This window comes from Cricetulus griseus, assembly GCF_003668045.3.
Source record: "Cricetulus griseus strain 17A/GY chromosome 1 unlocalized genomic scaffold, alternate assembly CriGri-PICRH-1.0 chr1_1, whole genome shotgun sequence".
In the NCBI taxonomy this organism is placed as follows: domain Eukaryota; kingdom Metazoa; phylum Chordata; class Mammalia; order Rodentia; family Cricetidae; genus Cricetulus; species Cricetulus griseus.
Window position 1 is genome coordinate 225,227,235 of NW_023276807.1, and position 286,629 is coordinate 225,513,863.

General features: G+C 45.3%; 6 protein-coding genes, 1 long non-coding RNA gene and 1 pseudogene across 20 annotated transcripts; 2 read left to right on the forward strand and 6 right to left on the reverse strand.

Annotated features, from left to right (window-relative positions):
- Positions 1–1,173: 1,173 nt before the first annotated feature.
- On the reverse strand, positions 1,174–17,075 carry Fam160b2 (family with sequence similarity 160 member B2). 3 transcript variants are annotated; one of them, XM_027390183.2, is made up of 17 exons: positions 16,925–17,075; positions 11,488–11,566; positions 9,140–9,312; positions 7,845–7,949; positions 7,630–7,752; positions 6,517–6,759; positions 6,243–6,436; positions 5,870–5,978; positions 5,577–5,653; positions 5,094–5,283; positions 4,381–4,526; positions 4,149–4,277; positions 3,936–4,026; positions 3,654–3,797; positions 3,178–3,318; positions 2,906–3,006; positions 1,174–2,743 (listed from the first exon to the last, which is right to left on the reverse strand). In XM_027390183.2, the coding sequence occupies exons 1-17, from the start codon at positions 16,967–16,969 to the stop codon at positions 2,605–2,607; spliced, it is 2,229 nt and encodes a 742-aa protein (XP_027245984.1). In that variant the 5' UTR covers positions 16,970–17,075; the 3' UTR covers positions 1,174–2,604. The 3 variants fall into 3 exon arrangements, with proteins under 3 accessions (XP_027245984.1, XP_027245983.1, XP_027245985.1); XM_027390182.2 differs by having other exon boundaries at positions 6,243–6,439; XM_027390184.2 differs by lacking the exon at positions 11,488–11,566 and having other exon boundaries at positions 6,243–6,439; positions 16,925–17,025.
- A 3,904-nt stretch (positions 17,076–20,979) lies between these two features.
- Positions 20,980–38,204, reverse strand: Dmtn (dematin actin binding protein). Of its 10 annotated transcripts, XM_027390173.2 has the most exons (15): positions 37,779–38,202; positions 37,503–37,577; positions 36,817–36,972; positions 35,588–35,632; positions 35,129–35,228; positions 34,515–34,571; positions 34,136–34,288; positions 31,658–31,782; positions 31,069–31,174; positions 23,256–23,320; positions 23,063–23,111; positions 22,905–22,912; positions 22,662–22,727; positions 22,365–22,445; positions 20,980–22,251 (listed from the first exon to the last, which is right to left on the reverse strand). In XM_027390173.2, the coding sequence occupies exons 1-15, from the start codon at positions 37,794–37,796 to the stop codon at positions 22,138–22,140; spliced, it is 1,218 nt and encodes a 405-aa protein (XP_027245974.1). In that variant the 5' UTR covers positions 37,797–38,202; the 3' UTR covers positions 20,980–22,137. The 10 variants fall into 10 exon arrangements, with proteins under 10 accessions (XP_027245974.1, XP_027245975.1, XP_027245977.1 ...); XM_027390174.2 differs by lacking the exon at positions 35,588–35,632 and having other exon boundaries at positions 37,779–38,204; XM_027390176.2 differs by lacking the exon at positions 37,503–37,577 and having other exon boundaries at positions 37,779–38,203.
- Positions 38,205–55,654: 17,450 nt separating this feature from the next.
- On the reverse strand, positions 55,655–61,046 carry Fgf17 (fibroblast growth factor 17). 2 transcript variants are annotated; one of them, XM_027390181.2, is made up of 5 exons: positions 61,012–61,046; positions 60,815–60,851; positions 57,972–58,116; positions 57,651–57,757; positions 55,655–56,045 (listed from the first exon to the last, which is right to left on the reverse strand). In XM_027390181.2, the coding sequence occupies exons 1-5, from the start codon at positions 61,044–61,046 to the stop codon at positions 55,752–55,754; spliced, it is 618 nt and encodes a 205-aa protein (XP_027245982.1). In that variant the 3' UTR covers positions 55,655–55,751. The 2 variants fall into 2 exon arrangements, with proteins under 2 accessions (XP_027245982.1, XP_027245981.1); XM_027390180.2 differs by having other exon boundaries at positions 57,972–58,149.
- Positions 61,047–66,281: 5,235 nt separating this feature from the next.
- Positions 66,282–78,083, reverse strand: Npm2 (nucleophosmin/nucleoplasmin 2). Its single transcript, XM_035453118.1, has 8 exons — positions 74,127–78,083; positions 73,936–74,018; positions 73,518–73,640; positions 70,701–70,794; positions 69,508–69,668; positions 69,275–69,315; positions 66,633–66,666; positions 66,282–66,531 (listed from the first exon to the last, which is right to left on the reverse strand). Exons 1-8 carry the CDS (start codon positions 74,182–74,184, stop codon positions 66,487–66,489), a joined length of 639 nt encoding a protein of 212 aa, XP_035309009.1. The 5' UTR covers positions 74,185–78,083; the 3' UTR covers positions 66,282–66,486.
- Positions 78,084–80,744: 2,661 nt separating this feature from the next.
- On the forward strand, positions 80,745–90,149 carry LOC113832683. Its single transcript, XR_003480129.2, has 3 exons — positions 80,745–80,883; positions 84,503–89,356; positions 90,025–90,149. It is a non-coding gene; the product is annotated as an uncharacterized LOC113832683 (long non-coding RNA).
- On the reverse strand, positions 85,107–176,493 carry Xpo7 (exportin 7). Of its 2 annotated transcripts, none has more exons than XM_035452152.1 (28): positions 176,359–176,493; positions 126,943–127,089; positions 124,456–124,549; positions 123,228–123,394; positions 121,561–121,626; positions 117,912–118,016; positions 115,972–116,137; positions 115,023–115,096; positions 113,268–113,387; positions 111,987–112,133; positions 111,115–111,287; positions 108,285–108,478; positions 107,280–107,385; positions 104,908–105,043; positions 104,314–104,387; positions 103,079–103,159; positions 102,403–102,466; positions 101,930–102,038; positions 100,848–100,954; positions 97,214–97,302; positions 96,076–96,183; positions 92,753–92,835; positions 92,171–92,385; positions 91,671–91,809; positions 90,465–90,625; positions 89,212–89,310; positions 87,617–87,744; positions 85,107–86,669 (listed from the first exon to the last, which is right to left on the reverse strand). In XM_035452152.1, the coding sequence occupies exons 1-28, from the start codon at positions 176,374–176,376 to the stop codon at positions 86,576–86,578; spliced, it is 3,264 nt and encodes a 1,087-aa protein (XP_035308043.1). In that variant the 5' UTR covers positions 176,377–176,493; the 3' UTR covers positions 85,107–86,575. The 2 variants fall into 2 exon arrangements, with proteins under 2 accessions (XP_035308043.1, XP_035308042.1); XM_035452151.1 differs by having other exon boundaries at positions 121,534–121,626.
- Positions 138,915–139,037, reverse strand: LOC113832731 (annotated as a pseudogene).
- An 8,393-nt stretch (positions 176,494–184,886) lies between the features above and the next one.
- Dok2 (docking protein 2) lies at positions 184,887–189,260 on the forward strand. Its single transcript, XM_027390168.2, has 5 exons — positions 184,887–185,072; positions 186,011–186,292; positions 186,517–186,604; positions 187,483–187,667; positions 188,229–189,260. The coding sequence occupies exons 1-5, from the start codon at positions 185,001–185,003 to the stop codon at positions 188,841–188,843; spliced, it is 1,242 nt and encodes a 413-aa protein (XP_027245969.1). The 5' UTR covers positions 184,887–185,000; the 3' UTR covers positions 188,844–189,260.
- Positions 189,261–286,629: the final 97,369 nt, after the last annotated feature.

Genomic DNA, 286,629 nt, shown 5'->3' on the forward strand with positions numbered 1-286,629 from the left:
GAGTGCTGGGATTAAAGGTGTGGGCCACCAACGCCGGCCCAAATACCTGTTTTCTGATAGTCTTAGGTGATCCCTATGTCAGGGTCGTTCAACCTCCAAAGGGGTCTTGGCCCACAAGTTGAGAACCTCTGGCCTAGATTTATTCTTAAAAGAATATTTTAAGATTTCCTTTTTATTATGTATGTTTTCTATGTGTATGTGCACATGAACCCTCCAAGGTTGGAGACATCAGATCCCCTGGAGCTGGAGTCAAAGGCAGTTGAAAGCTGCTTAATGTTGGTACTAGGAACCACACTTAGGTCCACTGCAAGAGCAGTTTGTGTTCTAAGCTTTGAATCCAGCTCTCCAGTTGTCACAGCACCTCTGGAGCCCCGCTGAAGACTTGCTTCTCTAGTGGGATTGCCTGACCCCTGGTACTCTTGATGACTCAGAACACCCATTCCCATACCACTTTTTTTTTTTTTTCTTAAAACAAAGCTGGGAGTTGGGCATCAGGTTACACACCTGTAACTCCAGCACTCAGGAGGATGAGGCAAAAGGATATCCAGTTCAAAGCCAGCCTGAGAGCATGACCCTTTCTCAAAAAGTCCAGCATAAAAGTCCCACTAAGTAAGCATAAAAAGCAGTGTTAAGGATCGAACTCAAGGGCTTTAGGCATGCTAAATAAGTACTTTTCGTTGTTGAGACAAGAGTTTCCTGGTTGTCCTGGAACTTGCTCTGTAGACCAGGCTAGCCTCAGAGATCCACCTGCCTCTGCTTCCCCAGTACTGGGATTAAAGGCGTGTGCCACCACTGCCCAGCTAAATAAGCTCTCTTATCTTTGAACTATACCTTTAGATTCCCTCTCCAAGTTTTCATCAGTCCCAATTGTGACTGACTTGGTCATATAATCCAGCACATAAGCAACATACAGGACTAGACTTGTGTGCAAGCGCTACCAGGGCCTGATGACTCTTGCGGGATGGCTCAGGTGGAGGTGAACCGAAGCGAAACAATGTTGCTCCGCCAAGAGTCAGTTCTTGGCTGGTGCTAAGGAGGATCAAATTTGCAATGTCAGAACTCAGTACCTATCACCTCTCTCTCCTCCGGTGCTGGAAAAGTTCATCTTCCTTGGGGTGAAAAGATGGCTCAAAAGGGCAGAAAAGCTCTGGGAAGAAGACAAGCAGGCTGGGGAACAGTCATTGTGTCCATACAATCACACATGTTTATTGCTGTGCTGTTGCAAAGACACCATGCAAATGCCAAAGTGCATTATTGCCCAGACCCTCGAACGGTAAGAATCTCAAGAGTGTAGACCCACTCCACCAAGATCTGTTCCCACACCAGAGCCATGTACAGTGACACACACAGCTCGTACGCACAGGAGTGCGTGATGTTCTTCAGAGCAGCAGACAAGTCCTCCCCCGCTGGGAGGAATTCAGGAGAGGTAGAGGTCACTGAGTTTCCTCCTCTTTCATGTCACCTCCTGGCAACCTGTGCCCAGCTTCGAGAGGCGGCATGGGCAGGAAAAGGAAGCAAAAGGGGCTCTGGCCTGCTCCTCCTTGCCCAGGAGCGAAGCCAACAACTTCAGGCTTGTTGTGAGGTAATGCCTGGCACCGCCCATGTGTTCTTGCAGGTTGAGACAGATTCAGGCCGGGTGGGGTGGCAGCCCCAGCCATGGAGGACACATGAAGAACAATACTAGAGCTATCTGCTTGTGTCTCAGCCCCTCCTCTCTGGGCTTCAGGGGTCTGGAGTTGGGGTACCCTATCCCATTTGTACCTTGAGTGCCTGTGCTCCCCAGGAGTGCATTTCACTGGGATCTCTGGGTGCTGGGCAGGATTCAGAGGACAAGGCCAACCCACCCCTGGTCAACGACCTTTCTGCCCAGGTGTGTGGACTTGCTAAGATGGGTTCAGAAGGCGCCAGAGAGGAACCAGCTGGAGCTCCAGCCTGGCACCCAGCTCCCAGCTCCAAGGCCCTCGCCTGCCATGGCTGCAGCTGCGCCAAGGCTCTTGTTAGCAGCTGCCCCCGCCTGGGCGCGGAGCATGCTTTGGGCCTCTGCCATGAGGCTGTTGGGAATTTTGCAACAGTCTCCAGGAGGGCAGAGCAGGAAGAGGGGGCTTCCCCTCAGTCCCCTTCTCTATCTCCTTCACTACTGTTGACACTAAGGAAGCCATGAAAAAACCTCCAAGTCTTCAGCAGCTTCCATGATACCTAATGTGACAGGCAGGGACTCTTGGCCCTTATCTCTCTGGCCTAGATGTGGAGCAAGCCTCAAGGCAGCAGCAGCTCATTTCCTTCACCTCTAGAGTTATCTCATGTTGTGGCCCTGGTCACAGTATAGCAGGGGATTGTCACACAACACATGTAGGGCAGGGTCTAGATGCTCACTGACCATCTTCCAGCTGCTCCAAGAAGGCCCCAAGAATACCACTGCTTTAGAAGCCAGTTCTTTTGCTCTGTGACGCCACCCTAAAAACTCAGCTCACGTGGTCAACAGGTGAGGTCTCCTGCAGCTGAAGTCCCCAGTCTGGAGGACAGAGTGGCAGCATGGCCAGGCAGGAAGCCGCCCGTGGGTAGAAGTACAGGCAGGAGTCTTCCCCCGCCCATCATGCTCCTGGCTCAGACTTGCCCTTCCGGGGGTGGAGAGAAGTTCAGGTGAGGATCTTGTGGGGGAAACTTGACAAATGCAATGGCGGCCAGCTCCTTGCAGAATTCCTCAAGTACTACCACACCCTGGAGTAGGGTCTGATGGTCCAGACTGAGAAAAGACAGCGGCAGGTAGAGGGAGATGGCATGGCTAGGAGTCAGCAGGTGTGCATATGGCATGACAGTCCATGTGCACAAACAAGGCTTGACCCAGGAGAGCCTCCCTCAGTGCTGCCTTCCTGACCGTGGGCACCCACTCCCTTTGCCTACTTACTGCTCTCCGGGAATCTGGCCCATCAATTGCTTGCGCACCAGGAGCAGTTTCCCTGGAAACTGGGGTACCCTCTGAATTCTTTGCATTAAGTCCCCGATCACCTAGAGTCCAGAAAGGACTAAGATGAGAACTGACGATGGCTCTACCATCCCATAGGAGATAGGAGATGGGATTGGAAAACCTGTGCTTTTCCTGGCACTGGCACGGGTGTCTCCTTCTCCATTCCCACCCCCTGCCCTACTCTGTTCCTCCCATCACACCCTCATCCTTACCCTGACAAGCACAGAGAACAGGCTCCTGCAGCCAGGGGCCAGGCTGATGTAGGGATCCAGGAGGTACTCATGGATATGGGGGTGGGGGAACAGGGCAAGCCGGGACAGGACTGAGGTCACTTGTAGGTTCAGACTGTATGGCTGTAGGGAACAAGATGGACAACACTGAGTGTTGGCAAGGGGTGGTGAGCATTTTTGCACTTCCCAAGCAAGGCGCCTGGCTGGTGTGAATGTGTGCGGGGGTGGGAGGCTCACGTGATGTGTGTATGTCATGGATTCCCTGGGGCTGAGGGCCAGAGCATGTTAGGGCGTGTGGGGAACAGGCGAGACAGGGCTTCCCGCCTGGGGAAAGGTAAAGGGGCTGTAGAGCTGAGGAACCAAAGAGGGAGGGGTATACCCTGGTCACCAGCCTTTACTCTCCTGAAAAACACAAGGCCCAGCTTGGAGCTCTCCTAGGCATAGTCTTTGGGGCTTACCTGATCCAATATCCGGGCCATGCGATCAAAGAGCACTTGGAGGAAGCGACCCTCAAAGAAAGGCCTTTCAGGTTCATGAGAGTCCAGAGGTGCTGGGCCCAGGGGCCAGCCCCAGGAGGCTACACGGGAGCTGCACTCCTGGAACTAAAGCAGATGGGAGGAAGAGTTGAAAGAGGGCCCAGAAAGTCCTAGTTGAGGGACCCTATAAAAACGGTATAGGGTTAAGGACGTATCAGGATATCAAAGGGCCTGGAAGAGGAAGGGAGCCAGACCTTCACTCACCAGGCCATAGGCATCGTGCACATATGTGTCATATCCATTCTCCTCCAGGAAGGCTGATGTCTTGGCTTCCTCAGGGACCAGGCAAAGGAAGCTAAGAGACAGAGGCCTAGGTGTGGAGGTGCCTTCCCAGGTTTCCCCTACTCTCTGCTGTTCACAGGACCCCAAGGACAGAACGTAATTCAGGTGACTCCAATGGCCTAACCTTCTCCCCACCTGTTGACGATCTCTGTCACGGCTGTTTTGCCATCTGAACTGGTGGCAGGAGCCGGGGGAGGCTTTGTGGAGGGCTGAAGGCCAGAATCGAGGAAGCCATCGGTAAAATAGGGGTCTTCCTCCAGATCTCTGTAGGCAGGGAGACCAGCATGGACCAACGGCCAGATGGATGAAAGGTGTGCATGGCTGTGAGTCCTGGGCAGCACCTTGCCTCCCTCTCTGTTTCACTTACAGGGTGTCCTCATAGCTCTCGGGCTCTGGCGAGCCCCGGGCCACATACAGGCGGCCCTCAAGGTTTTGCAGGACCAGACTGCGGATGACTCGCTCATGGGGCTTCTGCAGCAGCTCCTCAAATAGCCGCAAAGTGGCGATGCTGATCTAGAGTAAGAGAGGGCATCAGGGGACCCGCCTGTCACCCTGCTGGCTTCATATTCTCTCTCTCTGGTTTTTTGAGATAGGGTTTCTCTGTGTAGCCCTAGCTATCCTAGAACTCCCTCATAGACCAGGCTGGGCTCAGAAATCCACCTGCCTCTGTCTCCTGAGGACTGGGATTAAAGGTGTGTACTACCACCACCCGGCTCCTCCTGGCTTCTCAACGCCCAAGAACCAGTGCCAGATAAAGTCTAAGGTAGGGGTCACCTCCTTTGACGGGGGTTAGAGGAAGTGTTCCATTTCTCATTTGATGTGCCATCTCCGGCAAACTCACAGGCTTCTCTGTGTCTCCATTTCAGTATTAGAAAAAAATGAGACTACTTCACAGAGCTCACATTTCCAAAAAGCTGAGTGCATAGAAAAGCAGTTTGCAAAATATACAGAAATTGTTACTGCTTTGGCTTGAGGCCTGAGGCTGATCTACCTGGGCCAGCTGAGGAAAGCAGGAGGGAACCTTCTGGAAGCCCTGTGGTAGCTATGGAGCAAGCTGAGATGAAGGCCCTTCTGTCTTACCTCGTCAGAGAGATGGTCACAATGCATAATGAGGTGTGTGCCCAGAGTACGGGGGCTCTCCTCTGTGGCTGCAGGCTGCTGGTCAGTGCCCAAGAGGAAGGTCATGGCCTCCTGCAGCAGTGCAGGGGAGCGCAGCTGTCGCAGCAAGGCTGTCAACAGGGCAGTGGAGGTCAGGATGGTCTGCTCAGACCTGTGTGGAGGGGGCAGTGCAGAGGAGGGTTGGCAAGTAAGTGGTGTAGAAGGGCAGAACCTTTTCTGTTCTCCTTCCATTGTTGCCTGACATAATCCCTAGGTACCTCCCCATCCCTCATGAGGTCCTAGAGTTAGTGGTGGGAGGCTGTGCTCCAGCCCATGGGGCTTAGAGCAATGTGCATGTTAGACGCAGCAAGTATTAAAGTCCTTGGCCTTTGTTATGGGAAGAGGCCTGAAAGGGTGGCCCGACACAGAGCAGAGCCACAGATAAGGGACTAAACAGATACTTACACATGCAGGAGCTGGGGCTGCAGGGTCTCTACAAACAGCTTCTCGGCCACAGCCTTTGCCAAGGCATCTGCAACCACCTAGGAACCAGAGAGCATGTCTTCTACATTCACACCCCATCACATTCATTCCTAAAAAAAATCATGGTGTCCTCACATAACCCCAGATATGTCTCAGAGGGGCCTGGCTAACCAGGGCCAAGCTGGCATCTGGCCCCAAGTCACTATGCATCACTGAGAAGAGACACGTAGGGGACCTAGGACGACAGAACCCTGGTCACACCTGCCCCGGCTCACCGTGTGTGCCTCTGTGGTAAGGTGGTCACAGTAATCAAACCAGCCTAGGAAGGCAGCCAGAGCCTCCTTGCCGGGGAAAGAGGCCTCATCAGACGGGGCACTGGGTAACCTAAGAGAGAGAGAAAGGGAAGTGAGAGTCTGGAAGATGAACACAAAGCTTCCAGGCCTTCCTAAAGGACATCCGGGAGCTGGTCTCCCCTCCATCTAGAACCTCTGTGGTACATAGATTGCAGAAGTGAGGCTTCAGGGAGGCTGGGAAGGGTGCCAGGCACTGGCTCTTCCACCCAGGAGAAGGTCACTAGCAAGACTACCTATTCTACAAAACTACCAGCCCCTGAAGGTATTTCCCAGTCTCCCCAGGCCAGGGACCCACCTCCAGCTGATGCCCTCTAACGTGGCAATGTCTGCAGGGTCAAGGAAGGCAGGCATGGACCGGTACAGTTGGCAGAGGTGCTCAGCTATCACCACACAACAGGAGGTGCTTTGTGTCAGGTAGGTGGCAGCTGCTGGCGAAGCCACACTTACCAGCAGCAATACATTCTCCCGTGCCTTCAGGGCCACCCGGCTCTTCTAGGGGATGGGGAGATGATGTCTGAGAAAAGAGCTCTCTTCACCCCTCCCGACCCCTGCCATCTCCACGGCCAGACCTTGCTCTTGCACAGCCCAAGCAGGGAAGTGATGAGATTGCTCTCCCCAGGCCCATTTTCTGGCCCCTCAGTCTCAGCAGGGAGGTGGCTGCTCAAGGCCGGGACACCACAATGCTCCCTATCCAGTCCAGAATCCCTGCTGGGAGCATCACTGTGGGGACAGTCCTTGTCCCTGTAGCCAGCTGTGTCTTTAGGCAGAGCTGTAGGTTCTCTGGATGTCTTCTTGCCTATAATTTTTTTACCCTGCAAAGAAGGGTGGGTGAGGCCAAGGTCAGAGAGACCACTCTGTCCCACAGAGTGCTTTCCCTGAGAGTGCAGGCTGAGCCAGGTCTGGTGGAGCAGTCCTGTAATCTTGGAAGGCAGAGGAAGGAGGATCACAAGTTCAAGGCCAGCCCAAGATATACAGCCTGTTGTGTGTCTTGCCAGGCATCGTAGTACATTCTGTAATTCCAGAACTTGGGAGGCTGAGGCAGGAGGATTGTGAGATTGGGCCAAACCTGAGATATAGAGAGAGCCTGTCACACAAAAAAAGCCAACATAGGGGCCAACTGGATGGCTCATCAAGTAAAGGCATTTGCTACAGGAGGTTTAGAGACCTGAGGACAAGCCTCAGAACCCCTGGAAAAGTAGAACTGACTCTACAGAGTTTCACTCTGACCTAAACACACACACACAGACACACAGACTCACACACACACACACACACACACACACACACACACACACACGTGCGCACATGCACAAAGGTCAAGATGAGCTGGGGATATAGCTCAGTTGGTATATAGTACTTGCCTAGAACATGTAAAGCCCTAGGTTCTACTCTCACCACCCCATAAACTGGACATAGTGGTACATGCCTATAACAACACTAGTGAGAAAGAGGCAGTGGGATCAGAAGTTCAAGATCATCTTTGACTACACAGTGAGTCTGAAACCAGCCTGGGCTATATGAGAAACAACCTCCCCTCCCCCCACAAAAAAAAGTCCAAAATGCAACAACAAAACAAGTGCAATGGGACAAAACTTATCCTGAGTGCTGCGGGCACCAGCCTCTCCTGCTCCCTCAGAGGGCTTGCCTCCAAACCACAGCCTGCTCCCCAGAAGAGCACTCACTTCCAGAATATATGCCAGCAGCTCTGGATCCTGCTGGATCTTAGAGCACAGGACACTAGTGAACTGAACTTCTTCTTTTTCCGTGAGGGATCCAGGGGCTGCCCCACCAAGTCGGAGAAGTTTCTGAAAGAGGAATAGGGCAGAAAGCCAGAAGAATGCGGTGTTGGGACAAGGAGGCCCTCTGCCCAGACACCCCGTGTCTCTTTGCTCCTCACCTGCACAGGCCTGTGGACACTCAGATAGTGCAGCAGTGGGTGCTGCACCTGGGCCAGGACCTTGCTGAAGAACTGGAACACCTGCTGTCGCATGCCTGGGGGGTACTGGGACACAGGATCCTGTTAGAGGTCTCACCAGCCTGAAACACTCCTCTCCAGAGTGCCACAGGGCTCTGGGCCTCTTGAGTCATGGCTCAGAGGCCTTCTTCTCTGGGAGTCCTCTTCCACACAGCAGGTAAAGCAGCTCTTCCCTTTACCTTCCCAACCCCCTTTCCTGAATTAGTTCCTTTCGTGACTGGGTCATTACTGAACACCTCCATCTGGGAATTGGGAATTGGGAATTCCTGTGTGCTCCTCCATCCATATCTACTGGGTTTGTATCTGTGGGTTCAATCAGCCTCAGATCAAAACTATTCTAAACATGCACAGACATTTTTCTTATTACCTAATTGTTACAGCATCGCAAATATCATAGTACTTACATTTATTAATTATAAGCAATGTGGCGACAATTTAAAGGTACACAAGCACGTGTCGGTTATCTACAATCATCCTCAGGTAGCCATATGAGATTGGTTCTGGGAATCTGTCTATCTTCTACCAACCTACCCAACATCTCTCTCTATCCTTCTCTCTTTCTTGCTGAACCCTATTTTTTTTTTTTTTTTTTTTTTTTGGAGACAGGGTTTCTGTGTGGCTTTGGAGCCTATCCTGGAACTAGCTCTTGTAGACCAGGCTGGTCTCGAACTCACAGAGATCCACCTGCCTCTGCCTCCCGAGTGCTGGGATTAAAGGAGTGCGCCACCAACGCCCAGCGCCCTATTTAAAATTTTATTTATTTACTTATGTGTGTGTGTGGGTACTCGCACACACGTGCCACATTGCACATGTATGTGGAGGTCAAAGGACCACTTGCTGTTGTCTCCTACCAAGTGAATCCCAGCAACTGAATTCAAGTCGTGAGGCTTGGCAGCAACTGACTTTATCCACTGAGCCATCTTTTATATATAAAGATCCCATTTTATATAAAGGACTTGAACAGCCCCAGATTTTGGATCTGAGAGGAGAGGTAGCAGAGTCCTGGGACCAATCCTCTGGGATAACAAGGGCCCACTGTGTGTGACTATCCTGTGCCTCAATTCCCAGAACCTGGCACCTAGAGTAGAGTCCAGAAAGTGGCAGGTCCCTCTCTGCTGAGCAATGGGGTGGGCTATTCCAAGGAACACAGTCCCAGTCCTTGTTCCATCAAGGTTCCCCTAGGGTAGGAATTTCCGAGGCCCCAGGAGCGTGCCCACCTCTGCTTTGCCCAGAGTGCACAGCGTCTCCAGGATCTTGTGCTGTAGCAAGTATTCCAGACAGGGTCCAGCCTCACCAGAGGATACCTGCTGCCTCTCTTCATACACCAGGATGTCCAGCATCTGCTTCAGTCGCCAAGGAATATCTGTTTTCTTGGCTGGGGTGTTTTCATCTAGTCAAGATGCAAGACACAAGGGGAGGTGACATGAAGGACACTATACCCTCTCATGCCAAGCCCAGAAGGACGGCACACCTGAGATGGGCTGAGGGCCACCAGGAAAATGGAAGCTTACAGCTGATACTTGTATATTTAAAAAGACGAAAGTAAACTGGGCGGTGGTGGTGCTTGCCTGTAATCCCAGCACGCAGGAGGCAGAGGCTGGAGGGAGGATCTCTATGAGTTCAAGGCCAGCCTGAGTTCCAGGACAGTCAAAGCTACACAGAAAAACCCAGTCTCGAAAAACAAAAAACAAACACAAAAAAGACAAAAGTGGTAGGGGATAAGGCCCAGGACACAACCTACTGACTGAGTGTGTGTTTGCCCCAGTGTCATTGAGGGTATGGCAATATTCCCTCCCTAAGTGAGAACAGGGGCCTCTCATAGGCCCAAAGGAAGACATGGGTCCACAGGAGATGCTCTGAGAGCTGCCTATCCATTCCAGGCTTCAGTGAGCAGCTATGGAGTCTGTCCTGTGATTGTCCAGGCTATATTTCAGCAGCTCCCTTCCTGGCATCTCCTAGGGCCTACTCTTGTCCCTTTTCCATTCAGGGAAGTCAGAGGCAAGCACAGACAACTGGCCCTGGAGCGCCCCCTAGCTTTCCTTTAGGGCATATACTGTTAAACAAGGAGCTTGTCTCACCCTCCCTGTAACTCTGGTCTAGAGACCCTCTGGAAACTAAAGGCCTGGATGCACAGAAAGACCCAGGGGAGTTGGAAGGCTCTTAGACAGCTTGAGGCTGGGCTTCCTGACATGAGTAATCCCAGCTTCTCAGGAGGCTGGTGAGGCAGGAGTATTGAAAGTTCAAGATCTGCTGGGGCTACAGAGTGAGTTCAAGGCCAGCCTAGACAACATAGGGAGCTCTTCAAAATAAAAAGTAAGAAAGGCTGAGGGATGTAGCCCACTGGGGCATGGGGGTGGGGAGGACTGCCCTGGGTTCAACCAATCCCCAATACAGAGACATATAGCATATGATTTAGTCTACAAGAGTGGCTCCCAGCTGGGAAGAAATTCTTCGCCCACCCTGAAACATTTGTCAGTATCTAGAGACATTTATGGTTGTCACAGGTGAGAGAGGTAATAGTAGGTCTAGTGGGAAGAGGCCAGAATTGCTGCTCAACAGACGGAACAGTTGTTCCCTCTTCAACACAAACAGTCCAATCTCAGCAGCCACTGTGCCAAAGCTGAAGGCAGTCTGCTCTAACAGAATTCTCCAAGGCTCCCCCGAAGTGCCCAAAGGCCATTTTAATTCCATGGGCTGGCTCAAGGTGGAAAGAAAACCTATAGGAAAGCCATAGGCCCAGACATTGTCTAAACTCAGGGAGATGGAAAGCTAGGCATACAGGACTGGTTACCTGGCAACCAGGCACATGGACTACAAAGAAGCCAATCAGATTCTGATCCTCACTGAGTCATTACGATGGGTTAATGCATACATGCTTTGGCCCTTTGAAATATCAGCTAGGAGAAAAGGAACCCAGGTATGTTCCACACTTTAGCTTTCCTACTTGTGTTTCTTAAGACGGCCAAGGCAAAATAGTTTATTAAACATCTTTCTCCTCTCCCTGACTCTCTTTTTAAGACAAAGTCTCCTGTATCCCAGGGTGACCTTGAACTTCTGTTCCTCTTGCTCTCATCTCCTAAGCACCTGATTACAGGCATGCACCATCACCTGGTTTATGCACTGAGGACTGAATGTAGTTATATGCTAGGCAAACACTCTACCAATTAAGCTACATCCAAGCCCTGTTGCATTTCCTTTAATCAACAGTCCTAGTTACAAGCACTTGGGACTGAAAGCCTGGGGACTGTACCCAGCTAAACAAAAGCAAGTGGAGCTACCTTTACCATGCAGTCAGGCCAGTGAGGTCCCCAACCTTCTTGTCCTTACTCATTACTCATGCAACTCCTCTTGCCAAAAGCAGAGTGGGGCCAACAATTTAACCATGAAGACCAGAAATGGCTAGGGCTCTAGGTCTTGCTCCCATCTGTCTGTCTTCCTGGCTTAGCCCAGAGATGTCCTGTTGTCCAAGACCCTGATAGCACCTTCCCAAGACACTTGTGGTCACTCTCTGTCCACTCTCCCCAGCTCCATCATTGGGTCCCAGGCTGGGAAGCAGCAGGCTTACCTGTGCTCTCAATATAGTAGTGTGTGATACCCTTCCAATGTTCCACAAAGGACTGCAGCAGGTCAATGTTGGGCTCCCGCTGCAGAAAGAACACACATGGTCTCTGTGGGAGTGCTAACCAAGGGCCCACTAGCACCAGCCCTCAAGGGAACTGAAGCCCATGTGCCTGCTCAGTGCCCAGTTTGGTCACTTCTAGGTCCTAGAGAAAGCTTTCTGTTCCCAGCTTTTCAACTGAAGAAGAAATCATCTCTCTAGGACACAGCATCATAGTCTCCAAGACTCCCTCTCCCATATGTCCCCATCCTACAGGCTCTGTCCCCAAGAAGTAAGCATGTTGAAGGAGGAATAGACAGAAGTATTTCTGCATAATCCAAAATCCATATATGCGACAACAGAGAGACTGCCAACAATACAGGGGCACCCAAGAAGATGATGAGAATGACAGATGGGAAAAGCTCTGGGGCTCTGTTGGAGTCTAGGAAAGCCCATGTTCAAGGCCACAGCAGCCTCTATTCCGTCACATGGTTAACACTTCTGTACCCGATAAAGGAAAGGCGTTACTTATAGAGTGCTTCCATCTTTTGTCCCAGGCCACAGTCTGCACCCTCACTCTCGGCCACCTCCTTCAGTTAACCTGGAGGCTTCTGACACTGCTCTCTGCAAGCTCCTCAACTCCCCCTCAGCAAAAGTATTCTCTCTATCTAGCTGAAACAGGCCTGGAACTGAGGGTGACTAACTGCCCTGAAAACATACCCTCTTTCCTGGTACAGTAAATGTTCATAGGCAGATAACAACTGACAGTGTGTATCCCAGCCCTGATGGACACATCCACAACATAACCCTACACCTAAAGCCCAAGGAACACAGAAGAAGAGAGAGTGGAAAGATTATAAGAGCCAGAAGACAAGGACATCTGCTGCAAGACAGTGTCTTCTACATAACAAGGAAGCTACACCCTTGAAATTTCAACAATATGGTCACCTAATCAGTACTTGAAATGACAACATCAACTGGCATGCCAACATGGACAGGGAAAAGTTCAAAAGGCTCCACCCCTAGATGAAGAGCTACAGACAGTTAATGACTGGTGTGTGTGTGTGTGTGTGTGTGTGTGTGTGTGTGTGTGTGTGTGTGTAACAATAATAACTAAAGAGGTTATGAACTGGGCGGTGGTGGCGCACGCCTTTAATCCCAGCACTCGGGAGGCAGAGGCCAGCGAATCTCTGTCTTTGAGGCCAGCCTGGTCTCCAGAGCAAGTTCTAGGACAGCTAGGGCTGTTGTACAGAGAAACCCTGTCTTGAAAACAAAACAAAACAACAACCAAAAAAGGTCATGAATGTGAGAGGGAATGGGGCATAGGAGAAGTCAGTGGGGGAGAGTAAGGGGTAGAAATGATCTAAATATAGTGTTTATATGAAATTCAGAAAAATTATTTTTTTTAAAAAAAGAAAAAATCATTAGCAGGACAGAAATGTATGAACAGTCTCTACCATGGGTGTTTATTTCCTTTAGGTCTCTGCTCAGGCCACATTGTCCTGGGCTCCATCATTCCTTTACACTTGTCTAGGCCCTGAGAGTCCACAGTGAGGTCAGTGAAGGACTCGGCATCTGCAGAGCAGGGCATCCTCTAGAATCATTCATTGGGTAACATCTTGTGAGTGCCTCCTAGGTGCAGGCTGCCATACTCCATGCCACAAGCAATGTAATGATAACTAAGCCCCCCGTAAATGTGCTGCCACCAAGAAAAGAATAAAAGGTTGCAAAACACTGACCTATCAAGAAGTAGCAGGAGTGGAAAGGGACCTCTTAAGAAGAGTCACCTCTAGAGAAGTGACGAGAGAGATGGCTCAGTGAAGAACATTCACAGCTCTTCAAAAGTTCGGTTCCCAACACCTATGTTAGATGCTTCACAACTGCAACCCCAGCACCAAGGGATCCAACGCCCTCTTCTAGCTTCCACAGGAACCCCCCCCCAACACACACATGTGTGGAGGGTCAAGAGGGTTTCTCTCTCTCTTTTTTTTTTAAGATTTTATTTATTATGTATACAACATTCTGCTTCCATGCATATCCGTACACCAGAAGAGGGCACCAGATCTCAGTACAGATGGTTGTGAGCCACCATATGGTTGCTGGGAATTGAACTCAGGACCTCTGGAAGAGCAGTCAGTGCTCTTAATCTCTGAGCCATCTCGCCAGCCCCAAGACAGGATTTCTCTATGTAGCGTAGGCTGTCTTGGAACTTGCTCTGTAGAACAAGCTGGCCTTGAACTCACAGAGATCTGCCTGCCTCTGCCTCCTGAGTTCTGGGCTTAAAGGTGTGCACGCTGTTGCTGCTGCTGCTGCTGCCACCACTAGGAAAAAATAATAAATCTTAAGGAGGGGGGCACTAATAAGTTCCTTTCAAGATCCTGCCAAAGAATAAAACTCCAACTGGATCAAATTTCAGCAGTGCAAGGAAGATGTCCCCAGCAGGAAAAAAAAAAAAAAAAAAAAAAAAAAAAAAAACTGGGCAGAGTTCATGGGGGGAAGGATATTTGGAGCATGTGGGTCTGCAAGACCAAGTCCAGAAGCTTTTGACTGCAAGGTCAGTGCCACCTTCAGAGGGATGTTTTGGAAAGAACTATCTGGCAGTGTCAGGCAAAAGAAGAGACAAAGGCAGGAAGACGGTGCCAGGGCAAACAGGGAGCTGGCGGGAGGGAGACACAGGACACACATGACAGAGACTTCGAAGCATGCCTCACCCTCCATGCAGGCAGCAGACTCATTGCCAGGTGTGGTGGCAGCACACCTTTATTCCCAGCAGAGGCAGTAAGGATCTCTGAGAGTTCAAGGCTAGCCTGGTCTATAGAGCAAGCTCCAGGACAATGAGAACTACAAAGAGGGATCCTGTCTCAAAAAATACTAAAATAGGGGCTGGAGAGATGGCTCAGAGGTTAAGAGCACTGCCTGCTCTTCCAAAGGTCCTGAGTTCAATTCCCAGCAACCACATGGTGGCTCACAACCATCTGTAATGAGATTTGGTGCCAAACACTATATACATAACAAATAAATACTAAAATAAATTAGATGTATGCTCAGTGAGTTTTCCAGAAAGGCATTACCCAGTACTTCAAGATATTCCTCCCCAGAGGGTAAGATGGCTAATGGTAAAGACCATGCTGCTGAGTTTGAGTCCCAGGACCTCTGACCTTCACATGCATGCTTGCAGCACACTCCCAAACACATACATACAAGAGAAATGGAATAATGAGATGCCCCAGCCACAAGGAGTGGCCTGACTCATCACGCTCATGTAACACTGATTCAGGTTCCGATAGCCCGTGAGCTCCCAGGGGCCAGGGCTGTGTTTTTTATCTGGCAACCCCAGAAGGGCTTTTTACCAGCTCTTAGGAAGCTCCTGAAGACACCCCTGCCATACTTTCTTGTCCTGGAAAGTCCTTGGAGCCTTGGCCAGCACCCTAATGACCTCGGTTTCTGTGATAGGCTCTCATCTAGCCTCAGATTTCATCTATGAGTTCCAAAATCCTTGTGCCAAATTTCATGAAAAAAAGACTATTCACATAAGAACAGGAGACCCAGGGAAGGGAGGACAGCCATCAAAACCTGATGGACAGAAGCAAACAGGGCAGAAATCTCTACCAGAATCTACTACTAGATACCAGACCAAAGAAACTACCAGGCAATTTCCTCTAAAAGATAGCAATATTTCTCAAAAGACCCATGATAATTTCTATTCTGTCAAGAGCGGGCAGAAAGCAGCACTCCAAGTGGGTCATAATGACTTGGTGGTCACACCTGAGGGAAGACCTAACCACTACCACCACCCCACAGTGGGTGGAGCTAAACAGAGGGATTGCTGTGTGGCATCAATCACACTTCCAGGACATGCTCTGTATGTCCCTCGACTCGCTCCATCTTCAGCCCCTGATGCCTGAGCTTCGGTCACTCCGAGTGTAAGAATCAAGAGAGCTTAGAACCGTCCACCCTTCCAACCCTCCTTGTAAATTGAGCTATGTCCACAAATATGAATTAGTTTATTAGATCACTTTCTAAAATGACAGTTGTTTTTATTTGGGACAGGAAGGAGAAGAAAGGGTCATTTTGGAAACTCTCTCTTGGGGTACCCTGGACCCTGGTCCTCGGGGCAGAGCAGGACAGGGTTGCTGGGGGAGGGTAGATTAAAGAAGTCTTCCTCTCCTCTACCAGTTTTTCTAAGGCTGAGCCAGTTTTTAATAATAATAGTAATAACTGGGCAGTGGTAATGCACACTTTTAATCCCAGCACTTGAGGAGCAGAGGCAGACAGATCTTTGTGAGTTCGAGGCCAGCCTGGTCTACAGCGCTAGTTCCAGGACAACCAGGCTACACAGAGAAACCCTGTCTCAAACAAATAGTAATAAATGTTCTGACTGGGAAGGGGGTTCAGGGAAAGAAGGAGAGTTTCTCCAGAGACAATTTGATAAGACTAAACACATCAATTAGAGTGTTCTTGTACAATGAGAAAAAATAATTAACTTTCCAGATAGCTTCTTGCAAGGCTGCTGAATGTAGTTATCCACACGCAGTGGGCTGCTGGGGACCTGCACTCCTAAAAAATGACCCAAACCCAAACTGACAGTTGTAAAACAAAAACAAAACACTCTTCCATGCAAGGCCCTCAGGCAGGCTGGCCTTCCATAACTCAGGGTCAGTTCGGTTCATTGGCTTGAGAAGGCTGCTTCCGGGATCTTGAGACCACCCACCCCTGAAATGCTATCACCTTTCTGGGGTCTTAGTCACTCAGGGCCGCGACTCCCGTGCCCTGGCTGAGACAGAGGGAACTCAGCATAAGAACTCCTGGTCTCAGCAGTTCTCTAGCACCTAAGAGGGGAAGGGGAAGGCTGTTTGCAATCCCAGGTGAGGAGAAATGGAGGAGCGACAGGAATGAGGAAGGAAGGCTGACAGGGGCTGAGGAGGAGGCGAGCGAGGGGCAGGTCTAGGAGGAATGGGCTTGTGACAAGAGAGCGTTTGGGGAGAGAAGAGTTAGAAAGCTAGCAAAAGCTCGCGCGCGCAGGAAACAAAAAACACTGCGGCGGGCAGGATCGGGGGGAGTGGGGCGCAGGAAGCACAACAGGAAGCAGTGCTGAGGCAGGATCAAGGGATCCGGACTCAGAATCGAGGGATCCGGACTCAGAACCAGGGGACCGTGGCCCAGGATCGCAAGATCCGGGCGTAGGATCAGGGGGGTAGGTCGCAGGATCGAGGGAGCCGGTCGGTCAGTTTGGAGAGAATCCCGGAGCTAGGTGCTCCAGGACGGCCGAGACTAGGGACACGACCCGGAGACAGAGGCCCGGAAGCAGCGTCGGGGCCCGAGGAGGAGCACTGCCCAAGGGGCCCGCACCCACCCGCCCCCGGCCCGCGCCCTCCCCTCCGGCCCGCCCCGGGTCCGGGCTCACCGCCCCCACGGCCTCCTGCAGCAGTGCCCCGAGCCGGCTCAGCATGATGGCGGCCCGGCCCGGCTCGCGGCCCGGCTCCGGGTGGCGGTGCGGCGGTGGCGGAGGAGGTGGCCCAGCGGGCGGGAGGCGGGACCCGGCCCTGGAACCCCGCCCCTGCTTGAGGGCCGGGGGCGCTCTAAGCATGGAGCTGGCCGGGTCGTTAAGGAGCCCGTCATGGGGGGCGCCCTGGGGAGCTGATGACTGCCTGGCTTTCAAGGTCCCTTGGAGTGTCATCCAGACTGCTAATATCTCATGCATCCCCACAGCCTTGATCACGCAAGACTGAAGCGTTTAAAATGTCCAGGTCCTGTGTCAAGGGCACTCCAGAAGGTGAAGACAGTGTGTGGGGGGGTGGGGGGCGAATTAGATAGCTCCCCCATTAGGAATATTGGGTTAGTTTATGACTAATATGTATTTCATCTGTTGTTTAGTTTTTTTGGTTTTGGTTTTGGTTTTGGGGGGGGTTATTTTTGATTTTTGGACACAGGGTTTCTCTGTGTAGCTTTGGAGCCTATCCTGGCACTCGCTCTGGAGACCAGACTGGCCTCGAATTCACAGAGATCCGCCTGCCTCTGCCTCCCGAGTGCTGGGATTAAAGGTGTGCGCCACCAACGCCCAGCTTGTAGTTTAGTGTTTTAAAACAAAAACGGTTATTGGAAAAGATGTTTGATAAGGCATGCAGGCCAATTAAGAGACTTAACCAAATCCGACTCTTAAATCCTTACAGTGGAGAGAGCAAAGACGAGCCCTGAATTTCAGCACACCTGAAATCAATCCCAGAGCTCAGCAGTTTCAAGAGTTCAAGAACAGCCTAGGCTAGATAGTCAATACCTGTGCCAAACACACACACACACACACTCACACAAGTTGAAGGTGTGAAGTTTAAAACAAAAACAAAACAACAACAAAAAAAAAATTGCTGCATAAGGTCCTTGGTTCAATCCCCACTACCAAATAAATAAATAAACAAATGAATGCCAGGCCTGGTAACGTAAGCCTATAATCTCAGTCCTTGGTAAGCTTTAGGATAACCTGGGCTACACAGTAAATTCTAGGCTAGTCTCAGAAACATAGTGAGATTCCCCAAAACAAAAATTGGACATGCATATTGGGTTTGGTGCCACATGCCTTTGATCCCAACATTCAAGAGGCAGAGGCAGGCAGATTTGTATGAGTTCAAAGCCAGTCTGGTCTACATAGCAAGTTCTAGACCAGTAGACCGACCAGTCTACATAGTGAGACCCAGACTCAAAACAAACAAACAAACAAACTCAAAGCCGGTGTGATCACTAAGGCACTCAGCACTCAGAAGGCAGAAATAGGTGGATTTTAGTGATTTCTAGGACAGCTGAGTCTACAAAGAGGGCTCCCGCACAGCCACAGCTGTTACACACAGAAACTCTGTAATGAGGGGGAAAAAAGTGGGGATATAGCTCAGTGGTAAGAGGGCTTGGCTAACATGTGTGAGGCCCTGGATTCAGGCTTCAGCATCACATTAAAAACCAAAAAAGGAATGCTGGGCGTGGTGGCAGTTTCAGGACAGCCAGGGCTACACAGAGAAACCCTGTCTCAAAAAAAAAAAAAAAAAAGTAGAGTTTGTATATTTAAAAAAAAATGTATAACATCTTCATTGCACATTAATTTCATAATTAACTGCAAAGTCAACTCCTAGTTTCTTTTTTGGAGTACAGGGTCTGATGGGGCCCACACTGGCTTCAAACTCACTGTTAGTTGAGGGTGACCCTGAACTCCTGATCTCCTTTCCTTAGTGTTGGGATTCAGCATGTACCTGGATGGCTTATGTGTTGCTAAAGAGAGAGCTCAGGGCCTCATGCATGGTAGGTAAGCGCTCTTCCAACTGAGCTACATTGTAAGCCCTCAGCTCATGATTCTACATGATGAGATGTAATAAAACCAGAGCAAACCACTGGAATAAAGTTTCCTGGGTTATACATCTGTGTGTTTTGAGAAAGAAGCATGGAGGACTCTTCCCTAATGCTTTGCTTTAGAGGCCAAGAGCCTCACTTTGGAGGATTCTCAGTTCCTAGAAGTTTCCAGTCCTTTAGGGCTGAGTGTTAAAATGAGTCCTATCACACACATTTCCGGTCAATCTGATCATGTTGTCTCCAGCGGTAACTGGTGAACTTGATATTTCCCACAGTGGTCTGTGAGTTCCAAGTGAACAGGGATTGCACAGGCACCAGTACAAGGCACACCTCCACACAGTCAATGGATGTCTGTCTGACAGCATGTGGGGAGCCCAGTCTCACTTCCCCTGGGGAAACAGCTATAGATTGCTGAGCAGCTGGGGATGTAACCAGGTGGTAGCGTACTTGCCTAGCATGCCCAAGATCCTGGATTTGATCCCAAGCAGTGACCACTCCCCTGAATGCCCTCCCCTCAAACTGAAGCAGGAAACTACACATGTGCTCGTGTGTGCGCGCGCGCACGTACGCACACGCACACCAGCACTGAACTGGTTTTATATAGCTTTAGGTTTCAGATAAAATGTTCTCTCATTTGCTGGAAGGAGTCAAACTCTTTGCCCTATTGGTCTTACAGGTTGTTTGAAGGATAAAACAATGCTGTAGCTGTAAGACAACTTAAAATCATTGTTGAGGGCTGGGAATGTAGCTCATCAGGCAGCGTGCCTACCTCGCCGAGCATACGCAAAGCCTGGGCTGGCTCCCTGGTACTGAATAAACCAGGGATGATGGCATCTACCTGCCATCTCAACACTTAGGAAGTAGAATGAGTGATGAAGGGCAGTCTTCGGCTATATATCCGGTTTGAATAGCAATAAAATCAGTTTCATTTTGTGTGATTCTGATGGATTTGCTCTTTTGGCCAGACATTCCCTCTTCCCGCATGCACCCACATCCCTCCTCCTCCTCCTCCTCCTCCTCCTCCTCCTCCTTTTTTTTTAAAACAATTTTTGGAGGGGGTTGTTCTTTGTTTTCTTTCTTTTTTTTTAAGATTTTATTTATTATGTATACAACATTCTGCTTCCATGTATATCTGCACTCCAGAAGAGGGCACCAGATCTCATAACGTATGGTTGTGAGCCCCCATGTGGTTGCTGGGAATTGAACTCGGGACCTCTGGAAGAGCAGTCAGTGCTCTTAACCTCTGAGCCATCTCTCCAGCCCCCCATCTTCTTTTTGATCTTCCAATCACACTGCACACTCAGCTGCCCTTAGGCACACAGCTCCATGGTGGTTGCAGGTGGAAGGCCTCATAGAGGCAAAGGAGTCCTCACAGAGGCAAAGGAGTCACCACCTCCTTCCCTGGCTCCACCGGCCCCTCACTCTAGTTCTTCAGTCACTCGTTCTCCACTCCTCTTTCCTCTGCCTGGTGCTTGGTAGTCAGCTTACCACATACTAACCTGTTTTCTGTCCAGCTTCTCTGTTGCGCAAGCACCTTGGGTCCTGAGAGAGCAGTATCTTTGAGGCAGTCCTCCAAGGCTCCCTCTCAAGTTCCCACCAACCATGAAACAGAGCCCCTGGAGAAGTGGCAAATACACCCTGTCTAGGCTAGCCCTTACTTTTGTGCCCTAGAGAAAGGAAGTTACTGTAGGTGCCATGTCTCCACCCCCTCAGCTCATGGGAAATCTCTTTCCCATGGCTTTCTCAACCTGATGTCACCTGTCCCGCTGATCAGGGCTGGTAGCTTATAAGAAGCAAGTGTGGATTAGAGATGTTGCCCAGTTGGTAGAGTACACACCTAGCAAGCAAGAAGCCCTGGGTTTTATCCCCAGCACTAAATAAACCACACCTGTTGGTGCATGACAGCCTGGGCTATTCAATGAGAGCCTGTCTCAAAATTAAAAATTTCTTAAAGGGGTAAGAATATTCGTTATGAGCCAGGCAGTGGTGGTGCATGCCTTTAATCCCAGTACTTAGGAGGCAGAGGTAAGTGGATCTCTGAGTTCCAGGCTAGCATGGTCCACAGAGAGTTCCAGGACAGCCAATGTTACACAGAGAAACTCTGTCTCAAAACAAACAAACAAAAACATATCTGTTGTGGTACATGCTTGTTTAGCATGTGAAAGGGCATGGATTCGACTCCAAAGTGGGGAACGGAAACAAATAGATTTAGGGACCCAACGCAACCTTTTAATTCCAAGCAGTTACCCCTCCCAGCATAATCACACACACAGTGGACAGGGAGTGCCAGGATCTGGGCAAAAAGAAAACCCAGACCTGGGCAAAATATATATATATATATATATAATTATATACACACACATATGTGAAGAGACAGGGAGTGCAATTAGGTAGGGCAGGGAGTCAGGGAAAGAAAGCAGCAGAGGGTGCCCCAATAAATTACATTCTTTAGAGAGCACAGGAGGGAATGCATGGCAATGAGGGCACCTGGGAGCCTGGACTCTCAGAGATGCCCCAAGCTAGGCCTCTCGATTCCATCTAAGGGAGGTTGAGGCCTGGGCTCTGTGGTCCCTAGATAGGTGCTAGAAGGATGCATCCTAGCTGGTTTGGCCCGGAGGCTGGTGGTGAGGCATTGTGTGAACAGCATCTCTGCTCTTAGCCACAGCTTTGAATAGGCCCTGGATCTTGAGCAAGAGGCTTGAAGCTTAGGGGTTGCAAAGTACAGGACAGACAAGCTGGTGGGAGGGTGACCTCCCAGCTGGAGGCCCCCCAGGTGGAGCCTGCTTCTGCCAGTGAGCGAAGCATCAGGTCCAGGTGCAGGGAGCTGTCAGGAGTGCAGTGGGCTGGAGCCTTTGGGTAGATAGGTACAGGGTCCCAAAGCTGCCCCTGCCTGGCCAAGTCTACTGCCCTGTACAGGAGAGCTGACAGACCTCACTACTAAGTGCCCCTTCATTTCTCCTCACCCTCTTCTGGGGACCTTAGTGTGGGGAGACAGACAGGAAAAGGGTGCAAACATTGACTGTGTGCTGCTGGAGTCCAGGCTGGGTTTGGCTAGGCAGTGGAGCCCAGGGAAAAGATAAGGCCCCCTGGCCCGTGTGGAAAGGAAGTCCATGCCTCATGTCTCTGGGACTGTGCATATCTTGGCGCTCTCTCTCTCCCTGAGGAATGGAGCCCAATGCTTCTGCCCTGCCTCCTGCTGCTCCCAGCCTGCAGAGGAAGAGGGAGCTTCAGGGCCTTGAAGCAGCAGAGGGAAGGTGCTGTCACGGACAGGGTGAGCTGGCAGGGATGTCAGAAGAGGGAAGCCTTCTTCTTGAGTTCATTCCTCTTCCACAGGGCTAGCTTGCCAAACTCCTCAGGAGACATGGCAAAGACCCTAGAGAAGTCCTCTGCTGACAAATGCCTCTGTGGGGACACATGGGCATCTGAGTGACTAAGGGGTATCCTCTATAGCATCAAAATCAAAGGCAACCCCACTGGGCCGCCCCTCAACCACCTCACACATCTTTCTTGCATACCTCAAGCCTCATGCGGTCCACACCAGGAGGCAGCTTAGTTCGCCCCTTGTTGGTCACCACCAGCATTTCATAGGGATAGATCTGGAGAGGTAGAGAGGGTTCTCTTAGGTTTGTAGTCTCCGGTCCTCATAACCCTCTTGACTCCCCAGCTCCCCTTTTCAACCTGCAGAGGCCACTGGGATTCATGCCATCTTTCCATTCATCTCCCTCAGCGTCCCTGCTGCCTCCCCCTTGTCATCTCCAGGAGCACCCCCCTGAAGCCCACCCCACGGTGGTGGTCAGGTCCCCTGCCCTCACCTTCTGCTCCAGCACACAGGGCAGGGAGTTCCCCCGATCCATCCTCCCCCTCTGGCCCTCTCCGTTCTGGGGAGACCAAAGCCGCAGTGAGCCAGAGTGGGTCAGGGGGACCTTCCCAGCCTTACCCTAGGCGTCTTCAGTCTTCACCAGGCAACTTCTTGACCCACACCCCCTCCCTCACCAGTGCCCATGCCTGGCCCTGGCTGCCTGGGCTTTTCCTGCTCCCCTCCAGGGGGCACTCACCTGCAGGCCTAAGGAGACAAGAGCCATGGTTTAGAGACAGCTCCAGAAGCTGTGCCCTCACCTGATCTTAAACAAACCAACCACAACCCACACTGGACATAGGCTGCCTGTGAAGTCTGTGGAGACCCCTCCCAGTAACATGTGGCCCCACTGCTCACCTGGGCTCCCAGCCTCACTTCCCGATGGGCTGAATTCTGTGGACTGTAGCTAGGAGATGATACAAAGACATCAGAGAGAGCTGAGGACAGCCCTCAAGGCTACCTGGGGCCTCTGAGTGCTTGTCCACTCAGAAGCCCCCTGTACACACACCTCTCCCATGCAGCCCCTGCTTGGTCGGTCGTAAGGCCTTACCCGGCTCAGGGCGGTCCTGCCATAGGAAGGAAGAGAGGAGGACTTTGATGTTCCCGAATGCAAGGCTGAAAGAGAGCAAGAGGGCCCGGGTTCAGTCCCTTGATTGAGATAGTCCTTCCTGAGAGGGCTGCCTCTGTGGCCTTCCCTGGCCAGAACCCAGTAGGCTTCCATAGACTTCTAGTGAGTGTGCTGTGGCTTTTGCCGAATCGACATCTTCCCTCCTCTCTAAGTAGAAGTGAGCCCAAAGGCCTAGTGTGAATCCCAGGCAAAGCTGAGGCTCCATGTGAAATGCTAGGTGCTGCCACGAAGTAAGCTCTAGATCTACAAATAAATGCAGGCTCTATGTGAAGTCACCCAGGTGTAACAGCTGTATTAACAGCAGCAAGATTCTGGACATTTGACATTACAGTTCACAATTATCACCTCAGCAATGAATGCAGTCAAGATAGTTCCCATTTGAGGCTACAGAGCGGGCTGAGTGGGTAGGAAAGCTTGTTCTGCAAGTATGAGGACCTGAGTCTGGATCCCAGCACACACATAAAAATCAGAGCATGGCTGTTCGTACTTGTAACCCCAGCACTGTGTGGAGTGGAGACAGGAATTAGTGCCAGTCTAGCTCCTAGTTCAAGTGAGTGAGTCAGAGAGAAATAGTGCAGGACACCCAGTGTTCTCTTCTGGCCTCCATACCTGCACAATTGTGTGATTAAACTACACATGCTCAACAGTGGTGATGCATACCTTTAATCCCAGCACTCGGGAGGCAGAAGCAGGTGGATCTCTGTGAGTTTGAGGCTAGCCTGGTCTACAGAGCAAGTGAAAGACCCCTGTCCCTTAGCCCTTTCTTTCTCAAGTTTGTCTCCTCTTCCTCCTGTTGGCGGCTTCCCCGATCCCCACCCCCGGCGGCCTTTCCCCGCCACCCGCCGCACGCCCGGCCCGAGAACAAGCACCGGGTGGGCCGGCCCGAGAATGAGCACCAGGTGGGCCGGCCCGAGAATGAGCACCAGGTGGGCCAGCCCGAGAACGAGCACCGGGTGGGCCGGCACGAGGGCGAGCACCAGGTGGGTCGGCACGAGAACAAACACCGAGTGAGCCGGCCTGGAGCCCTGCCCCTGAGCCCCCGCCCGAAGAGAAACACTCCGTCCCAAGGTCTCCGCCCCCAAGGTCAGCCATCAGGAAGGGGGGGGGAATTGAGTCTGCTGTACCAGACACCAGACACCAGACCTTGAGAATATGCTGATCTGGAATGGCTCTGTGTCTCATTTGAACCATCCAATGGAAATGATTCTGTATTTCGCCTCATTTGAAAGACTCTGTGTTTCACCTCATTTGAATAACTCTGTACTTTGCCTCATTTGAATAACCCTGTATAGCGCCTCATATACATTGACCAATGGGAATAGCTCTGTATAATGCCTCATTAGAATTATCCAATAGAATCCCTGCTCCTAGCTTGCGCCTTTTTCCCTATATAAGGACCCCTTTCCCTTGGCTCGGGGCGCTTAGCCACACAGAAGCTAAGTCGCCCCGGGTACCCGCGTCTCCAATAAAGCCTCTTGTTTTTGCATCCAAGTTCGTGGCCTCGCTGATTCCTGGGTGTGGGTCTCCCTCTACGAAAGTACCTCTTCGGGGGTCTTTCACAAGTGCCAGGACAGCCAGGCATTTGAGAAACAAAAACAAAACAAATCTACCTGCCTAGCCTCCCAAGTGCTGGGATGGCAGGTGTGTATCACCATATCTAGAAACTACCATTCTTTTGGGGATTTTGTTTGTTTGATGTTCTTCTGAGACAGGGTTTCTCTGTGTAGACTGTCCAGGAACTTGTTCTGTATACCAGGCTGGCCTTGAACTCAAAAAGACCCACCTGCCTCTGTCTCCCAAGTCCTGGGATTAAAGGTGTGCACCACCACTGCCTGGATAGAAACTAGCCTCAAAGCTCCTTGAAAATAGTTACCATTCTACCGCAGTTGCATTGACAGGGATTTTTGTTAAATGTCCAGGCTAGGTACGTTCAACACCGCAAGCATCCATCCTCTAAAGTCTATTGAGAGTTTAGGGGGTGAGAACAAAATAGGTTTAGAGGACCTACCAGTTACTTTGGAATAAGTTTAGCATCTCTAAACTGAAAGTTCAAAATCTGAAATCCAGTCTGCTCTGGATTCCAAACATCTTTAGTCTTGTTGATATGATTCTCAGTTTTGGATTTGGAAGTGTTTGTTTCAGATTTTTGGATTAGAGATCTCCAATTTGGCAAAGTTTATTCAACTATTCTAAAATCCAGGAAATAAAACAAAACTCTCTTTAAGTCTGAAACCCTTCAAGTCCTAAGTATTTTGGAGACGGGATAATAAGCCTGAAGAGAAAACCATCAGAGAGAGCTGAGCTCTCAAGGCTGGGAGGGGGCTCAGGGTTAACTGCTTGCTGTAAATCATGAGGACCTGAGTTTGGATTCCCAGAACCCAGTAAAGGGGTGTGTGGGGGGAAGCAAAAAGAAAGCCACTGGTTCTCACAGTTATCATTCACTGCTGAAGTATGTCATATTCTTACAATAAGCATTTATATTTTGATTGACAGAATTCCAATATATCAAGTACATATAAAACTTTCTCACTCCAAATCACTTTCTGCCTGCTGGGTTTTTGTTTGTTTGTTTGTTTGTTTGTTTTGTTTTTTTCGAGACAGAGTTTCTCTGTGTAGCTTTTTGGAGCCTATCCTGGCACTCGCTCTGGAGACCAGGCTGGCCTCGAACTCACAGCGATCCGCCTGCCTCTGCCTCCCGAGTGCTGGGATTAAAGGCATGCGCCACCAACGCCCGGCCTGCTGGTTGTTTTTATGTCAACTTGACACTATCTAGACTCTCAACTGGGAAAATGCCCCCACCAGATTGGCCTGTGGGTAAGCCTGTAGGGCATTTTCTTGATTGATGATTGATGTGGAGAGCCCAGCCCACTGTGGATGGTGCTACCCGTGGGCAGGTGGTCCTGGATAGTATAAGAACACAGACCAGCCAGGTGGTGGTGGCACATGCCTTTAATTCCAGCACTCGGCAAAGGCAGGCAGATCTCTGTGAGTTCGAGACCAGCCTTGTCTATAAGAGCTAGCTCCAGGACAGCGTCCAAAGCCACAGAGAAACCCTATCTCGAAAAACCTAAATAAATAAATAAATAAGAAGAAGAACATAAACCAAGCAAGCTATGAAGAGCAGGCAGTAAGCAGCTCCCCTCCATGGCCTCTGCATCAGCCCCTCACTCCAGGTTCCTGCCCTGCCTGAGTTCTGCCCTGTCTTCCGGGATGATGGACTACAAGCTGTAAAATAAAACAGACCTGGGGATGAAAAGATGGCTCAGTGGGTTTAGAGCACTAAATGCTCTTCCAGATGAACCCAGGTTCAATTCCCAGCACCCACATGGCAACTAACAACTGCCTGTAACTCCAGTCTCAGGGGACCCAAAACCCAGGGCAAAACACCAAGGCACATAATTAAAAACAAAACAAAAAACCCTTTCTTTGTCAAGTTGCTTTTGATCATGGTGTTTTATCACAGTAACAGAAACTTTAACTAAGAATATTTGTGTTTGAAAGTGACAGTCCCAAGGCAATGCCTATTTGTGACTCTGAGCGGCTAAGCCTGACTACATCTGTCAAGAACCTACATGACCACATGATGCATATAGCCAGGGACTTGTGCCAAGGTGATGCTGAGGGAGGCACTTGATTATTTAACTTTACAAAGTCAAAATGGAAGTCACAGCACTCATTTGGGGGGGGGACTGAATAGAAGAATCTGGGGATTCTTCTTGAACTCAAAAAGCTGGAGAGATGGTTCAGTGGTTAAGAGCACTGGTTGCTCTTCCAGGTCCTGAGTTCAATTCCCAGCACCCACATGGTATCTGATGCCCTCTTCTGTCATGCATGCATACTTGAGGACAGAGAACTCATAATTAAAAGATACATACATAAATAAGTTTTTTTTAAAAAGAAGAAGAATCGTCAGGGCATTGGTGGTGCACACCTTTAATCCCAGCACTCGGGAGGCAGAGGCAGGCGGATCTCTGTGAGTTCGAGGCCAGCCTGGTCTCCAGAGTGAGTGCCAGGACAGGCTCCAAAGCTACACAGAGAAAACCTGTGTCGAAAAACCAAAAAAGAAGAAGAAGAAGAAGAAGAAGAAGAAGAAGAAGAAGAAGAAGAAGAAGAAGAAGAAGAAGAAGAAGAAGAAGAAGAAGAAGAATCTAGAACACTGAGACGACTGAATCTACCCCTTGGTATAGTCTCCCATCAATCTCACTCACCAGGCCTCAACTACAGATTTATCCGTGATTCTCACCCTTCCTTATGCTGCAACCCTTTAATACAGTTCCTCGTGTGTTGTGACCCCAACCATGAGATTATTTCCATTGCTACTTCATAACTAATTTTGCTACTGTATGAATTGTAATATATTTTTGGAGACAGAAGTTTGCCAAAGGAGTCCTAACCTCTCAGTTACCTAAAATTTCCTCTAAGAAACTGAAAAACCGCACAAAACCACCATCAACAACAACAAAAAACCCAAAGCAGCTGGGCGGTGGTGCTGGACATCTTATTCCTAGCACTTGGGAGGCAAAGGGGGACCACTGTGAATTCTAGGCCAGCCTGGTCTACAGAGTAAGTTTCAGACAGCCAGGGCTGTTACACAGAGAAACCCTGTAGTGAAAAACAAAAAATCAACTAAACAAAAACAAAAATCAAACAAAAACAAAAACCCAAAGCAAATGAGTAAGGAAATGCCTAATCCTAGTGTGTCTCTTTGTTCCCCATCTTCTCTACCCCTCCAAAGAGCCACGCCCTGCAGCCCCTCACCGCAGCCCCTCACTATCTTCCTTACCAAACAGTAGCACTGGATCAGCCCACATCTCCTCTCCTACACCCACAGCTATGGATCAGCATCACAAAAGTAAGATCTTGCAATATTTCCCAACAAGTGAGTGAGTGAGTCTCGCCAGCCTCTGGCTCAGCAGCCTCGGTCCTTTCTTCAGTAGAGGAGATCTTTGCTCCTCTTCACCATCCCTCACCAGATCTTTCTTTTTTTTAAAGCAGGGTCTCGCTTAGAACACATTGGTCATTCTGAGCATGCTATCTAGGGCATTCGAGTTCTGCAGGCCTGGCACCTGACTTTCATTTCTCCATGGATAATCTTACTTTTTCTTCCCATTTCCTACACATGTTAGCCGCAGACCCTCCAGTCATAGGTTTTGGCTTCAGTGGATTTGATCTGTGTATTTCTCAGATCTATTCCCTCTTCTCTGAACCAAAAAAGATGTGGTTTGAGCATATTGCTAGGGCTTCAAAACATGAGATGTTAAGAAGGTAGGAGCAGGGCTAGTGAGATGGCTCAAGGAGTAAAGCCAAATAAATGCCTCGCAACCTTGACAACGTCAATTCTATCCCTTGAGTCCACACAGAAGTATAAAAAGAACTGACTGCACAAAGTTGTTCTTTGATGTCTGCCCCCAACACATACACGCACAATGTAAATAACTAAACAGATGTTTTAAAGGAAGGATGGAGAGACAGCTCAATGGTTAAGAGCACATACTGCACTGGGTGGTGGTAGCTTATGCCATTAATCCCAGCACTCAGGAGGCAGAGGCAGGGGATCGCTCTGAGTTTGAGGCCAGCCTGGTCTATAGAGTGAGTCCCAGGACATCCAAGGATTCACAAAGAGACCCTGTCTTAAAAAAAAAAAAAAAAAAAAAAAAAAAAAAAAAAAAAGCATATTGCTCTTGCAGAAGACTTCAATTTGGTTCTTAGCACCCACATACAGTGGTTCACGATGAAGGGACCGGTTCCCCATTTCGGCAGCCATAACAGCTTGTCTGACCTTGTCTTAGTCACTAAGGTCAGATGCCTGCCCCTCTCAGCAGCCATAACAGCTGAACACATGCTTGTTTGACCTTGTCCTAGTCACTAGAAAGTCAGATCCCTACCTCGTGGCAAGGAACCAATCAGAAATTAGCTGGTGGCGCTATGCTTTACGGCACTGGGTGTGCTTTACAGACAAGTGCACAGCAATGACGCGCATGGAGCATAGCAACCACCCTGGGAGGGCCTATGATAACAACCAGTTGGCCAATCAACACAGGGCAAGCCCTCCAAGCCTGGAGACACACCAATCCTGAGCCTGTGCGTACCCCTAGACACTCCCCTTACGCTGCCCTACAAGATCTCTATGCAGTCCCTAGGAGCTGTCTTGGCTAGCCATCCACCATGGCGGGTGGGTGAAAGACCCGAGCTAACATGGGGTTAGCTCGTTAAAAAACAATAAAGCCTCATGCAGTTTGCAGCAAGCTCTCGAATCTGCCTGGTGATTGGGGTGACCTCGGTCGTGGCCTGAGACCCCAGATACCTGAGTTTTCTGGGGGTCTAACAATGACAGCCTGTAACTCCAGCTCCAAGGGACCAATGCCTCTGGCTTGCATAGGCCCTACACTATTTTTAATTTTTAAATTTATTTTTATTTTGTGTGCACTGGTGGGGGTTTTTTGTTTGTTTGTTTTTTTGGTTGGTTGGTTGGTTTTTTGTTTTGTTTTGTTTTTTCGAGACAGGGTTTCTCTGTGGCTTTGGAGGATATCCTGGAACTAGCTCTTGTAGACCAGGCTGGTCTACAACTCACAGAGATCTGCCAGCACCACCAATGCCCTGCATGCATTGGTGTTTTATCTGCATGTATGTCTGTTGAGGGTGTCAGATCCTCTGGGACTAGAGTGACAGACAGTTGTGAGCTGCCATGTGGGTCCTTTGGAAGAGCAACCAGTGTTCTTAACCAATGAGCCATCTCTCCAGCTCCATAAATTTTTTTTTGTTTTTTTGTTTTTCGAGACAGGGTTTCTCTGTGTGGCTTTGGAGGCTATCTTGGCACTCACCCTGGAGACCAGGCTGGCCTCGAACTCACAGAGATCCGCCTGCCTCTGCCTCCCAAGTGCTGGGATTAAAGGCGTGCGCCACCAATGCCCGGCCATAAAACATTTTTAAAAGGTAGGAAGTTAGGACTAGAGAGATGGCTCTGTGATTAAGAACAGTGGCTGCTCTTCTAGAAGGTCTCCAGTTGGTTCCCTGCACCCACATAGCCCTGCACAATCATCCAGTCCTAGGGGAGTCTAATACCCAATTCTGACCTCTGTGGACACCAGGCATGAATGCAGTGCACAGACATACACGTAGACAAAACACCCATACATATAAAGTAAATAAAATTTTCACAGGGTCTCACTATGTTGTGCTGGCTGGCTTGGAACTCAAAATCTAGATCATGGTGGCTTCAAACTCACAGAGATCCGATTGTCTTTGGGTCTGAGTCCTGGGATTAAAGGTGTGCACCACTAAAATACTCTACTAAGGGCCTACTAAACTGTCCAGGCTAGCCTTGGACTTAATCTGGAGCCTTGGTAGGTGTGGTGGTTTGAAAGAAAATGGCTTCCACAGGGAGTGGCTCTATTAAGAGGTGTGGCTTTATTGGAGTAGGTGTGGCCTTGTTGGAGGAAGTGTGTCACTGTGGGGGTGGGCTTTGAGGTCTCCTATACTCAAGCTACACCCAGTGACACAGTTGCTTCTGCTCCACCTCGCTGGAGGAAATAGCTGTATTTCCCCCCCATGACATGCTTAGAATGTCCTGACCTACAAAGGTGTTTACTGAATGAAGCCAGAGCTCTCATCCTGCTTGTACTACTGTTCTCTACCTGTTCATATGCTTGCCCTATGGGGCGCACATGAGCACCCATCCCTCCACCCCACCCCCACCTCTGGCCAGGTGATCCCAAGCCCACTCCACAACACTCACAGGTATGGAAGGGTGTCCGGTCCGGCAGAGAGCGTGTTTTCCTCCTAATGGGCAAGGACTTTTCCATCTCTTCTTTCAAAATCATCTTTCCCAGGTTGGAAGTAACCTGTTTGGGAGGGAGGAGAATGGCACCAAACCAGAGGCACCAGCTTGCCCACCTCTGAAGAGAGCAAAGTTGGGGTACAATCCAAGAGCACTAGCAATGTTTTTCAAGGTGGCTAGTCCACACCTGGAGCCCTTTGGTCTTATTGGACAAACCACATTAGGTTTGTCGGGGATGCTCAGTGGTACCCATCCACAGCGGCTTCTCTATCCCAGGTCACCATGGCAAGAGCACAACCAATGGCCTCTCCATGAGTCCTAATTCTCTCTTCTCCCCTAGATCAGCCTGCTGGAACCTGGTGCTGGTGCACCCTCTGGTTCCTGTGCTCTGCATGTCCAGTGGCACCTCTCCAAAAGCCGCCTAAAGCCCAGGTTTAGGGATCCTGGGAGGGGCAGGCACTTCCCACCTGTCCAAACGCAGATGCTTCTGTGGGGCCAGAACATCTGTCACCTAGATGATATGGTGGAGGTGGGGGCAAGATGCTACCTTACTGAGCTCCTCTTTCTGCCGCTCCCTGATGGCTTTAATCTCCTCTTCAGAGTCGTCATCTTCCTCTTCCTCCTCTTCCTCTGCCCCCTTTCGGGATGCCTTCCGTTTCCTCCATTCTGTCTCTAGAAGACACATGTCCAAAAATCAGTGTGGCCACACAGCCACTCACTTCTCCAGCTTGTGGAACAGGGCTGAACCTTAAAAAGAACACTACAGCCCGGCGGTGGTGGCACACTACTTTAATCCCTGCACTCGGGAGACACAGGCAGGCAAATCTGTGAGTTCGAGACCAGTATGGTCTACAAGAGCTAGTTCCAGGACAGCCTCCAAAGCCACAGAGAAACCCTGTCTGAAAAAAGAACACTACAATTTTTTTTTTTTTTTTTTTTTTTTTTGGTTCTAGAGATGGGATCTCTCTCTGTGTAGCTCTGGCTGTCCTGGAATTTGATTTGTAGCCTCAAACTCAGAGATCTACCTGGCTCTGCCTCCCAAGTGCTGGGATTAAAGGAGTGTGTCACTACCACGTGGTTAAATTCTTTTTTATTTTTACTTAATTAAAAAATAAGAACAGTGCACGGCCTTAACCACTCAGCTATCTCTCCAGCTCCTCCTGTTTATTATTAAATAGTCACTTAACAGACATTTCTCAAACTTCTGCTATAGCTCAGGCCCTGTAATGGGAGGTTTTAAAAAGAGAAAAAAATGAAGGAAGGTCTTGGTCCTCAGAGCCTGGGCTACACACACACACACACACACACACACACACACACACACACACACAAACCCTGTCTCAAAAACCATTAAAAATTTTTTGAGACAGGGTCTTGCAATGTTGCCCATACTGGCCTTGACCTTCTGGGCTTGGGTTACCTTTCTGCCTCAGGCTTCCAGGTAACTGGGGTATAGTTATGTACCACCATGCTTAGCATTACAAATCCTTTTAAAAGCAAACAAAAAATACAGTATATAGTGGGTGGAGAGATGGCTCATCATTTAAGAGTATTGGTTGCTCTTGCAGAGGACCTGGGTTCAGTTCCCAGGACCCACACAGTCTCTAACTCTAGTTCCAGGAGAGCTGGCATCCTCTTTAGCTTCCCTGAGCACCAGGTACATATGTACACAGGTACACATATATACACAATACATACATGCAGGAAAACACTCATACACATTAATTAGAAATAAATCTGTTTTTAAAAGATTTAAAAAACTGAAGTCTGGAGGTGAGAGTGCAGGTAAGTTAGTGGTAGATATGTGTTTAGGAGACCCAGGACAAAAATAACAATACTAATAATATCAATAACATGACAATAAAAGTTAACAAACTAGAAAAGAAACATATTTAAATTATCTGGAGACTAAGACCTCTCATTTAGTTTTCTCTTTTTAAAAAATTATTTATTTTTATTTTATTTGCATTGGTGTTTTGTCTGTATGTATGTCTGTGTGAGGGTGTCAGGTCTTGGAGTTACAGACAGTTGTGAGCTGCCATGTGGGTGCTGGGAACTGAATCAGAGACCTTTGGAAGAGCGGTCAGTGCTCTTAACTGCTGAGCCATCTCTCCAGCCCCCTCATTTAGTTTTCTCATTTTGAAACCTCCTATCACAGGGTCTGTGCTATAGCAGAAGCTTGAGAAATGTCTGTTAAGTGGCTGAAAAATGAACAGGAGCTGGAAAGATGGCTCAGTGGTTAAGGCCGTGCACTGTTCTTCCAGAGGTCCTGAGTTCCATTCGTGACACATACATGGTGGCTCACAACTTCCTGTAACTTCGGCTGTAGAGCCATCCTTTGCCTCAGGCCTCCCCGGTACTGCAGTCTCGTGCACATTACCCCTTCCTACACACACAGTTCAAATAAAATAAAAGCTCAAAAAATAATAATGAGGGCTAGAGAGATGGCTCAGCGGTGAAGAGCACTGGATGCTCTTCCAGAGGACCTGAGTTCAATACCCAGCAACCACATGGTGGCTCACAACCATCTGTAATGTAGTCTGGTGCCCTCTTCTAGCCTGCAGGCTGACATGCAGGCAGAACACTGAACATAATAAATAAACAAATCTTTTAAAAATCAAAGTAATGAGCCGGGCATTGGTGGCGCACACCTTTAATCCCAGCACTCAGAGGCAGAGGCAGGAGGATCTCTGTTAGTTCGAGGCCAGCCTGGTCTCCAGAGCGAGTGCTTGGATAGGCTCCAAAGCTACACAGAGAAACCCTGTCTCGAAAAACCAAAACCAAACAAAAAAACAAAAACAAAATAACGGACAAGAAGGGAAGAAATTATTAGCTGGCAGGCCCTGCACAGCAACACAGAGGTGCAGGGGAAAGATAAGCAGTGAACCATGGACTGAGGAAAGAGCAAAGGCTGCGAAGTAATAAGGCAGGCGCCTGGTGGGCTGGGACTGGGTTCATGGGACCAGAATGGAGTAGTGAACAGGGATCCCAACCTCTTTCCTCTCCTCTCCCCAGTTTTTCCTACCCACAACGGCCAGCGACGGGGGACATGGCCAGTAGTCAGTCTCTATCTTGGCTGGCTGGTTGGGGTCAGGGGGCTGTGCCGCAGGGAACTTGGATGACTCGATGATGAGGTCCTCGATGAGGTGCTTGCTCTGAGGGCTGCCTCCCATGGATTCTGCAGATGGATCCAGAGTCAGTCGACACACCCCACCTGCTAACCATGCAGCCAGCCAACTTGGCCCCCCTCAGGCCAGCTCCCTCACCTCTCAGGTGTAACAGTAATGCATAGCAGAGAGCACAGGGCCTTGCAGGCCTGCCCCCATCCCTTCCCAGCTCTCAACACATGGCCAGCACCACCCTACCAGGGTGAAGCAGGAGAAGCACCCAGCAGGAATCCTCACCTCTTTGCTTGTAGATGGGTGGCTTCTTGTAGATGTTGGAATCTGGGCGGGTAGTCTCTGAGAGAAGGAACAGGAACAGATGAGAAGGGGAACGTGATGACAGAGGATGGTGGGTCCAGGAGCAGAATGGAGACAAAAAGAATGGGGCCATGAGCAAGACATCATGCCCCATGGCATAAGACTTTCTGTCCTTTTCTGGGTGTGTGAGAGGGAAGACACAACAAAACAATTATCGCGCTGGGCATTGGTGGCACACGCCTTTAATCCCAGCACTCGGGAGGCAGAGGCAGGTGGATCTCTGTGAGTTCGAGGCCAGCCTGGTCTCCAGAGTGAGTGCCAGGATAGGCTCCAAAGCTACACAGAGAAACCCTGTCTCGAAAACAACAACAACAACAAAAAAAAAAAAGAAAGAAAGAAAGAAAAGAAAAGAAAAAGAAAAAGAAAAAGAAAGAAAGAAATAACTATCACTCCTAGTTCTGCCTAGCATCCTGGTACCATAGGGTCTGGCTAGGTCTAAACCCAAAGAGTAGGGACTGAGAGGAAGGGGTATGGGGTCCTGAAGGAAAATTGAACTCCCAGGGAAAGAACATAGCTAGGCTGACAATAAAACCTACCAGGGTGGTGGAAATGGGGCAGGCTGGTCCTAGGGGTCCCTGTGATCCTTGGTGTTGAAGTTTGAGAGATGATTCCAAGTGTCCGGCTCTCGGACCACACCTATGGAGAAGCATGCAGTTTCTAGATCCTGTGACCATACCCCTTCCCGCTCCCAAGTTCGTGGCTTTACCTCGGGTCACCTTTCATGTTCTCCCACACCAACAGCCCACACCCCAACCCCAGGGCAATGTCATGGCAGAGGAAGAACATTCAAGGGCTCCATACACCTGCTCAGGGTGCCTACCCAGAGAGAAAGGGTTAAATGAGGCCCTGGGTCTGGCTGACAGATGAGCTGGCCAGCGAGCAATCAGCCAGGATTTGCTGATTCTATCATCCCCTGGACTTTGCTGAGCTGAGACTGGACACGTTGGGGGAGGGGAGCTGGGGGCCCCAGCAGAGCAGGACTAGAGCTGACTTACCTCTGGGGATGGTGGGGGGGATGTGGATTTGGGTGACAGTGAGCACTGTGAATGGAGAGGATTTATCAGAGTCACAGGTAGGACGAGACCCTAGAACCTCAGAGGGGCCTTTTCACCCCCACTTACCCAACTTCCACCTACTCTTCTAGCCAACTCTCTCCCCTCCCGAATGAGTCCTTGTCAATCTCTGACCTGGCCTTCATCCTTCCTCTGCCCAGTGTTCTCCCAGCCCCAAGTCTTTTCATATAAAGCTCAGATCTGGGAGCAGCATACTTCATGCCCTGAGGGTCAGCCAAGAAGTAAATATGACCCTGACTTCAGAGCCTGGCAGGCAAAGACTGATGAAACCCAACCAACAAGCAGCCATGATGGAATCATTTCTCCTTGGCTCCATGGTACTTAAGTTTTCCACTCTGACAGCTTGTCCACACCAATATGACCTCTTTCTTTTCCTAAAATTCAAATCTTACTGTTTTAACCATGACTTTGTGTGAGTGTGGGCACATACATGCCACAGCACGTGTGTGAAGGTCAGAGAACAACTTTGAGGAGTCAGGCCTTTCCCTCTACCATTGGTTCTGGGGACCACTTACATCATCAGGTTTGCATGCATGCAAGTGTGCTCTGACCTACTGAGGCACTTCACCAGCTCATGACCCCCCTCGGTTTTGTTTTGTTTTGAGACAGGGTCTCATGATGTAGTCTTTCGGCTGTCCTAGACTGCACTACAAAGACCAGGCTGGCTTCCATCTCTTAGAGATCTGCCTGCCCCTGCCTCCTGATTGCTGGGATTAAAGTTGTGTGCCACCATGACCACAGACCCCTTTTTTGAATACAAGTAACAATGTACCTAGCCAAGGACTGCCCCATGCACTCACTGCCTTCTGGGGTGCACAGGAAGAGCTATCGATTCCTATGTGACAGAAGGGTAAAATGAAACTACAATGTCACACCACTCCCTCAGCTAGAATTTCTGCAGCTCCTGCTAAGTGTTTTGTTCTTTCTACCATCTTCTACTCTTTCTCTACAAGACTTCTCTCCATGTTTCCACTGTTCAGCTACGGCTGCTCCCGCTGGCTGTTCCCAGTCTTGAGCCTGGTGCTCACTTGACCCAAAACATGGGCTCATTCCTGTGCATAGCCTGTTTCTGCCTCCGAGGACTGCCGAGGGAGACCCAACTCATCACTTACCTGGCTCCCCTCAGGCCTTCACAAATGACCCCTTCTTACCTCCCGGCTTCTGGGAAGTTCCACGTGTTCCAGGAGGGAATAGGTAAAGTGGGGCTCGTAGATCATGAGGTCAGGTCGCTCAATGTCCAGGATGGCCTTGTCCTTAGGGATGGCAGCCAGGTCTTTGTAGCCCAGCACCTGGTTGTCCATCTTGGCCTGAAGGGAAATGGTCCAAATGCAACATAGTTTCCTATAGTATCACCTAAGGACGGATACTAGGGCTGGACTTGGTCATCAAGAAAACATTTTCGATGTCAATTCTTACGGGTTAACAACTCCATTATGTTGCTTTTAAAAATCTAGGATGAGCACTTAATTTTGAGACAGCATCTCATCTAGTCAAGGCTTTCCTCAAGCCCTCTCTGATGCTACTGGAGTCCTTGAACTTCCTTATCCTCCTGCTTCCACTTCCCAAATCCTGGGACTATAGGCTTGCCTCACCATAATCCGCTCTAGACCATCCCTTTAAAAAGAGCTCTTTGCCTCTGAGGCTCTTTGCAACTAGACCAGCCCTTTCCAGGGCAGTAGGAAGCTTCCGCGGACATCTCTGGGGTCTTTCCACCTGCAAGAGTTCACAGGACTTCCCTCCGTGTGGGAGTGGGGGTGTCAGGGGGAAACAGGGGTTAAGAGGGTCCCGCCCCTCCCTCCTCCCAGCTGAGGTGCAGGTGGCCAACGGAAGTACTCACCACGATGCTGGAGGGAGAGCCCGGCACACTGGAGTCTCTGGAGGAGCTGACGCTCCCCGGGGAGGTAAGAGGTTGCTGGAGAGAGCGAGAAGGTGGCGGAGTGGGCATGTGCGTGGGTGCGAGGGTGTAGGCGTGGGTTTTGCCCTAAACCTCAAGATGGGGGTGGGGTGGGACCCGGTGTGCTGTGCGGAGGTGGCCACCAGGTGGCGCCGGCGACTCCTGAGCGGGCCCGGGAGGGCAGCGGTCCCCACCCGGGTAGGGGTGCAGCTCGCTCACCTTCTGCAGACGTTCCATGCGGCAGCCACTGGCCGGCCACTCCCTCGGAGGCCGGTGCGCACGCGGAGAGGACGGACGTCAGGCTCGGCCTGGCTCCTGCAGTGAGGGCGTCGCAGCGCACTGTGATGTACTCATCCCTTGGGTCTCTCCAGGTTGCTGACCGCGGGGTGGCTGGAAGGACAGTGAGGCGCGGGCCGTGAGGGCGTTAGGCTGCCAGATTCCCTAGAGCTGGGCTCAGCACCAGAGAGTTGTGTGTACGTGTGGCCAGACAGCGGCTACGGGATCGGCTGCACTTGTTTTTTAAGCCATTGTTCTCTGGCTCCAGAGGAAATGACGGCAGGGGTCAGCTGGCATCCCAGAGTGGACAGACTTCTCTATCCCCAAGCCTGTCACCCCTGCCCTGCCCTGTTCTTGCCTGGGCCCGCTCCCAGGCCGTGCTGGCCCCTCCTACTCCAGCCAACGGTGCCACTCCCTGCAGTTTGCTCAGCCACCTCTTCATTTTCCCCAGAAGGTTAGCAAGAGACATTAGTTAAGACTGGAAGCATAGGGACCCAGAGACCCGAGAGAGAAAACCCACGGGGGTTGGGTAGAGTGGTGAAGCCTCAGAAGCTGGCCCACTTCGATTTTTCTCTACTCCCTTCAGTCAAGCAGTGCCCATTACAGACACTGTGTAAGATACCTCTGGGGTATAAACCACATGTTTGCTGCCCCCAAGTGCCCAGAACATTCCCAGGGGCTGCCACATTGTTCCATGAGTACCTACCTAGTTGGATTTCACACCCTAGGAACTTAGGTCAGTCTGTGTACAAGGTGGTGACTATAGGCCATGTGCTCTCCTCCTTGGTCACTCCCTCAGCTATCTTCCTTTCCCCCTCTCCCAACACTGGCCCTGGAAGCCACAGAGTGAGAAGAGCTGTGTACAGAAGGGAAGGGAAGAGGATACTGTGGTATTTTCAAGCAGGCCTTTCAAGCTGGGAGGCCTAGGCTTAAGAAGTAACTACTGATTGGATATTGTGTGGTCTTGGGTAAGTCATTTGCACTCTGCATATGCTTACATCCTAGCACTTGGGGGGCTGAGGCAAGAGAATTTCTTTCAATTACAGGTCAGCCTAAGTTATATAGTGAGATTCCAATCAGCTTGGATTATAGTGTGGGACCCTGTCTAAAACAACAACCAAGTGAGGGGTGGTAGTAGTTTCTTGGCATAGACTTCTCTGGGAATCCATAGTAGTCATTCATTTATTTTTATGTGTATGGGTGTATTGCCAGCCTGTATGTTTGTATACATGTCCAAGGAGGCCAGGAGAGGGCATCAGATCCCCTGGGACTGGATTTACAGATAGATGACCGAGTGTTAGGAATCAAACATGGAAACCCTTCAAGAGCGGCCAATGCTCTTAATCACTGAGCCGCCTTCCAGAGGGCAGTTTCAATACCAGAGCTGTAGCTGCTGAACACACTCACGTGATGTGCTAGATACTCTAAACATGTGTGAGATGCCAGAGACTGGATTTGTTCAGTCTCCTACAGAGCCACAGACTTTGCCTTCTTTGTTTCATTATTGGTTTTGAGACAGGGCCTCAATCAGTTACTCAGGCTAGTTTTGAACTACTCTATAATCCAGGAAGGCCTTTTAGCTTGTGACCTTTTCCTGCTTCCACTCTCAAGTAGCTGTGCCGGGTACCATATACTAGATACAGGTAAACACTATGCAAAGATTATTGTAATTCATCTTACAGCAGCCCTGCAGGGTAGATCCATTTCACAGACTAGAAAACCAAGGCTTGGGAGGTTAAGGAGATGTTGATGTAGCTGAAGTTAAGTGCCTTTGGCATGATGGCCTGATCCAGGATGCCTGCCCAGTGATGTGTCGTGCAAGTTTTTTTAGAATTCTAGAACCAGAGGCTGATGTGGTCGCCTATGCCTTTAATCCCAGCACTCAAGATGCAGAGAGAGGCAGATATCTGAGTGTGAGGTCAGCTTGCTCAACCAAATGAGTTCCAGGACAGCCAGGGCTACACAGAGAAACCCTGTCTTGAAACGCAAATCAAACAAAAAAGAATTCTAGAACAGGGTATGTCCATCAGGCTCATAGGGGGCAATCTGGTGTTTATGGTGACAGGATTCTCTCATTCTAGAGTATCATACTCTTCCAGACTTCTTGGCGCTGATTTTGAAATGCTTAAACCAGGTGTCTGATGAGCAAAATGCATTCTGGTACACACTTAAGGGCTATTAACCAAGCCCGGTAGTGGTGACACATGCCTGTAATCCCAACACATGACAGGCAAATCTCTGTGATTTCCAGGCCAGCCTGCTCTACAAAGCAAGCTCCAGAACAGCCAGGGCTGTTACACAGTGAAACCCTGTCTCGCTCTGTAGACTGGCCTCGAACTCACAGAGATCCACCTGCCTCGGCCTCCCAAGTGCTAGGATTAAGGGCATGCGCCACCAACGCCTGGCCGAAACCCTGTCCCCAAAAACAAACAAACAAAAGAGATCTGTCAGCTCTTTGACTAGGCTCTAGTTTTTACTTATCAACAGCCATTGTCATAAGGTCTATACATATGGCTTACCCCATCCACCCATCTACCACCTAGTAGTAGATCTGCTGCTGACTTAGCCTCCCACCTGCTTCGGAGCATCTCTTCCCCACTGAGCAGGGTACCAAGCTCTGTGCTGAGGCTCATGGAGAACAGAAAGATGAAAGACCGAAGCAGGCCCCTCCAGGAAGAGAGCGTGTACATAGATAACTTCTACACAAAGTGGAGAGGCGCACACCCCAGATAAGGCAGTGGGCTGCAGGAAGTCAAGAGAGAGGTGTCTTCGGGGGAATGGAGAACTCTGTCAGAAGACGTACTTGTTGGAGGCCTTAGACCAGTGGCTCTCGCCCTTCCTAATGCTGTGACCCCTTAATAAAGTCCCTCATGTTGTGGTGGCCCCAACCATAAAGTTATTTTCTTTTCATTGCTACTTAATAACTGTAATTTGCTATTGCTATGAATCGTAATGCAAATATCTGATGCAGGGTGGTCTTAGGCAGCCCTGTGAAAGTTATTTGGCCCCCAAAGGAGTTGCAACCCACACAGGTTGGAACCACCACCTTAAGGGACGCCCACATTGAGGTTATACAAAAATTGAAAAGAGGAGGTTTGTTTGTTTATTTACAGACAAGGTTTTACTCTGTAGTCCAGGTAGGCATGGACCTCACAGTACAGAATGTGGTCTAGGATGTCCTCTAAACTTTGTAACCTTCCTGCTTTAGTCTCATAAATGCTGAGATTACAAGAATGAGCCACCACTACCAATCCCATCTTTTAAAAGGAAGGTGTTTTGTTTTGTGACAACATGGAATTTATACAAGCAAGCTGGCCTCACAGAAATCTGTCTGCCTCTGCCTCCCAAGTGCTGGGATTAAAGGCCTGTGCCACCACAGCCCGGCCAAGGATTAAGAGAAAAAGGCATAAACAAAGGTGGGGACATGGGGACACACCGGGTCAGTCTGGGAGCAGCAAATATGGCTGGATTACAGAGCTCAGGGACTGAGGGCCATTTGAGACAAGAGTTTGGGTCCCATGCTAGAGCGTATTAGAACATATTCTGTGACAGCCATCACAGGAGGGTTAAGAAGTTTTAAACCAAAACGTGACACAATCCCTGCAGTGCTTGGGGCAGATGAATGAGGAGATGGTCAAGGGCCGGACTTAGACATGGGGCTCGGAACAGGAATAAGCAATGCAAGAAAGGCTAAAGGCAGGTACAGGACCTCTGACAGGGCAGCTGGTGCACAGGTAAGCATGAACAGAGCAAAGGAGCTTCTGGAGGCACCAGTCCAGCAAGTGTTAAGCCTAGAGCAGTGACTCTCAACTACTGTGACCCTTTAAGACAGGTCCTCATGTTGTAGTGCTACCTGTTGTCAATCTAGTTCTGACTCCATTGCGTTTGGCTTTACCCCCCAACTGTTGCTACTTCCTAATTGTGATTTTGCTACTGTTTTGAATCGTAATGTAAATGTCTGTGTTTTCTGGTGGCTGTAGGCGACCCCTGTGAAAGGGTCCTTCAACCACAGGGGTTGAGAACCACCGGCCTAGCCATGGGTTCTGAATGTGAGAAAGCAGAGAAAGAAAGTCAAAATGGGATCCCAGGACCCACTTTGGGGAGTGGAGGCAGAGGGTCTAATACTCCACAGGAAGTATGCAATAAACCTTGAAGGGAGACGGGAGGAGAGCAAAGAGATGCCAGGGAAGCCTGAGGCCATCACTGGGGAGGAAGTGAGGAGGCTCCCAGAGAAGTGACAGGAGGCTGTATGCAAAGGGGCTTTAAAGAAGGGAAGCCCTGCTGGGGCGGTGATGGTGCAAGCCTTTAATCCCAGCACTCAGGGAGGCAGAGGCAGGCCTGGAGACCAGCCTGGTTAGTTCCAGGACAGCCTCAAAAGCCACAGAGAAACCCTGTCTCGAAAAACCAAAAAAAAAGGAAAAAAAAAAAAAAAAAAAAGAAGCCCTGGGCTTGTGCTACAGCAGGGAGGCTCTGGGGTGGGGTGGGGGTAGGGTGTCAGTACCCAGGCGGATAGACAACAGGCTCTGGAGAGGGCAATGCTTCTCAGAAAGAAGGGGAAAGGGCAAGAGGTTGGGTAATAAGAGAACGGGGCATTTGGAGGGAGCAGGTCAGAGGGCTCCTATTTTGCCAGTCATATGCGGACTGTAAGGTGGCCTCCGGCAGAGAGCTGGGGAGGGACTCTCTGACTGACAGGAAGAATGAAGTTCTAGCACCCCACCCTGAGCACCAGGTGTGGGGTGCATTATAGAGCACTGGCTGCCTATTAGAGTGCTGAGAGTAGGAAAGCAAGGGTCCCAGGGGTTGTGGCCAGACAGGGGACCCACAGTTGCATGTGTACAAACACCAGCGCCCTTCCCCCACTCGGGAACATGGTTCTGAACACTGATGGGCAGAGTTATATCAATAGTTGGTGTTTACACACTATGCTATGAGTGGCTCTGGCTCTCTCTGCACTTGGGTCTTGCATCGCATCCTCACCCTGACATCCCAGTCCTGTGTACTATCACCTCAGGTTTGTAGAAGAAATTGAGACTTCAGCAAGAACTGAGTCAAGGACACATTTAAGCCACTGACCACAATACCACTGCAGGCAAAACTCCAGCTTGTTCCTGTGCTCCTCTATCCCTTGCCCTTTCCAGACCCTCCGAAGCACTGGGCTGCCTTCCCTGCTCCATCAGGGTCCTGCATCCCTTGGTGCCAGAGCACACAGATCAGCAACTTTGGGGAAGTGTTAATGGCAGAGCCTTACCTCAGTGGGGACATTTGCATTTGAATGGAAGGTTTTGGCGGTGGGTGTTTTGTTGGTTTGTTTGTTTTAGGCAAGAGCTCTCTCTGTAGCCCAGGCTGGCTTCCAACTATGTACATGTAACCTTATCAGGGATGACCTTGAATTTCTCCACCTCAAGAATGCTGGGACCACTGGTTGGCTTAATGTGATGCTGGAGATCAACCCAAGGGCTTCACTCATGCTGGGCACTCCGCTAAGCCACAGTCCCAGGCTATGAAGAAGGTTCTTACTGGGGACATTTTAGGCTGTCAGAAGACCAACGGAGGGAAAACGTTTTAGAGTGGAAGATAAGAAAAGAAAGAAAATAGGAGTGGGAGGAGAGGAGGTGTGTGTGGGGGTGGGGGTGGTGATTTTTCAGCTTCTGCCAAGTTGCACTGCATAGGCATCTGCCTACAACACCCACGTGGAGTCCCCTCACCCAAGCTAGTGTCTCACTTGGCTTCCTCCAGGCCTGATCCCTTTCCCACCCTCAGTCACAGTCCTGTTCTCTTCAGCACACTCCTGTAACCTCTGTGGGCACAGACTGAAAGGACAGGCTGCAGCAGGAAGGGAGGGAGGAAGGAAGAGAAGGGAGGTGAGCACCATGGAGGAAGCCAGTCCAGGTGTCGGAAGACACCCTTCAGCCTCCCAGGCTCAGGTCAATAGCCAGCAGGCTCCTCATCCTCCCATCTCAGCCGCACCCTCCTTCAGCTGGGCGTCCCAGCCTTATCTGAGCCACCAGCCAGGCCCCACCTCAAACCACCCACCCTCTCATCTCCACGGCAACCAGAGCTTTGCAGCTCCCCAGGATGTGGGTGATAAGACTTGCCCACAGGGACCTCCAAATTTGCACCCACCCATGCCAGGGCTTTTGTTTCAGGAAGGGATGAATGGAGATTAAGGCCCCTAGGCTTGTAAAAACGAAGGTTTCCAAGCAGGCAGATCCACCATCTCAGGTGGGCTCTGGCCCAGCCTTTGCTTCCATCCTAAACCAGTTACTACTTTCTGTGTGCGGTGCCTGGGCTGGGGGTATTCATATAGCCTGGCTGGACTTGACACATTGGCATGCTGCTCTCTTTGAGATAAGGAGAAAAAGGGCTATGAGATGAATTCACCCAAGGCCACCCATAGGAAGCCAAGTTGGAATTCCACCTGGGCTGTATTTAAGCCAAAGGAAGTTCCTGTTCTTCCCAAAGCATCCCCAAAGATCCTGTTTTGATATGAACTTGGGCCTCTCTGCCTCACACCTCACCTGTAAAGCAGGAGCTGGGAGTTAAGGATTGGATGAGATTATAGGACCTGGCCCTGGAGCATCTGGCAACATCAGCCATGCTGGAGAAGGCCACAGACGGTAAGGAACAAGTAAAGCAAGCAGCCACATGGCCTAGGTCAGGCAGGAGGGAGGCCGGTCCCCTGTCTGTGTCTGTTTCATTCAGCTTTCTGTCTCTTTCTTCATCTTTTCTCCCTCTCTCTCTTTGCTTCTCACACTCTCCTTCTCCCCCTCCCAGCCCCACTTCCACAGTTGCTGTGGCAACAACTCAATGCCAGAAATAAAGTCAGGCTCCAGCTAGGTCACCAGTTCCCAAAACAGCATCCTAGGGTGGGAGAAGGGCAGTGTAGCTAACCAACAGGGCAGGGACCAGGCGCACTACAATGAATGTGTGTATTGTGGGGTGGGCTGGGGACACAGGACAGCAGGGTTTGGGCCTGCTAAGGGCAGTGGCTCGTCAAAGGCCTTACTTAAGCCAAGTTTACCCCTGACCTTTTCTCAGGCCAGCAAAGCTCTGTTACTTCTTCTCTCAAGCAATTTTTTTCTTAACCTTTTCCTATTGCTTTGGACTAGGTGCTCCTATTGCCAACACTATGACACCTGTCACAGTGAACAAGATCAGGCAACCGCATGGAGTAGATTACAGAGTCCATCTGTTCCAGGGCCTGCCCACCCACTCTCAATGACAATAGCCCTGAATCACAGTGCCCCCTTTTCCCTTTGACCTCACAACTATGTCTTCTTTTTTTTTTTTTTTTTTTGCCTGAGACAGGGTTTCTCTGTAGCTTTGGAGTCTATCCTGGAACTTGCTCTGTAGACCATGCTGGCCTCCATCTCACAGAGATCTGCCTGCCTCTACCTCCCAAATGGTGGGATTAAAGGTGTGTGCCACCACCGCCCAGCTTCATAACCATGTCTGGATTCACTAGAGTTTTCTTAGGTTTCTCTCTTGACCAGGTTGGCAGGCCATTTCTGTAGCTTCCTTCAGTTCTGGGCTTGCTTAGTCCCAACACGTTTCTGTTGTGGCCTTAAAGATTTGAGTACCTGGGGTGCAGCTGATTTGACAGATCTGGGGACAGGGGAAACATCCACCCTAAATCCAGCTTCCAGAATTCAGGAGAGGTCCCTATTCCTCTCTCCCCACACATGAGCTCTGGAATTATTCTGCAGACATTGCTCACCGGTGGACAGAAGATGTCCCAACCTTAAAAAGGCCAGCTGTATTGAGACAAGACTCAGAAGCATATAGACAGAAGAGCTCCATGCCCAACACATGGTTGCTGACAGAACTCCTGCACATGGGTGCACACAGGGACTCTGCAGCCCTCCTTGCCAGAGCACTCGCCTACTCTCCCTGACAGGACCCCACCCCACCCCCCACCCCCCAACCCCGCCACTACACAATGACACATGGTGATGAGGACACCTACTTGCTCCCGCCCACTGATCCTTCCCTTGACATCAGTTATCAATGCCCACAGCCCCTGGCATGGCCAGTTGAACCCATCCCTGTGCTGAGCACATGGACCTCAGTACTCACAGTGCCCTCACCTGACCCATCCCCTGGGGGCTTCCACTCCCACAGCACCACTCACTACCTTTCTTAAACCCGCAACAACCTGGCAACCAGTCCCCTGGGAGGAGACACACAAGTGTGCCTGCCCAGCAAAGGGAGCTTGGTGTGTCTGGTGCTGGGAAAGGAAGAGCCCCTGTGAGCCAGAGGACCTCTGTTCAGCACCCAGTCCCCCAACCCCACCCCAGTACACTAGCTGCTGGTAGGAGGAGGGCCAGGCTACGACTGCGGTCACACCCTGCTACACAGCCTCATTCTTCGTGGAGTCCCCACCCCAACCCGGCCAGCCTCAGCTAGGAGGGGCTCCAGAGCAGGCTATAAACCGCAGCGTTGAGCCCCTCACTGAAAGCTTGTCACTCTGGAGGGCACCTGTCCTGGTGGGAGGGAGGCTGGCAAAGATTCCTTTCATCGCTGAGCAAAGAGGTAACAGCTCCCTCCACGATGGTGTCCCCACGACCCCACCCTGTGAAATTCGGGCCAGAGAAGCTAAGTAGGGTGGAGGACTCGAAACAGGTGCTGGGGGCTCACATGGACTCTTTGCATGGCAATACCCTAGATCCTTCTCCCCAAATAAGGAGGGGGTTTGATCAGGTCAAACACAGCTAAGCTCCTGATCTAGCTACCTAGGCCCGTTCTCCCAATGATCAAGGGTCCAAAGCTGACCCTCGCCTAGCATCCCTGCTACTACCCAAAGCCATGCCCCGAAGCCATAGCTCAAAGTACCTACGGAAAGAAAGAGAGGCAGGGGACCCTGCCACCTACCTCCTCCCAGACAGTGGGGCCCAGGCTCTCCAGAAGCCCCAAGAGGCAAAAAGGCCTAGGCCCTGGTCCACGGGTTGCCGCGTTTTCTCAGGAATCTAGGTAGGAGGCGGCTCTTCCAGAAACCCAACCGCGCTTTAGTGAAGCACAACTAACAGGAAGAAAGCCGGCTTAGGGTGGGTGGGGTGGGAGCTGGCGAAGGAGGGGAGCTGGTCTCAGCTCAGCGGTCTCATCTCCCTTCTGAACCCCCGCCCGCCTCACCCATACCCTGCTGCTTTTGCAAGCCACCAGCTTCCTGACGCTGAGGAGTCCGCGTCTGGTGTCTGGTGGGCGGGCAGGACGGGCGGTCGCCGGGCGGGCCGCCCCTCCCCACCACCAACTGATAGTGGCCGGCCCCAGGGTGTGTGTGTTTGGGTGTGTTGCTGGTCCAGTCCACCTCAGCTGCTGCTGTAGCTGATCCATTTGAAACAAGGGGCGCAATAGCCGGCATCGTGACGAAGCAGAATTGGCTGCGCTGTCTTTTCCCCCTTTCCCACACCCCAGCTCGGCACAATATCCACACTCACGGCCCCTCCAGCAGAGTTCAAGTTGCAGCGGGTTAGAGGCTGCTACTGATAACTGAGGGAGCTATGCCCGGCTCTCCAGGCACTTGCAACTCAAACCCCATTCATAATGCTCCTCCATCTTCCAGAAGCAGTTGAGGCTGTGTGAGGGTCCCCACCTCTGGGCTGGAAGAACAATTGGGGTACCAGAATTGGTCATCCAAGGACTAGCCCTCTCCTGAGGGGGATGAATGGAAGGATGTGGGGAACCAGGTTATGAATACATACATAAGATTCAGATTGCATTTTCAGTAACCTTAATCCCTTGGGAATTGCAGTAGGGGCCAGTGGATAGAATGAAGGACCTGGCTTCTCCCCGGGGAAGAAATTTTTGAAAAGGAAGCTTCCACCATTTGGCACCCATTCCAGCACAGAGACATGCCTTCCCTCCCTGGGAAAACGTCAACCATTCCAGGCTTTCCGTACATGGAAAGCCTAGACACTGACCCTATTAGCATGGACTGGCCTTGTCCCCACCTCCATGTCAGCTGCAGACTTGCCTACCTAGGCAGCCTTGCGTTGCCCTGGTAACTGCTGCCCACAGCCGGTCAGCTGATGGTATCAGCAGCTACTCGGGCAAAGCTAGGATCTGGAGAGGGGGCTCTGGGGTTTCTGAATGAAAAAAAAAATCTCGGGGGAGGGGCTTGAAGGAGACAGGTAAAAATATGGCCCCAGCGTCCTTTTTCAAAGAGAGGAGGACTGGAAGGGTCAGGAAGGGTGTAAATGGATTAGCGGAAGACAGAGGCGACTGTAACCTGAAGGTGGCTTGGACAGAAGGAGAAATGACGAAGGCAGGTAGCTGAGTGGCTGAGAAGGGGGAAGGAGGGCAGGGAACCCAGGCTTAGTTGCCTGGGTGCAGTCAGGGCGGGCCCTGTAGAAGGGAGAGGAAAAAAATAAAAAACCCTGGGGTGGGGGAGGGACATCCAATTCACAGAAGCAGGGATAAAAGGCCAGGGGAGCTTCATGGGGTATACCTTTAATGTGCAGGAAGGGGGGACACAGCCTTGGAGGAGGAGCTACCAGGTTTTTTTCATTGCTAGTCCTGGTCTCTCTGCTTAGCCTCTCATGGTTTGTCCCTTCAACCCCACCCTTGTAGCCCCGAGTCTGGGTCTGAAAGAGTGAGAGGGAGGGGAGGCCCTCCTCCTAAGCAGTCTCTATCCCTCTGGGGGACCAAGTACCCAGGGCTCTGACACTCAGCCCTTCAGATTCCTGACTTCGCTCCTGCCTAGCTTTCTCCTCCTTTGATTGCCAGCCCCTTCCAGACCCCACCCCGGGAGACATGTCTTCCAGTACAAGGGTCTCCGGAGGTACGTTGTCAGAAAGGAGCTGTAGACAGCTGTAGGCAGGAACATAGAATGAGGTAGGGTAGGAGCCCTGGGTAGGAGTCAAAGATCAGAAGGAGAGGAGTCCCTTCCTGATGGAAGCCAGCCTATGAGGTAGGGGAAAGTGGGGAAGAGTCCAGGGAGGGGAACACGAAGGGAGGGTTCTCAGTACCTTCAAGGGCCTGGGGCGTGGGGCAGGAACACGGCAGCCTCTGCGGTGACATACACCTCCATCCCTCAGCGCATCTCCTCTCCGCCTCCCGTTGCCAAGACAACCTCCTGGCAGCCCAGGCCCAGCTCAGCAGCGATGGGAGGGGGAGGAGAAAAACTGACTCCTATTGCTTCTTCTTCAAGGATAGAGGGAGGGGGCCTGCAGAGCCTATAATGCTTGCTTGGGCTGTGCCCCAGTCGTGCCCTGCCATGGTAAACTAGGATTGGCTCCAGGAGTGGCCTGGAGGGAACCATCATTCAGGGCCAGACAGCAGGCTGGTTGGAAGGATGACTGCCCTATTCCAGGCAGCCCATTGAGTAGATGGGGAAAGGTGACAAGGACAAGGGATTCATAGCCCTGGTGTTAAGAGATCACATCCCAGAAGGTCACTGGCTGGGCTGGACATATGCCCATGGCTCCTACCTCTACCATTTACCTGGGTACCTCTTTCAAGCCTCAAACCCACCCTCTTTCCCCTTGATCTAAACAGAAGTCAGAGTCCCAGACAGCCTCTTCTAGTCCCTCAAGGCCCAAATGTATTCCCCCAACGCATCGGTCATATGGTGCTTGAGAATGCCCCCCCCCATCAGCCAGACACCTTAGGCAGGAATAGTCTAGGACCCAGTCAGCCCTTGAGCCAAACGGTCCACAGAGCTAGGGCTCCCTCTATCGACCTGAGGTTGTCAAGGTCATCCCTTGCTAGGAGGGTTCCTGGGGAGTGGGGGTGGGGTGGGCGGAGTAAGTGCCTGTTGGCGGTAGGGGTTAGCCAGGCCACAGAACTCTCCTCTCCTTTGCTATTCTCTATCTCCACTCTCTGCTCATCTCCGTCCTGCTGTCCTGCCCCATCTGTGGAGAACAAGGTCCCCTCCAGACCAGTCCTGGGAAAGTCCAACTTCCTTTGGAAAACCAGTTGATCTGCTGTTCCTTCCTCCAACCCTCTTCTGTCTCTATCATATAAAATTTCTTCCCTGGGAGCCGGCAACACTAACCCCACCTGCCAGCTGACTCTGGTCCTAGATGGGCTTCTCCCATACCTCAACCAGCCCAACAGGCAAGGAAGCCTCCCTCAGACAGGACCAGCCTACCTCCTGAAGCTCTCAGGCCTTGTGAGTAGGCATTTGCAATCCCAGCAGAGATGGAGGCTTTTGCCTCTCTCAGGAAGAGGGTTCCAGGCCCAGACACTTACTTCTGGGCTACTTTCTCCAGAAAGGTCACTGGTGCTAGACTTCCTGAGAGGACTGTGGCCCAAGCAGCAGGCTTCTCTATCCATGTCTCACTCCAGTGCCCAGGCCCCACCCCATGCCCCAACCTGTTGAGGGAGGTAACACATAGGGTGACCCTATGCTGTCTAAATATTAACTCCCAGGAAGGTTGAGCCAGGGCACCTGGACACGTGGGGAGGAAGGAGAGAGGACAAAGACCCAGGCCAGAAGAAGAAAAAGAGGATGAAAGCCAAAAGAAGCCATTTTAGGATGGGTATGGTATCATATGTCAGCAACCCTGCAATCAGGAGGCTGAGGCAGAGAATTACTGTGAATTTGAGGTCCTCCCAGGCTACGCAACACAAATATATATAGTTTTTATATTTTATACATATATATGAAAGAAGCAAATAATTATAAAGTGACTCTTTAGTTGGGCAGGGCCTTTAATCCCATCACTCTGGAGGCAGAGGCAGGCAGATCTCTGTGAGTTCAAGGCCAGCCTGGTCTAGAGTGAGTTCTAGGACCGTCAAGGCTACACAGAGAAATGCTGTCTCAAACAACAACAAAAGGTGACTCTTTCTCAACAGAGACTGGAAGCCACTACCCATTCCTGCTAGAAACTGGACTCTTAGCCTCTAAGACCTCAGAGTCTCAGCACCAAGGATGCTGCCACCAGACCACTGGACCTGTCACTCCCTTCTCAAAGCCCTTCCTTGCCGCAGCAACATAACTAACCTTCATACTTTGACCCAACATTCTAGCTAATTTTCCATGAATGCTCTCAGCTCCAACCATACTAGGAAAGGAAGGGATCCTTGTACTGAGGTGCTGCAGACAGACAGCACAGATCCAGACTGCAGGACTCAGCCGGGTGACAAGTGAGAATAATGATCACAGTGTCTCTAAGACAGTCCATATGAGCCTGCCTGCATGCTGCCTGGCAAATCTCTAGAGTTTTGTACATTTTAGTTCCTTATTTCTTAAAAATTTTGCCCTTATGAGACTCTGTAACCCAGCCTCAAGGGTACAGCAGTCCTTCTTAAGCTTCCTAAGTACTGGAGTTACAGACATGACCATGGTCCCCACTTTATTTCCAAAACTTCTTATCTACTCTTCCTTTTTCTTAAAAAAAAAAAAAAAGTCTCATTATATAAGTAGCCTAGGTTGGCCTTGAACTTGAAATCTTCATGCCTCAATTCCCTGGTTCCCAAGTGATAGGATTACAGGCTTGTGCTACCACCTGGATGGCATTTTATCTTAATTTTAAGAGGGAGAGAGAATTCCAAAAAGAATCTCAATGAAAGAAACATGCTTTTATGGGTTAATCCCTCCAATTAAAATTCAAGGGCCCTGTAAGCTCCATCTTCTCCAGCATTTTAATTAACTGGAGGATCTGTACAGTGCTTCAGTACCAAGGGAGAAAATGAAAGTTTAATTCAAAGTGACTGCTCAGGACCCCATCTTCGCAGAGTATGCCTGAGGGTTCTGGCTTCCTATCCTGCCTGCCTCTTGAGGGACAGACAACACAGTGCTGAGGAGCAGCCAGAGAAGAGAACACTTGCCACATTTTCAGAACTGAGAGGTGGGAACCGGATTGTGGTGGCTTGCCCCTGGAATCCCAGCACCTGGGAGGCTGAGTCAGAATGGCTGCTCCAAGTTTGAAGTCAGCCTGGGCTATATAGTGGGTTCTAGGCAAGGAAGTGCACTGTAGGGTAAAACCCTGTCTCATGAGACTATGTATATGTACATGAGATAGTATATGTACTGTTCTTTTGGAGGACCCAAGTTCAGTTCCCAGCACCCATCTCAAGTGATTAACAACTGCCTGTAACTCTAGCTTCAGAGTGGCTAGCCCCCACTTCTACTCTCTGAAGGCAGCAGGCACATATGTTGTACACAGACATACATGCAGACAAACACTCATACACATAAAGTAAAAACAAACTTTTATTAAAGGGGGGGGGCAGTGAGACGGCTCAGCAGGTAATGCTACTTGCTTTGCAAGCCTGATGACCTGAGTCTGATGGCTGGAACCCACATAAAGGTGGAAGAGAACCAACTCCAATTGTCCTCTGTCCTTTACACAATTGTTCTCTGTCTCCACACACATACCATGCACACACACATAATAAATAAAATAAGCAAAACAGAGGGGGGTGTTTAGTGTGTGTGTGTTGGGGGGGCAAGTGTTCTTGTTTTGCTAGTGTTTTAAGGGCTCCGTATGGAGGCTGGACAGGAGGTTTACTAGTGATGGCCCTCAGAGACCTATGTGTTCAGCAACTAAGTGGATGGACAGAAGTGGGTAGGCAGACTTCATTTATACAGAACCTAGGGAGGTCTGCCAAGAAACCCTGCCAAAGCAATTGTATGCAAGGGATGCTTACAGCTTCCAAGGTGACAATACTCAGGAGGGAAATCCATAGAAGGACTTAGAGAGGTTTCTCTCTCTCTCTCTCTCTCTCTCTCTCTCTCTCTCTCTCTCTCTCTCTCTCCCTTCCTTCCTTTCTTTCTTTCTCCCTTTACTGTGCACTTTTGTTTTGTCTGCGTGTATGCCTTTGTAAGGGTGTCAGATCTTGGGGTTACAGACAATTGTTAACTGCCATGTAGGTCCTGGGAATTGAACCTGGGACCTCTTGGAAGAGTAGTCAGTACTCTTAACCACTAAGCCATCTCTCTAGCCATCCCCCTTAGAGAGGTTTCTATGGGAATAGGAAATGAAGCTAGGAAGGATAGCCTACTATAGGTCAAGGCTGAGGACTGAAGCCAGACCCTGGTTTGGTAACTGGGAGGCCACTGGCCAATGGCATCCAAGGGACATTGTTGGACAGTGTGACTTAAAATAGAAGCAGCTGTGTGGTATCTGAAATGACTGGACATCATTCCTGACTTCCTTCCACCAGCTCCTTTGGAGTTTAGAGGACAGAACCGTGAAGGGACAAGACAGAGCAAAAGAGATTGATGTGGAAAACATTCTTAGAATATAGTAATACTACATTACACAGGATTTGAGTCCGGGCGCCTGCAGCTTCCCTCCACTGTCTTTCCCTGCATGGGTTCGTCTGGCCTCCTCTAGCAAGAAGCTGTTGTCAAGAGTCTGCTCAGATCCTTCAGGCACCAGAAGCAGTCAGGGCTGCTAAAGTCTCTATGTGGATCTGAAATCCATTGAGAAGTCCCTTTCCTACCACAAACCCCTAATGTCCCTACAAAGTGTCATCACAAGAGATCAATTCCTTTTGACCCACTCCATTTATTTATTTATTTCTGACAGGGTCTCACATAGTCCAAGTAAGAACTCTCAATCTTCTTGTCTTAGCTTCCAGAGGGCTAGGATTAATTACAGGCGTATGTCACCATACTTGGCTCTGGCTTCTTCATTGTGGGATTTTCATGTTAAACTTGTCCAGAAGGCTCTGGGATGTAAAAGGCTACCTAGGATACAGAGCCTGCCGGCTGGGCAAAGGCACTAAGAGGTGTGGTGAAGAGTGGGTTTTGAGCCTAACCAGGGATCGGATGGATAGAAGGCTCTCTGAGATGCCCCTGGCTTCCGGTTCAGCCCTGCACTCCAAAGCTTGTCCTTTACTCTTTGGCATACTCTGTCCCTGCCTGCCAGGTCTCACCTCAAAAAGCAAGAAAGGAAACAGTGAGGGCTTTCTGGAGCTGGCCCCGAGAGGCTTGTCTGTGCTGGGGAGGTCAAAGAGGGAGGGAGGGGCCGAAAAAGGCCTGAGAAGAAAGCCGAGGCCAGACAAAGGGCCCAGTCCACCTTTGAAGCTGCCTCTAACCCAAGAGGGAGGGTGGGGGGTGGGCCAAGGCCCGGCTGGAGAGGCAGTCTAGAGTCTTAAAGAATGTCTCAAATTCCTGCGATAATCAGAGGGATCAGAGTCCCCCTCCTTCTGAAAGTCCTCCCAGCCCCCCAAAGTCCCAATACTCCACACCTTGGGGGCCCCAACTCTTTGTCCTCAAGTAATTGCTGGGTGTTGCCCCAGTTTTAAAGTTCCATTGAACTCTCCAGTTATCAGCTGCAGCCCCAGACCACCCGCCCTACACACACCCCAGAAAACTACCCCCAGCGCGTCCGGCGGTCTTCACTAGGATTAAGGCTCTTTGTGATAGGGGGACAGAAAAAAGCAACCTGGTGAAAAGCAATTATGACGAGCTGGAAGGAGAATGTCAATCCTAGGCCCGCGGGACCTCCCTCTTGGCTGTTGTCGGCTCCACCTTCTAAATGGCCCAGGGTTGGCGGGTCAGGCCCTGTTCCAGCTCTGAGTTGGTTCTGTCTGCCACAGCCCACCTCCGGTTCAACTAAACCAGCTCCCGGGCCCTACAACTTCTGTTCTGGACTTTTTGAAGTAATCTTGGGAGAAGTGGGAAGAAGGATGGCTTTCAGTCTTTTTCATCTCTCTTCATAATACTCCTCCCCAACATTTTCTTCAAGGGGGAAACTGAGGCTGAAGATTCCAGGTGCAGAAAGGGGGGACTGAGAGGAGGTTCCCAGACACAACAACCTCCCCCTTGACAAGATTAAAAGCCAGCGCACCGTAGGAAAGGCGGTTTTACGGCTTCCACCCCCAGGCACACCTGGAAGCCTCTGGGAAAGCCCACCCCAGAGGCTCGGTGGGGGCTGGGCGCCCTCCCCCTCCACTCCCAGCCTGCGGCCGACTCTAATTGAGGCTTGCCCTCAGGTGTGGCCCCCGCCTCCGCCCCCAGTGGGGACCGGGGAGAACAAGGGGACACATTCTCGCCCCCACCCGCTTCCGCTCGTCCCAGACCTCCTCCTCCTCCTCCCCCTCCCAGCCCTGCTCACCGGAAAAAAGCAATCTTGCTCCCCGCGAGGTGACTTCTGGCGTCCCCGGGCCGCGCTCCTGCCACCACCCCCCTCCCCCGGCCTGGGCCCCACAGGATGCCTGTCCCGGCCAGCGGCCACTCAGGGCCGCGCCTAGGGGTTGGGTTTTCTTCTCTCCTACAGGTAGCAGGGACGCGTCGCGTGAGCCTGGACATCGGAGCCCGCGGAGGGAGGGGCCGCCAGTCTCCCGGGCCTGGGCGCGCCTCGGCCTCCCCGCACCGCACCGCGGGACCCGCAGGCTGCAGCACCTGTGTGCCCCGGCGCCCGTCTTCCCCAGCTAGCGCCTGGCCTCTCGGTGCCGCCAGCACCAGACACTTTGCCATTGAGTTCTGTGCTCTGATTGCCCACCTTTCTTCAGCGGACCCGGTTGCAGGAAAATGGTTTTATTCTGGGGCTTGGGATGGGGAGGCAGGCCTGGGGCGGAGAAATGGCAAGAGTGGCTGGCGTTTGTTTCTCTCTGTGTCTCTGGAAACAAAACCCAAAGTCCCTTCCTACTGTCTGGTCAGGAGTTTGGATGTTTGGTTCAGACTGAGCGAGATTCTGGGAGCAAGATTTGAGAGCAGTTCTGCAAGGCCTGAAATCTGACCTGCCCACCTGTCAGGCAGACGCTGGGAGGCAGGCATTTTAGGTCAGGGAGACCCTACTACTTTTCCTAGGATCTGCCCCTCGCCTCAAAAAAGCCTGTTCCAGAGTGTGGTGCCCACCCTGGGGTACTGTCTCTTCCCAGCTGGGAATCAGATGTTTCATGCCCTCAGGGTCCTTTGGGGGTTCCCAACTTCCACCCAGCCCCCATCTTTGGATGCGTTAAAGAAGAGAAAAAAGGCTGCCGAGGGGCATCTACCCGGTTTGCTCGCTATGGCCTCCCTGATTACGTTTGGGGCTGGGGCCTCCGAGTACGCTTGGTCCTGCGGGTGGGGGCCGAGCCCACGAACTCGAACTGCTTCTGCCTGTCGGCATGGTTGGGGAAAGGCAGCTGGCCCTGGTAGAGGCGCTTGATGAAGTGGGCCTCTCGCTGGTTCTGGCGGCTTCGGGAGGCCTGGCGAGGCCGGCCCTGCCGAGTGAAAGCCATGAACCAGCCCTCATGCCGGGCGTTCTGGAAGGCTGTGTAGTTGTTCTCCAGTACGATCTCGGTGAACACGCAGTCTTTGCTCTTCCCACTAGGCTATGGAAGAAAGGAGCAGAGGAGGGGAATTTGTCCACTCACCCTGGCTGAGTTGTCTGCCTTTGGGTCTATTTTTTGTAGGACCCATGTGGGAGCAAGGAGTTATTGTGCCCAAGGAAGAGTCTGGTGAGATGGGCACCATTGCTAGAGAGGCAGTAGTGAGCAGTGCACACAGCCTGTGTTTGGAGTTAGGCGTAGATTTAAACCATTCAGCATTTATGTCCCTTGAAAGAAGCCTTGAGAAAGCACTGAATCTCAGTTTCCCCAAATGCCCCAAAGGAGGGTCAAGATCAGGGTAATATGTAATTCAGTGCTGGGGGGTGGGGGCGTGCACATGGCTCATGAGAATTCTATGCTGCCGGGGTGAAAGCTGTCACAGGGTGCAAAGAGGGATCAGAAAGAGCCGCTGGACACTTGACCCCACTTGCCTTGCCTTCTTACAGGTGAGAAGTAAGAGAATGCTTGGTGAGCACCAGTCAGAGCTACAGGTCCAGAGTGGGCAATTCGGAAGGAAGTGCAGTGCTCTGTGCCCACAGTGCTTTGGGGCTTTACCAGTAAGTGCATCTTGCTAGTCCCTGTCCATGGACCCCACTGGACCTGGGAGAACTACTGTACATGAATGCCCCAACTTGCAACCCTCACCACATTTTAGCCCTCCATATGAGCTGCCACACCAACACATCACATACAGTATCATGTAGTGGATAGGCTCTTCCTGATTGATGCTGGGGAAATACTTCCTTACGCCAGCACCAGGTAGGTTCCTTGTGGATCCTCTGTCACTTCAGCAGGCCAGGAGCCACAAGGATGCCTTAAATAGAGGCTGGGGGGAGGGGGGCTAGAGAGATGGCTCAGTGGTTAAAGTCATTGGGTGCTCTTCCAGAGGACCAGGGTTTTGATTCCCAGTACCCACATAGAGGCTAAAAAGTGTAACTCCACACCCTTCTGGATTCTGCAAGCATGTGATGTGTAGACATACATGCAGGCAAAACACCCATACACATAAGAGAAAAATAAATATTTTTAAAAATTAGTAGAGATCTGGAAAGATGGCTCAGTGGTTAAGAGCACTGGCTGTTCTAGCAGAGGACCTGGGTTCAGTTCCCAGCACCCACATGGCAGTCACAACCATCTATATCTCCAATTCCAGGGGATCTGATCCCTTCTTACCTCATAGGCACCAGGCACACATGTGGTACACAGGCGAACATGCAGATAAAACACTAGTACACATAAAATAAATAAATCTTTAGAAAACTAAAAAATTAAATAAAGATTGGGGTTTTGGAGTGGTTGTCATGATACTAAGACTTTAGCTGGGCGTCAGTGGCACACGCCTTTAATCCCAGCAGACAGAGGCAGGTGGCTCTCAGTGAGTTCAAGGTCAGCCTGGTCTACAGAGAGAGTTCCAGGACAGCTAGGACTGTTACGAAGAGAAGCACTGTCTGGGGGGGGGGGGGCAAATAAGACCTCATCCTGTAAAGCAGGACCCCAGATGGGCTAGGTCAAAGGCAGGAGTGAGGTACGTTTCTGTGGCCTTGTCTACACTTGCCCCAGTAGGGAAGACACAGCTGTCTGCCTGCTGCCCTGTGTCCCAGGTCTCACCTTCCCAATCAGCTTGCCCCTCTTGTTCATGCAGATATACTTCTCGCTCTCTGCCCCCTTGATGCGCACCCGGCTGCCGAATGTATCCGTCTCCACGATGAGCTTGGCTATGATGAGGGAAAGGAAGAAAGAGCTTTGTCTATTGGCTGCTGGCTCAGGGATGTGCAAGGGTCCCTCCCCCCCTCCCCGCAAGCAGTCTGCCCTTGCAGGACCAAGAGGCTTGCTTCCTCTACCCACCATACTCCAAGCCCCTTACCCCAGGAGCAGGGTACCCCAGGCTGGGCAGGGTACAAGTGGTCTGGGGCAAGGGCCACGTCTTACCAAACTTGTTGCCATCCTCAGCAGTGGCAGAGATGCGACGCCCGGTGACCTGCACATGCTTGCCACTGGTCCGGCTGTAGAGCTGGTACTCACGGATTTGCCGTCTGCTCAGCTGGTCAGTCATGGCACCCTGGTCCCTCACGTACTGGTTAAAATTAGGAGACGGGTGATTCTCCCCCTTTGCGGTTACCAAGGGAAAAATAGTGTCAATTTGCTTTGGGTGACACCACCATTGGTCCATCTGGGGAGAGGGGTAAGGAGGCAAGTGCTGTGGGGCTGGCTGTGTGCCCTGCAGTGTAGGGTACAAAGTGAAGACTGCCTATGTCCATGATCTTCCCAGCATGCCACGTGAACCAGTTGTGGCTTTTGGGGACTTGAAGCTGTCAGTCTTGGGAAACAGTGAGACAGCATACATCTGCAGTCATAACAGGTTGCTAGAAGAAACCTTCAAGGTTGTTGTGTCCTGTCCCCATGTTTTATAGAATTGGTACATATGGACATGTAACTCACAGACCAGAACTTCTTTCTCTTTCTTGGGGGTCTTGTTCAATTAGTTAATTAGTTAGGACTACCAGATGCCCCCCACCCCACCCCACTAGCCTTAAAAGGTCCCAGCCCCAGCACACCTGCACAGAAACAATGTGTTAAATACATGGACTTAACCACTGGAGGGCATTTGGGGGCCTCTTAGATTCTTATCCATAGTGTCCTAGAGGATCTTGAGGATTTCCAGAGAGAGAGAGAGAGAGAGAGAGAGAGAGAGAGAGAGAGAGAGACTTCCCTAGTGTAGGGAGGTAGAGGCGGCAGTAGAAGGTGGTACCAGTGGCTGCTCCTGGGGTAGTTACCTAGGTATTTAGTGGCCTGCCTCCTTAGCCGGTGAAAGGGGCCATTTCCACCATACATCAAGCCTGTCCAGTACCACATCTCCACACTGAGGTTTGCCTTATCCAGCCTTACCTGAGTGGGACAGAAATATTACTGCCCTGTCTCCTCCAAGGTGCTCTTTAGGGTGCCAGTTACCAGCTGCTTGTTATAGCCTCACCTCAGCATGCAACCCTTCCTGGTCCCTAATGCTCAATTCCAACTATAATTATCTCATGCCTGATCCAAGACAGATAGTACCATCCCAGCTCAGCATGTATTAGGGGCCGCTCTCTTAAATAGAGGGGTGGGGTATATCAAGGTGGTGGTGGTGAAAACCGTAACGCCAAGGCCAAGGTATAACCTGCTCAGAGTTGACCCCTTCCAATTCTTCTGTCATTTTCCATTCCTGGCTCCAGTTCCTAAAGGCCAAGAGATGCCAGAACTCTGGGAGAATAAGAACATCTTTGGGACCTACCATGTATCCCACCCTAGAGAAACTCGAGGCCAGCATCTGTGGTGGTGAATGCGTTGATTAACCCTCACAGGCCTCCCTGCCAGGGGTGGGTTCCTGTCTATCTCAGCCTTAGCCTTCTGGCCCAGGTTCAGGATGTCCGCCCCACTTGGCGGGCAGCCTTCTCTCCTGGCAGTCTCTTCCAGGTCAGGGGCAGATAGCAGCCCCCTAAACCCCCTCCTCTCCTTGTCCCCCTTCAAGTCTTTCACAAAAGTAGCCCACGCCCTCCCCCACCCCCCACAGCCCACAAGTCCCTCTCCCACAGGACCTTGCCTGTTCCTTTCATGTCCCCGCTGTGGGGGGACCTCCCCTTCCACCACGGTAGACAGCTGCTTGTCAGACAGCCCCTCAAGCATGGCTGTGGTTCAGCCTGTTGCCCCCCCTCCCAGGGGGGCGAGGGGGCACTTCAAGGGGAAAAGGACAGCCTTGCCACCTTCCCTCAGTCCTGAATGGGGCCTCAGCCAGGCCATAAACGCCCAGGCCAGCAGCACCATTGTGCTAATTCCCTTTCCAGAACAGGTTGGACCCACCCCCAGCCCCCTCCCTGCCAGGCTGGGGGCTTTCTTCTTACTCTCCCTAGATGTGTGAAGCAAAAGGCCTGGAACGGGGCTAGAGCAAAAGGGGGAAGGAAAAAGGGGGGTGTTGTCTCTCTCCCACCCCCCCACTGCTTCAAAGGCAGTCCCTTCCCACTCCAGAGAAAAGGCATTTACCTTAAAAAAAAAAAGTTCCCTAGTGGATGGGAAGAGAAACAGCCCTCTGGCCTGGGAAAGCCAGGCCATCTCTCCCCAGAGCGGTTCTGGACCAGTGCATTTTAATAGCTGCATTTTTATGGAGGATCACAAAAAAGGACTGTGCCTTGCCTGGGGCTGGGGGCTTGGGGGTGGGAGGTGTGTGTGTGGGTGTGGAGAGGTAAGCCCTGAATTCCATCCCAAACAAATCTTTAGTCTTGACCTAGGAACTCTATAGGTAATGGGTCTCCCTATCTGGTTGGATACTCCAACTGTGCCTGAGACTCTGGCCACCTAAGGTCCAAGCATGGTGGTGAAAGGACCAAACAAGTGGTTTTGAACCCAAATCCTTCAAGTACCTGCAGGCACAAACCTCACTTGAGCAATGGCCTCCACTGGCTTCTAACTGCCCCAGGGCTCTGTCTCTCAAGTCTAAACAACACACTGCCTTTAACCACCCAGAAGCCCATCACAAAGGGATGGAGACAGTGGAGATCCAGGAAAAGCCAGAAGGTTGGTTAGGAGGGCCCAAGAGGCAAGCCTCTGTCTATCAGCCATCCTGTTTCAGCCTGTTCACCAACCCACCTTCTAAAATGATCCTCGGAACCTTAGCACTTGCTGGGTTGGGGGAGGCCAGTCCTGCTTCCCCACTGAGGTGATGTGGGAAAGGTGTGTGTGTGTGTGTGTGTGTGTGTGTGTGTGTGTGTGTGTGAAGAGGGGGGCTAGGCAGGGGTGCCTACCTGCGTTTGACAGCAGAGAATCAATAGCTGCAAGCACCTGTTTGGGGAGACAAGACAGTTGCAGGTGTGGGCACCCCAAGGCACACCCGTCCCCCACCTTTGTCTTGCCCCACCTGCCCAATGGTAGTCCCAGGGAGGTATAATATGCCTGGGGCTGGAAATGGCAAAAGAACTCCAGTCGCAGGCAGCACACTTACAGAGTAAGGTTAGGCAGCAGGCGGGCGGCTCCCATCGCCGGAGAGACTTCTTGGGGCGGTTGCCCCTCTGCCCCCCAAACTCAGGAGCGGATGTGGGCAGGCCCCTGGGGTACAGTCCCAGAGAAACCAAGGTCTCTCGGAGCCACAGGTTTTCGGCAATGAAAGGAGACGGAGGGAAGGAGGAAGCTAGCCGAGGGGGATTGGAGGGGGGGACGTAATTGGGAGACTGAGGTGCGAGGTGTCCACCTTCCGGGCCAGTGAGGCTGCGAAGCCGGAGCTGGTCCGATTGGCGTACTGGCACCCTTGGGCTGCCAGCCTCGGGCGGGGGTCCCCAGGCGCAAAGGATGGAGCTGCGGGAGTGTCCTCTATCAGGAGGCTGGCCCCTGCGATCTCTTCTGATTTATTCCTGACCCGCACGGACCTGCCGGCCTCGGTGCAGTGCGGGGCGTGGGGCAGGCACAGGGAGGGAGGGAGGCGCCTTGCCCTCCCCCCTCTCAGGGTCAGCCGCTCCCGCCCTCAGGTTTGATGCCCCAACCTCATCTCCTTAAGAATGAGCCGCAGGTACTGAGCTGGGGCTGGGGTCTCTAGTTCTGGCTCGGGGTGGGAATTCCCAGAAGCAGCCTTAAAAGGAGGAGCCTCCCTCCAGGGAGCAGGGGTGGGCTTGGCTTGAGAGGCGGCTGGCTCGGCTTCTCTGCTGTCACCCCTTGCCATCAGGAAGGAGGGGTAAGGCTACAAATAGTGGGTGCAACAGGTTGGGACCAGAGGTGGGGAGTCAGGTGTAGCTAGGGGTCTTGGAAGGATCTCAACGATCACAAAAACTGGTCTGAGACAGTGACCCCCAAAAGAGTGGGAGTCACTTTTACCTGGGCCTCCGCAGTCTCCTATCAGAAAATGGGACAGCCATAGACTCATTGGAGGACCAAATGAGATGACAGCGAACCAGCGTGGAAAACCCTAAAACGTCTGGGCCTTATTCTGGGGTTGAGACCCAGCCTTAACCTTTCAGGCCCCATGCACTAGTGTCCCCTAGCAGTTGCCTGGTATGAAGTGCCGAGCAGTATGGGCATATAACCCCTAGTCCCACGTAGCTGGGTACCCAAGCCAGCTATTAACTGCAGTTGCTGATCGGAAACAGGCACACAGGGAGGTAATTTGCTTAGAATAAGCCAGCTGGTGATTGAAGGAGCCACATTTCCAGAACTAGGCTCTTTCTGTTCCCTGTACTTATAACCTCATCCCCCAGAGGTCTAGCCTGCCACAGGCTTTATTTTTCTTAGAGGACCCAGAGACCTTACTGGATCTCTCTCTCTCTCTCTCTCTCTCTAATTCACAGATACCCACCTGACTCCATCTCCCAAGTGCTGGGATTAAAGGTGTGCACCACCGAATTTGAAGGGTTTAACTGGATTGTAATGTGACAGACAGTGGAGGCTCTGAAAGCTGGTGACCAGTTCTCTCCTTACAGAAAGGTGGGCAGTGGCAAACTGGAAGGAGGAGTGATTTGGGGCGCACTTCGTGTCTGAATGAGGTCTGACTCCCTGGAGTTCACAGAGCTGCAAGGAGACGGATTTATTTTGCCGTTTAAAAAACTGGCTAGGAAGGTGACACTCTAGCTTCCCTCTCACCTCTTTGAGTTCCAGCAATCCACAAAGTGGTCTGCCATTCTGCTGCCCCCCACCCTCCCCAGCAAGCTAGCAAGTTAGATCCCTAACCAGGGGCTGGGCCAGCTCTAGATAGCAGAAACCTTTAGAGCTCCGCCTTCTCTTCTGCAGACTCAAAATGGCTCTGCAGGGGGCCTGAGAGTGAATTTGAAGAGGTGTTTGAGAAGGTGGGAATTACTAGGGATTTGGGATCAAATTTAAGCAAAGTTAGAACTGGGGGCTGGCTGGGGACATAGTTTAGTTGGTAGAAGGCTGGCCTCTCCCATCCATGAAGTTTTGGGTCCCTTCCTCAGCACCGCTTGAACTAGGTGTGTTCGAATGCCAGCACTCTCGAGGTTGAAAGCAACTGGGGGATCAGATCAAGGTCATCATTATCCTTGGCTACACAGCAAGTCTGAGGCTAGCCTTGGATATGAAACCGTATCTTAAAAAAAAAAAGTCAGAGCTGGGCAATGTGGTCATGATTTTAATCCCAGCATTCTGGAGGCAGAGGCAGGCAGATCTTTGAGTTTGAGGGCAGCCTGGTCTACAGAGCAAATTCCAGGCTAGCCAGGACTACACAGAGAAACCTTGTCTTAAAAAAAAGAAAGAAAGCCAAAACTAGAAGGTAAATGATACTCCATGTCTAACAGCAAGTTACTGTGTGGCTGGGCTAAGGGGCCAAAAGGCAAGGAACCAGTGCCCAGCATAGTACAGTGCAGCAACAGAGTTTGATGCTTTTAGAGGCAGCTCCAGCCTGCTCACCTCTCAGCCCCTGCTGGGCACACCTCTGCCCATCCTTTCCAACTTCCATATTCTTTTTTTTTCCCTAAGACAGGATTTCTCTGTGTAATAGCCCTGGCTATCCTGGAACTAGCTCTGTAGACCAGGCTGGCCTCAAACTCAAAGATCTGCCTGCCTCTGCCTCCCCAGTGCTAGGATTAAAGGTGTGTGCCACCACTGCCCGGCTAATAATTTATTTCTATTTTATGTGCATTGGTATTTTGCCTGCATGTACGTCTGTGAGAGAGTGTCAGATCTTGGAGTTTCAGACAGTTGTTAGGCACGGTGCCGGGAATTGAACTTGGGTTCTCTAGACGACCAGTCAGTGTTCTTAACCACTGAGCCATTTCTCCGGCCCCCACCTTCCACATTTTTGCCCCCATTGGAGACTCACTCCATTCTCTGCCTCTTCAGGGAAACTTGCCTTCTTTCTCTTGACAGACTCACAGGGCCTCATTCTCACACCCCCACTAGCTCCCAAGGTGGGCTCGCAGGTCAGAGGGCACAGATGCATGGAAGGAGACAGTTAGAGCCTTGGAATTCAATGGTGATGGTGCCAGTTGGAAGCAGGGACAGGCATGGGCCATGAATTCCTTGTGCTCTTGAGCTCATTTGCCAGGAGACAGTGGGAACTGCTCAAGGGTTCTGAGCCTGAGCACTGTTTCCTCTCACTGATGACAGGGCCTGTTGTCACTCACTGGCTAGCCCTTAGTGCAGCTAAGTCTCCATGGTAACAGATGCCAGAAGTGAAATTTGGTCCCGAGGCTCAGCCAAAGTCTGGTACCGGAGGGATATGGGGGTATCCTTGACATCTTGTCCCTTGTCATTTTGCATGCCTAGCTTTCAGGTTTGCTCTCTTACTGTCCTGGGGAGGCCGTAGCAGACCACAAGTGGGAGGCAGCATGGAGAGGGGGATAGGGACTGGGTTCTGGATCTGATCTCCACCCCGTGCTATGTGACTTGAAAAGTTCATTTCTCTGGCTCCAGGTTCTCTTTTAGGAAAAGGAAATGAATGTCAGTTGAGATGAAGGTCTTATGCTGCCAAGGAGGTGAAAGGGGTACAATGACCTTCCCTGTAGGTCAGCCTCAGTTTACCTAAACTTTGGCAGGCTTTCTCCCTTGATGGAGTGATCTGGGGGAGTGCAATGCGCACACGGGTATGTGTGTTAACATTTGTGTGTGGGGGGGCTTTGAGAGGTATGCTAGGCAGAGTGAGAGGTGGCCACCTCTCCACCCCTTAGTGCCAAGTCTAACACCCCCAGTTGGGGCTGTCTCACACCTGTGCCTTACAGCTCAGCTGCTGCAAGCACAGCCCATCCACAGGCCTGCCACTGGCTTCAGCCTAGCCACCCTTTTCCTATAGGAACATGTGGAGGGGGTGAAGACAAAGGGCACCCCTAGCAATGTGGCCTGATATCTGACACTACTGCTGGCCTACAAATCCAGTCAGGTGGTCATTGGTGTACCTGTTGGTCAGCCCCACGTGTGGATCTGGTGTATCTGTTAAGTGCCCCTCTATGTAGAGCCTTGCCTGGGGCTGCAGGAGGGAAGAAAGTCCCTGCCATGTCTGCGCGCAGCCATGGATAGGCTTCCCTCTCACAAAGGACTGCACTCTAGCTAGCCCCTGCCCTCAGCTTACAAGATTTCCTGCATACTGGCCGGAAATCCTCCCATCAGCAGAGTGGTCAAAAGCAAAGGTTCTGAGGCCAACCTCCTGCTCTGTAACTTGGGTGCAGACGGTTAACCTCTGCTTTGGTTTCTCATTTCAGAAGTGAAGCTAATGTCACCCACTTCGGTATGGTTGTGATGGTTAAAGGAGAAAGTCTGGGACAGCAGGTATAGCCTGAGCTTATATCAACTGCTGCCATGGCAGCCTTCCTTTTAGATGGGCACTTGGAGCTCCCTCCTGCCTCAGATCAGCTGAATCCAAAGGGAACAGTCTTGTTAGCTTCCTCCATCCCCTTCATGTCAGCTGCCTGACCCAGATGCCTCCTCAGTTCTCTTAATTCCCTGGTCTCCTTCCTTCAGAGCATCTTCCAGGAGCTGAAATCATGGTGCTGGCTTTGTGCTGCCACCAGGCTGCAGGAGCTGTGAATGGGGTTGAGGCGGGCAGCTAGCTTGGCTCTCCCATAGCTTTGACTAACACAAGAGAACCAGGTTGGTGGAACATCATCTGCACCAAGGGCCAAGGAGCTGAACAGGATTGAAGCAACCTCCTGGGACTCATACATGGGGGTCCTGGGCAGCTCTTTGCCAGCTTGTTTCTGACCTGGCCTATAGGGATGCTAGGGTGGGGCAGGAAGAGCCTCATACAGGTTTCTCCACAAGCACAGCCTCTGGGATTATCCTGTATCCCACTAAAATAAGGGATGTAGTCTCAGTGAATTGGTTCCAAGGCTACGTCAGCATGCTAACAAAGACAGAGAGCCAGAGCCATGCAGTAGTCACCCACTGATTTCCAACTGTCATCTGGTCTCACCCTGTAACAGGTCTGTGTCCTGTTTAGTGTCATATGGGCCTTAGTCTCAACTGTAGTAGCCTAGGTTGTCCCCCAGTGGTTGTCCCATTGGTGACAATTACCTGATAAGAGCAGAGAAATGGAGCAAAGTTTGGACCTGGGTCAGTTTGGACCTCTTCCTGGTAGCAAAAGCTGGGTCCTAGAATTCTGCACTTGTAAATTTTACCTGTTCCAGGTCACCTGACAGGGCTGAGGCCTTCACTCAAGCCTGGGTGGAAACCTACGAAGAGCAACATGGGGCCAGTTTCTTGCTCTCGGTTGCCCTCTGCTGGGCACAAGAGCTAGCGCAGTAACAAGGAGACCCAAGGCAAAGGCAAAGGGAAGCTCTAATAGTGCAAATTTTATTGTGGCTTATGCATGCTGTGGGGTTCTTCCCCAAGAGCCCCTTGAAATTGAAGGGCTGGGTTGTAGGGCTCCTGTGTGGCCTCCACACCTTATTTACATTTAGACTCAGGTGGAGGGGCTGGACACCTGAATCAGAGCACAGCTGGTAGACACCCTCCCTTGGACACAGGAGATACCAAGGTGAGCGCCTCATTTCTTGGATGCAGACTTCTTAGGTTTGGGTGTAGATTTCACCTGTGCAGATGAGGGAGACTGAAGAATAGCCCTCTCTCCTTCCTTCCCTCCCTGGTAGCCTTCCCCAGGGCCAGCACCAGGACCAGCTTCTCATTGCTCACCTTCTTCCAGGGATTCTTGTCCTGAGGGCTGGGCCTGGAAAGAAATAGGGACAGGGTGGGCAAGAGAGAGTGCAGCTTTAGGCCACAGCTGAGCCCTCCCAATAGCTGCGTGCAGGAACAGAGCTGGGGTAGTTCATCTAGACAGAGGGGTTGGCCCAGAGAGCTAAAAGTGCAGGCTCGTCTCTCTACCTGGTCACCTTTCTGCTGTTCTACCCACGTCCCTTGTGTTGATTTTGCAGTGCTAAGGATTGGACTTAAGTCTTTACGCATTCAAGGGAAACACTCCACCACTAAGCTATATTCCCAACCCACATTTGAGTCTTAATTCTTTGTGGTGTTGGGGAAGGAAACGGACTAGGTTTCTAGCATGCTAAGCAAGCCCTCTGCCACTGAGCTCAGCTTCGGCTTTGCTTATTCCCTTTTTGTTTGGTCTCTTTAAGAGTGTTTTCTTCTTAGACTTCTAATGATTTTCTTTCAGGTGTAAAAAAAAAATGTCTTTCACCTGGCAGTGGTAGTGCATGTCTTGCTTGTTTGTTTGTTGAGACATGCATGCATTTAATCCCAGCGCTTGGGAGGAGGCAGAGGCAGGCCTAGTCAACAGGGTGAGTTTCAGGACAGCCAGAGCTGCACAGACAGAAATGCTGTCTTAAAAAATAAAACAAAACAAAAAGTCTTTTTTTTCATAACAGGGGGGAGATGGTGATAAAAAGGGATGGCTGGGGAGCATGGGCTATAGGCTTAATAGACAATATATACTTAAAATACAGTTTTTGTTTGAGACGGGGTCTGCCATGTAGCCCTGGATGTTCTGGAACTCATTATGTAGAAGACCAGGCTGGCTTAGAACTCAAAAAGCCACCTGCCTCTGCTTCCTGAGTGCTGGGATTAAAGGTGTGTGTTACCATAATCAGTCTTTAAATGTTGCTTTTTCTTCCTTCCTTTCAGCGTGGACCAGGCCAATCAAGAATTTTTGGTTAGATAGGATCTTGGTACAGCTAAGAGGGTTGTTAACATGATTGCTTCGTTGATCTCTTGGGGTGAGGGGTACAGAAGTAATCTGTCCTCAGAGTTACAAACCGAAGAGATTACAGAACTCCCAGGGATTCTGAAACATGTCTGGGATGGCCATCACCTAAGTGGATTGTTTATGGTCATACTTGCTGCTCCACCATTGCTGGCTTTAATCCTGAAGACAAGTCTACTCTTGCTTTGGGACTTCTGTGGCTACATAGAGAGGGAAAGGGTCTTCACCTTTCAATTTTCTTAAAATTTGCCATCATTGTGTCCAATCTGCCATTTACCCCTTTAAACTGCTCCAATATTTTGTCTAGACAAACCTCAGGTATACTGTCCCTCAGTGCTGGCTGGTTAGGGACTTAGCATTCTCTCCAGTTGGGCAGAGGTTTGGAATGGATTAAGTGAGTTTCTGGTTAGCAGAGGGCTTCCTCTACAGCCTTGAGAACCTCAAGGCTTTGTCTCAGTGCATTCTCGGGTAGAGGAACTCTAGTCTTGGTGGCTTTCTCTCTGGTAGTCATTGTTCTGTACCGAGACTGGTGTTTTATTGCAGTTGGTCCTGATGACTAAGTTGTCCCTTAAGTACATTTTAAGAAGAGCTGATATAATACATTTTTTATTAAAAAATAACATTAGCCAGGCGGTGGTGGTTTACCCCTTTAATCCCAGCACTTGGGAGACAGAGGCAGGTAGATATGTGTGAGCTTGAGGCCAGCCTGGTCTACAGAGTGAGTTCCAGGACAGACTCCAAAGCTACAGAGAAACCCTGTCTCAAAAAAAAAAAAAAAAAAAAAAAAAAAAAAAAAAAAAAAAAAAAAAAAGAATAAGAATAAAGAAAACATTAACCTCATTGCACATAATTTAGCAGACATGAGAATAAATTACTTATGCTTTTCATTGCTTCCCAATGTTAATTTTTTGCATAACTTTAGCTAAGTTGTTTCTAAAATACAAGACATGAAATGAACATGAATCCACGCCCTATTCTTTTAATTCTATCCCTTTCTATGTTGTTAACATGCTTCCAAAGCCAACATATGTTCTATTTACCTTGCACCACAGAGAAGAAAAAAAATAATGAGGCACTGTTTGGTCAACTCTTACTGGCAGACATTTAGAAAGTCACTATTTCCAGTACTGTTGGGTAAAACCAGTGTGAGTTTGAGTGTAGATCTTGAAGTGGTTTTTTTTTTTTTTTTTTTTTTTTTTTTGGGTAGGGATTACCTCAGTAGAGTCAGAAGGATTGTTCCTGCTTCTCAAGGGCCATGCCAACCTCCAGGGCTGCTGAATCTGCATGTGTGCATGTATATAGACACACTGTCTGTACCTGCTTCTCAGGACTAGCTCTCATAGAAGAGCTTTTGCTGTTTCATCTGGGCCCGGTATCCAGGCCTGGTATCCTAGTTCCTAGGGAGGTTGAAGCAGGCTGATCATACATCCATGGCCTGCCAGGGCTATACACTGAGTTTAAGGCCAGCCTGGGTAACTTACTGATACCCTGTCTCAAACAAAACAAGCCAAACACAAAGTTTGGGGCTGTAACTCAGTGGTACCCTGTTTAACATGCCAGAAGCCTTGGCTGAAATCGTTGGTGATGGCCATGGCCGGGAATTAACAGCATGAATTACCTTACAGCCTCCTCCTCCTCTTCTTTGTCTAGCCTTTTTTTCTGGGAACAAAAGCCAAATGTTATTTGGAGAGTTAACCCCAAGACCCAGACCCAGAAAACACTCTCGCGCACTGAGCAGTCCCAACTGAGACCTGCAGAACTTCAGGGGTGGTGGTCGTGGCCGGCCACAAATGCCCAACCTGGGAGGTCCAGCTCAGGCCCTGGTGCCCCACCCCATTCCTTTTCTCCAACCTTTGCCAAGTTCGCCTGCTTCTGGGGAGCCATCCTTTTGACTTGTTTGATGGGCGACTCTTCTATTGATATATCCACATCTTCCTCTTCGTCTTCCTCCTCCTCCTCATCCTCCTCTTCCTCTGCCTCCTCTTCCTCTTCCCAGGATGCGTCTGAAGTCTCTGTAACGGTATGGGAAGTAGACAGAATAGGGCAGGATGGGTAAAAACCAGAACATCTGAGCTAAAGGGCTAATGTCTAGCTCTTCCCCCACCAACCCTTTCGCTCTAAGTTTATCCCCAGGCAAGTACTGGGCTTGAGAGGGTTCACCTTCTACAGTGAGCCATATCCCTTCTGTCCCTTCCTCCAAAGTGGGGGCCAGGGTGAAGCGAGGGACAGGAAGTCTCTATGGAGCGTAGGGGAAGGAGGGCAGGCAGGCAGGCAGGCGGGTGTGTATTGAGAGTTGGCTGACACAGGGCTAGAGGATGGTGAGCAGGGGAGGGTGATGTAGAAGTTGGGGCTACAGTATGGTTTGACCCGCAAAGGTTCCTGTACTAGAAACTTGGTCCCCGGTGTGCCATGTTGACGTGGTGGAACCTGTTCAGAGGTGAGGTCTAATGTGAGGTAGTTTTTTTTTTTTTTTTTTTTTTTTTTTTTGAGACAGGCTCTGTGTAGCCCTGGCTGTCCTGGAACTGACTCTGTTGAACAGGCTGGTCTCGAACTCAGATCCACCTGTCTCTGCCTCCTAAGTTCTGGGATTAAAGGCATGTGCCACCATCACCAGGCTGTGAGGTAGATAGTAAAGGTGACAAGTGGCAAATTGCCTCTGTTGTGGCCCATGTTATCACTATAGCTTCATGCTTCTAGTAGACAATCCTTGAAATACTCCCAAATACTATAGTTAAGAGAACTTCTCTCTTTTTAAGAGAGGGTCTTGCTATGTAGCCCAGGCTGGCATTGAGCTGGGATCACAGGCTGTGCCACCATGCCTAGCTTGAGAGTCTTGGAAGATTCTCTGAAGTTGAAACAAGGACCACACAACTCTTATGATACACTTGAGGCTTGAGGCCCATTGATGACATGGAAAGGCAAGTGAAGAGTTAGGGCTACAGCCTTCTAGTTCAGGCCACTGGCAGCCATTTGCCTCTGAGAGATCTGTAGAAAAGAGTCAAGGATCTGTTGATGCTTCAGGGGTCTACAACACCTCAACTTACCATAGCATTCACGGCCACTGAGGAACACAGGTCCTGAGCCAGCCCGGAGCCGGAAAGTCACTGGAGGACAAAGCTTCACACCTGTCACTGTGACCTGTGGTGGGAAGGGACATCAGAGCAATGTAGAAGACACATGTAACTCAGTCTAGCCCCTGGTAGGGACTAGTCACACAATGCTGTCATCCCAGCATTGAGGAGGCAGAGGGAGGAGGATTTTAAATTCCAGCCAGTCTGGGTGACATAAGTGAGACCATCTCAAAACAAAACCTTAAATACACAAGTATCTCTCTTCCCAATGTGACCACACTGAATACATGTCTTTTCTGATTTTTTATTATTTATTTATTTATTTATTTATTTATTTATTTATTTATTTATTTTTTTAGTGAAAAAGGAAGTCAGTGTGGTGAACACCTGGATCCCAGCACTTTGGAGGAGGGACAGCCAGGAGGACCACAGAGTTTGAGGCCAGTTTGGGCCACAATAGATTTGGTCTCAAAGAACAATGAAACAAGAAACAAAAGGAAAGGAATGAAGCAAGATGACTCAGCTGGTGGAGTGGTTCAGTGAGCAAAGGCACTTGCTGAGCAAGTCTGGCAGCCAGAGTTCAATCCCTGAACTCACAGAAGGCTTGAGGAGAGAACCTACTCCACAAGGCTGTTCTGATGGCCATCTGAGTGCTGTGGCATGCATGTTCACCCTCACCCCTGCCCCTAGAGGAATCCTTAAGTAAAGAAAGATGTCAAGCTGGGCTCTGGAGACAGAGATCTGAGTTTGAGACTAGCCTGGTCTACAGATGGAGTTCCAGGAGTTCCAGGAGAGCCAGGGCTACACAGAGGAACCTTGTATCAAAAAACAAACAAACAAAAAAACCCCCAAAATAACCAAAATGTCAACATATTAAAGTGAATTGAGAGGTCATATGATCAAGTAAGGAACCCAAAAGGCTCAGACATTATTCTACCAACATAACATAGCATAACATAACGTTGACGGAATGATGGAGGAAGAACCTGGATCAGGGGAGTCAGGAGCATTTGAGGGGCTGGGCAAGAAGGGTTGGCTAATAAGAGCACCGGCTGTTCTTCAACAGGAGCCGAGTTGAAGTTCCAGTACCCACATGGTGTTTTAAAATCACCTACAACTCCAGGTTCAAGGCCCTCTTCTGGCCTCTGTGGGAAACAGGTACGAATGTGGTGTGCAGACATATTGTAGGTAAAACACTCATGCAAAATAAAAATAAGTAAAACTTTTTCTTTTTAAATAAGTAAAAATCTTTTTAAAAAAGCATCTGATAGAGCTGGGCAGTGGTAACACACACCTTTAATCCCAGCACTTGGGAGGCAGAGGCAGGCGGATCTCTTCGAGTTCGAGACTAGCCTGGTCTACAAGAGCTAGTTCCAGGACAGGTTCCAAAGCCACAGAGAAACCCTGTCTTGAGAAAAAAGTCCACCCCCCACCCCCCGCCAAAAGCATTTGACAACTCCCTATTCGTGAATAAAAATAAAAACTTTTTAGCCCATAGATGGGGGCTTCATTCATTTGGTGAAGGGCATCTGTCAATTATTTTATGGCTCTCCATCTTAAATTAAGAAAGAGGAATGATATCAACTGTTCACACTTATCGAATTACAGTTCCCAATTACCCTGCAGTTTTGACTTTCCAGTGAAGCAAAGGTTAAGCCTATTTAGTAGAAAACATACCTGAATTCTGAATTTTGATCTTTTCCTAGACCAGTGATATGTAATAAAATCCTGTGTAGTCAGGGTCATGGCAATGAGCACCCACTTTCTCAAAAGCAAATGAGTGATGCTTCTACAGCGTTGCCATAATACTAAACTAGGATGCTCCATGGGATAAGCATAGTAAAGGCATTTCCCAATTTTGATCTTTTCAACTTACAAACTCAGTTTTTTTTTTTTTTTTTCGAGACAGGGTTTCTCTGTGTAGCTTTGGAGCCTATCTTGGCACTCAATCTGGAGACCAGGCTGGCCTTGAACTCGCAGAGATCCACCTGCCTCTGCCTCCCGGGTGCTAGGATTAAAGGCGTGTGCCACCAACGCCGGGCACAAGCTCAGTTTTAAGTCAGGGAGTATTTGTAATTGTACCAAAAGTCCTAGTCCATGGAGCAATGCAGAGAGGTTATAGGAAAGGGAAAAGGGCCCTGTGTGGTGGCATACACCTATCATCCCAGCACCAGGGAGGAAGAGGCAGGAAAATTATAAGTTTGAGGTTATCCTGATACAATACCTTGTCTAAACAGACAAGGGCAAGCGAGATAGCTCAGCAGGTAAAAGCACTTGCTGCAGAAGCCTGGCAACCTGAGTTCAATTCCTGGAACCCACAACAGGCGAGACTTAACTCCTTGAAAGTTGTCTTCTGATCTCCACATGTGCCATGACACATGTGCCTGAACACACACGATCTCCCCACCTCTCAATGAATCTCAAGAAACCTCCAAACTACAAACCTATCCTTATACACAAACAATTAATTGTGAACAGTATGAGATATACTACCAGAAGGAAGAGAATTTCCAGACACATAATCCAAATAAAAGCTACTAACAATGTCTTGACGACCAGTAGCACATGGCTTAAATGTAACACTGTTTGAGAAGATATTTGGCTTGCTCTTGTTTGCAAGGCTCTGGGAAGCAGGAATTGGGATGGATTCTCACTGTGGTCAGGGTTATGCTGCCTTCCTAGCATGGCTATAAATTAGCCCAGGGCATGATGGCACCACATGTATGTCCAGGCCCACTGGAGGATGGCACTAGAGAAGTGATAGCTTCCCTGGGCCTGAAGGGAACTCACCATAGGCAGGACGGAGGCCTTCAGTGAGGCAATGGTGACTGGTGATTTTCTGTCCTCCTGGTTTGCTGGGGGCAGGATTTCTACACGATTCACCTCCTCTTTGGCTTTCTCCCCCAAGCAAATCTGACAAGGGTGATGGGAGAAAGCTGTTACCTAGTTTTCTTTTCTTTCTTTTTTTTTTTTTAAAGATTTTATTTATTTTTCATTATGTATTCAGTCTTCTGCCTGCATGCCAGCAGATTTCATTCAAGGTGGTTGTGAGCCACCATGTGGTTGCTGGGAATTGAACTCAGGACCTCTGGAAGAACAGTCAGTGCTCTTAACTGCTAAGCCATCTTTCCAGTCCCAGCTGTTACCTGTTGAGACCAGAGAAATCACTCCTGTTCCAGCCTTCCTCCCCTCCTTGGGAGATACCCACCGTGCTGAGCAACAGTTTACAGTTGTCCTTCTCTCCTTGGGGTCTAAAGGTGCAAATCTGTTTTTCCTGACTGAGCTCACCGCCTGTATAGGGAAGATGGCAGCGTGGGAGGCTCGTGGGTTCCTCCATGTTAGGGGTATAGTTCACCAGCAACCCCATCCCACCTTTGCAGGGCACAGCCTTACCCTTACCCCAGAGCATGATCTTTGTTGTGGTTTCTGTCCCACTGCTGGTGCTGTGGTGACTCATGGAACTTTTGCTGGGTGGTTTGGTGGAGGTGTTGGGGCACAGAAGTGAGTCTGTGGTAAGATAGGTCCTGGGTCCCTGCTTTGGAGCTCAGCTGTTCTCACTGTCTCGTTAGTAATACAGAAGCTAAGCTCACAGCCTCCTGTAAGGAAGGTTTCCTTGCAGCCTGGGGAATCCAATAGCCATTGAAAACTCCTAGAGGTCAAGTCATACCCCTCGCACCCCACCCCCATCTCAGGCAACTGACCAGAGCATCCCCAGACCGGAGACACAAACACTCAAAACAGCAATGGAGAAGATGGTGATTTTTGTGTAGCCCAAGTTGGGAAGCTTGCTGAGAGATCATCTGACAGCCCCTGGGGCCCTCTGGGAACCCCAGGGTGGAGAGGGAGGAGGCACCAGGTGTGAGTCCAGTGGGATCCAAGTCCCACCCATCCCCTGCTCAAGCTTACTGTGCTGCCAGTCATGGGCCTTACCTCCAACTGCAGGCCATTCGAGCTTCAGCTAAGGGCCAGCTTCCCACACCAGGGTGTTAAGAAGCCTGGGAAAGAGAAGGGGAGGCGGAATGGGAGGGTCCCAATTAGCCTTAAAGAAGTAGCCCTTCTTCCTCCTTCCTGCCCTCCTGCGCTGGAATCACCTGGTACTTCATTGTTGTTCATTGCCTCCTCTGTTTCCCATTGAGCAGGTCTAGGTGGGACCAAGAGAATTTGCACTACCTACCGGTTTCCAGGTGAAGCTGCTGCTGCTGGCCCAGAAGGAAGCCCCATGCGAGCCACTGTTCACACCCAGCTGGGACTTACTGAGGTTCCCAAAAGAGAAGGTGTCTTTGCTTCTTAGAGACTGTCATTGGATTCTACATGTGTGGCATTGCTGGGGTTCTTACGTTAAGCCATTCTAGAGGATGTATTTTATTTTGTTTTTCTTTCCCTCTAAGGAAATGCTCTCCCACTGAGCCTGTTGGTAGCATTTCATTGTAGTTTTTAATTTGAACTTCCTTAACGATAAGGGATGTTGAATATTGAACTGATTATTGGTTATGATCAAAGTGGCATTTTCTTCCTTCCTTTTTTTTTTTTTGAGACAGTCCTGGTCCTGGAACTCACTTTGTAGACCAGGCTGGCCTTGAGATCCACCTGCCTCTGCCTCTTAAGTGCTAGGATTAAAGGCATGTGCCACCACTGCTCAGTGGAGGTTCTTTATATATAATGGATATTTGTTTTGTGTCAAATGTACATATTCCAAAGTTTTTTTTCAGGTCAAATTATATATTCTTTCTCTCTCTCTTTCCCTCCCTCCCTTCCTTTTTGAGACAAGGTCTTGTTATGTGTAGTGAGGCTGTTCTTAAACTTAAGATTCTTTTGCCTTTCCCTCCCAAGTGTTAGGATTAGAGGTGGTCACCACCACACCTGATTCTAATTTTAGCTTTGACTCTTAGGTGTATGATGTATTTTGATTTAACTTTTCTGAGATGGTATTGCGATTGCTAAAGAAACTCCCTTTTATGCTAGGCATCCATTCTGGTACCCACTAGCTGTCTCTGACTCCAGTCTCAGTAACCCTGATTTAGTCACCCCCATGTAAAAATATACAACCTTGGCTGGGCCTCCTGGCACATGCTTGTAATCTTAGAACTTGGGAGGCAGAGGAGGGTGGATCTCTTGTGAGTTCGAGGCCAGCCTTGTCTACAGAGCCAGTTCCAGGACAGCCAGGGCTACACAGAGAAACCCTGTCTTGAAAAAAAAAAACACAAAACAATATGACTTTTTTTTGCTTCTGTAACCTGCTTTTGTAGGCCTTCAAGGACCATTCTGAGGTCACCTTGACTATATGACCCTGAGAACAGAACAGCTCTTGCCTTGATTGAGCAGATACTCAAGGTCTTCTCCTTTAAAAACCTTTCCCTCACTCCCCTTTCCCGAAGCAATCTCAATTAGTATTGAGAGTATTGTCCTGCTAGCATCTTTAATAAATTTAACTAATTATAGTCTGGATTGATTTCCCCAGGGGTCATGAACTCCATCTCATACTGCAAAGGATGGCCTTGAACTTGTGACCATCTGTCTTGGCCTCCTGAGTATCCCAGACTCCAGGCATGTGCTATCACATCAGTTTGAGCTCATTTTTATGTATGTAGTAGGAAGGGTTCAATGTTGATCCCTCACCTTCTGCCCCCTCCCCCAACCCCAAACACATAACCAGTTCCTCTAACACCAATTCTGAAAAATACTCCTTCCTCATACTGATCTTGGCATCTTTGTTGTCAAGTAATCATTCACATATGTCAGTCTCTTTCTGAACTGTCTTCTGTTTCATTGGTCTGCATGTCTACCCTAGCACTAGAGCCATATAGGCTGGAAAGTAGATCTTGAGATCAGGTAACATGAGTGCCCCAGTCAGTCTTTTTATTAATTTTTTTTTTTTTTAGGGCTGAGGCTATAATTGAGTGGTTGAGCACTTGGTTATTACGTGAAAGGCCCTGGGCTCCATCCTGAGCACCAAAAGAAAATATTTTAGGGGCTGGAGAGATGGCTCAGTCAGTGGTTAAGAGCACTTGTTGGTACTGCAAAAGACCCAAAGTGTAGTTCATAACTGTCTGTACCTCCAGTCCAGGGATCTGATGCCATCTTCTGACCTCCAAGACAAGTATGGATGTATGGGCAAAAAACGTTCATATACATAAAATATATCTAAAAAAAGACTTTTAACTATTTCAGATTCTTTGCATTTTCACAAGATACATAATCAGCATACTAGTTTCTACACAAAGGACTTTTGAAGTTTCTATTGAACAAAGTATATTCATGAAAATATCTTTATGTAGTTGGGTGAAGTGGAGCACACCTTTAATCACAACACTTAGAAGGCAGAGGCAGGCAGATCTCTGTGAGTTTGAGGCCAGTCTAGTTTAGAGAGTGAAAGTCCAGGACAGCCAGAGCTACATTAACAAGACCCTGACTCAAAACCAAAACAAAACTAGTCCTTATGCATCACTATACACAATGACTATACACCAATAAAAATGTTAAGTACTTATTGAGAAAATTTCAGATTTTATTGAATGCAGAGATCAATGGCAGGAGCTGGAGATATAATTCCATGATAAAGTGCTTGCCTAGCATGTGTGAAACCCTGTGTTATGTCTCTACAACAACAAACTACCAAAAAAACACACTATGATGAAGACAATGGACATCACTGTCTTTGGAGTCAGCCACTTATGAACACATTACAGTCTAATTTTCTTTGGCATTATTCTATAGCTTTTAGCACAGATCTAAAATTATATGTATTTCATGTTCTTGGATGCCATGGAAAATGGTATATATTTTAAAGTTTAATCTACTTTTTTTTTTAGTACATACAAATAACCTTTATTTCCCTCATCAGTGGTGGAGAACAAATTTAGGCAAATCCAGGTTTTGGGCAGGTTAAACAAGCATGTCACAAGACTGGCTTTTGTAGGGAAGAAAGGGAACTAGAGGTTACAGTTCCCTAGGTGATGTGAAGGGGACATGCAGAAGAGATGAGAACCAAGGATTGCACATTTGTATGAAGTACCATAGTGAAACCCATGTATGATAACCTGGAAATGAAAACCCATGAACAAACAATAGACTGTTATATGTTGGTCCTCTCTTCTGAGTTCCAGTGGCTTTTTTGTACTCTAAATCATGACATTGGGAATAAAGACAAAGTTCATTCTTTGAGATCTATGTGCCCTTTCTTTTTGAGCTGTATTCATTTGGTTAGGGCCTTTGGTAAAACATCCACTCTTCTTGAAAGAGGGTCTCACTATGTACCCCTGGCTAGCCTCGAACATGCTATGTAGATCAGGTTGGCCTCAAACTCAGAGACCCACCTCCCTCTGCTTCCTGAGTGCTGGGATTAAAGGTGTGCACTACCACATCTGGCCTGTCTCTTTCCTCCCCTTCTCCCTCTCTTTCTGTCCAAGACACAGATGGAATATATATATATATATATATATATATATATATATATATATATTCATTCATTCATTCTCCAGACTGGTCTTGAAGTTTGAGCCTTCCTGTCTCAGCCTTCCAAGTGCTAGGACTGCAGGTCTATGCTACCCAGATAGCCTTTTGCTTTAAGGGGAAAGCTCTCATTTCCACCTTCAAGTATGTTGTTGGTAAGGTTTTTGTAGATTTTAAGGTTAAGAGTGTGTGTTAGGATTACACTCAGTACCACATACAAGGCCCTAGGTTTGTTCCCCAGTACCACCACTCACAAAAAAAATTTTCTATTCCTTCTTAGCCGAGTTATTTTTGAGATAAGATCTCACATATTCCAAGTTGGCCTTGAACTCACTATGAAGCTGGGGATGACCTCGAACTTCTGATCTTTCTGCCTCCATTTCCAATTGCTGGGATTAAAAGTATGTCACCACTTTAAATCTACTCTGTCTCTTTAAATGTCCTGTCTGCCAAGTCACAGCACCAATGTTATGATAAAGCTTGAGGGGGACCTTGGCGGATTCCATGTCAGGCGAGGGTGACCTAGGCAGAGGGACAAACATGACAGGCAGACAGAAAGGCGAGGGGGTGGGGAGATAAAAAAGAGACAGAGACAGAGAGGACAGAAGAGGGAGACAGGAAAAGTTGTCTGTCTGTCCCAGGGGAACAGTAGGAAAGAGAGCATAAGTGGGTGGAGGTCTTTCAAAAGGGTCCTTTGCCCCTGGGCTGACCAGGGCATTGCCTGAGTGCATTCTGCCAGGTGACAGAGGCTGGCCAGCATAATGCCTGGATCCTTAAAACCACTCTGTTGGGCTTTATGCTGTGCTAGGGACTGTACCCAGGGCTTCTTGCATGCTAGGCTAGCACTCTGCCAAATAAGCTATATCCCCACAGCATTTTCCCGCTTTTAAATTTAATATTATGAGTTTACACTTGTATCTACTAAAATGATCTCTAATTTTTCCTAAGTTTATATGGTGTTACATTTATGCTTTTAATAGAATATTTTAAAAAGTTTTATGTGTATGTAGGTTTTGTCTGTATGGCATATCTGAGAACCTGAGTGCTTGGTGCCCACAGAGGCCAGGAGAGGCAGTCAGATCCCCTGTAACTGGAGTTACAGATGGTTTTGAGCAACCATGTGGGTGCTGGGAGAGCAGCAACCGCTCTTAACTGCTGAACCATCACTCCAGTCTCTTATTCTTGAAAGTCAAATCAACCTTGCACTCTAGACTCAGCCACACTTAACTATGTTGTATTCCTTTTTATATATTGTTGATTTAGACACGTTTACATTTTAGTAAGAATGCATCTAAATTCATGAGCTATTAGTCTAAAAGCTTTAAATTAAAATATTTTATGTGTATGGGTATTTTGTAAGTCTCTGCGTGTAAGATGGCACAATGTACATGCCTCTGCTCAAGAAGGTCAAACGATGTTGAGTCCCTAAAATTAGAGATATGGACGGTTATGAGATGCCATGTGGGTGCTGAAGATTGAACCTGGGTCGTCTACAAGAGCACCCAGTGCCTTTTAACTACTGAATTGTTTCTCCAGCCCCCTAAATGTTCTTTTGCTTTATTCCTTAATGTCTTTGGGTTTTGTATTTGAAGTATATTTTCTTAGTAAAACCAAGTGTTCCTCCTCTTCCGAATTTATGTGTGACTGGTATTTATTTTGAAGAATTGTTTTTGACATCTCCAGGAGCGGGTTCTTCTCTCAGGTTCACCCAATGCACTGTCTTCTTTACAACCCGCTCCTTAGTCTTGCCCAGGGCTTCCTTTTTCCCAGTCAGGCACCGCTCCATTCTGCAACTAGGGAACCACAGGAAAACCAGTCAAATTCAGTTGGTCACAAGACAAAAGTTGTGTTGACCCGCCTCTCAATATTCCTCAACTTCCTTCTCACAGCCCTACCCTTGGTTCGCACTCTCTGTCCGTTAGACTGGTTGGTTAAGCAGACTGGCTACTGGGCTGCTTTGCTAAAGAAGCCGGCTTTTAGGATCAAAGCCCGACCTCTTGTAGGCCCATCCTTCACTCAGACACAAAGAAGCCTGCTCTATCGCTCTGGCCACATCATCTCTGCTATTCCTCCGAAGGTGTTTCACGCCTTTCTGTCGTGCCTTGGTCTGGGCTTCGCTGGGAGCTGTACTACACAGAGCACCCCTTTGCGTCTGCGACAGGCCTCCGCTGTTTCAGCACTCCTTTGGGACTGGGACTCAGCGACAATCGCTGCGGATACCTGGAAACCCGTGTGAGGACGCGATGTAAACAGACTCAAATTTCTGCAAGCACAGGGCCCAGAGAAAGGTCTTTCCGGAGTAGATTAGTCTTTTCTGTTACAGCCGGAAACCACCCGATGCTTAAGTCCTTACTGCGCGTGCGCGGAACAGGGGCGGGATCTAATCTGGGGATTCTGCATGGCCCAGATGCAACCCAGGCACAGCGTCTCCTTCTGACGCAAGGAGCGTGCGGAACCATTTCCGGGGCCGCTCTGCTCGGTGTCAGGTGCGGCTGGTCAAGCTGGGCTCTCCGCAGGGACTCGCCTCATTTCAGTGCCTCTTTCCACCCTCCGCCTACTGTCTTCAGCAAACGCATCTGCAGCCCATAAGCCACATCCTTGTCATCCATCACGATGTGACCTGATCCATTGGTCCTGGCTTGGAAGGAGCACATTTTGGTTGCTGGGACAGATAAGGGACAAGATTAGGATCATCTCAAACAAGCAGGTCCTAACACTTTAGGGATGGGGACAGAGGGGAGGAAGGACCTTTGGGTCTCTGGGCCTGCAGATTTTTGCAGACATAAAAGGCACGTGGAAGGGTGTGGCTGCGGAGACCGCTGTTGTAACTGTCTAGTTGATTGGAAGGGCTCTGCTGCAGTGTTTGCAGCCTGTCAATAAAGTTTGTAATTCACTATTTTTTTTGCGACTCATGCCTCAGACTCCATTTAAGAGGTGGTTAATTAGATGAAGTAATGGCTCGCTATACTCTTAAAAGTGTTTCCACCTCCACTCTCATTTTCAATCACTTTCCAGTTAAATTAGGCTTCTTTTTTTTTTTTTTTTAACTACTAACTGTTCCTGAGAGCTGGTGAGGGGCATCTATTTTCTTAAGACTATATTCTCACTCATATTATTAGTTACAGGGAGTACCTATTGTGTAAGTGGCTCTCCTAAGCCTTTTTCTTTTCTTTAGGTGGAGGTTCGTGGGGTGGGGAAAGGGCACCTAGCCTTGATCTAATTCTTTTACAGCTTCCTTACTGCTGGGATTACAGATGTGCACCACTAACTATGCCTGTTATCCATTTATTTAAAAAGTAACTACAAGCCGGGCGTTGGTGCCGCTCGCCTTTGATCCCAGCACTCGGAAGGCAGAGGCAGGCGGATCTCTGAGTTTGAGGCCAGCCTGGTCTACAGAGCAAGTGGCAGGACAGGCTCCAATGCTACACAAAGAAAACCTGTCTCTAAAAACAAAAACACAAACAAAAGTAACTACAGCTAGGGGTGTTTTCGCATGCCTTTAATCCCCAGCACTTGGGATGCAAACAGGACAGCCAGGACTGTTAAGCAGAAAAACCCTATCTGAAAAAACAAACTAAAAAACCAAAACAAAAATAGGGGCTGGAGAGATGGCTCGGCGATTAAGAGAACTGGCTCCCTTCCAGCTGGTTTCTCCCAGCACCCACATTACAGCTCACACCTGTCTGTAACTTAGTCCCAAGGAATCTGACAGCCTCACACCAATTCCCCAATTTTTTTTAACTCACATATAAAAAAATTACACACACACACACACACACACACACACACATATATGTGCAGAACCAGAAGTTGTTGGAGCCTACAGAACTGGAGTTACAGGCAGTAGTGAGCTGCCTGATGTAGATGCTGGAAGCTAACTCAGATCTTCAGGAAGAGAAATAACTACTGCTTGTGACCATGTCTTCAACATTGTCCCCCACTTTGTCCCCCCAAGACAGGATTTCAATTTGTAGCTGAGGCTGGTCTGGCATTCATGGCAATCCTCCTGCTTTTGTCTCAAGTGCTGTCATTACAGATATGAGCCACCATGTCAGACTCTTACTGTTTTGTATTCCATGAGCTTGTTCTCCAGACCCTGAATCCCAATGGTGGACTGGCATAATTTGTGGTTCAGTGGTATCGGTTAGATGATTTCTCTTCTGCTCAGATTGCACTCCTTTGTAACCCAGTGATGAGATGTTTTAGGTTATTAGGTGCTTCTGTGTGTTGAGTGCTTTATGAATCATCTTCACTTCAAAGTATAATTGTGGGGGCTGGAGAGATGGCTCAGCAGTTAGGAGCACTGGCTGATCTTCCATAAGTCCTGAGTTCGATTCCCAGCAACCGCATGGTGGCTCACAATCATCTATAGTGGGATCTGATGCTGTCTTCTGGCGTAAAGTCATACATGCAGATAGAGGACTCAAACAATAAATAAATATTAAATTTATTAAACTTTTAAAAAATAAATCTTTAAAAATCAGGGCTGGTACAAACTGAACCACTGGGCTACAGCCCACCCTGTTCACTTTTAAAGTCATTGTAAGAAGTGAAATAAATGTTTTGATCCCACTGACTTCTTTTCTGTAGCCCTGGCCAGCAGGTGCCAATGTCATGATGAATGAACAGATGACAAGGGTCAGGGTGTCCTGAGAACCATGAATTGCTGAGGAAGGAAAGTCATTTTCAAACTTGATTCTACCCTTCGCCCTGATGGTCTCAGCTCCATTGTCTGGTAGCTGCTTCCTCTAATGGACACTATTCCTGAAGTTTGAACACTGACTAGCCAGTGTTCAAAGTTTGGAAATCACTCGAGTATCACCAATTCAGAAGACAGCTGAAAGTAAGACACCCTCCCCCATAGGACATGATCTACCATTATGCTAATGTTTTATTACAGTTGGGGGATACACATTTTAATTCCTTCAAATTTGTTTCCAAAGTATACTTAAAGGCCTTTTTCAGATTAACCCAACTATTCTTCCTCTCCATTTCCGCTTTGGTGCTTGCTTGACACATTATAGTAGCTAACAACCTAGGTTTGTAGATTTATCTGAAATTCTGGTTTGGACAGAGCTGACTAGGGCACTCTTTCGGCTCTTTAGAAGAAATTCATCACATGATACTGAAACATTGTCTAGGAGAAAGTACTTAGTGTAAGTTTGTGTTTTGGAGAAAGATGGTCACTTTCCATTAGAAAATTGACACTTTTGCTGAAAAGTCATTACTTCTTAAAATTTCAAAACCTAGCCAGGCCAGGCATGGAAGCACATGCCTGTAATACCAGTACTAGGAAATGGAGCCAAGAGGCCAGTAATTCAAGGCTAGCCTTGGTTACAATATAAGTTTGAGGCCAACCTGGCCTATATGAGAACATGTATCAAAGAACAGAATTTAAGAACTTAACGTTTCAACTCTGGGTAAAATCTCTTCTTTGGTTTTCACTTCAGTAGGAAAATATTACCTTTCATTTGGGTTAAGCTAACAAATACATATGCACCTAATGAAATTTAATAATCATCAGTAAAAGAATTTAGGTGTTCATAATAACTGATTCCAGGAATCACTTGTGTAGACAATACTGTGAGTGCCCAGGAACAGCATAGATACCCATAAATAGTTTCCATGATTTATAACACAGAAAGTTAAAGACAACTGTATTTCATATTAGGTTGAATCCTATGAAACTAGTAAAGTGTGTGAGACAGAAAAGAAGGAAAAGAGATACCACATAGCCCAGAATGGCCTTGCTGTGTAGCCACCATGGACTACTTCGAATTCATCCTGTTTTCTTTTTTTTTTTGGGGGGGGGTGCGTGAGACATGGTCTCTCTTTGTAGTCTTGCTTGACCTTGATCCTTGCTTTACCTGACTTTGCCTCTGAATTGCTGGGGTTAAAGGCATTTGAAACCACACCAGGGTGGTAACTTTTTTTTTTTGTCCGTTGAAGAGTAACACTTTTTAAGGTTTACAAAGTTTGGTGGGGCTGTGCAAGATGCTAACCACACTCTGTTGTGATGCACTAAAGATGCCATCATCCCCAGAGAGTTTCTTGCCTTCGGGATTACTTTGTGGGAGAAGGAAAGACACTGGAATTTTGTTGACCAATTGTTACCTAGCCGGGAGGTGATGGCACACGCCTTTAATCTCAGTACTCGGGAGGCAGAGGTAAGCAGATCTCCGTGAGTTCCAGGCCAACTTGGTCTACAAAGTGAGTTCCAGGACAACCAGGGCTGTTATACAGAGAAACCAACTGTTACCTCAAAATCCTTGCCATTATACTTGCCTTAAAGACATGAAAACATTTTTTTTTTTTTTTCCTTTTAGGAATGAGAAGGCAGTTCCGGCTCAAGGCTCAAATAGCACAGAAAGGTACTAACTAGTTCACCTAACAATGTGCACAGGATTGGCATTTGGACCTGTGCAGGTAAGATACACACAACCGTCTTGTACTCTGGTGCTTTTTTAGTGGTTCTGGCAATGGAGATTCCTCACACTGAGGGCACTGTGTAGGACAGGGCCGTAAATCCCAGAAACTAGTGAACTTTATTTGCTTGATCTGGCCTGTGCATTCTGTGGTATTTCATTTGCCCAGCCTCTATCAGAGAAGCTGATAACAAATTTTGTTAGAAGGACTAACAAAATGGGGCTTTCTTCAGCTACTGCTTATATGCAGGTAGTCATTTCATTACCTGGAAAGAGGAAAAGTGGCTTCATTTTGACAACTCTGGAGAACATAACATTATGTTTCAAGTAGGTCAGTTGAACCAGTCATACTTTAAAGAGTTGAGTCAGATACAGTCTGAGTTCATTTTATAAGGCAGAGGGACTTCTGTATCCACTGGCTTTTAAAAAAGAAAGCATGGTTGTATATCTCCATGTTAAGTGAGACACATCCCTGGACACACTACACTTGACTGCTGAAACCAGCTCAGTAGAAACCACTGAAGTTTATTGGCGGTCACAATGCTTACACTGTATGCAGCAAACACCCTTACAAGTCTATCCGCAACCTGATCACGCAAGAAAAGAGTCACCACACAGTCGCCAGAGGAGAAGGAAAATTAACAGGATTGTTTGTGAGGGTTGAGGAAAATAAAAATAAAACCTAATTGATTAACGTCCCATGGGTAAGAGCTGAACTAGAGATGTGTACAACTAGCAGCAACAGTTGTGGAAAAGTACAAGGCAAATAGCTTTCTCCATTGAATTTTCCTCTGTAGGTTCACTTTTCTTTTTTAATATTCAAAACATTTATTATGGTTTTTATTTTATAAAAATGTATATTTTTTAAGGGAGAATGTTAAATACTTCATGCTAGGTAGACCTTGTTATTAAGAACCCCTCCTCTTTAGTAACTTCCTCCAGTTCATACATTCATGAGTGCAGGGTACATACATAAATATCCACACACACATCCATACACACTGCCTCAAGGGCTGGGGAAGACAAAGTTATGGCCACACACATCAGGCCTCTGGTGGACTCATGCAAATTGCTCAACAAGAGAGCAAATGGCTCAATTCTCCATTGTCTCCCTACAGAGACCAAGAATCCTAAAACATAAATCCAACTTTTAACAGCAAGAGGCATCTGTCTGAGGATGAGGGTAAGTAAAATGGGAGAAAGGATGGAGATAAGAACACCAGAAATTTTTAGCTGGAGTTATTTGTCACTGTAGGAGGCTGGGGGACCCAGGGCAGCATCCATGGATGGGGAAGTTGGTGCTCCCTCATGGCTCAGAGTTCCTAATAACAAGGGTTAATACAGCATCAGGAACGCATCGGTGGGGGTGGGGGTGGGGGTAGGAAAAAGGGCATTAAGAAAAAATATACATTTGGAGTTTTTCCTTTTTTTGCCTCTCTACTGTGTCACTAAATATATCTCTGCACTTTCACACATCCTTGTCCAATAAAGCTTCAGGCCACCACAATACACATTTTCTTCACTCGCCATACATAACCCCTCACATCAGCATTGGTGCACTAGACTCTGTAAAAAGTTTTCAGTCACACTTTTTGTTTTTAAACTTGAGTCAATATAAACCTTGTTCAAAATGTTATGAAAAAATGTACATGTTTATACAAGGCAGGTTGTGGCAGGACACTGGGCTCTCCCTGCTTGGGTGGCCCCAGGAGGGGGCTGGAGTCTCAGATGCTGTCTCTGTCTCCTCCCACCACCCTTCCCACCCAGTCCCCCAGGAACCAGCAGTGCCCTGCCCCTTAGTGAGTGCACGAACACCCCCATGTTTCCTGGTGAAACAGCTAGTTAACCTTTGCCATTTCCCCCACACCTCTGGAGGAAGGAGCTGGGATCAGCCAGGCCCTCTCCCTTGCAATTGTTCAACCTCTGGACCAGACCAAAGGGACGCTGCTCTGTACAGGTAGAGTCCAAGAGTTGTCAGCTCATCATGTCATTGCTATTCACTCCATAAGTGGAATTCTTCATTGAGTCGTTGACTTCTCGACGGAATGCTGACAGGTTCTGGGTGAACCTGCAGAAAGGATGCATGTGGGTTGGGGGAGGAGGTAGAAATGAAAGGTCTTTGCCTAAAATGTTGTTTTCCTAAGCACAGAAACAGTTACTGAGAAGCAGAACACAGGAACTGTGTCTAACCTGCTAATCTTAGTCTTAGGACTATTAGGGAAAGGTGGCTTTGTTTATGCTTCTACTTTTTCCTGGCAACTTCACAGCAGGCCAGAGATGGTCAAACCTGGAGCTGGGAGGGCCAAGTTGTACTCATGGCAGCACTACAGGTAACATTAACTGCTTGACAAGAGATGGGAATTAACCTTAGGAAGCTCAGTACTAAAAGACTGAGGACATAGAGCCATGTTGTCCAACATAGAAGCTTTTAACCACAGATGGCTAGTGAGCCAGTGAGACTGAGAGCTGAATCAAATTTAATATTTAAATCCAGTTCCCCATCACAGGCTAATCACTTTTCATATTAAAATGCATTTATTAAAATTAAATAATGAAGATAGTTTAGATAGTTAATTAAGCTCTTAGAAAACTTCGAAGGATGTAATTAAGCTCTTAGAAAACTTCGAAGGATGTTTGGCATAACCAGGGTATAGAAATCTATCAATCTGTGTCAAGTTTATGAAATGTAATTCAGATTAGGTGTTTCTGACAAAAACTTAGCAGCATCTCAGGGTATGCCACTAAGTATAATCTACATGTGGCTCTAAAGACTTAGTAAAATAAAGTTTATATTCTCAATTTTAAGATATCATACACTGACATAATTTTAGATGTTTTGGGTTACTTGGGTTACTACTAGAACTTGTCATGGAGAAATTCAGACATGTAGCTTGCCTCTCTACTAGGCAGCACTATAGGTAGATCACATCTGGTGAACAGAGATGTTTATGGAACTGCCCTTGTTTCAATAGTTTGAAAAATAACAGCACTTTTTGGCAAAACCCAGACACTTACCTGTCTCTGTTCTTTGTCAGAAGATTCCGCTCAATGCCTTCCATCAAATTTTCAAAACACAGATGCATGGCCTGCTGTTTCTCTGGGGGTTGGCTATTGACGATGCTATTTCTCAGGTCAGAAAAATACTGTGGGTCAAGGAGCAAAACATAAGGTGAGAGAAGGCAGATGAATGTTGTCTACAACAATTCAATATATATTGTAAAATCATCATGACCCTGAACTTTTGGGATCTACCTGCCTCTGCCTCCACTTCCCAAGTGCTGGAGACCTGACCTGGCTTCAGACTCCCTTTCAGGGGAATCTCAAGCTTTGTGGTGACAGAGCTGGATCAAGAGCTTGGGACTCAAGTACTTTGATGTCTAGGGACAGCTTTCCCTTTTAAAGGACTTATCTCACTATTTAAAGGAAAGTGCTTCGGGCTGGAGAGATGGCTCAGAGGTTAAGAGCACTAGCTATTCTTCCAGAGGTCCTGAGTTCAATTCCTAGCAACCACATGGTGGCTCACAACCATCTATAATGAGATCTGGTGCCCTCTTTTGGCCTTCAGGCATCTAAACAGGCAGAACACTATATACATCATAATAAATAACTCTTAAAAAAAAAAAAAAAAGAAAGAAAAGGAAAGTGCTCCTTCACCCTTTCCCTTAACTGCCACTTGTAGACTGTTTCTAAGACAGGATATCATGTAGCACAGACTGGCCTGAAACTCACTGAGTAGCTGCGAATGACCTTAAACTTTTGATTCTCCTGTCTTCACCTCCCAAATGCTGAGATTAGAGGCATAGGCCACTAAACCTGGCTGTGAGCAGGCAAATAGAAACAGGACATATTTAGTCAATGTCCCATATCCCCGGCCATGTGACAGCTGTGTGAAGGCTTATTACCTTATATGCCTCTGGCTGGAACAGGAGCTGTTCCTGTTTCTACCTTTTCTTTTTGTTTTTAAGAGATTTATTTCTACTATTATTCTGGATGTGCATGTGTCTGGGTGCCCTCAAATGACAGAAAAGTGTCAGATTCCTTGCAGATGGAGTTACAAATGGCTGAGTGCTGCCTGATGTGGGTGGGGTCTTGGAATCAAAACTCTGGTCCATCTGGAAGAACAGCAAACACATTCATCACTGAGCCATCTCTGCAGACCCCTTTTCTTTTCGAGACAGGGTCTCATACCTGATTGTCCTGTAACTTGCTATATAGACCAGGCTGGCCTTGAACTCAGAGAGATTATCCTGCCTCTGCCTCTTGAGCACTAGGATTGAATTGTGTACCATTACAGCTAACAGCGCACATACTCTCTCTTAAGAAGGGGTGGCTTCATGAAGAGATGGTTCAGTTAAGACCACTGGCTGTTCTAGAGGGCCTCAGTTTGGTTCCAAGCACCCATTTGGCAGCTTACAACCAGGTCCATAGGATCCGACGCCCTCTTTTGTCTTCCAAGAGTACCAGGCACACAAGTGGTGCATATACATATGTGCAGACAAAACACCCATACACATAAAATAAGGAAAAGATTTAATTAAAAAAAAAGTTTGTACTTGGGCTGGGTTGGTGTAAGTACCTATTTCCTGAGCCTCTTGCTGGTCTTTGCCTACCTTTTCATTAAGTAATATCAAGCCAAGGAGGGGTCGAGACATAGACCACTGATTCCTACAGTCTTCAAAGATGATGATATTCAGCACCGTGGACAGCATCTAGACGTAAGCAAGCAGAGGTCTCGTGAGTTTGCCCCTACTTCAGGTAGGAGAACAGGCTCCAAATAGGCCTTTTCTATGCAGGGTAAACTAGAAAAATATTTATAAATCTTTATTTTGGTCTTTTGTTTTGAGAAAAATTATAATCATAGGTAGTCTTTCCCTGTTCACTCTGACTTATGGGGAATAGGATGTGGTGAATGAAGCATACAAAATTTAAGCAGGCAAAGCTTCCTGGTTTATTGTTTCCAAGTACTGGTCTTAGAGAAGACAGCTTCATGACACTTTAAAAACGTGATTAAGTTGTGAATAATTTTACTGCTACCTTTCAAAGAGCAATGAGCAATGATGAAACTGGCTTGGGCATTATCTGCTTAAACATAAGCCACACTACTGACCTGATGCTACTTTGTTATTTGCCATCTGCATTTTTTTTATTTTTTTTTTTGGTTTTTCAAGACAGGATTTCTCTGTATAACAGTCCTGGCTGTCCTAGAACTTGCTTTGTAGACCAGGCTGGTCTCAAACTCACAGATCTGCCTGCCCTTACTTCCCAAATGCTGTGATTTAAAGGTGTGCACCACAACTGCCAGGATTGGCACTGTATTTTTGCAAACTGCCAATCTTAATTTTTCTTACAGATAAAATACAAACAGATACACAGACTGGTTTTTCTATGGTTTGTTAATCCTGTTACTCTGCATTCTTTGGCAGTACTGGGGACTGAATCCAGGACCTTGTGCATCCCAGCAAATGTTGCCACAATCCCAGCCCTGTAATTCAGAGATTCACCCGCCTCTGCCTTCTGAATGCTGGGATTAAAGGTGTGTGCTGCCACTGCCCGGTTTGTCCTGTATTCTTGTTCCTACTTTGCAAAAAGGAGCACAGACTGTAAGAAAGCTAGGCGTGGCTAACTCATGCTCCACTTCCCAGCAGTGAGGAGAAGAGCAATTTCATGGAAGTGCACACTCATGAGATAGACAAAAGTGTGGGGGTGGGTGACGCTCAGATCATTTCAGATGTTTCCCAGATCTAGTGGATTTATAATCCGCTGCCATTTTAAGAACATGAACATAGAGTGATGTGCATCAGCTTGTAGAAGTTCATCACCGTGGGACACACCACCACTGCCAACTAACCCTTAGATCCCTTACCTGCTGAATCATAGCTGGATGCTGCTGCATGATGTGCAGAAAGCAGTCACTCTCCCGGTTCAAGGGTGTTGTCCTTTTCTTGGTGCTTCGTGACAGCTGTTTGAAGAGGTATGTCACAATATGGTCTAGGCAGGAACAGCAGCCTGTGCATACCATGGTGTCTGGAAGAATGTTGGGAGAGCATGAATACTGAGCTACTGATGACTTGCGCAAATAGATTAATATCGGCTGCAATTCCATAAAGAGTACTCAGACTGAGACCTTAGCCAAAGTCATTGTTGAGTATACAGAAGGCTGAGTTTAACTTTGAAATGGAATGTAATACATTTCATTTCACTTAAAAAATCCTATTCGAGTGCTATATTTGTGCCAAATACTTTGTTAGATGTTTCCCCCAAGACAAGGTTTCTTTGTATAGTCCTGGATGTCCTGGAACTAGCTCTGTAGACCAGATTAGCCTGAACTAAGAGATTTACCTGCCTCTGCCTCTAAGTACTGGGATTAAAGGTGTGGGTCATCACTAATTTACAAGTACTTTATTTAATATCTGTTCTTGATAACTGTAGATTAAGTGTGGAAAGATAATGAGACTCATCTAAAACCATACTGCTAGGAACAGAAGGAGCTGTAGCACCCAGGGGGCCTGAAGTATGAGCCTGAATCACTGGTGGAGGAGGGCGTTGTCAAATCCAATTTTACACAGCCTGTCAACACTGACCTTGATTAGAATAGGTTATGTATTAATCCCCTAATGCACCCAAGGGGACCTTGCCTCATGGGCACACTGTTTCTGCTCATTTTCAGCTTGATTTTATTCCTCTATAACCCTTCTGCAACTGTCATGGACTTCCTATCCAGCTTTTATATGTACTTCGATGCCAGGCTTCCCCTGACCCCATCTTCTCATGACCAGGAACTTACTTATTCCTCTGTATTCACCCTGTCATATTATGTAAGGTGTAATTATGGGGAACATCAGGTATTTATTTTACCCACCAGATGAAAAACTGTGCAAGGAAAAGGAGTATATTCTATCACTGTATCCTGAATGTCTCACACAGTGGTTCTTGTGCCAGGATCAGTAAGCACTTGCTTGATGAGACTACACTATGAGTAGCATATTGAGTTGGTAAGGCCAACATTTTTCAAGCAGCAATGTTTTTAGACACTGGCAACTGGTACACACCAGATAACCTAGGTCCTTACCAAGTGCAGTAAGTCCTTCAGAAATAGAAGAGAGGATGTACATGATGACATGAGGTTCCAGGCTTGCAATAAAGTTCATATGGTCCTGGGTCAGGACTTCCAGTAGTGAATAGTAAGACTGGCTGAGCTTGGGGTAATCCTGGGCAAAAGAGAAGGAATAAAATCAATTGGATCATTTAATACTTAAGCACAAAGAGAGAAGATCTTTAACAAAATACTTCCTTCAGTTGGGGAAACAAAAGACATAGTTAAGCAAAAAGGAATGAGGTTCAGTTTCTTGTTTGTTTGAGACACAATCTCTCTACATAGCCCTGACTGGCCTGGAACTTGCTGTTGACCAGGCTGTTCTTGAACTCAGAAATCTGTCTTCCTCTTCCTCCTGAGTGTTGAGATTAAAGGAGGAGGTTGTAGTTTCTTAGGAAAAACATTCAGTCATGGTCACAGGCATAAAAAAATAACACAATCCGAGCATGATGCTGCCAATGGGGCTTTGGGCTTACCAGGAGGTCACTGTGAGGAATAGAGAGGAGCAGTTTGATGAAAGTCTGTAGGGCATTTTCCAAGGCATCATCTCCATAGAGACGGAAGACTCCAAAATTGACATAACTCCCACTGAGAGCAGCTTTCAGCATGGAGAAGCAGATGGAGATACCCTTGAGCTTCAAAGCATAGACCTGATCCTTTGGCACCTCTCCTAGTGTCAGGATACGATTGCCTGAGAAAACGTAGGAAATAGTTACACAACCATGTTCATAGCACATTTTTGTAGTGAGGGTCTTAGTATGTAGTTCTGGCTGGCCTTGAACTCACAGAGATCTGCCTGCCCCTGCCTTCTGAGTACTGAGATTAAAGACATTTGTCACCACACCTGGTGTTCATAGTTTAAGTCATCTCAACCCTCCTATTCTAAAGGCATAGACAATATACATTTCAGCAGGCCTTTGGTGACATTTGGCAGTTTAATACTCATGTATAAGGAATATAGCACCCCATGGGAATGCTCTCCCGGCTATTGTTAGTTTAACCTGAGACCACATACAATTGGACTCACTTCCAGGGACACATCTCTCTAAAGCACCTACCATACATTGTTATCATCTTGCTGGTTTCTCGGAAAAGTAAGATACCATTGGGAGATGAGACATCAAACTGGAGTCGCTGAGATCTGAGCAGAAAATAATAGAAGCACAAAGAGTCAAAGGTTTTTCTTGGCAGATCAGGATGCTCTAGATTCTCATTGGCTCCATAGGTGACTCAGCACTACTGCTGCAAACTGCTTACTCCACTGAGGGAAGAACCATACTTTATTTTTCTTTTCTTCTCCCCCCCCTCCTCCCTCCCTCTCTTTTTTTGTTTTTGTTTTTGAGACAGGGTTTCTCTGTATTGCTTTGGAGCCTGTCCTGGACTCACCCTGTACACCACGTTGGCTTTGAAGTCACAGAGATCTGCCTGCCTCTGCCTCCTGAGTGCTGGGACTAAAGGCGTGCGCCACCAATGCCTGGCTTGATGTTGCTTATTTCTTAAAGCCTACCATTTTAGGTTCAAGTTCTGCTCTTCAAACAATGAAAAAACATTAAATACAACTAAACCAATCCAAACGACAGGATGGTAGATAAAATCAAGCCTTTTAAGCTTCTACCAGTCATTTGTTGGTACTAACTCATAAGCCTTAGTTTACATTTACCCACATTCTTGGTGGCAAGAGGAGGAGGGGTGCAAGCACTGTTCCCACTTTCTAAGGAAAACACCAAGGGACTTGGAATGCTATAACACTCAAATATCAGGCAAGGAAGGATACATTTTAATAATCTTAATTTTTGGTGCTTGACTGCTCTTCATGAGCTCAGAATAGCTCTTTTATCTTGGAACAAACGGCACCTGACTAGTTAAGGCCTACAAGATCCAGAGGTCCTTCCTGACACCCCTGCCTATCTAATCACGCTCTAGATCTACTTATTTTTCTTTTCTTCCTCTCTTTTTTCTGAGTCAGAGTTTCTCTGTGTAACAGTCCTGGCTGTCCTGGAACTCGCTTTGTAGAACAGGCTGGCCTCAAACTCACCAAGATCTGCCCACCTCCCAAATGCTGGGATTAAAGGTGTGAGCCAACCACCACCTGGGCAAGACCTACTTCTAAAATAAACTCTGAATTCATTCACTTCCTACATGCTCTCGCTGTTTCTACTCTTGCCTCACTCAGCCTATTTTTCACGTGGTAGGAGACTATCACACTCTTAGCCAAGATCACTGACAAACTTGTATAACAGTCCCTGACTGTGCTGGAACTCACTTTATAGTCAAGGCTGGCCTAGAACTCACAGAGATCTGCCTGCCTCTACCTCCCAACTTCTGGGACTACAAGTGTGTGCCACCATTGCCCGGCTGAGAAGCAGGAGTTTAAGATGGGATCTGAATGATGAGAGTCTAAAAGAACTCCAGGTGAAAGCTGTTGTAAGCAGTTAATACTACTGTAGATACCTAAGATAGACCAAGCTTGCTGGGATTTGAGGCAGAGCACCACCTCTGTGGCTGGATCATGGTGAACAAGCAGAGTACATAGAGGAAGTCAAAGATGAAAGGCAATTCTGGCTCCACCAAACCTCAGATGGCTGCCTCTGCTCAGTGTGGCTGAAGAATCTTGAGAGTTCAATGTCTTCCTATCCTCAATGTGGCTGGAGAACGAATGCTTGATACTGACTACTGAAGACCCTGCTCCTATCTTTATACCCTTCTAGTGTTTGGATTAAAGGCGTGTGAACCAGGGTGCTGAGATCCTCTTTGTGTGAGCTGTTTCTCTTTAGTACTGGATCAACAATCTTGTGTAGAACTAGGTGGCCTTGGATTCACAGAGATCCATCTACCTCTTAATCCTCCAGTCCTAGGATTAAAGGTGTGTATCACCACCACCACCACCACCACCACCACCACCACCACCACCACCACCACCACCCACCACCACCACCACCACCACCCACCACCACCACGATTCTGGCTACTGGGATTAAAGGTGTGTATCACCACTGCCTGATCTCATAACTTGAGGCTGGCTTTGCTTTCTGAATCTTCAGGCAAGCTTTAATAAATCATACATAAATAATATATCACCACAGAGTACTCTCAGATACTGATTTTATAAACTATTAGCTCTTGAATGTTGGCTTCATGGGAGGTTATGGCCCCTCTGAGTGTTACACACTCCTTCACTACAGCAGTTTTAAAAATTCTCAGCAGTATCATGAGAAATTGATGAACATACCCACAAATGGAAAGCTAAGGAACTAGTGTTTTTTTTTTTTTGGCTGTTGTTGTTCTTTTTTACCCTAAAATGTAAGACAAATCTAAAATTTGGTGTACTGAAATTTTTTATTACCATGGCCTAGCTACAGTTAGGCTACTAAACAACTATGTGTTTGTGTGTGTGGTATATGCATGTGTGCATTCATGTGTGCTTGCTTATGTGTTTAGAGGTCAAAGACTAGGATCAGGGATCTTGTTATACTGTTCTCCACCCCCCCTCCCCCCAGACAGGGTCTCACTATGTAGCCTTAGCTAGCCAAACTCACAGAGAACTACCTGCCTTGCCCCTTCGATGCTGTGATTAATAAAGGTATGTGCCACCATGTCTGATTCCTCCACTATAGAGATAAAGTGTGTTTTTCTTTTCTTTGTTTTTGTTTTTTTTGAGACAGGGTTTCTCTGTATTGTTTTGGAGGCTGTCCTGACCAGGCTGGCCTCGAACTCAGAGATCAGCCTACCTCTGCCTCTTGAGTGCTGGGATTAAAGGCATGCGCCACCAACACCTAGCAGTATATCTTTCTTATATATCACTACTCTAAAATATGATGGCCAGAGTACCATCACCAAATGTCAACTTGCATATGTTTGCACGGGGGTGGGGGTGGGGTGGGGGGTGGGGGGGTGGGAGGACAAAACAAAACACTTTAGTTGCCAAGTCTACTTCTTATTAAGAATGGAAATCCTGGCGGTGGGGGAAAAAGGATTTACCTCAGCTAGTAAGAGTGTTTCCTAGCATGCAGGAAGCCCCTAGTTTGATCCTAGCAAAACTCAGGTAAGTTGGCACATTCCTGTCATCCTAGCACCTACGAGGAGGCAGGAAGATCAGAAATTTCAGGTCATTCTCAGCTATATATTATTTAAGGTCAACCTGGGCAACTGAGACCCTGTCTCAACCTCCCCAAACAAGTAAACAAACAAAGATGTCCTGAGCTCACTTGATGATATGTTTCCTATAAACAGCAATGGCTTGGTGTGGCAGGAGTATCCCTCTTTCAAACAAGAACATCATATTTGATAGCAGTGCTCCACAGTTTTCCCAGAGCACAAGAAAGAGAACCAATCAATCACCTTAGGGGTTCTCAAGCAGCAGAGCAGCTACTATCCTGCTTACCTGTTATGAACTAATTCAGCCATCAGCTTGAGTACAGGTGTGGTACAGGCTGGATCATGGTACCAGAGCTCGATTGCCCGCTGGAGAATTGGCATGTAGGAGGGATAACTGTAACAGAGACGCTAAGGAAGAAATTCTCAATCTAAAAGACACAGTGTTCTGTGCTCATCAAGCACAAACTCATTATTATAACTCTTTATTTTCCTGTCTTGTTTGCTACCTGGGGAGTTTTCCTATGTGAGCAATCCCTACCCCCTTATGGCACTGGGGGATATATTTCAATTCTCAGTTCCTTTTTTCTGAAGAACACAACATATTTAACCATTTTTAAATATTTATTTTAATTTTTTATTTTCTGTGCATTATTATTTTGACTGCTTGTAGGCTGGATTGAATCTGGATCCTTTGGAAAAGCAGTTGGTACTCTAAATCACTGAGTCATCTCTCCAGCCCCTGTATTTCATATTTTCATTTATACTTTACCATTATATGATAGGAGATTAACTATTTTATGTTGGAGACACTATTGGAAAAACAGGTCCTCAAATTTTGATGACCAATTGTTTCAAGGTCATAAAGTCAGTAAAGTTAAGACTTACTTCCTAGCTTTACAAGTTTTTATGTCTCCCTCCCTCCTGTCTTTTCTTTCATTAGACAGAACTTGCTATGTAGTTCAGGCTGGCCTCAAAGTCATGATTTCCTATCTAGCAATCCTGAGTGCTGGAATTAGAGACCCTCCCCGCCCAGTTTCTTTGTGTAGCCTGGTTGTCCTGGAACCTGCTCTGTAGACCAGCCTGTCCTCGAACTTAAGGATCCTCCTGTCTCTGCCTCCCAAGTGTTGGGATTAAAGGTGTACACCACCACGGGTGGCTTCCACACAGTAAAATCCATGTTCAGTAGTCCCCCATTGGTGCTTGGTTCTATTGTAACTTTAATCTAGTATCCAGATGAGAAACTGGGAGACAATCTCATTTATTTACTAACCAGAGGACAGCATTGTGTCATGAGCTCAGCAGACCCTTTGGAAAACCATTTTCTTGCCTCACCAAACCTCCTCCCACTTTCCTTTCCATTCCTGGCATATAACTTCACTCCAGTGATTGAATGCGCAATATGTTTCTAGTATGAGTTAGGATACATCCATTCGAAGAGCATCATGAAGCTGGTCTTGGCATTGAAGGCAAAAGCTATCCCTCTCAGGTCTCTCACTAGGCCAACAAGAGTTCTCTGCAGCAGGATGTAGAAACAGAAGAAATACCACAACTATAACCCTCTGAAAGGAATTGCAGTCAATTGCAATCCTTTCACAGGACAACACTCCCACTCCCCCTTATTTTGAATCCATTTTTTCATGTTAGAATGGAATCTTTTCACCTGGAAAATTAGTTTTGGAAACTTGATATACAGGCTGAAGTTTTCTTGTAATAAAATCTGAAATCCAAAATCTTCCAAAATACAAAGTAACTTTCAGTATGCCCAGTGATGGAGAAGAATACATTAGGAAACTGTTCATACAGACTCACTGAGCTGGGGAGATATGTCAGTACTGTGACCCTAAGCTCCCTGCACTGCTAAAAGAATAAAAGTCCCCATGAACAATAGTAAAAACATAGTTACCTTCAGGCCAAGTGCATAGGTGTATGTGAAACACAAGTGAATTTTGTATTTAGACTTGGGTCCCATCCCATTCTCAAGATATCTCTCTCTCTCTCTCTCTCTCTCTCTCTCTCTATATATATATATATATATATATATATATATATATATATACATACATACATACATATATCAAAAATCTAGAAAAACCACTGAAATCTCAAACATTCTGGCCCAGATATTTCAGATAAGGGATACACTCAGAAAAATAGTATGGTTCAATAGTATGGTTGCAAAAATAAGTTAAATCTTTTTCCCCATGCTGGAGTTTGAACCCATGGCCTCATGCTTTCCAGGAAAGGAATCTTGAAGATGGTAAATTTTAAGACATTAAAGAATATGTAAAGATCAGGAAATCAAAATAATAACCCAGTTTTTCAAAAGTGAAAAAAGGTCATATAAAGGCAGAAAAGGCTATGTTCTGAGTTCCTTATCTTAAAGGAATTTAAGCAGGTACTCTACCAAGAGGAAGAGAAAGGGAGTATACATAGTACCTTGCCAGGATCCTGAGTACCTAGAAATAAGACTGATGGGCTAAAACCTTTATGGATGAGGCCTAGTGACTTTCCCAGGGTCATGCTGCTTCTCAGAGTAGGGCATGTAGTTTGCATCAAGATCCCATATCTGATGGTTCAGTGGGTGAAGCGCTTTCTGGGCAAGTGGATACCCTGAATTTGATCCTTGGACTATGTATAAAGGTGGAAGAGAACTGACTCCACAAAGCTGGCCCCTGCCTCCATAAACTCTGTGCCATGCGCAATCACCCTCTATAAACTATAAATCCAATATTCTCATTCTCAAAAGAAATTCTACTTGGGCATCCTGATTAATAGAATGACTGCTCTAAACATCTATTCTATTATTGAAATCCCTGGGAATTTGAGGACGTTGACTTACTTGTTTAGTAAAAGCTGCTGTACTGAGTTGATACCCCTGTGCTCAACTTTCTAGCCTAAGATATGTCAATCTAAAAGACTTGTTACAAGGGCCTGGCAGAAATAATGGGTGACCACTGCAGTCCATGGTCAGCCTGGTTTCTTTATGCAATTTTACTTGCTTTGAACGGAACTAAGATGATGGGAGAGAACTAGCATTCACTGATACTCTTGGTAGTGGCTGATATTGTAGCCAGAATTGCTGGTATGTTCTATAATAGTGCATTCCCCTTAGAATGATTTCAATGCCCAAACACACGTACAAAGTTGAGAAAGTTATACAGAGTGATACTGTTCTCTGACTTTCTTGCTTAGATTTTCATCTTTCAAAACTAGAAGATTCTTAAACATTTATTTATTGTATGTGCATGCACATGTGTGCTCACATCCATGTCACAGTGCATGTCAGAAGACAACTTAAGGGGTTGGCGGTCTTCTCCCTACATTATATGGGCAATGGAGACTGAACTCAGGTTGTCAGGGTTGGCAACAAATGTCCTTACCCATCTTACTGGCTCCTAGAGGCTTTTGCAAGATGAACTGTCAGGTAAACCTCACATTCTCCCCATCAATACCCTTTTGCTATTTGGTATCTCTCTGCTCAGCCTGGGTGCCCTTAAATATCCTGCAGAAAGCACTACTACCGATGTTAATATCCTCAAGTCTTCTTAGTTTGGTATAGGTATCTACATTCATGTAAGCATGTATGAAGAAAACAAACAAACAAACAAAAAACAGGAGAATAACAATCAAATGACAATTTTGAGAGCCAGAAATCAAGAAATAAAAGCTGACTTGAAATTCTACACATTGGATGCGGAAATTCAAAGAGTACTCGCTCATCGAGTTTGTTTGTTGTGGTGGTACGGTTTGAAGCCAGGGCTGCCAGCACCCTAGGTAAGTGCCTTCCCACAGAACAGAAATTCCTAGGCCCCTCAAAAGCAATCTTCACAGAAATAAGGAATTACAAACAACTCAATGACAATGAAAATGCCACCAATCAACATCTTGGGGTTTTGAAAATCTGTTTTGGGTGAGTGGAGGAGGTTGGAAGGATCTGGAAGAAGCTGGGGAAGGGTACACTATGATCAAAATATATGGTGTGAAAACATTTTTTTTCTCAATTAAAAAAGAAAATCTGTTTCATGATAGTGGAGAAACACCTTAACTGTACATGTAAAATAGTTAAGAAGGTACAGACTATTGTCAAACTAAAAAGCATTCAAACAAAGAAAAACTTTTGGAATATGCTTAGAGGCACTTATAGTTTTACAGCTTTAACAGTGAGAAAGAACTGAATTAACTCCAAGAATAGTGTGAAAAAAAAGTTAAGAGTAGAAAACAGATAAAATTGTCTTCTTTTGTAAAGACTAACTGTGATGATATTTTGTTTCTGGTCTAACAAATAAAGCTTGCCTAAAGGTCAGAGAAGCAAAGCTGCCAGTTCTTACAGCTACCAATGCTAAGACTGAAAGGGTGATCCTGTCCTCAGATTGCATCTCCAGACTGCTTCTGTCTCCACTAAACCTCAGATTGCTCTGAGCTCCTGTCTCCTCCCCCTTATATTCCTCTCTAGTGCTGGGATTAAAGGTATGGTGAGATCACCTTTGTGTGAGCTCTGTTACTCTTTTGGACTGCATCAATTCTGTAGCTCAGGGTGGTCTTGAATGAACAGAGATCTGTCTGCTGAGTGCTGGGATTAAAGGTACGTACTACTACTGCCTGGCTTCTATGGCTAACTAATGTGGCTGGCAGCTTTGCACTCTGATCTTCAGGTAAACTATATTTGTTAGATCATAAACAAAATACCACAACTAATTACCTGCAGAACTGTTCTAGAAAAACAGTGAAATCCTAATAAACACCATTAAAAATTAAAATGGGACATAATTCAAGATATAGCAGTGATTCAAAAGGCAGTAAGAAACTGTAACTTCATGTTGATACATCTAAAAATGTTCACAGCAATCTCTAAACAGTGCTTAAGAATACACTTTAATATGAAAGGACTTTATGACTACCAAGTCTTCAATTTAAAAGTCTCAAGAGCACAAGAGATTCATATGCCAACCAGGAGATAGTTTGTAGATAAGCTGCACTCTCTTGGCAGTTACCCAATCCTGGGTTTACCAGGCTCTGACTTTAGCCAGAAGCCAACTGGTTCATAGGTGGAGGACTAACCTTTGCCTCTTGTTCATTAAAGCTGTTAGTGCTGAACATCTGGGCCACAGCCTCAAACGCTGCTGTGAGTGGAAGCATGAATTGCTCATACTGATCTTCATCCTCTCCTGAAAGGGAAACAACCCGGGGTATGACTCTGATGCCAACAAATCCAAGCTGTGAATGCTTGAGAAATAAGATGGGGTGAAAGAGGAGGGGGTCCCAGGGCAATCCAAAGGCTCCCTTTATTATCCCAATGGGTGTTAGTAGTCATTAAAAAGTCAAATGTTAGCAGAGACATGCATGTGCACAAGGTACTATATGCTGTTCGTTCTGTACTCAGTGAGAATGCATCAGTCAAGAAATGACCTGCTGGGTTAGAGCTAGGTGAGATGCTCCGGGAGGCTTTACTCACATGTGCTTTCCTTAGTAGTGTTTCATAAACCTAGGTCTCTGGTCATTTTAACAGGATTAAATTAAAATAGCTCAAACCCACAATGACAAACACCACTGAGCATCAGTGGTTAGTTGCACCATCAGTGTTACTCAGGTGACTAAACTTCCCTGGTTCCTATGTACTGGAGACTTACATAATTAACCCCCTGTAGACTGGGTAGGTGGCTCGCTTAGTAGTGTGGGGTGGAGATGGTTCTGACCAACAAGATGCACTTAAGAATCTCAACAATTCTCTTATTTTACAGATGTGGTTGTCAAAGAGAGAATTTTATATTCTTCAAAAACAGTTATTTTTGACAAGGATCTCATTATATTGCTCTGGTAGGTCTCAAACCCAGACTTCCTGTCTCTGTCTCCCAAACAGTGGAATAACAGGTGCACACTACTGTATCCAGCTTGAAGAGAATTTTATATCATGGCACATAGAGATGAAAACTTGGCTGCATATTCTTACTCTATTCCAGTACAGGGAGCAAGACAGCATGATGAATTTTTTTTTTTTTTGTGAAAAGAGGTGTTATTTCAGATGTTTTTGTTACTGTTGAAACAACAGAGAAGAGTTCCCCCATATCTACTACTCTGTCCTCAGATAAAAATTTAGTACAGGGCCAGATTACTTCTTGAGTCACTAGAGTTTATTGCAGTACCTAAATCCACCATGAGGAGACGCCCAAGTGCTGTGTAGAAGGTAGTCCGACACCGCATGTCTGTCAGGTTGGACTGATTGTTAATACCCAAAAATGAAAAGTGCTCGCTCTATTAAAAAAAAGAAAACAAGTTAAAAAGGTAAAAACAAGGGTTAGAAGTAGAATGGAAGTCAGTAATTTCAGAATTACTGAGCCCTTGCACACTAGCTGCCCCATGGTCATTCTGTAAGGATACATGGATGCTTTAATTTTTTAAAATGATCATGCTGTACTACTGGTTTGCCCAAGTATATATATACAGCAGTAGGTGACTTTAATACAGCTCAGGCATCATGAGCAGCTCTGATGATGGGAGTGTAATCTGGCAGAGATGCAGGACCCAGGGCCTCAACTGCAGCACCTGCTTTGCAGTGCTGAGGAAGTGTATGTGGGTGGCTGGAGAACAGACAGGTAGAAGGGCCGAGATCACTCACCGTGTGATTGTTCAGCATGAACTGTACCGCGCTAAGCTTCACTAGCTTCCTTACACTACTGTATGTAAAGACAAAGGGACACAGTCAAGGAAAAGTGTGGCACAAACTAAGAAATGTTCAGAGCAAGTATGCTTTCCCTAGCTATCTTACTTTTTAAACCACATGAGAGCAATACTGCCTAACAGGAAAAGGTGTTAGTATTTTAATTAATAACAGAATATCCACACCAAACTGCTACTTTAAGTGTTTTCTGCCCTTTACTGGCTTCCAACTGTGGAGCAATCAAAACTTCACAGCAGATGTCATTCAGATCAATGGTTGCAAGCCATTACTGTGGGAAAGCTTAGTGTCAGGATGCTTACACCAAAGAGCCAGAGGCTCTGCTTTCACTACAGATGCTAAGAACTTAGTTATCAGTGAGCCAGGCCCAAGGTCCCTGGTATTTACAAATCTTAGGACCAGTCAGGGATATATCTATAGTCAACTATTACATTGTGTGTTGCTTCACTTTTAGGGACTTGGAATTATTCTAGATTCTCTCTGTGTGTGTGTGTGTACTACCTTTGGCTCTTAGGAAAATAGAAAACACTTGAGTCCAAGCTACACTCAAGTTAAAGAGGCAGCAGAAAACCATGTGACTCTCTTTCTAACTTGCTCAGAGTCTAACAAAGGATATCCAATGGAGAGGTCATTGAGAAGCTGCAGTGTCTTGGAGGTGATTGGTTCACAACGCCCCCAGTACTTCAAGTTGGTGATGCTGGAGGAAAATAAGAAAAGAGAAGGGAAACTTTTGATGCACCCAATTTCCTTGAGGGCTGAAAGAAGATATTCATCAATCAAAAGTCACCACACATCTGTATCACCAATTCACAGACATCACGACCACAGGAAAAAAAAAAAAGGGTATAAAATCTCTGTACTTACATTTGGTTGACTAGAAAAATTATCCTTCAGATAATCTTCACTACTTGGTTCCAAAGCTACACTGGCCCATACCCAGGCCCTTGGAATTCTGGGGCACTCCAGGGCTGATTTCTGCAGCAAGGGTAAGAGATTTCTGCGGCAGTGATAACATGCAGACGTATGCAACTCTGCACCTGCACCATCCACTGTCAGCTGCAGAACTCTAGTAACCCTTGCTTCTGGATTCTTGGCTGGCAGAGTCCTTTAGACCCCCTTTGCTTTTTCCATTTTAAATTATTAATTAACCAGCTCATGGAGATCAGTGTTTAGGCTGGGTCAGTTGCAAGGAAGCAAAATAGTACTTTGCACACAGCCCTGGGTTGTTATTATTATTTGACTCCTAGTGTGTGCTTTGATAAATAGAGCTCCTAAAAAAGAGGAAAATGTAACCAAGGGACATAACTTAAAAACAACAAAAACAAAAACAGGAAAAGGGCCAATTAGAAGCACCAACTTTGAAGACATTCAAACAGCAGGAGCAGATTTTGGAGATCAAGACTCCTGGATGGTATGATGCTTCCTGAGAAGAGTAAGCCCATGTGAGAGTAAGGCTCTCCCCGTGGGGGTGGGGCAGGCATTCCTAATGGAAATCAGCACCAGAAAACAAATGCCTACTCTGGGCATCCCGGACAGCTCAGTGACCTGACCGAGAGTGAGAGGACAAATACCAATCACCGGGGAGGAGCTCCATTTTGTGAATGCCTTGACAGGATTTCAACTGTGATTCCAGAGGCTAAAGAGAAGATTGGGTGAAATTCTACACAAGCCTGGAATGCTCTGGGGCCGGGCCATATCTCTAAGCACAGCGTGTCACACACTCAAATGCACAATTCTCTGACGCAAACGATCAAGGCTGGAATAGCAAGGCAGTGGCAGCACAGTGCCTGGGTCACTACAGTTGCAACAGGACTGCAGGGCCTCTTGCTGACGGTGAGCCACAACACTTACACTTTTCCTATGAAGACACTCAGCACCATCGTCTCATCATTCAATCCCAGAACTTCTGAGAGTCGGCGGTACAGCTGGTGTCATGCAAAGTAAGAGAAAATAATCAGATGACATAGATTAGAACAATCACAACCCTGGGCTGTCTAAAATGTGTCCACTCTCAGCAGGTAAGATGTAGGACAGTTCTGGGAAGTCCTGAAGGGACTGTACTGAAGGGACAGGCTAGCTTCAGTGTTCTAAATGCTAGATGGAGACTGTGTTCTCTTATTGGACCCCTTCAAACCCGAAGTTCTTCAAACACTGCCAAAACTACCGGCTGTTCTCAACATTAATTCATGTATAGAGACTAAGAACTGCCAATTTGGGGGAGTACAACAGATGTTTTGACTGGCCATTTGTTAAGCATATGGAGCACTAGAGAAACAGGACCAATTTGTTGATGATTCTCAGAATTCTACAGACTAAGAGAAAACATTTGGATTATCCCAATACTGAAAATCTGGAGGTTTATTGTAGCTGTGATCAACTGTTTCCCCTCCATCAGCAACTCTACACCCAAGAAGTGAGAAATGGAGCTAACTGTGAGTCTGTTACCTTTGAGGATTTCTGCACCTGGTCCCCAATGTAGATCTTACGAAACTGCTCAAAAAAGCTCAGCATGGCCAATTCGAGCTTCTCATTACCCGCCTGAGCCAAGCGGGAATCGGTCAGGTTCATAAGCTGGAGCACCCTGGAGGAAAAGGAGTGATGATTCTCTCAACAGCAGGATATCCTGGGCATTCTAAACAATGGAAGCTACTTCAACATCATCACACCTGTCTCTCTCCTTATCCCCACTTTGGGAACTGTCTTCACTGCAGGCTCTAAGGAAACCAACTCTCTACTGTTGTTTATAAACAGTAGTAAAACATGACTGTAAAGTTTAACTGTCTTTTCCTGGAACTTGTGTGATATTGTGGATGGAGTGATCTTCTGCATTCAGATTCATCTATGCAGATTCTTGTACTGGACTGGCCCAGTGCTTCTCAATCTCTTTTTCTCACAGCTGTGAAAGGGAGGGAGATACACGGCAGCAAGGTCCTAGGCAAGGACCACCTTCAGGGAAAAACAGCAGAAGTACTATTGCCTGTGACTTTAACCCTTTGCTCTAGACCTTTCTCTCCCAAACAAGGATGTGGTCAATTTTGAATGAGTAATACTGGTAACAGTCCTGGAGCTCTCTTTGTAGACATGGCTGGCCTCAAACTCACAGAGATCCACCTGCCTCTGTCTCTCCGAGTGCTGGGATTAAAGGCATGTGCCACTACTACCTGGCTGAAGAATGGTATTCTTACAAGTAGTCATTTGGCAATTGACAGAATGAAGACAGCAACTATTTGCGACATATCATGAGTAAATTACAACACCCAAGAGGAGAACAGCCTACAAGACACTGTCTAAACTGCATTTATTATGACACATATGTAGTATCAGAAAGGTATTGCGTTTCATTCTTATGGAATCTTTGTTCACTACCTTTAAAAAAATGCTAGTGGGGTAATGCCATGTACACTTTTCTTACAGGTAGGGCACCTAAAGTCAAAAGAGCATCTGATAAATAACCTAAGGGCAAAAAGACACAAATGGCAATTTTTCAGAAGACTAAGATTTATAGACTGAGATATCTGGGACCAATACAATGTAAGACACCAGGTTCCTGTGGGTCGTCCCTAGGGAAGAAGTCCTAACAATGGCAGCTCTCTGGATGGTCCTACAATCTTTTTAAAACGCATGGTAACACTAAGGCCTATCTACTCACACTCTTGCAGTCATGTACAGTAGCTTTCCAGAACCTACAGGATACATGCTCTTACCACAGAGTAATACAGGGATGAGACTCCAGCTATTTTACATACAGCAGAGGCTTAAGAACTGTAAATAACACTACTCTTCTCATAAACACCTTTCTTATTTATTTACTTGTTTCTGAGATGGAAAGACCCTTTGGAAAAAGGGGCTGAGGATACCAGTTGGTAGAAGAGCATGTGCAAGACCCTGAAATCAATCTCAGGAACAAGTAACCAGACAAGAGAGAAGGTTATGATAGCATCCAATGAATAAACAAGAAAGAAGGCTATATTAACACGCAATGGGCTTATTATTATAGTAAAATGAATTCCTTTTTTTTTTTTTTTTTTGGAGGCAAGCTCTCATTATGGCCTGGACCTTGGTATGTAGACAAGACTGGCCTTAAACTCAGAGATCTGTTTGCCTCTGCCTCCTCATTTTAACTTAGAAAATTTCAGTAAGTTGTAAGCCAGTGGTTTTAATAAAAGGAGAACACAGATACAAAATAATGCAAAACTGTGGCTTTAACACAGGCTGCAGGAGTGATACCAAGGAACCAGTTTTCTTTGAGACCTGTGTCAGCATTGCAAATACAACCCATGTTTTTTAACTTAGATACTGCCCCTGAGTAGATTAACAGTTACCCCCTCATTAGTCTTTCCAATTCTGTAACCAACATTTCCTTGCTGATTACTGCTGAAATGTTTTTTCCCCCCAAGAGAATATTTTTTTTTAGTTCAAATTAGAAACAAGGCTGTTTCACATGTCAATCCCTTTTCCCTCTCCTCCCCCCCAACCCCCTGCCAGCCCCCAACTTCATCCCCCCTCTGCTCCCCAGGGAGTGTAAAGCCCTCTGTGGGGGTTCTCCAAAGTCTGTCATATCATCCTGGGCAGGGCCGAGGGATAAATACTAATCCACTACCAGGGGCCCCATAGAGTGCTGTGAAATGTTTTTAGTGTAAATCACAGGTAGGGCTCTTACTGAATGCACAAAAGAGAACTAGCTGGCTTAGTATGACATCCTCATGGGCATTCAGTTGCCTAAGAAGACATTCTGCAATTGGTAGAAAGCATCAGCAGGGTCCCAATAGGTGCTGAGAAGTCAAGTAGAATAAAAGACTTCCATGGGGCACACTTACCGACAGACAAGCTCACCATCCATAGCATCTTGCTCATCAGTGCTGGCGAAAGAAACTCGGCCACCAATCACAGCTCCAATAATATAAACCAACCATGTCAGTCGTCCTTGAGTAGAAAGAACACTCCTTAGTGTCCCCTTGTTAGTGTTGTAAAGATACTTCTTACTAGAAGACTCTTCATCTCTCCCCCGGCTCCCCAGTGTTTCTCTGTAGTCCTGGCTGTCCTGGAACTTGCTCTGTAGACCAGGCTGGTCTCCTACTCAGAGAGATCTGCCTGTCTCTGAAGTGCTGGGATCAAAAGTGTGCGCCACCACCATCTGGCAAGACTCTTTAATCTTTTTTTTTTTTTTTTTTTAAGATTTAGGTATTTATTATGTATGTGTACAGTGTTCTGTGTACATGTCTTTCTGCAGGCCAGAAGAGGGCACCAGATCTCATTACGGATGGGGATGGTTGTAAGCCACCATGTGGTTGCTGGGAATTGAATTCAGGACCTCTGGAAGAGGAGTCAGTGCTCTTAACTTCTGAGCCATCTCTCCAGCTCCAAGACTGTAGGGGAACCTTTAGCCAGCCCCTAAGCAGGCGTGGCTACAGGTTCCCCTACACAAGACTCTTTAATCTTAAGAGTACTCTAGTAAAGCTATAAAATCTTACTTTTCTGATAGAGGATGGCTTCCATTCTACTCTAGTAAGGTTGATACAAAGAGAGAAACTGATCAGATAATAAGCATTCCTGTATCAGACAAGACCATTATTTTTGGAGTGCAGTACTTCCTTAAAACAACCCACTGCTGGTATGATCTGTTATTCCATGCTGGTCCCCTATGGCATTATTCATTCATTCACTCATTCTGTGTGCATGGAGGTAATAGCAGATAATCCTTGTTTTGGTGGGGAGTGGGGAGACCTTGGGGGACGGACGGACAATGGGGATGGTGCAAAGGGAGGAAGCTAGAGGTGAAGGGGGTTGACAGTATCTCTGTGCTCCCTGGACACTGCACTTACCCTCTTGCACTGCAATGTCCATTGGGCTGGCGCTGGCACTCTGTAGCAGTTCCTGGTAGGACTGGGCTGACTGGTCAAACAGCTGCACAAGGAGAGCGCATGTCTTCTCATACTCACAACGCCCAATGGTGGACAACTGATCCAACTGCTGCTGGACCAGACCTGTATCCTCCAGGGGATCTTCCAGGCCATCTCTACTCCCAAGAAAGAAGGCAACCCTCTTTAAAAAATGTCCATTAATTTTCCTGATACAGCAGCTCTTTCTCCTCAACAACAGAGGATCAACATTAATTTTTCCCAAGGAAGGAAATTTAAAGTTTGGTTACCACTGAATCTTCCCAATTCCTTAGCATTCGTCTGTCACTGAACCTGGTAGTCTTATGTTTGTTTCCAACCCCTCTGAGCTCTTGGCGCTGTGTTTTCCTTCTTTAAAAAAAATTTTTTTAAAAGACAGAGTTTCTCTATGTAGCCTTGACTGTCCTAGAATTTGCTCTGTAGACCAGACTGGCCTTATAAACTTAGATATCTGCCTCCCTCTGCCCCCCAAGTTCTGAGACTGATGACGTGTGCCACCACTGCCTGACTTATTTAAAACTGTTTTAAGATTACATTTTTTGGGGCTGGAGAGATGGCTCAGAAGTTAAGAGCACGGTTTGCTCTTCCAAAGGACCTGAGTTTGATTTCCAGCAACCACATGGTGGCTCACAACCATCTATAATGTGATCTGGTGTCCTCTTCTGGCATCCAAGCATACATGTAAGCAGAATACATAATAAATAAATAATTAAAAAAAAGATTACTTTTTTTTTTTTTTGCTGTAACTATGTATGTATGCATGCTCAAGTGCATATGTATGTAGGTCAGAGGATAATTTGTATGAGTCAGTTTCCCCCTTTAACCAAGTGGGCCTGGGAACTGACTGGTTGTCAGGCTTGGAGAAGAGCACCTTTACTTACTGAGTCATCCTGAAGACCTGCAAAGAGTAATTTCTTTTTCCTCTTTTTTTTCCAAATTTGCTTTTGTGGTGCTAAGATTGAACTTGGGCTTTGTGCATTCCCAGCAAGAACTCAACTGCTGAGCTACCATAGGTCCTCTAGGCAATCGTTCTGATTACTGTATACATTGGAACATATTCCTGCACTTCAAGTTATTGTGGCCAAATGAGGTCAGAGAATTCAGACACTTCCATGAGAAAGGCAGTATTTCTCCCAGCAATGTAGAAACTTTGATGATTCCCATATTTCATCAAACTCAATCTCACTATACAGCAAATACATAACTATAAGAATAATCATGCTAAGTAGGATTTTTTAAAATGAAGCTTATAAATTGGCTTATACCCAATTTTCCCAAGTATATTTTAGTAGCAAAATGATACAGTTTGGTTTCCCACTTCAGATTTTAGAATCATGGCTCTGTACCAGGTCTTTCCTTATCTACTGGTTTTCAGATTTTATAACACCTTGCCCTATGGTGCGATCTCTATTGTTGTACTGTATTGTTGTACTGCAATGCCAGAAGCAGCGACAGTCAAGAGCTGGCTGCTGAGTTTCCCACATATTATATACAGTGCTAGGTGATATTCTTAGAAGATCACAGGTAGTCTTTATTACTATTTGTAGTTTACAAAAAAAAAAAAAAAGAAGAAAAAAAAACATGAAATGCAGGAGCATACCTCAAAGTATACAGCTATTAAAACTGGCTACACATTTCTCCACCCTGCACCCTGGAAGCCAGGTGAACTGGACAAATGCTTTCCAGTAAATTTCATGAATATTCATATTTTGAAGTGACTTGTCATAAACAGTAAGACCACAAACTTGGGCCTGTGAGATGGCTCAGCAGATAAAGGTACTTCAAGCTTGATGACTTGAGTTTGGCCTCTGGGACTGCATGATGAATGTACACACACACCAACCAACCAACCACAGACTAAAGACAATTAAAAGACTCTGAGCAAATAAAGGACAAACACCAAACAACCCTTGCCCCCCAAACAATTACCACAAACAAAGACAACCTGATTTAATATAAGACACATCTTAAAAGGCTTCACATTTCTTTTTCTTTCTTTTTGGTTTTTTTCAGACAGGGTTTTCTCTGTGTAGCTCTGGCAGTCCTGGAATTAGCCCTATAGACCAGGATGGCCTGAACTCACAGAGATCCCAAGTGCTGGGATTAAAGCCATGCACCACCACCGCCTGGCTCCTTTTTATTCTTAATTTATATTCATTCATGTTTTGCCTGCATGTATGACTGAGGGAGTCAGATCCCCAGAACTGGAGTTACAGACAGTTGTGAGCTGCCATGTGGGTGTTGGGAATTAAACCCAGGTCCTCTCGAAGAGCAGTCAGTTCTCTTAATCACTGAGCCATGTGTCTAGCCATGGTCTGACATTGGGTTTCTGGTCCAGTTAATAGTCAAGGTTGTTGGGAACTCTTTGCTAACATGACAAATCAAGGATGAGCTTGCTAGAACTACATTTCCTTACAAGCTCTGAAATTAGAGTCAATTATGATCTGACCTTGTAATCTCATTTAGCCAACTATTTCCTTAGGAAGTTTCATTAAATTCCATATTTAGACATTTTTACTCCCTGTGTCCTATGAACAGTCCTGATATTTAAAGAAAATCATGCAATGTGTTTCCATCAGACACTACTGGGATGGTGATACAAGGGGACACAAATAAGGTATTAGAAGGAAAGACAAAGACATAAACAAACAGCTTTTTACACACATCTCCCCTTGTCAGTTTGGGATCTGACTTCTATTAAGTCTGACACAAGGTTGCTGGCTAGTGAATGTGGTGGTGGTCCATGTTTCCTTACCTCAGAATAATGTGCACAGATTCCAAACGGGAAGTGATATAGGCTTTGGTGACCTCAGGAGTATATGTTTCCAGCATATGGGGCTCTGTGGCTTTGACATATGGCACGGAGGCTGCCAGCCGCTGCCATAGGCTCAGGAGATAGTGCACACTATTTGGGGCAAATTCCCAGTGCTGAGGATCAACAAAAGAATAAAAGGCATGTTTTTCATTTCTGTACACAAAATTCCAAGCCATTTGATACAAAGAGTAACAAAACAACTAAGTTTTTGGCCGTCTACATCTGTGTATGGTAACCCACTGAAGGCAGCTGCTAGTGGTGGTGATGCTGTTTGGGAAGGGTTAGGAGGTGTGGCCTAGTTGGAGGAAGTCTGTCATGGGCAGTTTGGAGAGTTCATAGCTTTGCCAAGTTCATTCTCTCTTTGCTGTTGAGGATGTGAGCTCTCAGCTTTCTGACCTGACCCTGCCCATCATGCTTGTCTGTTGCTACTTGCCTCTCTAACACTATAGACTTTTTTTTTTAATTGGTTGAGACAGGATCTTGCCAGGTAGCCCTGAATGACCTGGAATTCACTATGTAGATGAGGCCTATACAGATCCATCTGACTCTGGGATTTCTTACACTCTTATAAAATGTAAATAGTCTATGTTAACTATTTTGCAGGGTATGTTATGGGTATGTGAGTGTAATAAAATATTCTTTTTTTCTTCCTGTGATTCCGAGGATTGAAGCAGTACCTCACACATATTAGGGAAGTGCTCAACCACCAAGCTGTATTCCAACTCCAATAATATTTTTATAGGGTTAAGACCAGTATGCAAGAGACAAGATCCCAATAATCAAATAGAAAGACACAGTGATGAAAGACAAACCTGTAGGCTGGTCACTGTGAAGTTGGCTATCAACCGGATAACCTCAGGGTAGTTTTCCACTTTTACCAATTCTCCCAGTTGGTAGTTACTCTTTAACCGGGCCAGTAGTCTGCAGAACTCATGGTAATTGTTTGGGTCTGATAAACTCTGGCAACAGCATAGGAAGAAAATAAAATGGAAAATATGATCACCACAATCCAAGAATGATATGTGCTTGGCACAGCATGGAAAAGGGCAAGAGTCTACTTTTCAGCTTCAGGACTACAAATCATGATTGAGAACAACAAAAGTATAGAAAGAAGGCTTCAAGACAAGTAAAATATCGCATTTATTATCGTATCGATTCAAACTATTCATTCATGAGATGGGGTCATTAGCTTCAAGTGGCAGAGTAAGAAACAGGAGTTAGAAGGATCATACTACTTGCCCAAGGTTGTAAGGTGATCAATGGCAGAAATAGGCAAGGTCTTTGATGTGTTTGCTTTTCATAGATCAAAGGGAATCTAATGAATTTCATTTCTACATATGTCAAAACAATTACTAAGTTAAGCACCTTATTCTAAATGAAAGCCGCACAAGCATTTCACGTTTGTATCACAAGTACTAGATGTTTATTATATACTAGTATATAATTATATGCAGCACTATAAAAATTTAAAGGTATCAGTATATTTGTATTTCCTTATGAGTATTATTCTTTATTAGTGATCAGGGCAGAAACTGTTTTATTCATTTATCCTGGCACAAAGTCTTAATTCAGTTTGTTGAATGAATAAAGGCATTTTAAAAGAGAGGGACAAAGTTTATTTTAAAATACACTGCTTCTAAAATTTTCTTCCCAACTATAGAGAATATTTGGAAGTGGTATTAGATGAATTTTGGGTACAAAAAAAGAAGTCAAATTATGGAATGCACCTCTGAAAAAGAAGCATTTACTTCCTAACCTAAAGATGGCTTTGTATGTTAGATTATGCATATCAATGTTAAACACTGAGAAACAAAACCAATCTTTAGATTCTTAATTTCTTGAGGGAACAGGAATCGCTGGTTCCATCTTCACTGGCTTGTATTTGATGAGCTCTTCCCATGATTTCTGTATTCTGAAGCTACAGGACCCAAGGTCCTCTCTGGAGCAAACGTGCCCCAAATTATCCATAGATCTTCAGAAGTGAAGACTAAGCTGTTTCCTGGGATTTCTGCCATGTGTAGCTCTTGATGAACTTCCTTTAGACTTCAATCATACACTAATTCAGTATACACGTACATTCTCAGAAATCTTACCTGTGGATTTTCCAGTATTCGCTTAACACCATCAACAAGATGAGAGAGAAATTTGGCCCTCTCGGCATTGTTAAATAGGGATCTCCGGACTGAAGCAATCTGTACTAAGCAGGACAATACCTGCAAGCAAGGCACAGCACAGACACACTTAGTAAAATGGGCAGCTACAGACTCCTCTATTATTGACTAGCTTAATCAAACAAAGAAGCATCTGATCCAAGTTCATCAGAACAATACCCATGGCTACATTCAACTTGGAAGTTTTCCTTAGACAGTGTGTCTCTGACTATTCCAGTCACTTCTTTGATTCCTCCCTATATATATTTTTAAGCCACAAGAAATGCTAAGCAATTTATAGCTTAAATAAAGCTTGAGGTTTAGATTATTTTAATAAAATCAAGCTCTGCTTACAGAACTATATGATAAAATAATAAGGTCAAATCTATGCCCTGAAAAAAAATGTTTTCTTCCTTTTCCCACGGTGCTAATTATGTGTCTGTCTTTCCACATCTTGTTTCTGGTCTTTTCTGCATGATTTGTTCCCAGGAAGGTGGACTTTCATCAGCAGTAGCACAGCTGTTGCTCTTGCTTTGGGTTCAGCCTGAGAGAAACACTAGGAGGTCAGAAGGTAGAAAGACTAAGATACTCTCCTTCCCACCCCCTGGCTGGACTACAAGCAGGCAGTATCTCTATAAACTGCCATAGACTTTGCTGTATAGCTGTCTTCTAGTATATAGGCTGAGCTCTCCCAGGCCTGCACTCCTGCCATCTGCAAACAGCATGTGTCACCATGCCTTATTGGGTCACTGTAAGTTTGCACAGTGTTTTCACTGACTACCCCTCTTGACTATGCTACTTTTTCCTAAAGTGACTTAAAGATGCACATGATACTGAATTCATATTCATGCCAAAGGGAAGACCTGCATTAATTTGGAAAAGTACAATGACCAGGAAAGTGATCCATTGCAGAAACACCATGCAGAACCTTGATTCCTTTACTGTGTTCCTCCTATGTATATTTCACGTAGAATAGTACTTAAGTCCAAAAATCCCTGGACCAACAAGGTTTAGAGCTTGAAATGACCTTGTGATCTAAGGTACGTACATTACTGCTAGACATCATCCCAATGCTTTTTGGGAGAAAGACAAACCGGCCTTTCATTTTATCATTCATCACTATGTAACTTTGGCCTCAGAGACTTTCTTTTCTTCTTTCCCTTAAAGTTGTTATGTGGGAGATAGGATGACTTTAAATTCCCAATACAGTGGCCTCCACTTCCCATATTCTGGGAAAATAGGAGTGCCTGAAGGACTTCAAAAACATCTCATGCCATTCTCAATGTTTAGCTAGACAAGGAGCAAATGAATCCTCATACACTAGTCTGCAGCAATCACTAGGGTTACAGTCACAAGATGGGATAGAAAGAGCTTGACATTAGCCATACCTGACAATAGACAGAAAAGAATTAAAACAACGAAGACTCTGCTGTTAATCCTACAACATCTATACCATATTTCTATCACCTCCCCCTACCAAAACAAAACAAAACAAAACAAAACAGGGTTTTTCTACATAGCCCCAGGTGTCCTTGAGCTTGATATGTAGACAAGGCTGTCTCTGAACTCAAAGAGATCTTCTGGCCATCATGTCTGGTTTATTTCTATGATTTTGCAAAACAAAACAGACCTGATGTTTATTTACCAGTGCTACTTTCTAGAAAAAGGTTTGCTTTAGAAACTGTGATTCTGACTTACCAAAGGTGAGAATGAGGGAGGGATGGAATGATACAGGTCAAAAAACAGCTGCAGAGTCGAAGAATCTAAAAATGCTAGGAGAAAAAAGACAAAGGATATGATTTTACTATGCCTGCACGGGCCTACATGAATTTTTCCAGCATTATACATTAGGGACCATATTCTTCTGATAATTTGTCAAAGTATCTATTTTTTAGAAAGTAATAAACTAATGAGATTTTCTTCTTTTCTTTTAGGTTAAAAAAGTACTGATTTCAGCTCCTGAATGGAGTGTTTATCTTTTTGACTGTCAAGGAACTTTAGATAATCTTAACCGCTCATTTCCACAGTTTGTCCTCAAGGGAAAAAAAAAAAAGAAAAAAACCACACGCTGAAATTCTTTTGTTTATTTTTTAGTCTTTTTAAGACTGAGTCTTGCCATATACATGCTGGCCTTGAACCTGGGATCTTCCTGTATCAGCTAGGACCACAGGTAAGTGACACTTTATGACATCTTGTTTTTAAGTAACAGAAGTGGGGGCTGGAGAGATGGCTAAGCAGTTAAGAGTACTTGATGATCTTCCAGAGGCCTGGGTTCAGTTCCCAGCACCCACATGGTGGCTCACAACTGTCTGTATCTCCATTCCTACAGATCCAATATCCTCTTGTGTCCTCTGAGGACACCAGGCATGCAAAGGGTACACAGACATACATCTAAGCAAAATACCCATACCCATACACATACAATTAAATAAACAAACAAGCCCCCTACTCCCCAGAAGTGTCTGGCGTTATTTGGTAATTGTAATGTTTGGGGGAATCTACAAGACTCCTCCTTGAATCTTCACCATGTTGTAAACAAAGGCATGAAACACTAAGTTTTGTTCAAAGAAAGAATTACAGGGCCTCTTTGGATTATTCTACAGTCACAAGGTAGGCAACTCAGACTTAGGTTAGAGTTCTCTGTTACCTGATCTCCAGCTGGTGGGGATCTGTACTGTACACAGGTCATCTGAGGACTCATCAGTAGATGTGCCGATGAAATCAAAGTTCAGACAGTTATGGGTGAGTTTGAGCAGCTGCATTAGCAAGCCATGCTGACTTTCATCATTCAAGTTCAGATTTTTTCCCGATGCCTGGAAAATTGTCACATAATGAATGAGCCCCAAACAATTCTCTTTTCTCAGCTTCAGAAGTAGGTTGCTAAGCCAGAAAAGGAGGGCTATATTTAAGCACAGTAAAATGTTTTTACTCCAGAAAGATGTTGCACTTTTATTAACAATGTTATCATTAACAAATCTATTCTTTTGTTCAGTATCAACACAAATGTAAAGAGATGAAGCTGATATTTAGAGAAGTCCTCTGGTTAACATTTCTTTTTCATATGTAATCCACTGGGAATCCCAAGAGATAATTTCTGAGGGGGGGTGAAATAAAACTATGGATAGAATTCAGAGTAAGCTTTATAATTCTCTTCTTCTTTGTTAAAGCATCATTACCAAACATTTTCTAATTAGAATTAAAACAAAATTACTCCTGAATATTACACATTTATCTGCAGTGCATCTGTAGATTTAGGCTAGATTCTGGTCCATAGTATCTGTGGTAACAGTTTTCAAGGATCCACTAGCTGGGCCTCAGTGACAACATGGATAATTATTTCTGATAGGATCAGGAAGAAGGATTTGATCCTTAGTTTTCTCAAAAGCTATTGTGGGTACCAGAGCTTTTCCCAGAAGCTTCCTGGACAATGGAATATTTATGAATTTGGAGTATAATCAAGTGAGTAAAAGATGGGTGTAGTTAATGGGAAAACAATAAAGATTTGTTTCTGGAGCTAAAATTGGGAAATAGCAGAAATGACAATAAAAACATGTAAAAGTGAACCAAAAAACTCAGAGGCTATCCACAAGTAGCTTTCCATGTTGAAAAAGCCACCTGACCACTGTAATAAATGTGTAGGATTCTCCCTGCTCCCTTCCTTAATCTTTGTGAGTTAGGGCCATATTCTGTAGCCTAAGCATATTTCATTTTGACATGCTTACTGTTTTCTGTGACACTGGGGATTGAACTAGTGTTAAATATTCTACCTAACATTTTTGATTAAATTTAATGCTATCAATAGATAAAATTAAAGCCAGCTTTCTATTTAAAGAAGATAATTCCCTTATGTGATACCACCTATCCCTTCAGGTTATTAAATCTAAGTGGATCGTAAACATTTCAAAACCCATTCTTTTTTACAGATGTTGCTTGTTTATTTGCTGCTTTTAACTCAGCAGGGGATAGAAGAGTCACCTAGTTTTGTATGCTAATAATGTAGTCTGAATCCGCTTGCAAAACACTTAAGAATCTGAACTCCATAAAGCCGACAGACTTCCATTCTGTATAGACATTTTATGTGGCCATAAAGTAACAAACAGCAAGTTTCTAACTCACTGCTTTTTACCTAGAGGGATAGCTTTTTATTTATTTATTTTTTTTTAGAGGACACAATATTCTCTCTCTTCTTTTTATTTAATTTTATTTATTTATTTATTAGGCATACAACATTCTGCTTCCATGTATGTCTCTGCACACCAGAAGAGGGCACCAGATCTCATTACAGATGGTTGTGAGCCACCATGTGGTTGCTGGGAATTGAACTCAGGACCTCAGGACCTTTGGAAGAGCAGGCAGTGCTCTTAACCACTGAGCCATCTCTCCAGCCCCAGAGGGATAGCTTTTAAATGGGGAAATCATGCAATCCTTTCTCTAAGTCAGTGATCAACCTGGCTAGCTGTTTCTCTGTCTCTAGATGGTGTGTAACGTGAGAGAGATGGGCTCAGCCAGGGGCTGACTTCTAACAAACTCAACCAACTCTTACCCCTGAAAAGGGACCAGGAATTATGACCTAACTTATAACCATACCTGTTTTAGTAAATTGCAGGAAAGTGTGAAGATATCAAACAGTGACGAGTCTCGGAAAGAAGAGGCTATTTTTCTGTGTTTGGTTAAAGGATGGGTGGTGTCTGCCTGTGTAGAAAAGAGTAAGCAAATGCAAATTTTAAAATTAATTCCCAAGGGGGGGGCATGTAGATTTCAAATAAACCAGGAGGATTTTCAATAATATAATATAAACACAAAACTCATTTTATAGCTATATTAATTGTTAAATCAGATGTAGTAGTAAAAGGGTGGGAGGTGTGGCTCACGTCTACCATGATCTCATTTCTCTCTAGTGTATAGAGGAAAAGCAAAACTGCACAAACTGTTGGTATACATTGCAAGCAATGCTGTTATATCAGTCATATCATGGCTAAGCTACAAAATCAGACAGAGCAGCAAGGCTGGGCTTTGATAACTCCCGAGGGCTGAAGCAACTGTCCAATGTCAAAACAGTCAGTAATGGCCATGAACTTGTAGCCTCACTTCATTCTGTAACCTATTTCAACTTAAATGGTTCTAAGGTTCTCATTCCACTGTTTTTTTTTTTTTTTTTCAGCTGCTATAGGATAGCATAGTCTGTATTTTTTTTTTTTTTTCCTTCCAAGACAGGGTTTCTCTGTGTAGCTTTGCAGCCTATCCTGGCACTTGCTTTGGAGACCAGGCTGGCCTCGAACTCACAGAGATCTGCCTGCCTCTGCCTTCCAAAAGTGCTGGGATTAAAGGCATGCGCCATCAACGCCCGGCAGTATAGTCTGTATTTTTAACATGCAGTAGACACACAACAAGTGGAATAAAAGAATTAAGGTTGTCTACAGTATTTGTAGTCTAGCCACTTACTGAAACTTAAATTTCTTGCATTGATCAATGCATCCAAGAGGGGTTCATTGTGTTTTAGTCACACTGAAGAGTCATATAGCAAACCTTCCAAAATGTCACCTCTAGGTTCAACAGGAATGGTAAAGAGAAATATACTTTCTGATTTGAATGTGACAATCAATAAATAATGGGTCCATGTCACTGTCTTGTATGTCTTATATGATGAAGCTATGCTTTTGTTTTTGAGACAGTCTCACTATGTAACCCTGGCTGTCTTAGACCTAGCTGGCCTTGACCTCACAGAGTTCCACCAGCCTCTGTCTCCCTAGTGCTGGGACTACAGGCATGTACCACCATGCTAGGCCATTACTAAGTTTTATACATATATAGTACCATATACTACTGTAGAACTGATCATAATAAACATGCTAACTATGTCAAGAACATTTTCACCCCCACCCCCTGCACTGGCAACTGAATTTGGGGTATTGTGCCTGTAGGCACACCCTCTACCATAGAGCTATGTCCCCTACACCTGCCAGTGACCAGCTTTGCTAGGAGTTCAGGTACTAAAGAGGAGGTGTGGAGTGGGAGACAGATAGGATCTGAGGGTGAATCCAGATGGCTGCCACCTTTTAAACTCTATAGTTGTATATAGGAATAAATGGGAGACATGAGGCATGTGAGCTGGGGTGTGGCTTGAGATCAGGGGTTGAGGAAGCTAGCATTGACCTTGACTGTAGGCAGTCTTGTTAATGGAAGGGCCACAAGTTCCTCTAGCCAGAGACAAGAATTTGTCTTTCCTTTTTAGCAAGCAGGAACTTTCTTCAAGCCCCTGAGGGAATAGGGACATGTCTAAATACCTGACCTTGGGAAAAGGACTTTGTTGGGGTATCACACATTCCATTATAGAATATTGTTGTTTCTTGTCATTAGTTTGTCAAAAGAGTTTTAAAGCTTAAAAGTGAGCAAAGACGAAGCTAGACAAACACTCCTGTGAACCTGAGCAGGCCTTAAGAATTTATAAACCTTGATTATCAATTATCAAGCATATGTTACTTAATCAAAATTTTCTAGCAGCTTGGTGTTAACTTTAACGGGACTAGGCAGAGTTATCATGCTATATGGTTCCAAGGCGTCAGGGACTTTTCCCACAGAATTACTTTGTTTAAAGAGGCTACCATTGTATATATTCTTATCTTTCATCAAAGCCTGCACAAAATTTCCCAAAGAGCAAGGCATAATAGTGGCAATCATTAAAAATGGAAATAAAAGAGTACTGAACAATTGTGATCTGAAAAGTTGAAATGCTGGAACTTTGTCAAGCAGCAATGGTCACCGTATGATCCACACAACACTGGATCCCTTAAGTAAAACACAGGGAAAACTTTTTTTTTTTTTTTTTTAAATACCAACCTTCATGTTATTTAGAGGGTGGGAGCAAATGTGACAGAGAATATTGCTCATTAACTGTGAAACAGTAGACAAATTATCATGTATCACAGTTTCCTTATCCATAAAATGGGACACCACAATACTCACCTCACAAGATTATTGAGAATGAAATCAGTTAATTTTCACTAGAGGGTTTAGAGTGGCCCATCAGTTAGTCAAAAGTCTAAGCTATTGGTACTTTGATAACTACTGCTCACAATGGCAACTGCATCTAACAGATAATACAATATAGACTCCCAGTTTGAACAGGCTATAATCTAGAGATTTAAAAAGTACCAACTTGCAGTTAAAAGTTCTCAGGGTTAATAAAACACATCTGCATAATTATTAGCAATAGCAACAGTAATGCCAATGTAATTAATATGCTGACAACCTAATGTGAGATGTTACAATTAATATCAATACTGGTCTGTTCAATAATTATAAAATTCTAGCTATTTATAGAAGCAAACAACTAAAATAATAATAGCCATAGCAAAAGGGGAAAAAAACAACAAAAAAGAAGAAAACAGCCACTGGTGTTTCCTCTGTAATACTTGGTTTGACATCAATGACTAGCAATGACTACTTGAAAGAATAACTGGAAAAGGAACATTTTATTTGCTCCAAAAGATCACCAGCAAGACCTTTAGTAATAACACATGGGGACTGACTTCTATTTAAAAAAACTGTATTTACCTTTTTTTTTTTTTGAGACAGGCTCTCTAATCTAGAGTGGCCTAGAACTAATGGTTCTGTCTACAACTGCCATGTGCTGGGATTTATAGAAGTGCACCATCATGCCTACTATGTATGGCTCTAAGGACCAGAGCTTGAAGCATGGTCCTTAAGCACTTTACAACTGAGCACAAGCCTTTTAAATAACTTTAGCAGATAGTAATGTATACAGGAGCAGATGGGCCACACTGATTTCACTTTTATAATTGCTATTTTACAATTAGACTCTTTCACTAGAGTTAGGCAGTATTTTCTTTCTTTTTGAAACAGAGTCTTATTAACACATAGTCCCGGTCAGCCTCAAACTTATGCTAGTTCTCCTGCCTCAGCATCCCATATTCTGGTATGGTTTTGACATAGATGACATCCTCATTCTCATCTCTAAAAAGAACATTGATACTGATAAGGAAATGAGAGAGTAATATACTTTGGTGAACTCAGAAGCAGGCCAGATTAAAAAGAGTGATGTGGGTTGTATTTACAGAGGAAAACCAAGTGGATCTATTTTGTTTCAAAAAGGCATTAATCACTTACCGCAAAAGCACACAACTGCCAAAAAACATAACCCCACACACAGCAGAAAGCACCAAAACTAAGAAAAAAATGTGTCACTTACTTCAATAAGGAAGGCTGTAGCACTTACTTGATTAATTTCATTGGTGAGCTGAGATAAAATTGTGACGCCAATGATGCAGTACTCAACACTGTCCTGGTAAGTAAATGCACAGGGTAAAGTTGGCATGGCCTGGCTACGGAATGCACTCATACTACTTCATTACAGATTCCTTGTTACCAGAAAAATTGCACAGAAAAGGCAGCGAGGAATTAGTTTCAACTTGCTGCCTTATAGAAAATAAAGACTACCTTCCATAAAGAAAGACTGCTGCATTTAACCTTATCAAATTTGGAAGTTTCCTAAAGCACCACAGCACAGACATTATTAAAAGAGAAACTGCAAAATATATCTCCAGGCAAATAACTTAAATTTTAAAAGGGACTGTTTACAACATTAAGAAAAAGGTAAAGGGGGGGCTGGAGAGATGGTTCAGCAGTTTTCAGAAGACTTGGGTTCAAGTCCCAGCACCCATCTGTAACAATCACAGGGAATTTGAAGCCCTCTTCTTGCTTCTACAGACTCCAGGCCTGCAAACTTACATGGATGTAAAATACCCAAATTCACAGAATAAAAAAAAATAAAGCAGCAAATTAATACATAAAAGTTTGTTCTGTCTTACTCATAAACCCAAACAATGCTACTAATTATTATCATTATTGTTAAAGATTTATTTGCTATGTATATAGTGTTCTGCCAGCATGTGTCCCTGCAGGCCAGAAGAGGGCACTAGATCTCATTACAGGGGGGTGTGAGGCACATGTGGTTGCTGGAAATTGAACTCGGGATATCTGGAAAAGCAGTCATCTGAGCCATCTCTCCAGCCCCAATTATTTTTACCTACTAAGTTATAAAAACAAAAATGCTTAGCTTATAGGGCTGAGATACGAGAATAGGGTATTCTTAAAAAATGAACTCCCCTCCCCCCCAAGAGTGTTTCGTAGCTATGGAGCCAGTCCTGAAACTCGCTCTGTAGACCATGCTGGCCTTGAACTCTCAGAGGTCTGCCTGCCTCTGCCTCCTGAGTGCTGGGATTAAAGGCGTACGCCACTACTGCCTGGCAAAAACTGAACTTTTTTGAAGATTATTTGGAAGTATCTTTGAAAGCCATAAATACTTAAAAAAAAAGATTTATTTTTATTTATTATGTTATAAAGTGTTCTGTCTACATGCCAGAAGAGGGCATCAGGTCTCATTACAGATGGTTGTAAGCCACCATGTGGTTGCTGGGAATTGAACTCGGAACCTTTGCTAGAGCAAACAGTGCTCTTAACCTCTGAGCCATCTCTCCAGCCCACCATAAATACTTTTATCTTTTTGACTGATTAATTTCAAGGCTAGGAGTTCAAGGACAGATATACTTCCTCAAACCCTTTACCTATAGAACACCAGTTAATTATTTTATGGCATTTTAGCTCGGTACAGTGTATAGGAACCTTCAGAACAGACGGGATTTATTTATGCTAATATGCAAAATGGTCACACAAAGGGTTAAAAAAAGAGAAGAATATTTCAGATGGTATTTTATGTAATGAAAAAAAAAAGTAGGTAAAAGCATCAAGTCTATTTCTGTTGCTTCCCCATTTCTATTAAAGCACTAGCACGTTCATGCTCTCTCTCTCTCTCTCTCTCTCTCTCTCTCTCTCTCTCTCTCTCTCTCTCTCTGTCTCTCTCTCTCTCATACATGTACACTGTACCTGTAAAAACCTTGTGACATCTGTGATTGCATTTCTGAAGACATAGTCATCCTTCTGACAGTCAAACCAGCCCAGCTTCGTGATTCTGGCGTATAACTGGATGAGTGCTTGTGTCACGAAGGTAGCCAACTTTGGCCGAGTGGCAAGGTAGTTGAGCACATAGTTCCCTAAGAAATGAAAGTCTGCATGCTAAGGAGGCTTTAAACACAGAGGGCCAGTCTTTAAAGCACATTAAACAGGCAGAAACAGTAAATTCAGACTTAACTCTCTTAATTCTTTATGCTACTGAGAAAGGAGGCTTCAGATTTAAGACGATGGCAATGATGAACTTCATGGTTCTGGGAACTAATCCAGGATCCTGTGCATGCTTTAGTATTGTAAGCTTGCCCTACTGACTTCAGTTATGGACCAGGGTTATCAAGATCACTAGGAGTAATTGAGAGACTGCTAAGGACTTGTTCAAAAGTGTGGTTTTTTTTTGGGGGGGGGGGGTTTGAGGCTCTAAGACAGGGTTTCTCTGTGTAGCTTTGGAGCCTGTCTTGGAACTCGCTCAGTAGACCAGGCTGGCCTTGAACTCTCAAGAGATCCACCTGTTTCTGGATCAAAGGCATGAGGCACCACTGCCCAGCATTTAAAAATGTTTTTAATATATAGACAAGATAGGGATATTTAAAATCATGATTTTCTTTTCAGAAAAAAGTTATTATAGGCTTTTGAATTTAGAATTTTACATTACCATAATGACAAATCTAAAGGATAACAGCCTTAAATGTACTTAAATGTGGCTAAATATGGGATGGGGAAAAATGTGGCTAAACAATGATGTATATGCAGAACTAAAAACACCTTAAAGAAGCCCCCCCCACCCCACCAGGTATCAGTGACAATAAAAAAAAAATGAAAGAAGCTGGGTATGGTGGTGGACAGCTATAAATCTAGCAGGTGAGGGGTGAGACAAGAGGAATGTGAGCTTGAGGCCAGCCTGAGGCACACAGTGAGGCCCTATCTCAAAAACAAACAGAAAAACAAAAAAGTGAATAAAGAAAATGTGTTAACTAAAGGGATGGTTTAGGAATTATTCCAAGTAACTGCACTGGGCCCAAATCTCTGGGAAAAAAACCTGAATCCTAGACACATCGAAATACATTCAACTATTTAACTATTTAGTTACTATCAGCACACTAGGAACCAGATTTCTGTAAGACAAAGCAGAAAGTTTCATACTTACGGATATCTATCCGCTGTTCCAATGGTAGTGGGTTGTTTGTTCGTGACACAAGCTTGGTAAGGCATGTAGCTGCTAGCAACTGGGAGTAGGATGACTGGAAAAGAGGGAAAAACACTGAACGATGGCTGTATTGGGCAAATCAGCTATAAGGTTTTTTTTTTTTTTTTTTTTTGGCATGTTTTAATGGTATCTCACAAAGTTTCTCCTTGTGACATTTCTGCAGTAAAGAATTAGAATAAAAGAAAAAACTGAACTGTTGGACAGAACAGTCCCACTATGCTGCATAGTTCATCTCCAAATTGTATCTGTCCATCAGCACAGCTCTGGGGGAGTGCATATGATGGTTTTACAGTAAACTTCAAATCAACTATTTTTGAGAAAATTTATGTCCCTAATAATAGAATCTTATTCTCCAGTGAGGCTTTTAATGATCTTTGGACCTTCAGAGCACTAAAACATTCCAACTGGTCACAACACAAGTAGGAATCACACATGGTGATCTTACATAAAATCACCCAGCAGGAAGAGATTCAGAACCACTAAAAGTAATCTAACTGAAGGTCAAAACTAATTGTCGATGAAGCCAAGTCTTAAAGACATCTATTCATGATAGTATTTTTACTTAACACCACCAAGCAGAAAAGACTAAGAAAAAGAAATTGTTGGTGGTGCATTCCTGTAATCCCAGCACTCAGGAGGCTGAGACAGAAGGACAGCGGTGAGCTCAAGGCTAGTTAAGATCCAATCTCAAAAACAAAACAGCATGAGTGATATAACAGAAAAAAGTTACACAAGTAACTTGGATGTAATTTATACTCATACACTTGAACAGTTTACTGTAAAAATATAAACTGTAAAATTTTTATTCATAATTTTTAATAGACGTGTCGAGACACTGAGAAGTCTGAACAGATTAAATAGAAGGAATCCAATAACTGTTTTCAGTACTGTACTGATTGTGTTTCTTTCTATTTTGTTAACTGTCAGTGAGAGACTAGAGTCAACAGTAGAGTGCATGTAGGCTCTGGGAGCAAGGAGCGAAAGAAAACAGCTGGTTGTACATCTCCCAAGACACATGCTTTGAGGCATTTAGTAAACAATGACTTCAAGAAAATGTACAGATACTATGTGCAAAAAGCCTCAGTCAGACCAGTATTCAACCAGACTTGAGGCAATTTTCAGATATTTAGAAAAATCCCTGAACTTGAAAAGGGTGATTTTAACCAACAACACTGATGAAATACTAATGACAATATTAACGAAAACTAAACAGTAAGTCAATTAGAATTCTATTTTCAACAAATCAGCCCAGCACATTTTTATATTCTTTTAGTCTGAAGGATGGATGGATGGATGGATATATGAACTCATGGCACTTATCACACCAGAAACATTGATCAACAAAAATTTGAGGAAAACATTGTTGTTTAAGACACAATATTGTACCATCATTTCTATTTCCACCTCTACCAGGCTCAGAGTAATTACAGTTATTTCTTAGTATCTTCCTTTTTATCTGTGAAAAAAATACAGGTAGGCATTAAGAAAAAACAGCAAGAAAAATAAGATCAAACTGGGTGTGATGGCATAGGCCTTTAATACCAGCAGTTTGGAGGCAGTAGGTAGATTTCCGAGTTTAAGGACAGTCTGTTCTACATAATGATTTCTAGGACAGCCAAGGCTTTAGAGAAACAAAAACAACAACTAAAAGTTAAAAAAGAAAATAGAAAAACAGGACGGAATTTAAGTTTATGCTATTCCTTTGTCTAAGGAAGGTCAGGCCAGTGTTGATGCTCCTAAAGCTGGAGTTACTGGTATGTGAAAGCTACCTGACATGGGTGTTGGGAACCAAACCTCCAGGTCCTTCTTAAGAGCAGTTTATGTTCTTAACCACTCATCTCCTCAGCCTCAGTTTGCAGGGATTCTAATTCTAAAACCTAAACTTCCCAGCTAGACATGGTCACACTTTAAATCTTAGCATGGGAGGTAGAGGCAGGACAATCAAGAGTTCAAGGTTATCCTCAGCTACACAGCAAGTTTGAGACTACCCTAAATTATGTGAGACTGCCTCAAATACCCCAACAAAACAAAACACTTTAATAATTTTCATTGTCATGGCTCCTTAGATTTGTTCAGCAAGCAGTAAGCAGAGCTGAGGAGAAAAAAGATAGACTAAGAAGTTTACGTAACAACAAAGACATATATACCCCTACCCCCTTCTATCTTATAAAGGACCTAACCCTGAGATGACACTGAAGCATAAAAATAGAGAATGAATCCCAGGAATCTGGTGCCAGACAGAAATGTATTTGTAAAGTGTTTACTGATGAGGCCACTTTTAACCTGGCTTTTAATGAGTTCAAGTGTAAAATGGATATGGGTACCTTAATACTTAGAACAGAGATACCCCAGTCTGTCCCTAAAGTTAAAACCAGAGCATTTTCCTTAATTCTTGTGACCCTTTAGGACTTGTTAACTCTTACTTACACTTCCCCTCTCGAGGAGCAGCTGGCACTTGCTCAGGCAATCAGGGCTGTTGGTGAATTCAACCAAGGCTTTCTCTGCCTGCAGTCGAGTGGTTGTATCTGTTGTTTCATACAATTGTTTGCACAGATTCTCTAGTTGGGCCAGGCTCTGGAAAAGATTAGTAAGAAATATGTCAGTCTAGGCAATTACCTATCAAATACACTCTAACTTTAAATTCCTGGACAGAGATAACCATGCTCAGTGAAGCAAGAACTGCCACTCATCAGATGTCAAGTAGCCTTTATTTTATAGTGCTTTAATTTGAAGCATTAGAAAACAAATGATAGGATGCTTAAAATGTCTATACAATTTTGAGTCATTCCTTTGGGAAATAAACACAAAGGACATACTTTCCTTTGCAAATAACTACCTCCTAGGTTCCTCCAAAAAATTTTCAAACAAAAATTCAAAACTTTTGTTATCAATTGTGAAAGTACCAGTAGGGGAACTGTTACTAAAATAAAGTTACATAACACACAATTTAAATGCAACACGGACCTTTATATGGTTTTAAATATTTTCCTTTTGTGCAGTAGTTACTAGCATGCAGCTACCTATGTGGATAAAGACATCACCCCTTCAAAGCTTCTTGGAGTACAATTGAGAACATAGTACACACCTTCCTCCCCGAGTCCCGCATGTCTCAAGTGCAGCACACTCTCTTCTGATGTATTTAAATTCTTGCTTCAGTTCCACATTTAAAGTGAAAGGGTCAAAATAAATTCAACCCTAGCACCTGCTTACTTGGAGATAACACAAGGGAAACGCCCCCAAACAAACCCGTCTTTCCAAATCTTGAACCTGCTCCAGAGAGGCAGGAAGGGTTTGGGTGTGTGCTTTGTTTACAACCAAAGGGATACAAACAAATCTACTTCCACTCAACTCATGCTCAAGACAAGACTGAAGAGAAATAGTTAAAGCCACACTTAATTACTCCATCTCACTGAAAGAGGACAGCAAACGTGTTAGTTTTTAACGAATGGTTTGGACTTTAAGAACTTTCATCAGTAGTAAGCAAGGCTTTGGTTAAGTAGTTTGAGGGATCTAACTATCAGAAGTTACCATTCTGACAAGAATAAAATAGTGATACTGAAACAAGCTGTGGAAACTGCCTGAAATGTATTACATGCCTGCCCAAAGCTTTTTTTTTTTTTTTTTTTTTTTTTTTTTTCCATTTGTTATTGCTTTCACAAGGCTCTTCTACAAAGAAGGAAAGCCCTTAGGGCAGTTTTCCTATTTTATTCAATGTGATTAATAAATCCCCACTAGCAGACAAAAGGCAACAAAGGTAGACACCATCAGTGTCACTGCAGGAAACCCCTAAGAGAGTAAAGCTCCATCTTTCATCCTCCAAAGGGAACAAACAGAAGTGTTTTGGGACTCCAGTGAGACTCACTTGTTTCTCCTGACTCCCAGCTACTTCTTACTAGCTTCAGCTCAAAGCAGAGAATTTGTAGCTGTGAAGTCAGATCTTAAGTTTAAAGTTCTGTGAGTACTATCTGATTCCCCAACTCCACATGGCTCACAAACAGAAATAAGGAGAAATCCATTCCACAGAACACCATGAGTGTCATTTTATGCTTGCCAGTCCTGGCCGAAGACCCCACTGAAAATGGAATCAGTTTAATTATAAATCCCCACATTCTTTTTCAAGACAGGGTCTCTCAATAGAGTCCTGGCTGTCCTGGAATTCCCGATCAGGCTGGCCTTCAACATCAGACTTCAATTTCCTTATGTAAAACGATTCCCTCCTAACAAAAGCAAACAAATTATTTTAAAACAGGCAACAGGCGCATCAAGAAGACACCAATACCAAAAGGAAAGTTTGGCTTTAAATTTTCTATTAGGGGCCAGGCAGTGATGGTGCATGCCTTTAGTCTCAGCACTGGGGAGGCAGAGGCAGGTGAATTTCTGAGTTTGAGGCCAACCTGCTCTACCAGTGTGAATTCCAGAACAGGTTCCAAAGCTACACAGAAAAACCCTGTCTTGGAAAAACAAAAACAAAAAAATAGCTATTAGGTAATTGCATCAACCGCCTAAGCTTCACAGCCAGCACACACCCTGAACAGACACCCTCTAAACAGACCTGCTGCTGCTTAACGTATAATGAGGCTCCTTAAGGTCTGATCAATCAGTTCTAGTAGCTTCCCCACAGCAACTCTTCTTTATGTTTATTTCAACAAAGCTGTTCATTCTAGGATGGGTAAGCATCCCTTATTACCCAATCCAACACGCAGGTCATGGTGGGGCTGTAGCTGCAGTTTTGATTTGCTAATTTAGCAGACAAACACACTGAGGAGTAAGACTGGTAATGAATTCTCAGCTCATGAAACAAGGCTACTTACAAACAACAAAACCAACCTGTGACCATTTACACAGAAGTCTGAAGAACAACAGCTCCAGCTCTGTGTTTCCATAACAAATGGGTAACAGCCGTGTTCCCACAGAATCAGTGGCAGTGTCTTAAAAACACAGGGCTAAAAGTCACCTATGTTTTCTATGTCAACCCAAGTGCCCATGGAAGGCAAGAGGAACGAGGCATGTTATGGTCTTCTGTTCCTAGTGTTTCCACATATGTTTCTACATAATCCATATCTGATTAGCTATCAAAGCTACTACTTGCATTTACAGTAGCAACAATGCACCACAGCAAGAGACCTGATGGTCAACTTCTCCCTACTGCTACATTATATGATGCTATATAATGCTCCCCGCCTGCCCCCCACACACTCACACAGAGCCTCCAGTTATGAAGGGCTATTTTCTATTCTTAAAACTGTCATGCCTATTGTCCACAGAGCAACTTCTATCTGGTGCCCCCAAAATAGAAAAGCAGTTATAAACTGGAAAGGTGGTTTTCAAACTAGCAAAGTACTGCTTTATTACATGAAACTCAGACCATTAACCCTAGCCAGACTGATTTTGGCAATAGCCACAAGACATTGGGAAAAAAAAAATTACCTACACACATACTTGTATTTGTGAGTATACACACATATAAAATAACACTATAAAATGCAGTCCAATTGCTCATATTTCAGCATAAGGACTATTGTTGAGACCACAGACCTCAAAGTATGAAGATTTAGCTGGAGAGCAGATTCTACATAAGGAAAATCATTTTGTTTGTACATTGGATACTATATTATACCACAAAACAGAAATATCTTGGAATCTGTCTTAGTATACTATTGGTTTTCAAATATCTAACAGGTCGTCATCCTCATTAGTATAGTGGTGAGTATCCTAGCCTGTAAAATACCTAACAATCAAATTAGCCTCACTGCTTAAAAAATCTACTTTGGCCGGGAGGTGGTGGCGCATGCCTTTAATCCCTTCACTCGGGAGGCAGAGACAGGTGGATCTCTGTGAGTTCCAGACCAGCCTGGTCTACAAGAGCTAATTCCAGGACAGCCTCCAAAGCCACAGAGAAACCCTGTCTCAAAAAAACAAAACAAAACCCCAACATCAACAACAAAAAAAAACAAAAAACAAAAACAAAACAAAACAAAATCTACTTTGGAGATTTCCACTCACAGATTAGGATACTTTTATTTTTTTGGGGGGGGGGAAGGGCTCAATACTGCTCCATTAATTAAATATAAATATTAAACTGAAAACAAGCATAACCCATCGATCAGATCTGTGGGTGTTTTTCTGGGTGTGTCCTTGACCTGACTGCTGACAAAAGCCACCATGGTATTACAAAACGAAGGTGTAGGATTCAAGTCCTAATGGTAAAATGAATAAGCAAGCAAACAAACCATAACCAGAGAGGATTTACTAACTTAGTAGCTGAACTTTCATAATTAGGATGTTTCAACTATAAACAAGAACTGGTGAAAAAATTAGGCCATGTCCAACCCATTTAAATCCCCCTCACTGGCATTCTGCACACTGAAAAACATTAGTGTTAGGGATATCAGAAGGGAAGACACTGAACTTCTCCCAGAAAATGGGCTACTTGGAGGACCTAGAAGGTAAATGGGATAGATGGACAGGGGTATACTTAGAAAAAATAGTCCACATGGTATGTTATTGTTAATAATGAGTATCCAATCATCACAGGAATAACTAAAGAACTCTTAGAACCTGAATGGCAATTACTATTGATAGGTTAAAAGAACCAACAGTGGGCCAGCAAGATGGCAGCAGGTAAAGGTGCTTTTCAATGCAAGCTGCTGTTGTTGTTCTTTACAACAAAGCTGGTCACTCTAGGATGGCTAGGCATCTGTTATTATTAAACTCAGATCCCCAAAATCCACCTAAAAGTGGAAGGAGAGAATGATCCTACAAAGATGTCCTCTGACTGCCACACAACCACTGTGGTATGCACAGCACACATGCATGAACACACCCACATAGAGCAAAGAGCAAAACAGAAGTATACTGTCATCTGTATGTTAATTTATATAAGAAATCTAGATGAAGATAAAGTTAGTTACAACTGAGATTATGGGAGATTTGAAATTTCTGTAACTTGAATATGTAGAGGTTAGCCTTTAAATATTACATTAATTTGTGTGTGTGTGTGTGTGTGTGTGTGTGTGTGTGTGTGTGTGTGTGTGTGTGTGTTTGCTGTGGCCTGAGTGTGAAGAGAAGGACAACCTGCAGAACTCCTCTCCTTCCACCACTTGGATTCCAGTTATAGAACGTAGGTTGTTAGGCTTAGGTGTAAAAACCTCTACCTACTGAGCCATCTTGCTGGCCCTTGAATTTTTTTTTTTTTTTTTTTTTTTTTTAATAATAGAGAAACAGAGTTCTATATAACCTTGACTGGCCTGGAACTTGATATGCAGACCAGGCTGGCCTCAAACCTGCATCTATCACTGTGTGCTGGAATTACAGGAGTAACTATACCTTACTTATAATTTATAATTATTTTTTATTTGTGTGTGTGTGTGTGTGTGTGTGTGTGTGTGTGTGCGCGTGCGCGCGTGTGCGCACGCGCGCCCGCGCCGCCCATAGAAGTCAAAGGTTGTTGGATCCCCTGAAAGTGGAATTACAGGCAGTGGTTAGCCACATGATTAGGGTACTAGGAATTGAACCTACGTTCTCTGAAGAACAGTAGTGCTCTTACCCAAAGAACCATCTCTCCAGCCTCATGATTTGAAGTTTTTACTACAACTATGTGATTTAAGAAATATTTTAGCTGGGCAGTGGTAGCACAAGGTTACACAGAGAAACCCTGTCTGGAAACAAACAAACAAAACAAAACAAAAAAAGTCCTGCCTTTCTTCATGGCCCCAAACTATGGACTATAATCTAAGAAAATACTCCCCCCCCCCCCCAGAGACAGGATTTCTATGTATTTGTTTGGAGCCTGTCCTGAAACTCACTCTGTAGACTAGGCTGGTCTCGAACTCACAGAGATCCGCCTGCCTCTGCCTCCCAAGTGCTGGGATTAAAGGTGTGTGCCACCAACGCCCAGCAAAATACACTTTTTAATTGTGTGTATGTGTGTGGTATCTGTGCACAATAATGTAGATGCCCACAATAATCAAAAGTGGGCACCAGATGTTTTAGAGCTGGAGTTACAAGCAGTTATATGCTGTCCTATATGGGTGCTGGAACCAAACTCCAGTTTTCTTTAACAGCACTATGTCTTTACTTTTAGTTTTTTGTGAGATTGGGTTTCTCCGTGTAGCCCTGGCTGACCTGTCTCTGTAGACCAGGTTGGTCTCAGCCTGCCTCTTCCTCCCAAGCACTGGGATTAAAGGCATGTGCTGCCATGCCCCAAACAGTATGCTTTCTTAACTTCAGGCATCTCTCCAGCCCCCATGTCAAAGTTTATAATACTCTATATAAGCAGGAAAAAATGACTTATCTTTAATTATTTTAAAGACAATTCAGTTATTCTTTTTCTTTCTTATTTTTTTCTAATATCAACTCCTTTAATTAGTAATGATTTTATTTATTTTATTAGGGACAAAGACTAACTATGGAGCTCTGACTGGCCTGGAACTTGCAGCAATCCTTCTGCATCTGCTTTCAGAGTCATGGGATTATGAGCATGTGCCACCAAGCTTGGCAGCAATAATTTATGATCAGTGATCAGAATTCATAAAGCCAAAGAAGACAGAAAGTCTATGCCAGAAACTAATTAAAAATTGAATTTGTAACTAGTTTCTATTTCGTTCGTAATATTGGTAGTTTTGTTTTGTGTGGGTCTGGCTGGTCTGGAACTCACAGAGATCTGTCTTTCTGTCTTGGCTTCTCAACTACTGGGATTAAAAGCGTGTGCCACCCAAGCCTAGCAAATATTGGTAGTTTAAATGAGCAGAAAACAACAACAACAACAACAACAACAAAAACCATACACTTAAAGTCTCTTCCTATTTATAAAATTAACAGAAGATAACCTTTTGGAGCCAAAGCCAGCTTGGTTTTATACATCTAATTTGGTTTATTTACATATTTACCCATCAAGTTCTCATAAGTTATTTCAGAGAGGCTTATTACACTGGAGTCAGTAGGAAAATTTATCCAGCAATCTGAATGTTTATATTTGCAAATTATTTATTTTTAAAAGCTAGTTTAAGAAAAATGTTTATGAGACTAGTATACATTATTATATGTTTCAGAGGGCATTCAAACAGCTAACAGGCAAAGATTTGTAATCTCTGGCATCTCCAGGAAACAGGAGTTCAAATTACAAAGATACTCATTGTAATAGATAAAATGGAAAAGCCAAGATCACTGCTGGGCTGCACTTCATGTATATTCACACACTGCTAGTCAAGCTGAGCTGATTCAAACACGTCAGAAACTTGGTCGTGTGTATTAAAGCTAAACTTATAATTTTGTAAATCGAATGGTTCTCAAATGTAAAGCCAAAATCATTGAAAGTAGCATGAATATTCTGCTTCCTAGCCTGGGTGTAAGTTACCCACAAATGTCTATTTTATATTGACTGAGCTGTGTATTTATAATTTATGCAGTTTTTTGAATGTACAGAAAATGACATAGCCTTCCCCAATTCTCCAGGTATTTATTCTGTCCATTGTTTTCTTATGGTAATGGAAGAGATGTCCACTACTACCCTGCAACTACACTGGAAGCTAGCTACATCAACTCTTGCCATTGGAACTTGGCCTCCCGTATTTGCTCAGCAAATAACTAAGGCAAGGTTTCTGGATGTATTTGGGAACATCCTATTTTTTAAAGAGACTGAGACTGTAACACTTTTTGGCTGCAGGTGCTGTGTAATGTCTACTGACTTAAGACAAGATAAAATGCATACTTCGGGAAGTGATACTGCTCTGCAGAGGGCTGCATGCATTAGATAAAGATAGTAAGAGTCCTACCATGTGAGACTGCAAAATTCCACACTGACTCAAAATACGAACCAATTTTGACATAATAAACACACATGATCTTTGCACTGTGGGTAATATACAGCCAAAAACATGTTAACAAAGTATATTATGAGGTAAATAGACTACCTGGACATTTAATGTTCTTTTTAATTATGTGCTTTATGAAGAAATTGCTCGTCTGATAAAGCTCTGTTCAGGCATGAGTTAATAGTGCTTTTGGCCAAAGGTTCAATGTTAAAGGATCAATAATAAGTACTAAATAATGTGTCTTTAAACAGAAGCACAGCTTATGTCCTGCCTAGTTGATGAAGATGTGTCTAAAGGTTGGCAGGGACCTCACCCTGTATTTCCTACAGGAGAAATGGTTCAGAATCTGCCAGTTCAGTGTTCCCAGTCATTTTATACAGCATAATTACAGGGAATAATAAGGTTACAATACAGTTGTGTTTCTGCCCTCATATTTAATCAAACAGGCATTTACTATCTAATTTTTATAACATCTATAATGTATGTCAAAATCTTGAACAATTACTTTAAATGTTGCTTCAATTGCCATTTATCTTAAATATTTAAAATGACCTAAGTACTAATATAAACAATGGATGTCATAAAAATGTCTTGCATAGATAGTAACTAAATTCCCCCCCCCCCCCCCCCCCCGAGACAGGGTTTCTCTGTGGCTTTGGAGACTGTCCTGGAACTAGCTCTTGTAGACCAGGTTGGTCTCGAAACCAAATTCTTACTTAAGAAGGGTTCTAAAGTGACTTTGGTTTAAAATTGCAACTGAGCACACACGAATTTTACTCTTCCCCAAATTCAACTAAAACACTAAAAAGATTAGGGAGAAGAAAAAAAAAAGATGTCAACTTAACCTACCAAGTATAGGGAAGATAGAGAGGACTCCAGAAATGGCAGTAGTAAGCAATTTTAAATGACCTAAGACAGTGAAATTCCTTTCCATCAGGGATAAAGGAGATAACAAACTTGATTTATAACGTATATTTATAGTAGAGTGAAGTGTGCTGTCCCACAGAAGTTTAGTTCATAGGAATAAAAGAAAGCCATTAGGCTGGTAAAGTAACAACTTTAATTAAAATATTTTTTTTCTACTAAGCTGCATGATATTTTAAACTAATATTCCAAACACAAAAAGAAGTCCAAGATCTTCAACAGGTTGTCTTATGCCCTGGGTTTGAGCCCTAGCACAGGAAAACACAAAGTTAGCTTTTTTGCACTGTGTAGTACAATTACATTTAAAAGCCACAAAAAGCTCTATACAGTGGCTGGAGAAATGGCTCAGTGGTTAAGAGCACTTGCTGCTCTTTTGAGAACTCAAGTTTGGTTTCCAGCACACACCAGGCAGCTCACAACTGTCTGAACTTTGGCTCCAAAGTCCTCTTCTGGCTTCTAGGGACACCTGCACTCAGATGCACTAAACCTGCCCATAAATTCACATGAACAAAAAAAAAAAAAAAAAAAAAAAAAAAAAAAAAAAAAAAAAAAAAAAAGGCTTTTAAGCATACAGAATTTTGTTGTTTGTGATCTTTTTTTTCTTTTTCTTTTCCTCAGGACAGTTTCTCTGTAGCCCTGCCCATCCTGGAACTCTGTAGACCAGGCTGGCCTTGCCTGCTTCTGCCTCCAGAGTGCTGGGATTAAAGGTGTGTGCCACCACTGCCTGGCTAATCCACTTTTTAATTGAAAACTTTTCATATAATGTATTTTGATCATTTTCCTTTCCTACAATTCTTCCCCTATCATCCCATTTGCCCAACTTAAAGCTTTTTTCTCTCTTAAAAACAAACTTTGACCTGCAAAGTTCAGAAAGTGATAACAAAACAAAAAAACCAAGAAACACACACATCCCCAAAACCACAAAATGAAAACAAAAATATACAAACAAAAGACCATAACAAACAAATAAACAAAAGCCCAAACAAAGCAAAATGAGACAAAACTTTTCAAAACAAAAACAAAAACAAAAACAAAACAAACTAATCATGAGTTCATTTTGTGTTTGTCAACTACTCCTGGGCATGGGGCCTACACTGAGATGTGGTTAAAAGACCCAGTGAAACTCCGTTGGAGGAAAAAAAGGACTTTTCTTTTGCCAGTGGGTATCACCTGCAGATAGCTTCTTGGTTAGTGGTTGGAGCCCATGTCTATTTACCCTTCTCAGTGCTGGTACCTGTTTGGTTTGAACATGTACAGGCCTTGTATGCACTTTTTTGGCTTTTGATTCTTCATAAAAACCGCAAGGCTGTTTCTCAAATGTCTCTTATAAAACTTGATTCTGCCATGCTAACAGTATTAGAAGACCAAAACAGTATGCATTGCTATGAAAATAGCAAAGTAAAAAAATAAAGAGTATATAAGTATAGCAGGTCACCCCAAGAAAGGAAGTGGGCACTGAATTATTTGGGTACCCAAACCTTCAGTTTAAAACAACCACATGTAAATAGATTTTCTGCTATTTTCCATTTGTTATGGTCTGAGTGTGCAATGTTCCCTATATGACATGTGATGGAATACTTAGTTCTTAACTGGGAACTGGTTTGGGAGGTTATGGACCTTCTAGAAATGGCTCACAATGGTATAAGGCCATAGAGGCTGACTTCATGATTAGAGGCTGAAGTCTTTTACTTCTTGGTCAGCTGCCAAGAAATATGAACTGGTCACCGCATGTTCTAATGCCACAGCCCAGAGATTCTCCCTCCACCATGACTTCTGAGGAGACTATTCCCTAAACTGTGAGACAAAATGAGTACTTCTTCCTTTAAGTTGCTTCTTTCAAGTGTTCTGTAACAGCAACAAGACACAACTAACAAACCATTCCCCTAAAAACTGTTTCTACAAGCAGGATTATACAGGGAGAATGATAATAGTGTCATCCCACATCTGTAACTAGTGTGATATTACCTTGATATTATCAGATTTTAAAGAAACTTAACAATGATCTTTATTATGTAGGAAGAATAGTTAAAAAGTCGACTTTCAAAGCTCAGAAAGCAATAACCTAATGGTTAGGCATTAAAGGAGTCAAAGTGTGAACGTTACATAAGAGCTATTTGTTTTGAGTTACTAGGTAACTTACACTGTAATGGGATGCTGTTGGGGAGTCCACACTGATGATTTTTTTTTTTTTCTGTGTAGCTTTGGAGTCTGTCCTGGAACTCTTAACATATATCAGCTAAGTTCTTTAATATGTATCCCTCAAAACTTAAAACTCATGTCTGCATCAAAACTTATACACAAACTTTTTTTTTTCAAAGATTCATTATTATGTATATATCATTCCTCCTCATGCATCCCCAAGGGCCAGAAGAGGGCACCAGATCTCATTACGGATGGTTGTGCATGCTGGGAATTGAACTTAGGACCTCTGGAAGAGCAGTCAGTGCTCTTAACCGCTGAGCCGTCTCCCAGCCCCTTACACACAAACTTTATAGTGACTTAAATTTATACTGTCAAAACTTGGAAACAAAAAGACATTAAGAATTTAAGTACTCATAAAACCAAACTGAAGAAGTGATGTACTGAGTGATTCCAACTGTATTTTACATTCTGGGAAAGGCAAACAACACAGAGTAGAAAAAGTAAAAAGTTAGTGCTTGCCAGTTCAGGGTCGGATGGATGAAGGAGAGAGTACAGGGGATGTTTAAGGCACTGAAATGACTCTGTAACAGCAAATGCATAATATTATAGCCTTGCTAAAACCCAAGCATGCACAACACAGAGTGGAAATAGGAAAACAGGAAACTATGGGGACAGGAGATGGAAGGTAGAAACTTACTTATTATTCAAATTTTCAGTAATCTAAAAAAAAATACAGTAAGAACAAATTTAACAATAAAAATAAAATTAAAAACAGGGCTGGGAAGATGGCTCAGTGGGTAAAATGTACTATTCACGGACAAGCCTGATGACCTGAGTTCAATTTGCAGGAACCACATAGTGGAAGGAGAGAAGTTGTCCTCTGACCTCTCCATGTGTAAGTAATCCCCCAATTAAAATAAAATTAATAAAAATAATGAAAAATCTAGCCAGGCAGTGATAGTGCATGCCTTTAATTTCAGCTCTTGGGAGGCAGAGGTGGGTGGATCTCTATAAATTCCAGGCCAGCCTGTTCTACAGAATGAGTTCCAGGACAGCCAGGCTACACAGTGAAATCTTGTCTTGCAAAAAAACAAAAACAAAGCAAAAAACCTAACAACTTTATGACAGGTAATAAAATATCCAATAAAAAATCCACAAACAAACTCAAAATCAATTTATTGCTAAGATCTGCTTACAGAGGATGTGAAAGAATATTCGAGTCTTCATTTTAGTGGGATATTTGAAACTATGATTCTTCTACTTTTAATACAGGAAAATAATAATTTGGCTCAAGGTAAATTAAATTATATAACTGAATAAAAATAAAAAATATAGATCTACCCTTACAAATCCCTAGTTAGATGATCCCATGGATTAAACTAAGCAGTGGTATTATGAAATGTGGATGGACATGACAACCTGGCCCGTGTGAACCCTGGTATTGCCCTGGGGCTTCCCAAAAGCACTATGCATGCTAGATTTGGGATAGCACTGAAATACAGGCATGAATAACATCCAGAAAATTGTCTCCAAGGTCCCTTAGGATAACCCATGTAGGCAACAGGGTAAACACACTCCCAAGGAGGCTGCTGTTCACACAAGGCCCTCTTGGAGAAAGAAGCCTGATTGGCTTAATAGATGGAGCTAATAGATATATTTTTAAATTCTGTTTTTATGAGTATGGGTGTGTGCCTGCCTTCCTGTGGTTATATGCAGGTACCACAAAGGTTAGAAGAGGGTGTTGCCTCACTTGGAGATAGAGTCACAGGGAATTATGAGTTGTTCAGTGTGGGTGCTGGGAATCAAACTTGGGTCCCTTACAAGCAGTACATGCTTTTAACTGCTGAGCCATCTTTCCACTCCCACTAGTGTTTTCATTAATAAACTTGTTGCAGGAAATGACTAAGGGTAATTCACTATCTTTACTTCCTAAACTGGCATTATGTTTTTTGAACTAATTCTCATAAAGAAAACAGACAGGGTGAATGAGTCTGTCATGCTAGAAGGTTACAATATGAGGATGGGACTGGATGATTTTTACTTAGTCTGCTGAGACTGGGTTGGACTGTCACCAATTCTATTGTGACAAAATGCTACATCTATCACTTCTAGGGATTCTCACTGTCTTGACAGCATTGGCATCAATATAACCATATGACTCATAATCAGATACAAGCCATTTATGTACATAATTATTGTTAAGAGCATAAAGTAAGTTTGAGTACCATAAATATTCTTTAAAAAGGATTTCCCAAACTACTGGCTAAGAACACAATTCTCTGAAAAGTAGCAATAACCCAGTAACACACCAGCTGATCACACATCTAGGGCTGCTATTTTCTTCAAGTGTGACCAAATGCTGAAGGCTGAATTGATATTTAAGCTAAATGGGCAAGGCAGTAGGCTAATGAAAAGAACACTGGCTTCAGAGTCAGAGGAGGCTTTTGCAGTGGTTTATGTGTAGTCCCACTGGACTGCAATACACAACATCAGAAATAGTATTACTCTTCAAAGCCCCCTTTCTATCTTTCATATGGAAAACAGGATCAATTTAATGACAGGAATGAGTGCCTACTATGTACCACATACCATTCTAAATGCTTGGTAATATTAGTGAGCAAAATAAAGATTTTTGGCTTCCTGGTGTTGGCATTAGTAAGGGAAGACAAGTAATACATTATAGGAATGTGAGGGGGTGATAAACACAACAACCACAATAACAAAACCAGAAAGCATTATAAGGAAAACTAAGAACTGTCACCAATCCATGTTTTTGAGACAAGGTTTCTGTGTGTAACTAATCCTAGCTGTCCTGGAACTCACTTCTGTAGAGCTGGTGCACCTTGAACTCAGAGATCCACCTGTCTCTGTAAAACATGCACTACTACTGCATGGTTGGAAGATAAAGACTTTAATTGGGTACACAGAGGGTAGACGGTTGCAGGCTACTGTCTTGGATGGTTAAGACCTTTTAGGAGAGAGGAAAAAACAAAACAAAACAAAAAACAAACAAGTTCAAACTTTTAGAGGCCAAGCAGGCTTGGCCAAAGGGGCAGGTTCTTCAGTGGATATGACAGCACATCAAATCTACCTAAAAGGAAGACAATTAGTTTGCTAGATGCAAACTATGTACTACGCACTTTATAGATGCTTTGTTTTCTGTATAAGTTTAAGATTTGTAGTAATCCTCATTTTAAATAAAAGGCACACATGATTTTTAGAGCAGTTAGCTTAAGGACAGTATTCCGAGGAAGACAGTGCAACTGTTCTGTGTACACTACCACTTGAAACTGACTTGACATTGTAACAGGTGAAATGACAATAGCCACATTCCCAGAACACAGACGTGAGCTTCCTAAACATCTCAGCAGAACTGCACCCAGCCTTACAGTCTGACAGGGAGACAATCTGCTTTTCCTCATCTGGATGAGCAGAAATTAGCTCCTGTAGTTTATGAGCATAAAGCACTCCTTCCACAAATGGCACTTTGCTAATCAAATCTTCAGGCAAGTGTTTCTTTGGAAAGTCCTTCAAGTCTAGAAATCGGTAAGATTAAAGGTATTTCATCAGAGGAAATGAGGTAATTTTAGGTCTATTCAGCCCAACTGGATAAGAAAATATTTTAGAGTATGGCTGTGAAGTTAGCAAAATGAAACAAAACCTCAAACAAACAATTTTGAAAAACCTCAAACAAATAAAGCTTAGATCACAAATAAGAAATGTTCCTAGTCAATCCCAGTCTCTGGGTGGTGGTGGCAAATGCCTTTAAATGGGAGGCTGAGACAGGCAGATCTCTGAGGCCAGTCTGGTCTATGAATGAGTTCCAGGACAACCAGGGCTGCACAGAGAAACCCTGTCTCAAAACAAAACAAAAATGATCCTAAGACAGATTTTGTATCTTCCATTCTATCTTTCATCTTGGTCATTAAAATGCTCACAGTTAGCTAGTTTCTTCAGAAACCCAGTGGAAGGTTTTTGTCCCCTGATACAATAAATCAGATCAGGCCAAATTAATAAATCTAGGTTTATTCTGAGCAAAGCATGCCTGGGTGGTCAAGGGAAAGAAGAGAAACCACAAGGGGATACACGAGGAGTGGGCTTTTAATGTCCCCTGGGGGTGGAGCTGCCGATGGCGGGCTTTTTCAGGGGTGGGTTCTGGAAGGGGAATAGAGGGGCTGGAGCATCCCAACACCCATGGCATCCCAAACTACAATAAACTGAATATCTGCTGTCAAGTCCCTAACAAAATTAGTCAACAAAGATCATTACCCTACACATGACTGTTGTGGAATAATCTTTTTGTATTCTTTGTGATACACTGCTGTGATTGGTTTAATAAAGAGCTGAATGGCCAATAGCTAGGCAGAAAGTATAGGTGGGACTTCCGGGCAAAGAGAAGTAGGAGATACTCTTGCAGAGGAGACACCAGTGAGACATGGAGGGAGTTGGACATACAGGAAAAAAAGAAGGTAAAAAACCACATGGTAAAATATAGATTAATAAAAATAGGTTAATTTAAGTTATAAGAGATAGTGGGGACAAGCCTAAGCTAAGTCTGAGCTTTCATAATTAATAATAAGTCTCTGTGTCATTATGTGTGAGCTGGTGGCCCAAGAAAAATCTGACTACACATGACCTTACTTGACTCCTAACAAGAGTCGAGAATGGCTGCTATACCTCAGAGGTAGACTGGGAAAAGAAAGTTGAGTCCTTGGCCTTTAACACAGGTTGCATTAACACACACACACACACAAACCAAACCAAACCCTGAGGTTGTCTGGGTCAGTCTCTGATGGTTGCTGGAGCAATAACTACATCCCAAAGAGCAACATATGATAGTTCAACTATGAAGACTTGTACTACCAGAAGCCACGTGATATAAATGTAGAAACTGATAATAAACTAATCTGGCTTGTGGTGCTAACCTCAGTAACTACTGTGTCAGGTTATGAGCTTTTTGGGAAAGAGGTGACCCAACAGAAGCTAGCAGCAATGTATCCAGAGTTTTCTCCATAGACCAACAAATCTTAGAACATTACTGTGATAACTTTTCCCTGTTCTCATTTCAGGACTCTGGCTTGCTAATGTGGTACTGACAGAAGCCCAGGGGCCTCAGCACAGCAAGATTTTCCTGGTGAGGACTGTCAGTCATGGATGAGACTGTAGACACTCAGTGCCCACACTCACTGAACTTCTCACTGGCTTTTAAAAGGCCACATTTCACTGAAATAAGCCCATATCCACTAGTTTGAGAATGTGACATTTTACTAGTACCCATGATGCATTCTGGAGTGTAAAATATTAAATACATTCAGGAATATTCTGGTATAGATGCTTTTGAAAGGATGTTGAATATGGCCCAATGCTTATTTTCCTAAGGATAAATAAGAAAACAAATCCAGGGGCTAGAGAGATGGCTCAGTGGTTAAGAGCACTAGCTGCTCTTCCAGAGGACCAGGTTCAGCCGGGCGTTGGTGGCGCACGCCCTTTAATCCCAGCACTCGGGAGGCAGAGGCAGAGGCAGGCGGATCTCTGTGAGTTCAAGGCCAGCCTGGTCTCCAGAGTGAGTGCCAGGATAGGCTCCAAAGCTACATAGAGAAACCCTGTCTCGAAAAACCAAAAACAAACAGAGGACCCAGGTTCAAAGCACCACCCCCACCTAAAGAAAACAAATTCAGAAAGGCTCAATTCTTCATCTTCTGTTAAGTTGAACCATATGAAAGTGTCAAAATGTCTACTCCTCTTGACCTGCAATAATGGTTATTTTTATATAGCTCAACTTAGTATTTATAAAAATGACAATTTAAAATTTTGTTAGAGTGACTTTTAAAAAGAAAGATTTTATTTTAAATTATATGTCTATGTGTCTAGGTGCACATGTAAATGCAAGTGCCTTGAAGTTCAGAAAAGGGTGTTGGATCTCCTGGAGCCAGGATAACAAGGTGGCTGTGAGCATTCTAATTTAGGTATTGGGAACCAAATTAGGATCTTCCACAAATATGAGGTCAGCATGGGCTATATAATGAAAGTGTGCCTCAAAAACAAAAATAAACTCCTTATGAAGTTTTTCTGAATATTCAGATCATACTGATCAAGAACTCAGCAATACCTATTTTTTACCATAACCATGCTAATTTAGCCTATGTTTAATGACTTTATAATGTACTCACAATATTCAATAATGTTGAACATATAAATTCTATATACACATATATGCATGTAGTCAATAAGCAGGTGCTTTTTGTCATTTTGTTTTGTGGTATAAAGTCTCACTTATTGCAGGTTAGTAGGTTGTCAAGGTTTTGAACTCACAACAATTCTCTGCCCAAAGCCTCCCAAAAGCTTTCATTACTGGCAAGAGCCACCAAGCCCAAATATAGACAGACTCCTTTATTATAGAGGCATGGACTTTATTTTTTTTAAAGATTTTATTTATTTATTATGTATACAACATTCTGCTTCTATGTATATCTCCACACCAGAAGAGGGCACCAGATCTCATTACAGATGGTTGTGAGCCACCATGTGGTTGCTGGGAATTGAACTCAGGACCTCTGGAAGAGCAGCCAGTGCTCTTAACCCCTGAGCCATCTCTCCAGGCCCGAGGTATGGACTTTAAATGTCTGTGATACTTAAGAAGAAAATAAGAAATCTTATTTTAGCCTTACCCTCAAAACAGGAGGGAACAAAATTAGGAATATTGTGTCTGTTTAATAATATAACTCATCCCTTAGTAATATTAAGACTTGCTTTTCTATCCGTATATTTTTTCTTCAAACTTATGTACTACAGCAAACATACGCTTGTGAAAGAAATTTGCTCATCAGGCTTTGGTGGTGCACGCCTTTAGTCCCAGCACTTGGGAGGCAGAGGCAGGCGGATCTCTGTGAGTTCAAGACCAGCCTGGTCTACAAGAGCTAGTTCCAGGATAGGTTCCAAAGCTACACAGAGAAACCCTATCTCAACACCACCGCCCCCCCCCCAAAAAAAAAAAAACCAGAGAGAAAGAAATGTGCTCAGATACAGCAATCCAAAGAGTAAAGGGACCTCTATGTTTCTCAGATGATGTGGAGTAGAGTGTTTTGAAACACACTGTCAATCAATCTAACACTCTACCACTACAGCCCTAAATATTTTAATTAAGAAACAGCCATAAAATATCAAGTTCTTAATTACTGATGAGCCAGGGAAAGCCACAGTGTGTGTCAATTCCTTAAAAACAAGTTATTTTCAATTTTCTTTTTCTCAAAATACAACCTACAAGAGTAGTGACTATATCAGCCAGAGAGAATACACAAAATTCTCTAGTTTATAGTTCTTAAAAATATGGTTCTTGAGCCAGGCGGTGGTGGTACACACTTTTAATCCCAGCACTTGGGAGGCAGAGGCAGGCAGATCTCTGTGAGTTCGAGGCCAGCCTGGTTTACAAGAGCTAGTTCCACGACAGGCTCCAAAACTACACAGAGAAATCCTGCTTGAAAAACAAAAACAAAACAACCCCCCACCCTCCCCCAAAAACCCATGGTTCATGGATCCCCAGAGTTCCTAAAATTTCTAAGCGGTCTGCAAGACCCAAGCTAGTGTTCATAATGGCACTAAATACTTCATATCTTTTTGCTGTACTGATAGTTGCACAAATGGCACAGAAAAGACATTAAAGTGATGGCAAACAAATCCAATGGTACTTTAGCACAAACCATGATGTGACTTCAAAGCATATGGATAGTCTTTGAATTCTTGGCTGCCAAGAATTCCTTTAAAGCAAAACAAAAACCTAGCCAGTTTTACTTGAGATTGTGCTTGATAGAGAAGTTACTTTTATTAAATCTTAACGGGGAGGACCAGAGAGATGGCTCAGTAGACACTTGTTGCCAAGCCCGATGACCTGAGTATGATACCTGAGACACACACACACGGTGGAAGGAGAGAACCCACTCCCACGTTACCTTCTGGCATGCACACAATAAGTACATGCAATAAAAACACTGCATGTGTCAATATAAGAATTATAAAATACGGCTGGGCGTTGGTGGCGCACGCCTTTAATCCCAGCACTTGGGAGGCAGAGACAGGTGGATCTCTAAGTTCGAGGCCAACCTGGGTCTCCAGAGTGAGTGCCAGGATAGCCTCCAAAACTACACAGAGAAACCTTGTCTTAAACAAAAACAAAACAAAACAAAACAAAACTTCTGCAGAACAATGGGTTTTCACTTACCAGGAAAGGAATGTTCAGGAAAGATTATACAATGCAACTAACTTTAACAAAACTACCACTTGCAGAATACCCACAACAATCTCAAAAGGCTATTAAAATACTTTTCCTTTTCCACTACAATATTTGTGTGAGAATTTTATTTCGATAACCATATTCAACATAATGTATCATCATAGGCTAAATATGAAAGTAAATATGAGAATCCATCTGTATTCTATAAAGCCAGGCTTTAAAGAAATTTACAAAAACAAACACTAGGAGGCTGAGGTAGGTGAGTGTTTAAGGTCAGTCTGGGCTATATATACTAAGCCAGTCTCAAATCAAAACCAACAATCCCACCTCCCCCAACACAGACCCCCCCCCAAGCCCGTCTCAGAAGTACTCAGATTATATAGGTGTAAACCATTAATCCCAGCTTTGTTTTTTAATTATCAGTTGGCTGGTTTGCTGCAGTGTGAAGGTCAAAGGGCAACCTGTAGGAGTCAGTTCTTTTTCTACCTTGTGGGCCCTGGGGAATTTGTGGTTTGAAATTTGTGGTGGTTTGAAAGAAAATGGCCCCCAAAGGGAGTGGCACCATTAGGAGGTATGGCATTGTTGGAATAGGTGTAGTCTTGTTGGAGGAAGTGTGTCATTGTGGAGGTAGGCTCTGAGGTCTAATACTTGCTTAAACCACACCCAGTGAGTCAGTGGAGTTCTTGCTGCCTTCTGTCAAGATATAGCCAGTACCACGTCTGCCTGCATGCTGCCATGCTCTCTATCATGATGATAACGGACTGAGCCTCTGATGAAACTGTAAGCCATCACCTCAAATGTTTTCTTTGTAAGAGCTGCTGGGGTCATGGTGTCTTTTCACAGCAATAAAAACTCTAAAGCTGGGTGGTGGTGGCATACACCTTTGATCCCAGCAGAGGCAGGTGGACCTCTGTGAGTTCAAGGCCAGCCTGGTCTAAAGACCAAGTTCCAGGACAGGCTCCCAAGCTACATAGAGAAACCCTGTCTTGAAAAACAACAACAACAACAACAACAACAACAACAACAACAACAACAACAACAACAAAAACCCTCTAAGACAGCATCAAACTCAGATCCATCAGACTTGGCAACAAATGCCTTTACCTGATGAACCATCTCTCTGGCCAGGGTAAACCTCAATTCTTTAATTCTTAATTATGTACATATATATGTGGATACGTACACATAGATGCAGGTGCCCTTGGAATCTACAATAGTGTGTTGGATCCCTGGGAACTGGAGTTATAGACAATTGTGAGTCACCCCTATGGGTGTAGAGAACCAAACCCTTTGTAAACCTTGCCACCTTTATTTTTGGATCAGAGTAAAGGTAGATTTATTAAGAAAAAATAAGAACTCCCAAGAGTGGGAGGGGCTTGAAGGAAAGAATATTCACTGTACATTCTTCTTAACTCACTGAGCAACCTCTTCAGGCCCATCTCAATTATTTTCCTTGCCAACTTTCAAGACAATACATTGATTTCCTATCTTGCTTGAAGATGAACAATTATTTTACTACACTTCCAAAATATCATTAAGAATTCATGGACCTTGGCCCAAATGTTCAGCTAACAAACTTAGATCAAATGTGTTTCCTAATATGTTCTTAAAAATGCCTAAATGAGAAGTCTGACCAGGGAAATAGGTAAGCCGACTAGAGATTTTCAGCTCTCCCTCAGTTCCTCCAAATCCAATCCCCAAGTCTTGTGCCCAGCTCTGCAGCAGACCACCAGCTGTGGCCACTGTGGTGGTTTGGATAAGAACGGCCCCCTTAGGCTCATATATTTGAATGTTTAGTCATCAGGAGTGTCACTATTTGAGATGGATTAGGAGGTGTGGCCTTGTTGGAAAAGGTTGGTCTTGTAAGAGGAAGTGTCACTGGGGGGTGGGTTGAGGTTACAAAGGCCCATGCCAGGCCCAATTCTGTGTCTCTCTGCCACTGTTCTAGTGTCTGCCTGCCTGCCACCATACTTCCTGTCATGATGATAATGGACTAAACATGAGACTGTAAGCAAGCCCCAATAAAAGGCTTTCTCTTATAATAGCTGCCTTGGTCATGGTGCCTCTTCACAGCACTAGAACAGTGACTAAGATAGCCATCCCTCCCCCCAATCTCCAGTGGATCACACACAGCTCCTCCTCCTCACTTCCATTCCCTTATTCATTGCTATCTTTCAGAGCTCAACTCTAGTAGGCACTCCCTGGGAACACACGGGCCACTCTGCCCAGGGAAACAGGTAGGCTGACTGCAGATCTTCAGCTCTCCCTCTGCTCCTCCAAGTCCAATCCCCCGTCTCACCCCAGCCCTGCAGCAGACATTCTGCTGTGGGCTCTCCTCACTCTCTGCACTCATTCTCAGGGGACTAAGCAGATCCTGGTGGAACACCCAACTTTTCCCCGTTCTGTGGACCTCTTCACCTTCCCCCAGCCCATCCGTATTCCTAAGTGTCAGCTCCCAATACTTGGAAACACATTTTTACCTGGAGTCTTTAGTAGCCACACCTATCAGGATCCCTGAAGAATTTCCTACCAGGCAACACACAGCCACCTAAAAACCAGAGAGGAAGCAAAATCCAAGGAACAAAATACCCACCCAACAAAGACAAGACCAGGTATCAGCACCTAGAATTACAATTACCCCAAACCCAGATGCCTAGATGCCAGAATAAAAACACAATAACAGCCAGGACACTATCGCTCCACTAGAGCCCAGCAACTGTACAGCAGGCCCTGAATATTCTAACACAGCTGAAACACAAGAGAAAGACCTTAAAATAGCCTTTATGAATATGATAGAAGTCCTTTAGGGGAAATGAATAAGTCCCTTAAAGACATCTATTAAAACATAAAAACAGTGGAAGGAAATGAAGAAAACAGTTCAAGACCTGAGTGGAAAATAGACCCAATAAGGAAAACCTAAACTGGGGATAATTTGGAAATGAAAAATTTAGGAACTTGAACAGGAACCACAAAGACAAGCCTCACCAACAGAATAATGAGATGCAGCCGGGTGGTGGTAGCACATGCCTTTAGTTCCAGCACTCAGGAGTCAGAGGCAGGCGGATCTCTGTGAGTTTGAGACCAGTCTGGTCTACAAGAGCTAGTTCCAGGACAGTCTCCAAAGCCACAGAGAAACCCTTAATGAGATGGAAGACTCTCAGGCACTGAAGACACAATACCTCAGTCAAAGAAAATGCTAAATCTAAAAACTGTGGCACAAACATTCAGGAAATCTGGGACACAGTGTGTCTTAGCTGGGATTTTTATTGCTGTGAAAAGATACCAAGACCATGGCAACTCTTACCAACAAACAAACAAAAACACATTTAATTGAGGTGGTGGCCTGCTTACTTTCAGAGGTTCAGTCCATTGTCATCATGATGGGGAGTATGGCAATGTGCAGGCAGACGTGGAACTGGCTACATCTTGACTGACTCACACTGGGTGAAGCTTGAGCTTAAAATAGGCCTTAAAGCTTGCCTCCACAGTGACATACTTCCTCCAACAATGCCACATCTCCTAATAGTGCCACTTCTGTTGGGGGCCATTTCCTTTTCAATCACTACACTATGAAAACCAAACCTAAGAGTAACAAGAATAGAGGAAGGGCTGGGCAGTGGTGGCGCACGCCTTTAATCCCAGCACTTGGGAGACAGGGGCACAAGGATCTCTGTGAGTTCGAGGCCAGCCTGGTCTCCAGAGCGAGTGCCAGGACAGGCTCCAAAGCTACACAGAGAAACCCTGTCTTAAAAAACCAAAAAGAATAGAGGAAGGAAAAGAAACCTAGGTCAAAGGCACAGAAAATATTTTCAACAAAATCACAGACGTTTCCCTAACCTAAAGGAGATGTCTACCAAGGTACAAGAAACATAAAGAACACTAAGAAGATTGGACCAGAAAAGAAAGTACCCTCGGCAAATAATAATCAAAACATTAAATGTACAGAACAAATAAAAAATATTAAAAGCTGCAAGGGAAAAAGACCAAATAGCATATAAAGGCAGACCTATTAGAATTACACTTAATTTCTCAATGGGAGCTCAGACAGATAGGCTAAACTCTAAGAGACCACAGAGACTACTATATGCAGCAAAACTTTCAAGCTAAATAGGTGGAGAAAATCAGACATTCGATAAGAAAACCAAATTAAAGTAGAATCTATTTAGAAATCCAGCCCTACAGGGGGTACCAGCAGTTCTCAACCTGTGGGTTGTGACCTTTGGGTGTTAAACAGCTTTTATAGGGGGCCACATATCAAATATCCTGCATATCAAATATTTACATTTCAATTCATAACCGCAGTAAATTACAGTTATAAAGTAGCAACAACAACAGCAAAACAACCATTTTATGGTTGGGGGTCATGGTGACATGAAGAAGTGTATTAAAGGGTTCCAGTATTAGGAAGGCTGAGAACCACTGTGCTAGAAAGAAAACTCCAATCTAAAGAGGTTAACTAAACCCCCAAACCACAGGGAATAGATAATCCCAGACTAGCAAATTAAAGAGAAGCAAGTGCATATGCACCCCTACACACACCTACACCCACAACTACAAAAGGAAATAGTAGGAATTAATAATCACTGCTCATTAATATCTCTGAACATCAACCATCTCAATTCTCCAATAAAAAGACAGATTAATAGAATGGGTGTGGAAACAGGATCAGGATCCGTCCTTCTGCTGCATCACAATAAACACACCTCAACATCAGGAATAGACATAGCCTAGGGGTAAAAGGACAAAGATATTCCAAACAAATGTACCTAAGAAGCAAGCTGGTATAGACATTTTAATATCTGACAAAATAGACTTCAAACCAAAACAAATCAGAAGAGATAGAAAAGGACACTACATACTCGAGGGAAAAAACCCACCGAGAGGACACCGAAATTCTTAATACCTATGCACCAAACACAATGATAACTCCAGTTTAAAAAGAAACACTACTACAGCTTAGATCACATACTGGAGACTTTAATACCCCAACAGACAGATCAGACAGACAAAATCTAAACAGAGAAATGCTGGCGCTAACTGACATTATAAACCTAACAGACATATACAGAACATTTCACCCAAACACAAAAGAATATGCTCTCTTCTTAGCACCTCATGGAACTTTCTCCAAAATTAACTACATACTCGGACAGAAACCAATCTTCAACAAACACAAGAAAATAATAAATAATAATACCCTGCATCCTGTTGGACCACAGATTAAAGCTGGATTTCCACAACAACAGGAACAACAAAATTGCTGGGCAGTCATGGTGCATGACTTTAATCCCAGCATTCGGGAGGCAGAGGCAGGCAGATCTCTGTGAGTTCGCGGCCAGCCTGGTCTACAAAGCGAGTTCCAGGACAGCCAAAGCTACACAACAGAGAAACCCTGTCTCAAAAAAAAAAAAAAAAAAAAAAAAAAACAGAAAGCTTACCAACACATAGAAACTAAACAACTCATTATTGAAGGAAAAATGGGTCAAGATAGAAATTAAAGGCTTTCAAGAACTGAATGAAAATGAATAAACATATCCAAACTTACAGGACACAATGAAGGTGGTTCTGAGAGGTAAGTTCATAGCACCAAGCACTTTCATTTAAAAAAAAAAAAAAGGCTAGATCTCATACTAGTAACACAACAGCATACCCCAAAATGCTAGAAAAAAACTAAAAAGCAACACCCCAAAGGAATACAAGGCAAGAAACAAACAAACTCGGTGCTAAAAAAAAAAAAAAAAAATCAATGAAATAGAAGCAGTCATTAAAAGTCTCCCAATTGAAACAAGCCCAGGGCCAGATGGTTTTAGTGAAGAGTTCTACCAGAGTTTCAAAGAAGGGTTAATACCAATACTCCTGAAATCATCCCACAAAACAGAAACCGAAGGAACACTGACAAATTCATTTTACAAGGCCAGTTACCCTGGTACCCAAACCACACAAAGACCCAACAAAGAAAGAGGATCACACATCAACTTCCCTTATGAACATAGATTCAAAAACTCTCAATAAAATACTTGCAAACTGAATCCAAGAACATATCAAAAACATCTTCAACCATGATCAAGTAGGCGTCATCCCAGAGATAGGGATGGTTCAACATATGAAAATTGATAAATGAGGGCTGGAGAGATGCCTCAGAGGTTAAGAGAACTGACTTCCAGAGATCCTGAGTTCAATTCCCAGCAACGACATGGTAGCTCACAACTATCTATGATGGGATCTGGTGCCCTCTTCTAACTTGCAGGCATACCTGCAGGCATAACACCATATACATAATAAATAAAAAAAGGAAATTGATAAATGCAATCTACCATATAAACAAATAGAAAGACAAAAAAACCACATAATCATTGAATTAGATGCAGAAAAGGCTTTTGACAAAATCTAACACCCCTCCATGATAAAAGTCTTGGAGAAATTAGGGATACAAGGGACATACTTCAACATAATAAAGGCAGTTTAGAACAAGTCCATAGCCAACATCAACTGAAATGGAGAGAAACTCAAAGCAATTCAACTAAAACCAGGAACAAGACAACATTGTCCACTTTCTTTATACCTATAAAATAGTGTACTTGAAGTCTTAGGTACAAGAATGAGAGAACTGAGGGAGATAAAAGGAATTGGAAAGGAAGAAGTTGAAACATCTTTATTAGCAGATATGACAGTACACATAAGTGATTCTAAAAATTCCACTTGGAAACTTCTACAGCTGATAAACAAATTCAGTAAAGTAGGTGGGTACAAAATTAATTCACAAAAATCAATAGCCCTCCTATATACAAATGACAAACAGACTGCCAAAGAAATCAGGGAAAAAAACCCAAAACTTCACAATAGCCTCAAAAAATATATAAAAAAACTTGTTAGGATTACTTTAACCAAGCAAGTGAAAAACTTGGGTGATACAAATCTCATCATTTAAGAAATTGAAGATATCAGAAAATGGAAAGATCTCCCAAGCTCATGTATCACTTGGATTAATAAAGTAAAAATGGCCATCCAACCAAAAGCATCTACAGATTCAATGCAATACCCTTTACAATTCCAACACAATTCTTCACAGACCTTGAAAGGACAATTCTCAACTTCACATGGAAACACAAAAAACCCAGGATAGCTAAAACATTTCCAAATGATAAAACAAAAAACCAAAAACAACCACAAAAAACCTGTGGGAGGTCTCACTACCCTGGGTTTCAAGTTGTACTACTGAACTATAGTAATTAAACAGTGGTATTGGTACATAGATCGATCACTGGAATCTAATTGAAGACCCAGACACAAATCACACACCAACAGACATTTGACTTTTGATAAAGAAGTCAGAAACACATACTGGAAAAAGAAACGGCACCTTCAACAAACAGTGCTGGTAAAACTAGATGGCTACATGTAGAAGAATCCAAATAGATCCATACTTATGACCCTGCACAAAACTCAACTCCAGATGGATTAAAGACCTCAACATTGAGGCTGGAGAGACGGCTCAGCACTTAAGAGCACAAACATACGGTTTTTCCAGAGGAGCTGAGTTCAATTCCCAGCACCCGTGTCAGGCACCTCACAACTGCCTGTAACCTCAAGTCTATGGGATCTGGTATCTCTGACCTTCATAGGCAATAGCACTTACTGCACATACTCACACAATGACACTCACACAGTCACACACACACACACACACACACACACACACACACACACACACACACCCTTTACATAAGACCAGATATACTAAACCTGATAGAAAGCGGGAAATAGCCTTGAACTTATTGGCACAGAAAGACTTTTTGAACAGAACACCATTAGCATAGGCACTAAGATCAACAATTAATAAATGGGATCTCATGAAACTGAGAAGCTTCTGCACGGCAAAGGATGCCCTCATTCGGATAAAACAGCAGCCTACAGAATGGGAAAAGATTTTTACTAACTACACACCTGATAGAGGACTAATGTCCAAAATAAAGAAAGAACTCAAAAAACTAGGTAAAAAGGAGACACATAATCCAATTTAAAAATGGGGTACAAGATCTAAACAGAATTCTCAAAAGGGAAAACTCAAATGGCTGAAAAACATCCTTAGCTATCAGGTAAATTCAAATCAAAACTACTTTGAAATTTCATCTTACAACTGTCAGAATGGCTAAGATCAATAAAGCAAGCGATAGCTCATGCTGGTGGGGATGTGGAATATGAGGAACACTCATCTGTTGCTGGAGGAGTGCCAACTTGTACAGCCACTATGGCAGTCAGTGTGGTGGTTACTCAGGAAGCTGGGAATTGATCTAGTTCAAGATCTGGAGATAACCACTTTTGGGTATGTACACAAAGGATGTTTCATTCTACCACAGAGACACTTGCTCAACCATGTTCATTGCTGCTCTATTCATGACAGCCAAAAATTGAAAACCTAGATGTCCTTCAACAAATAATAATAACAAAAAGTGGTATATTTACACAAATGGAGTATTACTTAGTCATTAAAAAATGAAATCATGAAATTTACAGGTAAATGGATGTAACTAGAAAAAAATCATCCCAAGTGCGGTATCCCAGAGCCAGGAAGACATACATGGTATTTATTTGTTTATATGTGGATTATAACTGGTAAGGCAATGATAACCAATCACAGAGGTTAGGCACAGAGTAAGGGACTATGGGGTAGAGCTAGATCTCCCCAGGAAAAAAAATAGAACAGATAGTTATGGATAGATTGGGGGGTGGGTGGAATAGGAGAATCATGCAAGGAGGGGTAGTGGTGAGGAGGGACGAGGGAAGAAATATGGGGAGACACAGATAAAATTAACTGTCTTTTGAGGGATAGTATTGAAACCTAATAATAATTGAAGCTTTCTGTAATATGTAGATATGAAGGACATCTAAATGTACTCACCAAATAATGGGGGAGGCAGAGTTCCAACTGACCATCTCTTGTCACCAAATAAAGCTTCCAAGTCCAAGATTGGGTTACATCTGAGTTGTTGGCCCAAAGGGTTCTGCAGCAGTCCCCAAACAACCTGGGCTGTTGCCAAGACTACAGGTTGCTCTCCACAATCTGACATCAAGGTCCCATTGCTGAAGCCATACCTACATAACCCACGTTCTAATGTTTTTAGTACAGGAAGGTACTCTGCACACTACCAGAGGAGAAAGGTAAACACCAAACCAGTCACAAACTCTCTGATCTACAAAGATATGCTACAACAATGGTGGCACAAGGCTTACTCGAGTAACCAACCAATATCTGGTTTGACTCAAGGCCCACTCCATGAGATGGAACCCATGGGCGATCAAGATAGGTAGCCTAGGGACCTATGTAAAACCAAAATATGGCTGTTCTAAATCCGCCTGCCTCTGCCTCCCCGAGTGCTGGGATTAAAGGCATGCGCCACCAATGCCCGGCTCTAAAATCTTATTTTTAACAAAACGAGAAATGAATAAAACTTCCTCCCAAAGTTGATTTGCAGACAGCAGAACCATTATCTTAAACATGTAAAAGTGTTGTAAGGGGTTTAGAACGCCCATGCTCCTCATTCTCATTAAGAAGCACTCCTGGAACCTCAAGAACTTCTGTTAATTGTCTTTCCTAAACTGAGGTCCTGAAGTACAGTCTTAGAGCTCTGCAAGGTCTCTGTGGGCATCTAAAACAACAGATTTTCATGTTATGAATATTAAAGAAGGAACACAGATATATTTTGGATCCCTGGTAGATCACTCTAAATGTCTTCCTCATGCTTTCAGGATACATTCTCTTGTTTGCCTATTAACACACAGGTATACTTTAGTAACTGAGGGCTAATTAAAAAGGAGCAGCGGTAGGCTTGGTATATAGAAGAAACGCTGTCACATAATGGTGGCATTACATCAGGAACAAGAGTTGGGTCATTGCTGGCATGCTGAACTGAATTTACAGTGACTGCTTAGTGGTCATTGGTTTGTTTTTGGTATGAAATGTTTTGCAATTAGATGGTGTTGATGTTTGCACACCACTGTGACTGTACTGCAAGCCTTACTTTGTAGTGGTGAATTTTATCTCAGTAGGAACAAAATGAACATACATCGTTGTAATCAGTAATACAGACTGTATCATCTAGCATATTAAATGTATGCTGTTAACTTTAATGCAGTTGGCCATGCTTAAAAACAAAACCACACACACACACACACACACACACACACCACACACACACACACACCCACCCCCACACACAGAGAAGTGATAGCCCCAAGGAATTCATATCTAGATACGTTTGTTTATGTAATACATTAAAATCAAAATAGTAAATTAATACTGGGTTTATAAGACATCATTTGCCCTTTTAAAAGTGTCTACATAAAAAGTTTGAGAAAATCTGACATGAAACTCATAAATGTTATCTTTATTCAGCAATAAAAGTTTGATAAAAACGGGGATTTTTCTAGATTTATTACGTATACAGTGTTCTGCCCCCATGTATACCTTCGGGCCAGAAGAGGGCACCAGATCTCATTATAGATGGTTGCGAGCCACCAGGTGGTTGCTGGGTATTGAACTCAGGACCTCTGGAAGAGCAGACAGTGCTCTTAACCTCTGAGCCATCTCTCCAGCCCTAAAAGTGGGAATTCAATGCAAAATTTTATGTTTCCTTTGTAAATTACTCAACGTCTTAGAATTTCCTTCATGCATTGAGCTATCCTACTGGCTTTAGAGTAAGTTTGGGCTGTGCTAAGTAAGTTAAGTGTCTTGTGTAACAGGCATTGAATTAGACAATGAGCAGAAGCATAGTAAACCACTCATGTATTTGGCTCTCAATTCTCACCTGCAGTTTACCCTTAACACCACATACTAAGGAAGGGTATTATTCTATACCCGATGGAAACAAAATCAAACAGAAAACTTTACCTACAGAACAACAAGAAATTCACATCTGCTACTAAGATTCTATGAATCAAAGAAATTTCAGTTTGGGAACTGCCAAGTGAAAAGTAAAAGCAGTTTCAAACTAAAGCATTTCCAAGGGTCTTTAGTATGCTAATACACATCATGACTTTCTAAGAGATAGGCAATATGCAGTTTCCCAATTTCTATGACCTATGAGGCATGAAATACTTAGGAAATGCTGCTTTTCTGGCCACTTTAGAGATTAGTCTTTCCGAACTATTGACTGTATTATTTAATCCTGGCAAGTTAATACTTTAAAGGGCAGAAAACTAGTAACGTAGATGTTATGCAGGACCACAGCGTTTATGGCTCAAACTGTCCTGGTGAAACAGAAAGATAAAATTTTTCTACTGGTTACATCTACCGACATGGAGTGAGTGGTCATGGCACTAGAATAATCATCTAGAAGCATCATCTAGGGTACAGATTTCAAAATAAATCAAAATGCCACAATGAGAATTCTCTTTGAGCAGGGGATGGTAATACACACCCAGGATCCACCAGAGGAGCTGGGAAGCTGCTGTTACTATGGGGATCAGTCTACCCACTAGCAGTTAAGAGCAAAACTGCCTGAGGGAAAAAGGTCCTATGAGAAACCCTGCAGCTTTTTGTTTGTTTGTTGTTGTTATTGTTTTGTTTTGAAAAGAAAGCCTCACAGGAGGGATAGCTCAGTGGTTAAGAGCACTTGTTCCTCTTGCAGGACCTGAGTTTGGATCCCAGCACACATGTCAAGTAGGTCACAGCCACCTGTAACTACAACCCCAAGGGTTTTAATGCCCTTTTCTGGCCTCCATGTGCACCCTCTCCCACCACACACACAGCATACAATCACAGACACACAAATAAATAATAAGAAGAAATGAAAAGGAAGTCCCCAGGACCTCCTAATGTGAATTAGGTATAGACAAGGGGCAGAGCAGGAAGGTTAGCTAGCCAGACCTCATTCTCTATGCATTCTCCTCTCTGGGACCATGACAGGTTTAATGGTCCTATGGATTTACTTAGTATAAAGCCTCAACACCATTTTACATACAAGAGAACTAAAGTTCCAAGGGCTAAAGTTACTTGTCCAAGTCATATCCCTATGAAATGTACTGAAATTTAGGTCTTTCTTCAAATCCAATGCTTGCTCTGTTAAACTATACTATATAAAATAAGTAATTTTCTTTAAAGTCTTGATTATGAGAAAGAAGAAGTCTGTCTTCAGTGAAAACTATGTACATACCAAATACATAATATAACCCTATGCTTTTAGTGGAAAAGAGGGCATACTAGAGGGCCACACTGCTTAAACCTCCCAACAGCACCACCTACTGACCAAATATTCAAATGCCAGAGACTAGGGGACATTTCTCATTTAAATGACCAGAGTTTGAAATTAACACTTTAATCCCAGCTCTCTTTGGTTGTACGACTTTGGGTAAAAATGTCACTTTGCAATTAGTATGTTAATCTGGAAGAAGCCTGAATCTTGAAATTAAAAAAAAAAAAAAAAAAAAAAAAGAAAATTGGGCTGCAAATTAGGTGGAGTGAGTCAGGCATGGTGGTGTACACCTTTAATCCCAGCACTACCTAGGCTGAGACATGCAGATCTCTAGCCAGCTTCATCTACAGAGCCAGTTCTAGGCCAGTCAGGATCACACAGCAAGACCCTGCCCAAACAAACAAACAAACAAACAAACAAACATCAATATGGCAAATTAGTTAGCTTCAAACTTTCCTGCCACAAACATCCACAGCTGGTGTTATAATATAAGAACCTTTCAAGTACGAGCAAATCTCTAGGGTTCTTAATTTGCACCAGGGAGAAAAGTATCTCAATAAACAGATCACTATAAAGAAAATTATTCTAAAAGTATTAAAATCTTCTCACCAGTCACAGGGAGATAAGGAAGTGTGTACTGATCTGAACTCTGGATAAAGGAAAAACAGAAGACAATGGAAAGCACACACCTGCAACTTAGCAGGGTCTTAAATTTGCTATCCCAGATTACATAAATTTTAGCTTGGGTTTTACAGAGACCCACTCTCAAAAAGAAAATGAAGCCATCTCCTCACCGGGTGGAAGAATCCTACAACTGGTTTTCCTGTTTCTATATCCAGCTTTACTACTTTTCTAAAGTGAAAGCTAAATTAAAAAGTTCCAGACTAGGGTTGGAGAGATGGTTCAATGGTTAAGAGCACTGACTGATCTTCCAGAGGACCTAGGTTCAATTCCCAGCACCCAAATGGCAGTCACAACTGTAACTCCAGTTCCAGGGATCTGACACCCTTATACAGAATGAATATATATATATATATATATATATATATATATATAATATACTATATACTATATATTATATACTACATATATAGTCAAAAGTGCACATTAAACAAATAACTCTTAAAAAGTTCCAGACAAAAGAAGACAGTTTTTCAAATATGCCTGTAGAAATAAGGTGTAAAAACAGACACACATGAAAAAGGGAGTTCATTCTAGAAAGTCAGTGAAGAGGAAAAGAAACGACAATTGTGTAAAAATTATGACTGTTAGAAATCTTTGAAAATACAAAAATAACTTAGAAAAATACAACTTATTATAAATAAAAGAAAACCTGAATTGATCTACTGACCCACTTACAAACTACCAGGCTAGTAGGGTGGGGATACAACTCAGTGGAAGAGTTCTTGCCTGGCCTGTGTAAGATGCTAGGTTGGGGGCTGGAGAGATGGCTCAGTGGTTAAGAGCACTGCCTGCTCTTCCAAAGGTCTGGCGCTCAATTCCCAGCAATCACATGGTGGCTCACAACCATCTATAATGAGATCTGTGCCCTCTTCTGGCATGCAGGCAGACATGCAGGAAGAACACTGTATATATAAATAAATTAAAAACAAAAAAAGAAAAGATGCTGAGTTGACCCCCAACACCACATGTAAGCAAGTCAGCAGACAAAAACTTGGGTCATGCACACTGAAGTAAAATATCAATCTTATGGCTTTCATTGTAGAAAAGAACAAATAAGGGTAGGGTAGGGGTGGGAGAAGAAATAGAAGAGAAAAAAAAAAAAAAAAAAAGGAAAATCACAGGTATAGGATCTCTCTCTGAGTAGACACTAAGAAAGGAAACTCTATCACAGGGACAGAGATTCAGATCCCAGACAAAGGGTAAGAGAATTGCACTATCAAAATCTGAGAAAGTTCTTGGGGGTGGGGAAGTAAGACTAAGACTCCATCTTGACTCAACATGACTTTCAATCATAAACAAAACATACATTTCCACTTTTTACATATAAATAGCAATGTGGAATAGTTTCAATCAAATAAAATTACATATTCTTTCTGTTTTTTGTTTGTTTGTTTGTTTGTTTGTTTTTCCAAGACAAGGTTTCTCTGTTGAGTACTGGCTGTCCTGGAACTCAATCTGTAGACCAGGCTGGCCTCTAACTCAGAGATCTGCCTGTCTCTGTCTCCCAGTGCTGGAATTAAAAGCATGTACCACTACAGTCCGACTTAAATATTTTAAGGAAAGTAGTCTGGGTTACTGTAAAACATTAGAATAGATATTAAGAACTATTTGGAACTAAAAACACCATTATATTTTTATGACATAGTAAGTTGTGTGTGCATGCATCTGCATTTGAACACACATAAATAATCGGGTGGGCCAACCATAGTCTGAAAAACAAAACAAACAAACAAACAAAAAAACCACCAACTTTCTGAATGCTGATATGAACCCACAAATGGAAAATTCTGTAGGTGACCTTAAGTGAAGCTACACTGTTCCAGTACACTGAAAATACTGGATAAGATTATAATTAGACTATATGCAAAAAGTATGTATAGAACAAATTTCATGCTTAAACTTCAGTCCCATCTCTAAGATCTCATAATATATATGGCCTACATTCCAAAAAGAAAACAAACACCCTCCCCTCAAATCTCACATCTGAAATATCTCTGGTGCTAAGCATTTTGGAAAATGGTTATCATAACTAGTGCTGAGAGAAATCACCATGAGGGAAAATGGCATTTCATTCAAAGACAGTTTATTCACTAATGCAAATGTCCTTATTTCAGTTCTCTCTCACCCCCGCCCCCAAACCGTCTCTCTTTCAACACAGGGTCTCTCTACATAGCCCTGGATATCCTAAAATTTACTACATAGACTAAACTGGCCAGGAACTCAGAGATCCACTTGTCATTGGGATTAAAAGTATGTATGCCACAGCTGGTTTAGTTATATTACTTCCTTTTAATTGTTTGGTTTTTGGAGACAGGTTTTCTCTGTGTAGCTCTGGCTGTCCTGGACCTTGACTTGGAGATCTACCTGCACCTGCATGCCAAGTGCTGCCATCATGCCCTGCTTTACATTCTTTTCCCTTTGGCTTTTCAGGACAAGGTTTCTCTGTGTAATTTATATTATTACTTCTTGTTTTAAAGATTTATTTATTATGTATTCTGCCAACATGTATGCCTACATGTCAGAAGAGGGCACCAGATCTCAGTATAGATGGTTGTGAGCCACCATGTGGTTGCTGGGAATTGAACTCAAGACCCCTAGAAGAGCAATCAGTGCTCTTAACCTCTGAGCCATCTCTCCAGCCCCTTATATTATTTCTTAAGATCAAATTCTAACAAGTAGCAAAGCTGAAAACAAACTTTTCTTTGGTTAACCATGCAGATAATGGTAATCTTTGCTGTATACTTTCTTAATCTTTCTGCTATTGTAACATCCCTGCAACTGAAATTCAGATGGCACACAAATGGGCTGGAGAGATGGCTCAGTGATTAAAAGCATTGGCTGCTCTTCTGAAGGACCTGGGTTCAGTTCCCAGTACCTACATGACAGTCCACAACTGTAACTCCAGTTCCAGGATCTGGTGCCCTCTTCTGGCATCTGTAGTTACCAGGCACACATGTGGTAATATACATACATTAATGCAGGAAAACATACACATAAAATAAAATAATCCTGTTTCATTAGCCTGATAGCTATTTCCAGATAAATACAGACAAGCAGCAAAATTATTGCATTCATAAATGAAAGGTAAACAAACAACAAAAAAAAGAACAGTAGATTGGCAGAAAAATGTTTATTTAAAAATGCTCTCCTAGTTCACCCTGCTGGTGAAGACAAGGGAGAGCTGGTGGGCTGACCAACTACTGTTCTACATAATTAGGTCTGTTTATATACTTTTAAATTTTATTTTTGTTTTATGTATATGGGTGTTTTGCCTGCATATTAAATCATGTGTGCAGTGTGCCTGTGAAGGCAAGAAGAGGGCATTGGGTCACCTGCAACTTAAGTGAGACAGTTGTAAGCCACTATGTGGGTGCTAGGAATGGAACTTAGATTCCCTGCAAGAGCAACTAGTGTTCTTTAACTACTGAGCCATTTCTTCAGCCCCCGTCTCTGTTTAAAATTAAAAGCCAGGACAATGTTAAAACAAACATGTATATATGCCTGGGGAACTAATGATTTATATAGCTATGAAGTCTCAAAGTAGTGGAATTTCCAAATTATAGTACATCATCTATTAGAGAAGAGTAAAAACCTAACATAAAATCCAGCAAAAAGATGGAGTTGGAGAGGGAGATCCATGGTTAAGAGCACTGGCTGCTTTTTTAGAAGACTAGAGTTTGATTGCTAGCAACTGTATGGCAATTCACAACTTGCTCTATCTCTAGTTCAGGGGACCCAATGTCCTCTTTTGGTCTCTGCAGGCTCCAGACATACATATGGTGTAGACATATGCATGTAGGCAAAATACTCACACACATAATAATAATAAATCCACCAAAATGAGAAGAAATTTTACCTTTCTTCTCAAGTCCTTGGATGTGATCCGTGCCTACAATCTTGGTAGTACAGTGTAATAGGATATCATACATAAAATGATACTTTCTTGTTCCATAGAAACATGTCCTTGATTCCCTAACAGAGGTTAACATACAGCCAACTTTCCTGGAATGCTCTCATTTTGGATTTTATTCTGTAGACTCATATACACACATAATGAACAACCTATAATTTTGAGACTAGCTGCTAGTGTTTTAAGACTTAAAATCTCCTCTGGCCTACTTACATGTAGTCTTACCTCCTGATACAAACATTTGAAAGTTATGAAGAATGAGAGAGAAGATAAGAGATACAGGCACAAAAAAGGACACAGAGTTCTTACTGACATAAAAATCCACAAGAAAGTGTCTCATCTCTCCTTATCTCTTCCCACGAGAAAACTCTGAACACACTCTGAACTCTTTTAGAAGACTCAAAAAGGCAGGAGCATAAGAAAATCCAAAATAGAACATTAAAAAGATAAAAGAAATCAGAAATATTTAATCTTGGAGTCCTGTACTTTGATTCTAAGAAGGAAAAAAATCATAGTCCCATATTTACTCTCTGAAAAAAAGTAAAAGAATTATAAGTGGATATTTCTTGAAAGACTTTGGCATGCACACCCCACACACTGCTGGATTTTCTCAGTCTCTGGAATCCTAAATCATTTTCAATTCACTTATCAAACTTACACTGCTGTATAAACTATGAAGATACTTTTTAGGAAAATTAAGTCAGCAAATAAGAAAGACCAGGCACATTGTGATGTAAGATTTAGAATAATCTTTTAACAGAAGAAAAGAGTTTTAAAAAGAGGTCTTTTCTGAATATTCCCAAAACAAACTGATGGGAGATAAACAGATGAAGTGAATATAGATAAGGGAATATAGATAAGGGAAAAAATAGGATTGGGAGACTTGATAGAGTTCTTGCCTAGAATGTGTAAGGCCCTGGGTTCAACTAATCATACCCACCCATCTACAGAGATAAAACAAATCAAGAGCAGTTTAATGTTGAATTACTTTTAGTTGCTGGGCATGATAGCACAGAGGCAGGAAGATCTCTGTGAGGTGGTAGCCAGCCTGGTCTCTAACATAAAAGAAAGCTGTAAGAGGTAGCAGTGATCACACTGGTCAATGTTATATCGTTTATGCAAACCCTAAGATGAGCTCTTCTTGGGCTGGAGAGATGGCTCAGAGGTTAAGAGCACCGACTCTTCCAAAGGTCCTGAGTTCAATTCCCAGCAACCACATGGTGGCTCACAACCATCTGTAATGAGATCTGGTGCCCTCTTCTGGTGTGCAGATATACATGGAAGCAGAATTTTGTATACATAATAAATAAATAAAATCTTTAAAAAAAAAAGATGAGCTCTTCTTGTGTAATAACTGCATGACAATTTCAATACTGTCACAAAGAATTTGCTCTTGCCAATGTTAACAAGTAAAATCTTTGTTTACTTGTGCTGGCTAGTTTCAATCAAGAAGACGCCTCAATAAGATCCAACTGTGGGAGGACATTTTCTTAATTAGTGATTGATTTGTGGGTGGTGCCACCCCTGAGCTGGTGGTCCTGGGTCCAAGCAGGCTGAGCAAGCCATGGGGAGCAAGCAAGACTCATGGCCCCTGCCTCAGCTTTCTGACTTGTTTGAGTTCCTGTTTTGATTTCCATCAATGATGAACAGAGATATGCAAGTGTAAGTCAAATAAACCCTTTCCTTCCCAAGGTCCTTTGGTCATGACGTTACATCACAGCAATGATATCCCCAACAAAGCAGAAGCTGATACAAGGATAGTGGGGTGCTGCTGTGACAGACCTGAAACATAAATGTTTTGGAAAGGACTTTGGAACTTTTGGCTAGAAGAGCCACTCTGTGTTCAAAGCTTGGTGAGCTATTCTGTGGGAGTTGGGAGACCGTTGAGAGAAATGCAGACAATAAAGGCCTAGCTTGTGAAGTTCCAGAGGAAGCAGGTGAGTTACTTAAAGACTACCAGGGCTGTTGCACATTTTGAGTTAAGAATGTGTGCTTCTGGTTAGCTGAGGCTGATGAATCAGTTTTGATTAACAAGATACCAGAATTACTCAAGTAAAACAAATCTTTGCTTTACTGGGACAATTAATGCTGGTTAACTGGAGTTAAGAAATTAAGTGCTTGGTGGTAGTGGCAGCCTTTAATCTTAGCACTTGGGAGATGGAAGTGGAGGCAGAGGCAGGCAAATCTCTTGAGTTTGAGGCCAGCCTGGTCTACAGAGCTAGTTCTAGGACAGCCAAGGCTACACAAAGAGACTCTGTCTCCAAAAAACAAACAAACAAACAAACAAACAAACAAACAAAGATAAAGAGGCAACCAGCATCAGTGAGGTGAAATCTCACTGAGGAATGTTTCTTCAGAGTCAGCACACAGATGTTCCAGAGGCAGCCAAGGTTGTACTACATGCTGGCAGTCGGTGAGAGACCTTGAATACAGCCCAGGAGAGGTTATTGATGAAGGTACATCCCAGTTGCAGTGAAAGACCCCAGCACTTAGGAGATGACAGAACCATGGGTGACCACCAAGAACAGCAGCAGCAGAGTTACTGGAGCCAGTTGGAGCTTAGAAACAAGCTTTGTGTGCTGCGGAGGGCAGAGCCAGAGAAGTGATCCAAGTTTCTGAAGAAGCCCAGATGATCTCGAGTGGATCCCAGACATTGGACCCTGAGTTATTTACACAGTTGGAGTTTGGTTTTGCTTTGTTCAGATTATGACTGTGTTCTTACTTTATTTTTTTTTTTGGGGGGGGGATGTTGGTGGTTTCAAGACAGGTTTTCTCTGTGTGATAGTCCCAGCTGTCCTAGAACTCGCTATGTAGACGAAACTGGCCTTGAACTGAGATCTACCTGCCCCTGCCTCCCAAGTGCTGGGAATAAAGGTGTACACCACTACGGCCCAGCTGACTCTTTGTTTTTGAGGTAAGAAAGTGTTTAACTTAATTGTGATTTTATAAGAGCACACAGAAGTAGACTGGATTTTAAAGAGAATTTTTAAGCCTGTAAAATGTTTTATACTGATGTTTATACTAATGTGTGATGTTGGAGATGAACAAGAAAGGAATGGCTGTGGCTTAACAATGATGTGTTTGTTGACAAGGAGTCAGTTGTGCTGGCTAGTTTTATGTCCACTTGACACAAGCTAGAGTCATGAGGAGGGAGCCTCAGTTGAGAAATACCTCCATAAGATCAAGCCTATAGAGCATTTACTTAATTAATGATTAATGAGGATGGGACCAGCTCATTGTGCACTGGCGAAGCAAGCCATAGAGCAACCAGCACACTTCTACAGCCTCTGTGTCAGCTCCTGCCTCCAGGTTCCTGCCCTGATGTACTTTAACAATGAACAGTAATACGGAAGTGTAAGACAAATACACCCTTTCCTCTCTAAGTTTTGTTGGTTATGGTGTTTCACCACAGCAGTGATAATCCTAACCAAAACACTACTGTTGCAAAATAAACCATCTTTCACACTAACTCTTCATTTGCTGTCAGCAATTAGATAGCTATGCTGGGTGTGGTGACACATGCTCATAATCCCAGCACTTGGGGGGCCAAGGCAGGTGGATCTCTGAGTTCAAGGCCAGCCTGATCTACAGAATAAGTTTCAGGACAGCCCAGGCTATACAGAGAAACTTGACTTGAAAAACAAAAACAAACAAACAAAAAAAAAAAAAACAAAAAAAGGGAATACAACAGCTATACATTGTGACCAACTAACACTTAATGTATTTATAACATCTAAGGCTACTGAAATGTCCTTTACTATAAAAAATGTAGATTCTAAGTGAACACAGGTAGCACATGGTTGAAATTACAGAAACTAAAAGCTGAGGCAGCACCATGAGTTTACAGCTGCTGGCCTGGGCTCACTACTTAGTGAAAGCCTGTCTCAAAAGCAAAGCAAAACAAAATACACTGACAAAATATGGTTTCTAATCTTTGTGTGTTTACAGACACAACACCAACTGGATTTCTCTGTGTTTAAATGTATGTAAGGACCTCAAACACCACTCTTTTCCTTCCTTCCCTTCCTTTCTTCCTTCCTTCCTTCCCTTTCCCTCCCTCCCTGAGTCAGGGTTTCTCTGTGTAACAGCCTTAGCTGTCCTAGAACGTGCTCTGTAGACCAGATTGGCTTCAAACTAACAGAGATCCGCCAGCCTCTTCCTCCCAAGTGTGGGGATTAAAGGCGTGCGCTACCACTGCCCTCAAACTCCATTCTTGGGATTCATCTCACTCCCTGCTTCAGTATTTTATTTATTCACTCTCCACTCAGCAGCCCAGAAACATGGAAGCTTGCTTTCTTTCCACATTCATATCACTATTTATTGAATGTGAGACAGTTTAAAGAAAAAATGGAATGAGGGATTGAGAAGTTTATCTGACATCGACCTGTGGTGTACAAAATACCTACAACACAGAGACCTCTATTTTCTACCCCCACAGTTACTAGTTCCTTCAAGATCTATTTGTTTCTAGCATCTACTATTGCTGCACATCTTACTTGATTGATGCTTAATCAGTTCTTTCGACATTTGCCAGAGTAGTCATTGTGCCACCAGGCTTCCATGTTCTGGTCTCCTACCTTCAGCCTCACTTCAAGTTGATAAGAGTGCATATGGCACTCTTGGAGAATGCCAGGCATTTTTATAGCTAGCTTGACCACCACCACTTTAGAATACGAAGCCGTTCTTGGCTCTGTGAAGGAGAACCGAAACCTATGTCTCATGTTCTAAGTGTACACATATCATGTCTCTGATATCGCTTTATAACCATTAGCGGCATACATCTCTAGCTGTTAAAGTCTTTGAGTTATATTTTAGTCACATTTATATCCTCATATGCAAAGCAATCTTGATGCAGAATATGATTTTAAAAACCTGATTAATGAATGCTTACTGATGATTTTATTTAGCTACTATTTTTTTTCCCACCTTATCACCAATACTGTCCTAAACAATGCCAGTCTGTTACTTAGCAAGTCAGGTAACAAGGCGACAAGCTATGTTTGAAATCAGAAATGGCAGGAGCTGTTCTAACATGTGTTTTTCTAGAAGGTTCTAAGATACCATGTTTGTGATGTATTTTTATTTACACCTATATAACGGTATCTAGGCTTTTGTTAAGTGCTCTGGGCAAAACACTAAATTGACTTTTATCAAGTAATTAAATTTTGTTATATGTATACTGGTTCTTGTCATCTCTTGGCCAAGAGAACAGAAGGAGTGTAGGAAGTAATCTTTTTTTGGGGGGAGGGTTCCAGACAGGGTTCTCTGTATAGCCCTGGCTGTCCTAGAACTCACTATATAGATCAGGCTGGCCTCAAACTCAAGAGATATACCTGGCTCTGCCTCCCAAGTGCTGAGATTAAAGGTGTGCACCACTACTGCCAGCTGGAAGTAATCTTAAATAAGTCACCCAATATGTTTTATCTGTATCATACCCATTTGAAAGGATAATTTAGCCTATTTTTATCAGCATGTGAGAATATAACTTTTTAACCAGTGTTCCATTTCTGCTTGTTACCTTTGGTTCAAAACCATACTTATTGTAGATTAGCACTGTTCAAAAGCAATGTCTCTGATAGGGCTAGGGAGATGGTACAGTTGATAAAACACTACCATGTAAGAATGAGGACCCGAATTTGGATCCTCAGTACCCCCGTAAAAATGGAGGCACAGTGGGAGGTACTGATAATCCCAGTGTGGGGGAGGTAAATATAGGAGGATCCCTGGGGCTTGCTGGCCAGCTAGTATTGCCCAAATTGGTGAGCTCCAGATTGAGTGAGATGCTGTCTGAATAATAAGATGGAGCGATTGAGGAAGATACCTTATGTCTACCTCTAGCCTGCACATGAACATACACACCAGGAAAATCCATGATAATGTAAATATTTTATATCTGCATGATGTATTATGGCAACCACTACCTGCATTAAATGACTGAGAAACCTAATTTTTAATTTAATTGAAACAGTGACTTGTTGCCAGCAATTATCATTTGGATAGTGTAGTAGAAATCCCAGAATGGCACAGCAAACAAAATTTATTAAGTAATTTCTGAGTCTGGTTCCTGCCAATCTGGGCTTTGGTTAGAAACATGCTGGGTTAGTACTTGCTCTTCCCAAAATTCAGGCAATAGATGTGAGGTATGACAGTTTTTCAAAGAAGATATATTAAAAGTCTGTAAACTTCTGTGAAGGGCCAAATGCTGACACCCTCCTTTCCCCAACCCCATGAAGTCTGACAGTTACACCACAATCATATCTACATCTTCCAATAGTTCTCCAGTCTTCTAGGGATAACAGTTCTTTATTTAGTCTACTCATTTCAAGAAAAACTCCATTACTAACATGTCTATAATACTTATCTTTTAGAGAATGGTTCTGAATCTCACTTAAATGAGAACACTGTAAAACGGCAAGCATCTAAAAGTCCAATTAGTGCTAATGTGTAGTTTCTATTTTCTCTCAAGTGTATTCTTTTCATTTGTGGCAGTAAGAGTGTATGTGTTTTTGTGGGCATACATACATAAGAGTACATATGTGCGAAGTGGTCAAGAGCCAAGGATGCAGATATCAGAATAACTAAGGGTCTAGTGTTTGTGGCTAACAATTCCTTTCCCTTCCTCATGACTTTCATATATGCCTGTCCCAGATAGTTTTGTGTCAACTTGACACCTGCTAGAGTGATCTGAGAGGAACCTCAACTGAGAAAATGCCTCCACAAGATTGGGCATAGGTGGTGGCACACGCCTTTAATCCCAGCACTCAGGAGGCAGAGGCAGGTGGATCTCTGTGAGTTTGAGGCCAGCCTGGTCTACAGAGACAGTTCCAGGACAAGCTCCAAAGCCACACAGAAAAACCGTGTCTCAAAACACAAACAAACAACAAAGAGGCTGTAAGCAAGCCTGTAGGGCATTTTCTTAATTAGTGATTGATGGGAGAGGGTCCAGCATGGACGGGTGGTGCCACCCTGTGTGGCCACCCTGGGCTGGTGGTCCTGGCTTCTTAAGAAAGCAGTCTGAGCAAGCCAGTAAGCCATCCCTCTCTGTGGCCTCTCCAGGTTCTTACCCTGTTTGAGTTCCTGTCCTGATTTTCTTCAATGATGAGCAAAGATCTGGAAGTGTAAGTCAAATAAACCCTTTCCTTGCCAGCTTGCTTTTTGGTCATGGTGTTTCACTGCAGCAATAGAAACCCTAAGTCAGCCCAACCCCTCATACTATTAAAAATTTCCTGCTTTTTAAGAGGTATAAATAAGAGACAACTACATTCTTCAGAGGTATTACAACATGAGAAAAGGTAATTAATAATTCTAAATTTAGGGACGTGAGGACAAAAGGCAGTCTTAACTCTAGAACCCAGGGTTCTATTATCTCTCCAGTTCACATAGAAAGCCCTGAAGGTAGAGTCCACATCTGTGCACCCTTTCCTGAGTCCCCACAAAACAATACAGGAGATGGTTTATGGTAGTCCTTACAAATCTTTCTCAAGAATGGAATTCATATTCCAGCTTGGTTGAACATGCCTGAAATTTTACCTTCTTGGGAGGCTGAGGCAGGATTCAAAGTTTAAGGCTACCCCGAACAACCTATTGAGAACCTGTCTCAATTTTCAAAAAGTAGTGGCTAGAGAGATTGTTAATGGAGGACCCCGAGTTTGGATCTAGTACACAAGCCAGCCAACCAACAACTGTCTATCACTGCAGTTCCAGGGGAATCCAATGCCTTTGTGGGCACCTGCATTCATGTGCACACACCTACACAGATATAATTTAAAAAAAATTTTTTTTAAAATTAAAGTGCTGAGGATGTAGATGAGCAGAAGATTACTTGCCTGGCATATATGCAAGGCCCTGGTTTCAACCTCTAGTACTGTGGGAGTCATAAGGACTATAACTCATCACCTAAAAATTCATTTTGGTATAACTGCCCAAGAGCATATGACCTTGCACTAGGTCACAAAGAAATTTAAAGAGAAACATTTGCAAACAATTTGTAAACTTAATAAAATACTGGGAATATTTATACCTAAAAAGGATCACAACCTTAGGTCTAAGTCTCACTAATGATTTGAAATTTGGGCAAAATTTTAAGAAGTTACACTTTCTTTTTCCAATACTATAATATAAACATAGTTTCTATCCTGTTCTCAAAAAATGAGTAAAAATACCCTCTTTGCTGAATAACTACTGCCTTTCCCTTGGCTTTAGAGTTGAAGTCCTTAAGTTACTCAGCCTGAACTGTGAAAGCATATTTAAAAACTAATTGACAGGATAGGAGTTATGTTGGTATGGGGTGACAGATTATGAGTAGAGGCATTAGGGAGGCTTCTGTGTAGTGACAATATTAATTTGGGAGCTGCTGATAAAGGAATATTCATTTGATGAAACTTCATCAAGCTGAAAAATGAAAATTTCTAAACCTGTCTTTAGGCAGATAATATTTCAGCAAATTAGAAAAGGGATTAAGGGTGGCGGTGGCACTTGCCTTTAATCCCAGCACTCAGGAGGCAGAGGCAGGTGGGTCTCTGTTGAGTCAAGGCCAGCTTGGTCTACAGATCAAGATCCAGGACAGTCAGAGCTATTACACAGAGAAACCCCATGTTGAAAACACCAACAAGGGGCTGGAGAGATGGCTCAGAGGTTAAGAGCACTGATTGCTCTTCCAGAGGTCCTGAGTTCAATTCCCAGCAACCACATGGTGGCTCACAACCATCTGTTATGAGACCTGGTGCCCTCTTCTGGTGTGCAGATATACGTGGAAGCAGAATGTTGTACACATAATAAATAAATAAAATCTTAAAAAAAAGAAAGAAAACACCAACAAACAAAAAACAAAACAAAAAATCAACCAAACAAGCAAGCAACAAAAAGAAACAAAGACGAGTCACTTATACTGAACCAACATCAAAAGGAAAGCCCATAAAGATTGTGCACTAGTGAGGCTGGTGGCGAACTGAAGCCTCCAAACAGCAGCTGGTGAAGAACTAAACCCCCTCACTCCAACCAATAGCCTACAAGGAACCGAGCCTATCAAAGTAGGTGCATTTGAAAGCAGATTCTCAGTCCTCAGTCAAGCTTTGAAACTGCAGCCCCAACTCACAGCACAGATTATAATAAACTAGACCCTGAACCAGGACCATATGAGATAAGCCACTCCCAGGTCCCTGACCCTGAGAAAAATCTGTGAGATAACAAATGTCTGGCTTTAAAATAAGAAAAAAAAATATAAACACTATCTTCTTTACACATATTGAAGGGAGCAAAGGAACTGTAATTAGAGATACTAGCTTACTGGTTTAAATGGGTTACTCTCACTTCTTGAAGGGCAATGGTACAGTATCACTTTCAAAATCCAACCAGGACAGAAAACCCAGCTGGTCTATGGAAGCTATTTCCTGTAAGATACAAACTGGGATCTTTTTGATGCTTCTATTACCTCAATCTAAATTAGAGATTATTTTATCATTATTTTACTGCTTAAGTTTGAATGGTTCCAGATGCATAGATATATCCCTTAATTGTTCTCAAGGCTTTTCTCACAAGGAAATTTACAGATGTCAGAATTACCAAGTAAATATAAACAGATAATTTTAAGACAGACATATTTGCCTGGCAGAGCAGCATACTCCTATAGTTCTAGCTATTTAGGAAGCTGAATGAGAAGCACTTGAACTTCAGAGTTCAAGGCTACCTGGGAAAACAAAGGGAGACCCCATGACAAAATAAAATAAATTACAGACATTATTTTGAAAATCCACATTTGAGAGGGATTTGAGGAGGGGAACTATACACAGAAACAACGCATTCCCCCTGTCTACATCTCTGTGGCTGGAGCTTGCTTCTGATGCTGTGCAAAGAGAGCGTGAGAATCCAGCACTTCAGCTTCAGGCTCCAGGGTCTTTCTCTTTTTGCATCTTTTTCACAGTAAATAGTAAGAATTTTGGTACCAGTTCATTTAATTGAAAAAGTTACTAAAGTTAGCTGGGCAGTGGTGGTATACGCCTGTAATCCCAGCACTGGGGAGGCAGAGTGGATCTCTGTGAGTTCAAAGCCAGCTTGGTCTACAGAATGAGCTCCAGGACAGCCAGAGCTGTTACACAGAGAAACCTATCTCCAACCCCTCCTCCTCCAGAGTTACTAAAGTTTTTTTTTTCTTCTTTTTCTTCATGTAAAGTTCTCAAAGTGGAATGTGCCTATCATTTTCTTGCACATTTCAAAAACCTGAAACAATAATCACTTTTGCTATATAATCAGGCTAAATTTTTTGGACTTTGTTAAATTTTAACCTGCCAGCTGTAATGATTCTTCATAACTCCCTAGAGTTACACTGATAGTCAATATTTAATCACTGCGCCTGAAATTTAAAACAAACTATGACTACTTTGCAAAGTCTTTCCTGCTATAGTTATAAAGCAAAGCTCAATAAATAACACATTTTATTATATTTATATGTCTAACATATGTATGCATACTCAATTAATTATACTGGATTCCTTTTCTTCTCAAGTTCCAGTTAGCAAGATCCTCCTTAATCTTTTGCTTTTGTTTGTTTGTTTGTTTGTTTGTTTTTTGGGGGGGTTTCTCTGTGTAACAGCTCTGGCTGTCCTGGAACTCGCTCTGTAGACCAGGGTGGCCTCAAATTCAGAGATTTGCCTGCCTCTGCTTCCCAAGTGCTGGGATTAAATGAGTATACCAACACTGCCCACCCTCCTTAATCTTTTCAATGCCACTGTTCTTGAGTTATCTTTATCTCTTTGCAGTCACTAGCCAGTATGAGAAGGTATTGAGTATCACCTTCACTTAACTTATATTCGCTCTCCCCCCTCCCACATCTATTTCGATTACATATACATGAATTTTAGTCTATCTGGCTGCCTGCCTATCTACCTACCTATCATGATTGCTTAGTTTTAGTTTCCACCAGGTAATGCTTTGTAACTACACTATTCAAAGTTAGATCACACCTTTGAAGTAAGAACAGCATTACATTAAGGCCACTCTTCTAGACCCTTGACTATGACAATAACAGGGCTCAAAGACAAACCAAGTATTATAATTTTTCCATGACTAAAGTTTCATGGCACTGAAAATTCTCCATAAAACACAACCTAAGTTGGGCGTGGTGGTACACACCTATAATCCCAGTATTTGGGAAGTGGAGGAAGGAGGATCAGAAGTTCAAGGCCAAGACTGGCTACATAGGAAGTTTGTGGTCGGCAAGGCTCCATCTCTACCACTCCCCACCAAAAAGAACCCCCAAACCCTACATACCTTAGAAAAATAAATGTCCTAAGATTTCAGAAGCCTGGGAAGATTTGACAACCATTACACTTATTTGGCATAAAACAAAAAACAAAAAACAAAAACTGCTCACCCTGGTGGTTTCAGCAAAGTATACTCAACTAAGTTCTATACATGTAGCTTCTGATCATCAGCTATAGACTTCTTTATTATGCTGCATGTCTGTGTATGCAACTGTCAGTGTTCTGCAGACTAGCCTCTAACCAACCTGAGGAAGAATGAATCTTTTTCATGGCAAGGTTTTGTATTGAAATGCCACCATAAAGGGACTAAATATCCAATGCTAACACTTAAGCTTGGTGGTCTAAAAAAAAAAAAAAAACAAAAACAAACAAACAAAAACAAAATCAAAACAAAACCCAGAATGTCCCAGCACTCAAAATTAATTCAGAGAGACATATTACAGTCTTAAAAAAGAAGAAAAACAAAATGCACAAGTATACTTTCCTTCGTTTAGAGAAGTTAATCAATTCTTTCTTTGGTCTATTTATTTTTGGGTGGGTGAGAGAAAAACATCCCACCTAAAATGAGACCTTCCTTGTGGCAAGTCTATGAAGATGGCTTTGATGCGTTTTGACATTCTACTGCATAACAACAGTATTGCTTAAAAAATACTGGACTGGATGTGAAGAGATACTTCTTTTAGAGACAGAATCCATAGATGTACTGTTTAAAAATTAAAAAAAAAATTACATGTATGAGTGCTTGCATGTGTGCATGTATGTATTCCATGTGTGTGCCTGATGCCTTTGGAGGTCAGAAGAAGGTATCTGATCCCCTGGATGAGGCTTTCTGGATAGTTGTGAGCTATCCAGTGGATGCTGGGAACCATCTGTGTGGATGAATGTATACATATTTTTAAAGTAAAGACTTCTGCACTCCCTGAAGCAGCGTTCAGGAGATGTATTCTCCTGGATTTGATCCTTAGCACAACCAAGAAGGTCTGGAATACTCACTGCACATTTTCCCCTTTTAGCAAAGAAACTGGGCTCAAAAGTCAAAAAACATTGGTTCACCTGGGTTTACTCTCTCTCTCTCTCTCTCTCTTTTTCTCCCTGAGACAGGGTTTCTCTGTGTAGTCCTGGCTGCCCTGCAACTTGCTCTGTATCAGGCTGGCCTCAAATGTGGAAGATCTGCCTGCCTCTGTCTACTGAGTACTGGGATTAAAGGCTTGTGCTGCCACCACCCGGCTCACCTGGATTTACTTTAAGCAAGTCTCACATCAGTTCTGTGCTTTGGGTCTGTCCCTTTAAGTGTAAGAGCTAATTCTGAACTACCTACTTTTTTAAGATGTAAAAATCAAAAGAAAATCATATGAACATCTTTATGCCTTTACAACTACTACTGCTGCATCTACTATTACTGTTATCACTCTGTCATGTTTTACTGAATTAGGCCACCACACTGCTGCATGCACAACACAAATCTTGTGATCTTCCATTTGTGGTTAAGTTTTGCGATAGAATTTTATCCTGGTAAGTCCCACCCACTCTAGAGTGCCACTCCACCAATCTCAAGCCTGCGAAGTGAGTCTTTAATCAGTTTCTTCTCTGTCAAAGAAACTAGAAGTCCCACCATTCCACTTTTTTTTTTAACATACTCAGAACAAGATTACTCTTGGAACTTGGGGAAAGAAGCCACACTGTGTAAAATAGAAGCTACTCTGCTTCCTAATCTTTACTTCCCATAACCCCAAAGCTGTGGGGTTTGTTACACAGAAAAGCCAAAGGTTCCTGACAATGGATTTGCATCAGTAACTGCCATAGACTATCAGAAACCCCAGACAGCAAAAACTTTACCTAGTTTGCAAGAAACACCTTACACTTGCTCCAGTACTACTGGGATAGGTGTGGGCTATCCTTTCTCCCCCCGGCCTGGCCTTATCTATGAGGAAAAAGTGGCCTGACCCCAAAGCACCCCCAGTGAGCCCTGGAGCAGGATCAAGACCCTCCAGAGAGCTGTCTGCACCCAACCCTGCAGCTCTGAATTCAGACACACCCCCCTCCACCCCATGTTTCTCGGGAGGTGTGGGCGCTCAACTCTTAGGCTGTGGCAAGGGGGACTCGAGGGGAGGCGGACCAAGGCCTCAGCTCCCATTTTGGAGGACGGGGTGCTCGGGCCTCCGGGCTGTGCCAATAGGAAGTGGGAGCGGGGGACGCTTCAGGTCAGGTCAGCGGTAGTGGGCCGGAGGGGAGGGGGTCCCTCGGATTTGGGGGCGTGAGGAGGAAGGAGACAGGAAAGAGTCGGGAGAGAGGGGTTCGCGAGGGGAGGATCTCTTTTTGTTGATCACGGAGGGCCGGCGGTGCGACCTGGGGGGGCCCTCAGGACAGTCAGCTAGGGGTCCCCTCTTCCCGGCTGGGGGGGGGGGATCAAGGGCTCGGCGGAGGCCTTGGGCCGCGGCTGTGCGCGCCAGCTGACCACTCTGCCCTTCCAGCGCCTTGCGTGAGGCGTGGGGCCGGGTGGGAGGGGATGGCGGAGGCCCCCGGTCCGGGAGGCGGGAAAGGCCCCGAGCTGCGGGACGGGCGGCGGCTCGGCCTCTCCGAGCGGCGGCGACGCGGCCTGTCGGGCCCCGGGCGGGCTCGAGCCCTGAGACCCGCGTGCGCCCCGCACTCCATGGCCCCGCTCCCGCGGCCGCCCCCTCCCCCGCCGCTCGCTCACCTGCACATGATCCGCCATTTTGCTCCATTCATGCTCCTCTCAGGCCCCCCCTCCCCCCCAGCGCGCACCTCGGCTGGGACTACCGCCGCCGCCGCGCAGCCGCCGCCGTCGCCGCTGCGCCTGCGCGCTGGGGGCTCGGCGCTCTACGCTCGTGGCGTAGCGCCTCTCGGCTGCGCAGGCCCCGGCCGGCCGGCCTGGGTTGGAGAATGCGCAGCGCAGCTGGGACGGCGTAGAAGCACGGGCAACGTCAGCGGCCCGGAGACGCCGGGTGGGAGGAAGCGGAGGGCCGGGGGAGCGCAAGGGAGGGTAGCTGGGGGAACAAAGCTTTGTTTACATGGGTTTTAAAGGGGCCGCGCTCGATCTCGCGCGCGGGCAGGCGCCGCGTGGAAGTGGACCGCGCTGCTTGCCGCTCCGTGGCTGTCAGGGCTACACCCGGAACCCTGCACCCAGGGTTCCACGTGCGGCCTGCTTGACTTGCCGCTGAAGGTCCGTGCCCCGGGGCCAAAGACCTCCACCTGGGATACCTGCACCATGCGTGACTTCCCAGGACACTGTTCTTAACCTGGCCGCGTTTGTGTTGTTCTAGCCTGTTCTAGTGGACCAGCGTCATTGTTTTCTGATCCGGGTTTCACCAGCAACCCCAGTAGCGATCGTCTTGTTTTTATTAGTGTCTTTTTCTCCTCCGTAAACAGCCATGGATATAGCCTCCAATAAGCGATGCTCAAAAAAAAAAAAAAAAATGTAAAGAGCCGCCGTTTAATCTTACGAAATCGATTGCTATTTTAACCAGCGCTACAGGCAGCCCTCAGAAGAGGTCAGATGCTGGGAGAGATGCTTAGGATCCCCTGACTCTGAAGGGAAAAGCTATCCCTCTTCGGTCGGGTGAGGTCAGTATCTGCACGCCGAGGCCCGAATCCCCACCGACAATTTTCTGTGCTAGATAATGTCGATCCCTATTTTCCACTGGATTCTACTCGGGTTTATATTCAAGGCTCCCAGATTAAATCAGCAGGATTTCGACAACATTAGTTATTTTAAGTTGGCTAACCGTGCTAAACCTGCCTAGTTACTGGGATGCAAATGAGGATGGTAACGAGGCCCACAGTATTTCTGTTGCGGATATATTGGGTTGGTTTTCAGCAGTCATTTCAACCACCTTCTTGCTCCTAGGGTGTCTTCTGGTTCGCAAAGGTAGGGCGGGCAAGTAGGAACTACATTTCCCAGACTTCCCTGTAGCTGGAGTTCAGCCTGCAAAATTGGCTCAGTGAATGGTACTGACTCAGAAGATTTAGGACGCAGAAGGTAGAGCTTTCGACTGTTGTTTCTGGCAAACTTTCCCTGTTAATCTCTCTCTTTCTCGCAGGTTTTTAATTTTTTTCCCTCTCTCCCTCTCCCTCTTTCTTCAACCTTCCAGTGGCCAATCATTAGTTCTATGAGTGTAAAGAGGCAGAGGTGTGTGTGTAGGGGGAGCTGGTGTCAGGGGCTTCCTGACTTTGTGTTGCTCTACGGTTGTAGATTCTTGGGGTCCCGGTAGCAGTGATATTCTTTGGCTTCTCTACTTGACTAATTGGGTAGACATTAAAGCTTCGTGGTAGGTTAGGTTACTCAGGTCTCTGTCCTGATACATTTGGTTCTCCCTTTCTCTTACCCTTCTAATGACATCTCGCTCAATTTACCCGGTTTCTCAAAATAAACTCAGGAATGGCCGTGATTATTTAGCCTCATAGTCCTCCACAGCCTTCGCCTTCATGACCAGTTGAACATATATTTAATACACACCCCACTTGACTCCTGTCCTCACTACTGGCCCAAGACTGTTAACATTTCTTCTAAGCCCTACTTTGATTCCTGTATTTCTCCTTGGTAGTTCAATCTCCATACCTCAGCAAAATTAACCCCATGATACAGATACTTTGCATTCTTGTTTAAAGTCCATAAGGGGACTCCCATTGAATATATGCTGTGTGGTCTGACTTCATCCCTCCTTTACCCCTTCTCCCTCACAATGCTCTGTACATTTCTGGATCAGTTCTGGCCAGTTTGCTCTTAAAATTATGAAGTGCCTTTCCTGGTCCACGGTGCAGAGAACTGAACCCTACCTTTTCTTAGAGCAATATGTCTCCCTTATCCTTGGAGGATACATTGCTTGAAATTACACAGTAGGGAACATTTTTATGCCGATTTACCCATATATGCCCTAGATAAAGTTTACAAAGTAGTCACAGTAAGAGATAAATAGTAAGCAATAAAGTAGAACAATGAAAATATGATGTTACATTTTTTAAGGATTGCTTGTTTCTGGAGTGCTCATTTAGTAATTTTGAATTATAGTCTATGAAGCATGGATCCAGGAGGACTGCTGTATATACTTAAGGGGGAAAGAACAGGGGCTAGCAATGGATCCAGGGATGTATATTGTCCTACCCTCATCAGTCGGGCACCAGATCTGCCTTCATGCTCTCTTACTTCTTTGCCCAGTCCTTCATCCTTCTCATGTCTATATTATCTCTCTGCCCATTTGAAACCTTCCTCTTGTGTGCCCAGAGCTGCCCGTTGGGTATCTGTCCCCACCTAGAAGATCTTTTGGAGTTGCCTAATCGCTGAGTGAGGAAGCCGAGGGCTAGCCCAAACTCCACCTGTCCCTCCATATGAACCTGGGGAATCCTTTCCTTTGTGACTTTTGCCTTCCAACAGTGGTGACTGGAGACTCCAAAGTCCTCTAATTTTCTGCACCTCTGTTGTATGTGGGAACGGTGTCTTGATTCCTGCCCCTGTAATCCCCAGAGGCCAGGCAGAAGGCCTGCATTCCCAACCCAGCTGGGTGAAGTTGCACTTGATGGAAGACATGTGTCCTCTTAGTGGGATCTAACTCCTTACCCATTTCAGACTATGGCTGTGGGAAGAGTACCTCCAGCTTCCACAGGCCAGGGATGGGATGAAGGTGGCTACCTGGGGCCAGGTTTAAAAAGTTTCCAAGGAATCTGCTAAACTTGGGCGCCCCCCTGTGGTTATGAGTGGAATATATCCAGTTTACCTTCACGTTGGAAGGTGAACATCCTTTCTTTGTTGCACACCTGTAAGGCATGTGCTGGTTCACTCTACAGCAGTGTCACACCAGAGCCATCCGATAAGAATCTGTATTCTATGTCACTGGAGAAATGGCTCCGTGGTTTAAGAGCACTGACTGCTCTTCCAGAGAACCCCGGTTCAAATCCCAGAACTCACGTGGCAGCTTACAATTGTCTGTAACTTCAAGATCTGACTCCCTCACACAGACATACATGCAGGCAAAACACCGATGCATATAAAATAGTAAAAATAAATAAATTATTTAAAAACAGAATTGGCATTCTTTTTTGGGTTGAGTTGCTTTTGATGCTTTGAGACATGGTCTTGATGTTGTAATCGTTGTTGGCTTGGAACTTACCATGAAGACCGCCAGGCTGGCCTTGAACTTATTGCAATCCTCTTGCCTTTACCTCACAAGTGTTGGGATTATAGGTATGTGCTCCCACACATCTCAGAACCTGTATTATTTTTTTTTCCTTTGAGACAGGATTTCTCTGTATAGCCCTGCTTGTCCTGGAAGTTACTCTGTAGACCAGGTTGGCCTTGAACTCACAAAGATCTGCCTGTCTGCCTCCCGAGTGCTGGGATTAAAGACCTGCACCACTACTGCCTGAATCTGTGCTTTTGGTAATATTGGCTTACTAGAGTTTGAAGGCTATTGCTCTGCCTTCACTTAGGGTGACTCAAAACCCCATTTCTCTCCAAGAGGCAGAGGCAAAGACTACACAGGTTCCAGGTAGACTGGAGGACTCTCTAGAGCCTGGGGTCTTAAACTCTTGAGTCATAACCCTGTATAGGATCATGAAACTGAACATGGGGGAGGCAACAGAAAAAAAAAGGATGGGCAACTGTAAAAGGTTTTGAACATGCACAACTAGAAATTAATTCAAAACCAAATGTGTAATGAATCTAAGGGGATTCTGGCAGCATTATCCTACATTGATCTGCAAGACTTCATTGTAGCTATGGTTCTAAATAGACAACATGCTCACTGTTCACTGTGCATACTGTTAAATCATGCAATGCCAAAGACTCTGCCTGAAACAGCTTAGCTCAGATCCAAGATTATATGTCACAAATTGCTGTGTTCTTACTGCACACATCAAGTTTTCTGCTGCTATAAAAATATAATGGTTTGATAATAGAAAAATTTTTTTCTGCATTCATCAGAACCTATAAAATTAGTATGTTCTTGGATTGTATTGTTAGAATATTTGATTTTAAAAACTGTTCTTTGAGCTGGGTGGAGGTGGCACACACCTTTAATCCCCACACTTGGAAGGCAGAGGCAGAGGAGGTGGATCTCTGTGAGTTCTAGGCCAACTTGGTTTACAAAGTGAGTTCCAGGACAGCCAGGGCTACATAGAGAAATGCTGTCTCGAAAACAAACAAACAAACAACAACAACAAAAAAACAACCAAAAAAAAAAAAAAAAAGGAAATCCCTCAAACAACAACAAAACACTTCACTTTGAATTGCTGACTTGTTTCACAAAAGATTATTAACATGTATTTTGGCTTGGCATTTGCAGAGGATTTCCAACAATATCTGAAACGACCTTAAACATGCCATTATTAGTACGTATGTGTTTTTTGGGGGAGGGAGGCTTTTCCTTCCAAGGCTTACCTTGTGAACTAGCTGTGTAGCTAAGGATGATTTTGAACTCCTGATCCTCCTGTCTCTACCTCCCTAGTGTTAGGATTACAGTGTGTGCCACCATGCCCAGCTGAACTATGTGACTGTGAAGTGAATTCTCAGCATTGGTGATTGTAAAATCAGAAAACTGAAAAACACTGAGGACCAGTATTATGTAAATTGGTACTGCCACAGCATCTGTGATCCCTGCAGGCAAGATGGGAGGTAGGCAGGAGAATTTCAACACTAAGTATATGGCTCAACTTTGTCCAAATTGGGAGAGTTGGGCTCTAGTCTGGTAGACTTGTAGAAGCCCCTCAGACCACCACTAGCTTCAGTGTACCTAATTTTCAATGAGTATGTTGTGGGGATTGATTAATGAGGTTTTCATGTCATACATTATCAAATGTAGTTATTTGTGTAAAAATGAGAAAATGCACTCATCTCAGTATGAAAATTTGCTCCTATCTTTAATAAATGGTAGCACATACACCAAAGACTTCTTGTTTTGTTTTATTTTTTATTTATTTATTTTTGTTTGTTTTTGGAGACAGGGTTTCTCTGGGTAGCTTTGGAGCCTATCCTGACACTCGCTCTGGAGATCAGGCTGGCCTCGAACTCACAGAGATCCACCTGCCTCTACCTCCTGAGTGCTGAGATTAATGGTGTGCTCCACCAATGCCCAACACACCAAATAGTTTTTTAAAAAATGTTTCTTAAGGATTGATTATCAGCAAATGCTTGGTTTGTGTACTGTTCTTCTTCTTTTTTTGGTTTGTTTGTTTGTTTGTTTGAGATAGGGTTTCTCTGTGTAACAGCCCTAGCTGTTCTGTAGATCAGGCTGGTCTCACATTCACAGAGATCCACCTGCCTCTGCCTCCCAAGTGCTGGGATTAAAGGCATGTGCCACTACTGCCTTGCCTGTGTACCTGTTTTATATACCTGGGTTTGAGTAGAATTTCTCAGGTTAAGAAAAGGAAGTGACGAGCTGGGCATTGGTGGTGCACGCCTTTAATCCCAGCACTCGGGAGGCAGAGGCAGGCAGATCTCTGTGAGTTCGAGACCAGCCTGGTCTACAAGAGCTAGTTCCAGGACAGTCTCCAAAGCCACAAAGAAACCCTGTCTCGGAAAAAAAAAAAAAAAAGGAAGTAAAGAGTCTATAATGGTCTAAAGACAGAGGAGGCTATGCCCTATTTCATACTCCTAGCCACTTCCCAAGTCAGTGTAGCCACTACAACATTCGTGGTTCTCCTTGGTGTTTGGTTCAACCTGCCCAAACCCTGGTAGCAAGGTTGAGGGTAATGAGCTAGAGTAATAATGCCCCCCCAAGCCCCAGAGCTGTCCCATTCATCTTTCTGAGCTGCTTTGGTCTGCACATGGCATCTATAGCAGACTGCATGAACAACGTGCAACTGAAGCCCCTTGGTAAAAGAAATGGGCTGAGTTATATAAACACCCTTTATAGGATTACCCCCAGGAATATGGTCTATTTCTCAGTTTCCCCAACTATTCCACACTGCTTCTTCAAGCCATCTGGCACTAAGGTGAATTTCTCCATGGAACATGACTTTACCCTAAAGAGATTCTCTTTCTGCATGGCATCTGCATTCTGATTAGGGCCCCGGAAACGTTGCATTACAAAGGTTGCGTTAGGACAGGGAAGATGAGTCAGTGGGTAAACCACTTGAGGACCTGAGTTCAGATCTCCAGAATTTATATAAATCAATATTAAATTAGTGTCTGCAGTCCCCACAGGCGAGGCTGGAGGGAGAGATGGGAACCTCCAGAAGCTGCCTCTCAGGGGTCACTACTCTAGCTTATAAGGAACAAACAACAAGAGACCCTTTCTCAAACAAGGTTTGAGGTTGGGTCTCTGACTTCCAAAAGTATGCTTACACACACACACACACACACACACACACACACACACACACACACACACACAGACGAGATTAAAAAAAGGTTGCACGAGCTAGGCATGATGGCACATATAGCCCAGGCTACATGAGACCCTATTTCAAAACCTCAAAAACCAACCAATGAGACAAATAAGCAAAATTCCATTGCGTTAACAACCTACCCACCTCCATCTCAGTTCTGTGATGGCATAAGTGTGCTCATGCCTGTCCTGCCTTTGTTAAGGAGTAAACTATGGCTGGTGGAAGAGAATCGGCAATTCTGAAGCTCCTGTGGTTTAAGGTAAGTTCCATATGAAACCCGAGTGTCTGTGGGACACTTGTGAGGAAGAAACCCAACAGTTGAGATGCACTTGGGGAATAAGTGTGCTCTAGAGGAATGTTCTTATTTCTAGACTCTCTATAGGGCTGTGTATTGTTGGCAGGTAGGAAATACTTTCATATAATGGGACGGTGTGTGCATCCATGTGTGTTCCTCTCTCTCTCTCTCTCTCTCTCTCTCTCTCTCTCTCTCTCTCTCTCTCTTTCTCTCTCTCTCTTTCTGTGTGTGTGTGTGAGTGTGTGTGTGTGTGTGTGTGTGTGTGTGTGTGTGTGTGTGTGTGTGTTGTGTGTGTGTGTGTATGTCTGGATGACTGACTGGGAGTCCCCTATTGCCAGTCTTGTGCCTATCTCTGTACATTACTGGGAATAGGCTTAGCTTTGCCTGAGTTGGGAGACATGGGATCTGGTCTGGTAGGTAGCCTTATAGGCCCTTCAGAACATCCCTACATTTTTTTTTGCCATTTTTTAAAATTGAGCTATACATTCCCCCCACTCCCCTTCCTTCCTCCTCTACGCTCCCTTTGCCCCCCCCCCACTCCTAATTTACTCAGGAGAACCTTGTCTTTTTCCCCTTCCTAGGTGGATCCATGTATGTCTCTCTTAGGGTTTTCTTTGTTACCTACCTAGCTTCTCTGGGGTTGTGGATTGTAGGCTGGTTGTCTTTTGCTTTATGTCTAATATTCACTTATGAGTGAGTACATATTATATTTGTCTTTCTGGGTCTAGGATACCTTACTCAGGATGGCCTTTCTAGTTCTGTCCATTTGCCTGCAAATTTCAAGATGTCATTTTTTTTTTTTTTTACTGCTGAGTAGTACTCCATTGTGTAAATGTACACTTTTTTTTTGTTCATTCTTTGGCTGAAGGACATCTAGGTTGATTCTAGGTTCTGACTATTATGAATAATGCTGATAAGAACGTAGTTGAGCAACTGTCCTTGTGGTATGAGTGCGCATCCTTTGGGTATATGCCCAAAAGTGGCATTGCTGGGTGTTGAGGTAGACTGATTCCCAATTTTCTGAGAACCACCATACTGATTTCCACAGCGGCTGTACAAGTTGGTATTTTCACCAGCAATGGAAGAGCTCTTTCTCCACATCCTCTCCAGCATAAGCTGTCATCAGAGTTTTGATCTTGGCCATTCTAATGTGTAGCCCAGGCTGACCTCAAATTCTTGATCCCCTTCCTCTGTCAGCAAACCTACCAGCGTGTGCCACCACAACTGGTGACAATGCCCACTTTCAGTTTTCCCTTTTCAATGAGTACGTTGTGTGGACTGATTCCAGAGGTCCTCTTCCAGCTCTGATATATTCAGAACATTGCCTGCCTGAAGTGCAGAACAGTTATTGCTGGTTTACCTGTAGAACTTGATTTAGGGGTCTCCTTGTTATTTTGTTTCAGTCCCTCACACCAGCTTCTGCAGAAGTGTGAAATTTTGCTTTTTTGGAAATTGTATGTTACTCACTGGAAATGCAGGAAGGAAGCTTCAGCATGAAGTGTACTCAAAAAAAAAAAAAAAAAAAAAAAAAAAAGCACACACAGAGCAAGAAACCACAGGGCCTATCAGCCTGTCGTCATCAAGCAGACTAGAATAGAGTAGAAAACTCTAGGCAGAGAGGAAATGAACTAGAGAGAAGGGGGAACAGGCCCGAAAGAGAGGACAGAGGACAGAGGCAATGGCAGTGGGGCACTGAGCCGGGGATGGTCGGGATGGAGGCAGCGGCTGTGAAGCAGGGCTTCCTGCACCTTCAGCAGCAGCAGACTTTTGGCAAGGTAAGAGCAAGGCTGGGCTCGGGCTGCACACAGCAGCTGGGGGCGGGGAGGAAGCTGTTGTTACTTCCTGGGGTAGAGGGGATCTTAAATTCCTGACCCTCTTGAGACCAAGTGCTCCACCAATTTTGACAAGAACTTGGGGAAGATGCCTGCCTTCTTAAGGTGCCTTGCCTCCTAAAGGGGCCCAAATGACCCTCTTTTGGCCAGGGCTGTTTGTCCTCATGTGTGGGGTGGGGAAGGAAGCAGATGCTGATTTAATCTCTCTCTCTCTGTTTTGTTTTGTTTTGTTTTGTTTTCTTGCTCATTATTGAATTTGGGGGTAATGTGGAAGGGAATGGAAGGAAGAGTTGGGGGGGCAGTTTGGGATGACAGTGGAGATTCCTTTTACCTTGGATTGCCACTAAGCTGTGCCCCCAGGGTGTTCCAACCTCCCCCTTCCCTAGCCTCTGCCTCCTGCTGTCGCTCAGTCCCCACCTCTCTCTGTCTTGGTCTCTATCTGTTTGTCCCTCATGGTCCAACTTGTTAATCAGTGAGACAAAACGGAAAGTCATTGGAACTCCTTGGAGTCAGAGCCTTCCTATAGAGTGAGGACTTGTCCCTCCCTGGTCTAGGCTTCTGTGACTCCTGCAGGCTCTTCTATCCAGTACCCGACAGATGGGCCTGTCGTCTTCTGCCCTCCACATGCATAGGTCATTTACTGTGGTCCTTGCCCAGCTTGCAGATCTTGGTCTCCTGGCTAATCCTCAACTCTCTCATTCCATGGTCTCTGTTGTCCTCACTGCCTCTCTGTTCTTCTGTGATGTGTACCTCTTTCCCCCCATTCCTGGTTGCTGCCCAAGCCCCACTCCCTCTCCCACGGTTCCTCTTCTCCCTTCTGATGACTCTCTTTTCATCTCTCTCTGGTGGGTCCCTCTTGGCCTCTACCTGCCTGGGCTCAGAAGTGGCGCCGGTTCACAGCTGTGTTATATGGAGAGTCTGGCTGTGCCCTAGCCAGACTGGAGCTCCAGGATGGCCCAGAGAAGACACGGCGAGGAGAGGCCACTCGGAAGGTTGTCCGCCTCAGTGACTGCTTACGGGTGGCTGAGGCAGGCAGTGAGGCCAGCAGTCCCAGGGACACCAGTGCCTTCATCCTGGAGACCAAGGAGCGTCTGTACCTGCTAGCAGCCCCCTCAGCAGAACGCAGTGACTGGATACAGGCCATTTGCCTATTGGCTTTCCCGGTGAGGGGTACAAAGCAGCCCACAGCACACAGGGGAGGGCAATGTTAGATACTTCCTCTAGGCAGGTGGTTGAAGAAACAAAGGCTTTCAGGGGAGTTCTTCCTGTTGGGAACCCAATTTCAAGTGCAGTCAGAGCCAGCCTGCTGGGTGTGCATGGGAAGAATTTGGGTTGGGGGAGGCCTTGGGGTAGGTTTTAGTAGTAAGACCTGGGACTACCTCCTCAGGGGCAGAGGAAGGATCCCCCAGGACTGGAGGGAAAGAATGACAGGCCCTGCATGGAGGAGAATGAATTGTATAGCAGCTCTACTACAGGTGAGGGCTAGGGTCAGAGGGACGCTCTCTCTGTCTGGGTGGGAGGAGGTGTGGGCTGGTTGCAGGGTCAAGTCTTCCTGTCTTGTGGTAACCCGGGGCACTGCTTATCAGCACTTCTTCCTGGCTTCTTGGTGAGGCCCAAAGGTGGTTGGAGCCCAGCCTGCCCCGTGATACCTTTGGCTCACCCTGTCCTGCCTGATGGAGGCTAAGGGCCTCAGTCTTGACCCTCTTGGGACCCGAGTGATTGTATGAGAAAAGAATGGCTTTCTGTCTGGGCTTGGCTGTGCAGGTGTCCTGTGAATAGAGAACACAATGCTGATAAGGGAGGCCCGGTTCTTGCTTTGTGAGCTGGTGATGGAGACATGGGAGAGAGGGAGAGAGGGAGAAAGGGAGAGGAAGAGGGAGAGGGAGAAAGGGAGAGAGGGAGAGAGTGAGAGGGAGAGAGTGAGAGAGGGAGAAAGAGAGAGAGAGAGAGAGAGAGAGAGAGAGAGAGAGAGAGAGAGAGTCACTCTTCCATTTAAGCTCCACCCATGGGGTGGAGCACTAGTTATAGGAGGGCAGGGGAAGGCTTCACCTGTAGCTTTAACAGCAGGGACCAGGGAAGAGATGGAGTACAGAAAACCAAGCTGTGGCTCTGGCAACACTGGCAGGAAGGATGTGGGCCCAGAATTAGAGTGCTGTGGCTGAGGGCATGAATAATGCCTTCTAGGGGAGGAGGTGGGGTCAGCAGCCCAGGCTGGAAGATCCGAGGTGGGGTCATAGGTCCCACGAAGCAAGTTTTTCTTGAGAACTTCTGGCATGCTTACCTCAGATGGGTGGCATGGAAGGAGGCCCAGTGTTTCCGGTAGCTGCCTCTTTCCTTTTCTTCTCTTCCCCAGGGGTCTCCTGTAAGCAATATGTTGTGACCATGAGACCCACAGAAGCCAGTGAGCGGTGCCGGCTCCGAGGGTCCTATACTCTCCGGGCCGGGGTGAGTGCCCTGGAGCTATGGGGTGGCCCTGAGCCAGGCACACAGCTATATGACTGGCCCTACAGGTTTCTCCGGCGCTTTGGGCGTGACAAGGTGAGTGAGGAGCTGAACTTGGCAGACTGAGACCAAAGATGAGCTACTTAAGAAGAACAACTAGAAAGGGTCAGAGAAAGAGAGAATGCAGGCCTGGGGTAGTGTGGGGTGGGGCAGCCAGAGAGACAGTTGAGGTGGGAGAACCAAGGAGGGGGAAAGGAGCGAAGGCTAAGAGGTCTGGGTGAGGAGAGAGATGAGGGGGAGAAGGGCTGGGGAGAGCTGAGGAGTGGCTGACATTTCTTGAGTGTCAGTTCATGCATGAGTGAGTGGAAGAAAGGGAAAGAGAGAGGGATAGAGTGTTCTTGTCAGGAAGAAGAGTCGGCCAGGTATAGTGGTGCACAACTAAAATGTCAGCTCTAAGAAGACTGAGGCAGGAGACAGTTGGAGGCTACATAGTGAGAGCCTTGTCCCAAATAAACACCAACCAACTCCAACAAACAAGAGGGACAAGAGCTTGAATGGAAGTTTCTGATAGAGAGGGGCTGGGGCCCGAACATCTATGTTTGGGTGAAGGTCCAGAAAACAACAGTGCCAAAAAATGTCCTTCCCCCGTTACCACAGATGACGTTTTCCTTTGAGGCTGGCCGACGCTGTATCTCAGGAGAAGGCAACTTTGAGTTTGAAACAAGACAAGGCAATGAAATCTTCCAAGCCCTAGAAGCAGCCATTGCTGCCCAGAAGAATGCCCCTCCTTCTGGGCCTCCACCTCTGCCAGCCACAGGGCCCATGATGACCCCAGTGCTGCCTCGGCCTGAAAGCCCCTATTCCCGGCCCCACGACTCTCTTCCTTCTCCTTCCCCTGGCACACCAGTGCCTGGCATAAGGCCAGGGGGCCCTGAGGGGGAATATGCTGTACCCTTTGATACAGTGGCTCTCTCCCTGGGGAAGAGCTTCAGGGGCATCCTGAAAGGTCCTCGACGACTCCTTCCTGACCCGCTGTATGACAGCATCCAAGAGGATCCTGTGGCCCCTCCACCTGACCATATATACGATGAGCCTGAGGGCATGGCTGCCCTCTCCCTATATGACAGACCACGGGAGCCCCTGGGGGAGACAAGGAGGGAGCAGGCCACTGCTGATGGGGGTCCTAACCACCTCCAGCAAGACTCCTCTGTGCCTGGCTGGCCACAGGTCACGGAATATGACAATGTTGTACTTAAAAGAGTCCCAAAGTAAGGGGGTGGCCAGGAGATGGGAGATGTGGTTCCCAGGGAGGTCTTTGGAAGCTATGGAGGGGGCTTCTGCTAGAGCCCTTTTGGTCCCTGCCCTGTCCTGAGCCCCAGGGTTGGGCTGCTGTGTTTGCTTACTGTGTGAGTCACCAGCCCAGAGCAGGAAGAGGGCCCTGGAGGGACCCACCCTCCTCCTACGACTTTTCCACTTCCTCCCACTGCCTTGGGTCGAAAGGGAACTTGGGCCATTTCTGCTAGGAGACAAAAGGATTTCCGCAGATGCTCTGGTTCCTTGGCTTGTGCAGGCCTCCTGCCTACAAATGTTTTCTTCCTGGGAGAACCCTGGCTTCTGGTTAGCAAGGAGGGCGACTGTCATTCCTCCATCTCCCAGTGTTTTCTAGTCATTAAACTAATTTTGAACTACTTCTTTGTGGCCTGAATGCTGTGGGGTGGGATGGGTGCTTTGGCTGACCAACTGAATGCTTCTTTACCTAGCTGTGAGGTCTTCCCTGGGCTTGAACATTGTCTAGAGTCAGAGGTCTGGGAAGGTCTGGGTGCCACGGGAAAGTGTTTATCTTAATGTTTTCTGTTGCTATAACTGAATGCCACAGGCTAGGTAGTGCTTTTTGTTTGTTTGTTTGTTTGTTTTGTTTTCAGCTCATGGATCTCCAGGCTGGGGAGTCCACAGACACAAAGTGGGCATCTAGTGAGGGCTTTTTCTTCCTGCACGATGATGCCACAGAGGTTCACCATGTGCCATCAAGACAGCAAGTACACCAGAGAGAGCAAATCTGTTCCCTAGATAATGTACGGGTCCACACATGGCTTAATTCATCCATGAAGGCGGTGCCCTCATTGACCAGTCACCTCTCAAAGGCCCCACCTCCAAACCCATGAGCATATAACTTTGGAGATTTTGTTCCCAACACATGAAATGTGAGGCCCATGCAAATCAGGAAAATTCTCAAACATGTCTACTTTTTGTAAGGACAGAGAAATGACCGGATTTAAGAAGCACTGGTGGAAAATCTGGATTTCAGGGAACACTTGGCATTAACATTATTTTTTAACATTTACTTACTATTTTGTGTGTACGGGCAAGCAGGGTTTGTGCTACACTGCACAAGTGGAGGTCAAAGGACAAGTTGCAGGAGTCAGTTCTCTCCTTCCATCATGGGAGTTGCAGGGATTGAACTCAGGACTGCTGACCTTTAGCCACCGAACCATCTCATCAGCCCCGAGACTTGGAATTACTTACTGTGTCCGTTCTGCACTAGGAATAAGATTTACCTGTTGTGTGGCCCTGGCCGGCCTTTCCTAGGACTTGACCTCTCCACCTCCCTTTTCCTGCATGTGCGTGCACCACATTCATGCCTAGTACCCACAGAGGCCAGAGGAAGGCGTTGGATTTGCAGACAGTTGTGAGCTGCCACGTGGGTGCTGAGAACTAAACCTGGGTCCCCTGGAAGAGCAGTCAGGACTTAACTACCTACTGAGACATCTCTCCTGCCGCAGACCTGCCCTTTATAATTTGAGGATGCCTGTGACACCATGGGAGCCAAGAGCCCTTCCAGCCCTGCAATTTCTCCTAAATCCTTAGGTCTGGAGGCCCTCTTATGCCCAGTTTCCTCGTAGACTTTGTGTCCTTATGGTTTCTCTTATGATCAGAACCTGAGCTGGTGGAGAGGAATGGCCATGTATTTCTTAGTCCAGCCAGCACATACGATGGAACACCATGTATTTGAAGCTGTAGAATTCCCTGGCCTCAGGGTGTGAGAAGCTGGGAGCCACAAGGCAGACATAAGTGCCACATAAGTGAAGGTCGTGTGCTTCAGAGGAGATAACTGTTGGGAGACAGAAAAAAGCTTCATAGCAAAAGGTGGTGTGTAAGGCAGGCCTTTCAGGGCTGGAAGGTGTTTGATGGTACTTGAAGTGTCTGACGTCAGAGGCAGTCCTGGGTGGGAAGAACAATGATGAAGCTACAGAACGAGTCTGGAAGCAGTTGAGTACTCAGTGGAGGGAAGGCTCGACACTTTCGAATCCCTGGTCCATTATCGTTCAGTTGGAATTTTGACTTAGTGATAACACGAAAACAAAATACATCCAGTAGAAACCACAGCTTTGAGCCTTGATCTCTCCCCTGCTCCTTTTCCTCAGTGCTGGGCCTTGGCAACAATCTCTCCGTAAGTTAGGTGTGTTGCATGCAATTTTAGAATATCTTGAACACTGCGAGGTCTTTTCAACACAGAAACTCACCACAGGTGGAGGAATAGCATCTGCATGGCAGATTCAGAATATGTTTTGGGGAAGTTGTATCTAGTGAGAGAAGGGGGGAGGTAGGTGTCAAGGCTTTTGGATAAGGAATCCCACTGGGACAACCTTTAGGACAGTAACCCCAGCAGCTCCCAGAAGGCAGACTTGGGGGGTGAGAGGTGGAGGTTAGGATCCTTCGACCAAAGGGTTCCCTGAATCCAAAATGTGTTACAGAGTTAGCTCCGGTGGCATGGTGTCTGCTGGATGTGGCCCATGAAGAAGGGAGGTTTCCAGTGAAAACTTGGCTCCTCACATACCGAGATTGAGATGGCTGCAGTATGTGCAGCCAGAGCAGAGCTAGAGGAAGTTCTAGAATCCAGGAGAGCAATGGGCGACAGACACACAGATCGATGCCCTCAAGGTGTGTGGCCACCGAAGTTTTGCTTTCCAGTAGCTTTTGTCACTTAACTGAAGGAGTAAGCAAGCTGGTGTGGGTGAGGCTTCTCTGCCCCTTTTCTCTGTGCCCAAGTTTGCATCCAATCTGAGTTCCAAGATCCGTGTGGGTCCATTCTCCAAGGAGCCCCGGCTCCTCAGGTTATGGGTGAAGAGCAGTGGTGCAGGAGTCAGGTAGATGCATCTCCAAGCAAAGGAAGCCACATTACCAGTTTCCTCATGTGGCACTTGATGTGACCATCCTGGATATGCCCAGCAGGGGGCAGTGTCAGCCTGTGGAAGCTGCAAGCAGTTGCTAAACTTGCCAGGCATGGTGGGTGCCTAGTCTTGAGAGACGAATTTCCCTGCCTGAAGCATCTGGGGACAGTTTCAGGAGTCTGCTGTTTAGAGCAGGTCCCTTTTAGATACCCAGGATTCCACCCCGGAAGTTTAGACACGCTTTCAAGATACGGGTTTCTGAGCTGATTCCTGTCCCGTTGCACCCTTCAGTTTTAAGAGAGAACTTTCTGGTTGCTCTACTCTGAGACCACGTGATCTCACAAGGGGAAGTGGTGGACTGTTTGACTGGGGAAAATTGGGGTGAGGGCTGGTAGATGCGGAAGTAGAGCATTTGGGGAAGCTGGGAGGGGCAATGAACGTCTTTAGAATAGAAGGCTGTTGGGGAAATGCTGACTAGGCTTTCAGTGCCCTCTGAGAGGAAATGAGCCAGTGGGTGTGCCCCATTCTGCAAGGAGCTATGAGTGCCTCCTAGCCAGCTTTAGCTGCGGCTGTGTCGCCATGGTGTGTGCATCATTCATTCAGCAAACACTACATATCAGCTTCCATTGTCTGTTCTCTTCATGCAGACACTGGGATTCTGGAGAGCTCCAAAGCCCGAGACCCAACTCAAGGAGTTCGTAGTGGAGAGCAGCGATGATGGGTCAGTGAAACAAGCAGCTTGAGAGAGCTCAGGCAGATATTTGGAGACAAGTCCTCCTTGAAGAGCTGCTGAGCCACCTAGGGTGCTAGGGCAAGTTCATACGTAAGGGAACATCTGTCTGCCTTTGTGGGCTAGGACAATGAAATCGCAAAGGACATCAGCCTGGAGAGGGTCTCTGAGCCCAAGGCAAGCTGCTTGGTACTTGTTGATATCACAGAAGCTTAGGTGTATCTAGGGCACTTATACATGGCCTTAATATTTTAATTGCAATCATAGATCGCTTAATGAAGGGACCTGCTCTGAGAAATTTGTCCCTACCCATTGTCACCACTGAATTTTATACCTAGATGACATTCTAACTGCATACCTAGGGTATATGGCATGTGTGTATGTATGCTTATATATGTAAAAATTATATAATCTATGTAATATTCATATTATATCTATAATATTTATATTTTATAGCTTGTTTAACCTAGCATACAAACATGTAGAGCTTGTTTATGTGTGAAATACTACATGCAATGGTATTTATGTATATAAACATCCAAGCATAAAAGAAGAACCATAAAATACCAGGCAGCTGTGTGGTGGCTCACACCTTTAAGAGGCAGAGACAGGCAGATCTTTGTGAGTTCAAGGATTACCTGGTCTACAGAGTGAGTTCCAGGATAGCCAGGCTACACAGAGAAACAGTCTTGAAAAGCCAACCAACCAACTAACCAACCAACCAAACAAACAAACAAAAAAAACCAAGCAGGGGAAATTTTTTCATCTTTAATCTTACAGGTTTTATATATAACTTGCTGTTGGCTGAGAAGTCTTTATGTAACACACAACTTAACTCTGCAGTGGCATCAGGGCAGGTAAGAACGGCAGGTCCCCAGCTTAGAGGTTTGTATCCAAATTCATGACTGTCAATGTGCTATGCCATTCTTTTCTCTTCCTTTTCTTCCCTGACTCCCATCTTTTTCCATTGTTCCTACTTTCTCCAGAGTGTACAAGCTCTCTGTGTGTTGGGTGTGATCTGCATAAACCTCTCCCAAGCTTATAGTGGGGGTGTCTCAGGAGGTTCCACTACAGATTTTCAGCATCTAGGAAGGGCCCAGATTGCTTGGGCCTCTCTGGCTCGCTCAGGCTCCTCCCTGGTGACTCCACTCAAGCTGTTGCTGCCACCGCCTTTCATCAGTGATGCTAACCAGCCTCCTGCCTCTTGCCTCCTGGGCGCTGATTCAATTAACCAAGGTGCCCACCTCCTGCAAGGGCCATTTATAAAATCAAGCAGGGCAGCTGCAGACTTTCAGGCAGGATAGGGCTGGGGGTGGGGGTGTGAGCCGAGAGGAGGAGGCAGAGGAATGAGGGCCTGGGAAGGGTGTCTGATCCGATTAGGTGTTAGGCTGGCTTCCCCCTGGCAGGCGGCTGTACATCACTGCTTGGCTGCGGTCCTCTACTGTCCAGCACAGAGCAGAGTCCATCAATCTCCTAGCGGTGGCCAGGGTTGGTGGAGAGAGGGGAGTGGTATGCAGACTGCCTGCAACACTTCCATGTTTGTAGAGTGCTTGGGGAAGCTTTTTCCTGTGGGTTGGGCACACAGGCTGCAGTGTGACTGGGTTCAGTGTCAGCTGTGTCTTTGGCAAACACATCAGTTTTCACCTATGTACAGAAAAGGAGAGGGTAGCATTACATTTCTTTGAAGTTTATGGCAAAGACGAAGGAACAAATGAACGAGTAGCTCCCAGGACAGTGCCTGGTAAATGTGGAGCTCTGGTGTCATCCTCAGTCTCCTTTGCACTCCTGACAGTCCCCCCAAAGCAGCAGACAAGTTATTCTCATCTTATTAACTGGGTCATTAGGTCTTAGACAAGCAGATTCCCCCTGGTCTTGGCAGAGTGGACTTGGGCTTTGTAGAGGTGGAAGGGTTTGCTTAAGAGAGAGACCTAGGTTCTAAAGAGCAAAGAAAAGAGGAAGAGAGGTCAAGAAGAGGTCAGGAAAGCATGGCCAGGGGCCTCTCCTGGGTGAATCTGATGTGCACACGATCTACTATGTCTAGGAAAGGTGGAGCTGGCTAGGCAAGCTGCTGCATAGCCTAGAAAGCTTTGGCTGGAAGCAAGGCTGGAGGCTAGGCAGCCTCAGGGTGTCCTCCTTTCATATTCTCAGCATCTGCTCCCACCAGGCAAAGGAGCTGGCCTCTGGCTGGGAAGAAGCACCAGGTGGCCCAGCTACTGCCTCTTGCTAACTGGTGTGGTCAGCAGAGATCTTGGGAACACTGTCCTGCAGCCAGAAGGAATTCATTGAAATCAAGGAGGAAGTTGAGGAGGAGTGGGCATAAGCCCAGAGACTGTGGAAGCCAAGTATGGTAGGGAGGCCCATAATCCCAACAGATGGGAGGCTGAGGCACGGTGGTTAGTTTGAGGCTAGCCTGGGCTACATAATGAGACCTTGCCTCTAGATAAATGAATAAATAAATTAAAATAAAATAAGGTGTCCACAAAACATTTAACACTATATAGCTTCTCTCTTTTTCTCTTCTTCCTTCCATCCCTCTCCCCTTTCCTCTCTCCCTTCCTCTCTGATCTTTCCTCTTTTCTTCTCTCTCTCTCCCCACCCCTTTCTTCCTCTATAGTCACTGTCTTACAGTGTAGCTCAGGTTGCCCTCAAAATCACCCTCTTCCTTCCAGAGTCTTCCAAGTAGCTAGGATTGCAAGTGTGTGTAATTCTGATGGAAAGGATAATAAAACTCATTTTTTTTCCCTTGAGGTGGAAAAACACAGGTGCCTTTCAATAATATGCAATGATCTGTGGTACTCTGGAGGATGATGGCACATTTAAAAACTTCTCACCTTCCATTCCTGCCTCCCAGGAACCTATGTTTATCTGCCTAGTGGACCTGTGTGTGTGTGTGTGTGTGTGTGTGTGTGTGTGTGTGTGTGTGTACCCAGGGCCATCATGTACTCTTCCAGCCTCTTAAAATACCCTCTTGTGAAATGTTTGGAGTGTCCAACACCTCAGAGTAAACGAGGTGATAAAGGTGAGGATGGCCCATCCTGCCCTTGAAGCCAGGGTCTGACTGGTTAAAAACAGCAACAACAAAGAACAAAACAAAACAAAACAAAACAAAAAACAAAACAGCAGCCTGGGCTGAAGTCGTAGGAAGCACAGATAGAACTCTGGGCACCACAGTGTTTCCCCTCTGATGCTCACATTTCTCCCCAGTTCCTCCTTTTTGCTTTATGCCTGCTCAGCCTATAGCTCTCTGGAGGCCCCTGGGACTGGGGAACACCGTAACACTGGGAATGCAAGGGACAGGATGCCTGAGCCTGAAGGGGCCTTAGCAACCCCTCTGGCCTACAGCCTACCTAAGGAAACACAGGCCATGTGGACTTTTCCATCTCTCCCAGCCATGTTTACATTTTGTGAGAATCTGTGCTGGATGCAGAGGACAGAACTTCTAATGCAGAGGCTTTGGACATCCACAGGGAGTTGGTTTGTGACTTTGCACATGGATAGGAGAGGCACCACAAGGAAGGAAACTCCTGATACCCTATTCCATCTCCCCAAAAGGAAGGGTCTCTCTGAGCAGGGATTTCTTCCCTCCACAACATTACCCTGCAAGTCCCTAAGCAAATGGCCAAGGGTATACGTGAGGCTTGGTTTAATTAAGGGCAGCTGAGACTCAGGCTGTCCATTTCTTGCTGGTGGCCTGACTGATGGGCACCAAAGGTAAGCTATAGGGACAGCTTTCCTCTGGTAACGACTCTCCCCTCCCCGCACCCTGTTACCCTGTGCTCTGGTCCCCATGGAGCTCTGCTTTTCACAAGCCAGACCGTTTCCCCTGACTTGATCTCCGAGTCCAGGGCAGTGGTACAGGCTTGGTGGAGACATGGCAGGGGGTAGAGAGGTGGGTTGGACAATGTAAACTCGTGAAGAATGGGCTTTTATCAAAGAGAGAAAGAGGGACGGACTAGAGGTGCCTGGAACTGGGGGTCACCTACAGGAGGAAGGAGAACAGCTTCCGATGCAGAGGCCTCCGCCTGGCTCAGTCCTGGAGAAAGCTCTTCCTTCTTTCCCCTCCTCTGCTGCCTCTTTCTTCCTCCTCTTCATTTTTATTCTTCTGTTTACTAGGGGGGTGCATGTGCTGGGGCTTTAGGGTGGAGATTGGAAGACTCAGGAGTTGCTTCTGCCTCTTTGCTGTTGAGATAGGATCTCTCTTATTTTTGCTGCTAAGCTGTGCCCTCTGGCCTAACTGGCCATTCAGCTTCTCTTGTCTCTGGCTCCCAGCTCACCTGGTATTATAAATGCTTGCCACATTTGGTTAAAAAAAATGTAGGTTCTGGGGATTGAACTAGGGCCATTATCTCCTTGACATGCCCACCCCCCAGCAGACCCTTCCTTTGAGAAATAGAATGGCTCCTTACAGGCAGCTACCAAGTGGCTGAGGAGGTTGTATTGTCCGAACCCAAGGGACCAAAATAATCAACAGGAGCAACATACAGGAGGAAGAATTTATTTCAGCTCAGGGTTTCAGAAGTGTCAGTCCATGACTCTGGTGTAGTGGGGCAGAGGAGAACAGCACACATCGTGTTGGACCTGGGATAGAGGTAGAGGAACGCGGATGCTTTCTCATAGTGTTGCTCTTTTAATCTGTCCAAGCCCTGGGAGGGTCATGCCACCCACATTCAGGGTGACTCTTTCCCTCTGAGTTCTTTCTGGAATGTTCTGAAAGACATACCCACAGTGTGCCCCCGTCTCCTAGGTGATCTTAAATTGGGTTATTGTTTTTTTTTTTTAAATCAGTTTTCTTTCAGTTCTTTATATATTTTAGATGCTAACCATTTATCAGATGTATACTTGTTAAGTATCCTTTCCCATTCTGTGTGCTGCTCCTTTGCCAGAATGATGGTGGCGTTTGCCATACAGAAGCCTTTCAGTGTCGTGAAGTCTCATTATTAATTGCTGGTCTTAATGCCTGAGCTGTTGGTGTCCTGTTGAGAAAAGTGGTGGGGAGTTTCTTTTCTGGTCCACTCTATTTGGTGTTCTGAATGCTTCTTGTACCTTGATAGACATTGTTTCATGTAGACCGGGGAAATTTTCTTCTATGATTTTGCTAAAATTATTTTTTGTGCGTTTTGTTATGGTAGAAGCTTCACCTCAGCCTGTTGGGCCTAAAAAGGCCCCGACACAAGGCCTAGTGGAATTTCCTGAGCCTGGCTAGAATTTGGCAGCCTGACTCAGCAAAACTGCCTCTGCCCAGCTACTGCTGGTATGGTGAGTTATTATTGGCCCTTACACCTTACCCCATCCTGAGGTCCCCACCTACTTTCTCAACTCTATATAAGCACATGCCTGTTACAATAAAGTGAGACTCTGCTTTGACAAGCTGCCACGACTCAGACTCAGTGTGGTTCTCTCCGGTGACTAGGAGGGTGTCTGAGTCGTTGACACTCACCATCCTGCTAGGCCCCAGGAAGTGACTGGCTGGGCTGGACAGGCCCTTCCCACAGCCCTGACTGCTGGAGGACCAGGCAGAGTGGCATCTGAACAAGGACCCCGGCACCAGCCTTTGGCATCCATATACCCAGGAATATTATGGTGGAAGTTCAACCCAAGTCCCCTCCCCTATCTTCCTTCAAACCCTGCTGCATCTCAGAAAGCCCACCAAATGATGACCCCTCCCCCAGAGATGCTCAAGACCACTCCTACAGGGTATTTAAACTGCCCCCAGAAAATAGACACGTGGTTTTCCGGTTTCTCTTTCCAGTCTCCTCTGGGAAGCGGGGCGAGGTAGAAGACCATTTGAAAATGTATCCATTAAATGTGGGCTTTTTCTAATTCGGTTTGATTTGGTCTGATTTGGATTGCTTCATCGGCGAAGGAGCTTATGGGGGTGTAGAAACTTTTCACCTTTGACCTGGGTTTCTTCTCTTTCCTCCATATCTGTCATTTGTAGTTTGGGTCTATTCATAGATTTCCTGGATGCTTTTTGCCTAGATATTTTTAGAGTTAGCATTTTCTTTGACTGATGTGTCCATTTCTTCTACCTTGTCTTTGAGACCTGAAATTCTCTCTTCCATGTCTTTTAATCTGTTGGTGAGGCTAACCTCTGAGGATTTATTTGATATTTTGAGTTTTTCATTTCCAGTTTCAGTTCAGTTTGGGTTTTCTTTAGTGACTGTATTTCTTTGTTAAATTCTTTATTTATGTATTGAATTGTTTTTATTATTTAATTTGACTGTTTGTGGTCATGGTGTCATGAAGGAATTTATTCAGATCCTTTTAAGGTCACTCACATAATCCTAATTGCTATTTTGAAGTCTGTGTTTTGTGCTCCAGCTAAATTGTTTTTCAGGGCTTATTGCAATAGTGTTCCTGGGTTCTGGAGGACGAATTTTGTCTTGGCTATTGATAATGTATTTTTGTGTGTGTAGAAATCTAGGGATCTGGAGTTATGATATTTGGAGTGTTTTATTGGGTGGGTGTCCTATTCTTTGGTGGCTTGTTGCACCAAGTGTGGTGGCTGTGGGGTCCCTGATAGAGTGTTTTTATGAGCCAGCAGGAATCACAAAGGAATGGGGATGTTCAGGGAAATAATATCTAAAATGGGTGGTGGAAAAGAACTAGGCAGACTCTGGGTCCATACCAAGAGGCAAAATCCCTAGTGGATGGGGGAGAGCTGGCAAAAGAGGTTCCAGCCTTAGTGCCTTAGTGTTTTATCTCTCAGCTATGAATAGTAGCCATCTACATCAACCTCCATGAGGTTAAATAAGGTGAGTGGAAATTGTGTCCCTTTATTCAATAGCAAGTCATCATTGACCCTCAAAGCACCCCAATGACAATCAGATGCCAATGTTCTCAGATCTCAGGATAGTCCGAGTCTCTGTGAGTCATCAAGTAGAACAATAGAGAGAGGACATGATGAACTTACAAAAGGCATAAACAACTCACGTTCACCGGTTCTCTTTGTTTCTTCCTCCAAGCTGGCCTCAAATTTACAATCCTTCTGTCTGGGGTGATAGGCAAGTGCCACCTTCCTGGATAATTCACTTGTTCTTGGCTCCACTTGGTTCTCTCTGGGGCTCAGCCAGAAGCTGCAGAAATAGCCAACCTACGACAAAGCCCCAGGATAGAGGAAAGCTTTGCTATCCCTGGCAACTGATAGGTGCTTGAGGGCTAGGCTCTGGCTCCTCTAAGAGCTTACCCTTTCTTGCTGGTCCAGGCAGGGAGATGGATGATGGTCCGGGGAGGAGGAATGAGAGATGGAAGAAGAATTGATTGGAGAACAGACCAGTTGGCAAAATCTCTGGCAGATCAATGGAGATCATTTGCCCAGTGGGCTGCACTTAGGGACTAAGTAGTGAACACTTGGATTCTGGGTCTGGCATTTATTGCCCTACCCCTGCAGAAGGGAGCAGTGCTGGCTCCAGCCCTTCCTATGACTCTAGGAAAGCCCAGAAGCCCTTCCCAAAGAGCCCTCAAGAAATGAGGCTTTCTGCTCCAGATCTGAGAGTGTGGGAAGCTATGATCCAGGGTTCTGACAGCTTAAGAGATACTCTGCTCACACGGGGCAGGCTTGTGAGGGGATCCTCATACTGTAGTGTCTAGCTAGAATTCAGTGTCTAGTAGTTAAGAGGTGTTCTGCTCCACTGGGCAGGATTGTGAGGATTGTCATAGTGTCTGCAAGCAGACACCTTCTGAATGTCTATAAACATGCCACCACTGGGATCTGTGAACATCTGTAGGTCTCTGCTAGAGGTAGGGCTACATCCTGCTATCTCACCAACTCCTCCTCCGGGAGTTGTGTGTGGATCTATTCCCTTTACATTGTCCCCAAGGTGGGGTAGCATTGTGCCCATCAGGATGGGGGTCCCTAACTAAGGGGAATGTCTCATAAAGAGGGACAATCTGCATCCCCCCTCATTTTTCAGAGGTGTTCCTGTCTGGATCATCTGAAGTCAGTGCCCTAGCCAAGATCAGAACAGACAAGGGTAAGGGGCAGGAGATAGTTACACCAGGGCCCTGTTCTGTGGGATAAACTCATCGGCTCCTTTTACTGGTAGGTCAGATTTGTAGCTGTGAATACAGCCCAACACACAAAGCAGTAAACTTACTCAAAACACTGGGGGATTTTTCTATCTCTCTCTCTCTCTCTTTTAATAAATTGATTGTCTAGTTCTATGCATGAACTTTGTAGATGACAGTGGCATGCCACTCTTGATAAGGTCTCTCACTTCATCTGTCATCACTGTGGCCCTTGCTGTGGGGTCTACTTCTAAGGGCCAGTGTGGTAGTTCTTCTCTCATTTGAGGGTCCCTAACCTAATGACTTCTCACTGGAGTATCAGGAGCTTTAGAAGCTGGGGACAAGGTTGTTCCCAGCCATGCTGGGAGTGCTGCTTTAGAGAACCATACTTCTTGGGATGCCAACCACAGGCTTGGCATAAGCACAGCCGTTTTGAACAAAGACAAAGTGAGCCTTCATTTGGAGGGGCAGACTGGGGAGGTGTAGCAGGCTGGGAACATCAGGAGTTAGAACTGAGACGTGTCTTTTCTAAAAGCTTAAGAGCTAAGTGATTCCAGCAAGGCACTGAGGCTGGGTGCTGTGTGACGTAGGGGTCTGACTCCTATGTGCAGACCTTCTTGAAGGCACTTTGAGGTTGGGACAGAAGGACTACAAAATACCTCTGCCATGTAATTCATCCATGACGACTTCCTTCCATGGGCTCATAAAAGATTTTATCATTCCTAAAAGCCTACCTTATAAAAGGCAAATGCCCCATAAAGTGGTCATGCCTGGAGTTCATTATCAGCCAACACTCCAATTAAGATAGGAATTAGGTGGCACCCAGAAATCTGATCTTAATGGTTTACATGTGTGCACATGGGTATGGTTATTGACATGTATTTGGGCATGTGTGTGAATGTATTTGAGTTGAGGGCAGGATTTTTTTTATTCATCTAACAAATATTGATCAAACACTAATAGAATGTCAAATGGTCGTCTTGGTTCTGCAGGGTTGGAGAGTGAATAAAGAAACAAAACACCTCTGCCCCTGTGGAGCTCACTTACTTTCAAAGCAGAAGGTCAAGAAACAAAGTAGAAGTAGAGGTGAAGGTGGCAGGAAGTATAATGGAGAAAAATGCAGCAGGGAGAGGGGAGCTTACGGCGGAGAAGATGCCAACTGTCTGGAGGGGCTTGGGATTGGCTCTGGGGGAAGGATGAGCCTGTGACTGCAAATGCCAGAATGAGAAGGCCAGCAGACACGTGGGACATGGCCCTGAAGGAGATCCTTACTCCTTGTTAAGTGTGCATGCACCCTGAAACCTTCCTCCTCCACGCATCCTCTTTCTCCAGCCACCGTTCTAAGCATCAGAGGGCTCTTATGGCCCAGCAGAAGAGAAGCCATAGATGGGGTGCTTCCTGGGCAGGCAGAATGACAGTCAGTAGCTTAACAAGCTCCAGACCAGCCAGTTCCTGGATGTATCAGTTATTTTTTGCTGGCTATGACCAATATACGAGTGAAAGGAAGAAAATGTTGTTTTGCCTCACACGTTCAGAGGGTTGAGTCCACAGCCACTTACTTGTTTTGGTCCTGTGGTGAGACAGAATATTATGGCGACAGATGCTGTTTACCACATGATGGACAGGAAAGAGACAGGGAATATAGTCTCAAGGATACAACCCGGTGACTTACCTTCTTCAACTAGACACCGTCTCCTACTTTTTTATAATTTCCAATAATGCTGCAGTCTTATGAATCTGTCAAGAGAGTTATGAACTCATTCATTTAACCTGATGACATGATCATGAATTCATTCAACCCTGGTGACGTGATCATCTCTAAACACACTGTCATAGACACATCCATGGGAGTGTGCTCCACCAATGCACATAGTTTTCAATCCAATCAATAACTCAGATTTGCTACTACACCAAGGAATGAGGTGCCAGCTTACCTCATATGACTTGTTCCCTGTTGTGTGTGTGAGACAAAACTTCTGGAGAGAAACAACACACATATCTACTCACCCCAGATAGGGATCCCACAACAGACCAAAGTATGGATACCACTAAAGTCCAGCTTGGTGAACCAATGAGTTTTATTGGGGCTACTTAGAGGTTTATGGGGAAGAGTTATGGGAGCAGAAATGACTCAAAGACAACTACATCACCAAGACCCACCCCAGCATGGGTGACAGCTCACAAAAGCTGGGAAATTTGAGCACACTGCACAGTCTATAGGCAGTCCAACAGGTTGGAGTGTCCTTTCTAGTTCTGAATCTGGATGATTTCTCCTGTTTTTTTCCATACTAGCATTCACAACTTTGGTGGTGGTGGGAATCACCAGGCTGAGATGGTGTGAGGACAATGTGAGGACAGGCTGGGTAAGTGAGGGCTTGTGTCACACAGTGCTTGGACTCCCTCCTTACTGCTGTTGAGGGTCTTCTCTAGCTAGGTGAGGGGCACAGAAGAAAACAACACGGAGATGCCCAAAGAACCTAATGGGGGAGGTTGACAGCTCCCCAGGATGTGATAGGATGCTTCTAGGGCATGTCCTGTGGTCAAGAGGAAGGAGGCCCGACTACCAGAGCATCACAGGTTTCCAGGGATGGTGACATAGAAGTATTTCTAAGATAGAGGAAGAAAGTGTAGCATTGCAGGCTGAGAGACCCATGCTTAGTCATTTAGTATGTTCTTTGAGTGTGGTGAGAAAGGAAGGGTGCCAAGCCACAGGAGAGGCCACTGTGGAGAAAGAAGGGGAAGAGGACATTGTGGTCTACTGTGAGAAAGGCAGAGGTATCCTGGGGAGGACATTTTATTTAGAATTGTGTTCAGTGTGAGCAGAACCCATATGATGGATCAAAGGGCCTTGGCACTACAGAAGGAGAAGGCTGATTGAATTCAACCCCCTTGTTTATAGATATAGAACCAGGCATAGTGGAAAGAAGATAATTGCCCAAGATCCCATGGTTACAGGTGGACCAAAACCTCATGCTCAGGACTCTTACCTCAGCGTAGCTGTGCTGCCCTACTGCTCTGTTGTAACACCTTTGAAGTACTAACTCATTCGTCTTCACTCCCCACCAAGAGAGCTACAGTGGTTATCACTTCCCCATTTGTCAGACGGAGAACCTCAGGTGCAGCAGTTAACTTATCCAAGGTCACACAGAAAGCATATGGGGAACAGGGGTAGGGATTCAGATGTTTGCTCCAGGGTCCGTGTTCTTCCTCCTAGAGGTAACATGGAATCATCTGATGCCCTGGGTAACGAGGAGTGTGCTCAGTAGCCACTGTCTAAGCATGGCAATGCTGTTTCTTGAGATCTTCTCAGTACTCCTATCCTCCACATTGTCAATGCCTCGGTGACCCGGTTGCTTATTATTATTATTATTATTATTATTATTATTATTATTATTTTGTTGTTGTTGTTATTATTATTGTTATTGTTGTTGTTGTTGTTGTTTTATTTTGTTTCCCCTGAGGCCCAGATGAATATCGTGAATGGGCAGCTCTGGGCAAGCGAGATGGAACATTATCAATTACAGCACTTGCTCAGTGCTGTGGTGTAAATATTTCCACTGTGGCCTGATTTCCTCCATGGCCAACTTTAAGCCTTCACCTGAGCATCAATCTGCTCGAAACCCTGCAAACTCTACAATGGATTCTCACATTCACCTGGCTCCAGCATGTCTCCATGGCAGCACCCCCTCCTCTCCAACTCTTCCTGAAGTCCCCTTCCCTGTCACCATCCTGCTGTCTCACTCTTCATCTTTGGTTAAACTAGGTTCACAATAAATGACTATGATTTGAAAGTTCTTATCTTAGGATGTTTATTTTTCTCTACTCAAAAAGAAATAGTAATAAAAAATTCATGGAGTTCTGCCCACTATAAACATTCCCTAGAAGGGGCTTTGGTGATTTTGTTTAAATCTTGGTTTTGCAGATATGGAAAGTCTTCCTGGAGAGTCAAGGGACTCGCTCAGAGGTGCACAGCCAGTAATTTAGCACATTAGAAGCCTGGGTTCTGACTCCTGGTCTTTGGTCTTTGGCTTTTCTTGCTTTTCTAACACATCTCAGTATCCTTCTGGTGTGTGTGTGTGTGTGTGTGTGTGTGTGTGTGTGTGTGTGTGTGTTATCATGCTGCTCCAAAAGCAGGTAAAAATTGCACACCTTAATTGAGAAGATAAGATGAAAAAAAAAAAAAAAAGACTATTGGCATGGGGGAGGGGAGCCCTACCAGGGGTTTTGGATTTTCTTCATCAACCTGTAACTTTGAGTCAGAATCTTATATGCTTGGAGTGTTCGCTTTATCACTTTAAAATGCAGATATTATGAATATTTGCCTCATACCTCAGAGGGATAGTATGAAGATCAAAGGAGATAAATGGCTAGCAAAGTGTGTCTAATGTAAGGAAACACAAATAGCTCTCAAATGTAGATGACTACTCACCATCTCATTTAGAAAAAGAGAAATGTAAATTAAAATTACACCGTGGTAAACAATTTTTTCACCTATCAGATTGGCAACAGGCCAGACTGTTGATAACACACTGTAATGGCGATGCTGTGAGGAAATAGGCACCCTCATCGTTCTCATGGGAAGAGAAATGTGTATCACCTCTACAGAGGGTAATTTGGCAATAGCTGTCAATGTTTTAAATACATAGCTCTTCTAACCTAGCAATTCCACTTCTGGGAATGTATCTTATAAATACGTTTGCATAAGTGCCAAGGACCTGCTTATGGCTCTTTGTTATAGTGATGTTTACAACAGGCAAAATTTGAAATGTTCAGTGCTCATCAAGAGAGGAGTTTCTGGGCCGGAGGCATGGCTCAGTGTGGAGCTCTTGACTACCATCCCAGAGGCTCTGAGTTCTACCCCCAGCAGAGAATAAAAGGAGAAGTCTCCTTAAGATGCTCTCTCTTCCCATCCTGCCCTGATTAGGAGCCATTAAGACACCATGTGACTTGCTACCTGGTCAAGAGTAAATATCTCCAGTCAGGAGGGACCTTGTCTCTTCTGAGAGCCCTGATTGTGTGGTTGCTAACCCCACTGGACTTCTTGATTTTTGGGGTCCCTATCCTGCTGCTTTCCTGCTCCTCAGCCCATCCCAGCATCATCTTGACAGCTCAGAAACAAATCCTAGCAGACAGAGGCCTATCATCAATTAGAGAGAGGCAAGGGATTTACTATCTGCAGAGGGATCTGCAGGAGGCGGGGCTGTTGGCAAAGGGAAAGCATCATGTCTCCAATTAAAGTTCTAAGGATTCATCTTCCACTCAGCCCCCCTCAGAAATTGACATTTATTAGGTTGTCAAGGCTGATTTTCCTCCTGGCCCTTTCTTGCCCTCAATATTCTCTCTCTCTCTCTCTCTCTCTCTCTCTCTCTGTGTGTGTCTCTCTCTGTACAGACACCCAAGTGAATAAAATACCTCTTTTTTTTTCAATGTGCAACCCTGCAGCATTTGCCCTGGTTTCTTGGTTTTTGATAGAGGGGAAGGCCACATGGATGGGGTGGGAGGCACACAGGTACAGCTCTGCTGAGGAGGTAGCGGTCTGAGGCTCATGGTAGGCCTAGAATCTGGGGTGAAACAGATCTTGTGTAGAGTGAGATTGCCAGCTGTGTGTTGGGAGTGTCCCACCCCATCACCCCCACCCCACAAAAGGTCCCCTACGTGCCATTCAAGCTGACTTCCATCACTGTATACACATTCTTGTGAGTTTATCAAGCTCTGTTCCAGGTCTCTTTGCAGGGAACGCATTCCTCTACAAGGGCAGCTCACCAAATCATTGATGTCCTAGGAACACTGAACTCTGAGTGAAGAGATTCTAAACACAGCCTGAACTCTTGCAGAAAGGAAGCTGACGACCAAGGGATTTGCCCAACATCACTCAGCATGCTGGTGACAATGATGTGGTTGTCACCTGGGTCCTCTGACCTGAAGATCAGTGGACTTCAGTTTATCACAGTGGTTTTCTTTGGTAACAAGAGGAAGCCTGGCTGTATGTGAGCTTGGGGCCCCCAAGTGAGAGAAGAAAAACAATAGGCACGAACACAGAAGGCTAGTGTGGAGGCCACTTGCCTATACTGTCATTTTTCTAGTTGTTGTGGATGTTATCCTTTTTGGTTTATTTTGTGTTTATGATTTGGGACACGTACTATGGATAGCTGGCTCTGGCTTCGTTCACGATGGTTACTAAGTCTTGTGATTTGTGTGGGTTGTTTTCTGGTTAGCTGGATTATTATTCATTCTTTTCTTCTCTGTTAGTGTTAGGTTTGGCATAACGGATTTCCTCCTGGCTCTCCTTTGTTCGCCTATTCCTCTCCTGAAATCTATTCTTGCTTGTGCTCTTGTGGTTGAGACTATCTGTCTTCCTCCTCAGTGTATAGTATTCTTCTAAACGTCCTCTGCAGCACTGGCTTGGTGGTTATGAACCGCCTTGGTCTGTGCTTGTCTCGAAAGGTCCTTATTTATCCATCCGTTTTCAAAGATAGCTTTGCTGGATGCAGCAATCTTGTTTGGAAGTCTTACTTTCAGGCCTTGACATATATTGTATTATGTTCTCCTGGCTTTGACACTTGCTGGAAAAAATATAGGGGAAGCACAATATTGGAAGAGTGGGAGAGGATATGGATTTAAAATTCCCTCAACTCATGGAGCAGCTCTTTGAAACTTACAGACCGACAGTAGCATGCACAGGGGTGTGGAGGGGAGGTTGAACTTGTGGATTCTTGTCTTTCCTGTGGTTCATGCTGGGGTTGAGCTTGTCTTGGACAAGTGTCTGATGGCCTACCAGAACTGTTTATAGTCCTTCCTTCTTTGCATAACAGGGGCTTCTGTTGGCCACACTTAGCTTTAGTCTGTGAACTGGGCTGGTTCTCTTTCGCTCTGGAGATTCCTAAGCTTGTTGCCCCTGGGAGATGACTAATATTTTAGTACAGGCTATTTCCCGAGTGAAAGCAACCATAGTACTGTGATCTGTATGGGTGGAGGGCATGTCTTTTGTTTTCAAGAGTAAGAAAGGACTTTGGGAACCCATCCCACATGGAGGGATGCTCTCTCAGCCTGGACATATCGGGGAGGGCCTAGGCCCTGCCCAGGATGATATGACAGACTTTGGGGATCCCCATGGAGGGCCTTAACCTCCCTGGGGAGCAGAGGGGGGATGGGGTGGGGAGACTGGTAGGGGGTGGGGCAGAGGGGAAGGAGAGGGAGCAGGGATTGACATGTGAAGCAGGCTTGTTTCTAATTTGAACTAATAAAAAAATAATTTCTTGAAAAAAAAAGATGTCCTAAGTATTAATATCCTTGATGAAGGGAAGGGATGAACTTCAGAGTTCTGAGTTCTGCCTCAGTGAATGACATATGGATGACTTCAGAGGTTGATTCCCCCTTTCTCCCCCCAGCCTTAGGCTCAAGGCTACTAAATTCGAAGGTGAGCCTCAACTGATAAGGTCTGTTCCCAGCCACGGAGGCCAGGAATATGCACTTCTCTATGTGAACTGAGCCTCCTGTCATCTGTCTGGCTTGTCTGTGTTGTCTGCACTTTCCAGCTTGTCTGTGTCTAGCCTCCTATTCTTCACAACTACCTCTCAGGACTGGCTCTGTGGCAGGATAGATGGGTGGTTGTTTCTGTTCGTTGGTCTTTCAAGATAGCTTAGTTTCTCAGTTTCATCTATCAGGACCCCTCTGAAGATGGTGCTAGGCCACTGTCTTGCTAATAATACAGAATGACACAATGGTCATCCACTGCTGACCCACATGCTAGAGGAAGCACCGTCTCCCTAAAACTCACAACTGTGTGAGGTTTGTGTGGGCTTGTCATGAGGATAGGATTGCCAGTCAGTCTCTTTCTCCCTAGGCTGACTGCTTACCTTTTGGATAGGTCCTTTGTTTTCTGTTCCAGCCAGGGAACTTGATCAGTGTTCAGCTTGGCTTCTTTTTGATAAGTGTTCCATCTTTTTCTTGGTACTTTTGCTCTTTTAGCCCAACTTTTTCCTTCTTCTTTTTTCTTTTATTGAGACAGGGTCTGGTTGGCTTGGAATTCACAGAAATTAGCCTGCCTCTGCCTTCTGAGTGCTGGGATTGAAGGAGTGCCCACCACTCTAGATCTAGTCTGTTCTCTCGTATCACAGCATTTCTTCTTAACCTGGTCATGTTAATTATAAACATCTCATTCTGTTGTGCTGAGATTAGGTTTTGGGAGAGTGTTGAAGCACAGAGGGGCTCCTGAAGGAAACCAGATAACACCACAGTGGTGAATGTCTGGGTGCTAGGAATGGGGGTGGTGGATGTTGAGAAATGACCAGGTGCTTGATGGTTGGTAGTGAGGATGGTTTTGGGTATGGGAGAACAGAATGGCATTGATTGACACAGGGAAGGCCAAGGGAGGGATTGACCTGGTGGGAAGATTCGGGAAACCTAAGATGTGATTTCCAAGTGGTTGAGCAGTAGCAAATATGAGTCTAGAACTCAGAGGAATCTGACTCAGATAAAGGAAGATGGGCAATTCTTAGCATTTGAAAGTCACAAGATAGAGTGAACTTACTTAGAGAGTGAGTGTTTGTAGTCAAAACTCTGGGACAGTCTGAACAGCAGGATGAGGAGGACGGACCAATCAGCAAAGACAACAGAGAGGGCAGGGCCTGCAATCTAAGTGAAGGATAATCTAATCTGTGTGTTATCCTGGAACGTGTAATCCTTCTCGTTCATTGGTTGTTGCTGTTGAGTCATTTCAACAGGAAGAGAGGCAGAATGCAGGGCCTTCGAAACTTCTCTTTTCTCAAGTAAACAAAAATTGTGGAGGGAATCAAGGAAGTGCTGCAAGTTTGAAAAGAAGAGAAAAAAGAGAAGAGAACAGGGCTTCCAGGAGAGCGCCAATTTTGAGCAGTACAAGCAACCAGTGGCAACTCCAGAATTTCCTTAATTTTTTTTTACATTTATAGTTTTTAAAATTTTGTATACACTAGCTACTTTTCCTGTTGCTGTGATAGAATACTATTATCACAGCAACTTAAGGAAGAAAAAAAAACATTTTGGCTTATGCTTGTAGAGGGAGAATCAATCCATCATGGTGGGAAAGGCCAGGAAGCAGATGGCAGATAAGAACAGCAGGAGCAGGAAGCCGAGAGCTCACACCCCTCAATCGTAAGCATGAAGCAGAGAGTGAACGGGGTGAGACTTTAAACTCTCAAGGCTCACGGCCATGGATGCACTTCCTAAACCTCCCCAAACAGTGCCACCAGCTGGGGGCCAAAGCAGTCAAATGCCCGAGCCTGTTGGGGAATTTTTCTCATTCAAACCACCACAGGTTTGAATGTGTGTGTGTTGGGGAGCAGCTGGAGGGTGTGGCACAGCAGGGAGGTCAAGAGGAAATTTGCAGTTAGTTCTGTCCTTCAACTATGTAGGTCCCTGGGATTGAACTCAGGTCACCAGCCTTGGCTATAGACATCTGTAGGGAGACACTGTAGCCCCGCCTCCTGGTAGCCGGGACAGGTGTGCCTTGAGGGCATGAGGGCGTGGTGAGGGGAAGTCTAAGGTGACACGGGAACTGTTCTTAAGGGATGGGGCACATGTGGAGAGTCCCTTCTCCCTTCTCCTCTCTCTGGCCTGGCTGCCCTGCTGCCCCTGGCACGCTCTGGCTTGCTCTTGGCTGGTGTTTATCTGAATAAAGAAATCTTAACCTTATGGACTGCGGATTGATCTCTTCAGACATCTTCCCCAACTGAGCAATCTCACTGGCCTTGCAATCCTAGACTTGCTATATTGGAGGCACTGAGGGACACGGGTCAGCTCAGAAAGACAATGACAATGGACTCTTGAAATACTGATGGTCAAGGAAACCTCAGTAGTTCATATAAAGGATAAGATAAGCTGAAGCTGGGGCAGAGAGTGTGCTAACCCTGAAGTTCTCCCATGACCCACTAAGCAGTAGAGGGGAGAGAGGGGCCTTCTGGGTAAGATGAACACTCCATCTTGGAGTTAGTCCCTTTACCCCAGCTGTGTTCAGTCAGGAGAGCCAGTAGGGTGAGACGAAAGGTGCAGAACCAGACAGTAGTCTGCAGAGACATGGCCAGGCCTTTAACTGAACAGGAGGAAGATTTGCTAACACCCCTTTCTTGCCCTCTTCCCTCCCACAGACACTCAGGCAAGTCTGAGAGGGTGGCTGTCTCTCTGACTTACTTTGGTTGATGAAACACATACAGACACATGCATGTGCACACACACCTGCACACATGTGCATACCCCCCAACACACATATGACTTTTCACATCAAGAAATCTTGTTGGAGGGGGAGGTGCAAAGCAATAGGGCTTAGGGAGAAAAGACACTTTGTGCCAAGCCTGAAGACATGAGTTTGAGATCTTCACCAGGTGGAAGGAGAGAATGGATTCTTGAAAGTTGTCTTTGGGCCAGGCGTTGGTGGCACACGCCTTTAATCCCAGCACTTGGGAGGCAGAAGCAGGCGGATCTTGGTGAGTTCTAGGCCAGCCTGGTCTCCAGAGCCAGTGCCAGGATAGGCTCCAAAGCTACACAGAAACCCAGAAAACAAAAAAAAAAAAAAAAAAAAAAAAAAAAAAAAGAAAAAAAAAAAAAAAGGAAGTTGTCTTTCGACCTCAATACACAATAGACTGTGGTATGTACCCCTTTATACACACAATTTCTCTTAAGTTAAAAAAAAAATCAAAACCCTAAAGCATCTTGGGAGATGCTGAACTTTTTGCAAAGATGTTACCATGGGATAAAGCATTTCTAAATTCCCTTTTGCAAAACCCAACTGTGCATGTGACACCCACTTCTGACCATTCTCTGTCAGGGTCTTTGCATTTCAAGGGTAAGTTTGATTTCTGGAAACACCCTAGAGTTATTGAACACCAAGTGTGATGTCTGAAATGAGAGATTAAGGTTCTTATGGCCTCTGATGAGGTTTGATCCAGCTGGGATAAGGCTTACTCTTTCTATTTAGAAGGGCATACTTCTTCCTTCAGGCATATACTAAGGAATGGTAGGTAAAGTACCTGGTATAGTTTTTGATCTGCAGGCATTCCATAATTGGTAATTATTAATATTCCTAAAACAGGGATTCTGAAACGAATGGGAGCATTGTTGAATGAAATGTCATGTCCCTCAAGGTGAAGGCTTTGAAGGGACAGACTTTATCTAGAATTAGAAATTTTGCTAAGTGTGTTAAAAAATAGCAGATTCATAACCTCATAATCTTATCTGTTATTCTCCTTTATCAACTTTCATAGGCAGGAGGATGAGAGGACTCCAGGTCAAAGAGGGGAACGGCTGAAGGAGATGACATGGGGAAGAAGGAAGCCAACCCCTGCCTCACTCCTTAGGACCACCCATAGTTGTCCCAGGTGACAAAGGGGCTGCTAATGCTCTCCCCTCCTTTCTCCCTCCAGCTTGGGATGCTGGTGACAGGGGACTGAAATGCTCCTGTAAGAAGTTCTTGTGTGTCTTTCCCTGTTAATGAAATTGATGACTGACTTAGATGCCACCAGATAGCCCTCATCCAGCAGCTGGTGGAAGTAGAAGCAGACACCCACAACTTATCACTGAACTGAACTGGAATCCAGATGCAGAGAAGGACGAGTGAAGAGCAAAGGGGTCCAGACCAGGCTGGTGAAACCCACAGAAACAACTGACCTGAACATTGGGGAACTCTTGCTCCCCAGACTGATAGCTGGGATACCTGATCCAGACCCCAGGAACATGGATTTCATTGAGGAAACCTCAGAAATCTACAGGACCTCCTGTAGTAGTTCAGTACTTATCCCTAGCATAGGTGTGGACTTTGGGAGGCCATTCCATATAGAGGAATACCTCCCTGAGCCAACACACATAGGGCCTAGGCCCTATCCCAAAGGATATGATAGACTCTGATGACACCCTATGGAAGGCCTCACCATACAGAGGGAGCAGAAAGGATATGTGATAGGTAGGGTTTAGTTGGGGGTGGTGGTAGGGGAGGATGGGAGGAAGAAGGGAACTGGGATTGTCATGTAAAACAATCTTGTTTCTAATTCAAATTAAAGAAATCTGAAAGAAAAAAAACAACAAAAAAAGAGAAGTTCTTGTGTTGGACATAGACTTCTAATCCTTAAGGAGAAGAGCAAATTGCTATGGAGAAGACAGCAAAGGAGTAACTTACAGCTTCGTATATGGAAGAGAGCAAATTGTCCTTTCCTGAGGCTTGGTCTTCACAGAGTGAGAGTGGAGTCAGCAGGAAGACGATGGGTGTTTCTGGAGAATGGATGTGGAGAGAAGCAGTTCACCAAAGAGGCACTGAATATAACCCGCTCCTGCTCAGTTAGACACAGAGCTAGCCCTGCTATGTGGTTCCCTCAGGGAGCACAAGGATGAGCTTCCTGGCCCAGAGCTGTGCAGGGTGAAGGTTCCAGGGGCCACCTTGCCTCCACAGGGAGCAACAGAGAGATCTTATCCTCATCTGGACTCTGCTTAAACTCTGGTGACTTCTTTTTCTAGGCCCCCGTTTCCTGCAAAAGGGATTGATGGCTTGGAACTTTATCATCATTTTCCATACTTTGGTTCTTTCACTTTAGCCTACAGATCCACACCAAGACACAGTGTGCAAGTTCATATTTATGTATGTACATATGTACAGCCTTATACTACATGAGGATGCTTCCATCAAAGATGGATCCAATCCACGGCAGTAGACTCTTGAGATTATACAGGCTAGAGTGTCATAACATCCTTGGTTTGCGTAAGAATGGTGTACAGTGATGGCATTTTCTTCCTTCCTTCCTTCCTTCTTTCCTTTCTTCCTTTCTTCCTTCCTTCCTTCCTTCCTTCCTTCCTTCCTTCCTCCCTCCCTCCTCCCCCCTCTCTCTTTCCTTGCTTTTCTTTTTCTTTTTTGAGATAGGGTTTCTCTGTGTAGCTTTGGAGTCTGTGCTAGAACTCGCTCTGTTACCAGGCTGGCCTTGAATTCACAGAGATCCACCTGCTTCTGCCTCCTAAGTGAATATTTGTAACCTACCTATCTTAGCTATCATGTGTATATACATATATATATATATATATATATATATATATATATATATATGCATGTATGTATGCGCCTATATCCATCTATTAATCCATCCATCTTCTTCCTATGAGCCCAAAATTGTAAGAATCAAAGTTTTAAAATATGAAATTAGGTGATGAGTAAAACTGTTTCCATTTCTGATATTTTAAGCCTATTTTTAATATTTTAATTAATCCTTTGAAAACATACATAATACAACATGTTTTGATTATATTCATCCCCTGCCCCACTCTTTACCCCGTACCCTCTCTCTTAACTTCAAAGCCTCTTAAAAAAACACCCTACTGCTCATTTGTACTACCCATGTACACATGGTGTGTACATAAGTATGGCCAATCTACCAAGTTCCACATCTCTAAAGAAAACTGACTCTCCTTTCCCCAGAAGTCATTAACTTTCAATGTAGCTGGGGGTGGGGGCTTGTGAGCACCTCCCCTCCCTGTTGTAACTTAAAAAAACAAGGCTAACATAGGAGGCTTATTTGAAGAGGAGAGAGAAGGGACGGAGAGGGCGGCAGAAACCGGTCCCTGGGGGCAAGAGGGGTGGAAGAGAAAGAGAGAGGGAGAAAGAGGAAGAGAGGGAGAGAAAGTGAGGAAGATAGGAGGTGGACAGGACCCTTTAAAAGGGGAATGTAGTGAATGTGCACAGGTGGGCACTCTTAGTGGCTGCAGCTGAGGCAGGCCAGTACAGATGCCTGCACACTAACTCTCTCCATGCTGCATGTTGATTGGCTTGATCTTGTTCAAACAACCACAGCTGCTATGAATTCATCAGTGCATTGGTCCTGTCAGGTCAAGAAGACATTGTTTTGTCAGGTCCTCCCAAACTTTTGGCTCTTACAGTCCTCAGCCATTCCCCTCCCCCGAGCTTTGGGACTAACCACTGGTTTACTGGTTTAATGCTTAGGTCAATGTTATAGGAATATGTCCTTATAAACCCTCAAGTGCAGAGTCCAATTCAGAATAGTTACTTGTTACTTACTTTCATGATCTGGGATTTGCTGCAGAGGTTAACAGTCCACATCACTTCTTCACCTTTGGCTTTTCTCTATAGGTGACTCTAAATTAAAAAAAAAACCTATTTTTTATTATTTTATTTTATGCATATGGATGTTTTGCTGCATGTGTATCTGTGTCATGTACATGCAGTGTGGGAAGCTGCCAGAAGGTGGCATTGAATTCCTTGGAACTGGAGTTACTGATGGTTGTGAGCCTCCATGTGGGTGCTGGGAATTGACCCCAGGTTCAGTTTGCAGCTAATACTCTTAATGCCTGGACCATCTTTCCAGGCCCCTCTATAGGTATTCTTATTTTCTGTGTGAGATGAAAAATGACTCATCCGTCTCTCATCTTTCTCCCCAGGTCTTTTTTCAAGACAGAATTTCTCTATGAGTTCTGGCTGACCCAGAACGAATTCTGTAGACCAGGCTGGCCTCGAACTCACAGATATCTGCCTGCCTCCCCAGTACTGGGATTAAAGGTGTGCCAATCTCCCCAGGTCTTTAACTACTCAACTTTTCCCCTTTATATTGACTTACTTAAACCCAGATTCCAGGTAAACTGGGGTCATATGATCACCCCTCATCCCACCTTGCACTCTTGGAAGTGGGCTTTCAGAAGATTACTTTTTTCTTAAACCTTTAGGGATTTTTTTTCACTTTCCCACTAGTTTAGGGAAACATTTATGATGTTAATTATAATTAATTAATTAATTTTTTGTTTTTTTGAGACAGGGTTTCACTGTGGCTTTGGAGCCACTCTGTAGACTAGGCTGGCCTCCAACTCACAGAGATCTGCCTGCCTCTGCCTCCCAAGTGCTGGGATTAAAGGCGTGCGCCACCAACACCCGGCTGTTAATTTATTTTTTTCTCAACTTTTTGTTGTTCTTTAGAGGGAAGATATTCTGGATACTTTGACTGTCATGTGATCTGAAAATGAGAGGCTGTCTTGGTTCTTCTCATCAGAAAATTCCTACATCTTAGAACAGTGGTCCTCAATCTGTGGCCTGTGACCCCTTTTGGGGGGTTGTCAAATGACCCTTTCATAGGGGTTGCATATCAGATATCCTGAATATCAGATATTTACATTTTGATTCATAACAGTAGCATAATTACAGTTATGGAATAGCAACTAAAATAACTTTATGGTTGGAGGTCACAATATGAGGAACCGTATTAAAGGGTTGAAGCATTAGGAAAGTTGAGAACCACTGCCCTGGAGGCTACAGGAAGCTACAGGTTATGGAAGGAAAAGACATCAATTAGATATCTGGGTGGCAATAGTTTTCATTTGGGTGAGTGATAGGGTATGGGAAAATTATATAACTCTCCTTTTTTTAAAAAATGTTTTTTTCAATTTGCAATTTGACTTTTATATTTTTGTTTGTGAACCTAGATTTTGATGGCTGAGCCATCTCTCCAGCCCTGACTTTATTTCTTCCAACACAATATTTTTATTGATTATTTGTGAATTTCACATCATGCACCCCTATCACACTCATTTCCCAGCTTTTCCACCTTCCCATGTCCCCTTCCCCCTTGTTTTTTTTTTTTTCTTTCTGTTTTTCGAGACAGGGTTTCTCTGTGTAGCTTTGGAGCCTATCCTGGCACTCGCTTTGGAGACCAGGCTGGCCTTGAACTCACAGAGATCCGCCTGCCTTTCCCTCCCGAGTGCTGGGATTAAAGGCGTGCACCACCAATGCCCGGCCCCTTCCCCCTTGTTATCCCCCTGCAAAAAGAAAATAAAAAAAAAAGAAAGAAGAAAATAAAACAAGTCCAATTTGTGTTGTTCATATACTCAGTGGTGCATGGTCAAACTCCCAGTGGCCAGACCCTTAAAGAAAACTGAGTCCTTCCCCACCCTCACCAGAAGCCCTCAGTTGTGGAGGCTACACTTCAGCATCCTTACCACAAGTTTTAAGAGTTCTCTTTGATGACTTCCTTTTTAAGCTGCTATTTTTGGAGGAGGTTGAGTTGGGGGGTAGGGGTTGACACAGAAGCCTTCTATGTCTCTCTTTCTCAGCTGTCTGAATTCATCAATACCACTGCAAAAGCAGCTTCCTTGCCCTTTACGGTCAGCGAGAGCACAGAACGTGGGCTGCTACATGGTTTCTGGTGACAGCATGGACCTCGAACATCCACATGCTCTCCAACATCAGCACGTGCCAAGGATCTCTGCTTTGTCTCCAGTGACAGTACGGGCCACGGACTTCAACATGGCCCTCTGCCAAATCACAGGGCACAGATACCATCATAACCTTCAGTGGCAGCATGGACCAAAGACATCAACAAGGCCTTGTGGGTAACATGGGCCATGGTCATCAACATGGCCTCAGGTGGCAGCACAGACCCCAGACAGGCCACAGGCATCAACATTAGCTCCAGGTGGCTACATCAACATGGTGGCAACACAGCCCAGGGACATCAACATGGATTCAGCCAGTGGCCCAGACCAGGGACATCCCCACTGCCTTAGGTGGTAACCTGGGATATGGACATCACCATGGCGCCCAGCCGCATAAGGACCATGGACCTGGCCCTGGCCCTCAGCGACAGCATGGGCCATGGACATCAACATGGCCTCTGGTGGCTGCACTAGGCAAGTCTTAAGCAGAGCTTGGCTGCTGACAGCTTGATTCCTGGATCTTCATCTGTTACTAGAGAGAATTGTTATCATTTAGCTATAATGCCTAGAACCATGCCCAGAACTCACTGAACTTTAATGAATTTAATGAATGTTGGCTGCTTTTGTCTTCTCTGTTCCTTTTTTAAAAAAAGACTGGTTTATATTTTATTCACATAGAGTATCTCTCTCATATATGTATGCCTATGGAGGAGAGAAGAGGGCATCAGATTCCCTGGGACTGGAGTTACAGATACTTGTGAGTCACATGGCATGTGTGCTGGAAACTGAATTCTGTTCTTCCGGAAGAGCAAAAAGTGCTCCTCACCACTGTTTCTCCAGCCCTCTTTCTTTCTTGAGATTTACTTTTATTACTTTCATCTGTGCGCATATTTGTGAGCGTATGCTATATGTGTTAGTGCCAGTAGAGGGCAGAAGAAGTCATTGGATCCTCTGGAGGTAGAGTTAATGATCAATCTTGAGCCCCAGAATGCGGATGCTAGGAACTGAACTTGGGTCCTCTGGAAGAACAGCAAAGCTGTGAGTTGTCCCCTCTGGCCCCTTGTTTTCTCTGTGCCAGGTGTCTAGGGGTCCAGGTCACTCACTGTCTAGCTGTGTGAGGACATGTTACTTCATTTTTCTGTTTCCCACATGCAAACATTGCCCCCCCCTCTGTAAGATGAGGGGGTGGACTAAGTGATTTCCAAGTATGCTTGGCACCCACACAGTCTGCGATTGCTAGCACCAGCGGTGTGAAAAAGCAAACTGTGCCCCTCAAATAGCACTTTCCCAGGCAGTTTGCAGCGTGGAACTGACTGGAGCTCCCAGGCCTGATTTGTTGAAGTTGAGTCTTTGGGATTTGGCAACTATGTCCCCACGAGAGTTGCCTTTTAAGTGGTGGTTGGGTTTCCAGGGCCAGCTCATAAAACATTGCTTACTCCACAGCGAAGCAGAAACACTGTTCATTTGCATTGGAAATGGCAGGAAACAATATTGTCTCAATACTAGTAATTAAACAAAACAGAAAAGCAATTCAATTGAATAGGCACTCATTTTTTATTTATCTGGAATCATGATGCTTGAGGGAAGCAGGTTAATGCAGAAGTGGGTGGGGAGGTGCTGGGGGATGCCCATGGGAATATATGTACAGGGAGTTAGGGCAGCTGTGACTTTCCTGCAGGGCTATGAGAGGGTTTACACTGAGGAGGCCAGTGGCAGAAGTTCTTGAAATTTCTGTTTGGGTTGGAAATGAAAGGGTTTTCCCTGTATCCACGTTATCTTTTCTTTAAGATAGTGTTGGCGTAAGTCTTTCTCAGATTTGATGGCTGTTGTAAGAAGCTGGGCCAGACAAGTTCAACTTTTGGCACTGTGTCAGGATGTTGTCATCTGTGTTTTCCCGAGAACAGTGCAATGTAGCTACAAAAACAAACAAACAAAAATTGCCAACAAATACCATATTTTAAGTGAGTTAGTGATTTTATTTTGGGCTGCATTCACAGCTGTCCTTGGCCACAGGTGGGTCACAGGTCACTTGCGCTTGAGGGACTTACTAATGAAAAGAGGAGAGGGGAAAAAGACAATAGGCAAAAGGCCAACTGATCCTAGACGTTACAAACGAATGGTCCCGTAGTCTTTTGTTAAGCCATGCACATAGCTTTTAAAGTTTAACAAACCCCACTCCCCCAATCCCACAGAAATCCATCTAGGATTAAAACAAAACAAAACAAAACAAAAACCTAAGATTTCAGTTTGATGATGCAGCTGAATGGTGACAATGGTGGTGAGGGTCTAGGAGTTAGACAGAGTCCCTGGTAGGTAGACAGATGAGGAGAGGGTCCATGACTACGTAATAGAGACGGTCAACTTTCAAGATGGCCGCCTTCATCCCAGCCTCTGGACCTGAGACAAAAACCTGGATGCTTAAAACAAAGGCCTTGGTTTGTTCCTGCTGTTAACTGGCTCAACAAGCTAAAGGCTGGATCAGGGCCTATTTACAACTGTGGGCCAATCAGCCAGCCTGTCTTTCTTCAAACTGACCAACCCTAAATCAGGGAAGGAAGACCCTGCAGACACTTAAAAATCCCCAGCCCTCTTCACCCTGCCCCCGTCTCCGTGTGCCTGCTGTGTCTGTGTGTTTCCTCACCTCTAACAAAAGTTTTTCTGCAATTGCACAGCCTGTCTGCTCTGGTTTGCTGTGCCTGAGATATCTCCACTGCTTCCTGCCTTTTAATTTTTTTAACCGGCAGAGGAAAAGAACAAATAAGGACCCCTAGATAGTAACAGAGTGACTCAGTAGCTTCTCTTGGAGCCTTTCGGCCAACCAAGCTCTTTATTACACAAAACCACTTCCTGATTGGGCCCTGAAAGCACCAGAGTGTGAAAATATCCAAGGGATGTAAACTAATTAGTGGCAAGGGTCAAGAGAGTATGGTGTGATAACACAAGGAAACACTAGAATCCAACTGAGCAACACAGACAAAGAGAAAGGGAGGGGAGTCAGACACTGTTGTAGGGAGTAACCCTGGTCATGGGTACCGCTGACCACACCTGCTTGGGCATGGTCACAGGTAAGTAACAGGGGTTTAAGAGGTCGGGAGAAGGACCCGCCGGTCTCTCCCTAGGCTGAGCAGACTGGGAAGTATTTCTGGGTCCGTCCTTGGGTGAGTATCTTCCCCAAATAAACTACCATCATAAACCTACCTCTGGCTACACCTTGTATTCATCGATACACATCATGACCATTTGTGCTTTAGGTGGACCCATCTTGAAGGTCCCTTCCAGCTTTGCAGGCTGGAATGCCATTTTTCTGCTGTGGGTATTCAATTCTACTTCTCACAGGCTGGCCCTGATACTGGTTTTAAGGCAGCAGCTAGTCACCCAGGGCACAGGGGGCTAATTCCCTGAGTCTTATAGACTATATGTTTCTCTATCTTTGTCCTCCAATGTTGGAACAGAACCAAGAGGGAGGACTTCTGGGAATCTAGGGTAGAGCCTGAATCTTAGCCTTTTAGTAGTGTGTGATACGGGCTGCAGCTTCTTAAGCCATGGGTAATGACTCTATATGGAATTGTGTAAATGAATGTGAGTTTATGTCTGTGTGTCATAAGATAAGTAGCCTGAACTGGCAATCTCCTGTGATCAGATTGGTGACTACCCCTATCTTCATCAGAGAGCCTTTATCCAGTAACTGATGGAAATAGATGCAGAGATCCACATTAGGCCAAACTTGGGGAATCCTTTTAAAAAGAGGGAGGAAGGATTGTAGGAGGTAGAGGAGTCAAGGACATAACAGAAACAACTAACCTGGCTCATAGGAACTCACAGAGTCTGAACCAACAACCAGGGAGCATGCATGGGATTGACAGGGACTGTCTCTAACGCTTTGGCTGGCTATTGGGAACCTATTCTTCATACTGGATTGCTTTGCCCAGCCTTAGTACAAGAGGAGGCACTTAGCCTCACTCGATATGCCATGTTTTGTTGATATACATAGGAGGTCTGCCCCTTTCTGGACATAAACAGAGGAGGAGTGGATTGGGGTGACAGAGGGGACATAGGGGGAAGAAATGGGAGGAGAGGAGGGAAGTGAAGCTGTAGTCTGGATGTAAAACAAATCAATTTAAAAAATCAGATGTCAAAAATCAAAGATGCTTCTGGCAGCATGTGCCTGTGCTGTATCCCGTGACTTCACTGCAGCCTTGGTTCTGAACACACAGTAGGTACACTTTGCACATGCATGCCATCATGTCATACAACACCAATGAATGCTTCCTGAAGCACCTTGGCTCAATTCAAGATGATTATATGCTATGAATTTCAGTTTTTACTGTGCACATAGTTTTCTGTTCTTAAAGAAACATAATGCTTTGATTATGAAAATAAAGACAATTTTCCTACAGTCTTTCCTCAGCATGTAAGTATCAAATCAGTATGCCTTTGGGTTGTATTGTGTTAAGATGTTGATTTTAAAACTTGCTATTTGAGTTGCTGATGAGTTTTGTAAAAAAAAAAAATCATTACATGAATTTGGGCTTACAATTAGGCTATTATCTACAACAGGTTCTGAAATGGTCTTGTGTTAGTTATTTTTTCATTGCTGTGATCAAGTACGTGACAAGCAGCTATCTAAGGAAGGAAGGGTTTATTTTGGCTTACAGCTGTGAGAAGATCAGTCCATAACAGTGGGGACAGCATGGCAGCAGGAACAGGAGGCTGGTTGGTGATATCGTAAGGTAACAGGTAGCAGACAGAGCGCGATCAGGAAGTGGGGCAGGCCCCAAAGCCCCAGAGTCCACCCCCACTGACTCACTTCCTCCAGCAAGGATCCACCTGTTAAAGGCTCCATGGTCTTCTCAAACAGCATCACCAGCCAGGGATCAAGTGTTCAAACACTCCAGTTTATGGGGACATTTCCCATTCGAGCCACAGCAGGTTCTAAACATATGAACATACATCTGTTTTGTGGTATATGTATTTAGAGGTGGTATTTTGAGTGCTGATGACTATAAAATTTAAGTATTGATCCACTCTTAACAATGTTGAAGATACTCTGTGTTCTGCAGTATCAAATATTCAGCTGAGATTTAAGTCTTTATGTGAAAATAAATGTCCATCTCATTAGTAACCAACCTTGTTTTAATCTTTGATAATGATAAAATTATTCATCTGCAAAAGCATTATTCTAGAATAAATTTAACTTTTCTTTTCTTTAACCTCTAAATGTTTTATTTGTTTTTGTTTTTCTGTATATAAGCCTGCACGCATGCACGTATGTGCGGCATGTGCATGCCTGGTGCTTGTGGAGGCCATAAGAGGGTGTTGGGTGCCCTGGAACTGGAGTTACAGATGACTGTGAGCTGCCTTGTGGGTGTTGATAACTGAGCCAGGTTCACTGTAAGAGCTGCAAGCCCTCATCATTGCTGGACAATCTTTCCAGCCCCTATAGTGAATATTATTTATGATTCATTATTAGTGAATGTATGATTTGTATACCTTTTAAATATGCCTACACACCTGGGATTGTGGAAAAACTTCTTGGATAGATGAGTGGGAAGGTTTAAGAAGCCATGCTGTGACTGCCACATGTATGTGCATGGGCAGGAGGACCCACACACTCACAAGGAACCACACACATGCACACCACACACCACATACATGCATACTCACATAAAACTAGACTTGAAGTCTATCACCCTTGATGGAAAGCAATTTTGTTGCTTTTTGATTCTGTTGACTTAGGCAAGACACTCAGGTTTGTCATCAGTGGAACAGCAAGGGTGGGGATGTGCTTTTGAGGCGGGCTGTGAGGATAAGGGGCCATGTGTGCACACCCTTGTAAATACCATAACAGTCACAGATAGAAGGACCCCAGGTGCTCATCTTCCTAAGGCTGTGTGGCCTAGCCCTTCTTCCTGTGGCTTGTTGACTCTGTATGTCAGTTACTTTCTGATCACCGTGACCATAATCAATACTTGACAGAAACACCTTGAGGGAGGAAACATCTATTTTGGCTCATGGTTTTTCCCATCATGGTGAGAAAGGTGTACCTGTATCTGAGGAGCTTAGTTCATGGGTCAAGGCTGTTCACATCACAGTACACTAGAAGTATATTGGGACAGGACTTAGAGGCCCAGTGGAACCTTTCACGACCTTCCCCTTGGTGACTGACCTCTGGGTCCTCTCATTTGAGAGTTCCACAACCTTTTAAAATACCTGGCAAACAAATATTAAGAAAAAAAACATGAGTCAATGGAGCTCATGTCATATTGAAACTGCAGTGCTCTGGCAACCAGAGTGTTTCTTTCACCAGACTTTGCTTCCAGGACTGTTGGTTTACTCCATTTTCTCCTCTTCCCCTTTGCTTGGACCTGATGCGTACAAGGTGTACAGTAACTTTCTCTGGATGCATATATGAATGAATGATCCATTGTATGAATGAGACTCAGTATCTAGTCATCAAATGAATGAGGTGTCCTGGGCAGGTGGCACCCATTGATGCTTTTGATCTTGTACCTGTTCTTGGAACTGAGATGGAAGGGTAAAGAAAAGGCTTACTTCGTGAGAAGCTATCTGCTGAAGACAGGAACGATCTTGCTCCATTATTTTAGGGGCAGAGGAAGGGAGAAGAAGCTCTCTGAGAGTGGGTTATGAGTCTCCTCATGTCTTCTGTATGAACAAGGGGAAGAAACAGGTGACTGGATAATGATCATAGATGGTTCTCAGTGGCTTCCTTTTGTTGAACAACTTCTAGGTGCTGAGTACATGGTGGTTGCTGGGGCTAAAAATCACAACCCAAAGATAACATTATCTCCCAAGAGAAGTTGTCTCATTTAATCCTTAAAGCAACTGAGGGAGGATCAGATGAAATATTGCCCAGGAAAAGGGTTTATAAACTGTAAAGTGCTGTAAAATGTCACGAATTGTTAAGAGGATGATTAGTTTCCCTCCCCATGGTTGCAGCTTGCCCAGCAGCCTCCTGGTGCAGAGTTGGCACTCACCTTACCTGTCTCCTTCCCAGCTAATTGGGGAGGCTCTCCAGGCCTGATTTATGCAGACACTCACACATTCTCCCACTGAATATTATTCTAATCAGACACCTCATTATTGGAAGCCAGCCTCCTCGGGCTGCCTGGACAGGGTTATTACAGGATATTATACAGACCATTTGCATGGTCACCTTCAGGTCATTTCCATCACTTTAAGCTACTTACAGACCCATTTTCTTCCCCATAATATTTGCCTAATTCGATTACTCTGCAGCCTCTGCTGGCTCCAAATGGAATCAGAAGTTACAACTGGGAGCAAAGTCAATTGCATCTGGACACACCCTTAGTACTCCAGACCTACCCAGTGACTGTGTTGGAACTAGGTTTCTAGACACAAGGGGACTTCAGAGTTTGGGAGGGGGTTGGATAGAAAGAGGCCAACTTGTTGGCTAGATCAAGACTTTATAACCTGAGCATGGTGGCACACGCCTTTAATCCAGCATTTGGGAGGCAGAGGCAGGCAGATCTCTGTGAGTTCTTTGCCCTGGGTTCGTGTGTGTGTGTGTGTGTGTGTGTGTGTGTGTGTGTGTGTGTGTGTGTGTGTGTGTGTGTTCACCAGTGAGTTTTGTCTGAACACCTCTTCTTTTATTCTGTGGCATTCCCCTCTGGGTTCTAAAGGGTCCAGTCTGATACTTCACATCCCAATTCTGTACAGGGTGAAAAGTCTGAGTGTACAAAACTGGAGCAGGGGAGAGTGCAATGTGGAGATGTTCATCAGAGGGAATTGAGTTACAGACAGGTGCAAGATATTCTGGGTGCTACTTCACAGCTAAGCAATTGTAAGTAACAGTTATTTACTAGACGTATCAGAAAGCTGAAGGATGCTGAATGCCTTTATTATAAAAAAGTGACGAATTTTTTTGAGGGAGTCAGACATATTTGACTTGATTTGAGTATTGCGTCGAGTATCTACACACCCAGCATGTGGAACCCCATTTATATAAACAATTATTACACTGTTTTAGTCTGTGTATATGTTCATATGTGTAAGCGTAGATGTACATGGAATTCAGAGGACAGCCATAGGTATCAATCTTTACTTTCTACCTATTGGAGACAGCTTCACTTGTTGTCTGCTGCTGCACATACCAGGGTAGCTGGTCTCTGAGCTTATGGAAATTCTTGTGTCTCAGTATCCTACCTTGTTAGGAGTGCAGGGATTACACATGATTGCTACTGTGCCCAGCTTTTTTTAACTTTCTTTTTTAAAAAATTTTATGTCTTTTACATCATTTATCTTGATCCTGTTCATTCCCCCGCCTTTTCACACCTGCCTTCTTCCCCTGCAACCTCCCCCCAAAATAAAACAAAATTTAAGGGAAAAAAGGAAAACATTAAAAATCTTGTCCTAGAAGCTGCAGTGTGGCACAGTGAGTCATGTGGTCAACCCCTTTGTCCATGTACCTTTACTTGCAAGTGTTCATTGCAAAAAGTCATTGGTCTGGTTTGAGGCCTCTGGTTTCTACCACACTATTGATGCTGGGCCCTCACTGGGGCTCCTCTTGGATATCCTGCTGTTGACCTGTGTTGTGGAGGTTCTGCAGCTTTGGGTCTGCAGGTCAGGTTCCTTCTGCTCCAGCAGATCATAGATGGGGTGGATGTTGGGGCAGCCCAAGTCATGACCCTGGTTCTGGGTCTGGGCAGCTTTTAACTCAGCTCTCGTACTTGGACATCAAGTATTTTATTGACTAAACTATCTCTGCAGCCCAATTTTAGGTTTTTATGTATCACTTAAGGGAAAAATAAAAATTACACAAATGGTTCTCTACTGAGGGCCTCCCAGGAAATTATGGACAACGTCTGGAGATAACTGTGATTGTCACTAGGTCAGTTCCCCACTACCACACTGACATACATGGGCTTGGTATCTGTGGTGATTTGAATGAGATGTCTCTCATAAGTCTAGGTCGTGAAGTGAATGCTTGTAGCTAGTTGGTGGCTGTTTGGGAAGGATTAGGAGGTGAAGTCTTGCAGGAGGAGGTGTGTCACTGGGGCAGGTTTGGGGTTTTAATAGACTACTGCCATCCCCACTGTGCTCTCTGTCTCCTGTTTGCGGATCCTGAGAGCTCCTCTAGAGCTCTCAAATATTGCTCTAGCACCTGCCTCCTGCTGCCTCTGCCCCACCATCATGGACTCAAACCCACTGAAACCATGAGTCCAATGAAATGCTTTCTTTTATTTATTTTCTTTTTTTCCCTTTTACTAAAAATAAACCTGCACCCCCTCACCACAATGTATATTCTGATTATTCTTTCCACACCCTCTATGCCTCCCCCACCCCAGTTCTTCCTCTCCTCTCTTCTCATCTGGACCCACCTCTATTCTGTTTCTCTTGAGAAAACCAATGGGCTTCTAAGGGATAATAATAACACAACATAGGATAAAATAAAAGATACTCTAAAAGATAAAACAAAACCCAATACATTGGAATAGGACAAAACAAACAAACAGAAGGAAAAGAGCTCAAGAAAAGGCACAAGAAATAGCGATAGACGCAGAGTCCAACTTGTTTGTAGACTTAGTCCCATATAAACACTAAGCTGGAAGTCATAATATATATCCAAATGATCAATGCAGGTCCCATGCATACTGCTTCTGTCTCTGGGAGTTCTACGCTCACCGATCCTGTTGATTTAGAGTGCCTTGTTTCCTTGGTGCCCTCCACCCTCTCTGGCTCTTACATTCTTTCTGCCTCCTTTTCCACAGGGTTCTTTGAACCTGAGGGGAGGGATTTGATGGAGACATTCCATTTAGGGCTTCGTGTTCTGAGGTCTCTCACTTTCTGCAAATTGTCTGGCTGTGGGTCTCTCTATTTGTTCCCATCTGCTGCAGGAGAGCACTTCTCTGATGATGGTTGAGCAAGGCGCTGATTTGTGAGTATAACAATGTCATGAGTAATTTTACTGCTATGTTCTTTTATTTGGTTTTACTCCAGGTTGCTGGGCTATCCAGTCCCAGGTTTTTAGTCATCCAAGCAGTGTCAGGTGTGGGTTGCATCTCATGGAGGGGGGTCTTAAGTCAAATGAGAAGTTACTTGGTTGTTCACAAAGCTTTCTTATTTTATTTTTTAATTTATTTTAAAAAATTACACACCAATCCCAGTTCCTCCTCCCTCCTCTCCTCCCGCTACCCTCACCTCCCCCTACCTTGCCCCCATCTGCTCTTCAGAGAGGGTAAGGCCTGTCATGGGGAGTCAACGAAGTCTGTCCCATCACCACTTTGAGGCAGGACCAAGGCCCTCCCGACTGTGGCTAGGCTGAGCAAAGTACCTCTCCGTAGGAAATGGGCTCCAAAAATCTAGTTCACGCACTAGGGATAGATCCTGGTCCCACTACCAATGGCCCCACAACCTCCTCAAGCCATATACTGTTACCTGTGTTTAGGGGGTCTAGTTTGAACTTATGCAGGATCCCCAGCATCAGTCCAGAGTCTGTGAGCTCCCACTAACTCAGGTCAGCTGTTTCTGTGGGTTTTCCCATCATGGTCTTGACCCATTTGCTCATATAATCCCTCCTCTCTCTCTTCAACTAGACTCCAGGAGCGCCACTGTTACGATAAATCTTTCTGCCAAAGCCGCCGAACCCCACCGCCACGTGTGTGCTTTACGACAGCCGCCCGCCCAAGTTAGGGCCCAAATGAATACACAGAAACTTGTATTAGGGTCAAATGCTGCTTGGCCAAGGACTAGGATTTCTCATCTGTTAGCTCAGTCTTATTTATCATAAATCTATATATTTTATAAGACTTATCTTATAGAGGATGCCTTCCCCTGGCACCCTCTCTTGCCGGTGGATCACATTGCGCCGCTGGAGGAAGAGCGAAGGGGAAAAAGGACACTTCCCATTTCTCCTTGCTTAAATATGAGTCTCCTTGCTATGCCACTTCCTGCCCGGATCACCACTTCTCTACTACGTTTCCCAGAATCCTCTTTGACTCCTAGTCCTGCCTAACTTGCTGCCTCATTGGCCAAACAGTATTTTATTCATCATCCAGTAAGACAAACACACAGAAGCGCTTCCCCATCACTCCACCCAGTGGTTAGTTGTGTGTCTGTCCTTTCCCCAACCAGACTATCCTGTTCCCTCCTGTTATCTACCCTTCCATCCTCCCCTTCCTCCCATGCTCCCAATTTGCTGAGGAGCTCTTGCCTATTTCCCCTTCCTAGGCGGATCCATGTATGTCTCTCTTAGGTTCCTCTTTGTTACCTGGCTTCTCTGTGGTTGTGGACCTTAGGTTGGTTGTCCTTTGCTTTATGCCTAACATCCACTTATGAGTGAGTACATACCATATTTGTCTTTCTGGGTCTGGGTTACCTCACTCAGGATGTTTTCTTCTAGTTCTGTCCATTTGCCTGTAAATTTCAAGATGCTATTTTTTTAAAAATCATTGAGTAGTACTCCATTGTGTAAATGTACCACATTTTCTTTATCCATTCTTCAGTAGAGGGGAGTCTAGGTTGTTTCCAAGTTGTGGCTATTATGAATAATGCTTTTATGAACATAGTTTAGCAAATGTCCTTGTGGTGGGAGTGTGTCTCTTGGGCGTATGCCCCAAATGGTATTGCTGGGTCTTGGAGTAGGTTGATTGCAAATTTTCTGAGAAACCGCCCTACTGATTTCCAAAGTGGCTGTACACGTTTGCACTCCCACCAGCGATGGAGGAGTGTTCCTCTTTCTCCACATCCTCTCCAGCCTACTGTCATCAGTGTTTTTGATCTTAGTCATTCTGACTGGTGTAAGATAGTATCTCAGAGTTGTTTTGATTCACATTTTCCTCCCTGGTGGCAAAAGGATGTTGTACAGTTCCTTAAATGTTTTTCAGCCATTTGAGTTTCTTCTGTTGAAAATTCTCTGTTTAGATCTATGCTCCATTTTTATATTGGATTATTTGGTGTCTAGTTTCTTGTGTTCTTTGTATATTTTGGAGATTAGCCCTTTGTCAGATGTTGGATTGCTGAAGATCTTTTCCCATTCTATGGGCTGCCATTTTGTCTTGTTGATTGTGTCCTTTGCCTTATGGAAGCTTCTCAGTTTCAGGAGGTTCCATTTATTAATTGTTGCTGTCAGTGTCTGTGCTACTGGTGTTCTATTTAGGAAGTGGTCTCCTGTGCCAATCCGTTCAAGGCTACTTCCCACTTTCCCTTCTGTAAGGTTCAGTGTGACTAGATTTTTGTTGAGGTCTTTGATCTATTTGGACTTTAGTTTTACACATGGGGATAGATATGGATCTATTTGCATTCTTCTACTTGTTGTCCTCATGTTATGCCAGCACCATTTGTTGAAGATACTTTCTTTTCTTCCATTATATAATTTTAGCTTCTTTGTTAAAAATCAGCTGTTCATAGGTGTGTGTGTGTGTGTGTTAATATCAGGGTCTTTGATTTGATTCCATTGGTCCACCTGGTCTGTTTTTATGCCAATGACAAGTTTTGTTACTGTGGCTCTATAATAGAGCTTGAAGTCAGGAATGGTGATGCCTCCAGAAGTACCTTGGTTGTACAGTGTTGGAACCCAGCCCCCATGGGATCTCTAAGAGTTGTTTTCTGGCATAACCACAGGTACCTCCTGTTTTCCTGACCTCACCCCACTGGATCAATATCCTGTTGTGAACCCTTTGACCTGGGTTTTTTGTAAGTTTGTATATAAGGCTGCTTCACAATAAAGATGAGAGATATTCTCTCAGAAAAGGACCAGGAGTCTTGTGGTTCATCCAAATCTCCAGGCTTTTTCCCAATAGTCGGACTTAGTGCCCAAGAGCAGCCACAGTACAGGACTTTTTTTTTTTTTTTGGCTATCCTGGCTTTTTTGTTTTTCCATATGAAGTTGAATATTATTCTTTAGAGGTCTGTGAAGAACTGTAGTGGGATTTGCACTGAATCTGTAGATTGCTTTTGGTAAGATTGCAATTTTTACTATGTTATTCCTACCTTTCCAAGAGTATGGGAGATCTTTCCATTTTCTGATATCCTCTTTAATTTTTCTTCAAAACCTTAAAGTTCTTGTCATACAGGTCTTTCACTGGTTTGGTTATAGTTACCCCAAGATATTTTATGTTGTTTGTGGTTATTGTGATGATTTTTGGATTTCCTCAGTGTCTGTTGTTATGTATCCCTTTTCATTTCTGATTTTGTTAATTTGGGATTCTCTCTTTGCCTGTTAATTTGGATAAAGGTTTGTCTATCTTGTTGATTTTCTCAAAGAACCAACTCTTTGTCTCACTGATTCTTTGTATTGTTTTCTTTGATTCTATTTTATTGATTTCAGCCCTCAATTTGATTATTTCCACTCCTCCTGGTGAGCTTGCTTCTTTTTGTTTTGGAGCTTTCAAGTGTTTTGTTAATTTGCTGGTGTGGGATTTCTCCAGCTTCTTTATGTGGGTATTTAGTGCTATGAACTTTCCTCTTAGCACCACTTTCATTATGTCCCATAAGTTTGGGTATGTTGTGTGGTCATTTTCATTGAATTTTAGGAAGTCTTTAATTTCTTTCTTTATTTCTTTCTTGACCCTGTGGTGATTCAGTTGAACATTGTTCAATTTCCATGAGTTTGTGGGCTTTCTGCAATTGGTGGTGGTGTTGAATTCTGACTTTAAGTCGTGGTGATCTGACAATTACAGGGGTTATTCCAATTTTTTCTTTTTCGTATCTGTTAAGGTTTGCTTTATTGCCAAGTATGTGGTCAATTTTAGAGAAGGTTCCAAGAGGTTGAGAAGAAGGTATGTTCTTTGTGTTAGGATGGAATGTTCTATAGATGTCTGTTAAGCCTAGTTGAGTCATAACATCTGTTAGTTCCTTTATTTCCATCTGGAAGACCTGTCCAGTGCTGAGAGTGGGGTGTTGAAGTCTCCCACTATTAATGTGTGTGATTTGATGAGTGATTTAAGCTTTAGTAATGTTTCTTTTTACAAATGTGGGTGCCCTTGTATTTGGGGTAATAGATGTTCAGAATTGAGACTTAATCTTGATGGATTTTTCCTGTGATGAATATGAAATGTCTTTCTTCATCTTTTTTGATTATTTCTAGTTTGAAGTCTATTTTGTTAGACATCAGGATAGCTATACCAGCTTGTTTCTTAGGTCAATTTGATTGGAAATTCTTTTCCCAACCCTTTTACTCTGAGATATTGTCTATCTTTGTAGTTAAGGTGTATTTCCAATATGCAGCAGAAGGATGGATTCTGTTTTCATATCCATTCTTTTCATAGGCAAATTGAGTCCATTGATATTAAGGGATATTAATTTCCAGTGATTGATTATTCCTGTTATTTTTGTTTTTGTTGTTGGTAATGTGTGTACATTTCCCTTCTTCGGTATTTGCAATTGTGGGATTATTGATTGCCTGTGTTTTTGTGGGTATAGCTAACTTATTGGGTTGGAGTTTTCCTTTTAGTACTCTCTGTAGCACTGGATTTATGGATAGGTGCTGTTAAAATCTGGTTTTGTCATGGAATATCCTGTTTTCTCTCTCTATGGTGATTGAAAGCTTTGCTGGATATAGTACTCTGGGCTGCCATTTGTGGTCTCTTAATGTCTGCATAATACCTGTCCAGGACCTCCCAGTTTTCATTGTTTCCTTTGAGAAGTTGTGTGTAATTCTGACAGGTCTGCCTTTATATGTTACTTGGCCTTTTTCCTTTGCAGCTCTGAATATTCTTTACTTATTCTGTACATTTAGTGTTTTGATTATTATGTGGTGAGGGGTCCTTTTTTTTCTTGGTCCAGTCTACTTGGTGTTTTGTAAGCGTCTTGTATTTTCATAGGCAAGTCCTTCTTTAGGTTGGAAAAGTTTTCTTCTATGATTTTGTTGAATATATTTTCTATGCCTTTGAGTTGGACACCTCTGATACTCAATCCTTATGCATGAACTTTCTTACTTTATTGTAGTGAAATCTTTTGAGAATAAAGAAACAAAAAGAGGTGAAAGCCATTGATCAACCAACCACAAGGGTTTTGGCCTATTTTCTTCAGATCCTCTTTTCTTTTAAATAAAATGCTCCATATTAAATAGGAGCTCTCTGGATACCCCCACAATACTCTTGGTACTGTCTTTATATCTGCTTCCCTTGTGGTTAACAGTCCTTTGAATTTGGAATTTATCATCACACTTACATTTTGGTTTTGGACAGGGTTTCTCTGTGTATTCCTTGCTCTCCTGGAACTCACTCTGTAGACCAGGCTGGCCTCAAACTCAGAGATCTACCTGCCTTCACCTCTTGAGTGCTGGGATTAAAGGCATGAGCTACCATCACTTGACTTCACAGTCATAATTTTATACTTGTCAATATATGTCTTCCTAGTCGTTTGAGGATATATATAGCTCAGTAGTGGAGTGTTTTCCTACCATGCCAAATAGGGCAGACAAACCATAGAAGCAATTCCAGAACTTTCTGGAGTTACAGGAGAATGGGTGAGGGGGTTGTCACCAGGAGACTGGGTGAGGGAGTGTTAACAGGAGACTGGGTGAGGGGTTGTTAACAGGATAATGGGTAAGGGGTTGTTAATAGGAGACTGGGTGAAGGGTTACTTACAGAGGTATGAGATTCTCAAAGGCTGCAGGACCACAGAAAAGCCCACCTCAGAACTGGCAAGAACTGCATCCCTGGAGTTCCCTGAGCAATTTACAGGTTGCAGGGACTCTCTTCTCCATCAATTGTTTATTGTCTTTGGGGATGGGGCCTTGGGAATCTTGGGCCTCTCTGAACTTCCCAAGTCTTCTAAGTTTCATGAACTTCATGAGTGTATCAGTTACTTTTTGTTGCTGTGATAAAACACCACCCTGGCAAGTTGGAAGGAGGAGTTTATTTGAACTTAAGAGGTATATGAGTTCATCACAATGGGAGATATGGCAACCAAGGGCAGATATGGTAGCAGGAACAAGAGAGTAGGGGAGGGGGAGACAGAGACAGAGAAAGGGAGAGAGAACTGGAAGTAGTGTGAGGCTATAAACTCTCAAAGTCTACCCCCAGTGATGGTCTTCCTCTAGCTAGTCCACACTTCACCATAACCTCCACCAAAGCTCTACCAACTGGGGACCAAGTGTTTAAATGCCTGGGCCTAGGGGGTAAATTTCTCTTTTGACCTGCCACACTGAGCCTTGTTAGTATCCATAGCTTTCCAAGTTTAATGAGTTCTCCTCCTCTTTCTAGGTAGGGAGGTTACAATTTGGAGGAAATTGCTACACAGTGCATGTGTGTGTGTATTTATGTATAAAGTTTACATAGTTTTATATATTTTAAAATGCATATATAATTATCACATAAGTGTCCAACTTGTTTTACTTCCTTTGACATTATTGATTAAGTCATGCGATTCTTTTTTTATTAACATAATGCTTTCTGATTGATTCATTGGGAATTTCATGTCATGCTCCCCAATCTCACTCATTTCCCAGTCCTTCTATGCCTGCCCTCCACCCTTGTAGCCTCGCCCTGCTAAAAAGAAAATATATATTAAAAGAAAGAAAGAAAGAAAAATCCTTCGCTTCTCTGTTTTTCCTGCTTCTCCATCACATAGTCATTTCTTGTAGTGGACTTGGAAGCGGCAGTGTGTCATGCAGTATACTTTTTTGCCCAAACAGCTTTACTTACAAATGTTCATTGCAATGAGTTGTTGGTCTGGTTCAAGGCCTCTAGTTTTTGCTATACTATCAATATTGGACCCTCACCTAAACTTTTCTTGGATATCTGGCCATTACCCTGAGTCATGGAAATCCTGCAGCTATGGTTCCTCAGGACTGGTCCCTTCATGTACTCCAGCAGGTCATAGATGGGGTAGATGTTGGGGTGGGCCAAGTCAAAGCCCTGGATGTGGGCCTGGGTGGAAGCTGAGTTGGTCAGTCTGGGTCTCCACCAGGATTACCATTCAGGTGAGGGAGCTCCCACTCATCTGTGCCACTGGGACCAGCTCTTCCTCCTGTAGGGCCAGCTCTCCTGTTATGGTGGCAGGCAGTTTTCTCAGGACCTTTGAGGGTCTCAGAGCCAGCTGTCCCATACCTACAACACTGGAGACTGTTCTCCTGGTGGGGGGTGGGCGGGAAAGATGGGGGGGTGGAGGAAGCTCTCTGGTTGAGGGGGCCAGTGAGGGCAGAACTAGCTTCCCAGTGCCTAGGCCCCCAGTGGTAACACAGGCCATGGGTATCATCACAGACCCTGGCTGTGGTAAGGCCATAGACCCAGACATGACCCTCAGTTGCATCTCAGGCCCTGACATCACCATGGCCTGGGTGACAGCACAGGCTGTGCAGATTAGTATGGCCCAGGTAGCAGCATGGTCTTCGGATATCAACATGGCCTCAGGTGATGGCTCAGACTTTGAGCATCTGTATAGCCCTCGGTGGTAGCCCTGGCCACTGACATCAACACAGAACCCACCTGTAGTATGGTCACAGACCCAGACATGGCCCTTAGATGAAACTTGGGCCATGGCCCTGGGTGGCAGCACAGGCCACTCAGATCTGCATGATCCCAGGAGCCATGTGGCCCTTGGACAGCAACATGACCTTAGGCAGAGGCCCAGACCCTAGGCATCTCCATGGTTTTTGGTGGCAACACAGGCCACAGACACCAACACAGATCCCCATCCCCACCCAGACACAGCCCTCAGCTGCAGCTCAGGCCTGGATACCACCATGGCAGCTCAGGTCACTGAGATTAGTATGGCCCTGGTGGCAGCACAGACCCTGGACATCAACATGGCCTCAGGTGGGGTCCCAGACCACTGGCATCTATATGGCCTTTGATGGTAACACAGGCCATGGACATCTACACAGACCCCTGCAGTGGGGCCACAGGCACAGGCCCAGGCCCAGATATCACATGGCCCCAGGCAGTAGCAAAGGCCACCAATATCAGCCTGTTCCTTCCCACTGTCAGATGATCACTTCTGCTTCTCTCCACAGTGCACAAACTGCTCTGCTTCTCCTTATCTCCCATTTCTGTGCCGCATACCTGTTTATCTTAGTGGTACCTGCTGGACTGATGGCTGCCTTCCACCTGCCCAGGCCACTTGGTGCTGGGTGGGCTAGTCACACGTGAGTCTTATAATTTTGGTTCATTTGTCTTAACTACATATAATTTTCATTGTATGCCAATTCTGAAGTCATTTTCCATTCTTATGTTGATGATGCTTCTTTCCACCATTACTGTTGGGCACCTAAGTATTCATCTGTGCAAGGAGACATGGGTCTTCTCTTGCTCTGACTATTACACTTTTTTAGAACATACCATAGTGCTCATTGACCTTAGGAGATATTTTCCAAGACCCCTAGTGGTACTTGGAGATATTAAATAATAACAAAATAGAGTAATTGTAACAATGCACTGTAATAAAAGTTATGAAGGCATCTGAATAGCCCGTCTTCAAAATTTTTCATTTTATACTTGTACTGGTCTCAATATGACATAAGTTAGGGTCATCTGGGAAGAAGAAACCTTAATGAGAAAATGCCTCCATATGATTGGCCTCCTGGCAAGTCTATGGAGGCATTTTCTTGATTAATGATTGATGTGGGAGGGCCCAGCCCCCTGTGGATGGTGTTACCCCTGGGCAGGTGGTTTCCTAGGATACATAACAAGGCGTGTTGAGGGAGCCATGGACAGCAAGCCGGTAACCAGTGTTCCTCCATGTCCTCTGTATCAGCTTGAGTTCCTGTCCCGACTTCCCCCAACGATGGAAATAAAATAAATAAAAATAAAATACAATAAACCCTTTCCTCTCCAATCTGCTTTTGGCCATGGTGTTTATTACAGCAACAGAAAGCAAAGTAGGACAATACTTTGTACCATGGCTGACCGTGAGTAACTAAAGTGGTGGAAGATAGAATTGTGTGTAAGAAGAAACTTCTGTGTAGTTAGAAGTTGAATTGCTGGGTGATGGAAATTTTACATCAGTACTTGACCCTGTCGGGGTTTTTGTTTTGATCTGGTGAATATAGAATATTATGTGGTTGCTTTAACATGTGTTTCCACACGGCTGGTGAGGCTGAACATCTTTTCATGATTATAATACTTGGGCTTCTTCTGTGAATTGGCTGTTAAAGTTTCTTGATTATTTTTCTTTTCTTTAGTTTTTTTGAGACAGGGTTTCTCTGTGTAACTGTGCTGGCTGTCATTGAACTTATTCTGTAGATCAGGCTGGCCTCGAACTCACTGAGATCTGCCTGCCTTTGCCTCTCAAGTGCTAGGATTAAAGGTGTGCACCACCACTGCCGGGCTTTGATTATTTTCTTATTGGAGTGTTTGTCTTTTTTTATTTATCTGAGTGGTTGTGTGTGTGTGTGTGTGTGTGTGTGTGTGTGTGTGTGTGTGTGTGGTGTGTTCTCATTATTAATTTACCTTGGACATGCAGCTAACTTATCTCAGGCTCTGACCAAACTTTTCATTTGTTCATGGAATTTCTTACTCTCCATAACCCCCTTCCTCTCTCTCAAATTTAAATTAATCTCTTCCTTTTTCTGGGCAAGGTAGGTCTTCTAGAAGACTCTGATAGGAGGAAGATAGGAGAGTGTACTGGGGAAGAGACTTCTGGAAGGAATGTAAATTTCAGTCAGTCCCAGTGGAAAAGCTCCTTTGAGGAGGGTTGGGAATTGTATGACCTCAGATCCTAGGGTCTTTTAGGGTGGCTGTTCAACAATCCTGCTGACTCAAGTGATTGCGGAGTCTCCATTCAAATTTGTACATGTGAGAGCATAGGGAGAAATTATGAGTAATTACAGTGGGATGATAGAAAGACTCTAGAACTCTCAGGTTAACTAGGTCATAGGTCCCCTGCTTCTAGAGTCTATACTTGAATTCAGTATACCTTTGTTGGTTTCTATAAGTGCTCCCTCTTGTCCCATTGCCCTGAAGGATTTGGGGGTACAGGTCACTGAAGGACCTTAATAACACCTGTGCTGGCTAGTTTTATGTAAACTTGACACAAGCTGAAGTCATGTGAGAGGAGGGAGCCTCAGTTAGGAAAATGCCTCCATAAGATCAGGCTGTAGGCAAACTTGTAGGGCATTTTCTCTATTAGTGATTAATGGGGGAGGGCTCAGTCTATTGTGGGGGTGCCACCCCTGGATAAATGGTCTTGGGATTTATGAGAAAGCAGGCTGAGGAAGCCATGATGAACAAACCAGTCAGCAGCACCTCTCCATGGCCTCTGCATCAGCTCCTGCCTCCAGGTTCCTGGCCTGTTTGAGTCCCTGTTTTTTGATAATGAACAGTGCTGTGCAAGTGTGAGCCAAATAAGCCCTCCTCACAAGTTGCTTTGGTCATGGTGCTTCATCACTGCAATAGAAACCCTAACTAAGACAGCACACTACTAAAACCTACTTGTAAGGTATATTCAGCTTTCTCTGGGAAACTCCGCCTACACAGGTCTCCTGTCCCGAGTTCCTCACTCAGATGTTGACTGCACTTGTAACTTTGTGTGGGTATTAGTTACTATTCCCATTGCTGTGGCTCACTGTTTAAGAAGGAATGCCATACACCAGGGAAAGATGGGTGGCAGGAAGGTGATTGACGGGCCACACTGTGTCCACAATTGGGAAAGGAGAAGTACACAGGAAATGCAGTTGGGGATTTCAGCTACCCACTTTCTCTAGCAAGTCTCCATCTCCTAAAAGTCTTACAACATTCTAAAGCGGTGCCACCACCTGGGGACCAAGTGTTCAAACCCACAAGCTTACAAGGGACGTCTGACATTCACATCACAACTTTGTGCGTCACCTCCTATAACAGCTTCCGAGGGTCTTGGAAACAGGTGTGTTGCACTTCCTTGCTTTGTCTTTTGAGGAGTAAAACCTATTCTTACACTAAATTGCTCCATCTGGTTTGGTGCTGAGGTTAGAGTCTGGCAGAAGGTTGTCTTTTCTCTGTAAGGCAGTGGTATTCTTTTTAATATTCTGTACCATGTCTGATCCATCTCTCTCTTTGTGTCCACGTGTCTCTTGTCTCAAGGCTGTTTTGGAGAGTGTTTTCTAGAATCTGGTAGTTGAGCCCATCAGCCTGTCACGGTGCATATTTCAGCTTGAAGATAAGCATCTAGTCATAATGCCAGCAGAAGCCTCTAATTTCAGGGATGCAGACACACACTGTAGCATAATTAAGAGGTTTGTCCTTGGGAAAGATTTGAAGAAAGGGTTTATAATTGCAAGGACACAGAGTCAGTCTGAAGGCATCTTGATTCATGGTAATCTCTGAGGCCTCTTTATCATTTCATAGCCGGGTGACATTGCTCCCAAGTGGTAAGCAGTTGTCCTATCAGGCCTCTCTGGCATCTTGTGACTGTGTATAGTCTCCGTGGGCTGAGACGAAGCATCCCTGGCCTGAGATGGATCACATTTATTCCACTGTACTGCAGACTTAGTGGTTGGTAATGGTATGACATTCTTGGAAGTGGCCTCAGGATGGTGAGTCCAATATCATGGGATATTTTCCTAGTAGAAGTTATATTGGATTTGTGATTGTTCTGTTCAAGGACAGAACACAGAGTAGAATTAGAGCGGCCCCATGAAGGCTGGAAGCTATTATGCCTTGAGAGAAGATACATCATGGGTGATAGAGACACTGCTTTGTGGGGAGAGAGGAACAGAGATTGGCTGGTTAGAGCAGAGAGGGAGGTGGCAGTGAGGTCCGCTCCACACTTTTCTTCAGAACACTTGATGTGTGGGGCTTGTGTGGACTTTCTATGAGACCTGTTTGAAGCTTACCTACAGTTGATTTTGTAGTAGGGTAATTTTGAAATAGGGCTCCCTACCTGGAGGAAGTCACCAGGGCAAGTATGAGTCCTATATTTTACGATGCTTAAGTATAAATGTCCTTTAGTGAGTGACAGTTGTTTGAGTGTCCATGAAAGTATTTCTGTTAATTCATTTTCAAAAGATTTGGGCAAGACACTGCCAAGTGGGTAGTTGGCTTGCTGTATTTGTTATACTAGATGAAACATTGACATTTTCTAAAAAGAATAATTTATTTAATGTATATATGTATTTTTGCCTGCATGTATGTCTGTGTACCATGTGTGTACCTGGTGCCCATAGTGGCCAGAAGAGTGCATCAAATCCTCCAGGACTGGAGTTACAGACATTTGTGAGTGGTCATGTGGATGCTGGGAATCAAGCCCAGGTCCTCTGGAAGAGCAGCAAGTGCCCTTAAACCCAGAGCCATCTCTGAAGCCCCTATATTAAACATGTTGATCGCAGAGCAATGTAGTTACCATGAAATCTTACCTACCAACAAACCTACCAACATTAGTGTCAACAGTATTCACTGGGTTATACAATGTTTTCAGATCACCTGATTTAATAATCCTCGTGCTTTGTTCTTTCAAACTAAAGTAAGTGTCTTTATTCTAGAGATATGCATTTATTCATTCACTAAAACAATGAAGGTCAGTGCTAGGCTCATGGGGAAAGCAAATCAAACATAGGTCCTGCCCTGCTTGCAGAAAAGAAGGTGAACTGTGGGTACCTGTTGGTAAGCAAGCCTTTGATTTTGCTTGCCTCCCCAGTATCCACCTCTCTGAGGATATCTCCTGGTACTGCCTCTACTTCTAAGGCAAACCAAGGCCTCTAATTCCTTCCCAAGAGACCCTGCCCCTGTCTCTTGGCTTCTTCTAGGGTTCACTCTCACTCTGCATGTTTGAGGTCATGCCAACAACAGGAGCATGTTAGTGCTGCAGTCCTGAAAAATGTGCCCTGGCCTTTCATCATCGCTTCAAAGGGTGGTGGGCAGAGCGCTAGAAGGGTATGCTTGCTGATTCTTGAGAGTATCTAAGGACTCTTCTGGAGGCCACTTGGGAGTCAAACCCCACTTCCATGCCCCACATGCTGCCTTGGAGCTTCAGCATGTGAAGATAAACCTGTCATTTCCAGGAGCTACAGGCGGCACCAACTGGCCCTACATTCCTCTGAGTTCTGGCTAGACGTTGCTCATGGGTTTATGTTTCCTCTGCAAGAATCTCCTCTGAAGCTGTAAGAAGGGCATCAGGATGTCTGGGTCATCTTTGGATGCATAGACTGACACCTGAGTCAGTGTTCCTGAGCCTGTGGCCCAGGCCAGCAGATATTCCCTGTGCACTGTGTAGAAGAGAGATAGTTGGAAGACTTGTCATAAGAATAAAGTATACTTGCTGAGGACTTCTTGTGCTGCACAGTGTGTCAAAGTGATATGTTTAGAATTTCATTTCCTAGAGTATAGGAATAAAGAACCTCATATCTATATTATATATAATTTATATATAATATCTATACTCACATATATTATTTTTTCTTCCTGTATGGAGGAACACTCAACAATCCACATAGATGTCTGAGCACAAATGCCGGGGGAGACACACTTATTTCTGGGGCTTTTTTGATATGATCTGGCTGAGGAAGTATGGTCTCTGCATTAATCAGGGTTCTTGAGAGGGCCAGAACCAACAGAATATTCAATGACATGTATAACTATATTTAAAAATGCCAATACATAAAATCAATAAATTATATATCATATATCAGTGTATCTCAATAAATTCACAATACAACCAATTATGCAGCTGATACCATCCAGATGTCCCGGAATTCAATTCTGTTTTGACACTCTATTGGGTGTTAGTGTCAGATTCCATGAGTCAAGGGCTCACTCCCATAATGCTGTTCTCACCCTACCTGTACTTTAGATGGCATTACAAATTTCAGGTCTTTTTCAGCTGGTTCTAATCAACCAGCTACAAATGGGGATTTTCATAACCCCCTCATGGGGGTGTAATTTGCTAGAGCAGCTCAAAGACTTCAGGGGAACACCCACTAGTTTATTGTAGCTACATTACAGGGGACAGAGTTGGAGGGCTGGGCAGGTGAGGCCTGTGGGAAAGGATGAGTCTGTGTTTGGGCCCATGGGTTCAGATATCTGGAAGCTGTCCTTTTGAGATTCTAGGGAGGTTTCATTATATACACATTATTGATTAAATTAGTAGACTCTTCCCACAGCCTAGAGGTTGTCAGTGAAACAAGGCTAAAAGACCTTTCGCTCTGCCTAGGTATTCCACTACCCAGTCTCCTTATTTTGCCCTGGGGCTGCCAACCACTGGCTCTTCATTAGCATACAAAAAGACATGTATCACTTTGGATATTTTAAGGATTTTAGTAGTTGTATGCCAGAAAACTAGAAGACCAAATATATATTTCACACTATCCCACCATTAAATCCCTAGCTCCTTTGATGTAGGAGCCTCTTGCTAGCACTGTTCTATAGAGAAGGACTTTGAAAGGCATACAGACTAAGTTCCTTGCTCCAGGCACAGTGAAACCCATGCCTGGTTGAGTGTGGCCTGACTGTAGGCTGGTCTGTGTTCACAGCCAGTTCTTTCTGACACTTACCATGTGGACTCACCCTGCAGCTCTCCTTCTCCCCAGCTCTCCTCAGGCTCCATACATGTCTAGCTTGATTTAGTTGACAGATGATGTGCTAATCAGTTTTCTGCCACTGTAACAAATTCCTAAGACAATCAACTTAGAAAGAACAAAGGTAAATTTTGGCTCTAATGTTTCTAGAGGTGTTAGTCTAAGATCAGATGAACTAGTTACTTTCTGGTCTCTGGTTGGTGTGCTGGGTGGCAATGGTGAGGACCATGGTTGAGCTAACTACTTACTCATCACCAACCTGGAAGCGAGAGAATACAGTCTCACAGTCAATTTCAAAGGCACACAAACAATGTCCCAAGACCTCTGGCTATTTCCTACCCCCCAGAGCTTCTATCATTTCCTAAAAGCATCATATTGAAGATCAAGGCTTTACCACAGTGTCTTTTGGGGACATTCATTCAAATCATAGTAGATGCCAATGGAGGAGTTTCTGTGATTTCCACAGCCAATGGAGATTGGTAATGTATCAGCCAGCAAGCTGGCATAGCACCCAACCTATAGTCAGACACTGGGCTTTACCTTATACCCAGGTCCACCTACCAGGTCAGGAGCAAGTGTGGATACTAGCAGCTCCTCTCCTGTGTCTCTGGTGTATCCCTGGTGTCCCCAAGTAACCCAAAGCTCTTCTTCCTTCAAGCCCATCGAGGCACAACAGTGAATGGCACTTCATTGTTTCAGCCCCACAGGGGCACAAGGCTCTGTCTTAGCTTTCTTGTTCAGAGAATGATCTTGGAATTTTTTTCTTTCTAAAAAACTGCTAGATGTTTTCTTTACTTTCTGATGATTTTATTTTATATTTGTGTGGATGTGTATCTGAGGGTGTATATATGCATGTGTGTGTCAGTGTGCATGGAGACCAGAAGAGGGCGTTGGATCTCGTGGAGCTGGAGTTCCAGGTGGTTGTAAGTTATCTGATATGGTTGACGGGAACTGAACTTGGGTCCTCGGGAAGAGCAGCAATCACTCTTAATTGCTGAGCCATCTCTCCAGCCCCAGTGCTATGTTTTTTAGTTCTTTCAGAAGTCAGAGATGTTTTCTGCTCTTTCATCTACTAGCTAGGACTCTGCTTAAACTCGACAGACCTCTCTGAAATCAGGGAGAACTCCTGCTGGGATACCAGACCCACTGGACTCACAGACATCAATAGTAGCTTGATTAGAATCAAGATGGGGCTTTGTGATTTGGGCCCAGGAGTGGGGCTCTGCTTCTGAGTCCCTTCCCTTAGATCCTAAATTGCCCCCCTCTCCCATATGGCCATCTAATAGCATTCCAGCCTGTCTTGCATCTGAGGCCCATGGAGCTTACCACTTGATTCTATGATAAGGTCCAAATTTCTTTTTAGGAATTGATGGTCCCCTGGGGAAGTGTGATTTTAGTCATTCCTTAGCAATTCATCAGAAGTTTTGGTCTGAGATGAGGTGAGTCCAAGAGTATTGGGGGAGAGAAAGCCTGCTACAACAAATGTCTGCTCCATCTCTTGGTCAGCCCTGTAGCACCCCCCCTCACCCCGTACTTTTTGAATTTGTAAGGTAGCAGTCTTCAACCTAGAGAGGTTTGCCTCTCTGGCATTTAGTAATATCTAGAAGCATTTTTGGTGTTTTAGCTAAGGGTATCTAGTAGGGTATACATGGATAAAGCTGTGTCTCTCTGCAGGCTCTACCCAGGGAGAGGAATAAGACCTCTTAAAGGTTAGCAATTAGCAATACCTCTCCCACCCCACTGCCATCTAGTAGGGAGAAAAGCCAGGGCACAACTCAATATCCCTATAGCACATAGGCCAGTCCTCACTGGCCCCAGATGTCAGTGATACTGGGGTGGAGGGAAGATGCTCTAAGCTCAAGGTGCAGCATTTGTCCTTGAGACTGTGACCAACATGAACCCCAATTCCTTGAATGCAAAGAACTTAGAAATATCCCGCATGGCACAGAGAAGAGTGCTTGAAAAGTAATGGAAAGCTTAGTATATAAACTCTGTAGTTGCTGCTGCTGCTGCTGTTGAGTCAAGCTCCTAATCACAGTGGGGTGCTGCCTTGGTGGCCCTGGGAGCATGACTGGCTGTGTGCTCTGGTGCATGCTATGCTAAGTTCCTTTGGTGTCTCCCTAGAGCTTGAGGTCTGGATCACCTGGTTGGGCATTTTCTGAGTCCTGGATTGTAGTAGCTACTTTTCTGTTGTTGTGATAAAACATCATGACCAAGAGCAACCTACAGATGAAACAGTGTATTTTGGTTTACAGTTCCCAAGGGATTAGAATCCATCATGGTAGGAAGGCATGGCAGCAAGGGGAAGTAATGGTGACAGGAACAGAAGAAAGATGAGAGCTCACATATCAATTACAAGCACAAAAAGACAGAACAAACCAGAAGTAGGGCTACTTTGAAAACCTGCTCCCAGTGATATACTTCCTCCAATAAGGCCAGAACAGTGTCACCAGCTGGGACCAAATGTTCAAATGCCTGAGCCTGAGAGGTGGGGCATTTCTCCTTCAAACCATCCCATAGACCATCAGTAGAACTTCAAGGAAATGGGTGGGACTCGGTGACTTAGATGCTTGTCCAAGGCCCCTTGTAGTTCTTTTCTCCATATCCCCCAGGCTCTTACCCTATCTTCCTTAGGCCTACCCAAAAGTGCAGTACCCATGTCCTACAATTTTTCTCCTGTTTGAGATTTGAGAGCTGGACAGATAGGTCCCTGCCCCCACACCACTGAAAAACACCTGCAACCACCATGTTCCAGGGTGAGGCTGGCCCAGGTCATAGGGACAGAAAGTCCCACCCTCTCTTCTGTGGAGGGAAGTGAAAATGTTTTCCTCCCTCTGATAATGCAGTGGAGAATTTCTTACCATAGCAGTGGAACCTAAACTCAGACCAAGTTCTCATGGACCACCATCAGTGAAAAGTACAGCAGGATCCATGCTCTGCATAAAAAACCAAAACCAAAACCAAAACAGGCTCCTAGCCGTGACTGGGAACCACCCAGATCCATGTCCTCTGTGCGGTGGAAGTTCAAAGGTGACTTGTCTAGGGCCACGAAGGTGATGGTGTCAGAGCAGGAATAGAAGACATACTTGACTTGTAGACCATTTGGGGTTGACCTCACCCCACATCACCGGGTCTGTGAACTTGGGAGGTGAAAAACATTAGGAATGAAGCCCAGTGCGTCCCAGTACATCTAATTGCTTTTGTGGCTAGGAAGGCTCTTACCTTCAGGCCCCAACTCTCCACTTGATTGCCTGCTAGGAATAAGTGTAGCACTTGATAAATCAGTTCACATCCATTATCTCACTGGAATCTTGGTTGTCCTGTGGAGGGGGGCAGGCTGGGATCGCCCTTCCCTGCTTTACCAATATTGAAACTAGGGATCGAGAGGTTAAGTGACTTGCTCAGGGTCACATGCCTACTACAGAGAGGGCATTAGAACCTATGACTTTCTAGTCCAAATTCCTCGGAGAGGCTACTCTATTAGGAGGCAGGTGAGTGGCTCTTCCTACTCTGCCTCTGTTCTGTTTCTGGAAAATTCAGGCAGACTCAGCTCAGTCATCTTTTCCTGCTTGCATCTGGCTTCTTTGTGTTCCACACCCACTCATCGCTGACTTCTCCCTGGTCCCTCTTTCTGGCCCTTTGATCCCTTAGGCCCCACACTTGTGAAACTGGTTGCCAGCCTGGCATCTTAGCTGGTTTGATCCATGAATCTGTCTCCTGGGGTCAGGGCTGCAAGCAGATTAACACAGAGGTAGGGAGAAGCTCTGGATGGGGTCTGGATGCTCTCTTAAGTTTGAGAATGCAGTTGCTTCTTCTCTGTTGCCTGCTCAGATGCACTGTGTGGCTGGGTCTCAGTCTTCCTCTCTGTAGAATGGATGGTGCTGCTCCATAGTCCCTCAGCTGGCACATTCATTCTGTCAAAAATGGTTAAAAAATAAAGCTGAACTAAATATCAACAGAGACTTGGTATGTTCATTTTTATATCAGTAACTTCTGGGCCCCCAGTCCTGACAATTTACGTCTCATTATCTGGGTCTCTTCTTGGTGATCTCCCCTTAGACTGACCTGGCTAGGTTATTCTCTATCTTCTCTTTGGTCCCAAGGGTCTTTCTCCTTCCCTCCTGGCTCTAGAAAGCTCCTGGCCCAGACCTACCTCTGTCATCACAGCTGCAGGCTTGTTTCCTAGGTGCCTAACAGAACCCTCTGCAGGGCTGTCCCAGAGTTGTGCCAGGGAGGGCCCACACAAGGGAGGAGTGTAGTGTATATGGATGCCCATGTGTGCCTGTGCACAATGAAGGGTATGACTACCTGCTAATGCAAAGCCAAAGCCCAAAGTAAATTTTCACATTCATACACACATTCAAATAATATGTGTTCTGCGTATATACATTGGCTTTGACCCTTCTGTCTCCTTGCTTTCCATCCCAGGGGCATCTTCAGGAAACTTCCGTTTTTACTTCAAGATAATGTAATATGCACTAGGCATATTACATATGTAATATGTGGCAAAAGTTGGAGAGTGAGGGAGTAGGAGAGACAGGGACAAGTTTTGCGCTTTGTCCCCTCCTCCTCCCCAGCCCTGTTCTCCAAGTCCCAAATTCTCTCAACAAGGCCCTGTATTCCTTAACATTGATGTCTCACAGAGAAGCCATCCCTGTGTGTCTCTCTTTTATTCTTTCCTGAAGACTCAGGAAGTTAGGGTTGAAGGCTGCCATTGTCAGAATGACAGAAGGATCCATAGAATGAGACATGGGGTCTGCTGGGCTAGTTCTCTCACCTTCTCCCATCACCTTTAAAGGTGAACCTGATCCTGTTTGCTGGTGCAGCTGGCTGAAGGAGAGGGAACGATAAGATGCGTGTGGGGCTGTGTACTGCATTCCTGCCTTGGATATAGTAGACCAAGAAAGAGGCAGTTTTTCACCTGCCCCATGGAGCACATGACCTTGTGGCATGGTGGCTCAGATGAGTTAATATGGAGGAGTCAGACACAGGCCAAGAGGGCAAGGATCAAGATCCGATGGAGTTGGATGAAGGGTCACAGATGTCCTGGAGGATGCTGTCTGAGTTGCAATGTGTCTGTGGTTAGAGAAGAGAAGCAAGGACATCAGAGGCAAATGCTCTGAGGAGGAGAGGTGTGGCACTGCTGAATGATGACGGGGGATCAGCTGCAGGAACATGTTCTAGGACTAACCATGGCCTGGCTGAGGGGCAAGGCTTGACTTCCACCCCCTCTTTGAGACATTGAAGGATAGTCCCAATGATTTTCAAAGAACTCCAGGGCTGATACAAATGTAACAGTGGAAGGGACCAACATGGCGACAGTTGACAGTTGTGGTGGCTGTGTGAGTACTCTTTAGGGACAGCAACAGTGATAGAAACAACTCCAGGGGTGTGTGTGTGTGTGTGTGTGTGTGTGTGTGTGTGTGTGTGTGTGTGTGTATGTGAGTAACTGACTGCAGGACCTCTCTGGAATCAGTGTGCCCACTTGTCCAATGAACTCCCTAGGATTGTTGTGAAAAGTGAATGAGATGATGGGAACTTTAAAGATGAATGAAATAACAATGTCAAGAGCAGGAGTGAGGGGGACAGGGCTGGGTCAGGCCTGAGGGAGGTAAGTAAGTTTATAGATGTAGCATTTTAGGATCTTCCATATCTCTTAAATTCCATTCTGACACCTCCTCCATCATGGCCAGGGGATGGTCTACCAAGGGGTATCCCTGACAACTCTGAGTCCTCTCGACTGTTTCTCCTTGAGGGTCTCTGTCACCTCAGTCAGCAGGTCCTAAAGTTAAGAGCTAGCCTTCATTCATGTGGGAGAGTTGAATACTTTTTGTGGCCAGTGGATTTAGTGTCCTCTGAATGGCCTAGTGGGGGTTTTTACAGGTCCTGCTCCTTCATGTTTGGGATGGCCCGTTCTGAACATGGTAGTTCTCAGACCTGCATTATCAACACCACCTGGGAGCTTACTAGGAATATGGGTTTTCCACCCCACCTAGACTTACAGGATCAGGAATTCTAAGGGTAAGTGATTCAGGGTTATGAGATCTCTGTAGCCTGGGCTGCCCATTGACAAGGGCAAGGGCACCTTTGTTGACCCACTGAAATAATTTCTCTACAAAGGAAAATATTTTTTAAAAAGTTTCTGCTTCCTCCTTTCACTTTTTTTTTGGCATTTCCCTCATCTTTTCTTTTCCTCCTGTTCCAAGATAGGACATAGACTTCTAGCCAATGTTGTTCCCAAACTTACATGCACTGGAAACACATTCCTAACACAACTTTAACACAGAACAAATGACAACAAGTATTTGAAAAGAGGCCAAAATGCTATGAATTAAAGAATATATGCAATTGATAGAAACTGGCTCCCTCGGGATGACAGAAGTTGACATGAGGACAGGACCTGGAGCTGTTGGGGATGTAGGCAAGGTGGACCTGTTGATTACACTGGGAGTATGAGCTGCCCTACTGTTTTAGAAAGCAATGTGGCAAACTTAGTGCTAGTTATCTATTTAACTACTTTAGTCATACCATATCTAACGCCTTCACAGGTGGATCAGTGCTGTCACAAAGGGAGTGGGAGTTATCTCCAGGATGGATGTCTGCTGAAAGAATAAAAGGGTATACCCCCTCTTTCTTATTCTCACACGCCATCTTCCGCTTCTGCTTCCTGCCACGGAATGATGCCAGGTGTGAGCCTTTCACCTTGAATATCCCCGACTCCAGGAAAGAAGGATTCTGTTCCTCAGAGTAGAATTCTGTCCTAACAGCACAAACAGACTAAGATGCCAGCTCAAACACTTATGAATTTATTGAACTGAGTAAGCGTGTGTCTTATGATCCAATCATTATGCTCCTGGCAATGAATCCCGCAGAGAGCTCTGCAGAGAGTCCTCCACCACGGGTGAAGGGGGCATGTGGGGAGTGCATTGTGTGTTGGTGAAAGGGCCTGGATGGGAGATAGAAGGACAGATTGTGATGGACATTCACTATGGGATCCTATGCAGTGTTAGAATAAGCTAGCCAGGTACAAGAGCAACAAGACAGTGATGACAGGTTAAAAACAAAATGTGGAATAGTATTCATATGATAGTACCATTCATCAACATCCAATACATTCAGAATGATGCTTCATGGTTGACAAGGGTATGTGTGTTCTTAAAGACTGCTGTAGACACATTTGAATAGGTGCCTATGAGGAAGAGGAGGAGGAGGAGGAGGAGGAGGAGGAGGAGGAGGAGGAGGAGATGGACGTATGTGATGTTACTGTTAGTTTTAAATGTCAACTTGCTACAACATAGAATCATCTGAGAAAAGGGCCTAAATGAGGAATTATCTAGATCAGTTTAGCCTATATGTAGGCTTTGGGAGAATGTCTTAACTGTTAATTGATACAGTAAGATCGAGACCATTTTGAGAGTCACTATTCCCTAGGCAGGGATTCCTGAACTGTACGAGTGAATAGGGAGAGTGAGTATTCTTCAGTGATGAGGCCCCTGAAGGGGGCTGCCTATGCTCCAGTAGATGGCCCTACACCCATACATATACTGACAACACTGAATGTACCCCGTGGGTTAAAAAGCAAAAAGAAGAAAAGAATGCATGGAATTGGGAGGAAAATAATGGTGGTGAAGATAGGGGAAGAATTGGAGGGGAGGGAATGGGGGCAGATTTGATCAGAACACATTATATGCATGTATGAAATTATCAATAAGAGACAGAAACCAAGAAAAGAAAGTGTGAAGAAAACTAGCTCCAGTATAAAATCAGAAGAAAGCAAGCAGGCAGCACAGGTCCATTTGTTCTTCTGTGCTCTGGGTGTGACGTGACTAAGCTGCTTGAGTTCCCGCCATGGCCTCCCATCACTGATGGACCTGTAACCTGGAACTATAAGCCAAATAATCCTTTTCTACCCTGTGTTGCTTTTTGTGACAATGTTTCATCACAGCAGCAACAATGAAACCAGAACAGATGGAGTGGGGACAGGGATGAAGGAGAAACAATAGGATACACAAGAGTTGACCATAGATCAGAGGCAACCCTGCAATGTGTTGTACACAGAAAATCTCAACAGCCTTGACTTGGTGGGGATGTGTTCCAAAGTAAGAAAGGAGAAGGGAAGCTGGCATTTTTTCTGAAGATGGCTTAAAGCTGGAGAAAAGCCTAGTGTAAGGAGAGTGAACTGAACACCAGACGGGAGTGTTTGTTTGGGAATTGACTCTAATCATTTGGTCTCTGGAAAATGGGAACAATACAAAGTAGTTATGACTCCTTATTATAGGGTAACCAGGCTGCTGTGGGCATCCACAACGATCTTGTTTTCATTTCCTTTTGGTAACGTTCTAGAAAGCTGTTCAGTGCTCTTCAGAGGAGTGCATGTGCATTCAGCCACAAGCTAGAATCAGAGTGGGCGAGGCTGGTAGACACACAGGTACATAGCCTGGTGTCTAGGCTCACTTCTTGGAAAATAAGTGAGTTTGTTCTCACATAGCCCAAAGGAGAGAGAACAGGATCATTAACTCCACTGTTTCATTCTCCTCAGCCATGGTAATAACAGTGCCATGGGCCGAGACAACAATATTCATTTCTCATGATTCCAGAGGCTGGGAAATCCAGGATCAAGGTGCTGGCAGATTCAGTGTCTGGTGAGAACTTGCTTTTTGTTTCACTTTCTTGCTGTGTTCTAACAAGGAGAAAAAGGCAAGCAAGCTCTCTGGGACACTCTTGTATGAACATTAATCTCATGGTGAGGCTTCACACTTACCATTTTGTTGCCTTCCAAAGCCTCCACCCACTGATGCCATCCCACGGGGGCTTAGGGTTTCAACTTATAGATTTTGCAATAATGTAAATGTTCAGTCTATAGCACATCCACTCAACTTTCGCACTCATCAACACATGCACATTTGGAGGTGTTACAGACAGGAGGGACTTCAGCATAAGATTTCTGTAAACTAGTTCCAGAGGCCTAAGGACCACATGGGTAGGTATGGTAACACTAATTCTACTTTTTGAACAACCTATTCATTAATTAATTTTTGGTCTTAGTTACTGTTCTGGTTGCTTTTCTGTTGCTGTAACAAAATCCTGTGGCCAGAAGCAGCTTGTGGAAGAGTTTATCTTGGCTGCAGTTCCAGGCGTGGGGGTCTATAATGGTAGGCAAGGCAATGACAGTAGGTGGCTGGGGCAGGAGGCTTAGAGATCACATTTTTAACAGTGAACACAAAGAAGAGGCAGAGAACTGAAGTAGGACAAGGCTATGGATTCTCTAAGCCTGCTTCTCCGTTAAGGCTTCATCTCCTAAAGGTTGTACAACCTCCCCAAGCAGCGCTACCAACTGGCAACCGATTGTTCAAATAAACAGTGGTGGTGGGGAATGGTACTTCTTATCAAACCATCACGATTACTTTTGTGTTACTATAACCAAAAGATATTTAAGGAAGGAAAGATGCTTTTTGGCTCATGGTTTCAGAGTGTTAGGTCTCTGGTTACTTGGGCCCCCATGCGATAGAAAAGAAGGTCCCAGCAGCAGGAAAGCATGGCATAGGATACTATTCAGAGTCCTGGACAGACAGGAAGTGGAGGGTGATGGGAAGTGGCTAGGGATGATATATTGCTAAGAACCTGCCTCCCTAAGAAGCGACCTACTTCTTTCACCTCTCAAAGTTTTGAGAATGTCTTAAAATAGTGCCACCAGCTGGAGACCACACATCCAAAATGTACATCTGCAGGGGATATTTCGGATCCAAGCCATAGTAGATAACAATACTTTATATCTGTATAGAAGAGTAAGTCTTATACACAAGCCTTTTACATATACTTCACTCAGTCCTCCCAACCACCAGGAAGGAGACATTATTATTCCCATTTTGGTAGGAAAAAGACTGATGTCTAAAGAGATGGAGTGTCTGATGTCACATTGTCTGGGTTGTTCTTGTTTCCTATTGTATCTTTCCTTTGTGTTAAGCAATGGGAGTGATGGACATCATTCCCACATCCCTCACCTGGGAAGGTGTTGTTCTACTGTTTAGTTCTCTTCACAAGAGTACATGGGTCTTACTTGCTGGCTTCTACCCTATATGTCTCTGGGAGAGAGGACCAAGACTGTAGCTTCCACTCTGTCCCTCTTGGAACTCAGTGTTAGCTCTCCAAGGTGTGTCTCACTTATTGGGGGAATGGAACAGTTTAGAAGCAACCCAGAAAACAGAGAGAGGCCCATAGAGTTCCACCATGCCCATCTCAAGGCTCAGCCTTGGCTCCCAGGTATGGTTCTAGGGGTGGAGACCTGTGGAGGCCGAGATGGTGGAGTAGGCGGCAGGTGGCGGTGGGAGATTGGGGGTTGGAGGTTCAGGATTTCCTGATTTCTGCCAGGACTTTTTTTTTTATCTGCTTAGTTCATGTATGGAGTCCTATGGCCTCTGTCAGCCTGAGTGAGGTTTCTGGGTCTTCCCCAGGGGATAGTCAGCTCCAAGGCAACCAACTCTAGGTTCCAGAAACAGATTTTCCTTTTTTAGCCATCCCCCCTCCATAGTGACCCACTTTTGCTGTTAATACCCACAGGTACTTTGGCCACTTCCCTGAGTATATTTTTCTGAAGGATAGGCCCCATATCCCATCTTTGTTCCTTTCATTGTTGTCTGAAAGCTCCTTATAGGGACACCAAGCATCTTTGGGGGCAGGAAGGTCTCTCAAGGCCCAGGGCCACTAAGCAGGTACCTCTGGAGCCATCATGCCTCCTTCTAGCCTGGGACCCTTGCATGGCTGTGAAATGCAAATGAGAATTTCTTTCTATGACTTCTGAATCCCTCAAGACATGGGATGGGAGAGGGAAAGGCAGGAAAGACAACCATGGTGTTGTGTGATCCAAAATCCATAAGCAAGATGGAAGGACCATGTCAGCACACCTGTGTCGATCATTACTTGAATGTGTGTTGCTTAGGGGAGTAGACTTGGGAAGCTGCAGTTCTAACTGGAGAGCCTCTTGGGTGTGGGAGTTGGAGTCTGTGACCTGGGGTAGGCATAGAGAGTTCCAGTTCTGTGATGATAATGGATGGGGAGGACTAGACACTCAACAGGGCAAGGCACACTCCTGCTGCTCTCATCTGTTTTCTGCTACTATACCTGAGTTATAAAAAGTCATAGACTAGGCTTTTTTTCCCCCCAAGTGTTGGTTCCCACCTGACCAGCCTGGTCCATGCTTGGAGGGAGGCATGTGGATTGAGAAATTGCAGGCAGAAGTAACAGAGACACAAAAGAAATACATACAGGATCGATTCGGGAGGAGCATCACTGAATACTACAGCCTCAAGTTTATTTTCCATAGCCCTTTTATACCCCAAGCCAAAGGGGTGGGCACACAAGGGTGATTACTTCCTTAATATTCAAAACATCTAATAGCTATGCCTAAGTCAAACATCCTGTTATTAGGTATTGAGGAGCAAAACATCTAGTTGCTACACCTTAGGCCAAACATCCTGTTGTTTGACTTTGAAGGAGTAAAAACAAGCTTGAACTCTCTAACCCTAAGTCAAGATGGAATCAAGCCACAAGATGGGAGTCATAGGGGTTCCCACATAAAAGAATGCAGGATTTTTCTTGTTTTAAATCTGGAAGCTGGGAAGTCAAAGAGCATGGAGCCAGTACCTGCCGAGGGCCTTCTTTCTGTATTATAACGTGGTAGAGGGTATCACTTGGTGATACGAGGCAAATAGACTAGTTCAGGTCTTTCTCATCTTTACATACCTCGTACACCACAATATCTAAGAGTGCACCCCCCCCACCCCAACCAGGTCCCTAACCTCAGCAGGGAAACAGCATGAAAGGGTGAGATTTATAGGAGCCTTGTTTATGATCTAAGAGAGTCCTATCTCCCTGGGACCACACAGTCCACAGAGCAGAACCTGAAGGTAATGGTAGGCAAAGCTAGTTGCTTCTAGGTATAGGCAGCCTGGGAGACACGCGTTTTCTTAGACATCAGGGAACAGCAGTGAATGATGCCATCAAGGTCAGTGGTGCAGAGGGAGATCAGGGCACTGCAGGCATCTCAGAGAATCAGTACTATCTGTCTTCCTTGCAGCCAGGAGCCTGAGACACACTTCCTACACTCTCTCCACTTCCCACACGCGCTGCCACCCTCTGAAGTTTGCTTTCATGAACAATCAGGTGGACCTGTGGTACCTCTGTTGTCCTGGAGATTAACTGAAGGACAACTGTCCTTGGTGGGGTGTTAGGGACTGAGAGCGACTGTTCACAGGGTTCCTTCCTTCTTCATCTGCCTACTGACTTAGCTCTCTTAAAGGGCAGCACTGCAATGGCTGAGGGACTGAGGCCAAGCACCTGCCATGGCACAACTGGGAAGCAGCTCTTAGGACAGGCCAGCATCAATGTGACCACTTGAGACCTCTTCCCTGGGATGTAGGGAGAGCCTCACAGGGTCAGGGATGTGGCTGAGTTAGTCTCCATCTCTTCATGGCCTAGCACCTAGCTCACAGGACAGACTCCAAACCTCTCTGAAGAATGAATGAAAGCATTTGGAAGCACTTTGTAAATTGCAAAGAATTTACCAAAGTTACTTAATATGCTTCTCCAGAGAGTACGCCTGGGGCAAACACTTAGTGCAGGAAATGGAGCTGGATTTCAAGGTGAAGGCCAGGCTGGACTTGGTCCTGTGGGGATGCGTTTTACGGGAGGAGGTAGAGGCCACACCGGCCTGCATCCTCCCCTCAGGCTCCCTCTGCTCTCAGAGTTCTGCAGTGTTGCAGCCTGCATCAGCAACCCAGTCATTTTCTTTTCATGGGAAATTTGCTGTCCCCTCCTCTGTAATGCTTTTCTCAATTATAAAATCAATTATTGTAAAACAAACAACAAGGAAATGTTTCATATGGAATGTGAATGGTCTCTTCCCACCCATCTATCCATCCATCCATCCATCCATCCATCCATCCATCCAACCACCCACCCACCAACCCATCCATATTTGAGATGAGTGGCCACTTTTAGTGTATCTCTTTACAGATATTTTCTGGATGCACACACCAACTTATTTACTTTATTTATTTATTCATTCGTTTTTCAGAAGCACAGCTCGGTAATTTTCTTATATCACCTAGCAACATATCATGGACATTGTTATTTTTTAAATCTATACTGCATTCGTTTTAATGGCCATTGATGTTCTGCGCTATGCACCACGCATCGCTTATTTAACCAGGCCTTCGCTGATGGGCTCTGGATTGGGAGAAGTGGAAATTGCATTTTGAAGGAACGATTGTGGTGAGGGTGATGGCTGGCTGCAATGAGGGTTTTCTTAATGGTAGCATTCCAGGCAAGGTGTGAAGCAATATTCCTTTCTTTCCGCCTTCCAACTCTTTCTCCCTGTGCTGCTGTTATTGAGATGGTAAAATGATCCACCCAAGTCCCCTGAGCCCCTGGTCTCCTTTCCCAGGGGGAGTAAGGAAGTACCCAAGGTCCTGTGCTATCTGCACCCATCCGCCTCCTTTTCCAGAACTGTTAGCCTGGCCTCTGGCCTGGTGGGATTTGGCTGCTTACCTGCTGGGCTCAGACGTTCTGTTTGCTCAGCTTGGGGTTTGGCAGAGGGTCTTGACTCACCCTGGAAGCTTAGAGGAGGGCAAACAGTGGAGGTGAGGACCAGATGGACTGAGGAAGGTAGTGGCTTGTTGGAGAGAGAATGATTAGAGAAGAGGTCATTCCATCCCAAGAGATGGCAGCCAAGAGGACAGCACTGCTGTTTGTCATGGCATTTGGCATTTGGGAAATTCAATGATGCAAACAAGGCCTCCTGCTCTGGTGACTATGAATATTCATGAGGAGTTTTCCCCTTGGAGCAGCTGGGAATTCCTCCAGACTCTTTAACCAGCTTCTTTCTCCACTGGAGGTCCAGGATGTGGTCCTTCTACTTTCTGGCTTTCTTCCCCACGCCTTCTTCTGTACCCACCAATCTTTTGATTATGGCAGAGGCAGAACAAAAGGGGCCAATCCTGGGTCCCCAATGGACAGGTTTAGATCTGATGTCTCTGGCCCTATTGTCCCCCTTTCTCTTTGGAAACGACCAAGTTTACCATTAGGAAAGAAGGTGGAGAGGCAGAAAGTGGAGAAAATTACAGGGCCCTGGACATAAATCTTAGACATGGTTTAGAACAAATGGGGAGACTGAGGCTAACAATGTGATTGGTTAGCACAGGTCATCTGGTATGGTAACAGAACTGTAGACTGAGGAACCAGACGCTTGACAATTTACTGCTCCAGGCACCCATCATGGGTGCATTACCCCAGATCAGCTCACTTGGGCACACAACACACCCAGGTCTAATCTAATGGTTCACTTTATCAGCTTGACTGGATTTGGAATCTCTGGGGGTGGGGAGAGAAGGGACAGGACACTCACACACACCTCAGGTTGTATCTATTTGGGCAATTCTGGAGAAGCTTAACTAAGGTTGGGACTTACTGAATGTGAGTGGCACCACCCCACAGGCTTCATTGCTCCCTGCTTCCTGACAGGCTGCCTTGTGTGCCTGTCACTACAGCCTTGTTACCTTCCCTGCCCTAATGGGCTGTATCCTTAAACTGTTTCTTTCTTGGAACCCGCCCTCTGCACCACAGCAGCCTCTTATCCCTGGACCTTGAAGCTCTATTTGGTTCCTAGCCACTCACTGTTATACTTGGCACAGATGGCCTATGCCACATATCTCTATAGAGGGCATGCACATCCTAAACCTCAGGTGGGGCTGTCTGTTTTAGATGGATCCACAATTATGTGGGCCTGGTTCCTGTGTCTGGCTTTTAGGGAACACAGGAAAGAAGGTGTAAGTGAGGACCGACTAGGGAAGACAGCTTAAGCTTCAAGTGTGGATTGAATTAGAACGAGATACAAAGAAGAAAGGAAACCCCTAGGTCATCTCTGGGCCATTGGATTTATACTCTTTCTTTCTTTTAAACACAGCCACTGAAACTTTTTCTCAGATGAAACCTTATCCAAAGCCTTTCAAATAAAACTCCAATAGCAGGACTGTTCAGGTGTGGGTGAGATGAGGGGCCTGCACTCAGCCACCATCCCTAAGCAGGTAAAAACTATACTCTTCAGCTGATTCGCTCTACAGAGGAAGGGAGGGAACTCAGATAGGAATGGGGTTTACTTGAAGTGATCTAGCCTGGTTGTGGCAAAAAATAGTTAGGGATGCTCTGGTAGGGGCCCCTGCTCTTGATAACCCGTCAGTTCAAGATATCCTTTGCTCCTCTTCCAGGCTTCTGGGAATTCCACCTGAAACCCTGCTCTTGGCCACTAAGTCCGACTATTGGGCCGACTATTGGGTGAAAGCCTGGAGATTTGGATAAACCACAAGACTCCTGGTCCTTTTCTGAGAGAATGTCTCCCACCTTTACTGTGGAACAGCCTTATATACAAACTTATAAAAACCCCAGGTCAAAGGGTTCACAACAGGATATTGATCCCAGTGGGGTGAGGTCAGGAAAACAGGAGGTACCTGTGGTTATGCTGGAAAACAACTCTTAGAGACCCCATGGGGGCTGGGTTCCAACATCTCCCCCTTCTTTATATATAACAAAACAGTTATCAAGGAAGAACTATAAGAATTCAACCATTCTATCTTAGTGTGTTACTATAACTATCTATCTTCAACTCCATCAAAGACCATAAAGGATAATATACAAACTCTAGAACTGACAGAGACACCTTGCTTCCTAGACAGTCACCCAAAGTTTCTTGGTAACCTTGGGGCATCCATCTTTAGCCTACAGGTCACAATGTGTCTGGCAGACTTCTCAGCAAAGCAGGAAATTCTAAACTGTCCACCTGCATTGGCAGTTTGTCTGTCATCTTTTTTCTGTGTCCTGTAGAATGTCTGGCAGACTCTTTCATGAAGCAGGGAATTCTAAACTGTCCTGCATTGGCAGTTTGTACTCCTCCATGAAGCAGGAACCCTTTAGGCATTTTCCTGTGGGTTCTGCATGTCCAGTTTATAAAGGAACAGTTAAACAGTTTAGGCAAGAGTAGCTTCTTGCCCAAATGGCTGGTCTTGCCATGTCGAAGTCAAACTCCATAACGAGTTTCTTGGATACCCATCTTTCTCTCAGATATAATTGGTGTGCCAGAAGCAGTTGTGTCTCAATGTCAAGAAAAACCATAAACCATTTAAATGCCATATATTTCATTGGTCTTTGAATGGTATGAAGAATATCTATATATCTAGAAAACCTAACTAGTATCAACAAGTGAAGATCCATTCCAATACAAAGTATCAACAAATGAAGATCCATTCCAATACAAAGTATCATTTCTGTATCATATTCCTCTTTTTTCCTTTTAAAAGTGATTGACTGTGACCACTACCATTTCTAAAAATGACCAAATTTAAATAAAAGCAAATATTCAGATCACCTGGGCCACTGCTTCAGGGGGTCCTGCCTCATGAAACCATACCAGTCTGAAAGAAATCCACAGCCCTTCACCCTCCATGGAAAAAAAAGCAGAAATTTCCCTCCCAAGTAACCTGTACTTTAATAACTGTTGCTCCTTCCCCAGCAATTAAACGATTCAAAGACAACACAATAGCATTCTTTTGTTAACAATCACACATTTACTAACACACTTCATACACAGGTGTGGCCACACCATACTGGCTTTGCTTTTCGGTCAGGCTTGAGGTGGATATTGACCGGGGGTGGCTGGATCTCGCTTTCTCGGCTGGCAAAGTGATGGGGCATTGTGCTCATGGGGATGTCAGAAATTGAACATCCCCATGGGTTTATGGGAATATAGTTGTGATCAGAGCGGCAGTGTCTGATCGACCCACGACAGTCTTTTCTAGAGATTTAGCAGACCAGCAGGCAGTTTCTTCACCTCGTGTTGGATACTTGTAGTCACTGGCTGGAGGTCTCTGTTGAGGGCTGTCCCACAGAGGTGTCTTGTGGTGCTGTGGTGGGGGAGCTATGGCTGACTCCACTAGGAGGTCTCCAAATTCCATACACATGGTGTTGCTGGGTGCCTTGAAGGTGTTCACATCCTCACTATCTGCCTCAGACCCTGCTCTGAGCAGAGGCTGACTGGAGCTGCTGAATTCAGCTGGAGAAGAGCAGAGATTATGACTGACTGAAGAAAGGTTTCTCAGGGTGTCAGTGCTCTCTTTAGTTTGACTGAAGCCGCAGATCTGGCAGATGCTCTGGACCCACCTATTCATGTCAGCCTCTGTCCCAGCCACCAGGTAGAAGGTGTGCTCATTGGTAATGATATCAAGCATATACCTCTTTTGGAGCTCTTGTTGGTTGAAGGTCAGGGTTCTTCCAAGCATAGTGCCCCAATTTTTCTTAGGAGGTAATTTCTCCAGCCAGCCTGTGCACACCACATCGTTGCTGGCTGACTGGAGCCTGCAGCTGGCTCGAGTGGACAAAAGCACGGGCTGCTGGGTCAGCTGGATGCTGGTGGGTAGCTCTGGAGGAGGGATTCCTCAGTGGTGGATTTCCTGCATTTCTTCAATAATTTTCTTAGCATTATTGCTTAATCCAAAGTTAAAATTAAATCTTACCAGTACCTTGTCTCTTTAAACTTTATCTCTGTGATTGACTGTGATCTCTATTCCAATCCAACTCTCTTAGGAGTTGAGGCACCCCTTCCAGTAACTTTCCAATCCAACTCTCTCAGGAGTTGAGGCACCCCTTTTCCAGTGCTTTTACAATCCAACTCTCTCAGGAGGTTGGGGCACCCCGTTTTCCAGTGCCTTTACTCTCTCAAGAGTTGAGGTACCTATTTTCTAGTACCTTTGCAATCCACCCTCACAACTCCTTACTTGCTTTCCAGCCTTCTGAGGGTGATCTCTCAGGGTCCCCTGTCTTTCCCGATCTCGATAGAACCTCCATTTGTGGCTGCTCTTGGCCACTAAGTCCAAGTATTGGGCGAAAGCCTGGAGATTTGGATGAACCACAAGACTCCTGGTCCTTTTCTGAGAGAATGTCTCCTACCTTTATTGTGGAACAGCCTTATATACAAACTTACAAAAACCCCAGGTCAAAGGGTTCACAACAGGATATTGATCCCAGTGGGGTGGGGTCAGGAAAACAGGAGGTACCTGTGGTTATGTTGGAAAACAACTCTTAGAGACCCCATGGGGGCTGGGTTCCAACAGAAACCTAGATGAGAGGCCCACGGAAGAATATTGGCAAAGAGAAGGGTGTGGAGAAGAGGTAGGCAGGAGGAGCCCTCCTGGGAGAGTGTTTTCATCCAGCCTGGGGTTTGTGGAGACCCAAGAGGACAAGCGGGGTGTGTGTGTGTGTCTGTGTGTCCATACTTTTCTCATGTGGGAATGCCGTGTGTGTGTGTGTGTGTGTGTGTGTGTGTGTGTGTGTGTGTCCATACTTTTCTCATGTGGGAATGCCGTGTGTGTGTGTGTGTGTGTGTGTGTGTGTGTGTGTGTGTGTGCAATCATTCACACATTCATTTATCATTCATCTATACTGCTGCCTGTCTACCCATCATCCATCCGTCCACCTGTCCATGCACACAGGTCTACATACATTCATCTATCCATGTACCTGCCTACCATCCACTTACCCTCCCACCTATCCATTCATTGTCTATCCAACTACCCACCCATTTATCCATCATCTATCCATTCATGCATACCTGTATGTATTCATCCACTCTACCATCAACCTGTCCTTTTATAAGGATACCCATTATCCATCTATCCACCCATCCATTCATCTATCCAGCTGCCACCATTCACCCATCTACTATCCACCTATCCTTCCACTGCCTACCCATCATCCATCCATCCATCCCTCCATTTATGTAAACACACATGCATTCATCCATTCATCTATCAACTGCCCAACTATCCTTCTACTGTCTACCCATCATCCACCATCCATCTTAAAAATGTCTACTTGGAGTGCCCATTACAAACCAAGTACCCTGCCTAGAAACATACAGAGATAAGAAGACATAGCTTCTCTATCAAGCAACACACTGGCTGAGAGTAAATGGGCAACAAACAGCAACTATAATACACAGAACAACAGAGTTTCCAAGTTAGACTTGATTCCTGTTTTCACTACTCACTTCCCAGTTACCTGTGTGAGTTACTTAATCCCCTCTGAATCCGTCTTTCCATTTGTAAAGTGGAGATAAGCACACAGGGCATACTGAAGGAAAAACAAATTTCAATAAGCGCTATTCTTAAGAAAAGCACAAAACCACAGCATGGCAACGCAGGATAGAAGAGCATGCTGAGCCTTGGATGAATCAAAGATGCTTCCTAGCATGATGGACATCCGAGAGAGGCATGCCAAAGGGAGAGGATTCTGTGTGAGCCAAAACAGGACTGCTTAGGGTATCACTACAAAGTAACAAGGAACATGGCTTGATTACAGAGGTGTGAGGAGCGACAGTTGGGGGCAGGCTGCAGGGGCTGCGACTGTGTGAAGAGATTGCTGGCTGCTAGGACTAGCCTTTTTTTGGGAACTCACAGAGCGTTTTTTGAGCAGGAAGAGTGGGATGTGACTCCTGGGTTCTTTGGGCAGAGCTGGAACTTCCTCTAGGAACTACAAAGCAGGACCTGGTACTGTTACATCACAGTGTGAGGTCCTAGTTAACATCAACACATGCTATGTGACCTCTGTTAGTTCCTGCTCATGGTTTGGTTTCAGGGTTCTTAGTAACAACAGAGCTTGAACTAATGATTCCTCCAGCTTTGGGACCCATAAAAGATTATTCTCTTGAGCCTGCCCCTTCCAGCTTTCCCTTCTCCCCTCCATGCCCCTCCCCTCCATCTTCACTAGTCCTGCAGGCAGAATGGAGAAGATGAATTGCTTTATTTTGCTTGCCAGGGTTTGGTGGGTCGGCACGTCATTCCTGGATGCTGAGCACCCAGCTCCTCTGTTAATAAACCACTGCCCATGAAGGCAAGCCAGCTCTCTCTTCTTTCTGGGGCTCCCTATACAGACATCTACGGGCTGAGATGGGTGCCCTTCTTACTTTCCCATAGAGCCCAGGCTGGAAGAACAGGACAGCAGGCTCTGCTTCACCAGAGGGTGTCTAGTGGCCACCTAGGTAAAACTTGGCAGGGGGCAGTCAAGGGGACAGGACATTTTCTTAGGAGGACAGGGGAGTAAACTTCTTGAGAAGTAGGGACCTTATTTTCCAAAGAAACACAAAGAAACTCAGCTACCTACAGTGCCCTCCAGACAATGCCTATTGTTGGAAACTTCTGTGAGATTCGGGCTCAGGGAGTGCTCAAGGGCAGCAGGAGATGGGTAAACTGACCCCCTTTGTACACCTCCTCCTCTCCCCAGTGAGTCACACAGCCATGGCAATATCAATGAGCAAGACTTGGAGAAGTGCTTCCCACCCTAGGCCATGAACTCTTCTGGGGAAGGTCCTCTGCCCTTCCCTACACTCCTCTATTATACAGAGGCTCCCCCTGCTCCCCCCCTTAACAGTGACTCCTTCAAGTGATATAGTCTTTGCTGCCATAGAACTTTAGAGATCAGTATTTGGCTGAGCACTGGATTGGCCTTTGCAGTCACAAGGGGGAGTGTCAGGGGGCCCTGGGCTAGGGGACAGAGTCCAGGTAAGGTACAGAAGGCTTGTGGCTCTCATCCTTGTTCCCAACCCCAGAGAGCTGGTTCCAACTGGGTTCCTGCCCTGTTTCAGTTCTTGCCCTAATTTTACTCAATGATGGACAGTTACCTGGAAGTATAAGATGAAATGCATCCTTTACAGTTTACTTTTGGTCACAGTGTTTATCATAGCAATAGACACTCAAGTAGGACAGGCATGGTGGGAGGAAAAGACAGGGTCTCACGAATGGTGTTCTCGAACTCCTCATGTAGCCGAGGGTGACCTGGAACTTATGGTCCTCCTGCCTCCAGCTCGTGAGTGCTGGGATTACACTATGCATTGCTGCACATGGCTCTGGAGTGTTTAGAACAGTGCCTGGCACATAGGAAGTGCAGACAGAGAGGAGAAGAGGGGCGGGCGGCCTTCAACCTGAGTTCCATGAGGCTCCTGCCTTGCTGTCTGTTTATTCCCCTGGCTGCAGAGCAGACTATCATCTGTACTGAGCCTCTTTTTATCTCTTCTCTTGCCCACTCATCTCATGTCTGTATCTTTGGACACTGTCAGTTTATCTCCCCGTCTATCTGCTAACTCTTGCTCTCCGCTTATCCTTTCCATTCCCCACCCTTCATTCCCATCCTCCCTCCTCCCTCCTCCCTCCTCCCTCTGGCTATTTCCTTGCTGTCTGTCCCATGGCTCTTTGCCTCTGCCCATCACTACACTTTGATGTACCCCCTGCCCCCCAGGACTTCCCTGTCTATTCCTTCTCTCCCTGTCCACATCTCTGCCCTTTGTTTCTCCCTGCAGCCCTGATAAGAGCTGTTTCCCAGCATCCCCACTCCTACCCACACCTCAGCAAGCAACCATGGAGTGGAGCAATGCAGGCAGATGGGGACTGAACACAGTCTCTCAAGGCGAGCGAGCGTCAGGCCTGCTAATTCCCCTGCTCTGGGTGAAGGAAGTGGAGGCCTCATTCAATTATGTCACATCCACTCAGCCGCTCCACCTAGATGATGCAGTGCAGCCCGCTCGACTTTCCCTGCCAGGACCTAATGGAGAGAGAGCTCCTCCTGCCTGGCTGACCACAGGGTCCTCCTGGAACAGGAATGGGTCCAGCCAGTCTGGCCTTGAGACTCTAGGGCTGCTGTGATTCCCTGCTCATTCTAATTACACCCAGTCTCTGGAGTTTGTTCCTCTCACCTTAATCTCCCTGGAATTAGATCTCAGCGGCCCTCATTCCATTACTGCCCCTTCCTCACTGGCCCACTGCCTGCAGAAGCCGGTCCACCCTGCCTTTTCCCTCTGACTGAGGCCCATGGTTGTGTTGGTCAGAGAGGTTGATCAGAAGGACAGAGGCTGGAATTCAGGCTAAAGCTGCCTTAGAGCGTTTGCTTTGGAGTACAGAGCTGAGGGCACTGCAGAAGAGCTGGTGCCTTGACTCTTCACTGACTCTAGCTATACCAGCTGCCACAGAAGATTTCGGAGAAGTCCCACACCTTCCTACTTCCTCAGGCAGCTTGGTTTAGAGAGTCAAGACCTGCAGAAGGGAATAATTATACACCGCCCTTTCCATAGGTAGATGTGCAAGCAGAGGTCAAATCCCCAGTGAGCAGTGTTTGCTGGGTGCAGTTTCTTTTGTTTACATTATGCTACTGGACCCTCGCTATTCTCCTTCTCTATTTTCAGGCGGGGCCAGCTGAGGCATCATGGAGACATGGAGAGGCTTGCATAGCTGGTGTCAACTGGTGCTCAGGGCCTTGAGCCAAGCCCTTCCTTCTCTTTCTTCCTTAGGGGATGATATGCTGGAAAGCTTCTGAACTAAGCCTCTGTGGGCAGAGGGTTGGAGAGAGAACCCCAGCACAGGGAGTGAGTGGAGAGGGGGACTAAGAGAGGTTTGTGGAATGGGTGTTCTGTGGGGTGCAAGGGAAAGGGGGCTAGGTGAGCAAGGTCAGGCATTGCATAACTCACAATAGAGTCTGATGTTCAAAATGTGGCAAAGGAAATCACATGGAGGAGAATTACCAGTATCAAGATCAATATAATGGGGGGAGTTGTGCACCTCAAAATATATGTCTGCATGGGAAGCCCGGTAGTGGGGTACATGGCCTTACTGGGAAATCTGGTCTTTGCAGATGTAATGAAGAAACTCAATATGGGATCACCTGAGATTCAATGTGGGTGCCACGTCCAATGACTGATGATGCTCTCATATGAGAAGGGACAGGAGAGATTCCACAGACAGGAAGGCTATGAAAAAGTGGAGTGATTACTGCCATGAGCCAAAGAGTGTTGGGGGTTGCCCGGAGAGGTAGAGAGCACTCTTCTGTTAGCTTTGGAAGGGACTTCAGCCTGCCTATATCTTCGTTTCTGACTTTCAGCTCCTATCACTGAGAGAATACATTCCCACTGTAGAATATTATTTTAATATTTGTTTATGCTGTGGAACATTTGCTTAAGGATACAAAGATGTGCTGCATTCTTTTATGTTACATTTGTTTAACTCTGTGAAGCTGTGTCTAAAATGGACTGGTCTAATAAAGAGCTGAATGGTCAACAGCAAGGCAGGACTGGCAGGCAGAGAGAATAAATAGAAGGAGAAATCTGGGAAGAGATGATCAGAGGAGCAGGAGAAAAAGGAGGAATCAGGGGCCAGCCACCTCGCTACACAGCAAGCCATGGAGTAAGAAGTAAAGAAAGGAATAAAGAATAGAAAAAAGTAAAAACCCAGAGGCAAAAGGTAGATGGGACTATTTAAGAAAAGCTGGCTAGCAACAAGCCAAGCTAGGGCTGAATAGTCATAAGAAAGAATAACACTCTGTGTGATTTATTTGGGAGCTGGGTGGTGGGTCCCCCCCAAAGAGCCAAAGAGCAAAGAGCGAAGAACAAAACAACCAGCAACACATTCCTGCTCTAAGCCACTCAGTGTGGGAGGTTTGCCCCAGCAGAGCTATAACCAGGAAAGGCCAGGGGCCCATGCTGTTTCAAGGGTAGATTAGGACTCACCACTTTCTGAGAACATCTGAGGCCTGCTGGGGCTCCTCTCACATGGCTTACACTGTAAGGCTGGCTGATAAACCAGCCTCTTGCTCTTTGCTATTGGTCAGGGAGGAGCCAGGAATCACAGAATAAGGGTCTTCAGTGCAGCTGAGGATAGTGAAACAGAAAGTAGGTCCTACTTCACGTAGGTAGTCAGTCTGTGAAACATTCACTGAGAAGAGATTTTTTTTAGAAATATCCTATGGTTTGGATATTGTTTGGGGGAGTCTTCCAAGGTTTAGGCTTTGAAAGCTTGGACTCTGGTGTGGTGATATGGAGAGGTGGGGGCCTGACCTGGTGTCAATAGGCCATTGGGAGTGCTTCCTTTGGTGGATGGTGGTGCTGAAAGAGAAGTGAGCATGGAGGAAGACAACTGTGCTCAACCCCAGCTCTCTCAGAAATCATCCCTAAGGCCACTTCTTTGTATATAACTGTGGGCTAAATAAAGGAAGGGTTTTGCTCAGGGCAGGAAGACTTCATCCAGGTCAGCTGTTTTGTGAAAATGAGTGGATTTTCCAGCTTCTCTCCCCCCTTTGATAACCTTAAATGGCAAATAGGACTCATGCCTAAAAGTGTTAAGACCCATTTCCCTGAGTGGCTCCTGGATTCATTTCCACCTTGAATTTAAAGGGCAGAATTAAGCAAGATAAGCCTGTGTTTTGTTTCCAGGGCTTATAACTGCCAGAAATCTCAGTGGGCATTGCTGACAGTGGAGGGAGAAGTAATTTAACATAGGGGTAGGAACACAGAGCTCTGGGCTTGCTCCTGAAGGCTCTTCCTGTTGGAGGTTGGGCATGTGAATAGGGGCAGAGCAATGGAAATGTACTCCATGCCGAGGAAGAGAGAGTGTGGGCCATTTATTTGACCACAGGCCTCTGCCTAGAATGTTCCTCTTCCCTGCCTGCTGATATAGCTCTTGGTTTTGTTTTTTCCTCTGAGGATGGTGTGATGCTTTCCCACATACCCTGCTCCTGAGTCATCCTCTTTACCAGAGGCTTCCCCACCCCCACTTCTAGCAAAAGGGGGACCCAGGCAACCTTCAGCTGCAGGAGGCCTCTCTCTTGTTCCCATTTGGCCTTTAAGAGAATAGTATTACTGAAGGTTGCCTCTGATTCTCCTTTGTTTTTAATTTATTCATTGAGAATTTCATACGTGTGTATAATGGAATATGATTGTATCCATTCCTCACTCTCCTGCTCAACACACATAACACAGCCTCCTACCAAAGTCATGACCTTATAAATAACCCACTCAGTCTTAGTGCTGCTCATATGTGTACAGGTGTGGGGTCATCTATGGAAGCTCGGGCAGCCTACACCCCAAGGAAGAATGATTCCCCCTCCACCCAATAACTATCAGTTGCTAATAGCTCCCCAGTTAGTGGTGGGATCTTAAGGTTTCCTCCCCATTCATGCTAAAATTTTGGCTGGCTTGATCTTGTTTGGGTCTTATGCAGGCAACCACAGTTGCTGTACATACACAAAAGCCTATGACTGGGGAAGTTCCTGGCCCTAGATCCAGTTATTTTGCTACATGGTTATGCTGTCAAATATGCCTTCAAAATATTTGTGTTTATTCCCATAGAGCTGGGCTGCTTTTAACCTTGATAAGAGCAGCTTCTCTTTGCATTGGGCAATAGTCAATGCAGAGACTCATAAATGGTCAAAATGCTGAGAATAAATGATTACCAGTGCCCAGTTCTCAATGGGACATCTTTATCTGTTTCCCTTTCTATTACTTTATTTCCTCCACTTTGACCCAGAGCAGATGCAATGCACTCCTGCAGGTGAGCTGGGCATGTTCAACATCCCACTTGCTTTCAGCCCATTGGCACAGCTGCTGTCTTTCCTCCTTGAAGGACCTTTAGAACAGCGAAGTCACAATGATGGTTTTGGAGCCATGGCTAGCCCACACTTGCTCTGTTCTCCGACCTTCCTCACACATCTGCTTATCTTCTTCCCATAACTCCCTTAGGATTAATCTATTATAGTTTCCCCTCCCCCATCCATATTTTTGCAAGGGCCTTGAAGGACCTAGCTCAACCCTAGGTAAGGATACTGAAACTGTCCAAGGTCACATGGCCAGAGCTTGGCAGAGCTAGGGCAGGTGCTGGAACCGGTCTTGCTATTCAGGCAGGATGTGCATTGGTGTCCCTTTGAATAGGCTTTGCTACACATTGGTGTCATACTTTTCTAGTTGGGCTTGAGCTGGTTCCCAAGGGACATGTTGGGGGATGTCCTTTTCACTAGGAGTGTGTAGTGGGGAGTGACTGAAGAAGGTACATGTAGAAGCCTGTTGTGTTAGGGTTTCTATTGCTGCAGTGAAACACTATGACCAAAAAGCAAGTTGGGAAAGAAAGGATTTATTTGGCTTACATTTCCATAGCATTGTTCCTCTCTCCAGAGGTCACAATGACCTAGTACTCACTGTAAACCTCCTTCCTGGTCCCAGTCACCTGACTTTCCTTCTCTTGTGGTACCTCCTCTCTTAACTCTCTACTCTCCTAGGTCCCTCTGACTTTTTCTGCATCTTTTATCTCTCTGGCCCAGCATCCTTTGGTACTTCCCTTTGTCCATGCAGAGCCCATGCGGAGCCCATGCCTCAGTCCTGCCCAGTCTCCAAATGATGACAGCTATAAGCACATTTATACCCAGCCGTTGCTCCTGTTCCCCTAATTGACTTTGGCAGGTCACTATCGGAGAATCCTCCGCTTCAGATAGAACAAGAAGACTGACAGAGGCCTCTATTTTATACAGTTCCTCTTTTACCTGAGGGCTTCTCCCCAGAGGCTCAATTCCTTGCCTACCCCTCCCTGCAGTGTTGCACATGAAGCCTTAGCAGTGTCTCCCAGAACAGAGGAAAATTAGCTAGGTTAATCCGTTCCACAGTGAGCTTATACTTCACACTACCAAGTTGCACACCTCATGTATATACAGTTTTGGTCAATTTTTAAAAAATGATAACATAATCAGGGGGAACTGTAATGGTGAAAAAACGAGAGGCATCTCTGTTCCTGTGTGATCCCAGAGATAGGCAGGCAAGGAATGGCCTCAGGGCAATCTGCAGCCATCACTATCCAGGGCCAAGGTCAAGCTTTTTCTGTTAGGAGCCAGATGGGAAACGGGCACTACATAGTAAAGGAAGCTCCAGAGCCACTTTTGACTCGATGCTGCCACTATAGTGTGAAAGCAGCTGTGTGTTTCACTTATGTGGGCAAGCAGTTATGTTCTTCCATGTTTGGGTGTTGAAGCCTTGTTTGAGTAACAGAATGTACCTATATTCAGACATGGCCTTTAATGAGGTAATGAAGTTGAAATGAGGTCACCACGCTGGACCCTAATCCGAAGTGACTGGTGTCCTTATGGAGGAGGAGATTAGGACACAGGCATGCACCAAAGAAGGACTATGTAAGGGCACACGACAAGAAGAGAGACTTCAGAAATCCTGACAACTCCTTGACCCTAGATTATCAGCCTCCAGGACTTGGAGGAAATAAATTTCTAGTCTTCAAACACCCTAGTCTATAGCATTTTGTTATAGTAGCTCAAACCTGTAAACAAGTGATTACAGCTGTGCTTATGAATGCTGAAATTGGAATTTTGTTTTATTTTCACCACCACTATTTGACCACTTAAAATGCAAATGAAACAAGACAAATTCCACCCCCCCCAAAAAAAGAGCCAGTGAATGCTGAGACACAAACTGGATTCCAGGCACAGCTCATTCCTGCTGAGTATAGCAGGGGTTTAGTTTCTGCTGCCATGTCTGCTTCCCTGCACAGAAAGGAAACACTGTGACTGTTTTCCTCAGATAGTTCCATTTTTCTCCCTGAATCGTATCATGGGAATCTTGTCTCCAGGAATTGTGACCCCCTTTTTCATGAACTGTCTTCCCTGCCCTGTCTCTGGACACAGGACCAGAGGCCTTTTCTTGAAATACCTAGGAATTAGGCTTCCTGACATCTGCCATTACCTCTGTGGGCTCTCAGAACTCTAAGATGGCAGACTCTCATCCCATCTGTCCCTGGATTACGCTGTTTCTGGTTCCCAAGATGTTCCTCTTGGTACACAGAACACAGCCTATTCGGTTGCTGCATCTCTTAGCTCCTAACCATCTGGAATTGAAGTTGTGAACCATGGGAGGTGAGAGGAGACTGCTCCCTTTTTAGCCCTTGTGTGTGAGTGTCCTTCCTATGCTGGGCTTAGGGTCTACATGAGGAAGCCCAGCTTTGCTTGTGTGTCTTGAGACCTGTGAAGGAAACCAGCATCCAGTCCAACCTCTTGAACCATTCACCTGGTTGGGTAAAACAGACTTGTGGGAATCAGGAACCAGGTAGACCCTTTTCTGCTTCACCAAGGGAAGAAAGAAGCCCATGGTCCATCTGCATACCAGAAGCTTGGTGTGGTCCCTTCTGAAGCACAGTTCGTGGTTGCTGGATGTCTTGCAGCCTGAAATGCCCTCAGGAGTTCTTGCCACAGGAGGAAAGGCAGAACACACAGTCCACACAGTCAGTCACAGCCTTCTGTGAGCATCAAGTGTCTGTACCATTTCCTGACCCTCTACTTTTGGCAGAAAAGGCCTACTTCCTATTCTTAGACTTTTATACATGTTATTCAAGCTGCTTCCTTCTCCCTTCTGGAATATTAGTAGTTGAGGCCCAATGTGAGTTCTGGTTCTTGAAGGCCTTCTTCACCTCTGAGTCTCTTCTTGGACTCAGATGATCTTATTTGCACACTCTTGGTCAGTGCTAACAGCACACAGTCTTACTGTATCTGAGGAAGATGTTCAGCCTTACCTGGATCCCTGTAGAGGACCACAGGGCAGGAGCTGTCCTGTGCAGGGACTGTGTGGGGAGTACCGTAGGCTGTCAGGACAGAGGGAGTGAAAGAGGAAGAGGAAAAAGAGGAGGGGAAGGAGGTGAGAAAGGAAGGGTGGGAAATGAGGAGGGAAAGGAAGGAGAAAGAAGGAAGAAAAAAGGAAAGTGGAAAGGAAGACGGAAGGAAGAATGGAGGAAGGAGAGGAAGGAAGAAAGGAATGAAGGCAGAAGGAAAGAGAGAAAAAAAAGGGCTCAATGCTAAAGAACTCTCTGCTCCTCATCAGGGTATAAATTTAGTCTCTGGGAAAGGAAGTGAGCAGCGTGTATGTGCGTGTGTATTGGCAGCCTGAGGGACATTAGCTCTGGGTGGCTTGGCCTGGGCAGTGATGGCACCTGAGTATGTGTGATAAGTGAGGGAGGGCAGGAGTGACAGCCTGTCCCCCAGACGCATTGCTGTCCTTCTCTTATATTCTCCTGTGTCTCTCAGTGATGTTGAGTGGAGACACTAGGGTAGAGGAGGTGGTGGCAGGGGCTGGCTGTTGATGCCTGTGGTGACAGGAGATAAATGAAGCCATTGCAAAGAGCAGCTCCCTTTCTAGAGCTGGAGCAGCTCAGCTCTTGACTTCACTGCCTGGGGGTTTTAATTAAATGTCAAATATAATTTAGAGCTGGCGTGCTGATGGGTATGTGAACGCTGAGTCCAGTGTCTCGTGTTCATGGGTCTCCCCTGTACTTGAGGGACTTGGGGGGGGGTTAGTTGGTGTCCCATGAGATGTTTGGTTTCCTCTCTCCATATCCTCAGTTTTGAAATGATTGGAAGGGTTTTATAAAAAGTTGTAATTTACATGTATGTTATATATAGAGAAGGAGCCAGATTGGGATCTAGGTAATTTGGGACTTAGAAAAGTGTGTATATTTATCTGCAGCTTTTCTTCTCGTATTAGGCTTATGGTGGCAGGACTATTGACCCATATTCTCTGCAGCACCTGCACTCAGGACCTGGGATAAAGCTGACCTAGTCTGTAACTTCCCCTTGGAAATTTTGTGGTACTGAGGAGGAGGCTGCCAGGATAGCCTCTGAGGTGAGGAAGGCAACCACAGGGTGTATTTTTTATGGTGCATATGAGGACACCGAAGCTGGAAAGCAAAGTGACCTAGCTGAGGACATAAACTGGGGTAGTGGCAGAATAAAAAATGTCCTGCCATTTTTCTGAGTGGTGGTTGATTGAAGAATTAATTGCAGCCCCCTCGAAAATAGCAATGTGATTTCCTTTCAATTTAATTGAGTAAGTCTTAAATAATGACTTCATTTGATGATGTAAATACTATGAAATAGTGTGAGGCCTTGCCAAGGGGACACCATCTATGTCATTAATGGGGTCTTCCAGCCTTTCTCTGATTGACGTAATTATTTCTCTAAATGGGAATAGGATAATATTAGTCCCTTGCTGAAAGCCTGGAAACTTCTTTGAACTGTATTTGACTCTGATTCTCAGTTCCTGTGAAACTCCTTTCCTCCTGCTCTAAAACACATATTGCATCCATCACCTGTGTGGAACCTGGCATGGGCCACAGACATCATGCACCACATAGCCATCACCTGTGTGGAACCTGGCGTGGGCCACAGGCATGATGCCTCATGCAAACCTCTTTCTGCCTGCAGTATTATCTGTGGGCTGGTTAGGACTGCATTAAACTTCAAGGACAAGCCATTGTAGTAAATAGAATTTAAACCTTATGATGTTGCATGCCCCATGTTACAAGATGACAGAAGGTATGTTTGGCTACTTAAGAATCTTTAAGAGTTCAAAGTCCCTTCTGCCTTTGCAGGTCACTGTTAGTGCATTGGCCTTATGTCCTGTGCTCGATAGATGATGGTTATGAGATGGCTATCCTGACTTGAGGCTTTTATATCCAATGCAGGAGCAAAGGAAAGGGTGGAGGTGGGGTGGGAGTGAGGAGTGAGGTAGGAGTGGATGGTTGGGGGGAGTGGGAGTGGGGTAGGGTGAATCCATCAACGCTGCTCCAGGAATCCCCAGGAGCAGGTCCCCTCTTAGTTCTCATAGGTCAGGGAAACACACTCACTGCTAGGTACAGGAGTGGATAGCAAACTAACACCCTGGCACATGGACATAAAGATTCCATGATGGGCATAGGGAAGCCTCAGAGGACCACTTGCACTCTAAGCAATTGTACAAGCTACTTCTTCCACAGTTGTGATAACACACTGGAAAGAAGAAACATAAGGGGAGATTTTTATGTTAGCTTTTGAGGCAGGGTCTCATAGCCCAGGTTAGCCTTAAACTCCCCATGTAATTAAGACTGGTCTTGAACTCTTGATCCTTCTCCTTTACCTCCTAAGTATTGGGGTTCTATACTTTTTTTTTTTTTACACAACACTGGCCAAGGAAGGAAGCATATTTTCTGGCTTGTGATCCTAAACCAATGGTTCTCAAGCTTCCTAATACTTTGACCCTTTAATACAGTTCCTCATGTGGTGGTGACCCCCAACCATTAAAATTATTTTCATTGCTGCTTCATAACTGTAATTTTGCTACTGTTATGATTGTAATTTAAATATTTGATATGAAAGCTATCTAATCTGTGACCCCCATGAAAGGGTCTTGTGACCCACAAAGGGATTGTGACCCATAGGTTGAGAACCACTGTCCTAGAGGCTATGGTCCATCATGGGTGGTGGAAATGGCTGGTGGCTGTGGCAGCAGGAGTGTGAGACAGCTGGTTATATCTGTCAGCATTCAGGAAGCAATGACTGACCTTCAGGATGCAGCCCAGGTTTGACCACAGGTACCCAGAGAACCTCTTTGAATTTTCCGGGCAACAAGACTTCACCTGCTTTGCAGAAAGCAAGATGAACACTTTTCTTTCAAGCTCTGCCACAGTATTCTTACCTTGATTGACATTTCCCTGTGTGTTGGTCCCTTCCTTCTCCTGCCTGGCACCCGGAACTGATTGTCTGTGGGCAATCCATCAGTTTCTGTTGTTGCCCCCAGACATTCCCCTCTCTGAAGACTTTCCTCTGGGAGCTACACTAGTTATGATTTGCATCTCTGTGTCTGAGTGAATTTTCTGGAAGCTTCCTCTGCCAGCATTAGCCAGTGCTGGAAGACTCAAGCCATGCTAATGAAAGAGGCTTGATCAAGAGTTCAGCTCCCTCCATAACTGTGGTGGAGATCATTTTGAATCATGCTTTGTTCTGGTCCCTAGAGAGGCTCCATGGATGAGTGTCCGTCAGATAGCCACTGAAGTAGGTAGCTTGATAAAACACATCTCTGGGACCCTGTCCTTGTTTCTGATTGGTGTTCATTGTGCCTCTCACGTGACCCATGTACACTCTGGCCTTTGGTTCAGCTCTGCTTCTACTATGACAGGATCTTCATCCCTTCTGTACCTCCAGAGATCATCATACTCTCTGTAGAGAAGACCCTGCAAAGCCCTGTAGAATGCCCCTTCCAATGGCTGGAAACAGATGTTCGCAAAATTCAAGAGAGCTAAGAATCTAGGAGGTGTTGCACAAGTTCATTCCTGCTGACAAGATTCCACCTTGAGTCCTTGTATCTTCTTTTTCTTTTTTGCAGGGCAGTTGCTTATTAGGCTCCTCTTCAGGGCTAGGGTCAAGGAAACAGTAGTCCACACCCAGCCAATGCACACCTATAAGCCCAAAGCAGAGCCAAAGTGGAAGCACCCATGTCCCAGGAGCAGGCTGGTCAGAGCAGGGCCAGGGCTAGGCCCCATCTCTGAGCCTGCAGAGGACCTACTCTCCTTGTAGGCAGGTTTAGAAGAGTAAGTCTGACTAGAGGCCAGGATTAGTAGTGACATGGGCAGTTGCTGCAATTCTCTTCCCTGCCACAATTCGTGTGACAGGATGCAAGCTGGCTATATCTCTTGGCCCTTGCATGAAGGACAAGCACTTTTTAACATTATCAGATCATCACAGATGCCATATGAGAGGAAGATAAATTGTGCAAGATTTTGATTTCTCTGTAATCACAGGGTGATCTATTGCAACCTGCATTGCCCAATTATTAGCTCTTACTATTTAACTCTTGCTGTTTGGTTCTGGGTGCTATGGAGAGAGGGGTTCCTGTCCTTATCCACTTTTGGTGGGTACTTCCCATGGTGTGAAGCCATTTTCAGTGTCTTCACCCAGGCCAAACTGTGGCAGCTCCCTCTTGGCTTCTCTCCATTGTGGATCAGTTAGGCATGGTACTGTTTAGGGTGGAGGGCATTAAGACCCATTGTTTTTCGACTCATAGTTATGAATGTATTTTTCCACTGTATTATTATGCAACGCATGTATATGAATATGGGCATGCAGTGATTAATATTTATCACTGGCAATAAATTCTGATATCTTGTACTCTGTTTTGTTAAAGAATGCTCATTATGAATCATTGAGTTTATTTACATGACCCTCCAGCAATGCACATCCTCCAGTGACACACAATCTCCAGTGACACACACCCTCCAGTGACACACCCCTCCAGTGACACACACCCTCCAGTGACACACACCCTCCAGTGACACACATCCTCCAGGGACACACACCCTCCAGTGACACACACCCTCCAGTGACACACACCCTCCAGTGATGCACAATCTTCAGTGATACACACCCTCCAGTGATACACAATCTTCAGTGATACACACCCTCCAGTGACACACACCCTCTGGTGTCACACACCCTCCAGTGATACACACCCTCCAGTGACACACACCCTCTGGTGATATACACCCTCCAGTGACACACACCCTCCAGTGACACACACCCTCCAGTGACACACACCCTCCAGTGATACACACCCTCCAGTGACACACACCCTCTGGTGACACACACCCTCTGATGACACACACCCTCCAGTGACACACAATCTCCAGTGACACACACCCTCTGGTGACACACAACCTCTGATGACACACACCCTCCAGTGACACACACCCTCTGGTAATGCCCATCCTCCGGTAATGCACATTCTCCAGTGATACCCACCCTCCAGCTTAAAAAGAACCAATGCAGACTTTCAGGAGTTAGAACATGCAGGTCTGTGGTAAAAGGCTTCCAGGAGGAAAGAGCCCTTGACTATCATCCTGGAGGATGGGGGAGGTGCTAGATCCACAGAGAAAAGCCGTTGTAGAAGAGAAGACTTGGAGCAAAGTTTGGAGGACATTTGTAGATGTTTGAGTTTCTCTGTGTACAAACAACCCGATGAAGGGTCATGGGAAATTTAAAAACAGGCAAGGGTGATATTTGAAATAGATAACACCTGGAATAGCTTGTATGCCTGGTAAGTGTGGGCCCTGACTAATCAAAACACACACCCATATGTCCCCTAGAGCTTGGCACCATTATCAGCCTGACTGCCACTTTGGAGAGGGGACAAGAAAGGGGAGAAGTTAGAGTGTGACTAGGGAGGGGCCAGAGGTAAGGATGGCAGCATTGGGTCTGAGGTCCCTGTAACATGGCAATACTGCCCGGTTGCTTGCTTCTTTAAAAGCATAGCTGTGGGCCAGTAAGATGGCTCAGTGGGTTAAGACATTTGCCTCCAAGCCTGATGATCTGAGTTGGATCTTCAGAACCACATCCTGGAAGGAAATGACCAGCTCTGCAAGTTGTTCTGTGACTTCCACACATGCGCTGTTGCCACTTCAGTGCATGGCGTGGGTCCCAGAAAACTGACTAGAACAGGGAAGAAATGAAGAAAGGACAGTCACATGGACACAGAAAAGCTAGGATTGGGTGGACTGGACCCTCTGATGGAGAAGTCTTAATACCCTGGAAGCTCAGTGTCTTTATTCTATACCAGCGGTTTTCAACCTTCCTAATGCTATGACGCTTTAATACTGTCCCTTATGCTGTGGTGACCCCCAACGGTAAAATTATTTTTGTTGCTACTTCATCACTATAATTTTGCTATAATGTAAATATCTAAGATATAGGCTATCTGATATTCAACCCCTGTGAAAAGGTCTTTTGACTCCAAAGGGGTCATGATCCACAGGTTGAGAACCAGTGTTCTGTACAGCTGAACAAGGAGGCAGGGTTATTACATACAGATAACCAAGGAGTGGGGGTTGAACAAGGAGGCAGGTTTAGCTAATATTGGTAAGGAGTCTCGGTAGAGGAGGAGTCTTCAGTCTATTACTATCCTGGTGGGAGAAAGCTACATCTGACATTTTCTTCACACACTATCAACATTTGTACTCAGAAAGGCTTTGTCATTTTTCTATTCACCTGAGGAAGGAAGGTTTTGCACACTCCCTTTGGCTGTGCCCATGTCAAACTATACACATTAACTCAGGACTACTCTTGCTACCTGAACATCATCAATGAGCACATCACCAATGAACTATAATGTGAACTATATGGTCTTTGCACACACAGGTATATGTGGCATGACTTTTGGCCAATAATGTACCATATATATGTATAGAGATGTCATATGGGATTATAGTAAGATCATAGTAAGGCTGGGGCATTCCCTTTCCCTGGTCAATTGGCACTGCATTTTGTAGCATAATCCATTACTTCCATGTTGGGGGTAATGCTGGCATCAACAAATGCGCTGCCATCCACTGAGAACATCTTACATTTATGAACAACTCAGGGTACTTGATCATGATCACAAGTGGCTGTGCTGCTGGCTTGTCCATTTGCCACATTCTACTTTTTCTGTGCCTAGTTAGGGTTGCACTCCTTATCTAAGAAGTTTACTGTGAAAAATAGGATGTGGTGTTAGGCCAGCAGCCGCCCCACACATGTGGTGCTTACTGTGTCTTGATTGCATCAAGAGACCACGTAGAGTGATTGACCTGGGCCATGAAGGTTTGTGTGTGTACACTTGGTGATGTTCCCACAGTGATGAAATTGCTGAACGACGTACTTCTCAGAAGGCATCCTTGTTGGCAAGTGACACTTCACTGTAATTTCCAACTCCTTAAGATTCTGAACATCTCAGCCTCAGGTGAGGGTCCTGCCAAGATGAGCCACGGGAGAGATGCAGTACCAGGCAATGGGAAGTGATGGGTAACAAAGAGGGTCCAGTGTGTTCCAGGAAGCATGCAGGCAGACAGCCTGTTTAGCAGTCTGTGCTCAGTCTTGTTGGAGCAAGGGCTTCGAGGATAATCAGGACCTGGGTCTTTGTATAGTCCCACAGATTTCTTTGTGTTTTTAAAACCTAAGATAGTACTGGGCTGGGGAAGATTGCTCAGCTGACCAAGTGCCAAGCATGAGGACCTGGGTTCGTTCCCCAGAACCATCTAAAAAAGCCAGGTGTGGTGGTGCACACTCGGGATCCCAGTGGTGAGAAAGACCGAGCTCATTGGTCAACCTGCCTAGCTTACCTGGTGAGTTACAGGCTAGTGAGAGACAAAGGTGGACAGCACTTGAGGAATGGCAGCTAAGCTTGTCAGCTAGCCTCTAAATGCATGCACACACATGTGGACGAACAGGGACTGATGGAGGAGCTGTAATGATGTCCCCTTCCCCCAATGGAATCACACTGAGAGCACACGCTGTGGAAGGTGGGATGTCCTAGTTAGGTTTCTATTGCTGTGATCAACACCACGACTGAAATAAACTCAGGAGGAAAGCGTTTGCTTGGCTTGTGGGTCACAGTTCATCATCGGGGTAAGTCAGGGCAGGAACCCAAGGTAGGAACACCGAGGCAGGGACTGAAGCAGAAGCCACAGAAGAGCACTGCTTTCTCTCCATGGCAGGCTCCCCTTGCTTTTTTACACAACCCAGGACCACCTGCCAGGACTGTGGGTGGGGTCCCTCCTACATGAGTCGTCCACTAAGAAAATACCTCACAGACTTGTCTAGAGGCCAGTCTTAGGGAAGCGTTTTCTCAATGAAGTTTCCTCTTTCCAGATGAACCTAGCTTGTGTCAAACTGACAAAACAGAACAAAAAACAAACACTAACCAGCACACAGGGAGAGCCATGTTGGCCTAGGAACTTGTGCATGAGTGTGAGCACTGTTTGGGGTGCTCTAGGGAATGTGTTTCTCCTATCTTTCCTAAGAAGGTGCATTTTCATTTAAATAACAGCAATATAATGGAACTGCCCAAAGGACACAATCTCAGCAATGAAATTTTTGGAATCTAACTCGTAACTCTCTCAGTTTTACAATAGTGTAAAAATAAAAATTTTCATTAAGTAGAAATAAAAACAATAATACAGCTGTGACATTTGCTGTGTGCTGATTACCTGCCAGAAACTCTGCTAGGTACTTCGTATCTCATTGAATTCCCACCGTCATCCTGTGTGGTACATCCTATTATCATCCTCATTTTGCAAAGAAAAGCAATGAGAGAGTGGGTATAACTCAGCTTGCAATGACACTGCAATTGTTCCACCACACAGAAAGAGCAACCATTATGGCGGCACCCCTCCTCCCTGGAAACATGATTGTCTTATTCCCAAGTCCATAATGGCAAGGCATTATGGGTCTGGACAATCCTGTAACCCTTGTGTTGGTCGGCTTTTCATTACTGCAACAGAATACTTGAGGCAAGATACTTAGGAAGCAAAGAGGTTTACCTGGCTTTATTTTAGAGGTTCCAAATTCAGGGTCTGGCTGCCCATCTGGCTTGGTCTGGTTTCACATCATAGTGGAAATAGGTGCAGAAGCAAGTGATCCAATTTTAAACTAGGAAGCAGAAAGAAGAAAGGCAGGTTTACTTTTTTTTTATAGTCACCCTTTGTTGAATACCAAGGGGTCACCTAAGAACCTCCTTAATCCTTTTGCAGGGCCCAACTTTTTCTTAAAGGGCCCAGGGACCTAACTTCCTTCCATTGGGCTCCTCCTTTTTAAGATCTCTCCACTTCCCAACACTATGGCTTTGGGAATAAAGACTTTAGCACATAGGCCTTAGGAGGATACTCAAATCATATCCAAACCCTAGAAACTATTCTCAGTTTGTGTAAGGCTGTCTTCCCTACAGATACATATTTTCTTCTCCCACGCCATATTCCTTACCCCTGACTTGCCTCTGTCAAAGCCTCTTGCCATTTCAAGAGCCTTGGTAGAGGATATTGAATGGAACTAGTGTTTAGAAGTAAAATAATCCCATCACTTTCTGTCTTCACCCATTTCCTGTTGCTATAACGGAATACTTGACACTAGATAATTTATAAAGAAAAAAGGTTTATTTTTGGTTTGTGGTCCTAGAGGCTGAAAATGCAAGAGCAAAATACTGACATCTGTTCAGTTTCACGAGGATCTCATGCTGTTACAGGTCTTGACAGAAAAGTGGAAGGGCAAATGGACTTGTGAGACAGCGAAAGGGGCTCAGAGTGCTGACATAGCTAAAGCATTTCTGCAGGTAAAACATTGAGGAGGCTGGGGAGATGCCTGAATCAGTGAGGTGCTTGCTGTGTAAGCATGAGGGCCTGAATTCCATCCCTAACACCCATGTGAAAAAGACAGGTATGACGTCATGTGCTTGTGATCCCAGTGCTGGAGAGGTTAAGACAGGGTGTGCTAGCCAGCCAGTCAAGGCTAATCAGTGAGCACTAGGTCCCGGCATCTCAATAAACAAGTTATATAGCTCCTAAGGAATGACACCTGAGGGTGACCTCTGACTTTCACACACAAACACACACACACACACACACACACACACACACACACACACGTTCCTTGTGTGTACCTGTATGTGTAAGAGCACATACCTCACATCTCCCAGTGATACACACATTTCACAAAATCAAAAGTGAATCATTGATCTACTCTGGAGGACTCTGCCCTGAGACCCAAATGCTGCCCCCAAAGTCCAACTTTTCTAACACTACAGAACAAATAAATTTCAACCTGAGTTTGGAGAGGGTGATAAACTTCAAACTACAGTGCTCTCTCTCAAGTTTGATCAATGCCCTTTGGTCATTGGAAGACGGGGGAAGAAGGTGGGCAGACACTGGAGTGGGCATCTGGATTCCTTTCAGAGCCACCAATACTCAAGGGAAGTTGTGATTTGAGTGAGTAATGTTCCCCAATAGTCCCATGCATTTGATCTTTTAGTTCCCAGTTGGTGGGCTTTGAGAGTATCAAGTTTGCTTTCTGTTGCTTAGATAAGATCATGACTGAAAGTATCTTGGGGAGGAAACTGTTTTTGCTTACAGCTGCAGTCTATCATGATGGGAAGTAAGGAAAGGAACTGAAGCAGAGGCCATGGAAGAACATTGTTTACTGGCTTGCTCTCCATGACTTGCTCAGCTTGCTTTCTTTTACAACCCAGGACCACCTGCCCATGAGTGGAACTGCTCACGGTGGGCTGGGCCCTCCCACATCAATTATTACTTAAGCAAATGCCAATATGATGGAGTCAGGTTCTCAGTTGAAGTTCCCTTGTGTCACATTGACAAAAACAGTTTGTTGACAACAACCAACCAACCAAACAAAAAAACAACTAGCGCAGAGCCTATCCAGCCTATTCCAGTCTGCTCTGGCTTGAGGTGGCGTGTGCCCTCTCAGTCTCTTTCTCTGGCCCTCTTGTCTGCCTGCTGCCATGCCTTCCTGCCACGATGGGTTCTTATCCTTCTGGAATGGTAAGTTTTTGGTCATAATGTTTTATCACGGCAACAGAATAGTGACTGATACAGAAATTTATTTATCTTACTGTCTTCACCTTGAGATTCTGTCAAACACAAGGTCCTTCATGCTTCCAACAGCCTTTCTAGTCTTGCCTGAAAGCCAAGCCCCAGGCACTATACTTGATGTCTCTTTCCTTCCAGTCCCAGTTTGTTGATAGTTGTGGTCTTTATTGTCTGGGTTATACTCTTTGAGGGGAATGTAATGACAGAGACCTCACTCGGGGCCCTTTCTGTAGGCAGCTTGAAGGGTTTCTCTAATGGGATCTCTGCTCATGAACCTGCCTATCTTACTTACCTGTTGCTATGAAATGACATCACTGCTAAGACAACTTATAAAAGAACACATTGAATTGGGGGATGGTTTACAGTTTCAGAGGGTGAGTCCTTGACCATCATGTCAGGGAGCCTGGTGCAAGCAGGTAGGGATGGCACTGGAGCAGTAGCTGAGAGTTTACTTCTTGTCTGGAAGTTGGAGACAGAGGGGAGGAGGAAGCTGACTGGGCCTGGTATGGGCTTTGGAAACCTCGAAGTCCACTCCCGGTGATACCCCTCTTCCAACAGATTCAAACTTTCTAAACAGTTCACTCACTCATTTGAACATCTGAGCCTATGGGGGCCATTCTCACTCAAACCACCACAGCAACCAGATTTGTTTCTGCCTAGGCTCGGCAGATGCTGATGAGAAAAGGAATGGGTCGCCCCTCACCATAGGTGTGCACCTCACCTGGGAAGCACACTAGAGCTAACCCTGTAGTCAGGGATGCAGGTGAGCCGATTCTGAGGGCATGAGAGCAGGACAGCTGACCTTGCCCCCTCCTTTGCCATGTGGAGGCATGGGTCAGGGAAAGATGCCCTCCTCTTCTTACTCATTACCACCTGCAGAAGAGAAGAGAGTTGTCCCTGGAGTCACAAGAGTGGGAGAGCTAGCCCTGACCCTCACTGGTTGCAGTGCATGAGAAAGCAGTCTCTGCTTCCCATCTGGGCAGCACTCTAGAGCTGATCCTGTTGTCAGGGACAAAGGTGAGCTAGCCCTGAGGGCATGAGAGCAACAGAGCTGAGTGCCCCCCATCTGTCGTTCAGATGGCATGGGTGAGGGAAAGATGCTCTTCTCCCTTCACCCTTTACCACCTGTGGCAGGTGAGAGAGCTGGCCCCAGGATCATCAGAGTGAGAGAACTAGCCCTGACCCTCACCAACTACAACACACAGAAGAGCAGGCCCTGCACCCTGCCTGGGCAGCACACTAGAGCTGACCCTATTGTGGGGAGGGGGCACCGAAGGTGAGCTATCCCTGAGGGTATGAGAGAAGGAGTGCTGACCCTACTATCCCCTCATATTCCCCTTGCAGCAATCAGGAAAGAGGACCCTGTACCTTGCCTGGCAAAACAGTAGAGCTGGCCCTGGCAATATGAGTGAAGGAATCCCCCATCTGAGGACATGACAGTAGAACTGGCCCCACTCCTTGCTGTAGGCTGTATTGGGTGAACTAGCTGAGGCAGTTCTGGAGAGCTTATCCAGGTAGTGAGGATGAGGGAAGGCTAGCTAGCTGACTAGCCCAGCTACCAACCCAGCAGGCCCAGAATCAGGGCTATGAGTTGGCCCACCCAACATCCAATTGAATTTATGAACTGTTGGAACATGTGAAGGGGATAAATCTACAGATCCAAAACAGCAGAATCTCCATGACACAGGGCAACAACAGGGCCCAGTGAGAGCCCATTATCAGTGGTGTAGCAGAAACCAGGCCTTGAGCCAGACCAATGACTCCAGGCAATGAACACTTGCAAGACGAAAGGAATAAAGGGTAAACCATGTGACTCAATGGACCACACTATAGCTTTCACAACAAGATTCTTCTTCCTTTTTTTGTTTTTCTTTTCTGGTTTGGTTTGGTTTTCTTTCAAATTTGGTTTTTATTTTGGCGGGGGGGATGTTGCAAGGGCAGAGGGCAAATCTGAGGACATGGAGAGGTAAGTGGGATCTCTGTGAGTGATGTGAAATCCATGAAGAATCAATAAAAGTAAAAAAGAAGGAAAGAAGGAAGAATGGGGTGGGTGTTCTTCTCTCATCATCAGCTCTTACTGCTGTGTCCTGGGGTACCTGAGGCATGTCACTCCACCTCAGAAGATTGCTGTGAAAATTAGACATAGTTTATGTAAAAGGTTTAGCATGGCACCCACATCAGTAAATGACCCTCATGTAGTGGAATGAACCTGTTACCAGGAGAACTGAGTTTCTACCCTGGCTTGGGGCTCTTTGGCTGGAAGGAAGGTTCAGTTTCATGTTCTCTGGAGTCTCAGTTTCCCCATATGTGGAATTAGCAAATAGGTCTGCATGGAATTTGAGTCCCTTCCAACCCCAGGGCTGCTCTTGTCCCCACAACTCCGGATGGAACACTTCCTTGTGGCCTCTCACAGACTCAGCTTGGAATGCTAAGAACGAGATCTCACTGGTGTTCAGAGGAGAAGAGTGACAGGAGGGACAGAGGGAGGCACCTTCCAGGCAGGACATAGTGGCTTTGAAGTTGGGCCTCCCCGGCTGTCAGCCCAGAAATGATGGGGAGTGGAGGAGGCCCTGGTGTTCTGCTCTTCTTAATTTTCATTACTAGAATTCTGAGAAGACTCAAGTCTAAGTCTTAGAATTCCTTTGTGAGGGGCCGTGTCTTTGCTACATCCACAGACAAGGATGCTAGGAATCCAGCAGTCAAAACTCCATCAAGTTACCAATGTGGGAAGGGCCAGCCAGGCTGACTGACAGATGGCGGTGTGCTCATGATGTGGCCCAGAGCCGACCTGAGCACCCTCCCTGGTGCTAGGCTTCTCTTTACTGTTGATCCCATGGCTGCTTAGCCACAGTTGAAATGTCTATTACTCCTGGGGGGACCACAGGGCAGGGAGAAGGCTGGTAGATGGATTTTGAAAGAGGCACAAAGAAGGCAGATTGGAAAATACTGGAGCTATTGGCTTCAGGTATCTCTGTGTCCATGTTAAAGGGGACTTGGGGGTTCTCTGACTGTAACCACTAGGACTGTAGTTCTCAAACAGTGGGTCTCAACCCCTTTGGGGGATGAATGACCTTTTCACGTTAGGGGTCACCAAAGACCATTGGAAAGCACAGATATTTACATTACAATTCATGAACAGTAGCAAAGTTACAGTTATGAAGCAATGTCAGAAGTCATTTTAAGGTTGGGGGTCTCTACAACACCAGGAGCTGTATTAAAGGGTCACAGCATTAGGAAGGTTGAGAGCCATTGCTCTGGGGGGTACTGTGTGTGAGACAGAGAAGGTATGAATTTGAGTGTGCGGGGCCAGTCATGCTGGCAGGATTTACAGAAGTCTGGTCCGATGGTTTATCTTGGTTGTCAACTTGACACATTTTGGAAAAGGGAACCTCAGTTGAAGATTTGCCTCCATGAGCTTGGCCTGTGGACACGTCTGTCAGGCATCCTTGACTGCTGATTTGTGGTACTGTGGGTACTAGTATCCATAGGCAGGTGGGCCTGGGCTATATAAAAAAGGCATCTGAGGCCAGGCGTTGGTGGTGCATGCCTTTAATCCCAGTATCCCAGTACTTGGGAGGCAGAGGCAAGCAGACCTCTATGAGTTTGAGGCCAGACTGATCCACAGAGTGAGTTCTAGGACAGCCTCCAAAACAATACAGAGAAACCCTGTCTTGAAAAACCAAAAAAAAAAAAAAAAAAAAAAAGGCATCTGAATGTGAGCCTGGGGTAAGCATTCTGTCCATTTGTGGTCTCCATTTCAGTTCCTGCCTCCAGGTTCCCACTTGAGCTCCTGCCTTGGCTTCCCTCCATGATGGACTGTTACCCCGAAGTTGAAGCATACCCTTCCTCCCCCCCAGTTGTTATTGGTTAGTGTTTTATCACATCAACAGAAAGCAAACTAGGGCACCTGGCTGTCACCCACTGAGCCCAGATAGCCAGCGACCTCTTTGACTCTGCAAATGATTATGCAGTAATTTCAATGTGGATTCTTGGCGAAGTTCCAAAACAGGACTGAACCGAATGATTTGTGAGTTCTTGGAAAAGAAAGATGATTGCTAGAAGCCAGCATGAGTTACTTAGAACAAAGCGGATCAACCTGGTGCCTTTTCTTGCTTCTGATGGCTGTTTGATTGGTAAATCAGTGAAACAGGAACTTGTGCTCTGCAGGGGTGACTGAGGGTTGTTGCAGGAGACTTCGCCCTTTCTGGCTGCTATCAATGTACTTCAGGATCACAGGTGGTCTTGTGGGCCATCCCTCCCTTATTTTGCTGTTCTTATTCTGAATTTAGTTGGAGCAAAGAAACTATCCTTACACTGGGGTACTGTATTAGTGGGTGTGGCTGAGGTCGACAGCAGGAAAGAGCTGTGTCTTCCCTATGAGGTGGCTTATAGTGTGTGTGTGTGTGTGTGTGTGTGTGTGTGTGTGTGTGTGTGTGTGGTGGTGGTGGTGGTGGTGGTGGTGGTGGTGGTGGTAGTGGTGGTGGTGAGTTGGTTCTAGCACCAGGCAGAGAAAAATGAGATCCAGGGCTAATATGGAAATCCACATGGACCTATGGGGGAATGCTACACAAATCTGATTAAAGGTGCATACAATATTTGGATTCTGGACAGACTTAACATCCAAACTTTCCCACCCTAGAGAGCCATCCTGGCCCTGAGTTGAGCAGGAATCCATACTGAAGCCAATCTTCGAAGCCAGCCTCTGAATGTCTCCTTTTTCTGTGGCTAGGAGCCATGTGGCCTTGAGGAACAGTTTTTAACCCCAAGGATTCCTGAGAACATCTGTGACTCAGAGGCTCAGTGAACTATGGGGACTCAAGGTCACTGTGACTTGGGTCTCAGAGGATGTGAGACCTCCTTTTCTACTTGCAAGCTTGCAAAGTCTCTCTGGGTTCACCTGTCCACTCATGAGCAGGCAGTGTAAAATCACTCCTGGCAGCCTGGTGAATAAGTGAAAATACGAACGAGGTGTAGCTGGCAGAATGCTTGGTGGATGACAAGCTGCAGAGTAATTCTCCCAAACATTGCATCTCAAACCTTGATCTCCTTCACCAAGAAGGGCCCCTTGCCTTATACCTCTATGCCCTGACCCTATTCTGTTTCTTGATTTCATCCATGACGTGGAAGAAGGCACAGAGAGCAGGATTATTAAATTTTTAGATGACAGTTAGAAGGGATAATTGAAGTCCAGAGAGATAGCTGAGTGTTTGAAAACATCCTGATAAGCTGAAATGAAGCCTGAAACAAACAAGATGAAATTTAACAGGGACCAATATTAAGCCCTATATTTAGGTAATAAAAATGAATTATGTAGGTACACTATCGGGGAAGTATGACTTGGGAGAATTTCAAATTAAAATCCTATGGCTGGGCTGTTTGTAGTGTAGATTGACTGATGGGGGCAGCAGAGAGAGCAAACTGATTTTGGTAGTGCAGAGGGCTGGCAGATGAGGGACAGTACAGAACAGCAGGGGACAAGGAATCTGAATGGGACAGGTGATCCAGCAGACCTGAGATGGGCAGGAGAGGACGGACTTGTGACACTTAGGCTCTGAGTATGTGGGTGATTGTATCCAAGGGAGGCCAGGATCCCTACTTCCATGGTAGCTCTGTCCCAGGTAGCCTTTGTTGACCTGTCTGTCCTCTTCTCAGCTTAACCCACCCAGGCTATGAGGTGACTGTCAATGGCCACAAGCTCCATGGGGGCAGAGACTGTATATAACTCAGTGACAGAGATGGAAAACAGACTAGGGTGTGGATTGGGGAAGGTGAAGGGGAGGGTGTGGGGAATCTTGGGTGGTTCTGGATTTGATACATGGATGTACTAGTGAGGTACCCCCAGCACAGACCGACCCATACACATTGTATCTTTGTTGATTCCTGGTTCTGATACTATAGTTTGGTTATGTAAATTGCTACTATTCCTGGAACTTGATCAAAGGGTCTGTGAGACTGCTCTGTACTATTTTTACAACTTCTTGTGAAACTGTATACTTTTTAATGTTTAATTTAAAAAGCTAAGCCCTCCTCTGAACTGAGTGTGGGGATGGAGAGAGACCGTCATTGGCTTCCAGAGAAAATGAGTGGTCAGGGCAGTCTCAAATCTGGGGCAGAGGGCGGGAGGTTTGTATCCAGGAGCCTCCACCCCATGCAGTTCCTAGGTATCTGAAGAATTGTAACGAGGGAGCTTGGGCCTTAAGATTTACTAAGAGGGCTGGGTATGGTAGCCTACATCTGTACTTAGTATTCCGGACACTTAGACAGGAGGCTCTCATGTTTGAGGTCAGCCTAGAAGACTAAGTTCCAGGTGAGTCTAGACTACATGGAGAAACCTGCCACAAACAAACATTTCTATCAATTCTGCGCCCCCCCCCCCCCCCCGTTGACTTTTGCCTCAGAGTCTTTGAGGATTCTGGTTCTACAGCTGACATCCCGGTTACCATGACACTGATCCATGGTGTGTTCAAGATCCACCTTAGTACTGTATTCTCCTGGGCTTGCCCTGCTATCTCAATCATGTGAG

Excerpts from the sequence above, each read along its gene's own strand:
- Fam160b2 (XM_027390182.2), bottom strand. The coding sequence starts at position 16,969 with ATGCTGAGCCGGCTCGGGGCACTGCTGCAGGAGGCCGTGGGGGCG. Across the intron at positions 7,950-9,139 it reads GCACTCTGGGCAAAGCAGAG|TACCCCCCAGGCATGCGACA; the intron begins GTGGGCACGCTC and ends CCTGTGTCCCAG. Across the intron at positions 4,027-4,148 it reads GTGACAGAGATCGTCAACAG|CTTCCTTTGCCTGGTCCCTG; the intron begins GTGGGGAGAAGG and ends TCTGTCTCTTAG.
- Dmtn (XM_035452933.1), bottom strand. The coding sequence starts at position 37,610 with ATGCCCACTCCGCCACCTTCTCGCTCTCTCCAGCAACCTCTTACCTCC. Across the intron at positions 23,112-23,255 it reads GCAGGACCGCCCTGAGCCGG|CTACAGTCCACAGAATTCAG; the intron begins GTAAGGCCTTAC and ends ATCATCTCCTAG. Across the intron at positions 22,252-22,364 it reads TGGACCGCATGAGGCTTGAG|AGGCATTTGTCAGCAGAGGA; the intron begins GTATGCAAGAAA and ends GTGTCCCCACAG.
- Fgf17 (XM_027390180.2), bottom strand. The coding sequence starts at position 61,046 with ATGGGAGCCGCCCGCCTGCTGCCTAACCTTACTCT. Across the intron at positions 60,852-61,011 it reads CTGCTGCCTAACCTTACTCT|GTGCTTGCAGCTATTGATTC; the intron begins GTAAGTGTGCTG and ends CTCCCCAAACAG. Across the intron at positions 57,758-57,971 it reads TGAGGATGGCAACAAGTTTG|CCAAGCTCATCGTGGAGACG; the intron begins GTAAGACGTGGC and ends CCCTCATCATAG.
- Npm2 (XM_035453118.1), bottom strand. The coding sequence starts at position 74,184 with ATGAGTCACCACAGCACCAGCAGTGGGACAGAAACCACAACAAAGATC. Across the intron at positions 69,316-69,507 it reads AGCAGGCGAACTTGGCAAAG|AAAAAAAGGCTAGACAAAGA; the intron begins GTTGGAGAAAAG and ends TTTTGTTCCCAG. Across the intron at positions 66,667-69,274 it reads GAGGAGGAGGAGGCTGTAAG|GCCCAGCCCTCAGGACAAGA; the intron begins GTAATTCATGCT and ends ATTTCTTTCCAG.
- Xpo7 (XM_035452151.1), bottom strand. Across the intron at positions 97,303-100,847 it reads TTAATGAACAAGAGGCAAAG|AGAACTCTTGTTGGCCTAGT; the intron begins GTTAGTCCTCCA and ends ATCCTGCTGCAG. Across the intron at positions 89,311-90,464 it reads ATCCAGCTATGATTCAGCAG|ATGCTGTCCACGGTGCTGAA; the intron begins GTAAGGGATCTA and ends GCTTACGTCTAG.
- Dok2 (XM_027390168.2), top strand. The coding sequence starts at position 185,001 with ATGGTCGGGATGGAGGCAGCGGCTGTGAAGCAGGGCTTCCTGCACCTT. Across the intron at positions 185,073-186,010 it reads AGCAGCAGACTTTTGGCAAG|AAGTGGCGCCGGTTCACAGC; the intron begins GTAAGAGCAAGG and ends GCCTGGGCTCAG. Across the intron at positions 186,293-186,516 it reads TTTGCCTATTGGCTTTCCCG|GGGCAGAGGAAGGATCCCCC; the intron begins GTGAGGGGTACA and ends CTACCTCCTCAG.